The sequence below is a fragment of the Octopus bimaculoides genome, chromosome 3 (genome assembly GCF_046866305.1).
Source record: "Octopus bimaculoides isolate indiv1 chromosome 3, ASM4686630v1, whole genome shotgun sequence".
Classification (NCBI taxonomy): Eukaryota; Metazoa; Mollusca; class Cephalopoda; order Octopoda; family Octopodidae; genus Octopus; species Octopus bimaculoides.
This window is the reverse complement of record NC_142930.1, coordinates 486070-767813: the sequence shown is the minus strand read 5'-3', so window position 1 is coordinate 767813 and position 281744 is coordinate 486070. Positions and strand designations below refer to the sequence as shown.

Sequence of the window (281744 nt, the reverse complement as noted above, 5' to 3'; positions counted from 1 at the left end):
GTTATATGATTGGATGCATGATGGATGAATGGGTGGATGAAGGGATAGATATATGTACATACAGACAGACAGACAGACAGACAGACAGACAGACATATAGTTCATAGATGAGAATCAGATATTCTCCCTATAGAGAATATCTGATTTTCCATCTTTGAACTTCTTTCCTTTAACACCTCCAATATAAGATCCCTTCCCTGAAGATGGAGGCTCATCTCATCCTATGATGGAATCAATCTACAAACATTATTGTGGACCACTGAGTCCCCAGAAACAGCTGTTGGATTTGTAATACTTTTCTTCAATCCCTTTAATATTCTATATCATTTGTGTTCTGTGTAAGTCGGACCGTTTTTGTATGTAAAAATATTTACATTTTTTTTTTGTATATCACGTATTTAATATATTTTGTATATTGATCTGTCTAACTTGCTTATCCCTACATTTACTTCCACACACACACACGTGTGTGTGTGTGTGTGTCGTATATGTCTGTTAGCTAATACAAACAGGAAAAATAGAACTTAGAGCTTGTGTATATATACTTGTAACTTTTACCGATAAAAACAGAAAATATATACAATGTGTGCCTAGATGTGTGTGCATGTATATATCTGTATGTGCATGTGTGTAGAACTACCATTAACATTTCATGTCGTAGATACAACACTGAATTCTTCCGCCTGGTGCCGTGTAACTGGAACAACTGTTCTCAGTGAACCTCATCCATCTCTCTGCTAATTGCAAGAGTTGAACTCAGTCCTATAAGCTAATGAAATGTACCTCAACATTTTATGGTACTACCGCTAATTATGGTCGTAGTTGGCTGTTTCTACACTGCACCTGTCTAGTCAAGTACACTTAAACCATTCTAGAATTTACTTAATAAACAATCATAAACAGATCACAGCCTACTTCATTGTCTATTTTATTTCTACTTCATTTTACTGCTTCTTTTCCCGTTTAGAAATCTTTCTCCAACTTACTACTCGTTTCGTTGTCTGAACGCTGAGAAAAACGTTAAGCTTTTTTCACGGTCCGTAATAAACAGCTTTCTGTAATTTCTCTAGTATTTTGTCTTTAATTGAGTTCAGGACTAATTAATCCATAGGTAATTTTGCCTGTACCAATAGCTTGGATGGTGACAAATTACATCTTGGGACTCTAGAAATTGTTATGATACCGAGTTAAATAGTTAGTCACTTGCTTTTGTTCTTAGTACAAGACTTCAGTTCTGTCATCGTGATTAGTTTATGAGATTTGCACGAAAGCTCAATGTTCAGAATGCTAAATAGTTTTCATCGGCTCTCCATTTCGATACCTCCCTGCTCCGAGTTCAACAATATATCGATATGTATGTACCAATAACATAAAACGGCTTCAAATTTTGGCACAAGGCCAGCAATTTCGAGGGAGGGGTTAAGTCGATTACATCAACCCCAGTGCTCAACTGGTACTTATTTTATTAAAACCCCACCATCCAAATAGATGAAAGGAAAGACGACCACGGCAGAATTTGAACTCAGAACATAAAGCCAGACGAGATGTTGCTAAGCATTTTGTCCGGCGTGCTAACGATCCTGCCAGCTCACCGCCTTTATGTATCGGTTTCAAATTTTGGCACAAGGCCAGCAAGTTCGTGGGGACTACATGAAGACACCACTAACATCTGCCAAACTTTACTAGCGCCACGTCAATGAACGTTCAAAATATGGGAGGGGTTTTTTTTCTGTTGCATTCTGTATATTTCTTGCTAACAAAAATTATCTCGTTTGCATAAGTATGGGAGCGAACTTTGCCTAAAGGGTGCAGACCCAGGTCCAAATGTTTCTACGCTCATTTGTTTTGGCGATGAAATTTTTTAGGGGGATGTTGAAAGTGTTTTCATTGCCCCCATCCATCCACCCCAAAAAATTTTAGTAAGTTCACTTGCAACACCTGTTTCTCCTTTCCCCGAGCTTATACTTGCCAAGGAAATTATTTTTGTTATTACAAGACGTCCGAAGTACTGTTGGTTATATTGTTAATTACCAGATAATCGATATACCAATATGTTTTAGTAACCTGTCGGAATCAATTCAATTGATAATATATCTCTCCTGCTGATAAAGACTATCTTATGTCTCGGCAATAGAAATTATGTTTTGGTGTTGGAGGACGACCAACTCCAATTGTAAAATCTTGAGTTTCTATCCCCGGTGGGAGTCACACCACTTCACTTATGACCTTATTCTTTTTAGGAGATTCTTTAAAAATGGTGTAAATGCCAAAACTCAGCCTATCAATGACTTTTTATAATCAACAAATTCAATTTTATATGCTTCGTCTGTAAAAGCAAATGCGTAAACGTCAACTACGTTATATAATAAGCATAATCATTGTTGTGGTAATTGTTGTCCTGCTCAACAGTGTTTTAAACAAAACATGACACCCCCCCCCCCCGGTTAATTTTCATATTAAATCAACCTTAGTATATTATTGATATTCATGTTATGTATCCTAGAAGGATTTAAAACAAAGATGGACAAACAGGTTTTCAATTCAGAACAGTGAAGAATAACCGTATTTGATGGCCTAAAAGATGCACGAGCGTATTAGACACATCCCAATTTCAGCAGCGCATTTTCAGGGTTTTTTCCCCCAATTTTTAGTGCCTTAAAGTATGCAATGTAGGCCACAACTTCACATTTTTAAAGCTTTTTAAAAAATAAGTGCATCTTATAAGATAAACAGATTACGCCAAACATTCCAAACTGATATGTTAATAATTACTTTTGTCTATTCAAGACAGATATATTTCATATTTATTAGGCATTGATTTAAAAACCAAATGCACACGAGAGAGAGAGAGAGAGAGAGAGAGAGAGGGAGAGGGAGAGAGAGGGCGGAGAGGGAGAAAGAGAGATGTAATGCTGCAGTGCACTCACAAATATAATGGAAGCAATGTGGTTGGTATTTGTAGAGTAACTTCAGAAGGAGAAACTTATCAGATTTTATAAAAGAAATCACAGGAAAGTCAGTCTTTTTCTGTAAAACATTGTGAACAAGATGGACTTATCCTCCAAAACGTATTAATGAGTTCCTCTTTCTTGTCATATTTACATACTAGCAACAAACAATTCCAAAATTGTAATATTTGGTTACAGTGATTGTGAAAGTTCATTGTGATGAGGGGAATAGAATTTCATATTAATTAAAAGAAGTTGGGTCAAGATGAATATCTAGCCGATTCTGTTGCTAGGCAACACATCGACCAATAAATAACATGTTGTCATAGTAACTTTTCAATTAATGAATTCATTGCACAGAACTTTTAGATATTTACACGGCTTTTATATATAATTCTCCCCCACCACGCACACTCCTCCTCCTGCTTCTTCTTTCCATCTTAGTTTTACAACTTTTTACGGTTTAATTTGAAAAGATATTAAAATGATTTGGGTGTTATCAAAGACAACACTGCAGCCGTTGCGGTAAACACCTGGTGAGCTAAATTTGCGACTCGTTTTCGATATTTAGTTGGAACCACATCACTTTCTTTATTCTTCCAGTCAGTGGCTACGGTCCTAGAACTAAATCATGTCTAACTTTTAGCAAATCCCCAAAGTATTTCTCAGCAATGATGTCCCAATTTTCCAACGAGTAATCAACCGTTTCAGTTTGCCACTTTCAACATCACAATCGTCAGATCCAGTAGCTGTATACATGAATACTCCTCTCTTTTGTAAACGGGAAAATGTAAATAATGTTTGACATTAACTAATATTGTTTTGTTTTTCCGTTCTCCGTATGTTTATTTCAATTAACTTCCTTGGATGAAATACTGATGACTAAGTTACCTATTGAGAAACGTTAGTTGTTCTGTTCTAATATTCAAACAACAACGGAACAGGCTTAAGGATTTTCATTAAAATACAAATATTTCATAATTTAAAAGAAACTAGGATTTTGTTGAGAGCTACTGTTAAACGAGTTTATATCATAACAGTGGCATTATTAAAAGGCTTAATTTATATACTTCGGATTATGTCATGCTGATGGTTTCTAAAAAAGATGAAATAGCCCTATACATGATCACCAACGACTAGAAAATTTAAGAGCTTCGTTATAGATAAATAATAAATAAATATGTATATTCTATGCATTTCCCCTCATTCCTTAATTTCAAATTCAAATTTCTAATTGTGCCAAATATTATGAAGAAATGATTACATCTTTAGTATTAACAGTCCGTTAGGGGACACCTTATATTATATTATATTTATGAAGGCGTGTGGCCTAGTGGTTAGGGTGTTGCACTCGCGATCACCAGATCGTGGGTTTGATTCCTGGACTAGGCGGGGTATTCCGTTCTTGAGCAAAGCACTTCATTTCGCGTCACTCTAGTTTTGTGTGAGGATCGGCGTGTCAAAGAATATGCCTAACATTTCCTTTGTGCATCGTAAAAGGCAACTTAAAAAATGGCTGAAGCAGGATTTGCACTCCGACCTCGTAAAACCCTCACCAGCAATGTCTACCGAAGCAGACCCATGGATTGGATTGGAAGGTTGTCGCCTGAATGGTGCAAAGGCGTCATCTGCCAAGAGTAGGGAACCAACAACAGATGGTAGATGCAGCGACGCGCTGTTACAGCGCATGCCCCCATACTACTACTACTACTACTACTACTACTACTACTACTACTACTATATTACTTGACTAAAAGATCAACAGTCCATCCACTATTTCTCACTACATGGCGCCTCACTCAAAGACATTTGAGTTTTAGTGGTAAAACACTATAGATATAAATAAGTAATGGATCTCCGTTAGTTTCGACGATGAGTATTCAGTTGTTCAGTCAACTGAATTACTTGTTCCTTGAATTTGCATTAAGTGAAGTGGTTGAGTGTTCCGCTGTCACATTATACTACTGTTGTGGCACAGTGTGTGACAAGACTTAAATCTGGTGTGGTACAGAGCGTGACAAGACTTAGCAGCATTCCTTCCAGCTCTTTACATTCTAGGTTCAAATTCTGCCGAGGTCAATTTTGCGCTTCATCCTTTCGGAGTCAATAAAATAAAATACCAGTCAAATACTGGGGTCAATGTAATCGACTTGCTCCTCCCCGCAAAGCTGCTGTCTTTCTCCCAAAATTAACAAAACATTATTGACTATCAGACTGTAATAGTGTAGAATAATAAAGAGGCAGAGGTGGGGAACGGCTGTGGCTTGATTTGAACTCAAGTTACCGACCTTAGGTTAACATGAAGTTTAGTCTCTTAAAAACGTGTAATTTGAGCCGGAAGTGACGACAGAGAAACTGGTGAAATTCCATGATTTTAATAATGGAACTCCATAGGCACCTAGTTGTATAGTATCATATAATGATATCTGAAATATTTCTAAAATAGCAACTGAGATTCACCGCTGCAACGTACAACAACCGTCCAAGCAAGAGCATCCGTAATACACAGATTATCGAAGGGAAATGGAGTCTCGCTAAGAAAAATACTCAGACGACTTGACCGAGTGAGTGCTGCTGCTTTCTTTCCATCATATCTTCATGGACAGGGTATGGCACTTGTGATTGCAAGGTCGTAGTTTCGGTTCCCGAGCCGGATGATGCGTTGTGTTTCTGGGCAAAACATTTCATTTCTCGTTGCTTTGCGATCACTTCGACATGTGACGTATGGCACACCGTGCACATATAGCGGCAATGTCGATTAGATGGATGGAGTTAGCTAATAGACAGCACAACAAACAAATCATCTGTGAATGTCGCTCAGCAAAGAATTGCGGAACACCCTCGTCTGTCGTTCATGATAGATCTCCCCATATATATACATACATATAGGGTGATTCCCTTCGGTCATGAAAGGCCATGGGATTGCACCTAGAAAGTTACCCTCCGAGGCACAAGTCCGGCCAAGGTTGTTTATGGAAGACCAGCAGTCTTCCCATGCCACCAACGTTATCTCCATGCTCCACTGGTGGCATCCCCGTGCCACCAATGTTATCCAAAGGAAAGGCAAAAGGGGCCGATATAGCTTGGCACCAGTGACGCCGCAACACATTTCTACAGCTGAGGGAACTGGAGCAACGTGAAATAAAGTGTCTTGCTCAAGAACACAACGTGCAGCCTGGTCCGGGATTCGAACTCACAACCTCACGATCGTAAGCTCGACGCTCTAACCACTGAGCCATGCGCCTTCAAACACACACACACACACACACATATATATATATATGGTACCTTGGACAAGTGTCTTCTACTATTGTCTTGGGCCTTGTGAGTGGATTTGGTAGACGGAAACTGAAAGCCCGTCGTGTGTGTCTATACGATTAGAGGTTGTGTTAACCTCATGAAGAGATGGTTTCATCGAAGGAAATACCTAGTATTTTGAGGGAATTAATTTCCTTAAAATAATAGGTTATATATATATATATATATATATATATATATATATATATATATATATAAACATATAGTTTATATTCATATTAAAGAAGAAAAAGAAAATGGAGATTGGGAAGTTAATAAATGTTTATTATTAACAGCAAATAAATCATCATCCCTTACAGCTGTTTCAATGAATACTCAGTAAATATTAAATCTATATGCCCTGAGCATATCTTTAGAAGGAAAAGGATATACTCTTGGATGTTTTATATGTATTTATGGATTCATTATAGCAGTCTGCTATAATGAATCCATAAATTGTCCCCCACCATCGCTTGACAACCGATATTGCTGAGCATGTGTCCCCGTAAATTAGCGGTTCGGCAAAAGAGACCGATAAAATAAGTACTAAGCTTACAAAGAATAAGTCCTGGGGTCGATTTCATCGATTAAAACTTTTTAATGCGGTGCTCCAGCTTGGCCGCAGTCAAATGACTGAAACATGTAAAAGGATAAAAGAATATATGACTAAAAAACCTCTATTTCTGCTCTGATGCTTTAGAGTGTGCAATATATCGGATGCAGGTTGCATCGTTAATAGCTGGAGGAAATGTCCTCTTGTGCTTAAAAAAATAACAGTAACGTCCGTTCGAACGGAACAACCATGTTGAAGTAGCGACAAATATTATTTGCCAGTAGAGTTACTGCGTTCATCTCTCACAGAGACTTAATAACTAGATTCTTTGCTTGTTGTATACACACACACACACACACCTGCATATATATATATATATATATATATTCTCCCCCTCTCTCTCTCTGTAAGTGATCAATAACTTATTATCAAACTAGCTATTTTAAATCAGTATTTCTCAACCCTTATTTCTATCTGTTTTCTTCCATGACGTCATACCCAACTTATGAAATCTTCTTAGATACAGAAAAGGCAGAGTGGTCACTATTGGATTGTTTCTGATCACAAGGTGAGAGATGACCTGGACCTAATAAACTGGTAGTTAAACAATGAGAGAATGAGAGGAAAAACGAAATTCAGAAATCGAAAGAGAATATACAAAGAGGCGGTGGAGCGGTAGAATCGTTGAAACATCGAAAATGCCTTTTTCTGTTATTATGTTACGGTCCTTTATGGTTTTGACAGTGATTTTCCCTTTCATCTTTCCAGAATCGGAGAAAATAATGTATGTGAGGTTAGTTTCATCCATTTCTGATTTATATCAACATGTAAAAGGTTCGGTGTTGCAATGTCGCCGAAGACTCTTACTCGACCATAGGGAGCAGACGACAGATGGAATTGATGATACGTTGAAGAACGTTATGATTTGTCGCGTCTGGATTGTCAAGCTCTAACCCTCTGGATTTCAACTATCATTTAGTCAACACGCACGCGCACGCACGCACACACACACACACACAAACTTCCTTTCTCTCTCTCTAATGTAGACCTCGCTAAAATAGAAAAGGATAACGCAAAAGAAAAAGAGACTAACTTATGAAATGGTCATCAATACTTAATGATTTAGATCTGTGTCTAATTAATATTTGTGTTAATAATTGGCCTCCTGATTATTACTTCTCATAGTCTCAGAGATAAATAATAAACAACAATAACAGCTCTCTCGAAATAAACTGCACTTTTTTTTTTGTTTTAACTCCTCCGGGTCTTCTCCACCTACCCCTTTTCCCTTTCTCTTCTATTCTCCTTCCTTCTCTCTTAATCCTCCTCCTCCTCCTCCTCCTCCTCCTCCTCCTCCTCCTCTCTTAATCCTCCTCTTCCCTTTACTTCTTTCTAGAAGTGAATTATATGACATACACTTTATCAAAGACTTTTCGTTCTGTTTCCTCTTTTTTCTTGCTGTCGCCGTCGCCGTCGCCGTGGTCGGCGCTGGCGATTGGGTGGGGAAAGAGATGGGGACGTTTCAACACCCTCAGCTGCTTTGATTTCTGATAACATTTCTCACGAACATTCATCTCGATCGAAGGAAGCGAACAAACAAAAAGCAACAACAACAACAGCGACATCTAACACGAATCAATCATTTATCTTTATAAAAACACACAAATGGAAGGATTAGCTTAATCTTTAAGCATATTACAAATAGGTTTCAAACAAAAGAGGTACACACGGCCGAAAAATATGGTCCAAAGGAAAAGGCGCTGCTATTTGCGCTCGATTGACGTAAATATCAACCTTCATTATGGAATATAAATATACCAACTCTCTCTCCCTCGCTCGCTCCCTCCCTCTCTCTCTCGCTTCAGTTATCCATCCATCCATCTATCTATCTGTCTCTCTCTTTATCTATCTATCTATCTATCCATCTATCTATCTATCTATCTATCTATCTATCTCTCTCTGCGTCTCTCTCTCTCTCTCTCTATCTATCTATCCATCCATCCATCTATCTATCTATCTATCTATCTATCTATCTATCTATCTATCTATCTATCTATCTATCTATCTATCTATCTACCTATCTACCTATCTATCTATCTATCACTCTTTCGTATCAATCGATCCGTGTTTAAATAATGTGTGCGTGTAATTGTCTGAAAATAAAAACGTCTGAAGAAAAGGTGTGAAAGACAAGAACATTAACAACATCGACGACGACGACGACGACGACATTAAAAATAAAAGAAACATTTAATAAGAGGAAAGAAAGGAGAGAAAAGGAAAACAAGTCGAGAAACATAGGAACAAATAAAAATAAACAGACTAAAAAATAAAGATGAAGGAAAATTCGTCTCAGGTAACAAGGATTGAGTTTAGTAGAGCATCGCCATTTTGAGTTCGTGATATGTGACGTCATTTTCAATTTTGCTTCCTTGTCTCATCCTCTCCCTCCTCTTTCTGCATTCCTCACGTGTTCTTAGAGTGTTGGTGGCAAATACATTTATACAGTACCAGCTGTATATAATAGTGATTTCTAAGATTGACTCAAGGCAAGGAAACATTCGATTATATCGACCACAGTACACGGCTGATATGCTTTTATCGATCTTAGAAGAATGAGAGATAAATTTGGCCTCGGTGAGATTTGAACTCGAGAAACAAAGAGACGGAAGGCATAATCCAAGGTATTTTTCGCTAACCCCAAATGATCATGCCAATTCTTCACCCTTAAAAGAATCGACACCAGGACGAGACTAATATTATTGATTGACCCCAGAAAAATGAGATGTGAAGTTGACTTGGACATTATTTGAACTAACAATGTGAAGAGCTGTAACTAAGTACCGCAATATATTTTGCCCGACGCTCTAATGATTCTACCAAGCCACCATCCAATAATAATTGAGTGAATGCAGAAAGCTAGCACAAAAAGAGTATAAACGTAGGTATGACTGTGTAAGTAAAAGAGTGCACAGGGATGTTAACCGCGTGTGCAGATTCAAAGTAGCAGAAAGTGGTTTGAGCACGAGAAATTAGGCTGTGATAAAGAATAATAATTATGAAATTTTATGGGATTTTATGGGCCAGATATGATTATAGAAGGGGAAAAAACAAACAAACAAACTGTGTAAAACGGTCTTAGACTTTGCAATACTGTATGATAATAGAGTAGATACTAAGGAAATTGAGAAAATTAAAAAATATCAGGACTTAGCCGGAGAGAGATGAAGAGATTGTGGAAGACTACGATGGCAGAGTCGACCACAGCAGAATTTGAATTCAGAACGTGAAGTCCGATGAAATTCTGCTAAGCATTTTGTCAGGCGTAGTAACTCCCATTGAAACTTCAAGACTTCTTAAGGTAACTGCAAATCCCATGCAAGATTGAGGTCTTGCAAAAAGCAGCCTTATTGGGCACAGCACACATCTTAAGGAAAGCATTATCTGTCCGAGGTCCTTGTTGTGACTTGACAGACGACTAAAGACTCCGGTGCATTTTTACTTTGAAGGAATAATATTAATCTTTTCTATTATAGGCACAAGGCCTGATAGCATCAACACCAGGATGAAAGACAAAGTTTACCTCAACGGAATTTGAACTCAGAATGAAAAGACGAACGGAATGTGCAAGCGATTCTGTCAACTCGTTGCCTTAACAACAACAACAACTTCAAATTTTGGCACAAGGCCAGCGATTTTGTGGGAGGGGTACTCAACTGGTACTTATTTTATCGAGCTCGAAAGGATGAAAGGCAAAGTCGACCTCGGCGGAATTTGAAATCAGAACGCAGAGACGGATGAAATGCCGCTAAGCATTTTCCCCGGCTTGCTAACGATTCTGCCTGCTGGCCGCCTTAACAACAACGACAATGATAATAATAATGATAATAATAATAATAATAATAATGATAATAATAATAATAATAATAATAATAATAATAATAATAATAATCCTTTCTACTACAGGTACAAAGAAGCCTGAAATTTTCGGGGAGGGTGCCAGTCGATTAGACCAACCCCAGTTCGCAACCGGTACTTAATTTGTCGACCTCGGCAGAATTTGAACTCAGAACGTAGCGACGGACGAAATAACGCTAAGCATTTCGTCCAGCGTGCTAAAGGTTCTGTCACAGCGCAAATACCAGGAAGTAAAACTCTTATTTGTGATGTTTTGTGTCACCGCAATCGACCTCCAAGGTGGCACATTACCATTATGGCTTTCTTGTCATCTTTTTATTGCATATAAGTTGACAAGTAAATGAAAATTTAATATTCCTTTAAACTTTTTAGGAGAATTTTTTCCTTCAAATAATTTTTTTAAATGTTTCTTGTAGGTAACAAAGTCATTAAATAATGAAAGACCAATATTAGGTGTGGGTTATGTATGTTGGGAAAGGAGATGTAATGACATAATGGGACTTCCTCACTTAACAGCCAATGTACCAAAAGCAATTAGCTGTGGGTTATGTGTGCTAAAGAAGGAGATACAATATAAATTTCCCATATAACTACTGACGACAGTAATTTTTTGTAAGTTTGCGCTAAGAGACTGTGTTTATTTGGATTGCTTTCAATGTTTTATTATAAGTTACAGGGTTATTTTTATCCGGCTCCCTAGTCTGCAGTGCGAGGTCTCCCATCAGAAATACGATCGTATTAGACGCAGCGCAATTTTTGACATATGAAACAAAAAGCTCCTGCAAAATACAGCAGGTTTCATTCTTTCCGATGCTGTCTACTTTGTTATAAACTAGTATCTTGGGATACCATTTAACAGAGTAAATGTCGTAAACATTTGCTCTATTCTGTTTACGGCGGAAGTACAAGTGACTGTCGTAAACAGCTAAGGTTAATTTCGCATGCTGACACAAATTCCAAAGTTTGAAAAGACAATACCGTCGGTGACGGGATTCCAAATTGGAACATGGACAGAACTACTATAATCCACTTATGTCGATATTTCACTATTTGTAACAATCAATGCTACCAGAATATTTTCTTATAAAAGAGTGAGTGCTACGTGAGCTTGTAATATTAAATTCAGCTTGTGGACGACCGTGACAAGGAGATGGTGACGAGAATGGGCTCGTTTAGTAGATCGCACGGTCGATGCGAATAGAATATGAAAAAGGATAAATGAGCATAAGTGCCAGAAGGGAAAGAGAGACACAACAGGGGTAGAATGTTGAAGAGGAGATTTTATTTAGATGTTAACATGTGTGCGTTATATATACATAATAATAGACAGGCCGTCATGAGAACAAAGTGTGTGTGTGTGTACAAACATGGATGTATGCGTGTGCGATAAGTACAGAGCATTGAAAGAGTCTATAATATGACGTTAGAAAAATGTTCAGACACAAGGATGATAAATACCAGTTTGTAGTCAATGTACACGATAGTTGAAATGCTGTATCAAGAAGTTGTGGCTGCAATGCAGAGCCGGTTGAGGTACTGTCATACAAGAAGTTGTGGCTATGATGCAGAGCTGGTCTCTTGTTACAGAAGGTTGTCGCAGGTCGTATTTGCTGTTAACCATGGTGAAGTAATTCACAAACAGTGTGGAGATAGAACCTGTGCGAGTGTTGCTGGTTGCTGTGTACGTAGAGAGACGATATTGATGTTAAGAAGATGGAGGCGGCGAAGATAGAGATTGCCGCATGCTGTTGGAAGAGTGTTGATGAGTCTCCATGTGGCTGCTATTGTTTCGTCGCTGGAACTGTGGTCGTGCTGTTGTATCGTGGTTGTGTGCTCTGTGGTCAGTGGCTAGATCTCAAAAGGTCTGGAACCGAAAGGCCTCAACTCGCTGTGTCGCTGAAGTTTCATAGTGATCAGTCGGCGCAAACTGAGGTGTAGAAGAGACTGTCTCACGTGACCTTATCAGAAGGCTGCGATTGGTTGGGTTGCATCTTGGCGCGCAATAGAGCAGGAGACAAATTGCGCCAATACCAACCAATCAGAGTAGTGGACATAACAGGGTTCAAAGGTGCGGCCGAAGGCTAGCTGTTATCTACTACGTCCGTATTTATGTATATATAACAGAGAGAGAGAGAGGAATTTCCCTAAAGTCGTACGCTACAAGCTTCTTCGATGGACAAAACGATAACGAAAATCCAAACTCCACTCTATTTCTCTTTGGAAAAGAAAAACTCTGATGGAATGATGCTGTTTTGTTTAACATTCTGTCAGATCTCTGATCAAAAACATCCAAGTTTTCAGTTTTGTTTCCTTCCCTTCTTTGAAGCAATAAAGTGTGTTTTGAAATAGATTAAGCTGCTATTTCTTGCAAATAAAACCAACATGTAAAGCTGCTTCTTAGTTCACATTGTTGAATGGTCAACTATTTGGTCACAAGGAATCGTCTACGGTTCAATATTTTATATTTTAATTTGTATAAAATTATTTTTAAATGTTTGCTTTGTAAAAGTATGGATGAAACATTGATAAGTACGGCAAAGTGATCTGAATTTTTGAGTCAGAGCTTGATCGTTCGTTCACTTGACTGATCCGTACGTTTTGATTGAATCTTACGTGAACGACTCATCACTAATGGCCACCACACCCAAACGGACATTCATATAGGTGTTTGATATCTGACAACTAATCCACATAATCCAGCAATTTTTGTTCTCTTGTTATAAAAGGATTATAAGTACAAACTCACTTCGAAGACACGTGTATTTTATTAGGGAATTATATGATTACTTTCTTCAATTAAAAAATATTCGATTTCGTCTTGAAAAGCTTGTGTGAACATACTTTATTCTTTGTGCACTGCTTATAAAATATATGTGCGCGCGCAGAAATGCACAGTTTAGCGGTAGCATGTTACGGACCCATAAGGCTTCAATCATCCCTGTCAAAATTTTATTCACCCCTCGCCAGGAATCTATATAAAGAAACCCTGAGTTCAGCGGTGTAACATGAAGCATGCGGGTGGGTGGGGATGGCATAAGTATGTTTGGAGTCGGAAGTATGTTGCGGAGCCGGCCATTTTGACTACAGCACAAGACGCTCATTTTGGCTACCGTGCAGGACGGCCAAAAGCCGACGTTTACACCACAGCCTGGCTTACAGGATACTCTTGATAATGATAGCAGTAAAGACGACGACGACGACAACGATATCCGAGTTTGAAGATGGGTTCTATTTGGTTTAGTTGCCAGTATTTCAAGACTTTAAAGTTTATCGAAAGTTTTGGCACATTAATATAATTTTCCGAGCTGAATTGCTAGAGTTATTTCACTTTTTCCAGAAAATGGTTTTCAAAAGTTATAAAGTTTGATCATTTTTACCCAGTCAGGAAACAGGATTCGGAAGCTGTTATTTTGTCAACATCCTGAAAATAGCACGTATTGTCAAGAAAGAGTAAACAACACGTGTTTTGTAGTTTTAACCATTGTGATAGCACGGACTTAAAAGATTTATCTAAAAACAAAACAGCACATTACAAATTAAATATTAAAAAAAAAACAAAAAAATTTGTTGACCAGTTCATAAATTCACATGCTCAATTGTCAACAGATAAGTAAAACAAGTAGTTTCAATATATTTATCAACACGTGCTTTCTCGCAGACAAAGGAGTTCTCATGTTCTGCTTGTTACTATGGAAACAGGCATGAATGTGGCTGTGACGATTGGCTAAAATTACCCAAAATTTTCAAACTTTAATAACTCTTTATTGATTTATAGCGAAAATGATTTTCACGGCATTCATTAGCCTATAAAAGTGTATCATTATACTGAATATGAAACCAATTCGAACAGAATTGATGCCGGCAGCCAAACCGAATAGATCTAAAGTATACACATCAACACGAATAACCATCGCTCAAATACTATATTGACCTCTTAAGCAAATGCTCGCTATTTTGTTTATTTTTTAACGTGCATCATTTAAGGTTTTATTAGCAAATTATATGATTACTTTCTTCAATTAAAAAATATTTGATTTCATCTTGAAAAGCTTGTGTGAACATACTTTATTCTTTGTGCACTGCTTATAAAATATATGTGCGCACGCAGAAACGCACAATTTAGCGGTAGCATGGTACGACCCATGAGGCTTCAATCATCCCTGTCAAAATGTTATTCACCCCTCGCCAGGAATCTATATAAAGAAACCCTGAGTTCAGCGGTGTAACATGAAGCATGCGGGTGGGGCTGAGGTGGCCACTTCTATATAAGTGTTTGGAGCAGGAGGTATGTTGCGGAGCCGGCCATTTTGACTACTGCACAAGACAGGTCATTTTGGCCACCGTGCAGGACAGCTACACACCACAGCCTGGCTCACAGGATACTCTTGATAATGATAACAATAAGGACGATGACGGCGGGCGGCGGCGGCGGCGACGACGCCATCCGAGTTTGAAGATGTTTTTCCATTACAACGATTTCTGAAAATCAATTCTTTAAGCAACCAGTTCTTCTTCCTCACGCTGTCGTCATTGCTTTATTTCCCAACCTAAAAACAAATAATAGCAGCAATAAAAACCCTCACTGCACGCATTTTCCTTTCCTTGACGACTGCTAACTACCCTGTTTGGTCTCTGCTTACGTTTGGTTTTGCTAATATGGTTGCTGGTGTTGTTGTTTGTTTTTGTTTCCAATTTGTTTGTTTTTACCTCCCCCTCCTCTCTCAAGTTATATGTGTGTGTATGCATAAGTGTATGTATATAAAGTGTATATATATATATATATATATATATATATATATACACGCACACTTATATACATACGTATATGTGTGCGTATGTATGCATATATATATATATATATATATATATATATATATATATATATATACATATAAATATATGGATATATATATATATATATATATATATATATATATATATATATATATATATATATATATATATATATATAGATATACATATAAATATATGCATAGAGAGAGAGATAGAGATAGAGAGAGAGATAGAGATAGAGAGAGAGATGTGTGTGTTCATACATTCGCACATGCATGCTTATATACACATATAATACATACATTTGTGCACGTGCATTATCTTTTCTCTTTGTTTTCTTTGTTTTCTTTTTTTTTGTTTTGTTTTATACCTTTCAGGGCAATCAAAATACTTTCGTTTCACAGAAACAAATCGATTAGAAATTCCATCTGATTGATTTTTCTTTGCTTAGTTGCATTTATCTTGGATATTTTTTTTTTTACTGGAAAATAAAAAATAAAAATAACAAAAGAAGACAGCAAAAAAAAAACTAAAGAAAGAAAGCCTTGTACAGCAAGCTTATAGCTGCAGCTAAGCATTATTGGAAAGACAATTGGTGTGGATAGGTGGCGTTGTTAGCAGTTTTACCCTTTTTACTATCACCACGCCTATTTTGTTGTTGTTATTGTAGATATCATTATGTTGCTGTTGTTGTTGGTGTTGTTGTTGCAGTTTGCTAAACATTGCAACAATTGTTATTGGTAATGGTGTTGATGGTGGTGGTGGTGGTGGTGACGGTGCTGATGGTGGTGACTGTGATGATGGTGGTGACGGTGGTGGTGGTGGTGGATCTAACATTGTCAAGCATCTTTCTAATTGTTCTCCAGTTTCCAATAATTATCTCTCACACCGCTGCACCATTCTTCTATAAGTTGGTGCTGTTAGAACTGATGGCGGCGGTGGTGCACATGATGCGGTGGCGGTAGTGTAGGTGTTGGTAGTGATGGTGGTGATGTGACGGTGCTGGTAACGGCGGTTGTTGTTGTTGTGGTGGTGGTGGTGGTGACAGTAGAGGTGATAGTTGTAGTGATGGTGGTAATGTTGGTGGTATTGGTTGTGGTGGTGGTCGTCTTCTAGGTCACAGTGGTGGTGGTGGCGATGTCGGCTTCGATGGTGGTGATTTCTGATATTGAACTGATACCAATAATATGTTGAAATGTGATGTATTGCATTGGGTTGATTTCATCAAACGCCTGTTACTGTCCCTGGGCGAGGGTACAGCCCGGGCAGCACAGTCGTATCGTTCTGACTTCGATCCCATTGCACGGATCGAGCCAAGACTTGTGTGGTTGGAAACTGTGCTGAAGTCAGCCGGATGGTTTGTGGCTGTTTATGGTCGGTTGAGCTCTCGCCCACCTGGTCCTTGGCTACTTTTAGCAAGACTCAGTTCGTGGTCGGTATTTAGGTCTCTGGTGCGAGAGTATCTTTCTCACACCCCCACACGTCACCGCATCAGTCGCAGGAGTCATAGGCGTCGTCCTTCTTCCTCCCCCTCCCCGACTAAAATATAACAAGAAGGCATGGGGTGGGTGGGGTGGGGGAGAATCTAAAATAATTCCCAGGAAAATCAGAAATCAGAAACACGAAACTAAAATACGGCATTTAATCAAGCACTTTACTTGAGTCTGTCACTCCTCAACATCAATACAAGTAGCAGCAGCAGCAGTAATAGTAGTAGTGGTAGTAGTAGTAGTGTTTCCTTTATTAAGTATCAAATATTGACTATAACATCGAGAACGGTACCGAACGATATAGTCTGGGATTACTTGAAATCGTGTAAAAGTTAAAGCAGAAACAAAGGAAGCAAAAAAAAAAAAAAAAAAAAGAAACGAAAAAGTGTTTCATCCTCTCCAAAAAGAGTGGAGGATTGTCCTGCCGTCTCTGACGAAAACCCAATCCACTTGATCCTTCTTTCTAAATACTGCAGGACCGGTTCATAGGCAGTTATCGTTTGTTGCTTTTGTTCCGTCGTCTGTTTTAAAAATGGGACATATGGGGCCATATGCCCTCTCTGTGCCAATGAAGAAAATTTCACTTAAATTATCTGTTATGATTGTCTTCAACTCTTGATTGAACAAGAAGTCTCTGAAGTCATGGCAAAATACTTGTAGGTTACTTTCCTCCTCTCTCGCGCCTAATGGATTGTGAGAGGCTGCCCAGAATCCTGTGTACAAAATGGTACCAAGCTTTCGTTCTTTCAGCAAGATGTTTCGTATATAGAATATTTATTTTTTGAGAAACGTTTGCGAAGAATAGCGTTCCGTTCTTTATATTTCCAATCGCCAAACTGTACATCTATTCTGTTACTGTTGCCATATTTGTTGAAAACATTTTGATGACGATGTTATATCCGTTCTGGGCCAAGCTACACTTTTCTTCCCAAGTGACACCCCTCTCGGCCAAGTGTCCCTGCACCGTCCTTTGCTGTCCTCACCGACCTGCTCTCTTTCTCCATCCTCCAACTGGCCACTCGACAGTTTTCTTTGTCGGCCTCTCCAACGGTAAGTGCAGTACATGGCCAAAGAAATTCTCTTGTCCAGCTGCGATGGTGTCTTGTCATTTTACTTAGGCCAGCTCTTCACATAATTTCATCGTTTGTGATGTGGTCAGGCCAGATGATCTTTAGAACATTTCTAAGGCACTGGCGATGAAAAATATTCACCATATTGCAAATTCTGACCGTCTGCCTCCATTTTTCACTTGCATATAATGCTGTCACGCAATATATTTAAATTCAATGCTAAAAGATTAGTGTTTGCTATTAATGTTTGCGTGGTAATTAAAATTTGTTTGTTTTATTTTGTTTTCTGTGCTGAAATGTGCTATTTTGTACATTTTCAATTTTCATTTTGTAGGCGTGGCTTGAAAAATTCGTATCCATGTCAGTAACATGAAAGAAATTAAAATAAACTTCCTCGAAATATAAAGACACAAACCTTACTTTTTCTTTCGTCAACCCATTTAAAGGGGAAATTCCACCATTTATGAGGTTATCTGTACCCAGAGTCGTTTTTTATTAAAAGTTCCTTTTTCTACGTCCAGCTCAGTTCTTACCTTCAGGTCGAAATATAAATAACGTCTCTAGTTCATACGCAGTCAACAATAATCGTTTGAGGGGAGGAGGAGGTCGATTACATCGACCCCACTACTTCACTGGTATTTATTTTATCGACCTCCAGAAGGATGAAAGGCAAAGTCAGCCACGGCGGTATTTGAACTCAGAACGTAAAGACGGACGAAATACTGCTGAGCATTTTGTACGGCATGCTAACGATTCTGCTTGTTCACCCGCCTTATGTATGTATGAGATATTGCGAAGACATGTACAGAGAAAGACAGTGAGAAAAACTCTTTCAATTTTTTACCCGTTCAACTTCCCATACAAACATGATTCTAAAAGCAAGAACAACTTTCACAAAATCTAAATTATACATACATGTGTGTGTGTGTGTGTGTGTGTGTGTGTGTGTGTGTGTGTGTGTGTGTGTGCACAAAACGTTCTGAAAACAATTGTTTCTTATACTCACAAGAGTATTATCAGTCTTGAGGTCAGCGTTTCTTGAGGTGGAATCTATTTTCTCATAAACGTTGATTAGCATCAACAACTACCTATTGAAGTGCCAAGTAGCGTTGCTGAAAAATTGTTGCAAAATGCTTATCTGTAAAAGAGGTGGAGTTGTATTACTTGCTCACCCAGATTAAACTGTGTAGGTCTTAAGTTTCGTTGATATGGGGTAAACAGCTCCCTCCCCCGCCTCCTCCCAAACTAATGACAACGACCAACCAGGCTTTTTGAGAAGGGGTGGTGCCGTCAAATTTATATTAGTTGGTAAATTATCGTCCATTCCTTTGGCACAAGGTCAACATTTTCTTTAATGTGGGCCTATTTGGAAGTGTTTTTATGTCTTGAGGGTCACGACAAAAAAAAATGAAACTGATTAAACAAGGCTTATAAAGAAAGAAACTGTTTTTTAATGTCATCCATTATAATGAAAGAATCGCTGGATTTCGTTTTTGTATTTGGTTTGCAAAATTCTTGGTGTGAATTCATGTGTTGCAGCAAGTTTTGCTGTGTCTTGGCAGAGTCATTACTCCAAAAATATTATCACACGTATTGGTTCAATTCCACTTCTTTATTATTGGTCAATTGGTTAAATATCTAACCAACTAACGAATTGATCGTTTGTTTAATTTGTTGTTTAAACAATCAATTGTTTGTTTGTCTAAGTTCTTTCGTTGCTGTTCGCGACCTTTTCAGTGGTTCGGTGACTTCCCTTCTCGCTCTTGTGCATCCGTCACAACAAAGTCGTTACCTTTTTAATGATGTAAAAATCGATATATATATATATATATATATATATATATATATATATATATATATATATATATATATATATATATGCTTCCCAACTGCATAGTTCCGGGTTCAGTCTCACACCGTGGCTTCATTCAGTTTCCGTCTACCAAATCTACTCACAAGGCTACAGTAGAAGACACCTGTGTAAAGCATATGTATATATATATATATATATATATATATATATATATATATATATATATATCAAATAATAAGCAACACGGATTTCAAAAGTGATTGCAGTACGCACGTTTCATGCTACTTCAATTTATTTAAGTAATGTGAGCATTACCTTAAATGCAATATGAAGAGCAATCTTCAGCTGCACGAAAAAATGTAGAAAAAAAGACATATTACAAATGTGGCAACATATTAAAACCAGGTGGGAGAGAGCAGAGGAAGAATATATAAGTCCATCTTGACATAGCAGGGTCTATCAGTCTACATTTTTTCTACATTTTTTCGTGCAGCTGAAGATTGCTCTTCATATTGCATTTAAGGTAATGCTCACATTACTTAAATAAATTGAAGTAGCATGAAACGTGCGTACTGCAATCACTTTTGAAATCCGTGTTGCTTATTATTTGATTTTAATCACCCATCCTTTTGGGATGTGATATTCGGGTGCCTTCGCATAAGTACCATATTCAAGCCTTGAATCTATATATATATATATATATATTTGAAGATAAGCAACGAAAATTCAATAGGTTATAGCAGTACGTACGTTTCGTACAAGCTCCATTTATTCATGTAGTGAGAACACCACAGAATGTACAATGAAAATGTACTCCTCAGCTGCATAATGGAATTTCATTTTAGAAAGACATTTTGAAGATGTTTGCAAAAACAAGAGTAAGAGAAGAAAACATACCATCTTGACTATGCTGCTGTTCAACAGATTAGTGAATCAACCAAGAATATAAAATCTAATTGGAGGGATAGTAGTAATTTCAAAAATAGAGGAAGGTAGATTTAGTAGTGATGGACCTAATAACGGGTTTGGAGGTGGATTTCTTCTACTTCTAAATAGTTTCTTAAAATGGTTTTCTTCTTTTTATTCATTGGTTTTCAATTTCATCTTGTTATCATAGTGGTAGGCAATCCATCGAACTCTTCTGATAAAATCCTTGGTTCTGTGAATAAGTAGCCACATATACATTTCTTTACTGTGTAAGGGGATGTACCAAATTCTGGTGCCTCAAACATTTTAAGTACCACATTTAATCTTTTGATTAAATCTATATTATTATATATATATATATATATATATATATATATATATATATATCATCATCATCATCATCATCGTTTAACGTCCGCTTTCCATGCTAGCATGGGTTGGACGATTTGACTGAGGACTGGTGAAACCGGATGGCAACACCAGATATATATATATATATATATATATATATATATGATTAATAAATTCAAAAAGGGATAAAAATCTTGTATGTATGTATGTATGTATGTATGTATATACGTGTGTGTGTGTGTGTGTGTGTGTGTGGGCAGATTTTGCTTGAAGGAAATTTGGCTTCTATTTCTAGTAGGACCATCTAGAGGCTCCCTCCTTTTTTTCAACTCCTGAATTATCAATTTCACTTCCATTTTCCTTGGAATGTGACATTTTTTGCCTTTTCAATTCATCGTTAGTTGAGACTAAAATTTACTCATAATGATTTCTAAACACTGGCACAAGGCCACAAATGGAGTGGCAGGGAGGAAGACAAAATGTAATGAAATCCACAAGGATAAATGGCAAAATCAATTCTGGTGGAATTTAGGAATCTGAACATAAAATGGTGTAACCAAATATTGCAAGAAAGTTTATCAGAGGTTCAACCAATTTTGACGTTCCCCACCATCTGAAATTTGTAATGATGAAAATGGTGATGATGATAATAATGTTTTCTTTATATTCTAAGTTCAAATCCCTCTGAGTTCAATTTGCCTTCCAGCCTTTTGAGGTTCATCATCATCATCATCATCGTTTAATGTCCGTTGTCCATGCTGGCATGGGTTGGACAGTTTGACTGGACTGGCACACTGGAAGGCTGCAATAAACTCCTTTCTGATTTGGCATGGTTTTCTGTGGCTGAATGCCCTTCCTAATGCCAACCACTCTGAGAGTGTAATGGATGTTTTTACATGCCACTGGCATGGGTACCATTTGTATGACATCGGGGTGCATTTATGAACCACCAGCATGGGTGCCAATTTGCATGACATCTGTATCTGCCACGACTGCGATTTTGCTTGGCTTGATGGGCCTTCTTCTTGAGCACAACATGTCATTGCCTCCGTGAGGCCCAACACTCAAAAGGAACTCAGCCACTTTGCCTCTGTGAGGTTGATAAAATAGAGTATACATAAGATAGTGGGTCAATATAATCAACTTGCCCTTCCCCCCTACAATTATTAACCTTGTACCAAAATTAGAAAGAATTATTATCCTTATTACTATTGCTGTTGTTTCAACTAACTGCTATTAGCAACTCGATAACAAGATTCAGAGTTTCCATTGGAAAAACATGCTATGTCACCTCAATGGGTGTTTAAGCTCAAATATTGACCCATCTTGCTGAGGCTGAAGCATTTTAACCCTATACAGTGTACCTCAGGGACACGATCTGATAATAATGGGTGATTTTAATACCTGCTTTAGACAAGAAGCAGAGAGATGGCCTGGTGTTAATGACAAATATTAATGATGCAATTCAAATGAGGAACTTCTGACTTTGAACTCTGGGCACTGTTTCGTCATTACAAATACTATTTTCAAACAGAAGGACAAAGTGACTTTGATGTAATTACAGTTGAATCGCTGGCATCTCTTACACTATATAATAATTCAGTAGAAAGAGAGAAGTGATATACGTTAGGCAGGTAACGAGAAGGACAAATTGTAGCAGAGAACATCTAATGTTTCAATTGAAGATAGCTTTCACAGTTGTCTTCAAACGGAACCAGACCTCTTCCAATCCCTTTAAAATGGTGACAGATCAGTTGACAAATAGGAATATAAGGGTCATTCTGGAAAGAGTCAATATGGTTGAAGCTTTGGAAGAGCAGGAAACACAACAAAGCAAGCAATGTGAATGTAACATAATTCTGGTGTTTGTATTACATTGTTTGACACAGACTAAACCTGTGCTTTGTAAACTGAAAGTGTTGGTTGTAAGAAGGTCACCGTCAGATAAAAGGGCACCAGAATTGAATAGGGGGAGCTAGCAGTGGTATAAAAGAAAAAATGGAAACAGCCATATTTATTAGATATCTCCATCAGTTGATACTGAAATCATGGAAGGTTGATGAAACCAGAAAAAGAACGGATAAGATGCTAGCATCAATCCCAGTATTCAAAAAGAAGAATAATTATGGGACTTATTGAGAGATTTCTCTTCATAGTATAATCAGTGAACCCCTTGCAAGATTATTGCAACCGATTAAATGAGAAAACCATAGTAGCCCTAACTGCAGTAACCCAATGTAGGGTCACAAGGATAAGCATGATGGATATGGTGCTCTACCTCCGACAAATCCAGGAAATGAGTGGAACAAAACAAGGCATTGTATACAGTTTTTTTTTTTTTTGACACCATTGAAGGCATTGAATAAAATAAACCAACTGGTCTTGTGACAAATACTTCAAAAATTTGAGGTCTCAGAATGTGCACACTGTTTAATATATGACTTCATTAGCTTCTTTTTCATTCATTGAGAAAACAAAAGAGTCCCACATTGGAATTGATCTTAATTACAGCCCCAATTGGGTTCTGCCAACTCAAAACAGAAACCAACTTCGTTTTTGTATTTGTTTTGTAAGGTTCTTGATGTGAAATGAGTTGAGATAGAAATTATTGTATCACACTGCTGGTGGTTTTATTGGCAATACGTATAACCATCCCCGAAAAAACATCAGTTTCTTAAGTTTGTTTTGTGGCAGAGAGGGTGAGGTGGAGCGAGAACCAAGTGCATTAGTGACATAAATGAACAGCTGAGGAGGAGAGCTAAAGCTGGGAATCAAAACTGGATTGTGAAATCAGCTTGTTGGGATCTTAAATTTAATTCTCCATCAATCGTGTGTTGATTGAATAAGTGGTAAGTAAATATGAATGAAGTAATTAGCAAATATTTAAAAAATTGCTTGTGTGAAACAAAAAAGGGGACTAAAATCAATGCAACATGTATTTCTGAGCTGAAATAATGCTCTGCATCAAAGTGACTGTCAAAGTTGTTTTGCCAATGTCGTCAAACGTGTATTTACTGATGTATGAGCTTACATGGGAACAAATATGTGCAGAATATAAGAAAGAAAAGAACATCACACGGCTGCGTGTTGACACCTTTTAAAAAAACATAATGAAGTTATCGACATTTCTACAATCAATAACATTGTTTTTTATTATTATGGTTGATTGAATGGAATTTGTTATGACAGCAATATCTGATCTGATTTCACTCATAAACATTCTGTGATCGATGAGTGAATATAGACGTGCATATACACATGTATACATTCATACCTGCGTACATAAATGTGCACATGTATGCATACATATATATTGGCATACAAGCAATGCATATGCACATGCATGGGTACATTCATATATGCAAACGTATATGCATACATATATACATTTATACAAACATATATATATTTATACAAACATACATACATACATCTATATAAACGTATGGAGCTGCATACATATTTATATGCATACATGCATGTTTACATACATGCATGCATACATACATACATACAAACATACATACATGCATGCATGCATACACACACACACACACACACACATCAGGCATTGCAGCTTGTTGAATTTGTAATACCCTGACACAATTGCTATTTTATTTCCATTCAAAAACTACTAAATACTGGCACAGGCCACATAACTACACAAAGGTACCAATAGGTAGGAAGAAGAATAACTTTTTACTATTATACCAGTCTCTCTTTAAAAGTCAAACTTATGGTTTTCCAAAGGCTGTCCATCACCTTAACAAATCTGACCCTCAAAACTGTAAGAAATCACTTGCACTTTAGGTAAATCATCATCTCCAAAGAGATATGGCTGTAGTAGTAACTATTCTTTTCTACTCTAGGCACAAGGCCCGAAATTATGGGGGAGGGGGCCAGTTAATTAAATTGACCCCAGTACACAACTGGTATTTAATTTATCGACCCCAAAAGGATGAAAGGCAAAGTCAACCTTGGCGGAATTTGAACTCAGAACATAAAGACAGATGAAATACCGCTAAGTATTTTGCCTGGTGTGCTAAGGTTTCTACCTGTTTGCTGTGTTCGTAATTGTAAATATTATCAGGAAAGAAACTCACTGCTCCATGTCTTATTTTCCATGTAGAATTGAGGACTGTTCATTTCATTAAAGTTCCACACCAGGCTCCAATCTGATCTGGCTTTCTACAGCTGGATGCTCTTCCTAGTGCCAACCACTCTGAGAGTGCAGTGGGTGCTTTTTATGTGCCACCAGCACGAGTGCCAGTCAGGTGGTACTGGTATCAGCTAAGCTCAGATGGTGCTTTATATGTGCCACTGGCACAGGAGCCACTCAGGTGGCTCTGGTAACCACCATGTCTGAATGGTGATATTTATGTGCCGCCATCATGGGACCAGTTAAGAAGCACTGGCACCGACCACATTCATATGGTGCATTTTACGTGCCACTGGCATGGGAGCCAGTGCGGTGGGACTGGCATTGACCATGCTCAAAGGGTGTTTTTTATGTGCCACTAGCACAGGTGCCAGTCAGGCAGTACTGGCATTGGCCATGACAATGATTTCACTTGACTCAATAGCTCTTCTCAAGAACAGTTTATTGCCCAATGATTGAAGGGTGCTCTTAAATGGGCCGGTTATGCAACACTTGCATAGGCCATGGTTACGGTCTCACTTGTCATTGCCTCCATGAGGCCCAACGTTCGAAAGTTGTGTTTCACCACCTCATCCCAGGTCTTCCTAGATCTACCTCTTCCACAGGTTCTGTCCACTGTTAGGGTGCAACACTTCTTCACACAGCTGTCCTCGTCCACATGCAACACATGACTGCACCAGCACAGTTGTCTTTCTTGCACACCACATCTGAGGCTTCTTATGTCCAAATTTTCTCTCAGAGCGCTTACGCTTTGTTGAGTTTGCACACTGACATTACACATCCAGCGGAGCATACTGGCTTCATTTCTTTCAAGCCTACACATGTCCTCAGCAGTCATGGCCCATGTTTCACTGCCATGTAGTATGGCTGTTTGCACACATGCATCAAACAGTCTACTTTTTACTCTGAGTGAGAGGCCCTTTGTTACCAGCAGAGGTAAGAGTTCTCTGAACTTTGCCCAGGCTATTCTTATTCTAGCAGCTACTCTCTCAGAGTATCCATTCCACCTGACTTGGTTACCGAGGTAACAGAAGCTATCAACTACTTCTAGTTTTTCCCCCTGGCATGTGACAGAGGCTGTTTTCTGCACATTTTCAGTATTTATTGCCCCTATGCATTTGCCACACACAAAAACTATCTTCCCAGTTAGCCTTCCTTTGATACTGCTGCACCTCTTATGTGTCCACAGCTTAAACCGGGTACATTGTACGGAGCTTCTACCACACCTTTTCTATAGATCGATTAGGGCCATCTACCTGAAGAGATCTGTGATTTGTTTGCCTTCCTACTTACTAAGACTTTGGTTTTTGCTAGGTTGAGGCCCTTCTAGTCTAGAAGTGAAAATGTGCAATATTATTGACGTTTATTCTCTGTTGGTCAGTATTGACCATGTACCTACACATGTATGTACCAGCTTAGACAAGATGTTATTGTTTTGTTAGCAAGACTACCAGCTGCCTTGCATGCAAGCATGCATACACCCTCCATGCTACAAGGGAGGGACTGCTGACTTGAGCTGATACAGATTGTTACCAATGTCATCACAAGCAAAAAAACCTCAACAGATACCACCAGACATCATAGTTCCAACAATCCTTAGCTCTGAATCACTACTTTTATTTATGGACTCTAAAAGGATGAATGACCTTGGTGAGATTTGAACTCAGAGCACAGAAGTTTGGAACATATACTGCAAGGCATTTTATCCCATTCTTTAACAATTTTGCCAATTTGATGCCTTCGATAGCATTTATAATATGAACAATTTCATTGTAATCTTTTCATGCTGTGAATATGCTTTAGTGGATATGGTTTCATTTGCCTATAAACTTGGGAGACTGAAAAGAGTGGGGCAGCCCCATGGTTTTGTGTTTATGGTTCACTAATTGGCAGAAAGATTGTTATTTTCAGTCATAAATACAAACTATATGGCTGGCCACTTTTGCATCTTAAAAAGGTTGAGTCAAGTGAAATTATGCCTCCTAAAGTGTACTCGCAGGTTCAAAGGGTTAAGCAATGGCACCCATACTGGTGCCATGCAAAAAGGCACTCGTGTCAGTATCACATAAGAAGCACCCGTACCAGTGCTCTGTAAAAGGCACATGTGCCAGTGTCACATACAAAGTACCCATGTTAGTGTCATGTAAAAAACCCTCATACCAGTGCAATGTAGACAGGAACCTGGTACACTCGGTAAAATAGTGTTAGGAAGGGCATCTAGCCATAAAGACCATGCCATAACAGACAACTGGAACCAAGTACAGCCACTGACCTTGCCAGCACCTGTCCAACCATCCGACCCATGCCAGCACGGAAGACAGATGTTGAATGAGGATGATGATGATGATGACTACATACACTGAGGGCCTAAACAGCAAATCCATTATACCCACTAATGTTGGTTTCTTGGATAAAGAGTCACACATATATTAGTGAAGGGTGAAATAAGTGTGACATTTCTGTCTCTGTGAGGCTGTTAGCAATGTAAATGAGATATGCAACAATTGAGATGTCGCAAGCAGATAATTTCTGGATCTACTGAAATGAAAGATAGTCCATACTTATTACAGAATTGTTATGTAATTACACAACTGTGACAAGTTGGAGAAGGACCCAAAAGTTTGATTTGTGGGAGACATTTTGTTTACATTGGAAATATCACACCCAGTCCTTGAAGTAGTCTGCCACAGTGTGGAAGGAAGAATGTGAAGGGTGCAAGGTGCATGCAAATGAAATTTGTTAGTGCACATGAGTGCATGCATGTGTAAGAGAGAGAGGGGGGAAGAGGGGAGAGAGAGGGAAGAGAGAGAGGGAGAGGGAGAGAGAGAGAAGTAAGTTTCAACAAAATTACTTTGTAGTTGTTGGCAGAAGGAAATTCCTGAAAGTCATAGAAAACATTTTATTTACAGGTTTGGGGAATATATACTTGTGTTAAAGACAAATTAGGTCACTGAAAGTAGAATTGGATGGGCATTTCTGGATTCACCTCTATCTAACCTAAGATGATGGCCAATTTGACAGGTGAAACAATTTGATTCTAAGTGCACAATCTAAAGAGAAAGGAAATTAATGTGAGGACTAAAAACAAGTGAAATAGCAATAGCGAAGAAACTAAAACCAGTTTGCAATTTGATGGTATTTGCTCCAAATTGGTCAATATAGATCATCATCATCATCGTCAACATTTTTTAATGTCCTTCTTCATGCCAGCATAAATTGGACACTTTGACAGGAACTGGCATGTCAGAGGACTGCACCAAGCTCTACTGTCTGCTTTGGCATGGTTTCTATATAATGGTCAGGTGATGGGGTGGACATGTGTTGTGGCAGTGTGTTGCTGCATTTGCCATTTGTTGGTATATTCCCAAGTCCTCCCAGTCAACCCATGGTCATGGCAGATGAGGAGGTGTCTTGCAGAAATGAGGACTACTCAACAGGTTTTTATATAACCACAAGTAAATAATTAAATGTCTGTATTTTGGGGGCTTTTGAATTCTAACATAATAGTGAAGTGGTTTCATATTTGACAAGCAGTCAGAAAAATCTGACTCTAAAATGATAAAAAAAAAACTAATTAATATATATTCAATAGTTCAACGGAAGTTGTAGATTGGTTCAGAGCAGACAGAGAGAGAGGTTTTAAGTGGAAATTATGCATGCTTCAGTGGATAGGTAGTGTCCCACCAGAATGACTTTAAGAAGGAAGGGAATGAAGATCACCCAAACACACACAGAACATAAATTTAATTAAATGCTTTGTAGTTGTAGTATTGCTTGGCTGCTGATACCCAGTTTTGTTCAGTTTAATAGGTGTGTTTGGGGTATTGTTGTTAGCCATTCATTGCTTGGGTACACAGGGTATATTTTCCACAAGTAATCTGATATTTTTAGACGCATTAGCATGAGTATGTGTGTGTGAGTGTATGCACGCACGCATATGTGTTGTTCTTGAGCAAACAGTGAAGAAGACCACACTTCATTAAAGGCCTATATAACATTACAAACTTAGCATGTATATTCCTTTAGATTATAAATACATACTCTCTCTCTCTCTCTCTCTCTCTCTCTCTCTCTCTCTCTCTCTCTCTCTCTCTCTCTCACACACACACACACACACACACACACACAAACATTTAGGTCAGTTCCAAAATGCATTTCTTGCTCTTTGGCAATCATCAGCATTATGTATTGCAATTGAGATAACCCTGAAATAACTTCAGAAACATTTGTTTCTTTAAAGTGAATCATCATCATCAAGACATGAGCTGGTCATGTTTTGATGTTTTGTCCTGGCGAAATAAAAGATTGTAGTTGACTGATTGTCAAGGAGCAAGAAAAACATTCTCATTCTGCCAAGAGAAGATGACTTGAAATGACTTGTGTCTTTCAACACCTTTTGGCTAAAGCCAGAAATGTTCTCCACAGCAAATTTACCAATGAATATGGTCTTTCTACCTATTTCAACACTATTTTCATACATCCTAGGTGCAGGAGTGGCCATGTGGTAAGTAGCTTTCTTACCAACCACATGGTTTTGGGTTCAGTCCCACTGCGTGGCATCTTGGGCAAGTGTCTTCTATTATAGCCTGGGGCTGACCAAAGCCTTGTGGGTGGATTTGGGAGATGGAAACTGAAAGAAGCTTGTCATGTATATATATATATATATATATATATATATATATATATATATATATATGTATGTATGTATGTATGTATGTGTGTATATGTTTGTGTGTCTGTGTTTGTTCCCCCAACATCACTTGACAACTGATGCTGGTGTGTTTACATCCTCATAACTTAGTGGTTTGGCAAAAGAGACTGATTGAATCAGAACTAGGCTTACAAAGAATAAGTCCTGAGGTTGATTTGCTCAACTAAAGGTGGTGCTCCAGCATGGCTGCAGTCAAATGACTGAAACTAGTTAAAAAATAAAATAAAAAGTATATATATGTATAGAGTGTACAGAAAATGAATACTGAGAAAAAAATGTCGTCAGAATTTTGGAAAAAAAATCTTTTCATTTCTACATTATTATTAGTGCTTTCGTTTGTTTCTTGAACTTGTCAAATAAAATTTTGTTCATTTATATAAAAGATATTTTTTGGGAGGGTTTGTTTAGAAGAAGAGAACATTGTTTTTGTTTTTTGGGGTGAGGTTCCATGACAATAGATATAGAGAGAAAAATAGATAGATAGATAGATAGATAGATAGAAATATAGGTAGATAGATAGAGAGAGAGAGAGAGAGAGAGAGAGAGAGAGAGAGAGAGAGAGAGAGAGAGAAAGAGTGAGAGAGAAGCAGGATCCCCTAGCTATTCACCATTCATTTATTTATTTAGTCATTTATTGAAGTGGGTTTAAGGATGGTGACCTCTTCAGAAAAAAAAAAAAAGGGTGTGGTGATCACTGAAAGTTTTTTTGCTTTCTTTCTCTCTTCCCCTCTTTTTTCCTTCTCCTCTTTTTTCCTCTTTCTTTCTTTTTCTCCTCTTTGAGTTATATTTAGAATACAAAATGGACTGTCTCCCTTTTTCTTTCAAACATTCAATTTTGGAGAGAATTTTTTGATGAAATGTAGTTCTGCATGAAAAAACATTAGTATAATATTTAAAAATTAAAAATTAAAAAAAACATAAATAAATAAGTCCACAAGATTTCTATTGGGTTTAAGTCAGGGGAACAAGCAGGCCACTTCAACTTCCAAGGTCCACAGAAGCCTAATCGTTGTAGTTACACTGCAGTTTTCTTCACTGAGCGTGAGGACGCATTATCTTGCATGGCGATCCTTTGCTTTTTTTTATCAATGTTCAATGTGCTCTCTCAGAAAGGCTATGTAAGCATCTACAGTCATTTTAACATCGTCAGTCACTTTCCAAAGACCAACCACAATCCCTCCAATAACACCTGATCAGATCATGATGCCACTTGTCAGCATCTCAAGCATTGATGGCGATCAATCCCTTGCTCCAACCATCAGATCCATGAAAACTTTTGAAAAGTCAACCATCATGTTATCTCCTGCCTCTTTCAGACAATTTTGTATGTTTATTTTGTTTGAAGGAGGCCTTTTACCACAAACCAAATGAGAAGCTGACATACATATCAACACAGCCTCCTGCCATCCACCCATTGTGTTCAAAAACCTGATGAAGGGTGTTAGCAAGAGGATCACAAACCTTTCCTCTAGCCAAGAAATTCTTGATGCAGCAGTCCCCTACTATAATGAAGCACTAGCTGCTAGCGGATTTAGGGACTGCATCTTCTATATGCTGGGCCCTAACACCCACAGAAGGAAGTGCCACAGAAATACCATTTGGTTGGCACCCAGCTTCTCCCTCAATGTAAAAATGTGTGTATGTAGGATATTCTTTAGGCTTGTAGAGAACCACTTCACACATTCGAGATACTGGTAAGATGTACTGCATCATTAGCCAGCAATGTATGGTGGCTGAAGGAGAAAGGAATTCCGTAATATCATGGAGAATCTTAGAAAATCCACACCTCTACATAAATGGGACCAAGTACTGTAAACTATGCACAGCCGAAAGACTCCCTTGAACTAGGGAACATCCTTAACTCCAGAATGGAAGTCTTTGGATCCTGTTCACGCTTCAGGAAATTCCTGCTGGTATCCTGGGACCCACATGATAACAGTTGATTACGAATAACAGCCAAAGGAAGACAATCCCCTGTTGTTGACATAGAGTAATGAAGTCTTTTCCTCCTCCATTTTTTAGTGAAACCACTTGCTACAGAAGCTATGACCCAACAGGTTTTGGGGTCTGATGATACTCTGTAAAGCTAAGCACTTTATGGACGTGAAACCCAGGGTAATCTCATAGACCGGCCTTATCTATCTTTGTGTGTGTGTGTGTGTGTGTGCGGTGTGTGGTTCAGGGTTTGTAAAACTGTGTATACATAAATAATGTCAATCAAATTCCAATGTAGTTCTGTAGTGTAGGCTTTGAAATTCCTCTCTCCCATTTATTATATATATGTGTATTTGAACGTAGCACGTAACAGCTAGCCTTTGGCTGCTATTTGGATCCTGTTGTGTCCACTACTCTGATTGGTTGGTATAGGTGCAATTTGTCTCTTACTTGATTGCACCAACTGCCATATGTATAACTAGTCGGGAGCCCTAAATAGGATCACATGGGACAGTCTGTTTACCACCCTGTTTTGAGCCTACAGTTCCTTATAAAACTCAGCTTTTCCTTGCTCTGGCGTCTTTTGTTCCAGACCTTTTAAGGTCTAGCCACTGACCACAAAGACACAACCAGTTCCAGCAACACTGCCAGACAACACCACCACAGCAGATATGTTGATACCTACCAACTTCGTCCAACAGCATTATGGCAACCTCCTACTTTGTCACTGCCATCGTGTTCTTACTGTCGTCAACATCATCTCTCTACGTACATAGCTGAGCTAGCAATTCACCCAGGTTCCAATACTTCACTGTTCATGAATTATCTCACCACGGATCAACAGCGAATATACAACCTGTATGAACTCCTGTATCAAGTGACCCAGGCAGCAGCATCAGCATCAGCATCACAACCACGACTTCACATCCCTGTAATCAGCTCAGCATCATGGCCACAACTTCTTGATACAGTATTTCAATTACTGTGTACTATTGACTACGAACTGCTATCATCTTTCTTGTGTCTATGAACTTACTTCTCACTTCGATGATTATAGATTCTTTCACTGTCTCCTTCTTCATTGCAATCCTTAAATGTTCTTAACACACGCATACATCTATACTTACACACACACACATTTTGTTTTCATGACGGCCTGGCTGAGATTCTCTATACCTGATGCACATGTTAACATATCAATAAATCTTTTCTTAATCATTTTACGCGCTTGTGTCTCTTTTTACATCTGGCAAGTAAATGGTTCCTTCAATTTTCTCTTTATTCTTAGGGCTGTGTGATGTGGTACTAAAGAGCCATTCTTGCACCTCATATCACACGATCCTTACAGTGTGATTTTTACTTTTAATTTTTGTATTTTTACTGTTTTACAACATTACAATATCTTAGCAACAGAACTTGCTAAAACCAAGGTGCCACGTCAAAAAGCATCCAGTACACTCTGTCAGGTGGTGGATGTTAGGATATGGACCCAGCTATAGAAACCATGCCAAAGCAGACACTGGAGCATGGTACAGGTCCTGGCCTTCTTGGCTCTTGTCAAACTGTCCAACCCATGCCAGTATGTGTGTGTGTAAGTATGTATGAGTGTATGAGACAGGCAGACAAGCCATACAGGCAGAGACGAGGTTAAAACATATAAAAGAATAGAGATAGATAGATAAGGATATCAATAACCCTTTTTTTTTTCCAAACACCAGCCACTGGTACATTGCTCAACCAACGTATCAGCTTTCTTTAGCTTTCTTTATTTTGTTTGCTCTATCTTGTCCACACCATCATGTTAAATACAATCTTTGTCCTTAGGTATACATTCCTTAGGAACTCTAACTTCCACTTACACACATCTTCTTAGTAAACGTTGACATGTGACAATTCAAAACCAAACATTAACTCTGCTAACATCTTCCCCTAATACTCTTACTTCTCAGAAGAGCCCCATGGTGCCATTAGTCCTGCCCTTCAACCTCGAATTAACAAATAAAAGATCATTTATTGACTACGTGATTAGCCAGCGTCGTCGGTATAGACTTACCAACTGACTTCATATAAAATTCTGTTTGAACAAATTAGATACACAGTAATCAATAAGGATATTTTTTGTTGTTGTTTGTTTATTATACAATTAGCAAATTAACGACTAAAACTCATTCAAGAGAAACTTTTAATTGTATCAATATGTTGTAACAAATGCAGTGAGTTGCATGGCAACTGGTGACAACAAATAAGAATAAACTATTAAAAAAAACTGTTTGATAATGGAAACTACTTCTCTGTTTGTGTTAAGTTAAATGAGGAGAAACAAAACGGAAACAGTTTCATATAAGATTACACTGGTAATTCCATGATAGCTTTATTATATATATATATATATATATATATATATATGTATAATATATCGGCCTACCCCACTATAATATATATATATATATATATATATATATATATATATATATATATATATAAAATAAGCATTTATGAGAACCAACAAACAATGCTTTCAATCTTTTCCCTCTTGTACTTTTCAAATGAATTTATACACAATGCACTGTTATAAAAGGTAAATTCTTAGACAAATGTACATGTACCTCCAGCCTCCATTTATTGTTGCAACAGTTTGCCTTAGGTTGTAGTTAGATGTGTGTGTGTGTTTAATGGCCCCGATAAAGACATTTGAGTCACACAATCTCATTTAAGATTCATTTGAATTAATGATCCCATGTATCATCATCATCGTTTAACGTCTGCTTTCCATGCTAGCATGGGTTGGACGATTTGACTGAGGACTGATGAAACCAGATGGCTACACCAGGCTCCAATCTGATCTGGCAGAGTTTCTACAGCTGGATGCCCTTCCTAACGCCAACCACTCCGAGAGCGTAGTGGGTGCTTTTACGTGCCACCGGCACAAAGGCTAGTCAGGTGGTATTGGCAACGGCTATGCTCAAAATGGTGTATTTTACATGCCACCTGCACAGGAGCCAGTCCAGCGGCACTGGCAATGATCTCGCTTGAATGTCTTTACACATGCCACCGGCACAAGTGCCAGGAAGGCGACGCTGGTATGTATGTCAGCCTGTCTGTATGCATGTGTGTGTATATATGTAAATACATTTATATATATACATATGTATACATATACATAAATATATATATGTAGATATATATATACGTTTATATATATATATATATATCTATATATATATATATATATATATATTCATAAATATATATATATATGTATATACATTTATATATATATATACATATATATATGTATGTCAATGTGAATACCCGTCAGAGTGTAAGTATCTTGAGAGAAAAGCTGAACATTAGAAGCATCAGTTGTGGCGTGCAAGAGAGACGATTGCGCTGGTATGGACATGTGGTGAGAATGGAGGAGGATAGCTGCGTGAAAAAGTGCCACACCCTAACAGTTGAGGGAACCCGTGGAAGAGGTAGGCCCAGGAAGACCTGGGCTGAGGTGGTGAGGCAAGACCTTCGTACATTGGGCCTCACCGAGGCGATGACTACGGACCGAGACCTTTGGAAATGGGCTGTGCGTGAGAAGACCCGGCAAGCCAAGTAAGATCGTTGCCAGTGCCCCTGGACTGGTTCTTGTGCGGGTGGCACATGAGATGCACCATTTTGAGCGTGGCCGTTGCCAGTACCGCCTGACTGGCTCCTGTAGGATTTTCGAGCGAGATCGTTGCCAGTGCCCCTGGACTGGCTTGTGCGGGTGGCACATAAAAGACACCATTTCGAGCGTGGCCGTTTTCGTGCGGGTGACACGTAAAAGCACCCACTACACTCTCTGAGTGGTTGGCGTTAGGAAGGGCATCCAGCTGTAGAAACTCTGCCAAATCAGACTGGAGCCTGGTGTTGCCATCCGGTTTCACCAGTCCTCAGTCAAATCGTCCAACCCATGCTAGCATGGAAAGCGGACGTTAAACGATGATGATGATGATGATGATGATATACATACATATATATATATATATACATATATATATGTATATACATTTATATATATATATACATACATATATATATATATATATACATACGTGTATATATATATACATATGTATATGTATGTATATATATCTATGTATATATATATATATATACACATATATATATACGTATGTATATATATGTGTCTATGTATACACATATATATATACGTATGTATATATATGTGTCTATGTATATATATATATATATGTGTGTGTGTGTGTGTATGTATATATATATATATTTATATATATGTATGTATGTATGTATATATATATATACAGGGGTTGAGCAAGATTATGGTTACACCTAGCATCATAGCATCATAATTTTGAAATATCTTTAAAACCGTCAAAATCTTATTTTTATGTTTTTTGATTTATTATTAGTGTTGCTTAACATGTTTTGCTAAAATTGCTGTTTCTTTTCAGATATCATCAAAAAAGGTAATTAAAATTCATAAAAATGACAGATCTATCGGACTTTCAAAGAGGTCAAATTATTGGTGCTTGTATGGCAGGCGCTAGCGTAATGAAAACAGCCAAAATGTTTGGTGTATCGAGAAGTACTGTCTCGAAAGTAATGATAGCCTTTGAAGAAGAGGGAAAAACCTCCTTGTCAAAACAAAACTGGAAGAAAACCAAAACTTTCAGATAGCGACGTCGGACTCTTACGCAAATTGTTAGAAAGGATCACAAAAGTACAGCTCTCAAAATTACTGCAGAGCTTAACGACCACCTCGAGAACCCAGTTTCCACAAAAACTGTTTGCTGGGAGCTGCACAAAGCCGGATTTCACGGAAGGGCTGCAATCAGAAAACCACTTCTCTAAAAAACAAACGTTGCAATGCATTTAAAGTGGAATAAAAACCTACAGAATTGGTCCCTAGAGCAGTGGAAGAATGCTATTTTCTCAGACGAGTCATCCTTTACGTTATTTCTGACCACCGGTTGAGTATACGTGTGGAAACAGCCAAAAGAAGCATTTGACCCAGACTGCCTTCTTCCAACCGTTAAACATGGAGGATGGAGGGCTATATCTTGGAAATCCACCAGCCCAATGGTTTCCCTTCATGGCAGAATTAATAGTCAAGCCTATTTAAGCATTTTATCTGATCAAATTCATTCTGTGGTTGCAGAACTGTTTCTGGAGGGAAACGCAATCTTTCAGAATGATAATGCACCAATTCACACAGCTAAAGTTGTTACTGAATGGCACGAGGAACATTCTAGTAAAGTTGAACATCTTATCTGGCCACCACAGTCCCCAGATCTCAATATTATTGAACATTTATGATGCATTTTAGAAAAACAATTAAAGAGTCAATATCCTCCACCATCATCACTACAAGAACTGGAGAGTGTTTTAGCTGAAGAATGGACAAAAATTCCTCTGGAAACAATTCAAACTTTGTACGAGTCCATACCTCGTAGAATTTAAGCTGTAATTACTGCCAAATGCAGTCCTACCTCATATTAAAATTAATTTGTTTGAAATTTTAAGGTGTTTCCATTATTTTGTCTAAACCCTTGTATATATATATATGTGTGTGTGTGTGTGTGTGTATTATGTATGTATGTATGTATGTATATATATTTATGTATGTGTGTGTGGCCGTACTCTCACCATCGCTTGAAAACCGATGTTTCTGTGTTTACATTCCCGTAACTTGACCGTTTGGCAAAAGACACTGATAGAAAAAGTACTAGGCTTACAAAGAATAAATCCTAGGGTCGATTTTTTCGACTAAAATCGGTGCTCCAGCATCGCCGCAGTCCCATGACCGAAACAATTAAAGCAATAAAAAAAACTATGCCATTTTAACCCCGAGCAGCGTCGGGTATCTCTACTAGTGTGTGTGTGTATATATATATATATATATATATATATTTTATTATATGTATTTATTTTCTCTAAGTTAATAATTAACTCGGACAAAATAAATTAGTTAATAGATACCAGAGTAGCAAAGATCACAAAATGACTGTGGTGTAACTCCTGTTTATGAGGTAGAAACTCTCTGTTATTTTGGGTACTTGAGTATATATATAAATTTAGTAAATGGAGTGAAACGCATATGTTAAATGAATTCTTTTATTTCCATTTAACATATTGTTATTTTCATTTAACATTTGCGTTTTACTCCATTTACTAAATTTATATATATATATATATATATAACGGTTTCCTTAATATATATATATATATATATTAAGGAGGACACCGTTCTCTAGCTCATGTCATGCTACTGGATGTACTGCGTGAGAGGCCAGAACACATAAGTCTAACGTGGTCTACTCCACGTTAGACTTATGGTAGGACGAGGTCACTATTGAATTTTGATGTTTTCTTCCTGGATAGGAATAAGTTCGGGGTTAAAATGCAGTTCGGCGGTTTAAAAATAAATGTGACCGGAAGTGATGACAGTGACATCCCATAATGTCATGTAAACAATCCACAGTTCTTCGACGGGTGCCATTGCCATCACGCACCATTTTCTGCCGGCTCTTTCTGTACACCTCAATAACCATTACCAGTTATCACATTGCCCACATGTAACCGTGGCAGCTAACATACGTCGACGTGAAATGGTCCTTCAGGTCTTCGTTGCCAAATACAGTACATAAGACTACCTCAGCTGTTATTTCTGTAATATTTGAGATATTGCTCGAAGGTACGACTACACACAAAGGCGGCAGAATGGAATGTAAAGAAAATTAAGGGGTTTTATTAGGTCTCTTTTTGAACTTATCGACTCCCACAGTCGTCACATCCAACCATTTCGCTGTCATTTTTAACTTCCCCACTAAACTGTCAACCAATTTCTGTGCAGCAGATGTGTCGCCGATATATGAAGATGAAGTCTTTCTGTGACCGACTCCTTTGACCCTTTTGGAACTCGAACCAAGTTGAGATTGTTACTGTCAGTAAATCCTTCCAGGTAAAAATACTCATTTTCTCAATAGAATTATTTTTTAAAATAAGGTTTCTTGAAGAAGATATGCATTACTGTTCGTTTCTATAATTGCTTAGAAGGAGGCGACAAAAGCTGGCAGAATCTTGAGATCATCGGTTAAAATGCTTTGCGGCAGAGTTGTTAGAGTTGTTTTATTTTCTGAGTTCAAAATCTACTGAGGACATATTTACCTTTTATCACTCCCCTATCAATGAAATAATATCGACTACTCCTCTCCTTAAAATTGCTGGCCTTGTGCCGCAGTCGGAAACCATTATTGTTGCTTAGGTCCAAGTCGCCCCTATTCAAGTCGTTCTACGACCAAAGACGTTCCCGCTGTAACCCTACCATATTTTATTCAAACAGTAAACTTAAGACTACATTAGTCAATATATATATATATATATATATATATATATATATATTGTATTTCTTAAGATGGTAGAGAATGACCTGAGTGAGATTTGGCTGCTACTTTTAGCAAGTAATGAAACCCAGAATCCCGTCCCTAGATTCATCTGGGACTATCGACAGGAAGAGGTCCAGCTTTGATTTAAAAACCTCTACATCTACTTTGTGCAGGTTCCTCAGGCTCTTTGGGAGAGTATTAAAAAGCTGTGGGCCCCTGAAACCCAAACTGTTGCAGTAACTGGTCCTGAAGCGCGATGGCATTGCTGGGATCTTTGGCACTATGCAGTGTCGTCCCGTTCTGGCATTGGTGTAGCTTTCTGTGTTTCTATTGTTTGTGGCCGCCATTTTTATGAATTAACCGATTGTTTGTTGGGTTAGAGAGAGTCCATCCAACACCACCAACGTTACACCTGTCAAATAATCTAAAGTGCCTAAACACATCATACATATGTTCCAACTTCCCTCTAACTACATGGTCCAGTTCTTCCTCCCTTGAACGTCAGCTTTTCTGGAATTCTCCTTGTTCATGTCATTCCTGCAGATGTTGGCTTATAACTGTTGGCACTTTTTGGTTATCTCACCCCCATTAAAAAGTTGGGTTAATGTGACAAGAGATTGGATTAAAAGAGTTAGATCCTTTTTGATTCAATACTTCAACACATTGGGGACGTTTGGCCCCCTCAATAGGAATCGTATGATTTGTTATAAAGATGTTATCAGATTCAATACGATGTTTAATTTTTTCAGTTTTCGTGTTTATTAATTTTAGTTAATGTTTACATCTTGACCCGGAAATGACCCCCCCCCCCCCTACTGGAATGGGTGTAAAAAAATGTGTAGGAAACGAATATGGAAAAAAAAAATGCGCGCAAAGCAACGGGAGGGTGGGGAGAGGACCTTGGAAAATTCATTAGGTCCGAGCTTTTCCCCCATAACTTTTAGGAAAATGGTTTTTTCTCAATGAAATTTTCTAGAAATACTTTTCAAACGGCCATTACGATTATAAAGAAATTTGTGAGGAAAATCTTTTCCAAGAGGATGGGGAGAGGACGTCGGAAAATTTCCCAAATCCGAGTGTTTCCTCGTTATATTCTGAAACCACATTCAACTTTCTACAGATATCCTAACGTAGTAGTAGTTGTACCACTACCCATTTTCAATAATTTTTAATGTTTTGGCTTCAATTTTGTTTCATTTTCAATTATTTTTACGCTTTATTAACCCTTCGTCATAATTGTCATCCACTCGTTATTACCTTCACTTTCCCTCTATATATATCTATCTATATATATATATATATATATATATATATTTAAACAACTTCTATCTCATTCCAGGGAGAAAAACTAGAGGTAGTCGATAGCTTCCGCTATCTGGGTGACCAAGTTAGTAGTGGGGGTGGGTGCGCTGAAAGTGTAACTGCTAGAATAAGAATAGCCTGGGCCAAGTTTAGAGAGCTCTTACCTCTGCTGGCGACAAAGGGACTCTCACTCAGAGTAAAAGGCAGACTGTATGACGCATGTGTACGAACAACCATGCTACATGGCAGTGAAACATGGGCTGTGACTGCTGAGGACATGCGTAAGCTCGCAAGGAATGAAGCCAGTATCCTCCGCTGGATGTGTAATGTAAATGTGCATACCCATCAGAGTGTAAGTATCTTGATAGAAAAGCTGAACATAAGAAGCATCAGTTGTGGTGTGCAAGAGAGATGATTGCGCTGGTTTGGACATGTGGTGAGAATGAATGAGGATAGCTGCGTGAAAAAGTGCCACTCCCTGACAGTTGAGGGAACCCGTGGAAGAGGTAGGCCAAGGAAGAGCTGGGCTGAGGTGGTGAGGCAAGACCTTCGAACATTGGGCCTCACCGAGGCGATGACTACTGACCGAGACCTTTGGAGGTGTGCTGTGCGTGGGAAGACCCGGCAAGCCAAGTGAGATCGTTGCCAGGGCCCCTGGACTGGCTCTTGTGCAGGTGGCATATAAGATGTACCATCCTGAGCGTGACCGTTGCCAGTACCGCCTGACTGGCCTTGTAGGGTTTTCGAGCGAGATCATTGCCAGTGCCCCTGGACTGGCTCTTGTGCGGGTGGCACATAAAAGACACCATTTCGAGCGTGGCCGTTTTCGTGCGGGTGACACGTAAAAGCACCCACTACACTCTCTGAGTGGTTGGCGTTAGGAAGGGCATCCAGCTGTAGAAACTCTGCCAAATTAGATTGGAGCCTGGTGTTGCCATCCGGTTTCACCAGTCCTCAGTCAAATCGTCCAACCCATGCTAGCATGGAAAGCGGACGTTAAACGATGATGATGATGATGATATATATATATATATACATATATACACACATATATACACACACATACACATATACACATATATATACAGTTACGAGGGAAAAAAACTTGGATCTTGTGAATTCTCCGACATACAATGGAGTTGTTGGATTTTCCCCACAAATTACTTTATAACCGTAATGTATGCCGTTTGAAAGGTATTTCTATAAAATTTCATTGAAAAAACCCCATTTTCCTAAAAGTTATGAGGGAAAAACTTGGATTTTGTGAATTTCCCGAAGACCCCCCCCCCCCCCCCCCGCTGCTTAGCGCGCATTTTTTTTTTATATTCATTTCCTACACATTTTTTTTACACCCATTCCAGTATTTTTTTTTGGGGGGGGGTTCATTTCTGGGTTTCAGTTTTCATGTTTATTAATTTTTTTCATTTTTTTTTTTTCTTTTATTGAGGGTTAAACAATTCTTTTAGTTGAGGGTGATGACCAAAAGTACTGATATTTCTTGTAAAACGGAAGAAATAACTCAATTTTTTTAATGGGGGTGAGATAACCAAAAAGTACCTAACTGTTTAAGTGCAACAAAAACAATATTGGTTTTGCCAGACTTGAAGACACTTCAAAGGCATTGACTCTAAGGCCCTTCAATTCTAGTCTTTGCTTCCACACCTGAAACTTCTCTAGTTCTGATAGTGACTCAGCAATTAGGGCAAGGTCATCAGCATAGAGGAGCTCCCAATGGCATCCTGTCTTGAATTCCTCTGTTATTGCCTGGAGGATTATGATAAGAGGGGGCTGAGGACTGATCCTTGGTGGACCCCTACCACTACCCGGAATTCTTCACTGTACTCATTGCCAACCCTCACCTTACTGACAGCATCCCTGAAAATGGCTTGTACAGCTCTCACTAACCATTCATCTATCCCTAGTTTCCACATTGATCACCAGATAAAGGATCAAGACAACCCTGTCAAAAGCTTTCTCCATGTCAACGAAAATCAGGTACAGAGGTTTATCTTTGGCTAGGTATTTCTCCTGCAGCTGTCTTACTAGAAATATAGCATCAGTGGTGCTTTTCCCTGGCACAAACCCAAACTTCATCTCATCTAAACTGACTCTCTCCCTAATTAGTTGAGCTATGACCCTCTCCGTGACCTTCATTACCTGATCCAACAACTTGATACCTCTGTAATTATTAGTGTCTAAAGCATCACCTTTACCTTTGTAGCAGTTGACTATGGTGCTGCTACACCAGTCATTGGGTATGACTCCTTCGTGTATCACCTGGTTCGTAATACGGGTGACTAGGCTACAGCCGACACTGCATATATATATATTATTTTAAAATCTGTTTTCCAAGCTGGCTTGGGTTGGATTGTTTGACAAATGCTTGCCCGTGTTCCATTGGCATAGTTTCCACGGGCGGATGCCCTTCCTAGCACCAACCACTTTACAGAGTGTATTGAGTGGTTCTTACACAGCACCAGCACGTACACACACACGTGTGTATGTGTGTGTGTGTGTGTGTGTGTGTCACCATTATTTAACACCTGTCTTCCATGGTAGCATGGGTTGGAGCTGGCAAGCCAGAGGCCTGCACCAACCACTTCACTGTCTGTTTTGGCATGGTTTCTGTGGCTGGATGCCCTTCCTCATGCCAACCACCTGACAGAGTGGACTAGGTGCTTTTTTATGTGGCACCAGCACAGTTGGAATTACCAAGTAACTCACAAGACAAAGACCCTTTGGGAAGGGTAGGTGGAGGAGAGGTTAGTGTGTAACAGAGGGACAGAAACAGGGGTCTTGCCGAAGAGATACAGGGTTGCCCCAGTCAGAGGGAGAGAGCAAGAGAAAAATGGGTGAGAGAAAGATGGTGCCAGGGCATACCCTCAAGATATGGGGGTGGTAGAGTATTTCCATGGGTGTATGAGTGGGGAGTTCACATGAATGCAAAGGGGAACGCAGTGACTAAGTGAAACCTAGGTTTATAGAGGAGGGAACAACAGGAGAGCAATGATACACTGGGGGGCAGGGCAGTGAAGACAGGAATGGGGACGGGAAGATAAGTATGCTGCATAAAAAATACATCCATGCAGATGTGGCCATGGTAAGAAGCTTGCTTTCCAAGCACACGATTCCAGGTTCAGTCCCTTTGTTTGGCACTTTGAGCCAATCAAAGCCTTGTGAGTGGATTTGGTAGATGAAACCTGACAAAAACTGGATGTATATATATATATATAAATAAATAATCAACACAGATATCCAGAGGTAATGCAGGTGAACAAGGATATCCATTACTTCTGGATATCCTTGTTGCAATAATTAGCTTTTATTTATTCACAAAATTCAGCTAATTTTTTTGTATCTCTATAAATTCTTACTTAGCTGATATAAAACTATACTGGTATATTCACTACTTATTAAAAAAATGCTTAGATTATAATTTTATTAATATATGTTCTTTTACCTCAAATACTCCTTTATTAATACCAGTATATACCAATCAATATTCACAGATACCATCTGATGAGTTAGTATTTAAGTGTACGATATATATAAATATTAAACTATTTCTGGATAATTTCTTTTCCTCCCTCTATTGTGGTAAAAGTTTGATATATACTCAAAAGTATTCATAAATTTCTATCCTTTTGTTATAATATTCTTAATAGCCCTAAACTTTATCTGTATACAATATAGCAACATTGTTTAAAATATTTAACTATAATACTATGTGATAAGACTCCCCCCTGTTTCATTATCAATGGTCTGCTAGTGGGTGACTCCCTTAATTGTCAGCCAACATCTTGTTTAAAGTTGTTTTTTTTTTTACCAAACCTCATGATATTGCTTCTAATAAATCTTGATTTTTATGACTATACCAACTATGATTTCTGTCTGCTCCCTCAGCCCTACCCCTCACAGATACTGGCCTTTATTCTCTCAGCCTTTGATATACAAGGATTTGATAAACTAGTCTATAAATTAAAACTGACCCCCCCAAAAAAACAAATAAAATCAGTGACAGGCAGAGTCTTCTTGATAATTTAGTAACTTCTATGCTGAAGTAGAGGCAACATGTTCTTTGTCTATCTCCTTAACTTCTTGGAGATTTTAGGGATAATTATACTGTGTTCATCTGTTCTAATTTTAATTAAATTCTATGTCTTTGTGCAGCTGAGGATTGCTCTGCATTTTAAATTGATGTAATGATTGCATTGTTCAATTAAATGGAGTTGCATGAAACGATCGTACTGCACTACATCTGGATATCCTTGTTGCTTATTTTGATTCTAATCACCTTATTTTGAAATTGTATGGATAACACCATACTAAATTCTGGTGCCTCAACTTAAGTACCATATTCATCTGAATCTATATATATGTATGTGTATCTCCTTGTCTTGCCATTCTGGAAATGAGTGTTGCCATCTTGTAAGCAGTGTCATTCATTTCCAATATTGTACAAGAACATCCCTGGCCATGGGAAAATATTAACTTCCTTGGAAACTGGTAAGGGTTGACAACAGGAAAGGCATCCTCAAGTAGAAAATCTACATCAACAAATTCTGTCCTTTCCATGCAAGTATGGAAAAGTGGGGATTAAACAATGTTGATATCCATACTCTCTCCATCATTTGTAAGACTGACAAATGATATATGGTGAGAGGGAGATTAGATATATCTCTTCATAATTGAAGATGGTAGGATATAATTTGAGAGAAATTTGGCTGTTATATCTAGCTGCTCTGCACAGGCCTTCTCTTGTTGGCTCACTCCTTATTGTTGTATCTTCTTTGATCAGTTGTTGTCAAACAAAACTTGATGGAAGGCATTCTGGTCAGTGTTTAAAGACTGCTGAAATTGTCATGACTGTTCAGTTTGTTCAATATAGCCTTCGTTTACGGTGGTAAGGTGTGATCTATGAGAGATTTGTTATTTCCAGCAATTTGAACAACTGTGTCTCAGCTCCCCATTGAACAAAATTATCTGTCAATAGATCATATCCTCAGAATCGGTGATTTGAAGTAACAAGGAAGTTAGTTTCTCACTTCATTCAAGTGGTTACTTTTAGAGACAGAGTGTGTTCTTACTTACATAGGGAGGGTGATAGGAGAGGATTTTTGGCTAAATCTTTATTATTAGACTAGCAACACCTGTGGAAATTCCTACATTATTTTCAATTGGAAACCCCTTTCAGTTCTCCTGGATAGGGGCTGCAATTGAAGGAGCACGACTTTCCCATTCTTTCAGAGATTCATTTATGTATCTAAGAGCTTTGTGATGATTATAGAGAATATTCATGTCACCACTGCTGTAACTTTCAACCGTATGTTTACAGCTTTATTGATGCTCTCTCTCTTTCATTTTATATTCTACCTTCGAGCGTGTATATATATATATATATATATATATATATATATATATATTTTCTATAGTTTCAGCTTAGAGCTGCGGCCATGCTGATGCACCGCCGTTTTGGTACACTTTTATTACTGAGATCCTCCTCCAATATGTGGCACTTGGTGAAGAATGGAGTTTGATTTAGCAACCCTCATTTGCACCTCTTGCCGTGAGGTAGATTCATCTGGGACTATCGACAGGAAGAGGTCCAGCTTTGATTTTAAAACCTCTACATCTACTTTGTGCAGGTTCCTCAGGCTCTTTGGGAGAGTATTAAAAAGCTGTGGGCCCCTGAAACCCAAACTGTTGCAGTAACTGGTCTTGAATCGCAATGGCATTGCTGGGATCTTTGGCACTATGCAGTGTCGTCCCGTTCTGGCATTGGTATAGCTTTCAATGCCAAAATTTGGCACAATTCCTTCCAGGATCTTCCAAATGTATATTATTGCATACCTCTCCCGCCTTCTCTCCAGGGAGTAGAGTCTTAGCTGTTTCAGCCTTTCCCAGTAGCTGAGCAGTTGCAAAGAGACAATCTTCTTTGTGAATCTTCTCTGGATTGCTTCAAGGTCCGCTGTTAATTTCACACTGCTGGGTGACCACAGCTGTGAGCAGTAATCCAGGCGGCTGAGGACAAATGTCTTCCAGAGGACCATCATGGCTTCCTTATCTCTGGTTCTGAATGTTCTCAGGATCCATCCAGCCAATCGTCTGCACTTTGTCACCATCCTGGTTATGTGCACTTGGAAAGAGGCATCATCACTCATGTCGATACCCAGGTCTCTCACTGATTTAGGCTCTGGGATTGAAATTCCCTGCGGACCAGTGTACTCTGTAAGTTTCATATTCAGTTTTGGACGTTGGTAGCGCAGGGCTTGGAATTTTTCAGCATTAAACTGCATATTATTATCCTCAGCCCATCTGTAAATTGAGTCCAACTCCTGCTGCAGATGTGCAACATCACTGGAGTTCTATATTTTCTGTGAAACTTTCGTATCGTCTGCGTAGCTTGCAAGGGTGGCTATCCGGGCACTTGAGGTCATATCTGAGAGGGCGGTCACCCAGCAGTGTGAAATTAACAGCAGACCTTGAAGCAATCCAGAGAAGATTCACACACACACACACATATATATATATATATATATATATATATATATATATATATATACACACACACTTTATTTGAAGCAGCAGAAATATAACAAAAGACTGTTACTCGGAGTTTCGCGTTCCCGTTCATTGGACAGTTATGAACGGGAACGTGAAACTCTGAGTAACAGTCTTATGTTATATTTCTGCTGCTTTAAATAAAACATATTACTCTACCTCTGGTATTTGAGTACTCTTTTTTCCACCTTGTTGCACATTTATGTGCTTACTCCAGTATATATATATCTCGCCAGAAATAGGGAAAGAGGGCGGCTTATAAATGCCAAAACCTACCCTGGCGAAGAATGTACCCCACAACATAGATTAGTAGTTAGCGACTTTGGGATCAAGGCAAAATGGGTGCCCAGAATTAGACAGGCTTGGAGAAGAAGGGTGTGGAAGCTTAAAGACCCTGCAAACGGACAGAGACTTAGAGACAAGTTACTTGAAGCATTTAACGAAATAGAAGGGGATATAGCATCATACAACGTGGAAGACAATTGGAGATTTCTGCGGGACAACCTGTTGAAAGCCACCGACTAGATTTGTGGGTGGTGTAAGGTCCCCTCCCGACCCAGAGTAACGTGGTGGTGGAACAAGGAGGTAAACAGGGCTATTAGACAAAAGAAACAGGCTTGGAAGGACTGGAAGAACGGTGGTAGCAGGGAATTGTACCAATGTGCCAGAAGGGAGGCTAGGCGACAGGTTTATTTAGCCAGAGGGGAAGCAGATAAGGAAAGATTTGCCAATGTTCTGCGCCGTTAGGACCAAAGACTCGAGGTATTTCGTGTTGCAAGACAGTGTAGGAGAGAGAATAGTGATGTTGTAGGAGAGAAATGTGTTCGCATGGATGATGGTACGCTTGCATTAAATGAGGATGCAAAGAAAGAGGTCTGGAGATGCCACTACGATCGTTGCCAGTGCCCCTGGACTGGTTCTTGTGCGGGTGGCACATGAGATGCACCATTTTGAGCGTGGCCGTTGCCAGTACCGCCTGACTGGCTCCTGTAGGATTTTCGAGCGAGATCGTTGCCAGTGCCCCTGGACTGGCTTGTGCGGGTGGCACATAAAAGACACCATTTCGAGCGTGGCCGTTTTCGTGCGGGTGACACGTAAAAGCACCCACTACACTCTCTGAGTGGTTGGCGTTAGGAAGGGCATCCAGCTGTAGAAACTCTGCCAAATCAGACTGGAGCCTGGTGTTGCCATCCGGTTTCACCAGTCCTCAGTCAAATCGTCCAACCCATGCTAGCATGGAAAGCGGACGTTAAACGATGATGATGATGATGATGATGATATATATATGCGAGTAAAAATAAATACAAAAAAGGTGTTTTTTTTGTATGATTGTGTATAGAGGAATATATTATTTTGTTTAAAAGAGTTCCAACACTGTCTGTTTTTTTATGTTTTATTTATATTCCTGCAGAACCAATGTGGGGTATAGAATATGGAATATACAATATATAATATAAAATAAAATAAAATAAAAATGGTTGGCACCATGAAAGAAAGTATTGAATGTAGATGAAATATTGAGTGTTCAATATAAAGGATCAAATATATAAATATAAATATAAATATATAAAGGCGACTCGAGTTTCAGGGCTATTTCCCTTCGTTATGGCCAGTATGACAGACTTTAACAGACTGTTATATATATATATATATTTATATTTATATATTTGATCCTTTATATTGAACACTCAATATTTCATCTACATTCAATACTTACTTTTATGGTGCCATCCATTTTTATTTTATTTTATTTTATATTATATTATATATTCCATACCCCACATTGGTTCTGCAGGAATATAAATAAAACATAAAAAAACAAACAGTGTTGGAACTCTTTTAAACAAAATAATATATATATATTCAAGAGTGTCTTCACCTCTCCTCTGAGTCACATGCAGATAAAGAACCCAGCTGATTTCTTTGACAATAGCACTCAGCAGAAGGGGACTGCATCCATTACCTACATCGACATTGAAGAGGAAGATGTGATAGCTGCCATAAATGAAATGAGCTCAAATTCGGCAACTGGCCCCGATGGTTTCCCAGCTGTCCTCTTAAAGTCGTGTAAACAAGAATTAGCAGGACCACTCCGGATACTCTTCCAGAGTTTCCTTCATCATCATCATCATCATCATCGTTTAACGTCTGCTTTCCATGCTAGCATGGGTTGGACGATTTGACTGAGGACTGGTGAAACCGGATGGCAACACCAGGCTCCAAAATGGTAAACTTCCCAAAAAGCTGAAGGAAGGCACCATATGTCCTATCCATAAAGGTGGAAGCAGAGCAGAGGCTGGAAACTACAGGCCCATCTCTCTGACTTCACATATTAGCAAAGTCATGGAACGAATTGTCAGAAGGAGATTGATTGCGTTCCTAGAAGAAAATGACTTGCTGAATGAGACCCAGCATGGTTTCCGTCCAGGTAAAAGCTGCCTCACGCAGCTCTTGCAGCATTATGACTGGGTCCTGAAGCAGCTACTTGACCATTCAAATGTTGATGTGATATATCTCGACTTTGCAAAAGCCTTTGACAAAGTTGATCTTGGCTTGATATGTCACAAGCTGCGAAACCTTGGCATAGCTGGTAAATTAGGAGAGTGGCTGCATGACTTCCTGAATAGTAGAAGTCAGACAGTTGCAGCCAATGGAGAACTATCTAGGGAAACACAAATATTGAGCGGTGTTCCTCAGGGAACTGTTCTGGGGCCACTACTGTTCATAGTGGCCCTTCTGGACATGCCCACGGTCACTCGGAGAGCCACTGTCACTAGCTATGCTGATGACACAAAGATATCTCAGGCAATAAAGAATCCTGATGATATTGTAAGCCTGCAGAATGACCTAAATGCAATATATGAGTGGGCAGAGCAAAATAATATGCAGTTCAATGCAAAAAAATTTCAAGTACTGCGCTACAAGACCACAAGTACCTCCCAACTGGCATACACAGGGCCTGGAGGTACTGCAATCCCAGAACCACAAACAGTTAGAGATCTGGGCATCAACATGTGTAGTGATGCATCATTTCACATGCACATTATCAAGTTGACAGCAAGGTGCAGACAACTGGCGGGGTGGATACTGAGGACTTTCCGTACAAGGGATCAAAAAGTCATGTTGATTCTATGGAAGACATTTGTTCTGAGCCGCCTAGACTATTGCTCTCAGTTGTGGTCACCACACAGTGTTAAGCGGACAGCAGAACTCGAGGCAATTCAGCGGCACTATACAAAAAAGATCGCCACAGTCCAACAGATGAACTACAGGGAGCGACTGAAGGCACTAGGTCTCTACTCCCTGGAGCGCAGGCGGGAGAGATATGTAATAATATACATATGGAAAATACTGGTGCCAAACTTTGGTATCAAGTACTACAGGAATGCCCGCACGGGTCGCCACTGCATGGTGCCAAAGGTACCGTCCACTGCATCTCACATAAGAACGAGATACTGCAGCAGCCTCGGTTTCAGAGGACCTCAGCTCTTCAATGCTCTGCCAAAACATTTGAGAGACATGCAAGACATGGATGCGGAGGTCTTCAAGACAAAACTTGACGCTTTCCTCTCCACGATACCAGACGAACTAATGGCTCGTAATGAGACGCAGTTTAGGGCAGCTGTGTCAAATTCTCTTATACACCAGATGTGCCATCAAAACTCTTGATTGGACCATGTCAGGTGGGGGAGAAGAGCCATGCAAGGAACGTGAAAATCACGGTGGTGCACCAGCATGACCGCAGCCACTTGGCTGAAACACATAAATAAATAAATAAATATATATATATATATATATATATATATACGTATATATATATATATACGTATATATATATATATACGTATATATATATATATACGTATATATATATATATACGTATATATATATATATACGTATATATATATATATACGTATATATATATATATATATACGTATATATATATATATATATATATATACGTATATATATATATATATATACGTATATATATATATATATATACGTATATATATATATATATACATATATATATATATATATATATATATATATACATATATATATATATACGTATATATATATATATATACGTATATATATATATATATACGTATATATATATATATATATACGTATATATATATATATACGTATATATATATATATACGTATATATATATATACGTATGCCAGTACCGCCTGACTGGCTCCTGTAGGATTTTCGAGCGAGATCGTTGCCAGTGCCCCTGGACTGGCTTGTGCGGGTGGCACATAAAAGACACCATTTCGAGCGTGGCCGTTTTCGTGCGGGTGACACGTAAAAGCACCCACTACACTCTCTGAGTGGTTGGCGTTAGGAAGGGCATCCAGCTGTAGAAACTCTGCCAAATCAGACTGGAGCCTGGTGTTGCCATCCGGTTTCACCAGTCCTCAGTCAAATCGTCCAACCCATGCTAGCATGGAAAGCGGACGTTAAACGATGATGATATATATACGTATATATATATATGTATATATATATATATGTATATATATATATGTATATATATATATGTATATATATGTATATATATATATGTATATATATGTATATATATATGTATATATATATATGTATATATATATATATGTATATATCATCATCATCGTTTAACGTCCGCTTTCCATGCTAGCATGGGTTGGACGATTTGACTGAGGACTGGTGAAACCGGATGGCAACACCAGGCTCCAGTCTGATTTGGCAGAGTTTCTACAGCTGGATGCCCTTCCTAACGCCAACCACTCAGAGAGTGTAGTGGGTGCTTTTACGTGTCACCCGCACGAAAACGGCCACGCTCGAAATGGTGTCTTTTATGTGCCACCCGCACAAGCCAGTCCAGGGGCACTGGCAACGATCTCGCTCGAAAATCCTACAGGAGCCAGTCAGGCGGTACTGGCAACGGCCACGCTCAAAATGGTGCATCTCATGTGCCACCCGCACAAGAACCAGTCCAGGGGCACTGGCAACGATCTTACTTGGCTTGCCGGGTCTTCTCACGCACAGCCCATTTCCAAAGGTCTCGGTCCGTAGTCATCGCCTCGGTGAGGCCCAATGTACGAAGGTCTTGCCTCACCACCTCAGCCCAGGTCTTCCTGGGCCTACCTCTTCCACGGGTTCCCTCAACTGTTAGGGTGTGGCACTTTTTCACGCAGCTATCCTCCTCCATTCTCACCACATGTCCATACCAGCGCAATCGTCTCTCTTGCACGCCACAACTGATGCTTCTAATGTTCAGCTTTTCTCTCAAGATACTTACACTCTGACGGGTATTCACATTGACATTACACATCCAACGGAGCATACTGGCTTCATTCCTTGCGAGCTTACGTATGTCCTCAGCAGTTACAGCCCATGTTTCACTGCCATGTAGCATGGTTGTTCGTACGCATGCGTCATACAGTCTGCCTTTTACTCTGAGTGAGAGTCCCTTTGTCGCCAGCAGGGGTAAGAGCTCTCTAAACTTTGCCCAGGCTATTCTTATTCTAGCAGCTACACTTTCAGCGCACCCACCCCCACTACTAACTTGGTCGCCCAGATAGCGGAAGCTATCGACTACCTCTAGTTTTTCACCCTGGAATGAGATAGAAGTTGTTTCCTGTTTGTTTGCAGTCTTTATTGCACCTGAACATCTGCCACAAACAAAAACTAACTTGCTAGTTAACCTGCCTTTGATGTTGCTGCACCTCTTATGTGTCCATAGCTTGCACCGGGTACATCTTATAGAGTTACTACCTACTCCTTTTCTACATACTGAGCAGGGCCATCTACCTGAAGGGGTTTGTGTTTTATCTACCTTCCTACTTATTAGGATTTTGGTTTTAGCTAGGTTGACTCTAAGGCCCTTCAATTCTAGACCTTGCTTCCACACCTGAAACTTCTCCTCTAGTTCTGATAGTGACTCCGCAATTAGGGCAAGGTCATCAGCATAGAGGAGCTCCCAGGGGCAACCTGTCTTGAACTCCTCTGTGATTGCCTGGAGGACTATGGTAAATAATAGGGGGCTGAGGACGGAACCTTGGTGGACCCCTACCTCTACCCGGAATTCATTGCTGTACTCATTTCCAACCCTCACCTTACTGGCAGCATCTCTGTACATGGCTCGCACAGCTCTCACTAACCATTCTTCTATCCCAAGTTTCCTCATTGACCACCAGATAAGGGATCGGGGGACCCTGTCAAAGGCTTTCTCCATGTCAACGAAAGCCAGGTACAGAGGTTTATCCTTAGCTAGGTATTTCTCTTGCAACTGTCTCACTAGAAATAAGGCATCAGTAGTGCTTTTACCTGGCACGAACCCAAACTGCATCTCATCTAAATTGATTCGCTCCCTAATTAGTTGGGCTATGACCCTCTCTGTAACTTTCATAACCTGATCTAACAGCTTGATGCCTCTGTAATTATTTGTATCTAAAGCGTCCCCTTTACCTTTGTAGCAGTTGACTATGATGCTGCTACACCAGTCATTGGGTATGACTCCTTCGTGTATCACCTGGTTCGTAATACGGGTGACTAGGCTATAGCCAACACTGCCAGATATTTTGAGCATCTCTGCAGTGATTCCTGATGGGCCGGGGGCTTTCCCGGTCTTCATACTCTTAATTGCTTTATCTACCCTGGTACTATCAACTCGGATAGCTGGTCCCTCTATTGGGTCGACATACGGCAGGCTCTCTTTCTCCCATTCATTCTCTTTATTATATATATATATATACGTATATGTATATATATATATATATATATATATATATATATATATATATACATCATCATCGTTTAACGTCCGCTTTCCATGCTAGCATGGGTTGGACGATTTGACTGAGGACTGGTGAAACCGGATGGCAACACCAGGCTCCAATCTAATTTGGCAGAGTTTCTACAGCTGGATGCCCTTCCTAACGCCAACCACTCAGAGAGTGTAGTGGGTGCTTTTACGTGTCAGCTGCACGAAAACGGCCACGCTCGAAATGTTGTCTTTTATGTGCCACCTGCACAAGCCAGTCCAGGGGCACTGGCAACGATCTCGCTCGAAAATCCTACGGGAGCCAGTCAGGCGGTACTGGCAACGGCCACGCTCAAAATGGTGCATCTCATGTGCCACCCGCACAAGAACCAGTCCAGGGGCACTGGCAACGATCTTACTTGGCTTGCCGGGTCTTCTCACGCACAGCACATTTCCAAAGGTCTCGGTCAGTAGTCATCGCCTTGGTGAGGCCCAATGTACGAAATATATATATATATATATATATATATATATATATATATATACACATATATATACACACGTATATATATATTTTTTATTTTTTTATTTATGGGTTTCAGCCAAGTGGCTGTGGTCATGCTGGAGCACCACCGTGATTTTCTGTCTTTGTGCTTTGCTCTCTTCACGTTCCTTGCATGGCTCTTCTCCTGCACCTGATATAGTCCAATCAAGAGTTTTGATGCCACATCTGGTGTATAAGAGAATTTGACATAGCTGCCCTAAACTGCGTCTCATTACGAGCCATTGGTTCGTCTGGTATCGTGGAGAGGAAAGCGTCGAGTTTTGTCTTGAAGACTTCCACATCCGTGTCTTGCAGGTCTCTCAAATGTTTTGGCAGGGCATTGAAGAGCTGAGGTCCTCTGGAACCGACGTTGCTGCAATATCTTGTTCTTATGTGAGATGCAGTGGACGGCACTTTTGGCACCATGCAGTGGCGACCCGTGCGGGCATTCCTGTAGTACTTGATGCCAAAGTTCGGCACCAGTCCTTCCAGTATTTTCCATATGTATATTATTACATATCTCTCCCGCCTGCGTTCCAGGGAGTAGAGACCTAGTGCCTGCAATCGCTTCCTGTAGTTTATCTGCTGGACCGTGGCGATCTTTTTTGTGTATATATATATATATATATATATATATATATATATACACGTGTATATATATATATTCGTGTATATATATATACACATATATATAAGCAATGATAAATCTCTGAACGAGGTATAAATAGTAACTGCACGACAACATGAAGTATATTTGCCACTTAAATGTGGCTAAACCCTAAGGGTGAATGTTACTGTTGCTTTTAGCCCCAGGAGAACATCTCCTCCAGCTGGCTATTGACACACATCTGTGTCCTGTCTATTTACAAAGGGAAGTCATCCCTCCCATCTTGATTATGTGATACGCACGGACAAGTTTCTGGGTATTAACCCTTCATCAGCGTACGGCAATCACCGATCTTCGATGCAAATACAGACAGGACTGAGGACTCCAGTTTGGATGCCCTTCTGAGCGCCAGCCACTCCTAGAGTGTAGTGGGTATGAATATATATATATATATATAAAGCGAAACCTTGATGGCACCTGTCCCATTGGAGCACTAAGAGCACTGTCCGAGCATGATCGTTGCCAGAGAAACCGTCTGGCACGTAAATAGCACCATTTGAGTTGATTATATCAATTCCAAAGTCCAAGTTGATTTCAGTGACATTTGAACTCTGAACATAAGTCATTTGTCCAGTGCAGCAACAATTCTGCCAGTTTGCTGCCTTAATAACAACAACAATTATAATAGATTTAAAATGATTTTATTTTTACAATAGAAAAGAAAATATAGTTTTTGTAATTATTTTGTATTTGGTTTCACTTTTTCCATTAATTAATATCTTATTAATTTGTTTTAAAGACAATAAGTTTACTTTCAGCAAAAGATGTCAAGTTTTTGGGTAACTATTTACATAGAAGGGGTGCACATGCAAGTAAGGTATGTGTCGATGCAGATTTAAGGCAGTGCTTTTGATGTCTAATGTAATAACCCAGTGAAATCAAATGAAGGCCAAAGAAAATTATCAAAGCGTGTAGGAATTCTACCAAAACATCATGCAACATTGTAGATTAACTGAAACTATTGTTTTCAGGGACATAAAAGACTGATATATATATGAATATTATTTGAAAGTAAAAGAAAACAGTATGACTGGGGCGGCGGCGTGTATGTGTATATATATTTTCGTTTTACAAGGAAAAAGCCAACTACTTCAAAGTTTTGGTTTGCTCACCTTTGACAATGGTAAAGCAATGGTAAAGCAATGGTAGCAACTTTGAAGTCACTTGTCAAGCCTTTTGTTTCCTTGTAAAACATGTTTTCTAAAAAAAAAGTACTGAGTAAGTCCTTCAGTTTAATAAATTGTTTTTATAACTTGACATCTATATAAAATAAAATGTGTATGTCTAATCTTCAATTGAAAGATAAAGAGATGTTAAATAGGAAATAAATAGTAGAAGGCAACTGTTGGTAGAGAGATAGAGGTTTTGATTTTTTGCTTTGGCAGGTTTGAATTTTCAAGACGAAGTACTCGCTACTGACTTGTACTTGGTGAAGATGTCATATAAGACACGCAATGTTGCTATCAGGTCACAATTGACAATGTCTGAAAGTTTAAAAGAAAGAAAAACATTTTAGAATAGGAATTACACACACACACACAAAGTCAATAATAAAGAATATGCAGGGCATGGTTGTGGGGGGGTTAAGAAGCGTGCTTCCCAAGCACAGGCCAGTGGCATGGTCCCTTTGGACAAGTGTCTTCTTCTGTAGCGCCAGATTGACCAATGTCTTGTGAGTAGATGGAAACAGAAAGAAGCCCCTTGTATATACAAGGGTGATAAATCACAAGAACAACTGATGGAATCAGTTCAATAAAAGGAATGATTGACTGAAACCTGTTGTTATTGATCTTTCTTTGACTAAGTATAAAATCAGTTTCTTTAGAAAAGTACAGATTTAAAATACTAACCCCAGTATATTACTGATATCCAGCTGATTGACCCAATAGGACAACTAATGCAGTAGTGAGCCTAGTTCAATTTACAGGGAAGTATTTTATGTGGTATTCTAAGTGTTTTAGCCATTTCTCCAGATTTAATGGTTATTACTATTCTATGTTATCTGTAAAACAAAATTTCACAAATAAAAATGTTTTAATGGCTTTAAGCTCTTGGCTATGTCATCCAATGATCAATATTATGTTCTGTACTCACTGCTTTATTCTGAAGCATATGGATCTTAGTACTGATATACTATTTCCACTTCGGGTATGTTAACTGCTGGTGTCATGTAGCTGATGTTAGGAAGGGCATCCAACCACAGAAACCATGCTGAAGCCGACAGTGTTGCCCGGCGTGCCCCCCCCCCCCAACCACATGCCAAATGATGATATATATCAAATTTTATCTCCCAATGCCACGTTGAGTACTCATTCTCATTCTTCGACGTATTGCAGGAATCAATAGAAAGTCAATTTAATTTTGTAGCAATAAACAAAACAGGCTTAGAATTGTATTAAGTTGTCTGTTGAAAAGAACTGAAGAAATGCAGTTCTAAATTTGTTTTAATGACCCCCATTTTCTATGCTTAAAGGGTCGGAGAAAATTCACTGAGGCTGATTTTCTACAACCACATTCCCCTTCCTGTTTTGTTCATGGTTAAACAGGTTTTCATGGGAAATAAATGATAGCATTTTTACAACGGTGATGCTTTTCTGAGCTTCCTAGGTTGGTGGTCCCTTCTCGCCCAAACACTCAATCCCTAGGCCCTTAACTAAATCCACTGTTGTAATTTTTCTCTCTGTATCATTAAAGTGTGTATATGAGGGCATAGCGTTGTGCAAATGCATGTCTCATTTGCTGTTGTGTGTTAATGTGTCTTTTGCTCATCTATAGATAGGGAGTTTGTGTTGGTGAAAGGGAGTCCCAGTGCACTTAGGTAATGTGGTCGTACTTCTTACAAACTAAGCGAAAAAAAAAAGCTACAATCGAGATTGTTTTTGAAAATATTAAAAGCTTCTGACAGATGCTAATCAATTATTTGCACAATATATCGTCTGCAGGTTAAGCAAATCATGCAGATACTTCGATGGATGAAAATTGTGAGCAATGCAGAACAATAAAATTGACAACGACTATAGCAGCAACAACAACAACTAGTTGCTACTTAGTTCTACTAATTAAGAAAACTACTTCTAAATGATTATTACAAGTAACTTAAGAATAGTAACATTTTATTAAGTATAGAAATCTGACAATATAAAATGTCCTTAACATAAGCAAGTAACAGCGAGCAAGCAACAAAGAATCTCTAATAAGATGACATTGCAGGTCACAAAACGAAGAAGATAATTATTTATAGTAGACTTTTTTTTTTCTTTTTTTTATTCTGATGCAGGAACGGATATGAAAATGTCAGCAGAAAGAATAAATGATATATTGTATTCTTTTTTAGAACTCATACCATCAAGAAGATAACAAAGAACTGAGGTAGCAATGCAAGTGTATTCCAAACAGGTTTGGGTTTTGTTTTTATTGTCTGCAGTTTATTACTTTACTTTGGTTTTTGTTTATTTTGCTTTTAACAATTCTGGCTTTGGTGGTTAAATAAGATGAAATTTCAGATGCTGCAGACAGACAGGTTTGAACATGAATGATCAGTTTTTGAAGGATGGGGGAGGTGGAGGAGAGGTCAATTAGTAACTAACAGTAATAAACAGGGTGAAAGATAATGGTTCTTTTTAGCAGAGGACTGAGTTGTGTAGTATTAGACATAATAGGAGGTGGGGGGTGGGGGTGACAACAGATGATAGTTAAGAATACAACAAACAAAGCAAAGACTAGATGTGACTGCAATAGAAGACAACTATTTGAAGAAGCTGCTCTGTCTGTTAGAAATAGCAGCCAAGTCTAAAAAAATGGAAGGACATAATGGTAATAAAAGACTGACTGGGTGGTCATGGTAGGAAATGAATAAATGGCTCTACTGCTTGGTCAAATCTGACCATTATTTAATCCTGAGTTGCACTTTAATAATGGGTACAGTTTTGGTTGGAGAATGCAAAACTAGGAAGCGACAAGCTTTTGCATTTACAGTTCCCTTAATTGGCAGAAACTTGTGGGGGGGGGGGGGGATCACTCATGCACCTTGCAGGTAACTTATGCTGACCTTTTAACAGGTAGGATTTCAAATGAAATTCTTCCTGCTAAAGGGTACTCGTGAGTTCAAAGGATTAAGCTGCAATCTAAACTGTCACCTCTGGGATAACCTGCATGTGTCAGATCATTTAATGTCCGTTTTCCATGCTGGTATGGGTTGGATGGGTTGACAGGAGGAAGGCAAGCTGAATTGTATGCTTTTGCATGGCTTCTATGGGGGGGATGCCCTTCCTAATGCCAACCACTTTACATGGTGTACTGGGTGCTTTTCACATGTGTGAGCATGAATCTCTTACTTTGTTTCAGTTAATGGACTTCAGCCATGCTGGAGCACCACCTTGAAGGCTTTCAGTCAAACAAATGGGGATCCAAAGACTTGGATTTTTTTAAAAAGTCTACTTATTCTATAACAGCTACAGGGACATGCACAAACCAACACCAATTGTCAAGTAGTGGAGCAAGGACAAAAACAGACATGCCTATATGACAGGCTTTCACCCAGATGTAAAGCAGTACAACTTGTAGCATGGTCAGGTTGTCGATGGCTAAAACTGACAACCCAACCGAATCTACTTGGTGAGGAGGTTGGTTTTTGTTGGACACCCTGCAGGATGGAAATGAAAACCTGTTGAAGGGCAGGTGAACACAGGTGAGTCAACGGCAACTCATAGAAGGAAAACTGATGTAACAGCTGCAATTTTGATTGTGTCCAATGATGAAGGAGGCACAGGCATCACTCTATTGTGTGTTGCATACTACGGCTGGCTGTAAGTGAGAAAGACAAAACACTTCTCTGAACATCTTCTGCAAGAGGTGCCCATCATTGCCACATCAATGCAAAAGTGTCAAGCCTCTAGCAAGACTGGAAATCCACAGCTGTGCAGCTTGTGTTTAAAAGAACAGTCGACTGAGAGCATAGTTTGCAATCAAGTTGCAATAATCATGTATGCATGTTTTTTTCTTTACTAGTTTCAGTTACTGGTCTATGGCCATGCTAGAGCACAGCCATTATACTGCTCTACAACTTAGTTTATCAAAAGACAATGTTTGAATTTTTTCTCCTTTTCCAACATAAAAAAAAAAGATGCAACTCACTGCACCAAATAATGCTAATCGACACACATGTATATGGGACATCTTTGTTTAGCTTTTATCTGCCAAATCCCCTTCCGAAGGCTTTGGTTGGCTGGGGGCTGCAATAGAAGGCACTTGCCCAAGGTGCCATACTGTGGGAGTGAACTCCAAACCACTTAGTTGGGAAGTGAACTTCTTAACCACGCCTATTATATATATATATATATATATATATATATATATATATATATATATATGTATATAATATTGATAAAGGAAATGGAGGATGGGTTGAGTAGGAATCTTTATTCCTCACAACGGTTGTTTCAACCCATCCTGCATCTGTCTCATGAAACGATTGTCGTGCTGAATAAAGGATTCATACTAAATCCATCTTCTGTTTCCTTTATTAATTACAGACTCAACAAACACTGCAGATTTCCTGATGTAGATCCAATGAAAATTATATCGTAATGGTGGATGGTATCAGGTAGCTCAAATGGTGAATGTGCTTTAATTGACACACTAACACCTGAAGTCCAAGTATGAGTGGTTGGCGTTAGGAAGGGCATCCAGCTGTAGAAACTCTGCCAAATTAGATTGGAGCCTGGTGTTGCCATCCGGTTTCACCAGTCCTCAGTCAAATCGTCCAACCCATGCTAGCATGGAAAGCAGACGTTAAACGATGATGATATATATATATATATATATATATATATATATATACACATACATGATATGTAGAGAGAGAGAGATATTTAAATTAACAACAAAATAGTTTCATTTTTCACATAATTTGCGTTTGTATTTTTGTTAATATCTATTAATAAAATAGATTGCTGCAATTGTGCATTAGAAATAACTTGAGGGACGGATATCAACAAAAATCTACAGAGTAAGAGGGGTGGGGGGCAAGGGAGTGTGTGTGTACGTGCATGCATATAAAAATGGTGCATCTGAAAGTAAGTGGAGAATCTAACCAACTGAAGTAGAAAAGAAAGAATTAGCAAAGATGAAGTTTGTTTCAAAACCAAAACAGCTCTTGGAATAATGTTGTTTCAGAATTCAAGTCAAAAACAGAGCAGAATGAAGTAAAGAAGACATCTGTAAAGTGAATTAGAACTTCATGATTGTCTGATATTCACCATGGGAATTAAGTGCAGGATAACTAAATGAATTTAAGGAATAGATTCTGAGTTATGGAGTCACAATGGGAGCTGGCAGCATGAAAAAAGTATCCAAGAAAGATTTCTGATTGGATTAAACCAGCAGAATGTCTTAAGAAGAATCAGGAAAAACTGTAGAAATATCTAATCTGTTCATAGGGAGTAATTAGCATGGTAATTATGTCTTAACGAAGAGATCTTCTCTCACACTGCATCGGTATATTCAAACAACTACCTGACACTAAGGAATTATGTCACTGCTGCTGCCACCTAGAATTGAGAAGCCTATATAGGTTGTCATTTAATCTGCTAGAAATAGTAGCCAAATCATACATCCCAACCCCATCAAATTCTTTTTTTCTTTCTTAATTACTGAGTCTATGGAAGGGGCAGAGCCCACAAACTTTACAGGTCTCTTGTAATGATTTGTTTAAACTGTTATAGTCAATACCTGTAAGAAGAATGTTCTGGAGATGAAGGATTGGGTACAGAGGGGGGGGGGGCTAGCCAATTTTGAGAAACAGGTGCCGTTATATTATCAATATTAGTGGGAGAGAAAAAGGAAAGATGAGAAGAAGCTGGAGTGTTCTAAAGACAAAATGACTGGAATAAGAGGTCTGCTGCAAGAGAAACATTAACGACTATTTGGTACGCACACAACAAAGGAGCATCAACAGGGTTATATGACTGGCTAGAAATAGCAACCAAATCTCTTTCAAATTAAATCTTACAAAAGGATACATCAGGTAATGTTGTGTTCTTTTTTTTAAAGAGAGAACAGATGGGATGGTCACCGTCAGAATACTTCTTTTACAGTGATTGTAAAGAAGGGAAAGGAAGGATTCTATACAGCCTTCACCATATTAATAATCCCAGAACATAGTTTTCAGCTAGGACCACAGCATGATGGAAGTTTGATTCATAATTACAAGACTCTACGTTCACTCCCACTGCTTGGCATTCTTGGTAAAAAGTGAAAACAGCAAAGTCATGTTTACATTCCCTGTCGAGAATACATCCTGTTTTGGGGTTTGTGAAGTTTAAGGAGATTGAAAAAAAAACATTCCTCACTTGACAAATAGGGATGGAGACAGGAAGGGCATCTAGTTATAAATAAATTACTGTCTCAACTATTCATCTAACCCATACAGGCATGGAAAAACTGACATATGACGAATGAATAAATATATAGACACAGACACATGCATATAATGCGAAGACACTTGATCCTTGCTCACCTTCAACTCTTGCTGATGGTTTCTGTAGACCGGCATCTTGCATTAATTCAAAGGCAAATTGCACATTGTGCACCTGAAATGAAGAAAATTATTGATTAATCAGTATGATCAGAAGAGCCAATAAATGGCAATAGATCACCGAGCAGAAAAAAAAAAAAAAATAAAGGATTGAAGATAACTGGGAGTAACAGAGATTACACACCGAGGAAGGTTTGGATGTTAAATAGGGGTGGTTTGATTAAAGATGCTTTCATAATATATCACACTGACAATATGTTTTCAATTAAACTAATCTGCATTATCTTCTCTTTTAGTATTAACCCCTTCGATTTGAACTTTGTCATCAATTGGTAGCAACTTTTCTAATAACCATTAAACAAAACATTGATATTTCTGTTTTGAAAACAGTTATATAAACTTTGGCAATGCATAACATTACAGTAATGAACCAATCAAAAGAGTTCATTGCAAAGAAATACAGAAATAAATAATTCTCAAAAGGTGCCAGTAAAAAAAAAAGAGAGAAAGAAAAGAAAAGAAAAAGAGGGTGATATTGAATGTGAGAGTTGAGAAGGTAGAAAAAGGAAGAAGTTGCCAAATTTGAGGTATAAAAGAGTGAGTCATGAATCTGTCAGATGAGAAGGAGGGAGAAAGGGAGCCAATCTTCATGGTTGGCTTGTTAGCAAGAAATAGCTCTTTGTTAGCCATTTTAGCTTTGACAGTTTGACCCCTATTGTAACATTTAGGTTCTAATAATTAAGAAAAATTCTAAAATATATTTAACAGGAGGCTGTAAGAGCATCAGGGATAACCTTTCCACCCACTTTCCCAGGCTTGTATCAGGCAGATGGAATTTCAAAAACCAGATTTTCTACAGCCAGGATGCCTGTTGCCAACACTCATTTCTATTCCGTGCAATATTTTCCCAAGCCTGGATACAAAGGACATGCTTTTAAGATGGTGACAATCGTTTGTCACTCTTACACGAAGGCAACGGGACACAAACACCCGCCACACCCATAAGATGGGCTTCCACACAAGTTTCCGTCAACCGAATCCACTCACAAGGTTTTGCTCAACCTAAAACTATAGTAGAAGACACTTGGCCAAGGTGCCATGCAGTAGGACTGAGATTAGACGGAACAAGTTCTTACCTATCGTAATCATACGCCTAATTACTTCTGATTTGAAAGTAATTAAAAAATTCTTTCTCTTCCTTCGTGTCACATTGATTACAGGTATTTAAAAGTTTTTACTCCTTCAGGACATATTTACTTGTAAGAACATTACAGTTCAACTTGGCTGGGGTGAAGGGCAGTCCTGTGTGTATGTGTGGGGGGGGACAATGTAATTGACTGAGCCCTTGAAAATGATTACAATCCAATCACTGGAAAAAAAAAAAGACTCTCCAGGAAAAGCTGCAGAAATTTTACTTTTTGTAAATCTCGTATCTTCTTATTTCTATATCCTGTTGTGCTTCTTACTCGATACATTTAAACAGCCCCCCCCCCCCCACCGACCAGTTTTGTCTCTCTCCTTGGTGCCATCTTTCCGTATCACTCACCTGCCATTCTCAGTATCATCCCATACCATCCACATCTCAGATCAGCCATCACCCCACCCCCAACCACCACCTGTGTTCACTCTCTATTCCTTCCTATATACCTTGGATCTCCACCCACCCCCTTTTATCCTCCTGTTTTTCACTTCCTCCTCCCAGACCCACTCCTATTTCCTTCACTACTGACCATGTCACCCCCTCTCCCCTGTTCAGGGCATCACCTCTAGCCCCACCCACCATTTCTTTCTATCCATCTGTCACTCATACTCTTGTGACTGTATCTGTTCCTCTGTTCCTATCCCCTCTCCCCTTTACCTGTTCCTCAATCCTCATTCCCTTGTACCTTCAGGGTACACCTTGACACCTTCTCTCCTTTTCCAGCTGGGGCAGCCATCTATCTCCTTGTTCCAAACCCCCTCTCCACCATACACACACCTGGCACATAAAGCCATCTCTCCTACAAATCAGGGCTCATCTCGTCTTGCAAGCTGCTTGGCACTCTTGCTTCTGCCAGTCACATATGTACTGCAAAGCAGTTGGTGTTAGGGAGGGAATCAAGATACAGAAACCCTAACCAGATCATTGCAGCTTGACACAGTTCAATCCCTGTCAAACCATCCCACCCCCAACACGGCATGGATTGGAGGTGCTAAAGGAGGAGGAGGAGGAGGATTAGACATCTCAGTGTTACCTGTTGTTGTTGTTGTATATAAAAAGAGAAAAACATAAGGTGGCAGAAACGGTAGCATGCTGGGCAAAATGTTCTGAGTTCAAATTCAGCCAAGACCAACTTTGAGGTCAATAAAATAAGTACCAGTTAAGCACTGGAGTCACTTACTCCTGTCTAAAGTTGCTGGCCTTGTGCCAAAATTTGAAGCCAGTAATTAAAGCGAATGTGTGTGTGTTGTGGATGCACACATAAGAAGATATGAACATGAAAAGAGAATGCCATCAGTTTGTTTGTGAAGTTACAAACCATTTTAGAGATGCAATCAGGTGGGGGTTTTATTCAGTATTTGTCCAGCTCTCTCTCTCTTCCATGTCAAATTCTAAATTGTACACACACAGATACATACCACTGTGTGAGTATTCACAACGATGGAGAAAAAACATCCATGCATATATATATACATACGCACACACGCACAGGTGCGATGCATAAACTGTGATCACTCTAAACATCATGTTGTTGATTGGATATTTGATTTTTATCACTCTTGGTACGTGTCCTTAGATAGACACCGAAACACTCTGAAATGTTTCTATTGGAGCTTCCAGCATGAATGCCAAGCAGTACAGCATGTCGTTTCCAAATTTCTGGCAGAGTGGATTGCGTCATGGTGCTATTTTTCTCACAGACAGTGCCCAACTGACCCTACTATACTGTGTAGTCAACAAAAACAAGCAATTTTCAAAATGGCAACAATTTACCCATTGCACCCTGTAATTATATATGCATATACACATACATACATACATACATACATACACACACACACTGCCATATGTGAACATATGCAGAAACAAAGACACACACAAGCACAAAGGAGAACAGCTAAGCAGCTTCTTAATTCTTTTGCTCTCTCTGTCTCTCTCTCTCTTTCTGCCGATATCAAGAATAGGTAACTAAGAATACTTGAATAAGCATTCAAAGAGCTGTTGTTGTTGTTGTTGTGTCCTGAGATTATATACATGGCTGAAGTATCATCACCATGACAACAAATTACAGTTAATGGAAAACTCTCTTTGCAAATAATAATATTGTGTTGTTGCAGGTATTATTGTCAGCAAAATGAATGATCCAGGTAACAATGGAGCTGACCAAGTAGAAAATAACTGAGTTTATTGCACCGGAGAGAGTGAATGTATGGAGAAAGTATGACAGGGGAAAAGTGGATGGCTGTGGGTGTCATACTTTCTCCAGAGATAACGGAGGAAGAGGAAGGTACAGAAATACACACACACACACACACACACACATACATATATATATATATATATATATATATATATATATATATATATACACACTCGCACAGGGACAAACATACGTATAGAAATAGATATATACACACACACACATATGTATGTGAAAGAAGACAAGAGACAGACGGAGAGAATGGATTTGTGTGAAAGCTATGTTTACAAGAGGGTTTGTGCATGTGTATTTTGGTTTTCAAACAAGCCAGAAATGTGTGTGTGTGTGTGTGTGTGTGTGTTTACAAAGTGACTACATGTAGTTTAAGCCTTGTTTACACAGCGCCAGTGAAGCTAAAGCAACAGAGGACACCACATAAGACATAGGCAGCAGACCTGGTTCAATGTAATGCTTACAGTAAAGAAAACGAAATATCACTTCCGTTCACATCATCATCACCACCATCATTGTTTCCTTTTGAAAAAATTATTACTTTACAACCCAGTGACAGTAAGAGTTGTGGAGCGGAAATGGAAAAACAATAGCAATTTTAAGAAAACTTTTGTTTAGCTCCCTTACCCCTGCCAGCCCACTATCCCCCCCCCTTTCCCCCACCAGCCCACTATTCCCACCCATTCCACCCTGGAATGAAGTAAGCAGAAAGCATCAAAACACCTAAAAAAAAAACCTCTGTAAAACATTCTCTTTTCAAATTATGAAACTGTTTTTTTTCATTTGGTTTTCAATTATTTTTTTCTTCTTTGTTTTGATTATTGTTAAAAATAGACTTTTGTTGATTTTTAATTAACCAAAGAATTGGCTAAATCAGCTCAGAAACTACATTGAAGGAAAAAAGGGGGTTTGAAAACTGAAATTAGGGGTCTGGGTTAAATTTACTTCAGAATTGTTTAGTACAAGGGCAGAACCCTACACTTATACTCTTTCTATGTTAGCTTACTACACTCATCTAACAAAAGCTTAATGTGTTCATCTCTTTTTCCATTATTTCGGACGGCAAGCTGACAAAATGCTTGGTGATATTTCACCCACCTTCATGTTCTGAGTTCAAATTCTACCAAGGTTGATTTTGCTTTTCATTCTTTTGGGGGTTGATGAAATAAGTACCTGTTGTAATTGACTAACTACCTTCTGCAAAGTTTCAGGATTTATACTCAGAGTAGAAAGGATTATTATTATTATGGAGAAAGCTTTTGACAAGGTCCCCCGATCCCTTATCTGGTGGTCAATGTGGAAACTAGGGATAGATGAGTGGTTAGCAAGAGCTGTACAAGGATGCTGTCAGTAAAGTGAGGGTTGGCAACGAGTATTGTGAAGAATTCTGGTAGGAGTAGGGATCAACCAAGGGTCAGTCCTTAGCCCCTTCATTATTCATCATAGTTCTCCAGGCAATAACAGGATTTCAAGACAGGATGCCCTTGGAAGCTCCTCTATGTTGATGACCTTGCTCTAATTGTTGAGTCATTATCAGAACTAGAGAAGTTTCAGGTGTGGAAGCAAGGTCTAGAATCGAAGGGCCTTAGGAAGGCAGACAAATCATGAATTCCTTTAGGCAGATGGCCCTGCTCAATCTGTAGAAAAGGCGTGGGTAGAAACTCCATAAAATGTACCCAGTGTAAGCAATGGACACATAAGAGGTGCAGCAATATCAAAGGAAGGCTAACTAGGAAGATAGTTTTTGTGTGTGGCAGATGTTCAGGAGCAATAAACACTGAAAATGTGCAGAGAACAACTTCTGTCACATTCCAGGGAGAAAAACTACAAGTAGTTGATAGCTTCCAATGCCTAGGAGACCAAATCAGTAGCGGGGGAGGGTGCGCTGAAAGTGTAGCTGCTAGAATAAGAATAGCCTGGGCAAAGTTCAGAGAGCTCCTACCTCTGCTGGTGACAAAGGGCTTCTCGTTCAGAGTAAAAGATAAACTGTATGATGAATGTGTGCGAACAGCCATGCTACATGGCAGTGAAACTTGGGCCGTGACTGCTGAGGACATGCGTAAGCTCGCAAGGAATGAAGCCAGTATGCTCCGCTGGATGTGTAATGTCAGTGTGCATACTCGACAGAGTGTAAGTACCTTGAGGGAAAAGTTGGACCTAAGAAGCATCAGTTGTGGTGTGCAAGAGAGACGATTGCGCTGGTATTGTCATGTATTGTGTATGGTTGAGGACAGCTGTGAGAAAAAGTGTCACACTCTAGCAGTAGAGGGAACCTGTGGAAGAGGAAGACCTGGGATGAGTTGGTGAAGCATGGCCTTTGAACGTTGGGCTTTACCGAGGCAATTATAAGTGACCGAGACCTTTTGAAATATGCTGTGGTTGAGAAGACCTGGCAAGCCAAGTGAGACCGTAACTGTGGCCTATACCAGTGCAGCATAACTGGCCCATCTAAGAGTACCTTTCAATCATTAGACAATAAAATGCGCTTGCGAAGACCTGTTGAGTCAAGTGAAGTCATCTTTGTGGCCGATGACAGTACCACCTGATTGGCACCCGTGCTGGTGGCACATAAAAAGCACCATTCAAGTTTGATCATTGCCAGTATTGCATGGCTGGCTGCCGTGCCTGTGGCACGTAAAAATCACCATTCAAGCCTGGTCAATACCAGTGCCAGTGACATGAGAAGCAAAGTTGAACCGAGAACATGAAGAATCAAAAGAAATGATGTTAAGCATTTTTTGACCAAAAGGTTAACAATTTTGCTAAGCTCACTGCCTTAGTCATCCACTTTGCAATGCTTGCTTAGGTCAAACAGCATTTCTATGGTCAGATGCCGCCCTTCCTACAGCCACACATATTTTCCATGGAAGACTGGAAATGAAGAACATTACTCATATGATGATGATGATGTTCATTTACAACTACCATGTTATTATGCCAAGGCAAAAGTATTATACACACACACACAAATTCCATCTGACCCATGCAAGTAAGGAAAAGTGGATGTTAAATGATATATAAGGGGCTTCCTTTAGTTTCCATCTACCAAATCCAACAACAAGGGATCAGTTTGGAGCTACAGTAGAAGATACCTGCCCAAAGTGGTGTAGAAATAATAGTAAGTCAATGACAGTCACAAGACTTAACAACCAAATTGATTTACAGAGTGAATGTCTGATCAATACTTGAAGCCATAAACTGTGTGTGTGATTTGTTTCCGCCACTAAGCAGCAATTATTTTATCCTTGCTACATCACTCTGATGATTTTGTTTAGTCAAGCGGAAATACCTGTGACATGTTGACATTATATAGTTATTTAATAAATCCATTGATTCTATAGAATAGAGATCTTAAGCCAACTAACAATTCAAGAAACTAAAACATGTTTGGTCCCCACCACCCACCACCCTTTTTAATTCTGATCCATTAGAAATCAACCCCTTGCTGAGGTCATTGACTGACAAAGTAAATGATTCTAAACAACAAAGATGATGCCAGTCTTAAACAGGTCTCCATAAACAACAAGTGTATCTTTTATCAGTTCGGAATACTTAGTCTCACACTTGCTAACTGAATATGTAAAGGGCTTCATTTGAAAAAAAATATTGTGCTGTATAACGAACCCTTTCATCTGAGTTATCTTTGGTTAATTTAAAATAACTGCCAGTGATATATTTTTTTTTTAAATATGCTAATTTTCTATGTCTATTCTGGTACAATATTGTACATCTACTTTCTCATTACTAATACAAGTATGCTGTGGAGGTGGGGAGGGGGTGCTGTTTTACTCAAGAGGGCTAAAGTTGTCTACCCTTACTAGCTGAAATGGTTAAAATATATTAGTGAAACCTAATTTTGTCTATTCTTCAGCAGATACGTATTTCTAATTAGATTTTTAATGCTTACTGCATCAAGTTTGTTGAACTTAACTATTGTTTCTTCATGCTGATCGTGTCTGAGTAAAATACCATCAATGATTGTAGTTCCTTTGCAGAGAGAGTAGAATCATATACCTTGCTCAAGAACACAATGCAATGACTGATGTGAGATTTGAACTTACAGCATCACTATAGTTAAGATTTTAACTAATAGCCATGTGTTCTTTACTGAGAGTCTAAAGTGACCAACACATTGAAAGAATTGGAGAGCTGAGAGAGCACGTCTTGCAGGTTTCTATACAATAAACTTAGGATAGTGGGGAAACGGCTCCCTCCATGTCACAACAGATCAAACATTAAACCTAATAGCTACCCCTTTGTTATCCCCAACTTTATTTTTTTTAAACTTGGTTCTTATTCTATCAGTCTCTTTTGCTGAACTGGTAAGTTATGGGGAACATAAACACACAAACGTATTTCACTTAGGCATTGTGATGCTAGCTTGGTGTATAACTCACTCTGTGTATGCTTTTGAATGAAGTGTTGGTCAAGTACAGAGCAGTAATAAGAGATGACAGACAAATGATTAGCTTACAACCGTTTCCTCCATAAGATGTGGTCGACTCAGTTGAGTGCCTGAGTAACACCTTCCAGTTTCACCAGAGCTTCAAACATCAAGTGCTATTCATTTGGGCAAAAGAGAGTCCACCACATCTTATGGGGGAAACAGCCATAAGCTAATGAAATTCATAAGATAATCAGTTATTCTTTTGTCATCTCTTTTACGAGACGTTTCTTACAGTTTCCATTTACCAAATCCACTCACAAGGCTTTAGTAGACACTTGCTGAAGTTGCCACACAGCTAGGACTGAAGCATGCAGGGGCAGGTCATGTGGTTAGGAAGCAAGCTTCTTACCACACAGCCATTCCAAAATTTTCTCTTCCTTAGGCTTAAACGAATAAAAGAGGTTTAGTCTTTTGGAAGTTACTCAGGCAAGAATAGAAACCATTCCCCGTTAAAAAAAAAAGTCCTAAATTGGTTGTGATTTGAAATAGCTAAAGAAAACATTTTCTTATATGTATTTGTATTAGAGACTCTCTCGTATCCAGCAACAACAGAAATGGTAACAACAACAACATGCACGGAACACTTTGTCCCTGATCTGTTCTTCCACAACAGTACATGTGTTAGTTTACCCCTGCTGCTGCGTAACACCCAGTCTGTCTTTCTGGCTGTTTACAACATGACTAAATGCTTTCTACAGAGAAATTAAACTATCAGCTTTCATCAAATTGACCCCATTTCCTATTTTACTTCCAACCCAAGCAGTCAGGAAATTTTAAAGAAAACCCAAGAGGCTGACCATATATATATATATATATATATATGTATATATATATGTGTGTGTGTGTGTGTGTGTGTGTTTATTTATTAATATTATTTAGCAGAAGCAACAGAATGACTCGAAGGCAGAGAGTTTTGTGTGTTACCACTTATAAAAGTTTGGTGATAAGTTTGATGTGTGTGTGTGTACACATACATGCATATATATATAGTGAAATACTTTGAAATATCAAGAGAGTAATCTTTCAGCAGTGGAAACAACTTGCCAAGCTAACAATTCCAATATGGAATTGTAAGTTCACTAACTATTATTTGTTCATACTAAGGCTATTAATTATACTATCCAATGCCAGAATTAATTAACAATATAAAAACTAAATAGCAAATTGCTTTGGAAATAACCTTCTTTTTGGTCTTAAGAGAGATTGAGTTGCTAAATTTAAACTGACAGAATCTCAAGAGGTACTGAGGTTTGTGTAAACATACTAAGTAGACATTATTGTTGTCACAATCACAGATTTGAACTGATTACATCAATTGTTTGGGATTTTGTATAATTCTGTACAGTAATCAGCTGATTCCCTCAGAGCTCAAGAACTTATTATGTGTTGATGACAAATCCCAAAAACTTAAATAGCTGACTGCGTGGTAGTAGGAAGTTTGCTGACCAAACACATGGATTTAGGTTCAGTGCCACTGTGTAGCACCTTGAGCAAGTATTTTCTGCAATGGCCTCAGGCTGACCAAAGCTTTGGGAGATGGAAACAGAGAAGAAGCCCATCATGTGTGTGTGGTTTGTTACTGTGTTTTTGCTTTGATTTCAGGTAACAGTTCAGGCAAAAAGTGTCCGTTTCCAATTTTCTGAGACACGTCTAGTCATGGGGGGAAATATTATCTCACTTGGAAACAGATGAGGGTTGGTGACAGGAAGGGCATCCAACCATAGAAGATTCAGCTTAATAAACTGTCTGACCATGCAGCAAGTGTGGAAATATGGACATTAAAACAATGATGATGATCAAGGAATTAAATGGATATAGAAAATATTCTTTTTTTTAGGGCAGTTGATGGTGTAATACATAGAGCAGCAGTATTTCATATATTCTGGGTTCAAACCCTGCCAAAATTAAATGTAGCATTCATTAGTGGTGGGATATGACAAAAACAAGACAGACTTGGATTAAATCCTTTTCTGACCAAACCCTGCCAGAATCAACTTCCACTGTCAGAACAAGCACCACACTTGGCAGAATACAGGACACTTTCTCTCTTTTCTCATACCGAAAAAAAAAAAAAAAGTCCTTAAAAAGAAAGAAAAAATCACCCTTGATCTTATAACCAAAGTTATTATAAAACATGTGAACGGTGGAGAGAAATGAAGGATGATCTGTTGGATTTTCAATATCAATTTGTATGAAAAGCATAGAGCAGATGATCCGAGAGATTAACTGGGCATTAAAGGCATCAGCTAAACAGGTTTTAACGGGAGCAATGGTTATTAGCTAAAAATGGTGTGTGTAAGGAGGGACTGAGGCTGTTGTTGGCTTCACAGATGAGATGACAGCAGATTGAGAGGAGGGCTACCATGTTGTTGGACTGAAGACTATCCAAACGAAAGCAGTACAGGAAAACAGAGGTTAGTATAGTCGTTGTTATTAATATTATTATTTAGTTTCCAATCAACTTTATTCTTTTTATGATTGATAATTTTAAAGATAAGAGTTTTCATTTCCCACTCTCATAAACGTGCAGGTTTATACATACATACATACGTACGTACGTACATACATACATACATACATACATACACACACACACATACATGTGCATACATACACACATACATACATATGTGCATACATGAAGGAATACATTTTATGTTCCTTTTATTTGATTTGTTGAGCAAAACTTGTTAATTAACTGAAGATTTTCATTGGCTTCTTTAATACAAAAGAGACGGATAGGGATCATGGCCTCATTTGACTCGTCTGACAACTTAACTGAGTGACATGTTGGGTTGGGTTTATTTGGACAACAAAGATAAAAAGTCAAGTGAATTCTGGGACACAATTACACTTCATCTTGAACGTATGCTTCTTAACAATATAACTCAGGAAAAATACCTCAAGGGAAATTATTCTGTATTATACAACCACATCGGCTTTTTGGGGTTTTTTTTTTATATCTCATATAGTGAGTTGCAAAACTGCAAACAGCTGAAATTATCTAAGCAATGTGAAGACAAAAACTCCCTTTAAAGATGCTTAAAATCTAAAAGTAACAAAGAGGATAAATTCAACAATCATATTTTGGGGCAGTGAATACAGATTAGGACAGATCTCCCCAATCGGAGGTGTCTTCAGCTCTTGGTTTCATTAAAATATTTTGGAATCTAAACTTCTGATTGTTTAGATTGTTAAGTGAACAAATTATTATCTTAATAGGAGACACTGGACCATGCAAGAACCTTCTCATAACAGGATTAATCTTATCTTTCTATTATTGTCATTTCTGTAGAAATAATTATCGATATAAATGTTGATTGATTGATTTTTATGACCATCAGAGAGAGAGAGAGAGTTAACATAAGAAGGGTAGAGTGAGTGTACATACCCCAGCTTGGTGTTGGCAATGAGTACATGAATCCTCAACACACACACACAATAAAAAATAAAAAAACTTCATAGGGACAGAAGAGAAGGGTGTGTGTGTATAAAGATTAGAAGTTGTTAAAAAACTGAAACAATGCAAAATGAAAAACAGAACGGTCAATGTTTTACTTTTGTATTTCTTTGATATTTTGGGGTTAAAACCCCTTCATCAGGACACAGTGGAGTAGAAAGAGGACACAGTATAAAGCTGTTATTTTCACTCAGATGTGTGGGAGGCAGTAGAGAGATGTGTAGATGGGTGTTGCTATAGTAACCAGTCAGTTTCATGCAGTTCTTGTCTGTTGTTTAATGAAGGTTTAAACTAATTAATTAGGATTCAACGATTGACTGTGTTGCCTTCTGTGGCTCTGATATGGTAAAGTGCTGAGCCTGGCACTTCAGCAAGTGTTTACAGACTGAAGTGTTTCGGCAGATGTACAGTTTTCCAATGCTGTTCTCACACTTTATATTATTAATTAGCATAATTGGAATTATGGTAGGGTCTTCTATGTAATCTTGTGGGTTGGAAAATTTGATTAACTGAGATTACCTTTTGTCTTACATATAAGCACGAACACATAAGTGTGTGCACACATACGAGCTTGCACACACTCACATGCTCATACCGAACAGTTTCGAAACAACGCCAGATCATACATTCAAAATAAATGGAAGTGGAGAGACAGGTTACTGAAGAGATTACAAGAGTGCAATGAAATAATTTAACAAAAAACTATATAAATTAATAAAGGACTGAACCAGTGCGTGTGTTTATTACCGGCATAATGCCTCTCCCAAGGTTTAATTGTATTTCTTTCAACACACGTATCCACATCAAGAATCTTGCACACGAAATACACATACGAAATATAATTTGAAATTACTGCCAGAAATAGTTAAGAACAAACAGAGACCCTGGTAGCAACACTACCCAAGGGGTCTGGCCTGGTGTGGTGAGGGCATTGCATCATTCATCATCATAAGACACTGGGTGGTGCTTTTGGTTCTGGGGCAAACCCCTCCATTTTACGTTGGGTCCAGTTCACTCAGCTAAAAACTGAGTGATCCTGCAATGAATTGGCAATCAAAAGGAATGTTGGGCTCTCGGTCCCTTTATATAATATCCTGAAAAATCTTGAACAGTCCTAAGGCTAAAAGGAAAAATAAACTAGCAAAGCCAGTGGAATCTTCAGGGAGAGGTTAGTTGTTGTCATTCAGCTCCTGAGTGAAAGCAGACATTCCAGTCATGACAACCTCCAAGTAATATGTATTTGAATTATTATAGTAGGGTGAATTTGAGGGAGATTTGGCAGTTATTTCTAGTGACAATAGAGAATTCCCTTGGTTACTCAATAACTCAAAGTAGGAGGTCAATAAATAACGATTTACAGATAATCAATGTCCCATGAAGGGAGACTGTCGTTATCCTCTTAGAATACTTAAATTATTTTTTTTTCATTAATAGAAAATTGACAGACCATTTTATGTTGAACAGGTTTACTAATGGAAAACAGAAACGGAATTCAGCTTTGATAATTGTAGAATGACTGGTTAACATCCAGCTTTAGGCTAATTAAAACATAATAATGTAATATTCTATGATAATAATAACAACAGTGAAAGGATAACATTATGTAAGAGTGAGAAATTGAACAACAGCTCCAAAGGAGACAATTTGTTGTGGCTCACAGAAGGATTTCTGATTTCAGTGGAAGCCAGTCGATAACCTTCACTGCAGTACTTGGCTGGTACTTGAATTCTTTTCTTTTTTTTTTTTTTACTCTGGAAGGATGAAAGCTAAAGTTGACCTCAGAGGGATTTTGAACTCAGAAAGTGCAGGAATAAATGCTACTAAGCCTTGCCCTAATGATTCAACCTAATGGCTTCTAATTTAGGCGTAAGGCCAGCAATTTTGAAAGCACTTTTGTTGATACCCTCCCTCCACCTCCAGAACTTGGCCCCTAGAAGCATGTTGTTAATACCCTCCCCCTCCAATACTTGACCCCCCCCCCCCCCAGAAGGAGGAAAAGTAGAGTTAATCTTGACAGAATTTGAATCTCCCCCCCCCCCCCGAATGCAATGTATCCACCCCCCACCCCCGACTGATACCAGCTTGCATCACCCAAATAATGGGAAGTGATTTTGTTGAGAGCAGAAGAAAGAGCGATTCATTATGAATCACTCTGCCACCATCCAGTAGAAAAAGAAAAAAGAAAAGAAAAACTGAACATTGACACAGACAAGTGTTATTGATTATGTAGTAAAGTAATTCTGTCTGAGGGGAGAACAATAAGGAGAAAGGGGTGGAAGAGAACTTTATGATATGAAGCCATGATATGGTTCACTGATTTAGGACTGTGATAAGAGAGACAGAAAAAAAAAGAAAAGAAAAAATAAGGTTTCTGAACATCAAGGCTATTATCTCCAAAGAGAAATGTGAGGACTTTTGTATTTAATGAACCATTAAAAGATATATGGCAGCTGGGATTGTGGGATTGGCAAAGCTGGTCTGCTGCTGCTGTTGGTGACACTGTTTTTACAAGTGACATTTTGTGTCAAGTTTTTATACACACACACACACACACACACTAGTCATTTAGTAAATTCTGTAAATGAGTCAAACTATAAACAATAACAGACCCAAAGCAATGTTAATGGCTGGCTGTGTAAAGAAGACATTGTTTGTTGATGTAATGATGTCAAAATAAACAGCAATCCTTCATCATTAATTATTATAATAAATACATACATATATATATATATATACACACACACACACACGAATAAGCACAAATGATTGCTTTTTTTTAATTTTTTTCTTTTATTTGAAGTATCATCCAAGTGTTTGCAAAATAAATATTTCTGCTTCTTTTTGTCCAATTCTCAAACGTTTAACAATGATTAAGATACAGAACTTTTCTTTAAATCTCACAGCTGGATTTATAAAACCAGCAGCAGCACTACCGTAGCCATCTCCACTATTAATTACCACATTGGACAAAAATGCTTAGTAGTATTTCTTTTGGCTCTTTATACTCTGAGTTCAAACCATGCTGAGGTCAGTTCTGCCTTTCATGCTTTTCAGATTGATACCATTAAGTACCAGTCAAATACCGGGGTCCATGGCATCAACTTGTCCCATTCCTACCAAGAATTACTGGTTCAGGGGAATGTTGTGATCCCTATAATTATGGGAACTGAGCAGCTGGCCTTAAGAGTCCTGGGACCGAAGGAAAATTATAAGGAGAAAAAAAAAAAAGAGTACCCTCTCTTTTCTTAGGCAGACACAACACCAGAGAACATCGATTATAGCCAAGCATTGCACTTGGTAGCAGAAACTTATTATACACACAGTAGACAACAATAGCAGTTATATATACATCATCCACAACACACACTGAGGACATAATAAAGAAAGAAAGAAAAAACAATGCAGAAACAGAGAGCCAGAGAAAGGAACAACAACAACAACAACAGAGTAGAAACATTAGATCTATTATGGAGCATGTCTGTCTCCAAAAGCAACAAATTTCAACTTGCAAAATCATCATCATTTTCAACATGCACTTTTCTCTGCTTGCATGGGTTGGATGGAGTTTATTGAGGCACATCCATATTCCATAGCCTGCTGCCCTTTCTGTCAGTGCCCCCCCCCCCCTCCTTGTTTCCAAACAAAGTAACATGGCCGAGCATGTTTTTCAGAGAATGTATGACACTGCTTAGATGACAGGGACACTCATCTACAACTATCAAGCAATGTCAAACATGTGTCAGTTATTGCTTGCTTGTTTCAGTCAGTAGATTGTGGCCATACTGGAGCACCACATTGAAGAGCTATTTTTAGTCAAAATAAATTGGCCCCACAGACTTGGTTTCTTTAAAGCCTGATACTTATTCTGTTGGTCTCATTTTGCTGAACCACTAACTTATGGGAACATAAACAAACCAACACTGGTTGTCAAGTGGTGGTGGGAGACAAACAAAGACATGTACACGGCAGGCTTCTTCCAGTTTCTGTCAACCAAATCTACTCACAAAGCTTGGCCAGCCCACAGCTATAGTAGCAGACACTTGCCCAAAGTGCCACGCAGTGGGACCGAACCTGATACCATGCAGCTTGGTAGCTGTGCCCATACCTAGCAGCAATAACAAATAAATGTCAAATGAGAATTTAATCTCTTAAGAGTGGGACACAGTTGGAGAAGTTCCTAAAATCAAAATTACCTGAGAACAGTAAATAAATAAAGTTTTAAACAGACTCCATTGTTTAGAGTTGTTGTGTCTATCATGGAAGACGGCTGATGAAGATGCAAAAAACTATCAACTGACAAAATCTACATTGAAGACAGCTCATGTGGCAGAAGATTATCACTTCTAATAATAATAATTTCAAATTTTGACACAAGGCCAGGAAGTCAATGACATCAACCCTAGTGTGCAACTGGTACTTATTTTATCACCCCCACCCCCCAAGAGGATAAATGGCAAAGTTAACCTCAGCAGAATTTGTTGAACTCAAAACATCAAGATGCTCTTAAGCATTTTGCTGTCCAGCCTGCTGGTGATGCTGCTTGAATATGATTATTGCAAGGCAGTGGTCACAGAGATTCTCCATATTTTATCAGACACTGTCCACATCCCCTCCTCCTGACATGAGGCTAGCAAATTTGGAGGAGGAAGCAAGTCAAATCACACAAAACCCAAGTACTTGACTGGTACTTTATCGATGCCTGGTTGGTGGGGGTGAAAGGTAAAGTTGACGCCAATGATATTTGAACTGTCCAACACCAGTCTGCCACCCTTGATAATAATAGTCACTGATTTAGGCACAAAGTGTAGATTTAGTTCATTCAGGGGCAGGTAATTCAGTTAGTGAAACATAAGTGGCTGTGGATTCCACAGGCATGTGTACTCTTAAAGTAATTTTGAGACAGAATCAGCATGACACTGTGTTACAAGTCTGGACCTTTTGAGCCACAAGATTCCTTACAGTTTCCTTCAAACCCAATTTCACTTACAAGAAATGAGTTGGTCCAAGATTATAGAAAATGACATTTGTTCATGATGCTATAGATTGGGATTGAACCCAAGGCCTTATGGTTGTAAAGCAAAACTCTTGACCACTTAGCCATTCTACCTCTATGGGTAAAGTACATTTTATTTGGCCTAATTTTGGAGTCTTCAATACATATTGAATAATTATTGATTTCTTTATTGATCAGTTAATTTTTCTTTCACTCCAGAAATTAAAAGTAAAAAAGAAAAAAGGCACTGCATCATTTTTTTTTTTGTCTCAAACATTGATATCCAAGCAATTGCGTAACTGGAAAATATTTACAGCATCCTCCCCACCTGTCCATTAAAAAAAAAAAAATCAAGTTTCCTAATTTTGCTTTGAATTTCATTTAATCAAGGTGCCAAACAAAAAGCACTTGTGTGGTGTTGGTACCACGTAAAAGCACCTAGCACAATCTTAAGTGGTTGGTATTAGGAAGGGCATCCGGCTGTAGAAACCATGCCAAAACAAACAATTGGAGCATGGTGCAGCTCTTGGCTTTGCCGGTTCTTGTCAAGCTGTCCAACCCATGCCAGCATGGAAAATGGACGTTAAATGTTGAAAGTGAAGTGGGTGGGCATAGTACCAATAAAAATATAGAAAATTAGAGAATTTGAAATCATTGGGCAGATCCCAGTAATGGGGAGGGAAAAAAAACAAAAAAGAACTTCTGACAGATTAATAAAACGAAAATGTCAAGTGAATTAGTGTGTCTGGTTATTGGCAAATAAGACCTTCCCGAAGAATAAAACTCTCAGCTCCCTACTGTTAAGATAAATAAACAAAAGAGGTTTTATGTGGAAATGAAAACTGAAGACAACACAGAGAAGCTGGAATATATTCGGAGAGAATACAAAGAATATTGGTGAATAACTTTAGTGAAATAATCTTTAGAATCTTGACAAGAATAGGAAAATAAAGCTGAAGATAATCTGAGTTTGGTCTTTTGGACAGGTTTCATATCTGAAGGAGAGTTGGAAAGATGCCAAAGATGGGTGAGGGTAGCACTGGACATGTGAGTCTCTTTCATTTTGTACTCATTAGCATGTGGCCATGCTGGGGCGTCACCTTGAAGTTTTACTCGAATTGATTCCAGGACTTTCTTTTTTTTTTTAAGCCTGGTACTTATTCTATCAGTTTCTTTTGCTGAACTACTAGGTTATGGGAACATGAACACATCAACAGTGGCGGTGGGGGACAAACACAAACACAAGAAGGGCAGCAGCTGTAAGAAAATCTGCCTCAATGAATTTGCTCTTGTGCCACAACAGCAAAGTGGATGTCAAACAAAAGATGATGACATATCCAGACTTGGAGGCTTATCTAATCGAAAACAGATAAAAGCAAAATAATAGACAGTTCAGTAAAATGCTGGACCAAGTTGAAGTGAAATTAGCCAAGCTTTCAACCTTCTCATGGGTGGATTTTGTTAAAACATTATAGAAAGTAATGATCAGGTTGGATTAATTTAATATTTCCATCAGGAAATGAATGAATAGAATAAAGTTGTTGAATACTTACTTTACAGTTTGATATAAATGAATGACTAAATCCTATTGCTCTACATTTTATATTTTGATTTAAACTATATATATATATATCAAACCCCTTCAGGTAGATGGCCCTGCTCAGTATGTAGAAAAGGAGTAGGTAGTAACTCTATAAGATGTACCCGGTGCAAGCTATGGACACATAAGAGGTGCAGCAACATCAAAGGCAGGTTAACTAGCAAGTTAGTTTTTGTTTGTGGCAGATGTTCAGGTGCAATAAAGACTGCAAACAAACAGGAAACAACTTCTATCTCATTCCAGGGTGAAAAACTAGAGGTAGTCGATAGCTTCCGCTATCTGGGCGACCAAGTTAGTAGTGGGGGTGGGTGCGCTGAAAGTGTAGCTGCTAGAATAAGAATAGCCTGGGCAAAGTTTAGAGAGCTCTTACCCCTGCTGGCGACAAAGGGACTCTCACTCAGAGTAAAAGGCAGACTGTATGACGCATGCGTACGAACAACCATGCTACATGGCAGTGAAACATGGGCTGTAACTGCTGAGGACATACGTAAGCTCGCAAGGAATGAAGCCAGTATGCTCCGTTGGATGTGTAATGTCAATGTGAATACCCGTCAGAGTGTAAGTATCTTGAGAGAAAAGCTGAACATTAGAAGCATCAGTTGTGGCGTGCAAGAGAGACGATTGCGCTGGTATGGACATGTGGTGAGAATGGAGGAGGATAGCTGCGTGAAAAAGTGCCACACCCTAACAGTTGAGGGAACCCGTGGAAGAGGTAGGCCCAGGAAGACCTGGGCTGAGGTGGTGAGGCAAGACCTTCGTACATTGGGCCTCACCGAGGCGATGACTACGGACCGAGACCTTTGGAAATGGGCTGTGCGTGAGAAGACCCGGCAAGCCAAGTAAGATCGTTGCCAGTGCCCCTGGACTGGTTCTTGTGCGGGTGGCACATGAGATGCACCATTTTGAGCGTGGCCGTTGCCAGTACCGCCTGACTGGCTCCTGTAGGATTTTCGAGCGAGATCGTTGCCAGTGCCCCTGGACTGGCTTGTGCGGGTGGCACATAAAAGACACCATTTCGAGCGTGGCCGTTTTCGTGCGGGTGACACGTAAAAGCACCCACTACACTCTCTGAGTGGTTGGCGTTAGGAAGGGCATCCAGCTGTAGAAACTCTGCCAAATCAGACTGGAGCCTGGTGTTGCCATCCGGTTTCACCAGTCCTCAGTCAAATCGTCCAACCCATGCTAGCATGGAAAGCGGACGTTAAACGATGATGATGATGATATATATATATATATATATATATATATATATACACAAACACAAACAAACAATTCTAGTGTAAGAGTTATTAAAATATCTGAAGACTAAAACATACAGATGAGTAATGGTGATAGTCGAGTGCAATTTCATCCATAACATATAAAAACTATATATATATATATATAAATAAAGCTCTCTCCTTTGAAATATATATATATATATATATATATATTGAAAAGGCAAGCCTAGATATTGATAGCACCTGTTCTCTTTATGTTCAAGGTAGAAATCTAAAATTATAAAATTACAGAAACCTACTACTACTACTACTACTATAGCCTATTCATAAATGCAGTGTGTATGTGTGTGTGTATATTTATGCATGTATATTGTTACCACTCCTACCTGATTTTCTAACTCCGGCAACGGTGGGGAGTAGGGTACCTTCTTATCAAGTGCTCAAGAAGGTGGAAAAAGAAATCTACAGACGTTAGTTAAGAACAAAACTAAAATAGAAAGCCCAGCACACACACACAAAAAACCAGCAATATTTAGATATGAGCTTAAATACAAACACATTGATTGAGTGGGTGGGCACAGAAATGGAGGGACTTTTTTGCTTTTCTGTTTTTCTTTTTCCTTTTTTTGTATACAACTGAGTTGTTTTAATAAACAGATTTTCTTATTTCCTTGTGATTTTATATTTCATTAAAATTATATTGATAGGTAATCTCTCTCTCTCATCACACCCACACATATTCATTCCCTCAACAAGTATCAAATTACAAATATTCAAATACACTATGAACTGCACTCATCTCACCAAGCAGAAGAAAGTCCTGCCTGCAAAGAGCTTGTTCCCACTGGACTAACACGCACAAACATATATATATATATGTAACAGACACATAAAAGTGTTGAATATCCATTAAAAAAATAAATAATCAATAAGTAGTCATCTAAGTAGTCGTAAAATACATGAAGCAGATTTTGTTGTATCTTGGGAGGGTCATTATGCCAATAATAAACTCACACAGATACTATTTCACTTCTTTATTTTTGTTTATTGGTTAACTGCTAACCTTTCATGAAATTGTGAATAGTGATGAAAGAACTTTGAAAACACAACTGATTGATTAATTAATTGGACAATTAATCAATGAATCAATAAGTTAATTAAGGAGTAGAACCAGTTAATGTGTTTATTATTGGTATAATGACCCTCCTAAGATATAAAACCAAAATGTGTTTCAACACGTGATTACACATCAAGAATCTTACAAACTAAAAACTAAAATCTCTTGACTTCAGTCTTTTGTTGGCCATTATTCTCTCGCGAATGTATTCTATGTTGTTTTTTTTTTTATATACTCTTTGCAGCCCCATCCCAGTCACGGACCTTCTCCTCTGTAATGTGAGTAATTTCTCTATGGCAAGCTCTTCTCTTCTGGTCCCTTCTTTCATGCCTGAATCCCTGATCTAGCAAAAGAACTGACTCCCTCTCAGTCAAAGGAAAACCTAGACCCCTAAGCTGCAGAGCAACCTCATGAGTCCTGCTGCCATGAAAAATGCACCCAGCACATTTTACAAAACGGTTGGCATTAGGAAGGGCCCCTCATAGTAGATCTGGGAGAATGCTTCAATCCCTCAAAACCATCAATTCCTATTGAGCCATCCAACTAAGGCCAGCATGGAATGTGAACTGTAAGTGATGATGATAACGTGTGTGTGTGTGTGTATATTTTTATACACACACACACACACAGAGTGTGGAAGTATTGTTTCTGCTAAAAATAATAAAGTTGAAAATCCTGGGGAGAGTTGCCAAAATGTAAAAGATATATAAAAAAAAAAAGAAAAAGAAAGAAAACCCAGAAAGTTTTGCACAATAGAAGTAATCTGTGATAACCTATATTATTTTGTAAGCATCATTTTTACCATTTTCCTTTATCAGTGGATAACAGAATGATATTTACCTGTAAGGTTTATAGTCACTACCCCCACCCCCCAGATCCAAATATACTGAGACACAAATTAGAATTAATAGAACTGGAAAGTACATTCCACCCTCACCTCCCCACCTTCCATTGTGTATCAATACCTTTATTAAGGAAAGAAGAGAGAGAGAGAGAAGAAAGAGGGGGGGGTTGTGCCATTTTATATCCTTGTCTTGCTTAAAGGTTTGTAAATATGGAAGTTGCTGTGTGAATGTCGAATAAGTAAGAGCAGGAGCTGAGGGTGTGATGAGAACGTGAGGGAAGGGAATATTAAATGAGGGGGTTGGGGTGAGGGAATATGGTGGTGGCAGCGGTAGTAGTACTAGTACTACTACTATTGACATGTGACTATCTGGAAAAGAAAGTTACACTCTTTCTCATATATTTACACAAACACACACACACAGTTTTATACCTGACATCTGGAGCGGAACCTCCTGAGGTCAATGGTCTCTGAATAACGGTTATAGGGTGAGGGGATAGAAAGTGAACGCCAGCCAACGCCCGGTGCCCCTAAAATGACTGTAGAAGTCTGTTTCTCCCGTTGATTGAACAGTGACTGGGTTGATTGGTTTTTGGAATCAACAAGAAAATAATTAGAAAGTGGTAGCAAACAAGAGAAAATCCCCCACCCAGGGACAATGGAGAGTAAAACCATAATCCATCCATTACTAAAAAGGATGGATTAAATAAGATAGGAATCAAAAAAGAAAGAAAATGTGTTTATGATGTGTATGTGATTACAAGTTGAGCATAAATTGAGAGTGGACGCAAAAGAATGTCTTCGTCCACGTAACAATGCATCCACACACACATAAACACAGGCAACTGATGATGGGAATCTGTGTTTGTTGTCAATGAACCTTTTTTTATGTTTTGGGGCTTCATTATTCTGTTTTGTCCTTCACTCTCCAAAGGCTGAACATGTTTAAGGGTTCATGGTGATTGCATCTACTGATATTGCAAAAATTCTCTTATTATGGTTCGGATGATAATTAAACGTTTCAATTTTCCAGAGCTTCGTTGACGCGCACGCACACACACACACACACACACACACACAGAGTTTATTCCGATTGCAATGTGTACTCACTCTGCTGTGGTTTACTCTCAAGTGTATTCCATATTGACTTCTAATAACTGATTATTAGTATTACTATACCTAAGTGGAATCACACCTGTACATATTTGTTCATTTAGCTTCTGCTATGCTCAATGGGTTTAGACAGAGGAGTTGAGGCAGGAGTTTTACAGCTGAATACTCTTCCTGTCACCAATCCTTAACTGTTTTTCAAGTTAAAAAATTAAAAAAAATTTTTTTTTTTAATTTAAAAAACTTCAATGAAGAATCTCAACATCAGCCCTTAATTTAAGCTGTGACAACTATGGAATATAAACACACACACACACACACACATACATATGGAGCCAGTTGCATCTTCTGAATTTTGTTGTTATTTCAATAAGGTTGTGTGGTTATAAAGTTTAACTTGCAATGCTGTAGTTTTGGATTCAATCCCACTTGACCTGACATTTTGCTGGGTTGATCAATGCCTTGTGAGTAAAATTCAGTTGGCAGAAACTAGAAAGAAGCCCATTATGTATGTGAGGGGAGGAGTGGAGCTGGTTTCCATGGGACTACAAACTGTTACTATCTTCTGAGCAAAAATGGTGACGCTTGTTCAGGTCTCCTGCAAACAAATTGTCCTGAAGTTTGGCAATTTTTACGTGGGAAGATTAATATCTTATTTGAAAAACAAAGTAAGGATTGGTGACAGAAAGAGCATCCAGGTGTAGAATACTGTCTCAACAAGTTTCTTTCCAACTCATTCCAGCATTGAAAAAGCAAACGTAAAAACAATGAAATGATGACTTATTTTATAGCATCAATGATATTTACTGAAAACTGGTCCTTTGAATTAGCTTTTTTTTTTCAAATCTTGATTTTCAGTTTAGAACTCAGAAAGGAAAATGTTACAACTTTAAGAAGAAACAAAAGAAACAACAAAAACAAAGAAATCAGGGAGTTACAAAATGGCCAGCTGCTATTTCTCCAATCAGAATGTTTCTTTTACATAATTTTTGCTTTGTTGAAACATTTCATTATTAAATCTATGTCTAAGACATTGCCTCACTGTTGGCAGAACAATGAAAGCACTTGCTCTTTAAGGGGTAATATGTTAGTAACAGAAGGGGTTTAGGGTAGTAAAAAATGCATGGAGGGAGTCTACATGTTAAAAGTTGTTTGGAGAACGGAGAGAGACAGTTTGTTTATAAGAATCCAATGCGGTCAACATGTCAATCCACACACACACACAAACAGCCGTCTTTCAGTTCTAACAAGTCTACTTACAAGGTTTTGGTCAGCCCAGGGCTACAATAAGCTATTAAGGAATCACTGTTGAACACAACCAATAAAAAATAATATTTCAAATATATTTTAAATGCTTTCTCATTGTTGGTGGTGGCCATCCCCCTGCAAGTAGTGGACAGCTATTAAGTATGAGGATGTAACTATATATGTGTGTGAGAGAGAGAGAGAGAGAGAGAGAGAGAAAGAGTGATAAGTAGATAAGATCTAAATGGATATTACTGGGTATCAACAACATATTGTGGCTGGGTGGCTGGGTGGTGGTGGTGGCTGGGTGGTGGTGGTGGTGGTGGTGGCTGGGTGGTGGTGGTGGTGTCATGCTTTATCAAATTGGGTTTAAAAAAAAGTACCACAGGACTGTCAAGTTGGCACTAAGAGAGAGAGAGGGGGGGGGGGTTAAGAGTAGTAAAAAGAGTTATTTTACAGGTGTGAAATTATACACTATTCTTTCAGTCAATCTGTGGTGGGGGGGGGGGGGGGAGACAGACACTAATTCAACCATGAAAAACTCCCAATATTTGTGTCTCCTCTCATTGTTTTGGCAAGAAGCTTAAGATAGGTGAGTGGGCACAGAAAGGTGACAGTCCAACAGGAAAGTCAGAGAGAATATAGATTTGGAGTTTACCCTATTAAGTTCATCCACAGGTACAGGCTATCAGATAAAACAGAGTAATCCAGAGACTGCTTGTTTTATCAAACAGATGCCTGAAAATTCACAAACATCGATGGAGTTTTTTAAATTACAAACAAGAAGAATGGAGTAAGCAAGCCCTGTTAATTGCATCAATTTTGCTCCGTTATACAATAATTAGATGTCACTGAAATGAGACGCATCAGAATTATGTAGAAAATCCATTTGCAAAAACAACTTGGAATTATCGAGTGTTTATATGTATATAGAGTTGGGTGTGTTTACATGACTTGAAAGAGTTTGTGTTAAGAGTTAAAGGTAGAAAATCTGCCTCAACAAAGATGCATAAAAAAAAAGGTAAAATTTTTTTTTAAATGCCCCACAAACTTTCTACCCCCTCCCCCCATTTGGAATGTCAAATCACCTGATGATGAGAGCAAACACTACCACCCAGGTTGAAGCTTATTAATTTAAAGACATGAAATTTGAAACTAAACCAACCAACTTGGCCCCTGAAATGGTACAAAGTTTGTGAATTATATAACAAAATATAACAATTTGGTTAGGAGAGACATTTCGTAAATGTTTAGAATAGAAGGAAGAAGTTTAGCTGACTGGAGTTGATATTGATTACAAGGCAAAAGCAGTGAAATGGAGATTCTATTTATTTCAGGAAATATCCTGATACTTTCAGTTACCCCCACTTTTACAAATACCTTGCATCCACTCCCCACCTTTAGAAATGAAGGAATTCACATCACCATCATCATCATCATCATCAAGGAGGCGACCTAGCACAATGGTTAGTGTGCTGGACAAGATGCTGAGTGGCATTTCTTCCGACTTCACATTCGAGTTTGCTTTTCATCTTTTCAGGGTTGATTAAAAACAAAGTACCAGTCAAGTACTGGGGGTCAATATAACCCCTACCCAAGCCCCTTAAACTTGCTGGCCTTAAGCCGAAATTAGAAAGACTTTCTAGTAAAATGTGAGTAAGTGAAAGCACGAAAATATTCGTTTCAGTTCTTTATTTTCTGAGTTCAAATACTACTAAAGTCAACTTTACTTTACATTATTCTGGGTCCAATAAAATATGGAATCAGTCAAACGGATGGGGGAGGAGAAGGGACTAATTGAATCAACTACCTCCCACCCCACCCCACCCCACTAATTGCATTTATGTTAGAAATAATTACCAAGAAAAATGATTCAGAATTGAAAGTTCCACCAGTCAAGTTACTTGCGTTGATTTGACTCAATCTTTCTTTAAATTGGCAGTTTTGAGTGAGTTTATTTAGCACCATTCATAGTCCACCTTGGAGCACAGCAACAAGCAGTCCAACCCATGCAAGAATGGGAAAACTTATGAAGATGATGATGATGATGTTGCTTGTTGGATCAGATTGTACTAGTCTTAGGAAAAAAAAAAAAAAAACCCAGCTCACTTTCCCTCCAAATCCCTACAATTAGGAAGGGTAAGCATTACAAAGTGTATTAAAACAGGGGTTATTTGGTGGTGGTGGTGGGGGGAAGTCATCGTATTGGGTCATCCTATAAACTATGCAGGTTTTTTTATGCTTCTATTTTCCAAAATCAAGATAAACAAAGTTCTTTTTTAGTCTAGAATATACTCTGCTCCATTTTCTACAATGCTCTTCCATCTATCTGGTAGACTTGCAAGGCCTCTCTTCCAAAATTCACTTGTCTGTGACAAAAAATACTCCTCCAGTACCGTTCTGACCTCATCTACAGAATTCATATTTTTGCTGTCCAAATGATTTTGAAGACTGTGGAATAAATGATAATCAGATGGGGCAATGTCTGGCGAATATGGTGGGTGGGGCATCATTTCCCATTCAAACTGCTCCAGCTTTTCGAATGTCATCCTCACTGTATGTGGCTGAGCATCATCGTGATGGAAGAACACCTTTCATCTTGAAACCAAAGAATGGTCGTTTTTCTTCTGGCGCCGACCTAAGCCACTCAAGCTGCTTGCAGTGGATCTCCTTTGTTTTCGTTTGGTTTGGATTTAGAAGTTCAAAATGGACTAAACCTTTCGTATCCCACCAAAAAGATAGCAACACCTTACACGGGTGAAGACCTTTAACCTAGGGTGCTGGTGTTTCCCCTTTCCCTACCCACTGTCTTCAGTGCTTGACATTTTTATAGAGAACCCATTGATGAGACAGCAAAGAAGAGGGCACATTCACTCTGCATGCAATTAGACTCAGAGAGTCTGTGAGGAATCCACTGACCCAATTTGCTGACTTTTCTGATGGCATGCAGGTTGAATGACCAAATCCAAGCTTCTCTGCTAGTTCCTCAACAGTTACGATGGGATTTTGTTCCACCAGGGTTTGTAGGTTGTCCTCATTGAGCTCTACAGATCTTCCAAGGTGAGACTTGTCTTCTAGGCTTGGAATCAAAACTTGCACTAAGAATAAGGACAAGGTAAAATTACTACCTGTTTTATAGCAAGTTGATGCAGGTAGTTTATCCCGTCCCCTCCGACTTTTAGTTCAGGCAATTGAAAAAACTGCATTATTTATGGGATGACCCCGTAGACTAATAAGACATTGTGAGTGAGAAGGGTCAATTGTCTCAACAACCACAACTGGATGATATGGGGAACAAGATACCACTGGGTGGGAGAGGGGGGAATAAACAGATATATTCAGAGGGGGGAGGAGAAAGTATGTAACTTAGTGATTCAGGCCAAGATTGACATGACAGAAGAGGGGTACACACGTGCACGGGTACACACAGAGGGTGCCTGCAGACAGTGAGAGAGAGCCAGCCAAAGCCAAGCCCTGTCGGTGTGAGCAAGGAAAAAGGAGGGGGGGAAGGCAGAGAGAGGGTTTATGTTAGAAGAGAGTGAAAAAGACTGCATCCTTCAGCAAGTTTTTGACAAACATTAACACAAATATGCCAAGACACCCTGGTCAACGTGGTGAGTGAGAAAAGCAGCAGCAGAGTCCATGTACTTTTTCAACAACAACAACAAAAAAGAAAGAAAGAAAAAATCAAACAAAAAGTTTTGGGCTTAACACACATATATATATATATATATAAAACAATTTCTGTCTGACACAAAAAAGGAAAGAAAAAACCCCCCATTTTTCATGATTTTTACTGTTGTCATTAATGTTTTGTCTGCACAGACTTTCTAATTAGTCCTGCTATTGTTTCTAACACCACTGCCAACAGCAGCCACCAATCACCACCACCACCATCCTCATCATCTTTACCACCAATGTCTGTGTTTAATATTTGCTGTAATTACTGTTGTTGTCATTAGAATTTTAAATGTTGTCATTGTTATCATCCTAGATCTCACCATTTAACATTATATAGTTAACCCAATTACCACATTATTATTAGCATTATCATCATCATCTGCAGTCGTAGTAGTAGTAGTAGTACATAAGACCATGTTGGCTGGATTTTAGTGTTCTATTATTATTTCCCAGCAAACATCTGCTAAATTTAGTTTATTTGGAAAAAGAACCTTTCGTGTGTGTGTGTGTGTGTGTGTGTGTTGATTTCACATGTACAACAACCATCTCTGATAAAAAGCACTTCATTACACAAACCCTTATTTTCTTCATTTTATGCCAGTTTCTCCCTTCTTGCATGGGTCAAACAAATATAGGAACGAAGCCCTTCCTGTCTCTTTCATATAAGGGGTCACTTTTTGTAGAAGTCATCACAGAAGTCAAGAAAGACCCACACAATGATCTTGTTTCAATTTTTGCTTTTTATCTAATTCACTGCCAGGGCTTCTGTTGGCCCAAACCCCTAACCCTAACCCCTCACTAGATCAACCTGAAGCCTTGTGGTGAGGAAGCAAACTTCTCAACCACACAGTCATGCCTGTTCCTTTAGTACAAGTGTGGGTGTATGAGGTAGTTTTGGTGAAGCATTGTGTGAAAGCCAGAATAGTGCAAGAAGGGACCAAGTAGAAAAGGAGAAAGAAAGCAGAGCAAAGTTGCAGTTTTACCTGGTGTTTCTCTGTTTCAGAGTGAAGACTTCCTTCTTCAGAACATTTGGCAAAAAGCAGTAGTTGGGAAAGGCTGTTGCCCCACAGACACAACCCTTCCAACTACTGCTTCTGCCAATGTCCTGGGGGGGGGGGGGGGGTTCCATCCCAAACCCTAAAAATATTAAACTGAAACTTTGTTCTGTTTTCTTTTTCTTCTTTGTACTTTCACACACTTCCAGCTGTACACAACTACATTCTTATTTACACACACACACACACAGAGTAATCCCTCGACTATCAGAGGTGTTATGTTCCCAAACCCACCACAATAGGTGAAAATCCGTGAAGTAGAAACAGTACTGTATATTTTTTGTTATTATTTCTATAATTTGTATATATTTATTTTATTATAAATGCAAAAAAAAAAAACAGCACAGAGAAATCAACAGACGCTTGAATAATGAACTGTGACAGGTGAAGCGTGATATGGCAAGGTTATTACTGTATAAATAGTAATCATCATCGTCATTATAGTTTAACGTCCCTTTTCCATGCTAGCATGGGTTGGACGGTTCGACTGGCATCTGGGAAGCCAGGAGGCTGCACCAGACACCAATCTGATCTGGCAGTGTTTCTACGGTTGGATGCCCTTCCTAATGCCAACCACTCCGAGAGTGTAATGGGTGCTTTTAACGTGCTACTGGCACAGAGGCCAGAGGAGCTGACATCGACCACGTTTGGATGGTGCTTTTTATGTGTACCAGCACAGGGATCACAACTACAATTTCCATTTGATTTGATTTTAATATTGCTGATCTTGATGTACTTGACTCAATAGGCCTCCTCAAGCATGGCATGTTGCCCCACAATCCAACGTACTTTTGAGTGGGCTAGTTATGTGACACTATATATATGTGTGTGTGTGTGTGTGTGTATATATATATATATATATATATATATATATATATATATATATATATATAACAATTGCAGCGTAGGTGTTTATAAGCCATTGAAAAAACACACAAAACCCGTTAGATTCAACATTTAAATTCAAGATGTAGCATGCTACATCTTAAATTTTCATGTGTTTCAGCACATGATCCCAGGTCAGGTCACTTGCTATGCAAGTACATCTCTGTAATATATATATATATATATATATACAGGGGTTGGACAAAATAATGGAAACAGCTCGCACCATGATTTTGAAATATCTATAAAACCATCAACAGCTTGTTTATTTTTATGTTTTTTTATTTATTATTAGGGTTGCTAATTACCAAAATATGAGCAAATCAACTAATTTATCAGACAAATCCATAAATATTTATTGTTTAAAATATTGTGGTTAACCAGTATTCCTTTTATCTCTGGATTTGGTACCATGCAGGAATTATGGAGATGGATGCAAAAAACGTGACCCTCTTCATAAATTAACAGATATGTAATTATCACTTGTCTATTCAGGCCAACTAATTATTTTGTCATTTTCCTTTCATGTCTACAACACACACACACACACAATCTATTCCAAAAAAGAACATCACAAAATGATACCAGTCATTTCTAATTATTGCAATAAGTGGTGGTGGTCATTATCAAAGTCATTATTATCATTATTATTATTAGTTATATGGTTTCAGGTTAGATTATATTGGGTGTATTTAATTGATAGTATATGTGCTTAATTTACCTCAAACCCTTAAAAAGAAAAACTAAAAAAAAAAAGAAAACAACCCATAGTAAGATAATTATTTTCAACATTGCCACCCCTGCCTCATCTCCCCTATCACTACAACCTCCTCAACTTTTACAAATACAAAAATACTTAATTGCTTCCCCCCCCCCGTTGTTTCTTAAAGGTTAAATTTACTGCCAATTTGCATCCTTTCTTTTTTCTTCTCTTTTCATGGAAATATTTTTTTATTTGATGACAAAAATTGTTTTGTATGTAATACACTAAGGTCTCACATGTTTTAATAAAGGGAAGTTTTTTTTTATTAATTACATGGATAATTTTACTTGGTTGGATTTTATTGACTCACTATTCTTAAAATATGTGTAACCCTGGTGTATTTCTGTTCTGTAGAGCAATAGGTGCAGGCCTGGTTTTGTGGTTAGGCCTGGTCAACTCAAATTACATTGTGGGCCACTTAAATCACAGAATTCTTTTTGAGGGCTGCTTGTATACTGACTGAATTTAAAGCATTTTGCTTTCTCATGCTATTATTACAATAATGAATGAATGATCATTGATTCAACATGAAATATTATCGTTGCAAAAACAGTGGTATCTTTCTTTTTTACTTTCCGTTACAAATCTTTTTGATAAAAAATTTTAACAATGTTTGTTTGAATAAACCCATTTCAAGAAAGTATAAAGTGGGCCACAAGATAAAAGTCTGTGGGCCGTGAGCCTCAGGTTGGCCAGCTCTGGTTAAGAAATTCCTAATCTTGTTTCAGACTTTGGCCAAATGTCTTCTACTCTAGCCACAGGTCAACCAAAGCCTTGTCACTGCATTTGGTAGATGGAAACTGGAAAAAGCCAACTGTGTGTGTGTGTGTGCATCATATTTATTTAGGTAATCATTTATAGAATAATTAATATAATGACATGAAGCTGAAAACTCAGCAACTTGCAACTGTTACTGCTACACAAAACTGATGTAAATTGTAATTAAAGCCTCTACAAATACACACACACACACACACACACACACACACACACACACACAAACTCTCAATTCCAGTTTCAAAAAAAAAAACTACACATCCATGTGATTTGCTTATCTCATTGTGTTATAGTTGTAAATCTGTCTTGCTTCCATATTTTGAATCTTCTGTGAAAGCATGTCTGGCCACAAGTAAATATTTAGTTTGCTTGGACAGAGGTAAGTGTTGGCAACAGGAAGGACAGCTGCCTCAATAAAGTCCACCTAATCCCTGCAATCATGGTAAAATGGACAGCCAAACGATGAGGATGAGATATTTTGAGTAAAATGGGTTAATTGGATCTATGTTTGACCTAAACTCTTTACTCTCTGCTGAGATCCTAAGAAACAGTTCTGTAAAGACACACATTAAAGAATTTTAGTGAAATGGCTTTGTTACCAATTGTTTACAACTGAAATACGTCAACGTTACCTGATAAACCTATAGCAGTGTCACAGATTATCAGAGAAAAGGATTTGATAGAGATTACTTGATAAAATGGTTTTGGCTTCTTCTAACGTCTGGTTTGCCAGGCCTGCCAGAGTTGTATGGAAGCAATGGAGGTAGATTCCCATCAGATGGACAGATGCCTTCATCAGTTCCCTATCCTCATGGCTGGGCATGTCACAAAACATTGGAAAGGATTAACTGTGTATATGAGAGTGATAACCATTTAATGTCAAAATGAAACACAAACTCACTCCCACCCCACCCCACTACATATGTCTATTCAACCTCCGTTTTAACATCCACTTTTCCATGGTTGCATGGATGAGACAGAATTTGCTGAGGCAGATAATCTACAGCTGGATGCCCTTCCTGTCACTAACCTTCACCTAACATTTCCCCCATGGCCAGACACATTTTCACTGAAGATTGTAAATGACTGACATGACTCTTGGGTGGGCAGAGATATAAGAATGGGCTTCTTACAGTTTCTCTCTTCGAATTCACTCACAGTAACTTGGTCAGCTTGAAGGGCTCAATCTAAAAGGTTCCTCCTTATATTTCATGTCACAGCACAAACCAACATTTTGGTTGGTTGAAGTGTTTAACACGATGAGAGTGTGATCGACACAATCATGTTTCTGTTGAAACCTCCAACTCTTGTTTCAATTAATTTTGAAAATAAGGAAGAATTTAGTAAAATAACTCCTGTCATTCGAGTATTTGGGATATAAACTAAACATGAAATTTTGTTGAAATGTTTGAATTGAAATCCCTTTAAAACAGAAATATTTTTCTTTCATAAAATTAGAAGAATTGTATTAAAAGGGTCAATGAGAGTAGAATGGAATGGTTATCTTTTAAATTCTATTTTTCTTCACTGTTTTCATCCATTTTCATTTATTCCTTATCTCTAGACTAAAATTTGGTAAATAAAATAGAAAAATGATCCCTTTTAGTCTGGAGTCTTTTGGGATGTTTTAAAATAACAAAATGAATCTACTTGAAATAAAAAAATTTTAAATCTTTCCAAAAATATTTAAAAAAAAGCAAATATTTGTAAGTATTTCAAAGAGAGAGAGAGATGGGGAAGGGGTGTATTTCTTTGTCATCAAAACCAGTTTTTATAAGTGGCCAGGAGTATTTTTATGACAACCCAACACTGGAAGATATTGGACCATCAAAAATATAGTCAACAGCAGCAGCAGGGAAAGGTGGGTGGATGGGGGTGGGGAGGAGAAGAGGGAGAAGAAACTAAAAAAACTCTGTATTTCTGTGTGTGAAGGTATATATTGTCTAATGTGTGTGTGTGTGTGTTTGTCTTGCTTTTAACAACAGCTGAAGCTAACATCACCTGTTCCCATTAATCAGTTTTTTTTTTTTTAGCCCACACCCTTTTTTTATGTCTTTTCCTTTTGTATCATTATCATAACCAGACTATTAGAGAAATCATCATCAGCACACACACCCCTCCCTCCCTCTCTCCTCCTCCTCCTCCCTGTTAGGTGACATTTCCTTTTGGCAACAAACACTGAAATAAAGTAATAATAATAATAATAATTCCTTTTACTATAGGCACAGACCTAATTCTTGGGGGGGGGGAATGTGCATGGAATGGGGGAAGGGGTTAGTCAATTAAATCAACCCCAGGGCTGAAACGCTACTTATTTTATCACCCCCTCCCCCACTAAAGGATGAACAGCAAAGTTGACCTCAGCAGAATCTGAATTCAGAACAAAGACTGAAGAAATGCTGCTAAGCATTTTGCCCAACATACTAACGACTCTGCCAGCTAATCATCCTAATAAGAAATAATAGATACTTTCTAATTTGGCACAAAAACCAGTGATTGGCGCGGGGGGGGGGGGGATTAAACCGATCACATCAATGCCAGTCCTTGAAAGGACGAAAGGCAAAGTTGACCTTGCATAGTTGATCTGCAAGAATCCAAAGAAAGGCTTTTAAGATTTGAAGAGATTTGTTGTTACCACGCCTCAAGACAACATCCCTGCTAACTCATGTAGTGTGGAATAGCTTAGATAATAATTTCAAATTTAGGCACAATGCCAGCAGTTTCAAGGGAGGGGATAAGTCAATGACACTGACCCCGTTTACTCATTTTATCAAGTCTGAAACGATGAAAGGTAACGTTGAACTCAGAACATAAAGAGAGACGAAATGCCGCACAGCATCTTACCCACCCTGCCAATCATTTTGCCAGCTTTTTTGCCTTGATGATCATGATGATAATTCTTTCTGCTTATAGGCACGAGGAATGAAATGGGGGGGGGGGGAATAAGGTGATTACATCGACCCCAGTACTCAGCTGGTACTTTATTGACCCCAAAAGGATGAAAGGCAACGTTGACCATGGCAGAGTCTGAACTCAGAATGTAGCGATGGATGAAATACCACTAAGCATTTTGTCCAGCGTGCTAACGGTTCTGTCAGCACACATGGCCTTGATGACAAAATATTGCTTTCAAATTTTACCACAAGGGCAGCAATTTTGGGAGAGGGGATGTGTCAGTTATATCAACTGGGACTTAATTTGCTGACCCTGAAAGGAAGAAAGACAAAATTGACCTCAGCGGAATTTGAACCCAGAATGTAAAGACGGACAAAATGCCACTCAGCATTTTTGTCTGCCATGCTAACAATTCTGCTAGCTCACTGCCTTGATGATGATGATGATAATGATAATAATAATAATAATAATAACAATAAATTCTACTAATAGGCAAAAAGACTGAAATTTGAGGGGAGGGGACTTTAGTCAACAACACAAATTCTCAGGCAATAAAAGGTAATTTTTCTGAAACAGATTTCACTGATAAACTGTGCCCTAATATCCTCAGAATGAATGCCTGCCTCCACAGCTCCCTAAAACTGCTTCACTCACACAAAAACAATACCTGCTGTCATTTTCCAATCAGTGACTGAATAGATTTCGTGACCGCATTTCCAGACAGCCTCCTCCCATCTATCTCTCCAATCTAGTGACTTCATCCTGACAACATCTTTTCTTCTTGCTCCCCATAAGAACTTTGCGACATTTGGCAGATAAGACAAAAAAATACATGTATGTGCGTGCGTGCGTGTGTGTGCATTTCCATATGAATGAGTAGCTGTGGTGGATTTTGTGTTGAGTACAAAGGGCTTTGTAGGTATAAAATATCAATGAAAACAAGCCCAGATACTGTCATTAAAGATTAGGGGGGAAATAGAATCCGTGAATTAGTAGAAGTCTCTTGTTTGACAAAGAAAAAAAGGCTGAGAAACTATAATCAAAAGTTATAAAAACTGACAAATGAAGAGAGCAAAGAAATGTAAGAATGGCAACTGAAATATTCCTGGTTATAGGAACAGAGATTGAGCAAGTCTGTTTATAGAAGTCTAACCATGAAGTGTGAAAGTTATGGCCCTGGTCAATGAGTATTTAGAAAATTGCTGATGATTGGAGAATGGTGAGGGTGTGTTAAATGTAAGAGCAAAGAGTGTGAAAAATATAGCCAAACCATGATGGGGATGCGAAAGAGTTGATAGAATTTGGGTTGGCAACAGTCCTAATATAACATTAGGTTATATTAGAGGAGAAACCTTCATTTCAAAAGACAACAGGAGTGGAACCTCAAGCAACTTCAGTTGAACAATTCTTAAGAGTTTGTCTAATCAATCTGGCACTAGAGAAACTGTACTGGTGAGTATGAGATCCTCACTTTTAACATGTTGAGCGTGAGAGACAGACATCTCTCTATCGGACAGACGAGCCTCCCATTGCGTAGAAGAGTAGCTGTCCATAAGGAACAAATAAACCTCCCTCAATACCGCCAAATTCCACTCAGTGGCTACATAGACTCTTGCGCCAGAAATAAAAACCCTAAATTCATTATATTCCCTTTCTATCAATGTAAAGACAGAATCTCCACACAAGAAAGAATCAACAAGGAGAATCTTTTCATAGAGAAATTCCAACCATTTCTTAACACATACACCCCTCAGTGACCTTATTTCTCTATGAACAGACACAAACTTCCTGTTAAAAAAAAGAGTTCATAACTCCAACTAAAAACACTTGTCTCCCCTTACACACACTTCCTGTTTTGACACCACATTTCCTGCTTAACACAAACTTTTAACCCTTTTTTTTAAACCTAAAACTCTCAACTCTCATGCATCCTTATTTTTCCTACCAGTTTATACATGAACTACTATTGAACTACAAAAGCTCAAAGACAATATAATGTATGGGTATATTTATTTTTTTATATATTATTGTTTTATATATTATTTTCTTCATTTTGTACTTCTTTGTAAAAAAACATTTTCATTCTCCTTGATAATTTGCTTTTCGCAATGAAAACCGGTTAGAAGAAATCTTTATTAAAATATGCTTCCAGTTTAGCATTCTGGCTTTTTTTCATTTTCCTATATATATATATATATATATATATAAATATATATATATATATATATATATATATGAGAGAGAGAGAGAAAGTGTTGAGTTGTTGGCAGATAAGTTGGTCTTTTTTGGGAATGGATAAGTTGGATTGTTTTGGTGTAGATTAGGAGGGTGTCAATTCCCTTTTGATACCAACCCATCTGAAACCCTGGTTCTATGATAAAAGTTCCCGTTTTAAAGTGGTCTAGAATTTGCCATCAAAATTTCATACTAAATTTTGATGGAAACACCATCTTAATAATGACAAAATTATTTTTACAAACACTTCTTAAAAATTAATTGAAAAAAAAAAAAAAAGCACCGTATTTCAACAGAATTTTTCTGAAAGAAACAGTTTTGTTTGTTTATTTTGCAAACACCAAATTTATGATAAAGTTGTTTCATTAAAACTGTCCAAATTCTCAAATCTTCTAGAAGCCCATCGACATAGAGGAAGGGTGTTTCATTAGAAATACTGTCATGAAAGGGCTAAGGTTAAGAGAAAAAAAAAAAGCTGTTTGCGAAATATAAAAGTGTAACAGGAAATGGACATAGTTTTACTGCGGAGCAACAGGAAGTCCATTCAAGTAAAATAAACTACAATTACTGCAACAATGGAATGATATTCTCAATATAATCATTCAAAGCTGATAATCCACTCTGTTGCTAATCCAAGTTTATTGTTTTGTGTATTCATTCATCTTCTTATCTTCTGAACCAAGGCACAAAGTGAGAAATTCAGAGTAGCAAGACAACAATAAACTCTGCCGTTGTATTGAGTACTCTTCTGTTTGTACATCCAGACTTTTATTTATATATATGTGTGTGTGTGTGAAGGCGCATGGTTCAGTGGTCATGGCATTGGACTCACAATCATGGGGTAGTGAGTTTGATTCCTGCACTGGGCTGTGTTCTTGAGCAAGACACTTTATTTCACGTTGCTCCAGTTTACTCAGCTGTAGAAATGAGTTGTGATGTCACTGGTACCAGGCCCTATTGGCCCCTTTGCCTTTCTGTTGGATAACATCAGTGGCATGGACAGGAGAGACTGGTATGCATGGGCGATTGCTGGTCCTTTTGTAAACAACCTTGCCTGGACTTGTGCCTTGGAGGGGAACTTTCTAGGTACAATCCCATGGTCCTTCATGACTGAAGGGGGTCTCAGCATATATATTTATATATATGCTACACTCTCTGAGTGGTTGGCGTTAGGAAGGGCATCCAGCTGTAGAAACTCTGCCAAATCAGACTGGAGCCTGGTGTTGCCATCCGGTTTCACCAGTCCTCAGTCAAATCGTCCAACCCATGCTAGCATGGAAAGCGGACGTTAAACGATGATGATGATGATGATGATATATATATATATATATATATATATATATATGAGTATATGCATATATCTGTACATGTATGTACATACCTTCATCTACATATAGATACATATCTGGGTACATGACGTTGCAAAAAAAACATGGACAAAATGATAAACAAGGTACAAAAAAACACGCAGGCCATATAGAGAAGAACAAATCCTTCATCAGCTGCCACCATTATAACACTGGTGTTTCGAAGAGTTATATATATATACGCACACACACATCTTTTATCTTTTACTGTGGCCTTGCTGGAGTATTGCCTTGATGATTTTAATCCAACAAATCATTCCCAGGACTTATTTTATCAGTTTCTGTTGCTGAATCACTAAGTTATATGGACGCAATCAAACCAACACCAGTTGTCAAGCAGTGGATAGGAATAAAAACAGACACAAAGACACACACACACACACACACACATGTGCATACATGACAGGCTTCCACACAGTTTCCATCTACCAAATTCACTTATAAAGCATTGATCAGCCTGAAGCTATAGTAGAAGCACTTGCTCAAGGTGCCATGCAGAGAGTGAAAACGTGAAACCATGTGACTGCAAAGATTTAACCACTCCACCCACCTCTCTCTCTCTCTCTCTCTCTTATATATGTATATATATATATATAAATGAGAATGTGTGTCTGTCTGTCTGTGTGAATCCCTAAAACTCGAGAACTACGCAACCAATTTCATTCAAATTTTACACATGCCTTACTTAGGGTTCCAGTTGTGTTTTAGTCAAAAAAAATTATTAACTTCTTGCAGAGTTCGAGCACACGGCAACATAATATCTCCTCCACTATTTAAGTATTACGTGTCAAAAGTGAAACAAAAACACTCATGTCAAATACTTTCACTTTAAAAATGAAACTATTCCACTAACTGAAACAATCACATTTCGATACTGTAGTGACAAATACTTTCACAAAGAGAGAAAGAGAGAAAGAGAGAGAGATGTATATGTATACATATACATGTGTATGTACACCATTTCGATACTGTAATGACAGATACTTTCAGAGAGAGAGAGAGAGAAAGAGAGATGTATATGTATACATATAGATGTACACGTATATGTATAGATATATAGATCTATACATACATGTATATGTATACATATGTGTAGATGTATATATATATATATATAGAGAGAGATGTACATGTAATATGTACACATATATACATGCATACAGATATCTATACATATATACACCCATCACACACACATACACATGCACACAAACACACACATTAGTCATTTGTTTTCTTATCCAAAACTACGTCAAAAGTACTGATTGGATCTTTATGAAATTTGGAAATTATATTCTTTGCATAACGGCCATAACTCCCATGAAAATTCATATATTTTTGATGTTGATGAAATTTTAACCCGAACATAACAGATGAGCATTATTTAGAAAATGATGTCACACGTTATCGAGGCTACCATTCTTTCTGGATGTGCAAAAGGGGATGACGTCTTTATTCCAAGAATTCCTCTTACTCCATCAGGAGCAGACATTCCTTTTACATTCAGAAGACTACAATTCCCCCTTCGTGTGACTTTTGCCATGTCCATAAACAAATATCAGGGTCAAACACTGTCTGTAGCTGGTCTTCTCTTGGAAGAGCCCTGCTTCTCACATGGACAACTGTATGTTGGCTGCTCAAGAGTGGGCAGCAACAAAAAACCTATTTGTATATGCTCCACAAGGGAAAACAAGGAACATAGTTTACAATGAGGTGTTATAATCACAACAGCAAGAAAGTATGTACATGATCACCTTCTTTTACGAAACTTCATTGACTTTCATATATTTATATTGATATACATATATATACGTGTGTTTGGGTGTGTGTGTGTATATACATCTCTATATATAAAGATGATGCGTAGTCTAGACAGCGTTTTTAGATTTCATTATTCTCTTTAACCCGGGCAACGCCGGGTATTTCTGCTAGTATATATATATATATATATCATCATCATCGTTTAACGTCCGCTTTCCATGCTAGCATGGGTTGGACGATTTGACTGAGGACTGGTGAAACCGGATGGCAACACCAGGCTCCAGTCTGATTTGGCAGAGTTTCTACAGCTGGATGCCCTTCCTAACGCCATACATATATATATATATATATATATATATTGATGATGATATGTGTTCGCTATTATGAGTTGAAACCTCATTAAGGGAAGCTATGTTTTCATCAACAGGGGAACCAGTTAAACACTGTGATCATCAATAGTTTTAACATCTATTTTATCAGGCTTGTATGGGTCAGAGGAGACTATTTAAATATCTATGCCAGTAGAGAAGAACAAGGATGTCAGATGATGATGATGATGATGATGATGGGTCCTGGTCATTTGTCAATGTTTAGAAATCAGTAGTAGTAGTAGTAGTATATGGTGGTGGCAGGAGAAGGATCATAAAACAAGCCACTCCTGTTACAACAATGGTTAACATTGACACCAGTTTAATAATAAGAATAACAACATAAAGAGAATCTATCAGTTGGTGGTAGAGGTGGGTGAAGTACAACTGAGGTGGGGGAGGCCAGAAATAGAAGAAAGGGAGACCTGTCAGGTTACAAACGCTGTTCAGTATTACAAACAGTCAGTGGGGTTTTATTTGCAATGGGAAACAAAACCTGAAAACGCACTGATTCTGTGTGTCCTTAACAGGTCAACCGACTCTCTTGCAAGTTAAATGGGTTTTGTAAAACTAATATATTAGTATTTTCTTCCTTAATCTCCCATGTGAAGAAAGAGAGAGAGAGAGAGCTAATAGAGTGTGAGTGCCACCATCATCATTGAACGTCTGTTTTTCCTTTGTTTGCATGGATTGGATGGAATTTATTTAGGGAGATTTTCTACAGCTGGGATGGATGGCCATTCTTTTGCCAAACCTTGCTAGATTCTGAGTAAAATAACAACATTTGTCTATGACCAGATATGGTTTTGCAGAAAACATTGGAAACGAATGGCATTGCTCATGTGACATTCATTTACAACTAACACACACACACACACACGTGTAAAGGGTAATGGTGTGTGTGTGTGTGTAAATGTCTCATTCTGCTCATTAAAGAACTGAACAGTCATCATCAAAACAAATGGTAACCCATTCTTCTTACAATCAGAATCCAGGATTCAAAAATCATTGACAACAAATGGCAACCCATTCCAACAACAAACTGACAGGCCCTGACCATGTAGTTAAGAACTCACTTTGCAATCCTGTGATTTCAGGTTCAGTCCCAAGGCACAACACCATGGGCAAATGTTTCCTCCCATGGACCCCTGAACAACCAATGTCTTTATGAGTGGATTAGGAATAGGGAAACTGTGTGGGAGCCAGTATGTGTGTGTGTGTGTGTCCTGCCTTACAACCAGTGTTGGTTTGTTTACTTCCCTGTAACTTAGGAGTTTGGCAAAAGAGCCCCATTGCCAGCTCCAGTCAAACCATCCAACCCATGCCAGCATGGAAAAAAGGATGTATGATGATGATACCTTTGCAAAAGTAATCACTGGGTCAATTTGTCCAAGACTAAATACTTTGAGGTGGTGCCCCAACATGGTCACAGTCCAATTACTGGGACAAATAAAATAAAAAAAAAAACAAGAACAAATTAAATGAGAACACTGACTGGGGAGGGGATATTTTGGAGGGATAAGAGGGGAGGGGCTAATTGGGAGTTTAATTAATCTATAAACATCCCCCCCACCCCCAGGTGGTTGTTATAAACAAGAGCAGTGGTGGGGGGAGAAGAGGTAAGAATGAAAATGACAAACAAAAAGATTACATTACAACACAGGTGGTGTTAATCAAGAAGGTGGTTGTGTGTTGGGTTTGCCAGAAGCAGCACAGGTGGTGGTGGTGGTGGTGGTGGTGGTGGTGGTGGTGGCGAGTTTTGATGTCTGCTTTGTCTTCATGGTGAAAAAGTAAGTGGTTGATAGGGTTTATGTTAATAACAATGAAAACAGCTTGTGCATGTATACAGCATCATCATCGTTATCATTATTGGTAGCATCCACTTTTCTATGCCTGCATGGGTCAGATGAAGTTTATTGAAGTTGGTTTTCTGAAGTTAGACACCCTTTCTCAATATCTTTTGTATGGAAGACTGGTTAAAAGTAAAGCCTTTTGAGTTGTGGCCACTCATATATATATATATATATATATATATATATATATATATATATATATATATATATATATCATTTAATGTCCATTTTCCATGCTGGCATGGGTTACACACACACACACACACACACACACACACACACACACACACACACACACACACACACAGTTCCAAAAACAACACAAAGACAAAGTGAAAAATCAGAGAATTGGGTTTCTGATGAGGAAAAATAGAAGGAAAAATCTTTAAGGTTTTGAGCATGTGCTCTTCTTCAGTAAAGTGAGGAGAGGAAAAAATGAAGAAAGGATAGAACAACTGCATCTTAAATAGTCAGTCAGTGCATAGTGGAGTGTGTGTGTGCATACAAGCACAGAAATTTCCACACACACATGCACACATGTGTGTATACGCACTTCTGTTGTTTGTACATCAGAATATAAACACTGACCTCACATATAAATCATCAGCGTCACTTTCATGAAAACACTGCAATCAATTTCCTCCAATAATACACTGTGGCCTAGATTTCTTTCTTTTTTGAGTTTTGGAAAGCAAATTGAATCAGCTTATTTCTGCTCCAGTAAATACAACTCACTTTCTTTTTTGTTAGGGTTTAAGGTTTAAAGTTGGAAGCAATTTCTCACACAAACCAAATAATGATTATATATTTATATATATATATATATATATATATATATATATATATATATATATATATATATATATATTATACACTCTGCAGTAATTTATCTAATCTAGCATATCAAAATTAACATTTTTTTTTGCTTCTCAAAACTTAATTACTTTCTATTAATTAAGAGGAGCAGTATAATTAACTTGAATGGAAATGAATTATTTGAAAATGAAAATATAAATAATTCAAAAACACTCTCCTTTTTATGTTTCTTTTTTTTTTCTCCTCATCAACTCTGACATTTGAAGTAGGGATGAAAATAACGTCAAGATATTTAATTACCAAAGTGTTGATTCGTTTAGAGGTTGGATGACTTCTAGAAATAGTGTTCATAAACCTTAATATGGATCACTGGAACAAGGAGTTATGGAATCTCTTGTAGTTAAGAAGTCATTAGATTGATGATGGTGCAGATCTCTGTGTGTGACAACATTAACATGGGACAAACTAATTTGTAATCAGAAAGTTACAATCTTTCATATATGAATAGATCTAATGTAAACAATGAGATTGAAAATAGAAGAACAGGTGGTGGGTGTAGATACAGATTTCAGGAGTTCTTGCTCCTTCTTCGGCACCCACCCAACCCATTGCTTAAATAGTCACTAAAAATAGCAGTGTAACACTATGGGATAGACTAATTTACATATTAAACACATTCCAGCAATTTACATATATATACACACACACACACACATACACTCACATGATGAGCTTCTTTCAGTTTCTGTCTACCAAATCCACTCATGAGGCTTTGATTGGCTTGAGGCTAAAGTAGAAGACACTTGCCCAAGATGGCATGCAGTGAGACTGAACCCAGTGCCATGTAATTGAGAAGCAAACTTCTTAACCACACATCTGCACCATAAACCTAATGAAGACAGCAAATAATTAATTAGTCGTAAAGGGCCAAATATTACCCCAATGTCTTATTTGAAGGAAATTTTAAAAACAAAGATTTGCTGATTGATGTGAAGTTTAGGGTGTTCGGAGTGTTGAGGGTCAAACAATTGAAAGTGTTTGAGCTCCATACTGGAGAGACACACAACAGTCTATTTCAGTGAGATTAACTGATAAAGAGGGATTTGGAAGAGAGTGAGGGAGGGGGTTTAGTTAATGGCTCAGTGGTTGGGAACAAGAAAGGCAGTCATGCTTATAGCCAATTACATACAGACTGACAATTAACAAAAAAAAAAAAAGGTCCTAGTGTGTGTGAGAGAGAGAGAGAGAGAGAGAGAGAGAGAGAGGGGCAGAGAGAGAGAGAGAGAGAGAGAGCCGAGTATCATCATGATTTATCTTCCAGTCTCCATGAAGGCACCAAGTTCAAAGGAACATTGTCAGATCATTTAGAAAAAAGAAGAAACCTGAGAATCAAAACAGCTAAGCATCCAGGAGGCTAACAACATATATTTTGTCCGACTAACAGCAAAAAAAAATTATATAAATCTAATAGGTTTGCGGCTGTGTGCCTCCCAAACACATGGTGCCAGGTTCAGTCCTACTGCACAGCACCTTGGGCAAGTGTCTTCTGCTATAACACTTTGTATAAGTGTGTGTGTGTGTGTGTGTGTGTGTGTGTGTCCTCTCCTAACCACCTGATAACCTTTCAACTAAAACTCTTCAATACAACACCCCAGTATGGCTACATTCCATTGAGTGAAACAAATTATCAGATAAAAGGTGTAAGAGAGAGAAAGAGAGAGAGATAGAGAGAGAGAGAGAATTAAAAAACAAAAATATTCCTCTCCTTCAGTAACGATCCCCACGTCTGTCAAAGATCACTGAAATGTGTTGCTGTTAATTGGCAATGCAGTTCATTCTACAAATTAGTTCTTCAAAAACATTGGCTCAGCCAGTTAAATGGGGTTTTGCATAATTATAACAGCTAATGACTTCACATGTTAATTATATATAAACATAATGAGTGAGGAGTGAAAGGAAGAGAGATGAAGGTCAGTGAAGCAAAGCGATTACAAATGGAGCTCTGTTGGTGTAAGCATTTGATGAAGTTACAATAGGAGTGGAATGTTAACAAAACAGCTGCAAGGATGCTTTGAACAGCATCTTGATACTCCTATTATGAGATGGAGTGTGAATGGAAAGAGAAAAAATGAGCGAGAACAGAGACACAGAAATAAAGTGGAAGATTAACCCTTTGGTTACTATAATTTCTGATGAAATCCATTGCATTTGTTTGAAAATAATTTTGAAAATAATGAAAAATCTAGTAAAATAACTGTTATTCATTAAGTTGATATTTGCAACATAATTTAACATGAAATTTCGATGGAAGCTTAAAACTGGAAGTTTGTATCATAGAAGCAGAGAACAATAGTGATGATATCAAAAGGGTTAACAATTTGTCTTGCAATAAGAGGCAGCCTCTCACCACCAAGCATGATTGAGCTAATAAAAAAAAAAAACCAATTAATTATTGGAGTCAAATCTATTTCATTTGTCAAGAGTTCATTTTCTTCTGCAAACACTGTTTTACTTGTTTCTCAACAATATGGTTTTAGATTCAATCCCACTGCATAGAACTCTGAGCAAATGTCATTCTACTGTGGCCTTGTGCTGACCAAAGTCTTGTGAGTGGATCTGGTGGGGGGGGGGGGACTAAAAAAAAACAAAAAAAAACTGCCTCAACAAATTGTCTGTCCCGTTCAAATGAGGGAAAATGACTGTTATACTGATGATGATGGACAGGGTCCCATAAGACAGCAGCTTGACATGTATGTTCAATCCCACTGCTGTACACTGACTCAACTTGAACACCATGGCTGGGAAACAAAACTCCTTACCCACACACCACATGTGTGTGTTTACATGGACACAACTTGGACAATGGTGACATTTTATTTCTGTTCTTTGTAACTCAAATGCCACACTCAGTAATTTGATATGCAAAAAGCAAAGGAACAAAAGACTTCACATCAAAACAAGGCCTCTGGCATTTGGAAGGGCATCTGGCATTTGGAAGGGCCTCTGGCATTTGGAAGGGCCTCTGGCATCTGGAAGGGCCTCTGGCATCTGGAAGGGCCTCTGGCATTTGGGAGGGCATTCTGGCATTTGGAAGGGCATCTGGCCACAAAATAATACTACCTGAAGATGTCTTATCCAAATCATGTCAGTATGGAATATCAGATGGTGGTGGTGGTGGTAATGATGATGATGATGGTGGTGGTAGTAACCAAACACACTATTGGGTCATTCCATAAATCTTGCGTTTTCTTTTATACTTCTTTTATTTTTCAAAATTAAGATAAACTTTTTTAATCTAGAATATACTCTGCTCCATTTTCTACAATGCTCTTCCATCTATCTGGAAGACTTGCAAGGCCTCTCTTCCAAAATTCACTTGTCCGTCACAAAAAATACTCCTCCAGTACCATTCTGACCTCATCTACATAATTCATATTTTTGCTGTCCAAATGATTTTGAAGACTGGAATAAATGATAATCAGATGGGGCAATGTCCAGTGAATATGGTGGATGGGGCATCGTTTCCCATTCAAACTGCTCCAGCTTTTCGAATGTCATCCTCACTGTATGTGGCTGAGCATCATCGTGATGGAAGAACACCTTTCATCTTGAAACCAAAGAATGGTCGTTTTTCTTCTGGCGCCGACCTAAGCCACTCAAGCTGCTTGCAGTGGATCTCCTTTGTTTTCGTTTGGTTTGGATTTAGAAGTTCAAAATGGACTAAACCTTTCGTATCCCACCAAAAAGATAGCAGCACCTTACATGGGTGAAGACCTTCTTTAACCTAGGGTGCTGGTGTTCCCCCTTTCCTTACCCACTGTCTTCAGTGCTTGACATTTTTTATAGAGAACCTATTTCTCGTCACCAGTCACTATTCAGTTGGAAAAAGGTTCATTGATGAGATGAGACAGCAAAGAAGAGGGCACATTCACTCTCTGCATGCAATTAGACTCAGAGAGTCTGTGAGGAACCCACTGACCCAATTTGCTGACTTTTCGGATGGCATGCAGGTTGAATGACTAAATCCAAGCTTCTCTGCTAGTCCCTCAACAGTTACGGTGGGATTTTGTTCCAGTAGGGTTTGCAGGATGTCTTTGTCGAGCTCTACAGATCTTCCAAGTTGAGTCTTGTCTTCTAGGCTGTAGTTTCTGGAACCCCCGTTGACACTGGTTTATGCTTACCGTCCGATCCCCAAAGACTGCGTTAATATTCCTCGCACTTTCCATTGTGCTGTTGCCTTTATTGAACTCATAAACAAAATATGCTCCTTTGTCACTTCCATTATAGTTTTGAGAAAATAACTGTTAAAATCAAACTGCACTCTTCAAAACTTGCACTAAGAATAAGGCAAAGGTAAATTTACTACCTGCTTTTATAGCAAGTTGATGCAGGTAGTTTATCCCATTCCTCTCTGACTTTTAGTTCATTCAATTGAAAACAAATCACATTATTTATGGGATGACCCAATACAACCATTCATAAAATATATGATTAAAGAGTTTGAAATGAATTCAAGCAACAATTTATTTTCTAAAGAATCCACAAGTTTAATGAGGAAAATCTTTTAAGTTATCTTTTCAAATATATTCAACCAGACAGTGGCACGAAAAGAGAACTCTTAGACATTTCAATTTGAAACAAAACGAGCAACCATTAAATTCTAATTAAAGTAATAACATTTTTATTTTAAAGTAGAAAATAAATGTGAAGAGAAGGTAAAGAAAAGGTAAATCAAATTGAGAATTGCAAACAGTGATCAAACAATGAAAGTTTTTGTAGATGGAGGGTCCAACTAGATTAAATGAAGATTTCTCAGTGCAAGGAGAAATAATGAATTGTCTAGGTTGGCATAATAGAATGGTTTGTTCAAAGAAATTGAAGAAGCAGGGAAATCCTGAGATTCATTTTGTGATTAAAAGAAATAGAATAAAGGAAAGAAAGAAAGAATGGATATCTAATAAATAAATATAAAAGAATAAAATAACACAAGACCATATCCTTAAATCCGAATACTGGAACAAATACGATTAGATTGGCCATAGATCTCTTGCAGACGGGGTGATGGTAGTGACATGTACACATGCATGAGTACGCAACATACACAATGCAGAAACAACAAACAAACACACACAATGTATATAAACATAAAACACATCCACTGGTTCGCTTGTTCACATTATGTCCAACACAAGTGACTTGTCAAATATAAAGTTAAATAATACAAAAGTAAAACTGTGGGAGAAAGTAAAACAAAAAAAAAGTTTGAGCAGACAAGATGTCACCAAAGACAATCTAAAGCGAGAGGTGTCCATTGACTGGAATACAACAATGCTACGAGGACAAGGACTTTTTGAACGGGTAAAAGAAGAATTATTGAAATTCAGTCTGATAAGAAGTGCGTGCTGCTGACGACTATCAATTGTCATGGGAAGTGTCATTGTTATCACTCACCTGATTTAATTAGGTTGGAAAAAAACAATAACAAAAAAAAAAAGTTTAAAAGTGAAACTCTTTAAATTTGGAATTATCATCATATTCATCATCATCATCATCTTGTGAAACCACTACCACCATACCCCCACCCCCAAGGTGGCGAGCTGGCAGAATCATTAGAATGCTGGGCAAAATGCTTAGCAGTATTTTGTCTGCCTTGATGTTCTGAGTTCAAATTCTGCCAAAGTTGACTTTGTCTTCCACCCTTGGCGTAATTTGAACTCAGTATGTAAGGACAGACGAAATGTCATTACTCATTTTGCCCAGCATGCTAATGATTTTGCCATCCTACCACCTTAATAACAATAATAATAATCCTTTCTATTATAGGCGCAAGGCCTGAAATTTGGGAGGTAGGGGTTAAGTCAATTGCATTGACCCAAGTGTTTTACTGGTACTTGACCCCGAACACCATTACATCATGTTGACAAATCAAATGATTTACACACACACAAAGTGTGTGTGTGTGTGTGTGTGTGTGTTATTTCTTTAGTACCCACAAGGGGCTACACACAGAAGGGACAAACAAGAACAGACAAACGGATTAAGTTGATAATACCGACCCCAGTGTGTAACTGGTACTTATTTAATCGACCCCGAAAGGATGAAAGGCAAAGTTGACCTCGGTGGAATTTGAACTCAGAACGTAGCGGCAGATGAAATACCGCTAAGCATTTCGCCCGGTGTGCTAACGTTTCTGGCAGCTTGCAGCCTTGGTGGTGTGTGTGTGCATGTGTGTCTTCGTGCCTGTGTTGTCCTCCACCACCACCACCACCACCACCATTTGACAACTGGTGTTGGTGTGTTTACATCCATGTAACTTAGTGGTTTGGTAAAATTGACTGATAGAATAAGTGCCAGGCTTTAAAAAAACATAAGCCCTGGGGTCAATTCATTCATCTAAAAATTCTTCACCATGAAGACACACATATCTGTGTGGTAAGAAGCCTGCTTCCCTACCACATGGTTCTGGGTTCAGTCCCACTGTGTGGTACCTTGGGTAAGTGTCTTTTACTATAGCCTCGAGCCTTGTGAGTGGATTTGACAGACGGAAACTGAAAGAAGCCCATTGTGTGTGTGTGTTTGCCTGCCTAAACTTGACTAAAAACTCTTCAAGGCAATGCTCCAGCATGGCTGCAGTCTAATGACTGAAACGAGTAAAAGATAAAGGATAAAGATATTCAGGTGCAGGGATGGGTGTGTGGTTAAGAAGCTTGCTTTGCAACCACATGGTTTCAGGTTCAGTCCCACTTCATAGCACCTTAGGCAAGTATTTTCTACTAAAGCCCCAGGTCAACCAGTGCCTTCTGAACGAATTTGGTAGATGTAGACTGTATGGAAGCCTGTTGTAAGACATACATGTGTGTGTGTACACCTACTCTCCTCAATGTTTGACAGTATTGGTTTGTTCACATCCCTCTAACTTAGCAGTTCAACAAAACTTACTAATAGAATAAGTATCAGACTTTAAAAAAAAAAAAAAGTGCCCCAGCATAGCCTCAGTCTAAAGACTGAAACAAATAGAAAGAAAAGTCTTTATAAAATTTTTAAAAAAAGAGCAAACAGTAAACAACATCTGTGTAAGATCAGATTTATATTTTTGGCAGTAATGGCTCCTCCGACTACTCCTTCCAAGTTGGTTGTTTTAGTAGGACAGAAGTTGCAGAGATAAGAGATAAAGAGTTTCGTTTTGTAAGTTTGTTGGTTGTTCCCCCCCCCCCCCCCCGCACAGCAAGGGAAAGGCTGCTTGCGATTGGGTAACTGGTTTGCCAGTTACCCAATCACATAAAACAAACAAACAGGCATGAGTCAGAGAAGGATGTTCCTTCAGCAACAAACCATTGGGGAGTGAAAATAAAATAAGGGAGTGAAAGGTGTGGGGTGTGTGGTGGATGTGGGTGTGTGGTAGCCTGCTGACCTATTCCAAAAACACCTCTGCCAATCCCTTTCTTCAAACAGAATCCACTAAAATGAATGAGGTGGTTGCTGAGGGGTGGGTGGGCATGGAGAGATAGTAGGTAGAAGGAGGAGGAAGAGGAGGGACAGACAGCACCAAACAAACCACTTCAGAGACTGTCTTTCTTTTGTTTTTTGTTGTTGTTTTTTTTGTAACATATAAGACAATCTCTTTTTACAGAAGATAAAGATGAAGGGATAATGTTCCTGAAAGTCTTTTTATAGCAGCAACAATCACAAACTGTGAAAACAAAATCAAACTACAAGGAATGCTTATCTGACAATAAACCCCACCACGACCATCACCATCGCAAATATAAGAAGGGGCTATGAAGAAAACTCCCAGTGACATTTGCATAGATAGATCTTGACAAAGATCAGGATAGAATACAAATGGGAATTATTAAAAACTTTCCCCTTCATATCATTGTCATTCTATTCAAAACTTTATCACTCCCCCCCCCCCCCCCGTGTTGAGAAATTCGTCTGAGCAGCCTATTTCAGGTTACCTACTGGTAATAGTAGTGCTACTGCTACCGCTGATCATTTTCTCTGCTGCATGTTGTTAATGTTTCAAATCTAATCTTTTATAACAAATGAGTCATTTACCCCCCAATAACACCCCTCTAGTTCTTCCTTGTCAATAAAAGTTTGATGGAGGTCAAGTTAACCCACATTGCTTGGCAGCTTCTTTACACACAAGGCTGATACCATTAACTATTTTTGGCAAAGATAACATATATACATCCTCCTCCTCATCCTTTAACATCCGTTTTTCCATGTTGGCATGGGTTAGAGTGGTTTGACAGGAACTGGCCGGGCAGAGGGCTGCGCCCGGCTCTAGTGGTCTGTTTTAGCATCATTTCCATGGTAGGATGCCCTTCCTAACACCACCCATTTTACTGAGTGTACGGTGTGCTTTTCATGTGACACCAGGAGAGGGGCATTTTAATGAGACACCAGCACCATATGTATGTATATGTGTGTGTGTATAATTAATTTTTTAAATGGAGGAGAAAACAACAATGCAAGAATGTGGTACAAGCAAAGTATTGATAAGATGCTCAGAAAAGGAAAGAAAGAGTGGTTGTTTTATGTTTTGAGCAAAGCTCTTCTTTGGAAAGAGAAGACATAGGAACGTCTAAAAGAAAAGGAAGGAGGGGAGTAAAAAAAAAAAAAAAAAATGACAAGTTTCTACAGCTGGATGCCCTTCCTAACGCCAACCGCTCCAAGAGTGTAGTGGGTGCTTTTACATGCCACTGGCATGAAGGCCAGTCAGGAGGTACTGGCAACGGCCACGCTCGAAATGGTGCATTTTATGTGCCACCTGCACAAAGCCAGTCCAGCGGTACTGGCAACGAACTCGCTCAAATGTCTTTTCACGTGCCACTGGCACAAGTGCCAGGAAGGCGACATTGGTAATGATCATGCTCAAATGGTGCTATTTACGTGCCACCGGCTTGGAAGCCAGACAGCTGGTACTCTGGCAACGATCACGCTCGGACGGTGCTCTTAGTCCTCCACTGGCACAGGTGTCATCACGATTTCGCTTTCGCTTACCCCAACATGTCTTCGCAAGCCGAGTTTAGTGTTCAATGAAGAGCCGTTGGCATGGGTGCCAGTCTACAAATTTAGTTCGATATTTTAAACACTTCTGATAATATATATATATATATATATATATATATATATATATATATATACATACATGTGTAAAGTACTAGTAATTTCTAGAATAGAGAAAGAAGAGCAGTTTCTTACAGCTGTTTCTGCCAAGAGGTCACAGTACACCATATGTTATTTCCTTCTTTTCAGTGGACTGTAGTGATCAGTAGATAAAATTAGTGTACTTGGGTGTGCCTCTAGGCTTCTTCAGAGAGTTTATAAGATAGTCCAAGAAGTTTAGAGGGCTAATTTATGCGTATATAAATATATATAGTGAGAATTTACTAAACAACAAAAGATGAAGACAGGTGTGTAAACAACAAACAGATGTATTAGTTTAACACTTGGGAAGTGAGAAAGTTTTTTACATTTCGAGCCTACACTCTTCGACAGAAAGGAACACAGAAATAAACAGGGAGAAAAAATATATATATATATATATACACTCACATATATACATACACAGATGCATGTACACACTTATAGCAGAATTGGTTATTTGTAGGTGCAGTATAATATTCTTATTAGAGAATGCATAAAAAAAGAAGTTTAATACAAGAACATTCCAAGCCATCCATGACCAGCACACAAAGCTGAACGACATGCAGACAGGATACACTAGCTTGGGAGGAACTGCAAATCCTGAATCAAAATGCCCAAACTGGACACCATTGTATTATACCGAAGGTACTGCAATAGCCTAGAGTTCAAAGGACCACAGCTTTTTCAATGTCCTGCCACAAAAATTAAGAAATCTACATAATGTGGACATAGATGCCTTCAGAAAGGAACTAGACATTCTCCTCTCCACAGTGCAGGATGAGGTACAAGAAATGAGGGCAGCAGCATCAAACTCCCTCAAACACCAAATAGGCCAACAACCAGGGCAAAAGCACATAGAGGAGGGTGAGGTGAAACCCCACCACCCTGAAGAAATCAGTCAAAGAAGAACTATACGTAAGATCATGGTGGTGCTCCAACATGACCACTGCCACATAGCTGAAACAAATAATATATATATATATATATATATGTATAAACAAGAACATGTTTCGCTTTATTGTTTTAGTAATATTTGGTAGAGTTAATGACCCCCCCCCACCACCACCACCACCACCAAGCACCAATGTTTGTTGGGTGAACTTTCTTTGAAGCAGAATGCCTTTAACAACAATTATGACCTCCACCTCTCATACACACATCCTGCTACTGCTAAAATTCTTTAAAGCCGTATCTATTTTCATAGAAGAGAAAAGAACAAAACCTTGTAAATTTGTGACTAGAGATAACAAAGACATCTCAAGTAAATTTGCACACCATAGCAACAACAAAGCTTTCTTTAAAATCTTTTTTGTTAAGAAATATTTAGAGAGTTCTTCAAAAATGTGCTTTTAGATGGAAAACACCACTTGAATTTTGGTTAATTAAATGCCACATTCAATCATACACCATATATGATATAATCTATTATATTTACCAGCATATAAGATGCCCTCCGTATTTTTGTAGAATTCATCTCCTACTCACTTCCATTGCATTTTTTTAAAGAAATATTTCACTGAATTTTAACCATAAAAGTTAATGAATGAAATAATTAACAAATAATGTTAAAGAATTTTCCTCAATACATTCTTTAGTTGATTTTAGCCATCACTTTTGGGGCCATGCAAGAGCAGAGTCAATATTTAAAACTAGAATTGAACCCCTGTTATAGTTGCCAGCAAAATCGGAAGGAAATTGTGTTGTCCTGAACATGTGTGGGGGACATACAAGGGGAGGATAAGAAATGGGGATGCTTTGTAAAAATGTGTCTCACTGGAAGAACAGACCATTCTTATTCCAGGTTAGTGAACATAAACAGTGAGAAATAGCAGCAAAATGTAAAGCAAATGTGTTATGGAAAATATTTGCAGAAAGTGCCACATCCTTAAATAATGACCGATTTAACGACCATGCAATGTTCTCCTGCAACAACAATACACAATCTTATCTTCAAAGCAAAACACCTTGTGACGAGATAGCAGCAAGTTCTGAAAAAGGTTCTTGTTAAAAATTTCTTCCAACAAAGTTTTGTAATTTTTCACCAGATTTAAAGTGGTTTTCCATGCTGGTTACAAAAATTGCATCCATTTTTAAAAGAAATTAATAATAGAAAAGTTTACAAGTGTTTAAAATTATGTAATTTTAGCCAATCAGTAACCTCTGTTGCCAGGCATCCGAGAAGCTGTGACTGTTTGTCCCCAAGGCAACAACAAACACAAAACTACAAGTCTTGGCCTCAAGCTTACAGCAGAAGACACTAGTCTGAGGTGACGTACAGTGGGACTGAACTGAAAACAATGTGGTTAGAAAAGAAACATCTTCAAAGGATGGCTTCTAAACTAGGTGGAAGACAATGTCTGTAATAGCAGCTATACACATGAGAGAGTAGACAGAGCTAATAAAAAAAATGCTCATCTATATCAAATATAGACGACCTGATAAAATAAATAAAGAAACCTCTTTTCTAGCATCTAATTCCAGTTGTGACCAAACTAAGAGTACAACTGACCTTTCACAGATGGGAAACAATGACCTGAGTGTAGGTCAATGAGTCTGTGTCAGTTGTTACACACATCAGTGGAGCTTTAAGAGTCAATCCCAATGAATTGTGTAGCAAGCTGAGATCAAAGGGGGCAAGGTTGCATATATTAATGGAAGATACTAAAATTACCCACTTCTTTTTCAGGTCAATGCATTAACGTGGAAAAGTACTTGGGTCTACTTGTCTTAGCTGATCTTGTTAACACCTGTGAATGCAAACTGAAGAAAACTGGGGACTTTATGCTGTTTGTTTGGAAGCCTTGAAGTAGCCAGCTAAACCCTTTTGACACCCAACCTGCTTGAGACAAGCCCTTCATTCTATGAAAGTTCATCTGTATAAACGATTTCAACGAAAACTTTCATAACCAATGTTCCCAACACCAGCTAATGAATAACAATTCCAAACTTTAACACAAGATTTTGCTAATATAACAATATGAAAGGTTTTAATTTAATTTAAATAAAAGCATTTGAAAACAGTGATATCTTTCAGGCAAAAAAAGGCTAGGATGGAAAGAGTTAAGAAGCCAGATTGTCAAATATCTGGCAATCAACAACATACACTGCAAAATACAACCTATTGAAACTCTATATAAATACATGTAAAAATCATCATCATCATTAAAGGTTTATGTTCTATGCTGGCATGGGTTGGACAGCTTGAGAGGATCCGGTGAGTCCAAGGACTGCCTCATGATCCACTGTTCATTTAAGCAGGGTTTCTATGACTGGGTTCCCCTCTTAAGGCCGACCACTTTACAGTATGTAATAGATGCTTTTTATATGGCACCAGCACTACCAAAAGCAGCATGCAGCCTGCAAGACTCCAAATCAGACAGAGGTGGCTTTATGCTAAGAAACAAAGGGTTAAATAATGAGAGAAAGAGTGACAGTAGAAAAGATTTCTTGTTGTAGAGGAACAACATGGCTTCTGGCAGTTAGAAGAAAGGATGGGAATGGTCAGGGTGAAACTAGAAAGAAAGATGATGATGATGGTGGTGAAGATAGTGGTGACAAGGTGTTTGGCTGAGCCTCAAGGTATAAGGTTAATAGAAGTGAAGAGAGTGTGTGGGGGGGTGCAACAGTGTATGAGGGGAATGAGTGAATATAATGAACAAAGAACAAAGGATGAGAAGTGGGGGCAATTGATGATGCATGAGGGTGAGAAAAAGAGAATAATAATGATACAGTAGACAGGAGAAGGACGAGAGAGAGAGAGAGAGAGAGAGAGAGAGATGATATGTGATTGGAGAAATAGTGAAAGACACATGGTGGTGGTGGAGGAGGAGGAGAGATGATTAGGTGGCTTGGAGGAGGGTGAAATGTGTAAAATGTGGTTGTAGAGGACAGTACAAGGATGAGCAATGGCTATCAAGTGAAATGCTTCCCAGCAGTAGCATATGTGTTATATGTATATAAAAAAACTATCATTTTAGTGATCGCTTTTCCATGCTCACAGGGGTCAGACAGAATTTGTTGAGGCAGATTTTTTATGATCAGATACCCCTCCTGTTGCCAATTCTCACCTCTTCCCAAGCAAGATAAGGTTTCCCCATGGCCAAACATGTTATTACAGAAGACTGAAAACAAAGGACATCACATGTATGATAGTGATACCAACTCTGTCTCTTTCGCACACACGTGTGTGTGTGTGTGTGCGTGCGTGCGTGTGATTATAGATAAACTGAAAGTGTTTGCATAGAGGCCAGGCCTTGTGTACCTACACAGACTGTCTTGACACCTCAGCACAAGACCCACATACTGGCAGGAGCTTTTTGTACTTTTGCTATCAACTTATGGAGTAAACACCTAGGCACAGCGATAGAAACCATTTCAGATATTGGGATGGAGCTTTCAAAATGGGACTCAGCATGTATCTCACCATTTTCCTCCATCTAAACACAATGAATTGTTCATGGGTAAGGACAAAGTACCCACCACTGAATAATAATAAATAAATAACACCAATTGTAATGTTATGTAATAGCTTCACCCCAACACATCTACAGAGAGTTATCAGCTTTGTTTGGGAAATGAAGGAAGGCAGTTTGAACATTTGCGAACACACAGGAATGAGAGAGAACATTAAACAATTCTAAATGACAATAAATAAGCGTTTCTACAATTTATTTTCCTGAATTTAATTTAACTTTTAGGATTGTATGTGTATCAATAAACATCTACTTGAACACGAAATGCATGAGGACTGGGAAGTCAAAGAGTGAGGGCATCTTTGTGGGACACTCTCTGAGTGTGTGTGTGTGTGTGTGTGTGTGTGTGTGTGTGTGTGTGTGTGTGTGTGTGTGTGTGTGTGTGTGTGTGTGTGTGTGTGTGTGTGTGTGTGTGTGTGTGTGTGTGTGTGTGTGTGTGTGTGTGTGTGTGTGTGTGTGTGTGTGTGTGTGTGTGTGTGTGTGTGTGTGTGTGTGTGTGTGTGTGTGTGTGTGTGTGTGTGTGTGTGTGTGTGTGTGTGTGTGTGTGTGTGTGTGTGTGTGTGTGTGTGTGTGTGTGTGTGTGTGTGTGTGTGTGTGTGTGTGTGTGTGTGTGTGTGTGTGTGTGTGTGTGTGTGTGTGTGTGTGTGTGTGTGTGTGTGTGTGTGTGTGTGTGTGTGTGTGTGTGTGTGTGTGTGTGTGTGTGTGTGTGTGTGTGTGTGTGTGTGTGTGTGTGTGTGTGTGTGTGTGTGTGTGTGTGTGTGTGTGTGTGTGTGTGTGTGTGTGTGTGTGTGTGTGTGTGTGTGTGTGTGTGTGTGTGTGTGTGTGTGTGTGTGTGTGTGTGTGTGTGTGTGTGTGTGTGTGTATTCCCACACATGCACCGAGGCAATGACTAGTGACTGAGACCTTTGGAAATATGCTTGTGCGTGAGAAGACCCGGCAAGCCAAATGAGACCATAACCCGTGGCCTTTGCCAGGGGTGTAGCCAGCCCACTTATGCATACCTTTCCTTCATTGGACACTAAACTCTGCTTGTGAAGACCTGTTGGGGCAAGTGAAATCGAAATCGTAATTGAACCAAATTCGATGACTGGCACTCGTGCCAGTGGAGTGCTAACAGTACCGTCTAAGTGTGATCATTGCCAGAACAGCTGTCTGGCTCCCGTGCCGGTGGCACGTAAAAAGCACCATTTGAGCTTGATCGTTACCAGTGTTGCCTTACTGGTACTGGTGCCGGTGGCACGTTAGAAAATCATTCGAGCGAGGTCGTTGCCAGTGCTGCTGGACTGGTTCCTGTGCAGGTGGCATGTAAAAAACACCATTTTGAGCATGGCCGTTGCCAGTACCACCTGACTGGCCCTTGTGCCGATGGCACGTAAAAGCACCCACTACGTTCTTGGAGTGGTTGGCGTTAGGAAGGGCATCCAGCTGTAGAAACTCTGCCAGATCAGATTGGAGCCTGGTGTAGCCATCTGGTTCACCAGTCCACAGTCAAATCGTCCAACCCATGCTAGCATGGAAAGCGGACGTTAAACGATGATGATGATGATATATGCGTATGTAATTTTCTTTTTATTTGTCCATATTATTGAAAGAAAACCAATTTTCTCCCCATTATTTTCCATCTCATTTCCTCTGCTTGTACTGACCCCATCCCCTGTGAAAATATGACTGAGTTGACTGACTGACTCCAACAAAGTGACATACTCAACCTCATGTCAGGTGTAAGGTGTTCCTGTCATTACTCAACGAAACGAAAGTCAGTCACGTGTGTATGCTTAAACAAACACACCTCTCTACTATCATTATCTAGTATTCTTCACACTAGCTTGTATGTAAGAAAAATGTGAATTGCTACAGCACGTTTGGACTTTGTAGTCATAAACAGGGTAGATGGTATCTCAATTAAGTTGATTAGGACCCCATGCTAATTACAAAGAATTTCAATGGTTGAGTGACTACAGTTATTGGACTGACTACCTACCTGCTCATCAATTATTAGAAGTTCAAATCTGCACTACAAAACATTGCCACAGTTCACCAAACTGCTTTGGAGGTGGATTAAGTGCAAGAAGATCATTTGTAAATAGCTGTTGTTTAGATAACATATCTATGTTATATTTATATATAACAGAGCATGTGTTAAGAGAAGCAAACAAGCAATATTTTTATGGCTATGAAGGTAATCATAATCGCCAGCTCTTAAAATCATTTTCCCATGCTGTGATATATTGGGATAGGTTTGTCATGCAACCAAACTTCAACATGGTTTGATACTTGTGTTAAGTCGAATGTTCTCATGTTTCCTTCTTTGACTGCTTCTTCCTCGACCCACAAAAGGTCTTCTGCTGGTTTTACCACCAAAAGCCCAAAGACCTTTATGTGCTAGTATTTGACTAGGGCTTAACCCTTCTGTTACCATATTCCTGCAGACATACACTGCCTTTGTCTCAAACAGTTTTTAAAATGAAGAACTTAGCAGAATTGCCTGCCAACAAGAATGCTGTTTCTGCAATCTCGTGGATCATTTTTTTAATCTTATATTTGAAAAGGGGAATCTTTCTTGAAACATCCTAGAAGCATTAAACACCCTATATAAGGCAATGCAGTATCTTTATTTTTATTTATTGACACAACTTTTAATATTTTACCTGACTTCTCACCTACACTGCTTAAAGACTCAAAATATATTTACACATAGTAATGCTTCAAGCAAATGACAATACTCTTTTAGTAAAATAACTCATTAATTAGCTGGTTTTTGGAACATAAATTGACATGAAATTTAAGGGGTGGTATGAAGCAGGTTGGCAACAAAAAGATTAATAACATAAAGCAAGGAAAAAATACAATTCTATAGAATAGATTAGCAATTTAGCATTGCCAAAGGATAAGGCATCTATTTCTGATAGAGATTAAAGAACCCCGTAAGCTGTCCGGACACAACTTAGTGACTTATGAGATGGTAAATACAATGTCTTCTAAAAAGATCCAATTCAGGGTTTGTGCTTACAATTTACAGTAACTCAATTTATCACAGATCAAATGTTATTCCCAGCTGATCAGATACCAACAAGATGACATGTGGCATATAAAATATGTAGAATATATTACAACATGTGAACAACCACGGGTTTCAACTAACACCTGATGAACTGATAGCTAAACACTACATCATGCTCATTTAGTTATTTAACTTCTCTGTATGTATGTGAAGGGCCACAGCTGATGCACTGGAACCTAACCAAATACTTAGCAATAATAATAATTTAAGCAGAAGGCCAACAATTCTAAAGGAAAGATTAAGTTGATCTTTTATCAACTCAAAACCTGAACAGATATCAAATGAATCAGGAACATTCGCTAATGCCCATCTCTTCCTTTGATATTAACCCTTTCGATACCTGCTCAATCTGAGACTGTCCCTGGTTTAAGTAATGCAAGCTTCTTGTTTTAAAGCAAACTAATTTGAAACTTTCCATCTTAATTCCATTTTAATTTATGTTGCACACACCAATTTCATGAACTTATTTTGCTAAATTCTTCACAATTTTCAAAACCAAGTGAAACAAAGGCAGAGTATTTCAGCAGAAATATGAATTATTTGGTACTTTATTTTACTGACCCTGGAGTGATGAATGGCAAAGATGACCTTGGTGAGATTTGAAACACTTGACAGCAATAACAACCAGGTATTTCAAGTCTGTGAAGCCTGGCAGTTTTGTAAATTCTCCCATTCAGCTGATCAGTAACTAAATGTCAGAGTAACACAACCCACCTGTCAGTTATCTGTCAGTAATAGATCTTGTCCAGGTGACTCATCTGTCTCTATGTGAAATACATTTTTATAATAGAAGGAAAAAGGTGTATCTAATTAACAAGTCACTAACAAATTCACACGCTGATACACATTTCATCTGCACTCATTTCTCCTTCACCTTATACATATTTATGTACATTTTTATACATACATTTGTCCCACCCCTTTCTCTCTTTTACACACACACACACACACACACACACTTGTATACATGAGCATTGAATGTGCATAAACACTGGTATAAGATGCATATGCTATATACGACAACAATCATCATCACCAGTTAACATGTTTTCCATGCTGGCATGGGTTGGACGGTTTGACTGAAGATTGGCAAGCCAAGAGGCTGCACCAGGCTCCAGTCTGATCTGACAAGGTTTCTACAGCTGGATATCCTTCCTAATGCCAACCACTCTGAGAGTGTAGTGGGTACTTTTCACATGCCACTGGCATGGGGGCCAGTCAGGCAGCACTGGCATCGACAATGCTCGAATGGTGCTTTTTACGTGCCAGCGGCATGGGTACCAATCAGGTGGTACTGGTATCAGCCATGACAATGATTTCACTTGACTCAACAGGTCTTCTCAAGCAGAGAGAGAGAGAGAGAGAGAGAGACAGAGAGATTATATATACTTAGATACATTCACACGAGTGCGTATGCATATCGATATGTGCTTATTTTACATGTATGCATGTCACTTTATTATTTAAGCATTGTGGCCATGTTTTTGCCAGTCAGTTTTAGATCATTGTCTGCCAATATATTCAGACATTGTGATTTTGTTGTTGGAAAACTTATTGCAGTAAAATAAGATTTGATATCAATTTGAGGAACATTACGAAAGAAAAGAAAAAAAAAAATCAATTTGAAAAGACTCTTTCAAATCTGTCTTTCAGACACGCCTGTTTTCAGAATTGCCAAGTGCAAGCATACCATTATCCATCCATACACTTCTCTCCCACAATATCTTGATTCTCTCTGACATACTGTCTAGCAATCTGGAACATTCCAAGTCCATGATCTTCACGCTGTAGGACATTGGCAAACATTTTCCTTTCTGCTTCTGCCCAAGCTAAGTAAACCTGACATCTAGCTTCCCTTTTAGCTATCAGATATGGTTCTTTGCTACCCCCACTTTTTCATTCTTTCAACACTCGTCTCCCCTCTTTTATGGCCCTGTCAACCTCACTGGTCTACTACCACGTCACTCTTGGTCTGGCCAAGGCTTTGCTCCTTGGCATCTATGCAGTTCCTGCTGACAAATTCCACAATCCACACCCACCCAAGATGCCATGTGGTGAGATAGAACTCAAAAGTTAAGAAGCAAATGCTGAACCAACATTGGCCGTGATTGTGGTGGCCTTACAGCCACCACATTTCTGATGAAATGCTGAAAAAGTATATTCTCAGTTAATGGAAAATGTAGAAAATGAAGACCTGGGGCCACTTCCCCACCACTGATTTGCCTTCCAGCTTATGATTACTGATGACAGTTGGGGAGATATGATGTGTCATTTTTTTATAAACACTTGTCAAATTATGTTCAGTTTCTCTGGAAGAGATGGAGATGTGCATTAGAAGAAGTTCCCTTCTAAGCCATGTAGTGATGGGTTCAGTGCTACTACATGGTACCGTGTGCAAACATCATTTAATATAGCTCTCAGGTCGACCAAAGCTTCGAAAGACAGAATCTGAAAGAAGCCTGCTATATATGGATGGATGGATGGATGTGTGTGTGTGTGTGTGTGTGCACGTGTCAGACAACATATAGAAATAAGCATCACCATAATGCAAGGGGTGTCCCATATTCCCAGTTCAATGGGTGAACATGTCTGGTCGTGAGACCCTATCATTTTTATTTGAAATGGGTGAGAGATGGCAATAGGAAAAGTAGCCAGTCATAGACAATGTGCCCCTTGACAAATTCCATCTGGTCCCTATTAAATATGGGAAAGTGGACATTACAATGATAGGGATGTTTCTGCTACTTTATAACCAACAAAACAAGTGCTCATTCTTAAATCTTGAAATGTATCAGGAGTCAGAAACGATGATGCATATGTACAGTAGTTCAGAGAATGAAACACACACATACACACGACTGAGTGGACAAATGAAAGAAAGTGGCACTCAATGCATTTGATAGCAGTTCATATATAATATTTAATAACAATTTGACTCAGCTTCATACAACTTAAAATTTTGCAGGCTCGTCAGATAAAACTGTCTTGTCAGGGTCTAGAGAAGAGATTCTTCTCTGGATACCTGATGAAATAGCTGTCTTACAAACCTACAAAACTAAGTTCCATGGAACTAATTCAAACTGTTATTAAATAACACACACACACACACTATCTATATATATTATTTAATAACATTAGGTGCAGTCCTCTGGCTGCCAGCACCTGTTGAATCATCCAACCCATGCCAGCATGGAAAATGGATGTTAAGTGGTGATAATACGAGCAGTTTCTCTCTCTCTCTCTCTCTCTCTCTCTCTCTCTCTCTCTCTCTCTCATTTTCCTAAGTCTCTATGATTGACAATTAAACTACATCAATTCAATGATTAACAAAAGGGAGCCAAGTTCTCTATTCATAGACTTCAAGTCTATGAATTTATCACTTTTAGACTTTAACCATTCCTAAATCCTTTTGAAAGCCAAATCCATTTGTGACCAACCCTGATTCTCTAGTTTTAAAATGATCTAAATTAAAATAATCTTCCATCAAAATTTCATGCTAATTTATGTCCTAAAACACCAGCTTAATAATGACAAAATTATTTCTCTAAACTCATTATTTTCAAAATAATTGAAAGAAAAGTAATGTATTTCAATGGGAATTTGCTAATAAAAGGGTTAATAACCTATTCTTGTGAGATATACCCCACTCTCCAAAAAAGGAGAAGTAGAACAATACCAGCTGCCTACGTTGACCTATTTACAAAAGTTTATTGCTTAACCTTAGCAGCTCCCATTTCTCAGTGAACCATCATTCAGTCAAATTGCTTTTATTTTTGTGAAAGATCTAGAAACATCTCCCCCTCTGCTCCTCTTCCTTGCACTGTCCTTCCCAACACAACATTGCTCCCTACTTCCTTCACACACACAGGGAGAGGGAAAAAGGATGGAGGTACAGGAGGGCTAACAAACAAGAAGACATGATCTGCATGTTTTCATTAGGAAAAAAAAAACCTTCTGTAGACATTTAACATAAAAGAGGACACTTGTTTTTCAGTCTAACCTTAAGCTAACAAATCACTCCCTCTCTAACTTGTTTTGTTTATTTCTTCTTCTTCCTCCTCCTCCTCCCGTTCCCCTCCTGACCGATTGCCCTCCCTTCCCCCACCTCTTCTAAAAAAACTAATTACTTTCCCTCTTTTCTTTCTAACCCCCCCCCCCCTTATCCAACCAGATCACTTTATTTTATGGCTGCCTTCTCTGTCCCCTTTGCCAATCCCTTCTATTTACACCACAAGATAAAGACTGGCGAAGCACGTGGGTGGGGGGGGGGGCGACAAAGGTAAATATAACCAAATTGTCTACAATTGGTCTTTGTCTTAGCTACCCCCAGCCCCTGCCTACCACTTGTAACTGATAGGATTGTTAGCAATGATAGGGATTCAGAAAGGGACAGAGAGTGGGAGAAAAGTAGAGCTCAGAGAGAGAGGGAGGGAGGGAGAGAGAGGGAGGGAGAGGGAGGGAGAGAGAGGGAGGGAGAGAGAGGGAGGGAGAGGGAGGGGGTGAAGGAAAGAAAAACAGAGATAGAAAAAGAAGGAAACATTAGCGGTAAGACAAGAAAGGGGTTAGAGAGAGAGAGAGAGAGAGTGAGAGAGAGAGAGAGAGAGAGAGTGTGAGAGAGAGAGAGAGAGAGAGAGAGAGAGAGAGAGAGAGAAAGTGAGAAAGGTAAAAAGAGGTGATGATTGAATAAGGAAACTGATTACTCAACCGGCAAGAAACAGTAGCTAAATGTCCTTCAAATCACACCCTACAAATTTCAAAAGACGGACACATCAAATTATACAATCCAAGATAAGCCATGTTTGAAGTAACAAAAACAAAAACAAAAAAATGGTAGGACAGTCACAGAGTGAATTGTCTCTGATCAAAAGATTACTGTTATTGGGGGCAAACAACATACAGCCAGAGGATTCCAACAACAGAGCTGAACAAACTTGTCTAGAAAATTCTTCATTTTATACTGAAGAAATTACACAAAAGAACTGTTTCCAGAAACTGATGGCATCGATATTGAGATGCTCTGGCATTTCATCACCATCATTTCTATATTCTTTCCAGCTACTTCCACCCATCCTTATGCAGGGTGGCCATGTATTTCCACTGAAGCAAGTTCCTCTATCATACTTTAGCATCTCAACACCTGAATAAACATGTATGCACACACACACACACACACACACACACACACATTTAGAAGAGTTTGTTTTTTTTCTCTAATTTTTCCTCTTCTTTCTTGTTTTGTAGGTTATTTGGCAAGCTCACTAGTGCCAGTGGTATGTAAAGAGCATCCAGTCCACACTGTAAAATCTTTGGCATTAGAAAAGGCATGTAGCTGTAGAGACCATGTCAATGAGAGTACAATAGAGTACAATGCAGTCTTTGGACCCAATAAATTCTATCAAACTGTCCAAGTATGGACGTTAAGTAATGATGATCGAAGTTTGCACTTGAAAGAAATTAAAGCTGGAAAAGTTAATAAAGTGATTCATATACCAAATGTTACTGTGCCAACATCTTTACAAGCGGCTGGTCATTGTCCTTGTATCCAAGAAAAAGCCATCATGAGAAAGAGTGCAGTGAATAGATGAGTGTATAATTAATCTGTGAATGCTTCATTAGATTGGCAGATGTGGTTTCTCTCAATATCATCCATGGATTTTGACAATGCAATAAGAAACCACTCAAATATTACTAAATTAAGTCTGAAGTGTTCTTCATTTCTACAGGCAATTCCAGCCCCACCCCCATGCTAACCCATAACCCCATCTATAGTGTGATTGTAGTATTGCATAATATGTTTGATAACAAATGGGAGATGGGGGAAGGGGCTCAATTATACACAGCCATGATTATCAAACAAAACACTCCAGTGTTATTTTTAAAACATGCTATATCCACTTAATGTCAAAGTAAAGAAAGCAATGATTAATTACAGGGAACGGAAGCAAGAAGAAGGTCAGCGGCTGCGCTCCTCCTACTCTTGCACTACTTTCCTACCTGTTGTGGTTTAGTCAACAACACCTGTTGTAAAACTTTGCTCTCAGTACAATTCATTATTGATGCAGAAATGATGAAAGTTTGTTGGAGAACATCAGTGATGGAAAAAGCTAAATAGACTTGGGAAGGTTTTGAAATGGAAACTTATGAAAAGAAACAAGAGTGCATTGCAAACCTAAATGATCTGAGAGAGAGAGAGAGAGAGAGAGAGAGAGAGAGAGAGAGAGAGAGAGAGAGAAAGAGAGAGAGAGAGAGAGAGAAAGAGAGAGAGAGAAAGAGAGAGAGAGAGAGAGAGAGACTTTGAATTGGAGCAGAGTCAAACTGTGACAACCGATGGAAACATTAAAATGATGAGGAACCAATTTCCCATTTAAAATGTTTCATCCTCCTCCTTTTATGTCCATCTTCCATGCTGGCAGGGGTTGGAAAGTTTAATTGGATCTGATGGGCCCAGCGACTGCATTTGTGCTGCAATGTCTACTTTGATATGGTTTCTACAACTGGACGACCCTCCAAAAAACTAATCAATTTACAGCATGGACTGGGTGCAGTTTTGTGTTTTTGTGTTTTGTAGCACCAGTACTAATGAAGCAGCCTTGCAGCTTGAGTGGTTGGGGGGGGGGGGGGGGGGCAGAACAGATTTTGGATCTATTTTAAAACGGGGGCCACAGTATTTTCTTAACGAAACACTTTGAAACTTGGAACACTGGTAGAATGTGTCATATAAAACATCTTTTTCTCTTAGTCTTCTTAAAAAAAAAAAGAAATCCCTAAGTTATTCCATGTTAAAGTTGTCGTATTTCTGTAATTTCAACCAATCACTGACATCCATTCAGCCGATATACATTAAGTGCCGACTACATAAACAAACGATTCTGAAACAATTCTATCGGTGATAAAATTATTATTTCCTTGTCAAAAAATGGCTGAAGCATATTGGCAGTAGCTAATAAACCTTTCTATTATAGGCTAACCCTCTAGGGTTAGGGTAAAACAGCAAATTTAAAAAGAAATAAGCAAATAAAACGAAGAAAAAAAAAAGAAAATGAAAAAAGAAAATTTAAAATGAAAAAAGCAAATAAAACGAAGCTATGGAGATTAAATATGCTTTACACCGCTTAATCAGCCAAAGGAGTAAATGTAAACAACTGAATACTTGTCAGTGATTGGTTGAAATTATCGAAATAAGACAATTTTTTACATGAAATAAATTCGAATACAAAAATATTTTTCTGTTCTATAACACAAAATAGATAAGTATACGAAGTTTGAAAGTCTTTCGGTACCAAAAACACTACGTAAAACATTAATGAAAACTGTGGCCCCCGTTTTAAAATAGATCCCAGATTATTATTTTTTTTGCTGTAGAGAGAAGGGGTGCATGACTATTTTACATTGAAAGTGATTGGCTGGAATTGGGAAGAGATAAAATAATGGTGATGAGGTGTCTGGATGGACCCTCAAGGTATAAAGTGGGCAGAAATGGGTGGAACCAGGAATTAGTGGGAGTAGGGATAGGGGATGTCTGATAAATGCAGAGCAGCAAAATAGTAATGATGGTATGATGATAGACTAGTAGAAGAGGAGGAGGGGATGGAGAGAGACAGACAGGGGGTGAGAAAGATGATGTACTATTGGGTAACAACACACTCATAATATATCAGGTCATTAAGAATGAAATGTCCAATTTTGAACTTCAAGTATATTTTACTTTATCTCAACAAAACTTCTCAAACCATCAACATACAGTGCACTAATTCGCCACATCTTCACGAAGCATCTCACTGATGTTTCGAGCTGTCTGGGATGCAGTGGTTCCATGACAGAACTCATATTCATAAACAACACAAATTTTTTATCTATCCATGGGTTCACAAAAATTGATTTACAAGAGAAAACTCACAATTTAATCAGACACCATGAATGGCATTTCAAAAAGTGATGATGTAACTCTTCAATGTTGTAAAACAAAGAATTGTCAGGACAAAACATTAGAGTTAACGACTGTCAAACTTGATGCAAAAGAAAATCAGACGTTTCCTTCTTAATGACCCTATATATATATATATATATATATATATATATATATCATCATCATTGTTTAACGTCCACTTTCCATGCTGGCAGGAGTTGGATGGTTTGACTGAGGACTGGTGAGCCAGAAGGCTGCACCAGGCTCCAATCTGATCTGACAAAGTTTCTACAGCTGGATGCCCTTCCTAACACAAACTACTGCAAGAGTATAGAGGGTGCTTTTACATGCCACTGGCACGAGGGCCAGTCAGGCAGTACTGGCAACAACCATGCTCAAATAGTGTTTTTTATGTGCCACCTGCACAGGAGCCAGTCCAGTGGCACTGGCAACGACCACACTCAAATGTTGTTTTTCACATGCCACCGGCACATGTGCCAATCCAAAAGGGAGAAGGGTAAGTTTTCTCAGACTTAATTGGCCAATGCCTAACCTTTAGAGGTCAACAGGGACAAAGACTGACCTGCTGCAGACATCTCTATGCCAATCAATGTAAGCAAAAGTAAAATTCAGACTGGGAGGTTAGGGTACCACAAGTCTATATAATAGTAAACGCCTACAACAGAGAGGATTCTGTAAAAGGTTAACTAAGAAACCAAGTATAATAATGTTAAACCAAGCAGCATCACATCTTAGGTTGGCACCAGTTTTGAATGAAGTGATTTCTCTAATGTTGAAGGGCTTTAAGAAGTTGATCAATATTCCTTAAGAAGTTGATCAATGTTCCTTAAGAAGTTGATCAATGTTCCTTAAGAAGTGTTCCTGGCAACGACTGAACACAGGCAATAATCCTGTGTTTATTGCTAGAAGTGAGAAAATTCCACTTAGAAGTCAGACCTTACCATTCTAACTCTTTCATTACCCTATTCCTCTTGAAATACACTGCCGGAGTTTCATTTTTTGAAAATAATGAAAACTTCAGTAAAATAACTTTGTACGCAATTTTGATGGAGGGTTTTAATTGAGATAATTTTAAATCAGGAAATTTGTTCACAAAGCCAAGAACAGTCTCAGGTAGGTTGGTCTTCCATGAATTAAAGTGAGATTAATAATTTCAAAATGAGACTTTGTCACTTCTAAGTGAGAACAGTAAATTCAACATTATTTGTAACATTGACAATAGATTTTGTACTTAACTGTAAAACCGTGTGTGTGTATAATTTTCATTCTTCCTTTTCCATGCTTGCATGGATCAGATAGAATTCATCGAGGCAGATTTTTCAATGCTCTTCCAGTCACAAAACCACACTTGTTTCCAAGAAAAGTAATATTCTTTGACCTTCATTTATAATACTTGCATGATGTCAACACAAAGACACACATATGTACAATGGGTTTCTTTCAGTTTCCGTCTAGCAAATCTACTCACAAGGTTGTGTTCATCCCAAGGCTGTCATAGAAGACACTGGCTAAAGGTGCCACACAGTAGGACTGAACTCAGAACCATGTGGTTGGGAACTGAACTTCTTGTACACACAATCACACTTGTAGCTATATATATATATATATATATATATATATATATATATATATATATATATATATAAAATGAATGATACGTTTCAAGGATGGAAATGATTCATAGCAAGAAGTAGGCAGATCTAAGCCATCGAGAGCTAACACCGAATCTATAATAAGACTTTTAAAAAAATATTGTGCAGATGTGTTCTCTACTCCTAGCAGTATCAATATCCATGTGTGTGTGTGTGTGTGTGCGCGCGTGCGGAGTATATTTGTGTGTATATTTGTTTATGTGTGCATGCGTGTGTGTGTGTGTGTGTGTGTGTGTGTAGTGACAATCTTGAAAACTGACAAGTAAATGTTTTAAGAAACCACACTTGTCTACTTGTGAATCTAGGTAAATATTGAATGTGGTAGAAGTGTAAAAAAGCCAACAACAGTCTGGCGGTGAGCCAAAGATTGAGCAGCAAGCAATCCGACTGCCAAAACGCCATTAGACACACTGCTGCTGCAGTTGGTAGTTTTTTAAAAGCACAACAAGAAAAATATACAAAAGAAGAAGAATAAAGAAATAATAATCTATATAAAACCTGAATATTTTTTTTTGAAGACATGCTCTAAACAGCCTCAATCAAAGATATCTGAGAGAGAACAACATCAAATGGTTTGGTTAATTCATTCTCCAACTTTTATCATTTGATTGAAGTTATTTAGAAGAGAAACGATCAAAACCAGAGAAGACATACACAGACACAGACACAGACACACACACACACACACACACACACACAATTGTATACTTTTTCAAGTTACATATTAAAATGTTCCTCAATATAATATTTCTGTTAATAAAAATAAGGTCGCAAATTTTGGCAAAAGGCCACTAATTTTAAGGGAAGGGGTTAGTTGGTTACATCAAATAATGATGATGATGATAGGAGGAACAGAAGGCAGACAGATAGCTACTACCTGTCTGACCTTGACAAGAGAGGGTGTCTTACATACAGGCTGTGAAAAACTAAAAGACCTCTCAGACAGAATCAGACACAGTCTAGTCTAATGAGTTACTTCAATCTGAGGCAGGAGAGATAATAATGAGAGAAGGAGATTACTTACTATATCTGTTGTTAGCACAGCAATAAAATAACCAGAGACATTGCATTTACTCTTTGTACAGCAATAAAATTACTAATAACATAATTAGATCTTCCAAAGGACACAATATTTCATAAAGCTTGTTTTCTTGGGTTTTTCTTCTCTTGGCCCTAAAAACTCATACCTGGTTTCCATGGTGTCCGAGTGACCGAGATGATAACGTTTCCCCTGAACAGATGCCAATCCAGAGTTCAAGGCCAACAAGTTTTGAGGGAAGGGGGCAACCCTAGTATTTGACTGGTACTTTATCAACCCTGAAGGGATGAAAGGCAAAGTTGACTTCAGCAGGATTTGAACTCAGAACATAAAGCATCAGAAAAATTGCTATTAAGCACTTTGTCTAACATGTTAATGATCCTGCCAACTCACTGCCTTTCATAGAGACAGTGGCCAGTCCTAATGGGTGAAGCAAGAGACAAACGCTCTCTCCCTCTCTCTCTCTGTCTAGATTGGATGTAAATTACAGGCCGGGATATCTGCTGCTTATTTTCTATACACGAGTAGAGCTGGAAGAAGTTAATCATTCATTTAATGTCTGAAACAGTTTGGCAGTTTATTTCCTGATAATGGAATAATAATGGAATACAAATTCAGATTCTGTGTAGAAAACTGAGAAAATGAAGCTTTAGCATACAAGTGACAATAGACAACTGAGAGAAGCCTGTCCTGCATATGTGTGTGCGTGTGTGTGTGTGTACCCTTTTGACATCACGTGATGGTTGTAAATGAGCAACACCATTATTCAAGCAATATTGTTCATTTCCAAGTCTTCATTGGAAGAACATGTCTGGTGATGAGAGAATGTTACCTTGCTCGGTAACAGGTTGGGGACAGGAAAATCTGCCTCAACATATTCCATCTGACCCATGATGTTGAATAATGATTATAGATATTGTATTCTCTCTTAAATGCAGTTTTGGCCTTGAGAGTAATGTCTGACTCCTCATCACATCATCTTCTTTCCAGCTATTTCCACCCACCCATATATAATGTGTGGTAACCATGTATCTCTTCTAGAGGAAGACACCTGTGCCTGTCCCACAATCATACTTCAGCCTCTCAACACCTGGCATAAAGCCACTGCCCTCTTCACAAACAACCCACTCAGGTGAGTCTTTCTCTTTTTCCTTGTATTACAACTTACATGGCAACCTCACTAGAGCCAGTGCCACAACGAAAAGCATCCAATAAATAATGTGGTTGATATTAGGAAGGGCATCGAGTCTTAAAAACACTGCCAAAGTAGACACTGGAGATTGCAATAGTCTTCCAGCTCTTTGGAGCCCATCAAATCATCCAACCTAAGCTAGTATGGGAAATAGACATGAAACACGTGTGTGTGTGTGTGTGTGTGTGTGTATATATATATATACATTACACACACACACATTTACAAGATAAAGAAATAGTATCTGTTATACAGTATTAAGAATAGAGGATAGGAAAATATAGGTTTCCAGCAAAGTATGTTAAATCAGTGATAAGGCTGAACAGAGAAAGCATCTAATTTTATTATCATTTGTGATGTGTGTGTGTGTGTGTGTGTGTGTGTGTGTGTGTGTGTGTGTGTGTGTGTGTGTGTGTGTGTGTGTGTGAGAGGTTCCTGATAATGATGAGCCAGAAGATCCCCACTGTGCTCTGTTTCTCTTGCATTGAGCCAATGAAACAAACTTCTTACACAATCACTTCATCTACTAGAAGCAGCAGCCAAAACTGCCTCAATACATACTCTTCTGTCTTAAAAATAGGAAAGAAGCAATGGACAATGCAGTCCTAGATACACCATATATGAAACAAACAAACAAAAAACACCAATAAAAATAAACAGCACGTTCATTTACAGAACATCATTAAACTTAGGTTTTCTTATGATTAAGGCTGACCTAGGAAGGGATTAAAACACAAAAACATCAATAAAACCCTTGAATCATACATCGAGATACGGGGGTGGGGTGAACAATATGGAGGGAGAGAGAGAATTCACATGGAGGTCAAGAGTTTGAACTCTGAAACAGTCTATTGAGTTTGTGTTGTCCATCAGAAGACAAAATATAATTGTTTTGCTGGTCTTTTTGTCAGCAAAGCACTGAAAAATAACTGCTTTCAACTCATGGTTATTATCATGTTCATTTGAAGGCCAAGTTTCCATGCTTGCATGGATCAGACAGAATTGGCTGAGGCAGGTTTTCTATAACCAGATGCCCTTCCTGTCACCAACCCTCAACTGTTTCCAAGCAAGGTAATTAATATGCCAGGCATGTTTTTCATGGAAGACTGGAAACAAACAGTATTGCTTATTTCATGGTAATGCTTGTTTACAACCATCAAAACAAAGAGGCACACACTCACACACACACACACACACACTCACACATTCTCTCTCTCATATATATCATCATCATATATCGAACCAAATTCGGCGACTGGCACCGATGCCAACCGTTCCTTCATTGGATACTAAACTTTGCTTGCAAAGACATGTAGGGGCAAGTGAAATCAAAATCGTAATTGAAGCAAATTCGATGACTGGCACCCATGCCAACCGTTCCTTCATTGGATACTAAACTTTGCTTGCAAAGACATGTAGGGGCAAGTGAAATCGAAATCGTAATTGAAGCAAATTCGATGACTGGCACCCATGCCAACCGTTCCTTCATTGGATACTAAACTTTGCTTGCAAAGACATGTAGGGGCAAGTGAAATCGAAATCGTAATTGAAGCAAATTCGATGACTGGCACCCATGCCAACCGTTCCTTCATTGGATACTAAACTTTGCTTGCAAAGACATGTAGGGGCAAGTGAAATCAAAATCGTAATTGAAGCAAATTCGATGACTGGCACCCATGCCAACCGTTCCTTCATTGGATACTAAACTTTGCTTGCAAAGACATGTAGGGGCAAGTGAAATCGAAATCGTAATTGAAGCAAATTCGATGACTGGCACCCATGCCAACCGTTCCTTCATTGGATACTAAACTTTGCTTGCAAAGACATGTAGGGGCAAGTGAAATCGAAATCGTAATTGAAGCAAATTCGATGACTGGCACCCATGCCAACCGTTCCTTCATTGGATACTAAACTTTGCTTGCAAAGACATGTAGGGGCAAGTGAAATCGAAATTGAAGCAAATTCGATGACTGGCACCGATGCCAACCGTTCCTTCATTGGATACTAAACTTTGCTTGCAAAGACATGTAGGGGCAAGTGAAATCGAAATCGTAATTGAAGCAAATTCGATGACTGGCACCCATGCCAACCGTTCCTTCATTGGATACTAAACTTTGCTTGCAAAGACATGTAGGGGCAAGTGAAATCGAAATCGTAATTGAAGCAAATTCGATGACTGGCACCCATGCCAACCGTTCCTTCATTGGATACTAAACTTTGCTTGCAAAGACATGTAGGGGCAAGTGAAATCAAAATCGTAATTGAAGCAAATTCGATGACTGGCACCCATGCCAACCGTTCCTTCATTGGATACTAAACTTTGCTTGCAAAGACATGTAGGGGCAAGTGAAATCAAAATCGTAATTGAAGCAAATTCGATGACTGGCACCCATGCCAACCGTTCCTTCATTGGATACTAAACTTTGCTTGCAAAGACATGTAGGGGCAAGTGAAATCGAAATCGTAATTGAAGCAAATTCGATGACTGGCACCCATGCCAACCGTTCCTTCATTGGATACTAAACTTTGCTTGCAAAGACATGTAGGGGCAAGTGAAATCGAAATCGGAATTGAAGCAAATTCGATGACTGGCACCCATGCCAACCGTTCCTTCATTGGATACTAAACTTTGCTTGCAAAGACATGTAGGGGCAAGTGAAATCGAAATCGTAATTGAAGCAAATTCGATGACTGGCACCCATGCCAACCGTTCCTTCATTGGATACTAAACTTTGCTTGCAAAGACATGTAGGGGCAAGTGAAATCGAAATCGTAATTGAAGCAAATTCGATGACTGGCACCCATGCCAACCGTTCCTTCATTGGATACTAAACTTTGCTTGCAAAGACATGTAGGGGCAAGTGAAATCAAAATCGTAATTGAAGCAAATTCGATGACTGGCACCCATGCCAACCGTTCCTTCATTGGATACTAAACTTTGCTTGCAAAGACATGTAGGGGCAAGTGAAATCGAAATCGTAATTGAAGCAAATTCGATGACTGGCACCGATGCCAACCGTTCCTTCATTGGATACTAAACTTTGCTTGCAAAGACATGTAGGGGCAAGTGAAATCGAAATCGTAATTGAAGCAAATTCGATGACTGGCACCCATGCCAACCGTTCCTTCATTGGATACTAAACTTTGCTTGCAAAGACATGTAGGGGCAAGTGAAATCAAAATCGTAATTGAAGCAAATTCGATGACTGGCACCCATGCCAACCGTTCCTTCATTGGATACTAAACTTTGCTTGCAAAGACATGTAGGGGCAAGTGAAATCGAAATCGTAATTGAAGCAAATTCGATGACTGGCACCCATGCCAACCGTTCCTTCATTGGATACTAAACTTTGCTTGCAAAGACATGTAGGGGCAAGTGAAATCGAAATCGTAATTGAAGCAAATTCGATGACTGGCACCCATGCCAACCGTTCCTTCATTGGATACTAAACTTTGCTTGCAAAGACATGTAGGGGCAAGTGAAATCGAAATCGTATTTGAAGCAAATTCGATGACTGGCACCGATGCCAACCGTTCCTTCATTGGATACTAAACTTTGCTTGCAAAGACATGTAGGGGCAAGTGAAATCGAAATCGTAATTGAAGCAAATTCGATGACTGGCACCCATGCCAACCGTTCCTTCATTGGATACTAAACTTTGCTTGCAAAGACATGTAGGGGCAAGTGAAATCGAAATCGTAATTGAAGCAAATTCGATGACTGGCACCCATGCCAACCGTTCCTTCATTGGATACTAAACTTTGCTTGCAAAGACATGTAGGGGCAAGTGAAATCGAAATCGTAATTGAAGCAAATTCGATGACTGGCACCCATGCCAACCGTTCCTTCATTGGATACTAAACTTTGCTTGCAAAGACATGTAGGGGCAAGTGAAATCGAAATCGGAATTGAAGCAAATTCGATGACTGGCACCCATGCCAACCGTTCCTTCATTGGATACTAAACTTTGCTTGCAAAGACATGTAGGGGCAAGTGAAATCGAAATCGTAATTGAAGCAAATTCGATGACTGGCACCCATGCCAACCGTTCCTTCATTGGATACTAAACTTTGCTTGCAAAGACATGTAGGGGCAAGTGAAATCGAAATCGGAATTGAAGCAAATTCGATGACTGGCACCGATGCCAACCGTTCCTTCATTGGATACTAAACTTTGCTTGCAAAGACATGTAGGGGCAAGTGAAATCGAAATCGTAATTGAAGCAAATTCGATGACTGGCACCCATGCCAACCGTTCCTTCATTGGATACTAAACTTTGCTTGCAAAGACATGTAGGGGCAAGTGAAATCGAAATCGTAATTGAAGCAAATTCGATGACTGGCACCCATGCCAACCGTTCCTTCATTGGATACTAAACTTTGCTTGCAAAGACATGTAGGGGCAAGTGAAATCGAAATCGTAATTGAAGCAAATTCGATGACTGGCACCGATGCCAACCGTTCCTTCATTGGATACTAAACTTTGCTTGCAAAGACATGTAGGGGCAAGTGAAATCGAAATCGGAATTGAAGCAAATTCGATGACTGGCACCCATGCCAACCGTTCCTTCATTGGATACTAAACTTTGCTTGCAAAGACATGTAGGGGCAAGTGAAATCGAAATCGTAATTGAAGCAAATTCGATGACTGGCACCCATGCCAACCGTTCCTTCATTGGATACTAAACTTTGCTTGCAAAGACATGTAGGGGCAAGTGAAATCGAAATCGTAATTGAAGCAAATTCAATGACTGGCACCTGTGCCAGTAGAGCACTAACAGCACTGTCCGAGCATGATCATTGCCAGAGCAGCTGTCTGGCTTCCGTGCCAGTGGCACGTAAATAGCACCATTTGAGTGTGATTGTTACCAGCATCGCCTTACTGGCACTTGTGCCAGTGGCACGTAAAAGCACCCACTACACTCTCGAAGTGGTTGACGTTAGGGAGGTCATCCAGCTGCAGGAACTGCCAGATCGGATATAGTGGGCTTCTTGCAGTTTTTGTCCATCAAATCCACTCAGAAGGCTTTGAACAGCCCAAGGTTGTAGTAGAAGACACTTGCCCAAGATACCAACCAGTGGGACTGAACCCTGAACCATGTGGTTGGGAATCAAGTTCCTTCCTCCATCACACAGCCCATGCCTGTACCTACTCTGACAAGAAGAGAAGGATTGTAGTCACAAGCTGCTACACTGAACAACGATGTGTGCGTGTGTGTGTGTGTCATCAAACACACTTGATCATGCTGGCATGGATTGGACAGTTTGACGGGATCCAAGGTGTACATTGTACTCCAATGTCTGGCCAGATGTTCTTAGCATCAGCAAGCAGCTTGCAAGACCCTGATAGAGGTGGGTTTATGCAAAGAGGATTTAAAGGAGGAGAGAAGGGGTCTGAGAAGAACAAGTTTCTTCTTGTTGTAGAGGGGCCACAGGGTTAGCCATATTTTGGAAGAGCGAGCAGGGAAGAGATAAAAATAACAGAGGTTGGGTATCAGGATGTACGTTCAATGCATGGAGTGAGCAGAAGTGAATGGAAACAAGTGTGCAAGGGTGGATGGCAGAGTCAGAGGTGGGAAATGAGTGAGGTGGTGGATACAATGCACTGAATGTGTGTGTGTGTGTGTGTGTCCGTAAATATGCGAGGAAGAGAGAGAGAGAGAGAGATGGATTATAATTATCATTAGATCTATCCATCTGAGGCCAGAGTGGAGGGGAAAAGAGATATAATATCGCAATTAATGATTTTTTTTTTTAACATATATTTACTCCAATTATCATACATCAATCCCTCCATCCAAAACACAGATATAAACGTTTTAAACAGTGGATGATGCAAGGGAAATAAATCTGACGGAACCATTTTATTTTCAACAACTTTTTTTTTTCTTTGCTTATGTTGAACATAATTTTTTTTAAAAGTCATGCACCAAATCTTAATTTTAAAATAACATCCCAGAAACTAAAATGCATTTAATCTTTAGAAATATTAAATCATTTCTGGATTTCAGAGTTTGGACATTTATCACTAATTAATAAATTAGTACCAAAATGCGAGAAAAAGTTTATCAGTATCATCATTTCTCAAGCTTGCTTGAGCGAAACAGAATTCATTGAGGCATATCTTTCTACAGCTGGATGCCTTTCCTGTCACTAATCTTTACCTGTTTTCAAGCCAAGTCTTAGTTTCCCATGGCCAGACAGGTTTTTGCAGAATATTGGAAATGAATGACACTGCTTGTATGACGGTGACACTCATTTACAACTATCATGCAATATGAAGATAAGAAGACACAAACGTTCATACGTTTGTGTCTTATCTTCTGACGGGCTTCTTTCAGTTTCCATCTACTACATCCATTCACAAGCTTTGATTGGCCCAGGGTTGTAGCAGAAGACATTTTCCCAAGGTGTGAAGCAGTGGGACTGAACCCAAAACCTTGCTGTTGGAAAGGGAACTTCTTCCCGACACAGCTAAACCGTTTCTTACATAGATACAAATCTTAGAAATGATATAAATTGGTTTTTTAAGAACTTACAGCCACTTTGTAGTAGTAGTGGTAGGCACTTGAAAACAGATGGTCGTTTAGTTCCCTGACCCACTACCTGACCAAAACCGTTTCTGACATGACATGCAGACATAACTAGTATTAAATAATCAACAGTGTACAGTAAGATCCATGATGGTAGAATCCAAGAAGTATAAATCTCCAATGGTAATCCAGGCAGAGTGGTGATAAAAGGAGATGAGGGTCCAAGAGAAGAGGGAGTTCAGTCATGCAGGTTCAAACGGGAGGTGGGGGGGGTCGATCAGAAATACAGAATATCTTACCTTTTCCTCAAAGGTCGTAGCAGTTTGGTGAATAGAACCAAGAGATACAAAATATCCTTCCAGGAGTCCCATCAGTAGAATAAGGTAGAATCCATCATGAAACTGTTTAAAATAGACAAAAAATTAATGAACTTTATTCCATTAATTTTGAAAATATAGAAGTGATTGAAATAATTGTTGTTGTTGTTGTTGTTATGCTGGTGTTGGGGAACATAAATTAACATAAATTAACAGGGATTTTGATGACAGGTTTTAATTTAGATCATTTTAAAGCAGATTTCATTTTTACCTGTTTTTCCAGATCTGTGACTTCTAGATTGACCTTTATCAGATGTTTGTTGACAAAAGAGATCAGAGTCTGCATAAAAAAACAAAAATTACATCACAGAATTATATTGAGAAGCAATCGGATGAAAATTCTAACACATTGTAAGCTATGTTAAAAAAACATCGAAAATTAACTTCAGCAATATTCATCATCATCATCATCATTTAATGCCCATTTTCCATGCTGGTATGGGTTGGATGATTTGACCGAGAACTGGCAAAGCGGAGGAGCTACACCAGGTTCCAATCTGATTTGGATGCTCTTCCTAACACCAACCACTCTAAGAGTGTAGGGGGTGCTTTTTACGTGCCAGTTAGGTGACACAGGCATCAGCCAGGACTACAATCCCACTTGGCCTGACAGCTTTTCTCAAGCATGGTATATTGCCAAAGGTTTCAATCATCTGTCACTGCCTCCACGAGGCCCAATGTTCGAACGATGCTTCTTATGTGCCACTGGCATGGGTGCCAGTGGCACAATTACAATTTCACTTGGCTTAACAGGTCTTCTCAAGCACAGCATATTTGCCCAATGTCCGAAAAGTGCTTTTTATGTGCCAGTTACACAACACTGGCATCAGCCACGACTACAATCTCACTTGGCTTGATGGGTCTTCTCACGCACAGCATATTACCAAAGGTCTCAGTCACTTGTCATTGCCTCTGTGAGGCCCAACATTCGAAGATCATGCTTCATCACTTTGTCCCATGTCTTCCTAGGTCCACCTTTTCCACAGGTTCTCTCCACCATTAGAACACGGCACTTCTACACACAGCTGTCCTCGTCCAATCCTTACAGATTTTTAAAACTGGATGCCCTTCCTGTCACAAACCCTCACCTGTTTCTAAGTAAGGCAATATTCCCCCCACCCCATGATCAAACATGTTTTTCATGGATTACTGGAAACGAAGGACACCGCTTATATGATAGTGACACTCATTTACAAATGTGTGACATCAAGACAAGGAGAGAGGCACACACACACACACACCTTTTATCTGTTTTGTTTCAATCATTAGACTGTGCCAATGCTGGGGCATAAACCTTGAAGGATTTTAGCCAAATCAATCCCAGGACTTATTCTATTGGTTACTTTTGTCAAACTGCTAAGTTACAGGGACATAAACATACCAACACCAGTTAAGTGGTTGTGGGGCACAAACACAGACGCACAGACATACACTCACATGTATACAATAGGCTTCTTTTGGTTTCTGTCTGCCATATCCACTCACAAGGCTTTGGTCAGTTCATGCTATAGTAGACAACACTTGCCTAGAGTGCCATGCAATAGGACTGAACCTGGGCCATATGGTTAGGAAGCACTCTTCTTACCACATGACCAATCTAAACACAAACACCAAAACTTAGTCCCTCATTTCACCGAATTTTCTGACATTAGAACCATCATCATCATTTAATGTCTACCTGTCTTGCTGGTATGGGCTGGACAGTTTGACCTGTGCTGGTAAGGGCTGGAGCGGCATCAGGCTCCATTGTCTGTCCTGGCATGGTTTCTACAGCTGGACAACCTTCCTAAAGCCAACCACTCCACAGAGTGAACTGAGTACTTTTTACAGGACACCTGCACCAGTATTAATTCTGCTGAGGGAGATGGGTCTTTTTGAGTACCACAAGGTACAAGTATATCTCAACCCTTCATTATCTCCTTTGTAAGGCTCAGCATTTTGAGATCAGCCTTCAATACTTCATCCCATCTCTTTCTCGGTCTCCCTCTTCTCCCTCCACTTTACAGTCTCCTTTCTTGCACAACTTTTCTCTCAATACTCTAACACTCTGTCACACATGTACATTGACATTACACACCCAACAGATCACACCAGCTTCATTCCTCTAGCCTTCGGCATTCAGAGCCCATGTCGCACTACCATGTAGCATTGCTGTTCGTATACATGCCTCATATAATCTTCCTTTCACTCAGAGTGAGAGATCTTTGGTTGCCAACAGAGCTTAATAAACAAAACATAACAAAACATTAACTTTTATTTACCTTTTTGACAAGATTCAACTTCTCAGGGGCGTGATCCAAAAGAGTATCAAAAGCATCACGGACTACAAAATAAAAGAAACAGTCCAAGGACGATTTTGAAGATTGATTCTTTATTAGAAAATAGAAAAAAGAAAATAATAATGCAAACAAATGAGAGAATACTTATCACATGATGAACTCTAGAAATGGATACCCTGGACAATATTTGTTTATTTGGAAAAAAAGGGAAAGAAGCTTTTTTTGTTACTTTATCATCTAGAGCTGACCTTTATGTGTGTGTGTGTGTGTGATGAAGGTTTATGTAAGAAGGTTCTTCTCCCCTCTGACACCAGATCCTTTGAAATCCAAACCAAACAACAACAAAATAGTCAATCTAAATCTGGGATGTACTATGGATTGAATATTATCATGACAGCACATATAATGATGGTGGTGCTGGTGGTGGTAATGAGTGACGGTGATGATGATGCATAATAAATAATACTAAAAAAATATACTTGAATATTATTTTAATGAAATAAACATCATTTAAATAATGGTATAACATTAACATAATAGGAAATATAAAATGTATCAAAATAGTGTTGAGGTGCACATCCAGAGAGAGAGAGAGCTGTACCAGTAATAGGTTGGTGCTCATTATTACAGCTTGAGTAGACAGGAGCGATGCAAAATGATTGAGGACACAAAGGTGTTGCTTGGTCCAGGAATTGAATCAATGACATTAGGCTTTGTGAGTGCAACACCCTAACTACTAGGACACCTTCACTTCAGTAAGATCATCATCATCATCATCATCATCACCACCATTTAACATCCGTTGTTCATGCTGGCATGGGTTGGCTGGCCCATGCCAGCATGACCCATGGAAAAATAAATCTCCTTGTTACATTGATCATAAAATAAGTTACAGTTATAAATTATTTTCTAATTTGTAAAATTGAAAACAATATGGATAGACATTAATAAGTTAATAATTTACATTAAAATATTAATATGTATCTATATAAAAAAAAAAATGTCAAGTCTATCTGAAGCTCACAGAACTCATTTGGCCAGAGATTATCTTCGGTTCTGAAGTGTTTAAGCCTTTTGATCCCAACCTACTTGAGACTACCTTTGGTTCTCGGACACAAATCCTGACTTAAAATTATCTAAAAACTATCCATCAGAAATTTCATGTTAATTAATGTTCCATACACCAATCTAATAACAACAAAGTTATTTGCCCAAATTCATTATTTTTCAAAATTAATTGAAACAAAGGAAGTGAATTTCAAAAGAAATATGGTAACTTAAGGGTTAAATAACTGAGCATACAAGAGCCCTGTTGTAGAACAAGATACCAACTTGTCATAGTCTTAACCCCCAACTGCCACTGGTACTAATTCCAGCTGAGTAGAATGGAGTCACATGAAATGAAGTGCTTTGCTTACGACCACACAGCAGCACTTGATCCAACAATTGATCCTGTGACCTAATGATCAAGAACCCCAAGCCCTGGCCAGTGGGCCAGAGGTCACATCTATACAATGTCAATATTTGAAGAAATACTCACCTAGTGCCACAGTTTATCAGACAACTAAAAGACAATCTTAGGTACTTACCATGGCCAATTCTGGCTCCCATATCCCTGCAGAAAGAAGAAAAAAAAAAGATTAAAAAAAAAAAAAAGATTAAAAAAAAAAAAAAGATTAAAAAAAAAAAAAAGATTAAAAAAAAAAACGATTACAGTATCTAAACATACATACACTACATTACCATAGTGAGGTATATTAAATCTAAAACTCTTTGGTAACTCTAATGCATTTTCGGTCAGAGATTCGACATAACATGAACATAACTTTCATAGTTGGTAAGAGATTAATTTTAAAATCTGGGGAAGGAGAGAGAAGTAGAAGATAGTAGTAGTAGGAGCCAAAATCTAAAATTATACAAGTGCATATTAGCATGCATGTGTGTATATGTTGTGCATCTGCAGATATGTATGTGTGCATGGGCACTTGTATATTTTCATGTGCAAATGGGATGTGGATGGAGATAGGAAAGTTATGAAAATTCATAAAGGATAAAGAGAACAGGTGGGAAATATAAAAACAAAAAGTTCAGAAAATGTAAAGTTGTAGTAGAAATATATGCAGAAGAATATCAATTGGGGGCAGGGGGAGAGAGTTAGGGAATGACATGGGGGGGGGGGGGGGGGGATTGTTGTTATTTGTGCTTTGAGAATGTGCTGTGGCAACAAGTAAAAATTATGCTATTCCATTCATTCAAGCAACCAGTGGATTGCATAATGGAGAAGACTTTGGTGATGCAGAGATCACACTAGTTGTTATACACAGTTCAGCATGGGTGACTATGAACCACTTCAGATTATAAGGAATTGATACATGCTGAAGTTTGTGGATTAACTGAGATAAAGAAGTACTGCATGAGCTGATATATATATATATATATATATATATATATATATAGTTTTAGGGAAAATAACCAATTTTTTACCTGTAATTTTTGATTTTGTCCCTAATAATATTATATATATATATATATATATATATATATATACATACACAAATTTATAGTTAGAATTGGCAGCTGATACCATGCATTTGTAAACAATGTTTTTAGTAAGACAATGATTATCTAAGGGACAGGAAGTTGGGCATGTGCCACTGCATAGGATCATGGGGGGGGGGGGGGGGTGATTGTTATTGCTGTTATGTTCATTATCTGTAGCGGCATTAGAAATGGTATTTATTTAGGGAATTGAGGGAGACATCAGTGGGATGTAGTTTATGGCAACTTTCAGGTCTAAGGATCACTGTTGTTCTTTATTTCTGTATTTAGGTATATTTTGGTTATGAGGTAGGTTTACAGTACAGGTGACAGTAATAGACTTAGAATAGTGGGTATGAGGGTCAGTGTTTGTAAAGAGGTTTATGGGTATGGGGGTTAGGGTGAGATATGTTATTATGCTAAAGGTTAGTTAATTGTAGGTTTCTAAGTCTTTTTGTTAAGACGTTGGGTTATCCCAGCAATATTAGTGGTGGTGGGAGTAGGAAAATCTTATAGATTGGAGGTTAAAGATTTTTCTAATGGGGCTAGACTTAGGGAAATACAGGGAGAGATACACACACACACACACCTCTAAGTGTTGTCTGCTGGAAGAAAGAGAACTGAATATCATAGTAGAGATTAAGATTTTGTCCATGAAACACAGGTGAAACTTTGAAGTAGCAACACATTGACTCAACCGACACACACACACACATTACCCTTACATCAAATACACAAATGATGTACATAAGTACACACACACACACACACATTACACTTACATCAAATACACAAATGATGTACATAAGTACACACACACACACACACACACACACACACACACGCATTCAAACGCAGATACATTTTCATTTCTTCTATTTTTTTTTTTTGTTAACATTCTTAAATTCTTTACTTAAAAAGATTAGGAGAATACATTAGAGATAAACTAAATCAACAATGGCAATGAATATTTAATATTTGATGTTCTGAAAGCAAGAAATATGCATTTTAATAGAAGACTTTTAAGAAGTGACCACACACAGACAGGGGAGGTCTCGACAGACAGTTACACTTTAGTTGTTGCCAATTGTTTGTTTGACTTGGTCATTGGTGCAAACATCAAAAATAATAATAAGTTTTACATAATGAAAGAAATGAATAAAATAGAATTCACCTTCCAATCTGTGCTCGAGGTTCCATGAAAGGAATGATACAATGCTACAATGATACTACTACTACTATTAATAATAATAATAATACTAGTAATATGTTGTCTTCTGAATGGGCTGACATGCATTTCCCTTTCATAAGATGTTTATAGTAGGAGTAAGAGGATGATGGAAATATGAGGAAAGACATATATGAGAGAGGGGAGACTGGGAGAGATTAGTGAGTGAGAGAGAGAGAAGGGGTGAGGGAGATTGGTGAGAGAGATAGAGAGAGAGAGAGAGAGAGAGAGAGAGAGAGAGAGAATAATGATTATATTTTAGAGTGAAATATCTTATTATTAAATATAACTGTTTTAATTAACTTAGAACTGGGTGTCCAACAATCATTCTTATTTATTTATACCATTGTCAAGAGCTGCCCAGGCTCCAGGTCAGTCTTGGTATGGTTTCTACAGCTGGATGCCCTTCCTAACACCAACCACTTTACAGAGGGTACTGGGTGCTTTTACGCAGCACTGGCATGGGTGTGGTTATGTGGCACCGGTAGGGGTGCTTTTTACCTGCAGGCCTGCAAGATTAAGAATGTTCAGTGGGAGAGAGATGCAGGGGGACAAGCTTGTATACAAAGATAGCCATGCTTTTTACTTAGCTTGATGGGTCTTCTCAAGCACAGCAAACCACCAGGAATCTCGGTCCCTTGTCACCCTCTCTGCGAGTCCCAGCATCTGTAGATCCTTTCTCATCACTTTGTCCCACCTCTTCCTGAATCTACTCCTTCCACATGTTCCCTCTACAATTAGAGATCGGCACCTCTTGATGCAACTGTCTTCATGCATGCTACATCTGATGTCTTGTAGACCCAGTTTTTCTCTCAAATCACTTACACTCTGTCGTATACACAAACTGACATTACCCATCCAGTGGAGCATACTAACTTCATTTCTTTCAAGCCTTTGCATATCCTCAGCAATCACAGCCCATGTTTCATTGCCATGTAGCATAGCTGTCTGTGCACAGGCATCGTACAATCTGCCTTTTCACTTTGAGGAATAGACCCTTCATTACTATCAGAGGTAAGTAACTCTCTGAACTTTGTCCAGCCTATTCTTCTTATTCTAGCAGCTACACTTTCAGAACAACCTTCCTCGCTAACTTGGCCACCTAAGTAACAGAAATTGTCTGCTACTTCTAAGAATTCCCCCTGACATTTGAGGGAGTCGGGGTTTTTTCTACATTCCTCGTGTTTAATGTACTTGCACATCTGCCACGTGTGTGTGTGTGTGTGTGTGTGTATGTACGTATGTACATACATACATATTTATTCACATTCACACACACACAGACAGACAGCTCCCTGGTAAACTCTTTTTATTTCAGAAATAGATGTTCTTCCTAATGAATCAATTTCGACTGGTTTTAACCCACACCCAATGAAGCAGCTACTCTGATGGAGAGAGATGTTCACCATGGGCCAATCTATAAGACAGTAGTTCTTTTAACACATTCAACTATAACAAATGACACAGCTTATAAGAGAGTTAGGTTGACATTTTGCAATAAATCCAGTTAAAAATGGAAACAGATGAGAAGTAGTGATTGGTGGGGGGTGGGGGTGATGAGTTATTGGTGAAAATTGTTAAAAAGTCCAGTTGAACTTTGGAGCAAGAGAGTTGATCAAAAGATGAGGAAAGTCCACCAGTTACTTCAATAGGTAAGAGATGGTGCAATCAAAGAAATGTTCTTACCCATCATCTAGTTGTTCTCTGAAATTGTATTTAATACAGGGGTATTTTGTATTTAATATAGCATCAAAATGGAAGAAAATAAATTATTATGTAATTAATTAAATCAATTGTTTTTAATTATCATGTTGCCTTCACATAATATGTGGCTCCAGAAACAAGAATTTCAAGTCAAGATTTTATGAATTCTTTCTAATGTTTCAGTTTTAGGTGAGAAAAAACCCCCAAAAAACAAACAATTAAATGTTTTAATAAATTTGTAATTAATAAAACTGAGATGTTTACATAAATGAATATCTGAATGAATGGAATATTTTCAAATTAAAATTCAAACAAATATGGAAATATGATAAAAAACAAAAAGTCATTCTTTTTTTTATTTATAGTCCACTCAGAAGAGGAGGGGGGAGCAATGTTCATGAACTTTTTCAGTGCCTCAAAGACTAATGGGAGAAAATTATTTCCAGACCAAAAACCTGGTATGATTTCTTGTAACAGAGTAACATCATTAAAGGCATCCAGGGACCAGGAGTCATGGCTAAACCAAGCAATGCATTAAATTTACCACTCAATTATAAAAATGGTTAATCTGAGAAAATACCAACATTTAATGTCTATTTCTTCATGCTTGTATGGGTCAGATTGAGCTTACTGAGGCAGATTTTCTATGGCTGGATGCGCTTCTCGTTTCAAAGATGATTAGAAACAAAGTACACTGCTTGTATAATGGAGGATGCTCACTCCCTTCCTCACTTTTGCACAATGTCAAATTTTGCCACAAGGGCAGAGATTTGGGGGGAGGGGATAGAAGATGGATGTTATTTCTATGATGAAAAAAACCCCCCAAAAAAAACTAGAAGCGACCGTCAGATCGATCCCATTTCTTGGCGCATAAAGTGATAAATACACAATCTGGGTGTGAGCACCTTTTCTAGTCTTCCACGTGGCGAAAATTGTAAGTTTGTAAAAAAAAAAAAAAAAAAGAGGGGAATGGAAAAGGAAAAACAGTATACCTCCCATTACACTTCAGAATATCTGAAAAACGATGTGTAATGACTTCGTAATTAATTAATAGTTGTATCTGTCAGGATATAGCGAGGACATGATTTGAATTTCTCGAAATAATATTTCTGTCGGCAAATAATGACCATCTCATTGAAGGAGAGAAAGAAATGTACAAGGGGCATAACCCAGCACAGTAATTATTTTATAAGTTGCTTCCCTTGAACATTTTTTTTCTTTCCTTTTTACTTAAAACAAAAATTAATATCTAAACTTAAAATTTGATGACTGACCGCTTTACAGTTGAACTGTCGTCGAATTTATCATTCGTGGGGGAAAAAAAAATCATTCATTGATTTATTTTAATCTTTTTAGATATTCTACAGCTCAAATAAGAAATAGGTATATGCAACTGAAAGAACATAAAATTAAAAATGCCACCACTGAAAGACAACATGGTTTTCTGTCTGAAGAGAAAATCTCTTCATAAACAAATTGTGTTAACACAAATATATATCAGAGCAGGGCAAACACTGTCCCAGCAGAGATTCGTGAAAACGTCAGACGTAGGATTCTTCTTTTTTTTTTTTTCCATACTTTTTGAGATGAAATGATCTCATACACAGATAGTTTAAAAAACAAAATTATGAAATTCCACCTGAAGTATATTTATTCCAGAACACATTCAATATGTGATTATATTTTTTCATGTCCCAATGACTAGAAGTAAAACACAAAGTTATGCTGGATTAGAACTCAAAACCCATATTTTTGAAGGACAGTTCAATAGACAGTTCTGAAGGACTCTCACAGTCACAAAGGAGGATTATTTGTCTAATTTTGAGATGTTTAAACTACTTCAATAATGAGAGCCACATAGCAGTGAAATCCAAGATGAATTTGACTGATTGCATTCTCCTGAAGCCATGTAAAATATTTTAGGCATTTAATCATTTCTTGCTAAATACTGTGAAGATGGTAGGATTCATAGTTTCTCTCAGACCCACTGTGGCTGTTTTATTTCTCAATAATGTAGCAAACTACTGTTCAGTGTGACTTCCCTTTTCCATTTGGAACTCTAAGAAATTGTGCATGGTATATATGTAATCTTGTTGAATTCAGATCTCTTCCAGGCATTAAAGGAGAGTATTTCAACCTGACTGCTACATTCTCCACAGCTATGTCTTTCAACGGTTCCATATAAATGTTGGCCATTTCATTTTCTTCTTAGTATATACTGTATATCCTTCGTTTATTACCATTACTTTAACATCCATTTTTCCATGTTTGCATGGTTCCCAGAGAGAGAGAGCGAGTGGACCCATTTACAATCCCCTGCAACCCCATGATCTTTAAGGATCACAGGTCCTTGTAAACATGAAAGTACACTTGCATAGTGTTGGGGAGATCTGTTCTAGACAAAGACTGATTCTGAAGAAGAAGAAGAATCTCATTACAGATTCTAGAAAACTGTTGACCAAGAATAGAAAGGTTACTGCGGATACAAGCACGGATAATTCTACCGATTAGAAAACCCATAATCTTTAAATACAAACCACCAACAATAACTGAACATGTTTTATACAGACATTTGAGGAACAAACAAGCTCATAAACATAGGAACCAACAAATAAGGCATGGCTGTGTGGTAAGAAGCTTGCTTCCCAACCACATGGTTCTGGGTTCAGTCGCACAGCATGGCATCTTGGGCAAGTGTCTTTTACTATAGCCTCGGACTGATCAAAGCTTAGTGAATGAATCTGGTAGATGGAAACTGAAAGACGCCCATTGTGTATATATGTCCCACCACCATTGCTTGACAACTGGTGATGGTGTGTTTACTTCCACATAACTTAGCAATTCAGCAAAAAGAATCCGATAGAATAAGTAGCAGACTTAAAAGTGGTGCCCCAGCATGGCCACAGTCTAAAGATTGAAACAAGTAAATCATAAAAGATACATATTGTCAGAAGAATGAATCTAAGATTTTAATTCATTTTTCTGTAAATGCTGTTTTCTTCCTATTTGGCTTAGATAAGCTGAGAGTGGCAAAGACTAGGAGATAAGGTCCTAGATATTCAAGTTACAGTCAGGTTTCAATCCCAGTTGAAGCCATTTCATGTCACTTCTGTCAGCACTCTTAATACATGAGCCTCACAGTTAGCATCCCAAACGTAGGACCTTCATGTGGAAAATAAAGTAATAAGATATTATCATGGTAAACAACAGAACAACTATTCTCCAAAAAATTTGAGTCTGCAATTAAGTGTTCAATATTGGGAAAAAAACCTCATTGTAGTTATTAATGTCAGGATTCTAAGAAAAAGCAAAGAATGTCTAACACTGCTTCTTGTTGCTTCAACCCAACCCAATTCAAACTTTTTATCAGAAAATAATACAAAACCAAACAAATACTGATTGATTAACTAGAAAAGTATTCCTCACGATCTACAGAATTTATATTGAAAAAACATGAATTGCTGAAAAAGAAAATCTTTAATAAATCTTCCTGAAAAATGTTTGGTGAAGTCAAAGTATGGCAGAAGCATTCAAATAAACTAACAATCGTTCAAAATGAAATTAAACAGAGGACAATAATTAGTTTGACAATTCATATTTGATTTGCTTGTTTTTTCTCAATGAATTCATGACTTTACAGTCTAGCATAGAGACAGCATGTGGCTAATACTAACTAGGAGTATATAAACTCTATGTTATCAAATATTGCTCAAAAGAGACAGACTTATAACACAAACTTACTCATGGGAACTCGTAATTTCAACTTTCACTTTCCTGGTATTCAGCGCCTTTCCACATTTCTAGAAATGGAAAAGAATAGAAAAGAATCAAACACTGAATGACTGATAAGCAATGAAACAGGACACAGCAGAGAAAAACTCCCGTATTCTACACAGCCACTGGTGTGGTGCTAGTAAAGTTAGGCAGCGGCTAACGAGGTCTTCATGTAGTAGGTGTCTTACTGTTTTCTTTCTTTTAACTTACCATAATGGTTTGGACCAGTGAACAGCATTGGTTTGTTGTTGAAACATTTGTCAAAATGTAATGTGTTTTTTGGGGGGCTGGTGAGAGTGGGGCACTCCCTATATAGATAGAAACTATTCGCTCATAAGACTTTGGTCAGCTTGGGGTTATAGTAAAAGTCACTTATCCAAGGTGCCACACAATGGAACTGAACCTGAACCTACATGGTTAGGAAGCCAACCCCCATGACCAACATGTGCTGCAGAAAAAATTAATAATGACAAGAAAGAAAATGTTCTGAACTCACTTGAACCACTAAAACTGTGACAGCAACATTATCAGGAAGACGGATGGGAGCATGAAAGAATCGAGCCAATGCAACAAGCAGATGAAGAATAGCAGCCAGATTCTTAGAGTGGATACCTACAATGAAGTGACACAACACATTTTAATAGAGTCAACTCACAAAAGTCAATTTCAGTAATGACCAATCATTTTATGTTGTTACTTGTCGGCATTGGGTTCCAATATCTGTTTTGGCAATGTTTCTACCACTGGATACCCTTTCTAATGTCAACCACTTAATGTACAGGGCATCTTTTCTATGGTAACAAGGATTAAAGGAGTTTGAAAGTTCAAGAACTTTTCTAAAGTGTTTGAAATGTTTCCACTGTTGGATTCTTGTCTCAATGTGAATCCCTCAACAGTGAAGTAAGACTGAGAGGAGTCTGTCGATTATGGACAGCTAAAAGAAGGTAGGGAAAAATGTCTAACCTACTCCAATAGAGTAAACGAAACAGGAATTCCTCTCACAAACTAGAGTTCAATAGAACAATCTAGAAAGTAGTATTATTAAAACATGGCAGAGTTGTTAAAGTGTCAGAAAGTCTTGTGACATTTGTTCAAATTCTCTGAGGTCAGCATCACTTTTCATCCTTTCAGGTGTGATTAAAAAAGTATCAAAGGCAGAAACATTAGCATGTGGAACAAAATGCTAAGTGACATTTCATCCATCTTTACAGTCTGAGTTCAAATCCCACCAAAGTCTTCTTTACCTTTTTTTTGGATCAATAAAATAAGCACCAATTGATCGCTGATGTTGATGTAATCAATTAGCCCCTCCCTCAAAATTGCTGGCCTTGTGCTAAATGTAGAAAGGATTAGAATGGTAGGAATCTTGTGTGGTGGATTGTCAGACTTGTTACCTCGTTTTACAGGGTGTTTTGTGGTATCCCCATTCTATCTTGGTACATTCACTGCTGAAATCCCACAGCATCACCAAAAGATGGTGACACACGTATCAGACAGAATCAGGAGTTTGGAAAACAAATAGAAAGATATTTTCTTGGGTTTGATCAGCAGACTTACAGCCAGCATTATTAAACCGGGAAAAATAATCTTGACATCATGACAAAATTAATCTGTGAAAAACATTGACAAAATTAAAAATATATCTCAGTGATAAGATTCCAACTTACTATCAACACTCCAATGAAGTTCATCATGATTGGCAGGATCAATCTGAAAGATTTCATTATTAAGAACATCAAGAACAATGCGTAATTTATGTTTCTGACCGATTTCTGACTGAGTCACTTCAGGAACCTGAATTTTGATGTTGGCTAGTTTTTCTGTCAAAGAGAGAATATATAAAAAAAAGTGTTTAATTTTTTGCACATTGACAAAACTAATGAAATATAAAATTGTTGAATAGTTTCAAATGAAATGTTAACAATATATTTAAAATGGTGTTTTTGAATTAGTCTTAAAAATATCAAAATAAAATTAATTTCCTAATAGAATGATTTGATTTTGATATAAATTATCAAAGTATAATCACTGGAATTACAGAAGACCTAGCAGACATTCCTCATTAACAAGAGTCTAAATACCTTAAATTTACCAAAGTGAATGTATATACATATGTGTACATGTGGTTAATTGATCAAAAGACTCACACACACGTGAGTGTGTACATGCACACATGCTGCAAAAGCAGGCATAACTTTTTTTATTTAGTAATAAAACCTGTTCAAATTGAACACAAAAGTAGAGTAATTTTTCTTCTATAGTAACTCTTCCTCTTCTTCCTGTTCTTCGTTGCCGGCAGCAAATAATGAGTTCCAAGCAGAAATAACATTTCATCCCTCACTGAGTTTTTGATGAAGGAAGGATGCCAAGCAGTCAGACGTACACAGGAGGTGACAGGTTGTTGATGGAGATGACAGCATTGGCAAGATCAATGTGCATAAAAAAGATGAAGAGGTTTAAAGAGGAGATGAGGTGAAAGTGACAGTGAGTACAACAGTGGGTACAACACTGCATGATTGTATTTTCTCCAAAGAAGATGTGAGAGTTGGGTCCAACACAGGTAAAGATGCATCACTTGTTAAGAGGAAGAATTCCAAAGACCTACATCAGTTAATAAAAAGAAAGCTGTTATGCACACTTTTATGCATGGCTGTTGTATATTTTCAGGGGACTGATTGACATATTTTCCTGTTGAGTCTATGTCGTGAAATAAACCCCCATTAGAAATCAAAAAAATATATTCACTGAATAGAAAAACAAAAAAAGGAGAGAATCTAACATTGATGCATGAAAAAAGAATTTACCCCAGAGTTTTTAATGAAAATGTATCAAACAAAAAAACTGTGTCAAAAGTGATCCATGAAATATTGTAGAAAGGAAAACCTTCCACACAAACACAAATAAAAAAATTTCTATTTAAAAAAAAGACTCCAACAAATTATAAATAAAAACCCTAAAAACTGTGTGTGTATTTATTAAGATAAAAGAAACAAACCTATCAGTTTCTGAAGAATTTGGCCATCAAACAAATCTTCTTCAACATCTTTGACAATAATTCTTTGATTAGCAAGTTCATCATTAATCCAACCAAGTAAAATCTTTAAAAAAGACAAAAAAAAATAACTCAAAAAAGTTAAAACATTTCTCTGACCACATTCAGCCACCCAGCACTCCCAAGTCAAAAGCATCATCATTCAACATCTGTTTTCCATATGGGCATGGGTTGGACGGCTTGACAGGAGCTGGTAAGGCCAGGAGTCATACCATGCTCTCCAGTCATCTGTTTTAGTAACGTTTCTACAGCTGGATGCCCTTCCTAACACCAACCACTTTACAGAATGCCCCACTGGGTGCTTTTTACTCTTGGCACCACTACCAGTGCCTTTTATGCAACACCAACACAGAAGCTTTTTAGATGGCACTGCCACTTTTCATGTGGTACCATCACCAGTGCTTTTTACGTGGTACATTGCATATTATTTCAGAAGCTTTAATATTTTCGAAATCTATAATTCTCAGATCACTTTTTCATCACTAAATCATTGTTAGTTCTGAAATAAATTACTTTATAATTAAGATGTATAAATATGTTGGCCTTATAAATTGTTACTATATGAATGAGAGAGAAAATTCAATTATCTATTAATAGGAGAGATTTAAAAAAATAAAAATATTGATATACAGGAAAAGTTGGTAGGCGTGGCACAGGTAGCGGCTGTGTGGTTGAGAGGCTTGTTTCTGGACCATGTAGTCTCAGGTTCAGTTCCACTGCATGGCACTTTGGGTAAGCGTCTTCTCCTACAATCTCCAGCCACTTCTAAGCGGATTTGATAGACAAACTGTAAGAAGCTCATTGTGTGTGTGTGTGTGTGTGTGTGTGTGTTTGTCTTGACAGGTGATGGTTGTAAATGAGCATCACCTACATACAGGCAAACTTTATTCATTTCCAGTGTTCCATGAAAATATGTCTTACCAAAGGTAAATATTACCTTGTTTGGAAACAAGTGTTAGTGGCAGGAAAGACATCTGGTCACAGAAAATCTGCCTCTACAAATTCTGTGTGACCCATACAAGCATGGAAAAGAGGACATTAAAAAATGTAATAGTTGCTATGAGGAATAAAAATTATACAGATTCTACTGGTTAAGCATACATGCTGTTAGATTAGAGAGAAAAACATTCAATGTCAACTTTCAAAGAAGTTCTTCCTATACAAGCTACCATTACATATTAAAACTTTACATCATTTCAATCCATCTTGTAAGACATCATTTTAATTTACCCAGTCTCTAAGTAATGCAATCTTATCTTCCCCAGTGTTTTAACAAATACCCAACTTACCTTGAGGGTCCACCCAGACATCTCAACACCATTTTTTTTTTGGTCTCTTTCCTGCTCCACTCCAATCACTTTCACCCTTTCTCCTAAAATGTGAATAGTCATGTTGCTCTTCTACTCTGGCTGGTGACACATAAAAAGTTATCTTGTACATGGTGCAAAGTGATTGGCATTAGGAAAGGCACCCAACCATAGAATCTATGCCAAAGGAGGCATTGAAACCCAATGCAGTCCTTGGACCCAGTGGATCCTGTCAAAGTATCCAACTGATGCCAGCATGGAATATGGATGTCAAATGATAAGGATGGAGAGAAATCCTCTCTCTGATGTACTCTGTGCATGATAATAAGCAGTTCTAAACAAACATTATCTGTATAATATTATATGAGCACTTTTAAAATATTTTACCAATAATGAAGGCAGTACTTAAGGGATGAAGCTCCACTATTAAAATTTAAACAGAATTATGTAGAATCCTGTGCAGCACAATTAGAAAAATGGATTTTAGGAATTTCTATCAACTGATGAGATTCTCGGTCATCATCATCATTTAATATCCGTTTTCCATGCTAGCATGGGTTGATATTTGACATTAAGAACCAATTTGAAATAGACAAAAAAAAGTAAAAGCAAACCTCATGGGTGTGTTGCTCTTTTTGTCTCAAAATAATGATTATAATGTCAAATAGCATTAAATTTTCTATTTACTACCAAAACCAAGTTTTTATGTCTGCAAATATTTATGTCCATTCATGGATTAGTTACGTCTTACTGAGTCAGAAGATTACCAAAGAAGTTTCATTAATTCATTCATCATTGTCTGTTAATGTCCATCTTGTATGTTGGCATGGATGGGATGGTTTGAGAGGATCTGAAGAGTCCAAGAACTGCACATGCTGTTCCAGTGTCTGCTTTGGCATGGTTTCTTATAGTTGGATGCTCTTCCTAACACCAACACATTTTACAACATGAACAAGGAGTTTCTTCATACCATCAGCACCAGTTAGGTCACCATGCAGCTTGCAAGACTACAAAACCAGGAGCGAGGGACTTTAAGCTAGGAGATGAGGGGTAGGACAGGTTCCCACTGTAGAGAAGCTACATGGCTACTCACATTTAGAAGAGAGGGTGAGAATGATCAATAAGAGCTACAAGGAGATTAACTGTGGTGATGAAGGATCCAGGTGATCCCTTATCAATAAATGGATTCTTGTAAATGGATGAAGCTACAGATTTCAAGTAAATGAAGAAGATATTCACAAAAATCCCACATTACCCTGATATTGTGGGTTAAGACAAAAAGTAGGTAGCAATGAATTTATTAAATAATGACAAGTTCTCTCGGAACATTGGAGCTAAAATGTTCTACTTACGTTCATCAGTTCCTTTACTTTGTAATCTTCTCGAGAACTTGGATCCACCATAGAACGTTCCTCATTTTCCTCTAAAACAAAAATAATTTACTTTGACAAATAGAAATGAAATGCAAAAGAAGAAATCAATTCTGAAACTACTTGGAAACAGGTGGGATTCAAAGTGGAGACGGAATTGTCTCACACACAAGCAGAGATGAATGAAAGGTCATCTGAGAAAAAAAGATTGGTCTTTTCTTTCACTTATTTCTGTAGAAATTGTGGATAAATAACAACCAGTCTTGTATTTCATAAAAAGAATTAACTAGAGAGAGAAAAATATAGAGAAAGGATAAAAATGTAAAAATTTAAAAATGGAAGAAGTAAAACTTTACTTGCAACCATACCAGCTCGTTGGATCCTGTTGATCTGTTCAACGCAAGCCAATATGGAAGACATTAAGTGAGATGAGGATGAAGATGATAGACATATAATTAGCAAATATTGATAAACTGTGATGCAGCAACAAACATAGAATTGGTGGGTGGGGTAACTTACCTAGTTTATAACCTTCTGGATCGATAGTGAGGTTGGACAAATTAGACCGGCATTCAATAGCATCTTTACCTTCCTGCACAAGTTCATTTACTATAGAAGAGAAAGAGAAAAAAACTTTATGCATATAAAAAGGTGTGAATAAATAGAAAATTTTAATTTGCTAACCCTTTACACAGTACAAGAAATACCATAAACTAATACATTACAATGCATAATCTGCAAAAGTCATTTTAATAAAAATTCATTAGATTACCGAAGGAAGACAATTTTTAAAAACTAGTTAGTGTGGTGGAGAATTGCTTTTCACTTCTAAATCACCAGTAAAATTTATGGCTGTGTGGTTAAGAAGCTTGCCTCCCAGCCATGTGGTTTCAGGTTCAATACTACTGCACAGCACCAGAGCAAGTATTTTCTACAATAGCCTGGGCCGAACAAAGCCTTGGTTGACAGAAACTGAAAGAAGCTCATCATGTATATGTGTGTGTGTGTGTGTGTGGCAGTTCTCCCTTTAACTTTGCATAATGGTTGTAAACTAGCCTCAATCATATCCAATCTTCTTTGAGAAACATGAACTGTCATGGGGAAATATCAACTTGTTTGGAAACAGGTGCAAGTTGGCAACAGGACGACATTCAGTTGTAGAAAATGTACCTCAACAAATTCTGATTCATGCAAGAAAATGTACCTCAACAAATTTCGACTCATGCAAGCAGGATAAAAAAAATGAATGTTAAAACAAGGATGGCTACCCACACACACGACTGTAAAATTGAAACTATAAATTACACTGCATTTTGGATTTATCATGAAAATTAGTTTGGGGACATAAGACATCACATTACTATAACCAGGATTACAATGAACAAACACCTTCTCATAGACTCAATAAACATCAAACAAATGGTATACCTTTCACAAATAGTTTTTAAATTTTATTTTATAAACTTAGTAGATTATTAACTATTTTAAATGTAAATAATATTTGGTAAGTCTCCCACCATAGAGGTTATTATCATGCCTCAGTATGACCAGAGTCCATCGATTGAAAATAGCAAACAAATATGAAACCAAATAAGATGTAGTAAAAGTTTATTAGCAGCACATGAACCACTGAATCAGGATTTGGCATGGTACCTTAGGGAGAAAAAAAAAGTCAAATTGGCATGCTACTTCATTAGTTGTTCATTGCTAATTACTGGCCTAGATAGTGAAAGTAATTAAATATTTTTACCTGATTTCTGTTGCATTTTATTGATAAATGATGACTAAACTTTCAATTAAATCCGAACCCATTTCAAACATTCAGAAATGTAAAATTCTAGCAAAGCTTCCCAGGATACAACAGCTTTGTATCTATCGAGTGTTTAGTATTTGTCTCATCAAAATTAATAACAAAACTGCAATTAACAATAGCAAATTCCAATTTTGATAAGGAAATATTTCCCCTTTTTTACTTTATATGGAAGGTAAATATAATAGAAAAGATGAGATTCAAAATGTGATTTCTGGTTTCTTCAATTTAATCACCTCAATTGTCTCCAACAAATGAACTGAAAGCCAAAGGAGCAAAAGCAAGGCCTGTCATTTGTTTCATTTTCGATAAGTAACAGTAAACTCTGTTCTCTCTTATAAATAAGATTAATAGAGCACTTCTAACAAGTGAACGAAGACAAACAAAACATGTACACTCAGCTTCAATGTGGAAAGAAAAACTCTGGGAAATGTGAAAGATCAGCAAGATCAAGAGAAGAGAGGCCAACTAGGGGACAATAAAAAAAAATACTGGAAAACTTGTAAAACAGAGAAGGTGAAGGTTCCTAGAGGGAAGAAAAGATATAAGGGAGGCTGCAAATATATATATAAGTGGGTGAGGTCAGTTAAGAAGAATGAGAAACATTTTTGAATGTTTATCTGTGAGAGGAGAAGCTCAGTGTTTTGTTTGTTTTGCAGGTGTTAGACAAATGATGGAGTAAGAAGACTTCATCAAGTGAGAGATGGTTGCTGAATTAAAATAACTAGGTTTGGATTTGGAGAGTAATTAGAGTGTTGTTGAAAAACAAAACCTAAGACACTCTTGTTGGAACAATCACCGAGAGAAGATGGACAATTTCAGTCGCAGAAGAGAGTTGTGTATTTACAGATGTTGTAAAAAATAAGACAGGTAGAGTATAAAATGGTCAATGATTTGGAAGTAGGGTTAGGGTCTGAAGGGTGATGAAAGGTGATGGGGCTGGAATAGGAGTTGCCAAAAGGAAAGAACTTCTGACCAAAAGATCACAAGTTTTGGTCAGTTTTGAGAAAGAGGAAGACAGACTTTGGACTGTCATGAATTCTAGGAACCTTAGAACCAGAGCCATAACCCAGTTTCCATGGCAACTAGGTGACTGAGATTAAAATACTCTCCACCCAAAATAGAATGCAGACCATTGAAGGGTTAACTTCCCAGCTGATTCTGAGACTCAAGAACACCATGTACTGCCCGGTTCAAGAATTGAAAACCAAAAGCTTATGATGGTGAGTGCAATACCCTAACCACAAGAGTAACAAGTGGAATAAATTTTTTTTTCTTTTAAGGATGTGGTATGAATTGTAGAACAGCCAAAGTTTGTCCTGATACTCTCTCCTATCAACAGAAATATCGCTGCTCTTTGCAGAAGCTAATGTTGAATGAAATTTAATATTTTTAATCAACATAGGGGGGGGGGGGGGAGTCACACTATCAGTCTATGGGTTTCAAGTATTTATCTGCAGCAAATGTTATGCTGATTTGGGAATAAGACCCTTAAACTCTTAGTTGATAGAAAACAGGTGTCAGTTTTTCTTTTCTTTTTGGGAAGGTCACCTACAATAAACATTCTGTCAAGGGGAATCTCTCCTCCTCCTCCTCTCAGCTATGTACTTCTTAATTGGTAAATAGTTTTGGACAGATATTAATACAACTAGAATATTGTCATCTGACAGGTAACTTTGGAAGTATACTTTCACCACCGTGGGTAATATCAGGAAATATGGCAGACATACAATCATTATAATGTCACTTTTCTCAAAATTCTTGGTGCTTATATAAAATAAGATAAATACTAATTTTCAAAAGAGAAATACTTAGTACCTTTAAACAAATTTCTCATTTGTAAATTTGCAATAAATGATATTTTTCTAAATTTTAATAGACATAATCAAAATCTACACCATCAAAAGCCTATCTCCGCAAAATGTCATTAAAAAATGTGAATTTTCAAAAAGACACTCATTCTGCACTTTTTTCTCTCCTCTCTCTATTATGATGTAAAATGGGACGAGTAAAATATCCAACAAACCAACATATTGGCTGCTGTTATTATTATCTATATATATATAAATGAGAATGTGTGTCTGTCTGTCTGTCTGTGTGAATCCCTAAAACTCGAGAACTACGCAACCAATTTCATTCAAATTTTACACATGCCTTACTTAGAGTTCCAGTTGTGTTTTAGTCAAAAAATATTTTAACTTCTTGCAGAGTTCGAGCCCACAGCAACATAATATCTCCTCCACTATTTAAGTATTACGTGTCAAAAGTGAAACATAAACACTCATGTCAAATACTTTCACTTTAAAAATGAAACTATTCTAACTGAAACAATCACATTTCGATACTGTAATGACAGATACTTTCAGAGAAAGAGAGAAAGAGAGAGAGAAAGAGAGAAAGAGAGAGAGAGAAAGAAAGAGAGAAAGAGAGAGAGAAAGAGAGAAATGTATATGTATATATATAGATGTATATGTACACGTTATTCCACTAACTGAAACAATCACATTTCGATACCGTAATGACAGATACTTTCAGAGAGAGAGAAAGAGATGTATATGTATACATATACATGTATATGTACACGTATATGCATATATATATATATATAGATATAGATATAGATCTATATGCATACATGTATATGTATACACATGTGTAGATGTATATATATATTTATATATATAGATAGATAGATGTACATGTAATATGTACACATATATACATGCATACAGATATCTATACATATATACACCCATCACACACAAACACATGCACACAAACACACACATTAGTCATTTGTTTTCTTATCTAAAACTACGTCAAAAGTACTGAACCGATCTTTATGAAATTTGGAAATTATATTCTATGGATAACGGCCATAACTCCCACGAAAATTCATATATTTTTGATGTTGATGAAATTTTAACCCGAACATAACAGATGAGCATTATTTGTAATTCAACGGTACAACAGTGTAAGACTACCCTTTCAGATATACTTTCATTGTGATTTCTGCAATGTGGTGCATAAATTGTCAAGTAAATGAGACGCATCTTTGCCTCCACTGATTCACTTGCAAAGTGTTGAGTAAAATTATTTCGTTGCAGACCTCCTTTGGGTCTTTTTATTATCACTACGACACACATAGTCCCCAGTTGGTAACATTGATTTCAAGGCCCTCCTAGATGAGAGACTGGCATTCCACTTAATGTCTATGTTCCATGCTGGCATGGATTGGAGAGTTATTAATGTAGAAATATGGTATCGTAGCTACTAACAGTTGAGGGTTGCGTAGTCTAGACGGCGTTTTTAGATTTCATTATTCTCTTTAACCCGGGCAAAGCCGGGTATTTCTGCTAGTTATTATATAAAGATGAATATAGTCCATTCTTTTCATAAATTTCTCAAATTCCATCAAACAAGTGGTATTAAAAAGGTAAAGAGAAATTACACAGCCAGAGAACTCTGTTAATCTTTTTGTTTCCAGCAGATAGTTATGTCAGCTGAAGTTGATGAAGAATCATTTGAGAGTTGTTTTTCACCGGACATCGCAAGAATTAGTAGTATGATCTACAAGTTAAAGGCAGCAAACGAATATAAGTTCGATCCCAACTGGCACCAAAGTTTTTAAGGCATAAGTTCAGAGGTGTCTCTCCCCCCACCCCACCTCCGACTTTATTTTGCTATAACTTTTATATAAAATGCATATTTTCCAATGAAATTTTCCAGAAATAAATATCAAATGATGTAGCAAAAAAATATTTTGGAGGAGAGGAGTTTTGGTTAATTCACACAAGTCGATTTGTTCCTCATAACTTTCAGGAAAATGAACATTCTTTAATAAAATGTTCACATGTCCGTTTAAGATGGTACAGATTACAATTATGTCGGGATTTGATGTGTAAAAAAATAGGAAAGTGGACAGATAATTCACACACCTCAACTTCATTTTTAAAAATATCCATTTTTCAGGAAGTTATGAAGAAACAGAGCCGTAGGGGTTGGAGTGTCAAACATCTGTTGTGATATCCGGTTTTTAATTAGGGTCATACAACTGGACGGTTGTATAAAGATAAATGCTTGAAGCGATATCACTTGGAGATTGTCAAACCACAAATTCTTCTTTGGAGTATCTCGAAGTATGCGAAAATACTGGGTTTAAAAACCCTTTTGGACGTCAACAAAATAAATACTATTAAGGAATTGCAAATAGTGAAATCTGGCGAAAAATGAAAAATTGTTTTTATTAAATTTACTCTTTTTCATCCAATTTTTATATATTTTGAAAAGAAAACATTTTCTGTATAAACTTGTAAATGTGGTGTCACTTAAAACTTGGGAAAGTTTTTTTTTTTTTTAGTATTTGTCAAACATAGCATTAATTATCGTCTTAATTAGTAAAACTCAACTGTTTACAGTTGTATCTTACGGCCAGAGTTTCAGAAATTTTTTAAAATTCGCATAAATTTCTGGAAACTAAAACATGATGCCATTACCGCTGCCAGTTTATGTTTGGTTTAATGTAAAGTTATAAATAAAAACGATTCAACAGTAAACTGAAAGACTACTCAATACTTTTAGTCATCATTTACAAAAAGTTGATAGTGTCTTCGAAGTTTCGAGTTGCGTGCCTTCGTGCCGTGTACGATGTGTATGCATGTATATATATATATATATATATATATCGAGAGAGAAAAATAAAAATTAATAGATATGAAGTATTATTTGATCGAATCGACTCCAATTTATTACTTTTGCGGCATTATTAAAATATATTTTATCGATATCAATAGTTAACAACGGACAGTGAGGAACAAACTTGTCAATACTAATTGTTGGACACTTTAGTGTTTCTGTTAACTTTATACAGCAACGTCAATTAAATTATTAGATTATTTCCGCTAAACACGAGACCGCATAACTCGAACGAAGGGATGGAGGAAGTTTTTAAATTCCTACACTTTTCAAATGTATCATGAAAGGTGACGGCAACTTTTTCAATTATCAAAATCGAATCCGCCAACTCCGATCAACCGAATTTCTAACCTCTACCCTTACATATCGATAAAAATTTCAGACAAATAAAATATCCTCTTTCTTATTTAAAATTGATGCGAGAACATATTTCCATGTAAAATGTTGACATAATATAAACAGGATGGGAAATAAGAAATAGTGAATGTTGGATGAAATTACAATGTTCAAGATGGTAACCAAAATAAAAATTACATACATAAACGTATTATATATATATATTTTTAATAAGTATACGTACATGGCATGCGTATGTGTGTGTATGTGTGTGTGAGAGTAGCAAAAGGCCCGGCGGAGAGGTCATCCTTTCACGGATGCGTAAAAGGGACTCTACATAATACGTGCAGTGAGTTCCCATTCGAATTAAAGTCTTCCCAGGTCCATGCAGTGTATATTATCCCTCCCCATATATATATATATATATATATATATATATATATATAACCCCGAGTCCTCTGAGAAATAAACAAGGATAGTTAGTTTGTTTGTTTTTTAATTAAGTAAGACGAAGAGAGGAAACTATTGGTGATATAGCCGCCCGCCCATAATTGGAATGCAAACTAAGATGGTAACATTCCAGAGCCCGTGCGCTGCCGATGTTGTAAAGGTCTGTTGGTACCTTTCGAGAGAAGAACGGGCTTGGGGGAAGAGGCATCAACAAGTTATGGGAGTCATTAAGACACATATAAAAATATATAAGGTGTATTTAAAGTAATTTATAATAATTATTATTACTGTTAAATAAGTCGTACCTTCTTTAGTCTTCTTTTTTGATGTTAAAGTTCCTATTTTATCGAAGAAAGATTCCTCTTTCTTTTTGGTTGGAGTTGGGTTGGTGTGAGCCATCTTGTCGGTCAGGTTCGCTCTCGCCAAAGTGAGGCGCTTTTTGGTGCGCGTGGGAGGCGCAGTCAGTGGGTGGGACAGAGGAATGCCAGTTGTGAAACCAACTTAGACTGTTTATCGCTGCTCTCTTCCTTCTCCAAATGATGTCAGCCTGCTGCTGTAAGAGCACGAAGCCTGTTATATACTGTGCCAAATGGAATTAGGCTATTTATGTGGTGGAATATAAAAATAAAGAAAGTATGAATAACACAGGGAACGAGTGGCCAAAATTGTAAATACGTCAGGGATTTTGAAATTTGTTGGTGTTTTCTTCCTTCTCAAAACAATGTCAGTGAATGCAAAGCTTTTAAGCTGCGCCAAATAGAATTAAGCTATTTATGTGGTAGAATATACAAATATAATAGTGGAACGATTGGTCAAAAATGGAATTATAAGGAACTTGGTGTTTTCCTTCTCAAAATGATGTCGGTGTGCTGCGAGTGCAAAACGTTTTGTACCGAATAATATTTGGCTATTTATATTGGTGGAATATAAAGGGTGCGACAAAAATACTGCAATTCACTAGTCTTGACAAAACTTTTAGCAGCAAATGTATAACACACACCAAACCAAAATGTGATGGGGGTAAAGAAAGGGTAAAACGTTAGTTATACGAAGACGTCATTGTTATCCGTCTAACTTCACTGGCACCACACCAATGTCCATGTAAAATATGGGAGATTTTTCGGCCGCACACTGTATAAAGCAATGAACGAGCGGTCAAAATTGCAATAGGCCAGAAACTTAGAACTTGGTCAGTGTTTACCTCTTTCTCAAAACGATGTCAGTGTGCTTGTTATGGGTTCAAACATTTCATGTTTCTACTAAATGGAATTTGTGTTTGTGAAATGTATTTATATATATAAATAAAACAGTGATACGATATAGCGGTCAAAAAGGGAATGTGAGAAGCGCGTCCGGTTGTGTATAATCTATTTCTTCTTTTCGGCTCCCACGTTTGTTGTAAATTGTAAATAAACGTTGTAACTAGGACAAAATCTAAAGAACAATTTCAACAGGGTCTCAGATATTTATCAGGCAAAAATTAAATGAGAATTATCTGTTATTACTTAACACAGTAATTAATGCTGCTGTTATTAATTTAGATACATGAGGTAGTTATTAGAGTTGTAAGCTGAGGTGGGTTGAAGTTTTCTGTGCATCCATGTGGTTTGGGGGTCAGCTCTACTGTGCATCCATGTGGTTTGGGGGTCAGCTCTACTGTGCAGCACCTTTGACAAGTATCTTGTACTACAGCCCCTGACTGATCAATGCCTTGTGAGTGAATTTAGTGGGCTGAAACTGTTCAGAAGCTTGCCTCAATAAACCCCATGCATAAAAATATTTAGTCCTCGAGTCACTTTGTAATTTTTGCTGATTACATGTATGTATGACTGTGTGAATGCATGGACATCTTTGTGCTTTTACTGTTTCAAAACCAGTTTTGGTTTGTTTACACCCCCATAATTTAACGGTTCAGCAATCTACAACATAAAATCTGGATTTATTAAAATTATCGCTGTTTCTTCACGACTTATAATTACCAAATAGAAATTAAGATCAGCTCTATCAGAGAAGGTGATATAGAATCGTGAATTCTCCAAGGTTAACATACCATTAAGGAAAAAAAAGAGGACTGTCATGGATACATGTTTCTAGTTCAATAGCCAGCATCAACACAACAATCATCCAACCTTATCACCAGTGGCTGAAGGACTTAGAGTTATATAAAATAGAGTAAAAACCATTTATGGCCAAAGTAATTTGCATAATTTAGACAAAGGTGAGCAAAGAGAAACAACTGAGAATGTGCCCAGTGCCATGTGTGTTCAAATAAGACAGATAAATACTGTTGTGTCAAATACCATAGAACATAAATTCTGGATTTTAAAATTTACTTTGGCCTCTAATAGGATGTATCGTGATTATCAAATAGTAATTAAAACCAGCTCCATGAGAAGGGAAGATGATCCTTAGAGTCAAGGATTCTCCAAAACTGACATGCAATAAAGGAAAAGAACAGGCTTATCATCTGGAGATGTGTGTGTCAAAAACAAAATGGAATACTTTGAGAACTTTATCATGGATAAAAGAAAATATTTATGTTTTAATCAAAATATGCTACCAGTTTCAATTGTTTTAAAAAAACAGTTTAGTCATGCTGAAATAGAAGTAAATTGAAATAAATGAATCTTTAATGATATCAGTTCTAGGAGTGAACATATTTCTCTTACAAAATTCACGTTGCTGGTTGTTCCTTTCCTCCTGACGAGCCGCTTAGTAGTAGAAGTAGTAGTAGTTGTCCCTTGTCATGAAAGAGTGATTGTAAGTTGTAGGAGCAGCAGCAATGCTAGTGGCTGTAGTAGTCACAGTCTTTTCTACTAAAGGCACAAGGCCTGAAGTTTTGGGGGAAGGGGCAAGTCAATTTAGATCGATCCCAGTATTTCACTGGTACTTAATTTATCGACCCTGAAAGGGTGAAAAGTAAAGTTGACCTCGGCAGAATTTGAACTCAGAACGTAGTGACAGACGAAATACCTCTAAACATTTCGCCCGGCGTGCTAACGGTTCTGCCAGCTCGACGCCTTTGTAGTAGTCATAGTAACAAGTCGAAGCAACAGTGGCAGCGTCAGCAATAGTTGCAGCAGCAGTGATGGTAGCGGCCCTTGCACTACCGACACCACCACCACCACCAGCAGCAGCAGCAGCAGCGGCAGCAGAAATGCTAAACATGTATGGCCTTTGACATTCCTGACATTTGTGAGCTGAGCAAATGTAGGTCACTCTTGGCAGCGTTGTTAGCACATCAGACAAATTGCTGGGCAACATTTCTTACTGCTCTTTATGGTCTGAGTTCAAATCAGGCCAAGGTCAACTTTGCCTTTCATCCTTTCGAGGTCAAGTACTAAACAAGTACTGCAGTTGATGTAACCAACGTATCTCCTCAAATTTGCTGGTCTCATGCCAGCAATGTTGGCATTGATCCTGTTGAGGTCAATTTTGCCTTCCATCCTTTTGAGATCTATAAAATAAAAGATCTGGAGTCTTTTAAAATCAACCTTCATATCTCAGAATTCAGAGAAGGTACCACCTAAATTAGAGACCATTCTTTTGGTATTTGAATCTTTGTTCCTTTGATAATCTTTGTATTTTAATCCTGCTGAGATCAACTTTGCCTTTCACTATTACGCAGTTAATAACATAGAAGTTCTGTTGATGTACTGGAATGGATACAACCAACTAAGCCTTATTCCTCAAAATTTAGGTTTTGCATCTAAATTAAAAGCCATTCTTTTGGCATCTGAATTCTCACTTATATCAAAATTCTTAATGAATTTAGTCATTGAGAATGTACCAGAAGGAAGGGTTAACATGTTTTTAAGGCTGGATGCCTCTCTTAAAGCCAACAATTTTACAGAGTGTACTCGGTGCTTTCTATGTGGTGCTGGCACAGATGCTTTTACATGGCGCCAACGCAGGGCATTGTGACGTGGCACCAGCATGGGTACTATTTATGAGCCAACAACACTTTATATCAAATTTTGGAGGATCACTTTCATCCCTTTGGAGTTTTTAAGACAATTTACCTTCACTTTTTTTCTTGGTAAACTGCATGTTAACCAAGGGAAGTACTATATTTGATGGTGTAAAAGATGTGCAACCATATTAGATGCAGCCCAACTTTAAGAAAATGTTTTTAGTGCAATTTCACATAGAGGACCAGGGGTAAGTTTTTGAGACGTCTTTTGGGAAAATAGTGTGTCTTATATGCCATCAAATAGGATATCTTACTATGAGTTGTGTTTCTTTTTATCTATAGAATAGTCACAAAGCTTCCATTTAGTTTCAATTTATTTTCAGTTAACATGTAGTTTTAGTGTCACAAAAAATTAAATTGCACCAGAATGACAGTAGTGAAATTCCATAATTTAATAAACTCAAGCGTTGGAACTTCCACCAGAGAAAATGGTATAATTGGGTGTTTGATGTTTGGTGCAGCAGAGAGAGATACAGGAAAACGCTGCCAATCCTTGATTGTACACATAAAAACATTTTGGTCCTTTATAATGCAATAGATATTACCAGGGATGTGTTTGATATTCGTGTGAGAGGCTTCTAATCTTAGTTTATGCCCCATATATTGTAGTGAACATTCTTTGAATTTTGTTGATCCTAAGAGGAGAGCATCCATGGACAGAGTATCTATCACAGGACGATGGACACTTGCCATGAAGAAATTCAAGTGACAATTCAGAATGAATCCTGATTTACTTATATCATATCTCTATCAACATACAGATTGTGAAATAGCTTTAAAAACCACGAAACTACTCTACATATGTTCTATGCATTGTCTTCCTCTTATCCAAATGCAATGGAATTATTAGATTTCACTTCAGGTTTGTTTTGCTATTTACTCTCATCTTTTTGTTATTACACTAAACTGCATGTAATAAGGTGGTGGTGGTGGTGGTGGTGGCAGCGGCGGCGGCAGTGGTGGTGGTGGTGGTGGATTTCTGTCATTCAACAATGAAGAGTTGCTGGTTCAAGTGTCTCAATTAATGATTAAGCATTCTACACAGACGCTTAACCTTAGCATATTTCTCAGGCAGAATCCGCATGACATTGGCAGTGATGAGGCTGTATCCAAGACCACCTCAGCAGTAATATAGGCCCCTGGGGGCAAATCAATGCACTGGGTCCTATTGTATTTATTTATTGAAAGGGGCAAATGTCATAGTTGGGCCCCTAAGACTGTGCAGCCCCTCGGCAACTGCCCAGTATGCCCATGCTTTAAGATGGTCCTGGCTGTACCTTTTGAATTACAGATACATCCACCTGACAGGTTGATGGTTTCTATACAGACTGGACACTGAAACGGTCATTCTGAGGTTAGAAAATATATTTGCCCAAGATACTACACAGGAAATTGAACCCAAAGCCTTGCTGTTACAGAGCCAACTTCTTAAACCAATCAACCACACTGTGCCTTTATATGTTATATACAGGAAAAAAGAATTTTTTAAATATCTTTGTTGCCAAAGGAACAAAATTATGCAAATAAGAATCACACTTTATGACAAAAAAAAGTGTTTTGTTACAACATTTGATACAAAGCTTGCAGCAGCAGAGGAGCTAATATTAAAAAACACGGATATTTAAATTTCATCAAGTTGATATTATATCTGCCATTCAAAGATGTTTAACCTCTTTCTTTTTTCAATTCTTTTACCAGATTTTGTAACAACAGAAGAGAAACTTTGTTGAAGATTACCATGTGTCTTCCATGATGTTAGATGAGAAGTAATTGGAGATTTCTCAACTCAATGGGTTCGTTGGCAGTTGTTGCAGTGGAGCACTGGTAAGTGGCAGTGGGGGGTCACAGAGGCAAGGAGTGTTGTACTATTACTATGATGTGTGTTGCATGAATAAAAGCAAAGAGCTTAGTGTTGTGTATTAGAACAATACCCAGCAGATAGGTGGTCATCATTTGGCGATTTTACTGAATAATGGACAAATGTACTCCATTGGTTTGTTCCCTAATTTTGTCTGATAACAGGCATTTAGTGTGTCCACTAGATACTACCCTATCATGTGGATGGGGCTTAATAAAGAATGATTTTCCAAGAATTACATTTCCCAAATCAGGCTGCATCTTCCATGATACAGCCTCTACTATACTACAAACTACAGTATATAAAAACAGTCTTTTACCCCCTAAATGCCAAACTATTTTTGAAGAGATATAAACAGATGTTGTTTCTCACAGCAGTGAATCAAAATATTCAGTTTTTAATAATAAACATATGTCTCTCAGTGATTTTGGTAGAAGCCCTGAAATGTATGTCATTAATAGCTCAAAACAGATGATAGTGTGGCTTGGTTGCATGTATCCCTCTAAAGATATCCTTAAGAAAAATATAAGCACCTAATCTGATCTCACGTAAGTTTGTGTATAAGAACTTCTTTCCTTTTCTGACTTCCGTGAGCAATTTGGTGGGAGGGGGGGGGGAAGCCACCACAGCTCATTGCTCAGTTCCTTCGTTTTCATCAGAGTCCTCCTGGCCACCACAAACGAGTTTCTGACTGGCTGTCCATGGGAACTCCTATAAACTGATCTCCTGGTTTTCATAGCTAAATCCATAGGGGAATCAGAGAGGAAACTTCCGGCATGGAAGCTAAACCTGAAGTCGAGAGAGTTTAAGGTGAACTTTGCAAAGACAAAAGATTGAGTTTGTAGGAAAGAAGACAGGATCCTGGGTCAGGGAAATGGCTTTGCTTGAAATGCAAAGGAATAGGCATAAATTCCATATATTGTACTCAATAGCAGCTATGGACGCTCAAAAGATATAGCAGAATCACAGGCATATATGTCAGAGAAGCACTGGGGCAAGATGTTCTCTGAATACACTGAATGGTTTGGCAGAGAAAATTGATTCACTGGAAATCGTTGCATCCTTATCCACTAATTTTAGCCACATTTTGTGATTGGTACTTCTTTATGCAACTGTTCTCATCAGTATCATGTTTATTTTAAGCAAACACTGAGAGACAAGTAACCTAACAGTGAGTTGTTAATATGTTAATGTGTCAGTAGCTTTTAATTTATGATATAAAGTGCTGTATCATTAGATATCATCGAAAAAATATAGGTTCTTTTGAGATCGATATGTTAATTTTAAAAAAATTATGTCATAATTAGCAATCCTATCACTTTTAACATGGCATTCATCTTTATCACCATTTTAATGTCTACTTTGCATGGAGAAGATGAGACTCTATTGAAGCAGGGTTTTCTAAAGCTAAATAGTCTTTTTGATACCAAACCAGTTCCTAAGAAAGGCAAATAATTCCACAGTCTATCAACAACGAACAGCCTGGATATTGTAACAAATTTCTAGATAGATGTAGCTTTTAATGCTAATTATGAAAATCATAATTATTTTTTACAGAAATTAAAAGTAAAGAAGTAATGAAATTTCAAAAATTGAAATTTTTTTCAATTTCAGCCAATCAGATGTAGCCATTTTCCATATGTCCAAAGTTGGAATTGCCATATATTCCCATCACAGCAGATTGAACAAGTGACTGAGTGGGACATTGAAATGAAATGAATTTAAAGCAGAAAATAGAAAACCAGCATGAGTGACTGAATGGAAAATTTAGGAAGAAATCTGGGGAGATACCTTGAAAATGAAGGACAATAAAGTGAGATATTTCCAACAGAAGAATATAAATACTTTGGAAAAGAGGAATTACCTGCGAAAATACCAAATAAAGAGTTCTGGACTTTAAAAAAAAAATCTCTCCTGTGTTATTTAAAAACATGAGACATGTGAATGCTGCCAGCTTTGTGTCTTAGATTTGCAATAATAAAAAATGTTAATATGTCATGATGGAGCTCTAACTTCTGGCATCATGAACAAAAATCCTCATCATTCAATGTCCACTTTCTATGCTTGTGTAGGTTGGACAGAGTTGATCAAAGCAGATTTTCTATGACCAAACAGATGCCCTTGCTGATGCCAACCCTTACGTTTCCAAACCAAATAATATTTCTTCATGGCCAGATGTGTTTTCAGAAGAATACTGGAAGTGAATGACAGTGATTCTATGGCAGTGACACTCATTTACAACCATCACATGATGTCAAGACAAGGGGACACAGATATGTACACATCTGACACATGCAAGCATGGAAATGTTGACACTAAAACAATAATGATTATAATAGAAATGAAATTTAATTTCAGCAAAAAAGATCAATATTGAATTTTAAAATTATTCAATTCACTTGATATGATAAATTAAAAGCAAAATATTTCAAAATCCCTCTTGCATTTTCAAAAGTAATAAAATGATCTTCAATTTGTACATTTAAGTAGGAACAAGCATGGCTGTGTGGTTAAAGTATTTGCTTTCTAAACCATGTTGTTTTGGGTTCAGTTACACTGCAGGGCACCTTGGGGAAAGTGTCCTCACCTATAACCTCAAGCCAACGAAAGACTTTGTGAGCAGCTGTGATAGACAGAAACTGGTGAGTAGGGTGGTTTTGGGACAATACAGAATGAAAAAGACCCATCAGAGGGTGATGAACTCAGCAGAGTCAAAGGCCATCCAATTATGTGACACACACACTATATATATATATATATATATATATATATATATATATATATATATCACCATATTCACCGGATCTCTCTCTCTCTCCTCCCACCACCATTACCTGATGTCTCTTCTCTCCACTGCTCCTCCTCACTCGGCTGTTCTCTATATATTACCTGCACTCTCTCTCTCTCTCTCCTGGGACATATGCAACTAACTCAGTTGCCCTTCGTTTTGTTCTGTCTAGCAATTTCTCATCACCATTACCAGATTCCTCCCCTTCCTCTCTGGTGCTGTTCTCTATACTACCTGCACCCCCACTCTCTCCCCCCAAAATGCAACTAGGTTAGCTGCCCACCAACTTAACCGACTCCTTCGTTTCGTCCTGTCTAGAAATATTCCAACAACTACTCCAGTAATTTTCCACATATCAAGTGAAGGAGACAGCTAATGGGCTGTACATGTGTGCTTGATCGCCTGTGTCTGTGTCTGTTCGTGCTTATGTGTATGTAATGTATGGATGAACTTGCTTCCTCTCTCTCTGTCTGAATCACCCCCCTTACGATGATCATGGTGCTTATACTCCCAATGCCGCTAACACTTAAAACACCTAATCCTGCCTCTAGTAGGGGCCACAATCTTAATCCTAACGCACTTGAATGTTTGAATGATGTCAGGTCGGAAGTGAGAACAGATGAAGCATGCCTAAAAAATGAACACGGCAACCTCCCTCTTCTTTTCAGGCACTGAATAACATCTCTCCTCCCCAACCCTCACCCCACATTCCTTTCCCAGTTTTCAGAGTTGGCACAGTCAATGTAGGCACGCTGAAAGGTAGGTCTGGTGAGATTGTAGAGATGCTTGAAAGGAGACGTGTCGATGTGTGCTGCATACAAGAGGTAAGATGGAGAGGAGCTTCAGCTAGGGTCCACACAGGCAAGGCAGATAGGTACAAAATCTTCTGGCAAGGTAACACGGATGGAGTGGGGGTGGGGTGAAGGCATACTCCTTGCGGAGAAATGGGTAGATAAAATCATAGAGTTATTTAGTCGAGTTTTGCTAATTTCATATCATTTTTGTTGCATTTCTGAGCTTTCTGATGTCTATGGATAGATATTGATGTGTTTGAGTCTTTTACCAAATGTAATTCTGGAGAACTGAAGAGACAAATTTAGCTGATCTTGTCTTATTCATTTTTGCCTCAGCTAAATTTTTCTTTTAAGTGCTCAAAGAGAATGGAGATAATTTCTTGAAATAGAGTTCAGATTATTTTAGTGCATTTAATGAAGGTCATTTGCTGAGCTGATATACATTTTGTAAGGTAGTGAACAATCATCATCATCATCATTGTTTAATGTTTGCCTTCCATGCTAGCATGGGTGGGAATGATGTTTGTAAAAAATGTATTGTTTCTCAAAAATGCAGTAAATCTTACTCATTGCGCTCCTCCCACCCCCTATATATATATTATTCTTTTACTTGTTTCAGTCATTTGACTGTGGCCATGCTGGAGCACTACATTTAGTCAAACGAATCAACCCCAGAGCTTATTCTTTGTAAGCCTAGTACTTATTCTATCAGTCTGTTTTGCCAAACTTCTAAGTTACAGGAGAAATAAACACACCAACATCGGTTGTCAAGCAATGGTGGGGGTGGGGACAAACAGACACACAAACATATACATATATTTATATATTCGACAGGCTTCTTTCAGTTTCCATCGACCAAACTCACTCACAAGGCTTTGGTTGGCCTAAGCTATAATAGAAGACACTTGCCTAGGGTGCCACGCAGTGGGATCGAACCTGGAACCATATGGTTGGGAAGCAAGCTTCTTATCACACAACTACGCCTGTGCCTATGAAATATAATATATATTTACACTATTTCTGCTTTGGTAGCCAAAAGTGCACCTAACCTGACAAGGTGGGTCAGCCTCTAAGCCATGGTGAAGGCAACTAACCCAGGAGAACTCTGATAGAAAAAGCTGAGGGATGTTGTTCATTTGAGTTTGTGGCAAACATTTGTACCAACTTTTGGCTATCAGCATTTCGAAAAAGTGAGGCTGGTCTTACACAAGACTTCAACAAAGAAATCTAGTCTAAACTAGAATATTAGCTCTTAGACATTGAAGCTGATGGGAGGAGAATGCACAGACCTGTTTGCAGCTATGTTTTTTGTATGTATGCATTCTATGACAGTCGAGGCAGGTGTTGTTGTTGTTATTTTATCTGTTAAGAATTTATCTGCTCCCTTTACACCTTCATGAAAACATGGACTAAAAGATTATTTACTAGAATTAAACAAAACAAAACAAAAACGGATAAACTTTAGCAACATGAAGGTATTTAATTGCAAAACCAATGCTTCAATATATGCCTAACAGAGACAGCCATGGGAAAATGGACATAAAATGAGTGATGACTGACTGCACAAATAAAAAGGCATCAAGAAAAAAATTTGGGTATGTTTTAGAAATATATAAATGCTGGTAATTATCTCTACTAGTTTAATGTCAGCACAAACACAACTAAATTAATGAATACATAAAGGGAGAGAACTGAGATCTAACTTTTTTGAGCCCATTTTTATGTGTTGGCCAGTTGACTGATTTCTCCAGTCAGGCTTTGCATTGTGTGTGTGTGTGTGTGTATGTATATATATATATAAGAGAGAGAGAGGGAGTAAAAGAGAAATACAGAGAGTTAACATAAGAGGTGTAGAACGAGTGTCATGTAACTTTTCGAAAAAAAACAAAACATTCTTTTGTGCTTGTCCCTGTAACTTAGTGGTTTGACAAAAGAGAAGGATAGAATAAGTATTTGACTTTAAAAAAAAAATTAAGTAATGGGGTTGATTTATTTGACAAGAAACTCTTTGAGGTAGTGCCCCAGCATGGCTGCAGTCTAATGACTGAAACAAGTAAAAGATAAGATTTTTCAAGGAGCAGATTGTGATTAGACAAATGAGAAATTTGCTTTATTTAAATTTATTTTAAGGTAATAAATACTTATCTTTTGAAAATTATTATTCATTTCATCTCATTTTGCATAAGCCCCAAGAATTTGATAAAAGTTAAATTATAATTATTGTATGTCTGCCATATTTCTTGACGTTACCTATAATTGCAAAAGTGCATTTCCAAAGTTATTGGTCATTTGATAGGTAGCAGCACTCTAGTTAAGTTTATATTTTGTCTTCAAGAGCAGGGAGTTGACAGAGAAAGTAATACAAGAGACTAAATTGTATTCTGTCCCTTCATATTTAGAACTTAAATACTATCAGGCATAATGGGGCTTTTCAGTCTGACTTCAAGAGGACAAATATCAGAAATAAACCATCACAGACCCAATAACCCATGTTTTACCCAAGTCACAATACTCACCATCATTATTTTAACACTGACTTTTTTACATGCTGGCATGGGTTGAACAAAACTTCTTGAAGCAGAATTCTTTGGTGGGATGTCCTCCAATCATTGTTGTAACATCCAGAGGTTTTCTGTGGTCAGATGCCCTTCCTGCCAACAACCCTCACCTGTTTCCAAGCATGACCACACATGTTTTTGCAGAATATTTGAAATGATACTGCTTGTATGACAGGGACACTTGTTTACAACTGTCAAAACAAGGAGACAAACACACGACAGGCTTCTTGTGCATAGCTATCTCTGTGCACCAAGTGTATACATAATCAGTTTTCCCTTGCCTTATTGTAGCTTTGGAATGACGTCATCTGACTGGCTTGGCAAGCAAGCCAACATTGACACTGAATGAAAAGCTAACACATCACAGTGGGCAGGAGCAATGTGAAGGGCTTTGCTCAACAACACAATGCAATACTGGTTTAGGAATCAACACCAGTCTTGCAATTGTAAGCACAACACCATGTGCCTCCATGTGTGTGCGTGTGTAAAGCCACAGCCCCTCAATCCTACTCACCCACCCAATTGAGGTGGTGAGGTTTAGTGACTCTGTCAGTGCTGGTGCCAAGAGTAAAAAGTACCCAGTACACTCTGTAAAGTGGTTGGTGTTAGGAAGGGCATGAAGCTGTACAAACCATGGAACCTGGTGCTGCTCCTGTCAAACTGTCCAACCTATGCCAGCATGGAAAATGTATGTTAAACAATGATGTGTGTTTCAATGAAACAATCTCACCAATTAGACTTGTGTTGAGTCAATCATAAAATAAGCGAACAGTTTGAAAGGGGTACAGGGACTGCTATGATTAACTAAAAAGTCTCCAAGTTTCTAACAGCCACAATCCAAGACCTAAAACTAATATTATGAAGCATACTGCCTCATCAAAGGAATATATTTTATCATCATCATCATTTAAAATCAGTTTCCCATCCAAGCATGGATCGGAGCCTTTGACAGGATTCAAACAAAAGACTGTGTGAAGTTCATTTCTCCACCAAGTGGTTTTGAGTTTATTTCCACTATATGACACCTAGGTCAAGGGTCGTCTGCTATATTCCTTGGCCATCGAAAGCCTTGTGAGTGGATTTGATGGACAGAAACTGAAAGTAACCAAGCTCTCTTAGATTTTTACATTGTTACCATTGAGTGAGAGTACAAAATGAATAATCAGATCTTTAATATGTAGAGTAATCAAAATAACACAAGAAGTATTGCAGATATTCAATGATATATTTCACATTTTATGTACAGGATATGATAAAAATAATGCAAATATACACACAGCATGTATGTGTGTATCTTCAAATGCCATTTAGCAATTCAATTCCAAAGTCTTTATCTGAAACTATAAAAGAAAATCTTTTTGGAATGTCTTTAAAAAATGAAGGCTAACATCCTGTTGCCATGACTTAGCTGTCTTATGAACTTCAATTTTTTACAGAAATAAAATTTTAAAAAAATCATTCCTTATTGTTTTGTTAAACAACATTGGGTCAAAAGAAATATAAATGTGCAACGAGAGGTTTTACTTCTTCCGACCACCTCTTTCTTTGAGTTGCAAGTTGATACTTGCTCCATGGGGAAGATTGTAAAAGGCCAAAGTGTTGGAATCTTTGACAAAGATACCTTCATACTGTAATTTCTGCTTACCAGCAGGAATACTGAGTGCTTCGTTAAGTTTCGCTTTAATTACAGACACTGAATCAGTAAGTGGTAAAGTAAAGTTCAGCACTTGACCATTGAGATTCCATTCAGGTTTATCTGGAACGTTTGGCACCAAAACCTTGACCAAAATTGGGTTCTTGTGTGTTCGCAAATATTCTTCTTCTGAAACGAGAGATTCTTCAGTTTTCTGTCGCTTTGATTGGGTTGGTTGATCATCTTCCTTTGGTGGTGGGGGAGGAACACTGAAATCTGATGTTGAAACTGGTAGTTGTGGCACCGGTGGTTGTGGGGGACGTTGTGAAATGCCCAAGACATTTCCAAGTGCAGTTGGTGGTGGTCGAGGTGGAAGAATCACCATACTCTGAGGCACGGGGGGACGGGGCATTGGTGGCATCGGAGGTGCTGGTTGTACAGGAGGTGGTGGTGGGGGCTGTATCTTCATAATATTTGGAGAAATAGTAGTGGTAGATATAGGTGCTGGTGGCATTGGTTTGGGTATTGGGTGTTGCATAGGTGGATGTATTGGTTTTGATGGTTTGGGCATGGCTGGACCAATTTTCTCCTTCTCTTCATCAGGTACTAAACCCTTCACTTTATGAATAACAGCAATCTGTTCTTCAATGGTGATATTCTCTCGAGCTTTCTGTGTTACTTTCTCCATCGAAGCTGTGTGTCCATCCCAAACGACTTTCTTCTCTTTTTTCTCTTCTTCCCCTATCTTTTTACCAATCTGAGTTTCTTCAGCACCAATACCGAAAATATCAGTACGGCGTTCAGCCAGTTGCCTCAAACTGCTACCAATGGCCAAACCAGGAGCATAAACTTCTTCTTGCTCTCGCTTTTCAGCAATTGAACGATTGCGTTCTTCAATCCACTTGCGGTCAAGCAAACCAATTCGCATGTGTTCAGGGACTTTATGAGTAGGAATTTTTTCACCGGTGATCGGAGACACCATGAAAGAGTCAGGATTGGGTTCTGTGCTGATTGTTCGGGCCTTAGGGTTGTAATCCTTACGTACGATAACTTGATCAGGGGTTGGTGGTAAAGGAGGTGGGGGTTGAGGAATGTCACTCGGCGGCGGCGGCGGCGGCGGAGGTTGAGGAGTGGTCACCTTTTCTATTTTTCTTTCTTCGTCCATCTCATCGTCATCTGAACCTTCGTCCATGTCCAGCACCTGGTTATTGTCAGAAGGTGGAGGAGGACGTAACTGCGGAGGTATGGGTAGTGAAGGAGGAATAATAGAAGAATGCTTGTTTTTATCATGAACATCTTTTTGTGATTTACCCCCTTTATCTAGAATTATGTCATCGCTATCCTCTTCATCTGATTCCACTTCCATCGCAACGTCGTTGGTGTTCTCTCCTTTTTCGTAACGTTCCTGTTGGATGACACGAGCCCCAACTTCTTCCGGGGTTGTCGGAGAAGGGAGATTGCCCACCTCACTTGCTTGGAAATCAACGGTTTCCACCACCACAAAATCATGCCAATCAATCTGGGCATAAGCTATACGTTCTTTTTCCAAAGCATCTTCCTCTTTCCGTCGCTCCCGTTCTTGGTACTTGGCCCACTCAACACGATATTTGACTTGTTCTAAAATGTGTTTGCTGACTTGAGACTCTTTCTTCAGCTTGTTGCCAAGGTCTTTGGGTGGAATTAAAATTTTGGTATATTGTTCAACTAGTTTAGTAAAATAATTGAAAAGACTATGTTGCGGTCTGAGGAAATCAAATTGGTAATTCCTCTGTTCACGATTCATTAGGTTTGTTAAAAACTGACGACCGTTACGGGCCACAAATTGAGCGGTTAACTTCACGACATCCAGATCAAAAGCCGAGATCGATGGAGGATCAGCAGTAAATTCAAACTCCGCAGGAGGTTCATTAGGGATAATTGGTTCTATATTTTTTATAGGTTCGCTCATAGGCTTCAGGGCCATCGCCGCAGTAATAATCTTACTAACAGTCGGCTCTTGGCCTTTGCCATCTTTGAATTCTTTAACTTTATGCTGATAGTATGCATGGTAGGGATCGGCAGGATTCAAAAAGTTAAACTTTGGGTTATTTACCTCGTTTTGTCTGATCCGACTTTCGAATTCAGGTCCATTTCGTGCCACAAAACTTGCAGTCTTGTCAACAATGTTTCTCACTTCTGGTGGAGGATAGATAATACCGATTACAGGACGTGTATAAGTTTTTTCTTCTTCAGATTTCTCCTCCGGTCCAGGTACTGAGTCTGGAAGCGGTAAGCCTTCTGCTTCCACGGCTGGAGCCATTTTGGTCACAAAATACTAAACAAGAAAACAATTTCCTATTTTATTTAAAGACGTCGATAAACACCAAACAAAATGGCGAGACTGGTTTAATACAATTACCTCCCTTGTATACTTCAGAATTTCCTGTAGACGGCAGTATATAACTTCCGCCGAGCCCGTGTTTTCTCAACTGTAAGCCCCGAATCACTCTCTTTCCCTGCCATCATGGTGTTCCAACGTCAGGTTTGTTTTTAAGCTGCTCAATACTTACTTGTATAAGACAAATTTTACAGACAATTTTCTTCTTAAAATTTCGATGGTTAGCTCTGATTCATTATACAGAACCATTTAAGAAGGTCATATTATGAAATCCTCTTTGCTAATTACAGTAAATCTTGCTTTAAACGGCTTCAGTCGTTAGCTGTTTGCCAAATCTTTGTAAAGATGGCTGAAATCCACGTGAACACATGTCTACGATTTTTTCCTCTTTTTCATGCAACTATTAAATTGTTTCTGAATTACTAAAGTGCTTTCGTCTCTCTATAACGAGATCATTCTCATTTTTGTAACTTTTCCCTTCCCTTGTAGCTATTTTATAAAACACTTTAATATGATTTTAAGAATTACTACATGTGCTTCACTTCACCATCGTTCATTCAGAAGTAGAATAACGTCTGATTTCGGTTTTATTGCAAACCATTTCAGTATTAAATTATTATAAGCTTTATTTAAGCCGAGTTTTCAAAATTTTAAGACATATTTCAAGGATGCTTATTTTAAAAAGAAGCAGAAAGGATTATATATTTTTTCTAAAATTAATAGAAATCCTATCCCGCCGTCATTTAATAAACCTCGTAGAGGCGTGTGACTATTAAATACTTTTAAAACATTGTTGCTTTATATTTTACTAATTATATTGTTAATTGTCTTTTCTACTGATATGGATTATCACAATTTTCTCGAAATTGGATAATTTTTTTTTTTTGTCCTGGTCTGTCAATCTCTTAACGTGAGAAGTCCATCATCGTAGAAAGTCTTTAAAAATACTTGTGGTTGTATCGTAAGATTTATTTTTCTTTTCTTCAGCCCATCGTAATCGATGCCAGTGGGCATCTTTTGGGGCGTTTGTCAGCAGTCGTAGCGAAAAGTCTTTTGCAAGGTGAGTAGAAGGCACTGTTCCTAATCATTTTACTTTAAAATGTGATATTTTCCTTTCTAAGGATAATATCTCCTAAAGCCGTTTGTTACAATGACTTGATTCAAGACAAATTACTGAAAATTAAAAGGCCTAGTCCATTAAATCACGGGTTTGCGTTTTTGAAAACTCTTGCCGTAACGTGAATTTTCGTAATGCGAAACGCACTTTCATATTTCGAGGGAGATGGGTTTCACATTAGCGGCATTTTCAGGAGAGCGTTGTTTGTATTCGTAATGCGAGGGATGAATGGTAAAAAAAAAAAAGTAGCATTTCGTTTTAGTAATGTTTTTTTTTTTTTTTTTGGAAACCTCCAGTTGTAGAAATTTTTGATATCCCGCAGAGTTTTTCTTACGGAAAGTTTTCTACTTGGATATTTTAGGACAAAGAATGGTAATTGTCCGGTGCGAAGGTATCAATATTTCAGGCCATTTCCACAGAAATAAAAGTAAGTATTTTATTAATTTCGTACAATTTATTATGCATTTTATTTACTAACGTTGTTGCAGGATACATCTCACGAATGCTTTGGATGCGTCCTCACTGATATTACTTGCGGGATTTCGAGACATTCAATATCGGATCCCCATTGACCTAGCCGGGGTTGAGTCCCGGCTTTCATTCCAGCAGCAGCAAACCATCAAACTGTTCCTTTTTTTTTATTCAAAGTTACCCAGTACCTTTTCGGCATCTTTGGTCATGGAATGTACAGCCCTTTTCTTTTGTTGCACCATGGGTCTCCCAAATCCCTCAGCTTTATCTTTTATTTGTTTCAGTTATTGGACTGTGGCCATGCTGGTGCACTGCCTTGTGTGTTAGTAAAATTAATTACAGATTAAAATTTTTTTTTTTGTAACAAGAATTGCCACAACTCTGGCACTATGGAGACTTCACAAATATCATTTTGTTTCTGTTCTTTGTCCTTGTTCAGTCGATCATTAATGGAGAGGGTTGTATTTGCCACACAAGTCTAAGGCCTCGTGGTTCAGTGGTTCATTATTTACTTGATGCTAGGATGTGAAATATCTTATCTCTATAAATTTCAAGATAGTTTTAAGGTTCTACTGTTGATTTCATCTTAACATAATAAATTCCAGCAAAACGAGCCCCCTAAAATGACACGAGCGTCTCCTCTCTTTACCACATATGAATGATCGGTCACCTAATTATTTTTTATCCAGACAGATAAGGTATTTGTTGAAATAGATTTTTGCCCATTATGATCTCCTTAATAGGAGCTGATATAAATTCGGAATGATTGATAGCTCTTGTCGCACTTTACTGAGTGAGTAAAAGAGATATACAGAGAGCGCACATACTAAGCTTGATGGCAGGCAATGAGTAAAAAAACAGTGTATGCAGAAAGAATCTAGACAGGAGGATGAGAGGGAGTAAATGAGTAGTTATGAGAAATTTATTTTATTTGAAGGTGATGGTTTTCTTTTGAAAACGGGTATTTCATTTTGTAAAAATTAAATTATAATTGTATGTTATGATTATGTAAGATTACCTATGGTGGCAAGAGTATAATTCCAAATTTACCCTTATGACAGGCAACACTAATGGTGTACTCCCCCCCCCCCCGTTAGTAATACAAGTTTGTTAAAGGCTTGCCCTCAATTTCATTCTCTGTCAATTTCTTTTTCAGTGAAGTATTTAGATTATCTTCGAAAAAGATGTAATGTCAATCCCAGAAGAGGACCCTTCCATTTCAGGGCTCCCAGCAAAATTTTCTTTAGGACAGTCAGAGGTAAGATTGTTTTGGAACATTCTCAATAAGTTTGGCAAAGTTCTTCTGGCCTATTGTCTGTGATGACCGTACACCGAATTGAATACAATAAATGAAAGTTCCAATTCATGCACTTCCAACTGAGACTATAAGGCCATTGTTCTGTTCTTGTTTTCTTCTTAACCGCTATTTGGTGTGAGTGCTACAAATTAAAGTATCCAAAATTAATCAAATGTTCTATGATTGTGGAAATGCCATCAAGCAATTCAGATAGTTTTGGTGTGTTTCAAACAAAACTTTTTCATGTTGGACAGTTACAAGACATTTCCTTCAGTCTGTTAGAAATAGACACTACTTCTCTCTGCTATTTAAATAAAGGAAGGATACTAGACACTAAGGATGATGTGATATCTTCGATAACCTCTAGAACCAAGTGTGGTCTCAGACAGGTGATATTTAAAGGGGTTAGCAGTGATTAGCATGTCTGAGCTTTTACAAATAGGAATAAGCTTTGCAATTGTACACCAGTCCTTTTCCAGCATAGCATAAGGTTTTTTTTTTTTCATATTTATATTGCATTCCATTACAGAACAAAATAATTATTCTGTTCCCAATTTTGCCTGTGGATTGTACACAAAGGGTTGCATAATTAACTAATGGATTCTCGCCAGTTGTCTTTGAGGATTCTATACCGACATGGATGTAGTTTTATAAGCATCTGTTAAATAAAAACAAAATTCTAAACGTCTGAAAATTTCAGTTTATCGCTTACTATTCTCAGAAACTTATTTGATATTCAGTTGAGACATTAACTATTGTTAGAAGCTTCAATATTTGATGATGATTTAGCATCCACTTTTCCATGCTCATCACATGTATTCAAGGCAAGTTTTCTACAACTGGGTATCCTTACCGTTGCCATTGTATGCTGGTGACATGATGATGATTGAAAAAAAAAGGAAACAGTAGAATGCACACACACACATGCGCCGTGTGGTTGGCTTCTTTGTTTCCATCTACCAAATCCACTCAGAGAGCTTCGATTATTCAGATGCTTTGGTAGAGGACATCTGTCCAAGGTGCCATGCATTGGGACTGAACCTGGAGTCATGCTATTTGGAAGCAAACTTCTTACCATGAAGCCATGCTAATTTTCACCAGTCAGTACTGACACTATTTTTCGTCAGGTTGACCATGGCAGGATTTGAGCTCCAGACCTAGTTGAAATAGTATTTTCTATCCAACATTCCAATGCAGTGTTTCTCAACTGAGCTTCACTGGAACCCTAGGGTTCCGCAGGACACTGCTCTAAGGACTTTCTGAATTAAACACCTTAAACTCTGGCGATCAAGCATCAATTAATGTTCGTTTCCTAAGCTGACATGGATTGGCTTGACAGGATTTGGTTCCACTGTCAGTTTTGGCATAGTTTTCATGGCTGGATGCCCTTCCTAAATGCCAACACATTGTTACAGTCTGTGCCACCAGAACTGGTGAGTTTGCCAAGTAAACTACAGTGTTTAGAATGGGGTGGGTGGGAAAGCCTCCATCGATTATGTAAAGGGTAGTATTTGTGGAGTGAGGGGCTTCTGAATGCTAAAGTTCATTTGACTTCCTTTTGTCATGTTCTGAATGTGTTCAACTTGTTCTTTTTCTTTTGGCAATGCCCTGCTGATTGCTCTTAACACTGGCTACTTTTGTGAAAAATGCTGTTTCGGCCTCTTCTGTCTATGATGATCGTACAGTCATGAAAGCAATGATTATTACACACATGCACTACCAACTGAGACTGGCCGAAATGCATTTTGCAAATGCCAAAGATTTTGTGTTGCTGGTACATTTATTTCTTTTGACCTTCTTTGTTAGTCATTGGTTTATCATTATATCATTGTTTAACGGCCATTTTCCATGCTGGCATGGGTTGGACGGTTTCACTGAGGTCTGGAGAGCCAGATGGCTGCACCAGGCTCCAAACTGATCTGGCAACATTTCTACAGCTGGATGCCCTTCCTAATTAATGCCAACCACTCTGGGTGCTTTTTATGTACCACCGGCACAGGGGCCAGTCAGGTGGGCCTGGCATTGATTACATTTGGATAGTGAGTCCGGGTACTGGCGTCAACCACTTTCGGATGGTGCCTTTTATATGCCATTGGCACGGATTTGGTTTTAGCTAGAAAGTAATAGAACAGGCACTGAGAGAATGAGCTGCTCTTAGCTTTTACATTTCTTCCATTATACAACCCTATGTTGAAAGATGCTGCTTTCATTTCAATTAATTTTGAAAATAATGAAGAAATTAGTGAAATAGCTTTGTCGTTAAACTGGTGCTTGGACAGTAAATTAACCTGAAATTTGGATGGCATATTACATTAAACAGTTTATATAAGAACTAAGAGGCTGTCTCAGGCAGATTAGCAAACTACAAATAGAAGTGATGTGGCTTTATGACTGAGTGATGTGTCTGTGTGTGCTGCAAATTGGTGCTCTGTTATATAGCGGGATAGAGTATAAGTTCCGTGTAATTATCAAGGTGTTTTGGCCTGTTGTCTATGATGATCATTCACCAAAAAAAAGTATTTAATGATTGTACATCTTCATGCACTTCCACCTGAGACTCAGGCCTAAAACCCTTGTTATTTTTTTGTCTTTGTTACAATTTATGTAAATTTTGTGATTTATCTAGTAAAAAAAAAAAAAAAAAGGACGTAGTTGTAACAGTGTGGGAGCAGTATTGTTTCTCCTTAAAAGTGGGTTTATTTGTTCAGCAGGTTGTGTGTTGAGGAAAGGAGTGTATTACCCAGGTTTTAAAATCTGTTTCTGTGAGGTAATACAATAAACCCTTTTGAGACCCTTCTGGATTTAAGGTGATGTAAAAGTTAACATCGGGATTTCATGTTTATCTTATGAAAACTAAAAGACAAAAGTTATTTTACTACATCTACCAAATCAGATTGGAGCCTGGTGTAGCCATCTGGTTCGCCAGTCCTCAGTCAAACTGTCCAACCCATGCTAGCATGGAAGGTGGACGTTAAACGATGATGATGAGTCTTCATTTTCAAAATTAAATAAACAAAACTGTATTTTGATGGAAATATGGTAAGAAAAGAGTGAATATTGTGGAGTATTTCAGCTACCATCTTTTTATCCATTTGGTTTGAGATTTTTATTTGTTCTCTCTCTGCCAAGACCATCAAGTGTTGTGGTTCTCATTTCTTGGAGAAAATGAACAAATTTGATGCCTGGGTGAGATTGGATTATAATGTTCCTCCACTTGACTGCTGCAAGTTAAAACCTGATGAGAGGGAATTGGCGAGGAGCTGCACAGCAACTCTGAGGTACAAGGGCCATTTATAGTTGCAGTGGAGACAGTCCAGAGGGACTTTCTCTTGCTGCATGCAGCAGCACCATCTTAGATGAGAACAATTCATAATTGTGGACTTCACCTGAGCTTTATAGTGTCACTAATTGTTGAGGGTTGGAATATTTTATGGCCCTTATCTTCAGAACCAATCTTAGATATTTGAAGGATGTGTTTTTTCCAATTAGAGATACTTTTTGTGTGATCTGCAGTTCACCACTCTGTAAATTTATGGTCAAAAACGTGAACAATGCTACTGCACAGTTCAATTACGGAATGTATGATCAGAATTTTAAAAAAAAACAGCTTGGCATTGCCCGGCCCTTGTGCTGGTGGCACGTAAAAAGCACTCACTACACTCTTGGAGTGGTTGGCGTTAGGAAGGGCATCCAGCTGTAGAAACTTTGCCAGATCAGATTGGAGCCTGGTGCAGCCATTTGGTTTGCCAGTCCTCAGTCAAACCATCCAACCCATGGAATATGGATGTTAAACGATGATGGTGATTATGAGATCTGCCTGAACAAAGATGAAAATTAACAAAAGACTGTCTACTGCCATCTGGAGTGTTGATGAATGAGGGTGACGAGATGTGAAATTTGTTTTATATCTATTTTAGTAGTTGCTGTATCGTTGTACTTTTTGTTGTTGTTTTTTTTCTTTAGGTATGCTTCCTCATAAAATTAAGCGTGGAAAAGATGCTCTTGGCCGACTGAAGGCATTCGAGGGTATCCCTCCTCAATACAACAAAAAGAAGCGAATGATTGTTCCAGCAGCTCTCCGAATCATTCGTTTAAAACCTGGCCGAAAGGTAAATATAGAATGTTTTGTTGTTGGTCAGATCAGCCTCTTGCAGTTTCTCCTCTGCATTCAACATTGTCATCACTCAAGTTAGGACTGACGACCCTTTGGACACAAGCAAATCTTTAGAATAACAGCAAGAGACTGACTTGGCTAAAATTAATCTGTTCTATGGTATTCAGTACTCTATCTTTTGGCAGTCAACACTACACATTTACTCTTTTCTGTCATTTGACTGTGGCCATGCTGGAACACTGCCTTTAGCTTAACAAATCAACCCCAGGACTTATTCTTTGTAAGCCTAGTACTTATTCTGTTAGTTTCTTTTGTCAAACTTCTAAGTTACAGAGGCGTAAGCACACCAACATCGGTTGTCAGGTGATGGTGGGACAACAAACACAGACGCACAAATACATATATACATATATATATATATATATATATACACACACATACATACGATGGGCTTCTTTCAGTTTCTGTCTATCAAATCCACTCGCAAGGCTTTGGTTGGCCTGTGGCTTTAGTAGACGACACTTGACCAAGGTGCCACACTGGGACCATGTAGTTGGGAAGCAAGCTTTGTGTATGGTTTAAAATACAGAAATTGTTCAGTGAATTGTTGATTTGCATTCATTAAGTTTTGTTTAATTCTGTTTGTAATGAAATCTTGATATGAGACTTAACAGATGTATTTTAATGATTTCCTTTTTCAAAATTAATATTTTCTAAAAAAAAAAAAAAAAAACCTGCTTTTAATGTAGCATTACTTTTAAACCTTTTGTTACAAACGTTCTACGGAGGTCCAAGGATTTTGTTTCAATCAATTTTGTAGACCATAAGATAGTGTAAAATTTTGATGGAGGGTTCACGATCATTTTTAAAATGGAAATTTCTATATTATAGAACCTGAGGCAATTTCAAGTGGATTTAGTATCAGAAGGGTCAATTGCTTTTTCACAATTGATCCACTGTTATGATCTCAGTATATCAGCTGTGTTAATGATGACTTTAATTACCTACATTGCTTGAGTTTTTGTCTGAGAATTAACTAAATCTGACAACTCAGCTGATTTACAGGTGTTCTTATGGACTTCATCCCTTTTTCTGTGTTCGTATTTCCATTTACTCTTGGTCTCGTTTTGATCATTGTCAGGACTCTTGACATGGGCAATGTCTTGGTTTCTAAGAGTATTTGTCCACTGATTACATGTTTGGGGTTTACGGTCTCAGTAGTCACATTACAGTTTGTACAAAATTTACTTTGCTTTTTCAAATTAATTTATTTTGAACCCTTTTAATACCAGCCTGTCTGAATCGTATGAATTCCCGTGTGTAGAACACAAATTTGCAAACATTTTCTGCCAGTTCCAAAATAAAAAGTTGAAGGATTATATGGGGTGCTTGAACCAGAATTCTGTTATGTTTAGTTGTGTCACTTGTCTTGATGTCCCGTGATGCTTGTGGGCAACTGTTGCTCTCAGATTTCCTGTCTTCCCTGGAAAACGGTTGGCCCTGGTGAAATTTTCCCTTGCTTGGAAACCAGTAAGAGCTTATGAAAAGAAGGGCGTTTGGTTGTAGATCTACCTTAACAAGTTTCGTCTAACTCATGCAATCATGGGAACGTGGATATTTCTTAGTAACAGCATTACCATCATCTTCATTTCATGTACATGTTGCTGGACTGAAATAATTTGATCCTTCTTTCTAATTACATTTTGTAATGACAATCAATAATTTCGTCTTATTAATAAGACCAATGAGAGCAAGTTAACGACGAAGTACTGAGTTAGCTCCCCTACCATTTCATTCGCTGCTGCTTTTCTCCCTTTAGATGCAGCACATTGCATATTTCATAAGTTGGTCTCGATTGTATCAGCTGTGTTAATGATGACTTTAACTTACCTACATTGCTTGATTTTTCTATGAGAATTAATCAGAATCTGATAACTCAGCTAATTTACAAGAGCTGCTCTGTATTGGCAGGTTTTTACTCTGAAACAGTTTAATCTCAACTTTTTGACTGATTTTTCCTGTTTGAAGTGTTTGGCATAATCCCTTCTGAATTTAGCTTGTGACAATGCAATAATTAGGATGTCTTATGAGAATTTAAAATGTTGTGTGAGTGAGTAACTACAAAACATGGTTAATATCAGCCTGGGGTTATAAATTGTGATGATTATTCATGTTCTTGGTTTTCTTTGTTAAAATTATTGTCAGTCACTAAACATCTCCGTTTAATGATAACTTTTGATGCTTTTACCAAATATAAAGAGAATCTTGAATTGGTTTCTTAACCCTTTTGTTACCATATTTCTGTTGGATGCGTTTGTTTCAATTACATTTGAAAAAGAATGTAGTAAACTTGCAACGTAAATTAACATTTTTTGAGTTTTTTTTTAGCACAAAGTTTGTATCTTGGATTTGATTTGTAAATGTGTTCTTTGGGGATAACTTTGCAAGAAGTTCTTGAATAAATTACGTAATATTTATTGCTCTATAAAAATATTAGTTGCTTGGGAGCAGGAAAGGCATTTGGCTGTTGAGAATCTACTTTCAGTGAATTTTGTCTGACTTGCATATATGGATGAATAATTGGTAAAAACCCCATTCCTAATGTACACCAACGATCATGATGTCCTATCACCAAGTTTCATCCAAATTCTTATCTGCAGACTATTTTAGAATGTTCATCTGTTTTTTTTTTTTTTTTTTTCCTTCATATTTAAGCAGTAATGGTTCTGCTCAACTTTATTATTTATACTTGATTTGTTTTATTAAAAGTCTCACTAATCTTTTGTTTCCTGTACATTGTTGTATAGATGGATTCCCCTTTCTGGTGGAGTTAGCTGTGTCGATGATGATTATAACATTTACCTACATTGTTTGATGATTGATGTAAAGAAACCAAACACTGATGACTCAGCTGATTCTGTTCTTGTCGCAGTTTCCTCTCTTGCCATCCTATTGTTACTGTTTACTGCAAATATCCAAATGTTAACCAATGTCACATCTTGGTTACTTTTGTTTGTTTATTTTTACATGTAATTATTAAATCTGAACATTTTGAAAATTCTTCTGTTTCAGTACTGCGATTTGAATCGATTGGCACATGAAGTTGGCTGGAAATACCAACCTGTCATTGCCAGTTTAGAAGCTAAAAGAAAGGCTAAATCTAGCATCTTTGTTGGAAAAGCAAGATCTGATGCAGTAAGTTTTTCATTTCTTAATATTATTTTTGTTCCAAACTTTTTTGTGTTATTGGTCTAATCTTTTTCTTTTTGTTTTCTTCATTTACAGGCCTTGAAGAGAAAAGCTAAAGAGACTGTGAGCAAAAAGATTCGAAATTATGAGAAAGTAATCAAACGTTATGGTTACAGATAGATTCATTGCATGGAGAGTGTAATAAAGTGATATTGGCTAAGATAAATTTTGTTTGATGTTTTTCATTATACAACCGAGTGGTCACTTTTGCAAGGTATTCTGCATACTTTAGCTCAGCATATATCAAATAAAATGAATACAAGCTATTTAATTACAGCATACAAAGAGTGACTGTTATCTTGTGTTCTCAGTTGGTGGATATCTTTGAACGTCCATTTTTCCATTCTTGCATGGATCAGACAGTTTATGGGAGACATGCATAAATAACCTTTTGATCTGCAACACGAACTACACGCAGCCAGTCAGGTGTCTGTGCTAGCTAGATTGATTACATTCTCACCAAACAGTGTGGTGCATAGTTGCTCCTAAATACAAGGACCCTCCCTGGTGAGCGATGTACCCCTCAGCATAGATTAGTCATTAGTGACGTTAGACTCAAGGCCAGAAGGATGCCAAGACATAAACGAATCTGGAAAAGGATTTGGGAGCTTAAAGACTCTTCATATGGTCAGAGATTTAGGGACATCCTGAAAGGGGCGGGGAGCTATAAACTTGTGGCATGAAGGGCAACTGGGGATTCCTGAGGGACAGCTTGCTGAGTGCTACAGACTAAATCTGGCTGGAAGTCCCATCCAAACCTAGGGTAATGTGAAAGAATGATGTAGACAGGGCCATTAGAGCTAAGAAACAGTCCTGGAAGAATGGGGGTAGCAGGGGACGGGTATAGCTAGCCGAGCGAGAAGCAGAAAAGAAGTATAATTCTGTTTGGCATTTGGATTGCAAGAGACAGTGTGAGAGAGAAAACTGTGATGCCTTAGGAGAGAATTGTGTCTGCATGGATGATGGTGCACTTGCATTTAATGATTCTGCAAAGAAAGAGGCTTGGAGATGCCATTGTGAAAGACTGCTGAATGTAGAGAATGAATGGGAGGAGGAGAGTCTGCCAAAGGTTGACCCAATTGAGAGACCAGCTACATAAATTGACAGTAACTTGGTAGATAAAGCAATTAAGGACATGAAGATAGGGAAAGCCCATGGCCCATCAGGAATCACCACTGAAATGCTTAAAATATCTGCTAGTGTGGGTTATGGTTTAGTCACTTGTATTGTAAATCAGGTGGTTCATGGAGTCATACCCTATGACTGATGTATGTAGCAGCACCATAGTCAACTGCTACAAAGGTAAAGGTGATGCCTTAGAAATAGAGGTATCAGATTGCTGGGACAGGTGATGAAAGTCACGGAGAGGGTCATAGCTCAACTAATTAGGGAGAGCTTAGATGAAATACTGTTTGGTTTTGTACCTGGGAGAAGCACCACTGATGCTATATTTCTGCCAAGACAGCTACAGGAGAATTACATAGCCAAAGATAAACCTCTGTACTTGGCCTTTCTTGACTTGGAGAAGGCCTTTGACAGGGTCTCCTGATCCCTTATCTGGTGGTCAGTGTGGTAGCAAGGGCTAGACAAGTGGTTGGGAAGAACTTTACAAGCTATGTACAGGGGTGCTACCAGTAAGATGAGGGTTTGTAATTAGTACAGCAAAGAATTCAGGGTACAAGTTGTGGTTCACCAAGGATCAGTGCTCAGCCCGCCTCTTGTTCATGGTCCTCCAGGCAACAACACTAGAAGTTCCAGGTATGGAAGCAAGGTCTAGAATTAAAGAGCCTTAGAGTTAACCTACCAGTCATAGTAAGTAGAAAGGCAGACAGATCACAAACCCCTTCAGGTAGATGGCCCTATGCACCATGTAGAAAAGGTGTAGGCAGAAACTCCATAAGATGCACCCATTGTAATCTTTGGACACAAGGTGCAGCAATGTCAGAAACTAGCTTTAGTATGCAGAAGATGCACAGGTGGAAATGGGCAGAAAATAGATTCAGTTGACTGCCGGGGTAGGGGGAGGGGCAAGCTAGAGGTAGTAGATAGCTTCTGTTGTCTAGGTGACCAGGTTAGTAGTGGAGGCGAATTCTGTGAGTAAAGATTAGGATGGACAAAGTTCAGAGAGCTCTTACCCCTGCTGGCAACAAAGGCCTCTCTCACAGTGAAAGGCAGATGATATGATGCCTGTGTGCCAACAGCTATGCTGCATGGCAGTGAACCTTGGGTTGTGACAGCCGAACATGTGTAGGCTTGAATGAAATGAAGCCAATGTGCTTCACTGGATGTGCAACAGTGTAAGCATCTTGAGAGAAAAGTTAGGCCTAAAAGGAATCAGATGTGTGCAAGAGGTAACTGCACTGGTATGGTCATGTGATGGACGAGGACAGGTGTGCAAAGAAGTGCCAATCTCTACTGTGGTAGAGGTAGACCCAGGAAGACGTGGAACAAGGTGGTGAAGCATGATCTTCAAAATTTGAGCCTCACAAATGCAATGACTTGCTGATGTGCTGTTCTTGAGAAGACCTGTCAAGCCAAGTTCACCCATGCTGGTGATGTGTAAAGAACACTTTGAATGTTGGCCTCATGGAGGCAAAGTGGCTGAGTTCCTTTCGAGTGTTGAGCCTCATGAAGGCAATGACCGAGACCTTTGGCATTATGTCATGCTTGAGAAGAAGGCACATCAAGCCGAGCAAAATCACAGTCGTGGCAGATACTGGTGTTGCGTAAAAGCACCCCAGTGTTACACAAATGGCACCCTTGCTGGTGGCATATAAATGCACCCATTGCACTCGAAGTGGTTGACATTAAGAAGGGCATCCAGCCATAGAAACCATGCCGGAGCGGACACCAGTCTAGTGCAGCCCAAGTCGAACCCCTTCTTGCATGGACAACTGATGTTAAATGCTGATGAATGACACTGCTTTTATGATGGATCACAATGCTATGCCAAGTAGACTTGTGCTCTTGGCTTCTTCTAATTTCCATTCACCCACAAGGCTTAATTGAGCCAGTTTAGGGCTGTAGGTGAAGCCCAACATGCTATGCATTAATCTCAAAACCACATGGTTTGGGGTCTCTTTAATACCTCTTTCCAGAATTGTAGTAATATCCTAAAGTCCCATTTGTTCACTCTTGCTCTTATTGCCATGTTTTACTCCTCAAAGTATAACTGGTACATTCACTGGGTCTATGGGGTTAATGTGTCTTCTGAAATGAGTTGCGATGGGCAGAGGAGACAAACTTACTGACCTTTTACATATCCAGTAGAATTTTTCATGGAAGTATATTTGTTTCATGTTCTTTGTGGTCTGCTGCTGAAATTCCAGCCTTGACAAGATTCTGTCATTACAATATGGAAGGTATCAGGCTGAATAAAAAGTAAGCAACGTTTTGAAACGGGAAATTCATCACAATATATTTTAACAAAGTGGAAATTTTATTTATCAAAGTAAGTACCATTAGAATCAATACATTACAAGTTACAAGTTTGTTTATTCCGGTAACATTAAAATCTGGGGTTCTGGAGTTGATGAACTCTTTGACTACACTTTCAGCATCGGTTTGATTTTTGAACTTCTTATCTCGAAGGAAACCATCAAGGTGCTTGAAAAAGTGGTAGTCGGTAAGAGAAAGGTCTGGGAAATAAGCAGGATGGGGAAGAACTTTGTATCCAAGTTCCCTCAATTTCTGGAAGGTCATTAGTGAAATGTGTAATCGAACATTGTCATGAAAAATGATTGACCCTCTTCTGTTGACCAGTCTGGGATGGAGGAGTAGCAGTTTTTCATTGATTTTGGCAATTTCATAATATGCTTCTGTAGTAATGGTTTTTCCGGGTTTTAAGAAATTATAGGGGATGAGTCCAACTGTGCACCACCGGTCACCATAACCTTCCTTTTGATGAGTTCGGGTTTAGGGAAGGTTTTCGGTGCTTCATTTTGGTCCAACCACTGCGAAGTTACAATATGGTCGAGAAATAGATGGGTCTGGTTACGAAGAAGAAGCGACGAGCAACTTTCATATCTGCGCATTTTCTGATTTTCATTCAAATCGTGTGGTACCCATTTGTCGAACTTTTTTGATTTCCCAATCTCATGCAAATGGTTGCAGACAATTTTCTGGCTAATTTGAAGTTCTTTTGCCAGTTCTCGAGTGGTTTTTACGTGGATCTTTCTCAATGACAGTCTTTAATCGACCGTCATTGATGACAGATGGGGGTCCTCTATGCTCACGATCTTCAAGCCTCAGGTCTCCCCACTTCAAAATTATTTAAACCATTTTCGAGCTGACCACTCACTGGTCATTTCCTAACCAAATGTTTCGTTGATATCGCGAGCAGTTTCAGCTGCTTTACGTCCTTTTTTGAAGTTGAATAGCGAAATTGCTCAAATATTGCGCTTTGACTATTTCATTTCAGATGACTGTAACAACGGTGAAAAAAAATATCAATATTTATTGATGCATTTGGGCAAATCTATGTCTGTATTATCAGATAATTGCAAAAAATTGTTTATAAAAATTCAAAACTCTGCAAAAATCCGTTTCAAATTTTTCATGATTCAAAACGTTACTTAATTTTTATTCAACCTCATAGTTGAACAATGGTCAAGCAAGTCTGATGGGAAACTTTTCTAAGTTCTCTTCGAAAAGTTATGCTTGCTATTCAATAGCTTTGGTAATTGACTTGTTCAATTCAAAAAGTCTGCACGTTACATTTGATGCAGATTTTTTTTTCTTTCTTGTTCACCGTGCAGCAGTTTCTTTTAAATAGTGTTGCTATACAAAGTTTAAGATTTGAAAAAGAGGCAGAATGTTACAGAAGAATCTCTGTGAGAAGATCCGGCAAGTTAAGTGAGACCATAATCCGAGGCCTCTGCCAGGGGTGTAGCCAGCCCAGTTATGCGTAACATTCCTTCATTGGACACTAAACTTGGCTTGTGAAGACCTGTTGAGGCAAGTGAAATCGAAATCGTGATGGCACCCATACCAGTGGAGCGCTAAGAGCATCATCTGAGTGTGATCGTTGTCAGAGCAGCTGTCTGGCTTCTGTGCCAGTGGCACGTAAATAGCATCATTTTAGTGTGATCGTTACCAGTGTCACCTTACTGGCACGTGAAGAAACATTTGAGAATGGTCGTTGTCAGTGCCGCTGGACTGGCATGTAAAAAACACCATTTTGAGCATGGCTGTTGCCAGTACCGCCTGACTAGCCTTTGTGCCAGTGGCACGTAAAAGCACCCACTACACTCTCAGAGTGGTTGGCGTTAGGAAGGGCATCCAGCTGTAGAAACTCTGCCAAATTTAGATTGGAGCCTGGTGTTGCCATCTGGTTTCACCAGTCCTCAGTCAAATCGTCCAACCCATGCTAGCATGGAAAGCGGACGTTAAACGATGATGATGATGATGATGATGATGATGATGATGATGATGATGATATATGCAGATATATGTAAATATAAGTGTGCAAGTTTGTATTTGTGTGTATGTATTATACATGAATGCACATAGCATGTATGTATGTACAATGAAGAAAAATAAGATTAAATAAATCTTGCCAAGTACTCCATGTTACAAATCTGACTAACAGAGTATCCGATAAGACTATTGTAATCTTTATAGGTTATTTATACAATGTGACAGATGCAACCTAAATTTGAAACTAATAATCGATTGATTGGTATATTGATTGCAGAATATAAAAGTAATTGAATGAAGAATTATATTCATATGATATTTTACACATCTACATATGTTTCAAATGATTTAATGATCTGCATTCACTACTCAGTCAATCAATTTATGGAACAGTCGTCTCCTGGCCCGTTCATGTTTGACTTTAAAAGTAACTGTTGAATTTTCTTCAGACAGACTTAGTGGAAGGGTGTAGCTGATAGTAGACATATTGGATTTCCTTTTATTATCTATCCACTATGGTGAGTTCATATTCCTGGGAGGCATCGGTGTAATCAAATGTTGGTGAATTTAATTCTGTGAGAAAAACTTTTAGAAATAAGAAATAATAAAGACTGTTTAATGATGATATTAATTTATCCATTTAAGGAGAAGAACAAAGTTAAAGCATCTAGGTTAGTTGAAGGCTTTACAGCCGGATACCCTTCCTGGTGCTAACCTTTACATGTTTGTAAGTAGTGGTCTTTTTACTTCATACACCGTTAAAAGTGAAGAACTTGTACACGAAAAATATATTGAGGGGTACGCTTTGATGTGATACACTTTACCAGAACTCTTTGATTCAGATCTCATAAAATATTCCATTCTAAAATCACAGCACTTATGGACCAAGACTTAGATTGTTATGGAGGAGAGTCATTTAATGCTGCTGTTGCTTTCACTTTCACTTCTCTCCTCCGCCATGGCTTTTCTCTCTTCTCTCATCCACCAACCACCAGTTTATTGAGTCTTCAATGTTAGTCCAATGCTGTCAATCATTTGTACCATTAAATCTTGCCTCTGCAGAACATCACTAATTTTCTTACATTTTTCTGTTTTATAATTTTATCATCATTATTATTATTGTTGTTTTTATTATGTTTTCTTTATTAACCACAAAGGGTCCACAAAAAAAACAAACATTGTGGAGGGTACAATACAATACAGCGTGGGGGTTACATAAAATGAAGTGTGAAATTGATGAAATGAATTTTAACAATGAAAAATTTCCCAAAAGAGAAAGACTTCTAGGGCTGCTTGTGGAAATCCCCTACAACCATAGAGGCCTTGACCACGGGGAAAGTGCCCACTCCTCATCGTCTATAGGTGCATGCTTAGAGTAGGCCCATCCTTGCAACATTCACCTACCTTTCAACAAAATTGCAGCACTTCCGTCTCTCTCACTTTCCTTTTCAAGATAACTTCAAAAAGTTGATGAGGGTTGAAGAGGAAATTGTCTGTCTTCAGCTCTTTTAATCTGGTCCACCACCCAACCTTTTTTGCTAAGGTTACCAAACAAACAAAAAAAAAAACATTACCTGCCCTTCCCAGCCAAAAGAAGGCAGTGGGATAGTCTTTACAATAGACTCAGCCAATAGCTGGATCTGTCCTACATGTGACAGCAGGTGTTCAACACAAACCCACAGATCAGCAATATTTGGACCCTGGACAAGAGTGTGTAGAACAGTTTTGTTGCTTTGCATGCCCTTCAGGCAATTACTCATAGGCCTTGGTCCATAAGTTCTCTGGAACTGACCAGTTGATTCTCATTGATGCCCAGAGTCTTCCCGAGAATGTCATCACACCACTAACCCTCTAGAGAACATCAGAGTGGAACCTCTGCATACTGCATTGTCCAACTGATAGGATTGTGAGTGCCTGATGACAATCTAGGTGCCAGGCACACTGCCTCTGCCTACACTGGATCCAGGACTGCAGCTCAATCGAAAAGATGAGCTGTGAAAAATCCGGTCTGACAAATGGTGACCACACCTGCTCCCTGTCAAAGGAAGCGCTGAAAGTGTCATTGCATGTCTGTACATCAGCAGCCATGGCATGCCCAGTCCTCCATTCAGCAGGTGTTGATAGCAAATGGAGCAGTTGGCCAGTGGGAAGCAACCCTTCTACAGAAAGCAGAAGAGTATGCACACCACTTTGGTCAGACATAATAAACTGGAGAAAGGCACAATGGCCAGGGGGTCATGTATAGCAGAGGCAATGTAAGCATTCACCACATTCTGCCCAACCTTTCAGGGATAGCTTTCTTTTGGCCCATTTCTGGGTGAGAATGGCCACCCTGTTTATCACCCCATCCCAGTTCCTCTCCACCTGGAAATCTAGACCAAACCAGACTCTGAGCAATTTAACTGGTCCTTCTGTCCAGCATCGCATGACATTATTAGATGGCATAGACCTGCCTCTCCAGGTGTCAAGCTGCAAGTCCACTGGTTCTTCTTGGTTAATTTTTTTGCTCCTGTTATTGCCCCCATATTCTTTTGGAACAGTGCTGACGAGGTAGGTCGAAGTGCTTAGTGTTCAACATGATGAAGATGACATCATCTGCATATGCTAACACAGTTCTCACGCATCCTAGTTTGCATGGGATGCCTTTCAATATCTCCAGTTTTTGCAGTAGTGGAAAAACAACAACAATAATAAAATTTTCAAATTTTGGCACAAGGCCAGCAGTTTTGGGGAGAGGGATGAGTCAATTACATCGACCCCCCAGCGTTCAACTGATAGTTATTTCATTGACCCCTAAAGGACAAAAGGCAAAGCAACCCCAGTGGAATTTGAACTCAAAATGTAAAGATGGACGAAATGCAATGATAACAATTGATGTCCCATAAGAAGTAACAGTTTGCTTGATAGCTGTACTTTTCATTGGGAAAGAGCTTAGTTTCTAAACCTGTTTAATAATCACATCTTATTCTCCTGACATTTACTATATTATTCTCTGGCAAACTCTTAATACAAATTGTAAAATCAATCAATATTTGCTGGTGATATATCAAGAGTTCAGTTCATTGAATGAATTGTTTTAAAGAGGTGAACTATTTCTACTTCTCATTTCATGGATGGAAAGGATTTTGTTCTGTATTTTTAACTATATTTTCATTAGGAAAGTATTTAATCCTTTTTGTTACCATAATTCTGTTGAAATAGACTGACTTTGTTCTGATTATTTTTTAATATAATGGAGAAATTAGTTAAATAACTGTTATTGTTAAGATGGTGTTTGGAAAATATATTAATATGAAATTTTAATTGAAGGTTTTAATTCACTTTCAAATAGAAAGTTTGTGTCATGAAATCAACTTTGGTTTCAGGTGCATTGGTAGCAAAGGGGTTCAGTTATTATTTCAAAAGTTAAACTTAGGCTCTTTACTTTCAATGTGTTGGGTTTATCTTTTCACTGGTTACATTTGAAGTTGAACCATTTCACTTCATGTATCCATGTAAATAAACTTCTTGTTTTTTTTGTTTTTTTTTGAAGTATTAGTATATTCTACTCCTGGTATGCTCACACTTGCATAAAAATGTTCCTAAACCATCAAAAATTCCAATCTTCCTGAAATCTACCAATATCACTCCTGTCGTGTCCATCCACCCTTTCCATTTTATGGCTCTTTTATTGTTCACTTTTCTATCTTTTTGTGTCATATTTCTGTGTACAGGACAGGTATTTCTAGCTTTCATTGCATCCTTTCTTTACTTAACCAATGTCTTCTTTCTGTCCCCATTTTTAGCTTTTTCTGACAAGTTATAATGTACCCGAGCACTATATACAGTAAGTTCATCATCATTATCATCATCATTTGTTTTTCTTCTTCCTTCAATTTTGTTTCCATTTCTTGCCAAGTGTCTTCCCATCACCTAAGACAGGGACACACTATACATTGAGAAGCCACTAAAATAAACCCACCAGATTGTTCATTTACAAAGTTATGTGAAAACAACAACAACAGACAAAAAAGGCATGCTGATGTTTCTTGACATTTGACAGTCAGTAGCTCCGACCATCCAAAAACAATGGATTGTAATCCTTCACACAGTGACAAAGCTCTTCTCAATATGTTTGATGTTCCAACAATGTTTTGCACTTCTTGCAGGGATGGTAAGCCAGGGGTCGTTCTCAAATAATTTTCAGTTCCTTTTTAAATATTCTTTGTGTTCGTACAATCACTGGTATTATAACTGCCTTCAGATATCACATTTTTTTCAATTTCAATCTGCAAATCTTTATACTTTCTGAGTTTTTGTTAAATTATTTTGCTGAGATATTATGATCGCAAAGAATATTCATGTCAATCAATAAACAGACTTTATGTTTTGGTCTTTCACAACAATATCCATTTTATCAGCTTTGATGGTTCTGTCTATATGTACTGGAAAGTCCCAAAGAACCGTTTCATTTTCTCCCTCAGTTACAAAATCAAAGTGGTGTTTATGTTAATTGCCAGCAGATTTGATTTCATGATGCCAGCATATCAACCAGTGTAGATGTTGGTCAACTCCATCATGTCTTGATTTGTACTCTAATGGTGCTAAAACTTTACATTCACAGATTAAGTGGTACACTGTTTCAATCTTATCTCTTATTGTGTATATGAAATGAAGAAAAGCTTCCTGGGAATGTGGGTGGTTGATATCAACACAATTTTTTGAGTCTCATAGATTGTTGATTTCCAAGGGATCTGATCAAAATACCTTTCCCGATCATTCTCAGGGCACCTACAACAACAGGGATGGTTTTGGTTTTTAATTGCCATGTCTTAGATATTTCAAACTCAAGATCCTTATATTTTGACAGTTTTTCAAATTCTTTTGCTGAGATGTTTCTATCAGTAGGTACTGTCATTTCAATTAACAGACATGTTTCTTGTCTTAGGTCTTTGATGATAATGTCTGGCATGTTAGTATTTATTTGCCTGTCTGTATGTCTCCCATAGGATAGTAACATTAGCTCTCTCAGTGATTGGCTCTGGATGGTGTTCATACAAGTTCTTAAGATATCGGTGACAGCATACACTCCAGTGCAAGTGTTGGCCAGCTTGACCATACTTGGTTTTATATTCTGTAGGGACAAGGACTGAGCAGCCAGCAACAATGTAGTCACTACCCTCAAGTTTGTCATTGTAGAGCCTACACTTTGTGTCTACCTCATTGTGTGTGACATTAGCTTGATAGTCCCAAGTGAGGAGACTCTGATCTTGTGCTGCTAGGATAAATCCTTCTGTTTTGTCTTTCAAACCAACACCCTGCAGCCACTGGCAAGTTCTTTTCCTATCTACATCAGCTTCCCCAGCTCGTTTGGGGTATTGTCCATGCAATGGTTTTCCTTCCAGTCTTGATATTTCCTTTTGTCTTAAAATTTTTTTGCAGCCTTACTGGCTGGTATGTCTTCCTTATACCCTGTTCTGTTAAGTTCATTTGTAAGGGTTATTGGGTATAATTGGAGATTTGTATTCCACACTGACATGTTGGGCCTCAGGAAATTTGAGATCACAAGAGAAATTTTGAAGATATCCAACAATTTCAAGATCCATGAATGCAATATACTGTCAAAGGTCTTTTTAAAATCAATCTATGCAGAATAGAGATTATTATTATTATTATTGTTATTATTATTGTTGTTATTATTATTATTATTATTATTATTATTATTATTATTATTTGCAGAAAAGGGAGATTGTGAAGGCTGAAATGGCAGGAAATTGTTGATTTGTTATCTCCCTTTTTTTCTTTGTTTTTTTTCCATTGATTTGACCTTTTCAACTAGTTTAGCAAAATATTAATGACACTTCAACGGCTTCAATAAGCTACTTTAATCATTTAATCAGCTATTAATACTCGAGGTACAAGGACTTTAATCTAACACACATTCAGTTGAGTTTGTACTTCTCAGAGAAAGTGAGAGAGTGTGTATCCTACATTCATATATATTATGTGTGTGTGCGTGCGCATGTGTTGGTAGACACTAAATATCCAAAAAGCTATGACAAAGACATTGAAATGTTGCCTTAGAAATATTTAATGAGTTCTGATAGTAATTAAATAATTATGAGATAACATTTCAATATTTTCTTTGCTATTATTTTTGATATTTGATGTTCTGCTGACTTTACTCTCATCTTCTACAATTGACTGGCTTCCTACATTGTCTGTGAAATGTTTCAAGCAAACTATGTTACACCATATACATACATACATGCACACATACAAACAAACACACATACATACACACACACATACATATACACACACATACATACACACTCACATACATACATATATATACACACATACATACATACATAGGAACAGGAAATATCAACCAAGTACCTGATGCATAAAAGGGATTGAGATGCGGGAAAAGCCATAAAATGTGACAACCAAAGCAGACTTTGTGGAGTTCACACTGAAGATATCACCCATACCATCATAAGCAGTTGTCTGAAAATGTCATCACCGTATTATCTACCAATGAGACATGATGTTGTAGCTAGGACACTCTATAAGGAAATCCATTGGAAGGATAATCCCAAGGACAAAGAAATAAGAAACCACAGTATGGTAGAAGCTATAGCCAGTCATAATGAAAAGGAATACTAGTGGAATGTCCCAATGAAAACCTCAATAAAATGTAAGCACAACAGACCTGATATAATGATTTGGGATAGAGAAGAGAAACTGTGCACAGTTGTGGAAATTATCTGGCCAGCGGATGTTAACATAAAGCTGAAGATCAGTGAAAAAGAGAGCACCTATGCTGAACTATTGAGAAATCTGCAGTTACTCTATCCAGATTACAAGTTCAGGTTTATACCTGTAATTACTGGGGCCCTGGAATATGTTACACACTGCCTAAATACCAATCTTGAGAAATTAGGCTTCTGCATCATCTTGCTATAAAAGCAGGTAGTAATTGCACTTTGTCCTTATTCTTAGTACAAGTTTTGAAGAGTGCAGTTCGAGTTTAACAGTTGTTTTTTCAAAGCTATAATGGAAATGACAAAGGACCATATTCGGTATATTTTGCTTTATGAGTTCAATAAAGGCAACAACACAACGGAAAGTGTGAGGAATATTAACGCAGTATATGGGGATTGGACAATAAGCATAAGCCAGTGTCAATGGTAGTTCCAGAAATTAGAACTTAGAAGATGAGCCTCATCCTGAAAGATCGACGAGGATGTCCTGCAAACCCTACTGGAACAAAATTCCATCGTAACTGTTGAACTAGCAGAGAAGCTTGGATTTCAACCATTCATCGATACCTGTGTGCCATTAGAAAAGTCTGCAAATTGGGTCAATGGGTTCCTCTGAATGTGTGCTCTTCTTTGCTGTCATGTCTCATGAACGAACTTTTTTTGGACCGAATGGTGACTGGTGACAAGAAACAGGTTCTCTATAAAAATGTCAAGTGCCGAAGACAGTGGGTAGAGAAAAGAGAAACACTGGCACCTCAGGTTAAAGAAGGTCTTCCCCAATGTAAGGCGTTGTTATCTGTTGGGTGGGATATGAAAAGTTTAGTCCACTTTGAACTTACTCCTCTCCATCATTACGATTAAAATAAATTGTTTTGTGTGCAAGGGAGATGACTGTGCTGGTAACAGTGGAAGGAGCCCATGGCAGAGGGAGACCCAGGAAGACATGGGATGAGGTGGTGAAGCATGACCTTCAAACATTGGGCTTCACAGAGGCAATGGCAAAAGACCAAGACCACTGGAGACATGCTGTGATTGGGAAGACCTGGCAAATAAAGTGAGTTTACAGCTGTAACTTACACCAGTGTCACATAACCAGTCCATTTAAAAAAGTACTTTTGAATTGTCAGGCGACATGCCGAGCTTGAGGAAACCTATTGAGTCAAGTAAAATAAAAAATCAAATCAAATCACAATCAAATGGAAACTGTTGTTGTGGCTGATACCAGTGCCACCTGACTGGCTCCCATGCTGGTGGCATGTAATAAGCACCATGCATGCATGGGTCGTTGCCAGTTCCACGTGACTGGATCCCTGTGCCAGTGGCACATAAAAAGCGCCATCTGAATATGGTTGATGCTCCGACAACTAACAACTGATGCCGGCAGTTTGTTCCATTCTTCAGCAACTCTTAGCGTGAAAAAGGGTTTCCGAAAGTCATATATATATATATATATATATATATATATTTGCCAGTACCGCCTGACTGGCCTTCGTGCGGGTGACACGTAAAAGCACCCACTACACTCTCTGAGTGGTTGGCGTTAGGAAGGGCATCCAGTTGTAGAAACTCTGCCAAATCAGATTGTAGCCATCTGGTTTCACCAGTCCTCAGTCAAATCATCTAACCCATGCTAGCATGGAAAGCGGACGGTAAACGATGATGATGATGATGATGATATATATATATATATATATATACACACACACACACATGCACATATATGTATATATACAAGTATACACTGACACACACAATCTGAAAATTAAAGGATGAAGATCAATTTATATTTCAATCCTAAAAGTTGAGTTATTCTTTTGCATGAAGTATGGATGTATGTGTGCATATCTGTGTAAATATGCATCAATCTCGTAATGTGTTTTTAAGGTTGCAGAAGCGACCTACTTACAATTTGACACGGGTAATTAACCACATTGGATTTACGTATAAAGTTAATTCATCTGCTCTGAATATCCCTCAGTGAGCTGGTGAGAGAGTGGGTAGTGGTGGGGCTATGCTTTTAACACTAAAACTTCCTGTGACCCTCAATTATATAATGATGCTAACCACATTTCCTAAGATGAGTAAAAATGTTAATCTCAAAATATATTTAATTACTAACTGAAATATTTCTTGATCACTAAGAAACCCATCCTGTTATTTTGTATCATCTTTTTTTTTTTTATTATTATTATCTTTCATGATGTTATATATTAGTTTTATCAGGAAAGGTCACGAGAATCGTTTATTTCCTATTTAAAGACACTTCCTTTGCAGACTATCCGTAATTATGGTGAGACTCCATTTTCACTTCGGATGACCAATAAAGGTGAAAAAAAGACCTGGAATGATCTCTTGTTCTTGCTAGAAGAACCAGCAAATAATAACTTGCAATGTTAGTTTTTTAATGTTTCAAATATTTTACATGATTTCACCCTCTTAACTTTCAATGAATGTCTGATGGAGTTTCATGGCAAAGTTGTCTATAGCAAATATAATTGTAAAACACATTGTTACAAAGATGCTAGACCAAATGACATCTAATCACACATTATCAATAATTATATATAATCAATAATCAAAATTAATGTGTGATTAGTCTTTATTGGATTCAGCTGAAAAATAAGGCATCGTTAAACAACTCGATCCACAAATAAAAACCTATTTGCAGAGATGTTAGTATGCCACCATGTGCCATTGTATTTGGGAAAGAGCAGAGTTTCACAGCCTATGACCTTTGCAATAGATCATCACTATCATCATCATCATCACCACCATTATCCTTCTCACTGTCATCATTGTCCTCATCCTCCTCTTCCTTCTCCTCTCCTCTTTGTCCTCCCTCTCCTTCTCCTCTTCATCCTCCATTCCCTCTCCCCTCCTCTTTTTCTTCTCCTCCTCTTCTCCCTCCCCCTCCTCCTCTTCTAGAAATAATAGAGAGCTTGACCGGATATTATTTTTACTGAATCTAACTTATATCTTACACTTCTGAATCCATATGCTGGCATTTGCCTTTTCAGAGCTGATTAAAATCACAAACACACAGAGAACTTGGTTTTACATATCAATATGTTTAGAGAGTCTGAACTTGTCTAGTTTGCGTATTATTAGATAAATATCCTCAAGAGAATAAAGGCAACATATTCAAGTGTTAAAAGAAAATGAAAAAATGAAAAAAGGAACTGGAGATGATCAAGTTGATAGAGTGTTGTTTTATCGACCAAGAGTTAGTGATTTATTTACTGCTGCTGCTGGCACATAGCTGTCTTTCTGGCCAATGTATTGGAAAGCACAATTCATCAGTGCAAGCAGCCAACTCACCGTATGGTTGGTTGGTTGTTGAATTTAATGTGTGAATTTGGTGAGGATAGATTTGACTAGGAGACATTTTTATCATTATTACTTCATGAAACATCTCCGATGACTGAGCATTGTCTAATAACCTGATATAACTGAAAATGCTTGTTTAAATTGTTTTACTTTCCAACAGTTTCTTTTAAACTCTGATTAATATTGCCTTCAGATATAATATTCATATTTTGTATGTTGCTATGTGAAATTATAGTTATCTTCAATTGCATTTATCTTAACAATGCTACAATCTATGCTTAACACCGGGCCTGAAACTATTGTTCATAGAATCCAAATCATGAGCTCAGTTGTTGGTCAAAAATTCAAAACTAATCTCCGTGGCAAGTCTGCTTTGCAATAAACAGAAGACATGTTTATTGCTATGGATGTTTACAATTTACATCTTAATGTCAACGGAATGTATGAAAGAAGGAAGACTTAGGAAGTTACAGGAAAAAAAGTGTTCGAGATCAACTTCAAGGAGCTGAACCCCATGAAGAAAATGACAAGGAACCATACTGATGGTATACCCAGTGTATGCTATGGACACACAAGAGGTACGGTGGAATAATAGGAAAGTTATCATTGAAGGTAGTGTTCCTATGCACAAGTGCCTTGAAAATTACAGATACTCAGGAAATTGATTTTCTCAAATGCTCTGGAGGCTCTTTAGAGGTAGTGGATAATTTCTGCTTTTTAGGGACCAAATTAGTAGTGAAGGAGGATGTATGGAGAATGTAATACCTAGAATAAGAATAGGATGGAGAAAATTCAGAGAGCTTTCACCTCTGTTGGTAACCAAAGGTCCCTCTTTCTCTCTCTGAGTGAAAGGAAAATTGTATCATGTTTGTGTATGATTAGCAATGCTACATGGTAGTGAGATGTGGGCCTTGAATACAGAAGACATGCGAAGGCTAGAGAGGAACGAAACTGGTATGCTCTGCTCTGATGTGTAAATGTCATTGTACATGTTCAACAGAGTGCTTGTGTAGTGAGAGAGAAGTTGGGCATATGAAGAATTAGGTGCAGTGTGCAAGAGAAAAGATTGTGCTGGTTTGGTCATGTGATGCAGATCGATGTGGTCAGTTGCATACAGAAGTGCTGGTCACTTAAAGTGGATGGAACTCATGGATGAGAGAGACCCAGGAAGACATGGGATGAAGCACTGAAGGAGAACCTCAGGATGCTGAACCTTTTTGATAAGATGACAAAGGACCAAAATATTTGGCATTTTACTCAAGAAGACCCATCCTCCACTGCAGAAGTGTTAAGGCCACATTCCCTGGTGAAGGGGGTTGGCCTGCTAGAGTTCTATATTCTTATTATTATGGCCGGGTTCCAACCCAGGCTGCAGCACCAAAGTCCACCCACTACACTTCTTGTTTCGTCATCACTGCCTCGAGGTCCTGGATATATTTCAGGCCAGTATCTACAATCAAGTTGTTGATGTGTGATGATGTTTTCTTCTTCTTATATCACCATGAAGTGGGTTCCACAAGATTAATTTGGATGCTTCCTGTTTAGGATGGTGCACATAGTGAGTAGGTAGTTGCAGTCATCTTTGTCTGATCTTCTCACTACCTCTCGTCAGGTCTCCATAAAGGCATTCATTTGTCATATGTTGCTGCCACTTCACATTTAGGGCCCTTTATGGCATCCTCGTGCAGCATCCAGATGAGATAGCAAAGGACCAAAATTCCTGGCACCTTGCTGTACTCAAGAAGCCCCATACTTCACAGCAGAAGTGTCAAGACTACTCTGTCTGGTGAAGAGGAGTGACTTGTAACAATCCCGTGCCGATGCCAGGTAAAAAGCATTCAGGGTGGTGCCACGTAAAAGCACCCAGTCCACACTCTGTAAAGTGGTTGGCATTAGGAAGGGCATCCAGCCATAGAAACCATGCTGAATCAGACTGGGTCCTGGTGCAGCTCCCTAGCTTGCCAGCTCTGGTCAAACCGTCCAACCCATGCCAGCACGGTCAACAAATACATTGATTTCTTCCCCTTCTTTCTTCTTGTTCACACAAATTACTGCTGCGTTCCATTCTTCTTCTTTTCATTGCCCTGTTCCCCTCCACACACACACACAGCTAACACCTAGTTACCAATCACTCTCTGTCTCGCTTCCATTGCTCCATCTCACACTGCTCTATTTGCTTTGTCTCCTCCATCAAACTAATACTCTTTTATTCTCCCCTTCTGTTCCATCTGCTTTGAACGTGCAGAGACAACTTTGAGTAGAAATGACTTGTTTCACCTTCCATGAGACAATGCAATCTCTCTCTGGTTTTGGTGTGATGATGAAAGGTATCCAGCACCCAGGCAAAGGGATTTGCAAATGGACAGAGACAATGTAGCTGTAGAGAGGAGTGTTTAACCTTACCCAGGAGATGATACCCTCTGTCACTCTGGTGCCGGTGCCATGATAAAATGCATCCAGTAAACTTTGTAAAGTGGTTAGTGTTAGGAAGAGAATCCAAAGCACAGAGATCATTCCATCTGAATTAATGAATAAAATGTGTCTCCTTCACACTTCTAAGAAGGCAGTAAATCTAAAGTTAACTTGGACTGCGAGAACCTGCCCAGCCTGTGCCATCCAGAAAATGGACACAAAATGATGATGATAATGATGGTGGTGGCGATGTTGACAATGATGGTGGTGGTGGTGGTGGTGGTGGTGGTGGTGGTGGTGGTGCTGCTGCTGCTGTTGATGATGGTGATGAATGATTTCTGATTGCTTTGGAAGTGTTTATTTTGATATTTGGTTCTATTTAAGTTGGCAGTGAACTAAACAGTAGCATTTTGCCAGTGTAAAGTGACACACACACACACACACACAAATAAATATATTCCACATCCCCCAGAAAAAGAAGCATTTGGAAAGGAACAAAACTCCAGCAAGATATTGGTGATATTTCCTTTGATAAAAACAATTTATTTGTTGTATCTTTATCATAAACTCTTTTCCAACACTTGGTCACTATCTCTCTCTCTCTCACACATACACAGCACTAAAAAAACTGATATCTGCACAAATTAGATCGAGAGATCAATAGTATAAAATTGGATTAATATGCATACATATAGATTTGACTTCTTTAGTTTTAGTTTCCACAACCAGATGATGGCAAAGGGCCAGGAAGTATTACTCTTTCTATTATCTGATTCACTGACCATTTTACATTCCAGTCAATAAGTGATGCCAAGGTTTTTAAGGTTGTTTCCAGCAGTAAATTTCCATTATGTTTGCGGTCATCCATTGAACAGCCAATTGACAGAGACCAAGATGTGTGTCTCTTGTTATGAATTAACCCCAGTTCAGTCCTGGTTGCGTAGACCGAGGATCAAAGTTGTTATAGCTCTAATCATTCTTGTTTCTTCCTGCATTTTTCTTTTTTTTTTTTTTCAAAATGTTAGGGTCATGAGTACTGTTGAACCAGTCTGGTTATCATCATTGATAACAACATGTCTTTGAGTTCAAGCTCATGGTAGGTGTGTCACTGTTCTTTGGCAGCACACTTAATTTATCAAGCTTAATGAGAATAGCTACAACTACAGACAAACCTTGGCTGGAATAGAGTGGCTTCCTATACACAGAAATAACTAATTGTCACTCACTGAACACCCTGCAAAATATCAGGACGAAGCACTAACCTTTAAAAGACTTTTGGGGTTTATGAATCCCTTTTAGACAGAATCTCAGCAATTTTCTGAAATTTGGGGGTGTAGAGCCACCATATAGAAGTTGGAATGGCAGAATGCAAAAAACATTTGAAAAATATCTGGTGATGTTTACTTACATATCTTTACATTCTGAGTTCAAACTCTACCCAGGCTGATCTTGCTTTCTTCCTTCTGAGGTCAACAAGGTCAAGTACTGCAGCTGATTAAATCAACTGTAATTTTGAAGATGGTATACCAATGGCATCTACAAATCACCAAAGGAAAGAAATAAAATAATAAATTAATTTACAGTCTCCGACAGCTTGTTGATATCAGACAAAACTTATGGATGTTGATGTAATTGTTCTTCTCATATTCTAAATGTTGGTTATTTTGTAAATGCATCATTTCTCTTTGGTTAGAACTTGGATTTTGCTAATTTAATTGTTCTTCCAATATCCATTAAGTCTATTTTTTAATTGGTGAACAGCCTCACCCAAGAAGTTAAAAAAAAGCAAGACAAATCAGATAACATCAAGAAACATAAAAGAAGCCCAAAATTTAGTATTTTTTTTAAAGAGGTTTTCGAGGAAGTTGTGCTGTTCTTATGTTTCGGAGTCGTAACGATGTAAGTGATGCCATTCCGACAGGCAATCAGTGTCTTTTCATTCTGAGAGGGCTCACAGTTTACAAAGAAGATGGTTATAGGTTTGTTAATCATTGTTTTACTACAAAATGGTTAGATCGACAAGATGTTGGTGAAAATTGAGTGAAATAAGAACCACAAGGAGGATTTTTGATCAATGCATCAAATTAGAGACAATTTTCTTGTTGACATGTATATTTCTGCCAACACATGCACAACATATTCATATATTTATGTTCATACAAACACACATATATGCTTACATACATACAGAATGCATACATACATTTTTACATACATAGGGTGTGAACTGAAAGAGATTTGGTTATTATTTCTAGCAGGTAAGTGACTATATAGATACAGTCACTGTTTTAAAAAGTGATTTGTAATTTAAAGAAGACATTTTCTCAACAACCAAGGTATCCTCACCTACACATTCACAGCATCGTCCCAGTTATTAATTTACAAATTAATATAAGGCTATGTATATTTTGTGTTTCATATCATTCTGATCCCTCTGTTTTGGTAAAGCTGGGGGATTGAACCAGGAACCAAGTAGTTGCAAATTGACTTTCTTCTTCACCACCACAGTAATGCTTGCATCCTTACACAAATGTAAGAACTTGCCAAGAACTAAATTCTATTTTACAACCTTTATAAATAATTCTTTCTAATTTAGACACAAGCCTAGCAATGTGAAGAGGAGTTGATACAATCGACCCTAAAAAAGATATATATTTGTTATGTTAATTCTTAGTTGTGTACATGTGTAAGAATTCCATCAAATTTAAAGTGTTGGTGTTAGAAATATATATTTCATAAATGAAATCAGAAGCTCTTTCAGTTTTGCGGTTGGAATTACTTTTCCTTTACTTTTGTCTTTAATGATCCGGAGAGTGAAAAAGATGTCATAGCTTTAAGAGTTAATTCTACTGAAAAGTAATCTTGTAATCTTCTAAGAAACAGTGGCGCTCGTATAGTGTGGTAAGTCTACCACACTATCTGTATAGTCTTACTGATGCCAATCAATGAATCAATCATCTCTTTGATTTGATCTTATAAAAAGGATAATCAAAGGATATTAATATCCACCAAAAGATCAAGCTGAGAATATCTCAAAACACCTTTTACCTGTGATCAAAGGTATCCAGTTGTGACTGTGAAAATGCCATTTTTGTTTAAGGTATAATGCACCCAGGACTATATTATCCTGGGAACCCATAACTCCTCCCTGCTTTTGTTTTGAGTCAGTAGGGTGTGACTTGAAAGAGATTGACTGTTATCTCTGGCAGATTGAGTGACAATGTAGATAATACAGTTACTGTTTTATTATAAAGTGATTTGTGATTTAAAGTAGGAGATACATTCTCAACAACCTAAATGTACAATCTGGTATTGGTTCTTTATTAGAACCATTTTACTTCACTGAATATCAACATTGGAAAGAGATAGCCACAACTCCTTCCTGTATTGCTTCTCAATGACATCGTAGTTTTATGCAATTACAGTTTAGACAAGCAGATAAACTGCTCTGTCCGTCGACAGTAGCCTAAACCTGTAAATCTATTGATTTTTCAAACAATACAAATGAGAACAACTAAGATTAAATCAATAACAACTAAGAAGCATGAGATTTATTTCACGGAAAGAAGATGGGAGATTGCTTTTGTCTGCACCATTCAAAGACATAAAATTACATTGAAAAAAAAGAAATGAAATTAATTTAACCAGGGATTGAAACTAATTCATAACCTTTTGCTTAAAAGGAAAAAAATTGGTCGAGAAGTGAACATATTTGAAAGTTATCCTGTGCCATCTTAAGGCAAAGGAGTACACTAGGCAGTTGCTTGTGGGCCACACAGGTCAAAGGGCCTAATGCTAATCTATTTATGTTGTTGCTGTTGTGTATGTAAGGGGCCTCCATATGTTGCTATTGCTTTGCCTGGGAACCAATAATTCTGTTAAAACAATCCTGAAATTATCATCCCGTATTGGTAAGAAAAAAATCAGTTTTGTATTCCATCAACAATTTTCAGAGGCAGGCTTACTATGAGGAAGCAACATAAATGAAATATAACAATCTTGGTGTATAACACACTGTTTTCAATTATGCATACTTAAGCTTCCCTTGGATAATAATAATAATAATAATAATAATAATAATAATAATAATAATAATAATAATAATAATAATGATAATAATCTGTAATTTAAATATGATGAAATAATTGTTTCTAATAACTGAAATAATTATTTTCAATAATAGTAATAATAAAATAACAATATGGAGTCTAATCAATAAGTATCCGGACTGCTGCTATAGTAACAAAGCTAAAGCACGCAGAGTGAAGCTGCTTGACACAGATTGACTTTGGACTCTGCTGTGCATGCACACTAAGTTTTAACGTTCTAGTTCACTTCCGCTATTTACAGCACTGCTTGGAAGGAAGGTGTGTAGCATGTGATCATTGCATTGACCATGACAGAGAAAGTTGTCATGGCGATACCTGCTCAGAGGCCTACGTAAAGTTGCAGAGAGTGTATGGAGAGGAGTGTATGAGCTGCACACAAGTGTACGAGTGGTTCAGACGTTTCCAAGATGGCCGAAAAAATGTTGATAGTGACGAACGTTCTGGGAGACCCACAACAAGCAGAACTGAGTAAAACATTGATGTGTGTGCAGCTGTGAGGGGAAATCGTCGAATCACCAGCTGTGAGTTTTTAGGGGATGTGCCAATTAGTTGCAGTTCAGTTCAGTCCATTATCACTGAAGATTTGGGTATGAGACGTGTGCCTGCCAAGTTTATGACAAAACTGCTTTCAGCTGACCAAGAAGACACTCAGGTTTCAGTTGTGCAAGATCTCCTTGATTGTGTTGAGAACGATGAAAACTTTGTGTGGGCCTCTGAGCAAGTATCGGCAAATTTTTGGCAAAATATAATGTAGATTTTCTGCTCAACTTTCTCTGTCATGGTCAATGCAACAATCCCCTGCTACACACATTCCTTCCGAGCATTGCTGTAAAGAGCAGAAGTAAGCTAGAATGTTAAAACTCAGTGCACATGCCCAGCAGAGTTCAAGGTCGATCTGTACCTAGTAGCTTCACTCTGTGTGCTTTAGCTTCATTACTATGGCAACAGTCCAGATACTTATTGATCAGACCATGTGGTTTCTGACTGAGGTACAAGACCAGCAATTTGGAGTGGAGGGAGGGGGGGGGGGTTAGTCGATGCCGTCAATCCTAGTGACTGGTCTGTTATTTGATTGACTCTGGAAGAATGAAAGTTAAAGTTGACCTCAGCAGGAATCTAACTCAGAATGTAAAGAACATTTTGCTGAGAAAACACAAAAAAAAACGTTTTCCTGAAGAAATATTAGATTGAAGAGAGGACATTTTGAGATATAGAAAATTAAAAAATGCTTGACATACTTAGATAATTGATGTTTGTGTGAGAGAATGGAATTATCATCACATACATTTAACTAACATATTGTGAATCAGAGAAGGAATTTTGTTAATTCAGCAAATCTCAGGCCAAGAAAAAGAATTGAAGCAGATAAATGGTAAATCTGAAGAAGTTCTAAAGTAGTTGCTTGAAGAATTTGAGGTGGAGTGTGATGGCACAATATGAGCAAGGCAGTCAAAAATCTCAAGTCTCCATCAAATGGGATGGAAAAGGAAGTTAAATCAAAACGGCTTTTGAAGGAGATTCTTATTTGATGAGAATCTAGAATGTATCAAAAATATTTTTCATCAATTCTTCTGCAAACTTCATGTTAAGAGGAGAAAATTGAAGCTGATGAATGGTGCATCTAAAGAATTTTAAAATAGTTACTTGAAGAATTTGAGGTGAGATGGCACCAAATGAGCAGAAGTGGTCAAGATTTTCGAACAACTACGGTTGCTGTTTGCTGAAGAATGTGGTTCTGTAATTATTTATTTATTTGTTTGTTTTATAGATTTGCTGTTCCAAAATACAGGAAAATTTAGCTTGGTTTGTTGTAAATTACAGGTAAACAAGTATTAGTCGAACAATTAAGTTCATTTTTTAAAAACTTATTTTTATTGGATTATTATTATTATTATTAATATTATTAAGATGGCAAGCTTGCAGAATTGGTCAAAATTCTTAGCCGCCTTTCTTCCCGTTTTTTAACATTTTGAGCTCAAATCCTACCATGGATATATATATATATATATATATATATATATATATATATATATATATATATATTTGCCTCAGGGCTGATAAAATAAATTTGCATACTGGGGTTGATGATATCAGTTGATCCCCACCCTGTCCCCCACCAGTGCTGGTCTTCTGCTATAATTTAAAACAATTATTATTATCATTCAGTTTGCTTGAAATTCGTATTTCAAATTAAAAAAAAGCAAAACAAACAAAAAACAGAAATAAATCACTTCTTGTATGTGAGCCCAAGATGAAACGACATTCAATAAATAAATTCATGCTCAGAAGTTAGCAAAATTTTCAACAACTCAAAACAATATTATACCATTCAATAAGAATTTTAAACAATGACAAGAATATTGTTCATATATACCAAGAAGAATTTTTGGGCCATGTGCTTCATGGCCAAGATGTTTGTATGGGTGTAATTTACAGCAAATCAAACCACTTTATATATTATGGAATGTCAAACTGATAAATAAAGAATTAATGTAACATATTTCTCCCTGAATGCAACAAAAGTGAAAAACTGATAAATTACAGATGGAAAATCTCCAAGGAAAATGAAAAATTTTGTTATGCAGCAGGCAGGATAGTCAGCAATACAAACACGCATGCACGCACGCACACACGCACGCACACACACACACACACACACACACAGAGCTGGTCTAATCAGCTAAATTATGGATATATTCTGCAACTTATATATGTATATACATATATCATCATCATCATCATCATCGTTTAACGTCCGCTTTCCATGCTAGCATGGGTTGGACGATTTGACTGAGGACTGGTGAAACAGGATGGCAACACCAGGCTCCAATCTAAATTTGGCAGAGTTTCTACAGCTGGATGCCCTTCCTAACGCCAACCACTCAGAGAGTGTAGTAGGTGCTTTTACGTGTCACCTGCACAAAGGCCAGTCAGGCGATACTGGCAACGGCCACGCTCGAAATGGTGTCTTTTATGTGCCACCTGCATGGGAGCCAGTCCAGGGGCACTGGCAACAATCTCGCTCGAAAATCCTACGGAAGCCAGTCAGGCGGTACTGGCAACGGCCATGCTCAAAATGGTGCATCTTATGTGCCACCCGCACAAGAGCCAGTCCAGATACATACATATATATATATGTATATACATACATATATATACATGTATATATACATACATACATACATATATATATATATATATATATATATATATATATATATATATATATATATATATATATATATATATATATATATATATATATATATATATACATATATATACATGTATATACATACACACACACACACACACATATATATATATATATACAAAGGAAAAACACAAGAAAAACAACAATGCAAGGATGTAGTACATACAGAATATTAAAAGATGCTCAGGGAAGGAAAGAAAGAGTGTTTTACAGACAGAATGAGATAAAAAATCCAAGGCTGTAAATAGTTTTCAGAACATTTATAAAGAAAAGGTCTTACAGCTGTTTCCATGATTTAACATCTGTTGTCCATGCTGGCATGGTTTGGACGGTTTGAATGGACTGGCATGCTGGAAGGCTGCATCAGTCTCTGGTTTGAACCCTAACCCTAACCACTCCGAGAGTGGTTGGCGTTAGGGTGCTTTTACGTGCTACCAGCACAGGCGCCAATACACTGGTATCTGCCATAACTGCAATTTTGCTCGGCTTGATGGGTCTTCTTCTCAAGCATGACATAATGCCAAAGGTCTTGGTCATTGCTTCTGTGGGGCCCAACACTAAAAAGGAACTCAGCCACTTTACATCCGTGAAGCCCAACGCTCGAAAGGAACTTAGCCACCTTGCCTCCATGAGGTATATATATATATAGATTACTATAAACAGCTTGGCACAATACAATACAAGAAGGAAAAATTTTAACATCACTAATTGTGACTGAGGGTACTGAAGCACCTCTATTGCAAAAAGGGAGATAACCACCCTATGAGTGACTCTAGGATCACTTGACTAGACTAGTTTTGCCTATCAGTCATAGGCTTGTTAGCAGTGACTACTCAATCACTTACTGGTTTGGCTCAAAACTGTTGACAGGCCAATTTAGCCTAACCAGCGAGTGATTGAGTAGATAAATAATAGAATGAATAAGGCACATGGTTCAGTGGTTAGAGCGTCGGGCTCACAATCATGAGGTAGTGAGTTCAATTCCTGGACCAGGCTGTGTTGTGTTCTTGAGCAAGACACCTCACTTCACATTGCTCCAATTCACTCATCTGTAGAAATGAGTTGCGACGTCACTGGTGCCAAACTGTATTGGCCCCTTTTGCCTTTCCCTTGGATAACATCTGTGGTGTGGAGAGGGGAGGCTGGTATGCATGGGTGACTGCTGGTCTTCCATAAACAACCTTGCCTGGACTTGTGCCATGGAGGGGGAATTTTCTAGGTGCAATCCCATGGTCATTCATGTCCAAAGGGGATTTTTATCCTTACAATCTAATAAATATAAATAAATAAAATTACAGCAAAAATGAATAAATAAATAAATAAAATAAAAATTAAAATTTTGAAAAAATTCCAAATTTCCACTCGTTCGCTTAAATCTCTGTATACATGGATATACATATTTTGCACATTTAAACCCAAAGTTTCTCTCTGTTTATTTGAATCCTTGTCTCCCTATTTGCTCACTTGGATTATTCCCCTATGGCCACTCTTTACCCTGCAGACTTGGTTCTCAATAAATATATCAGAGTGTAAGTTTAAATCATTTGTTACCAGGAAATGTAGAAACTCTCTGAACTTTGCCTGGCCTGTTCTTATTCTAGCAACTACACTTTCAGAGCTTCCTCCTCCACTGCTAATTTGGTTGCCAAAGTAACAGAAGCTGTCTACTTCATCTAAGGATCCCACTGGACATTTAAGGGAATCTATTTTCTGTTCATTCCTACTGTTTATTGTACATGCACATCTGCTACACACAAAGACTACTTTCTCTGTTAAACTTCCTGTGATATTGTTGCACCTCTTATCTGTCCACAGCTTGCACTGGGTGCACCATATGGAATTTCTATCAACACCTTTTCTACATATTGAGCAGGGTCGTCTTCCTGAAGGGACTTGTAATTTGTCTGTTTTCCTAAATTTGGTCTTTGCTAAATTAAAACTAAGGCCCTTTGATTCATACCTGAAGTTTCTTCTCAAGTTCAGGTAGTGATTTAGCTGTAAGAACAAGGTCATCAGCATAGAAGAGCTCCCAAGGGCAGCCAGTTTTAAATTCCTGTTATAGTCTGGAAGACTATGATAAACAAGAGGGGGCTGAGAACCTATCCTTGGTGAACTCCTACCCGGATACTAAATTCATCACTATACTCATTGCCAATTTACATCCTACCGACAGCATCCTTGTACATCTCTCATCAACCACTCATCTATCCCTAGCTGCAGTATTGCTCATTAGATAAGGAAGCAAGGGACTCTGTCGAAGGCTTTCTTCATGTCAACAAAAGCCAAGTACAGTTGAGAAAAGCCAGGTACAAAGATTTATTCTTGGTTAACTACTTCTCCTGAAGTTGCCTTACCAGGAATATAGCATCAGTATTGCCCCTTTTTGGCACAAAACCAAACTAACTCTCTTCTGAACTAGTTGAATTATAACTCTGTAGCTTTCATCACTTGGCCCAGCAATTTGATATTTCTAATTATTTCTGTCTAAGGTGTCACCTTTACCTTTGTAGGAATTGACTATAATGTTGGTACACCGGTTGTTGAGTATGACTTCCTTGTGGTGAAGCACAACCTTCGAACATTAGGCCTCACCAAGGCAAAGACTAGTGACCGAGACCTTTGGAAATATGCTGTGCTTGAGAAAACCCAGCAAGCCAAGTGAGATCACAACCCATGGCCTATGCCAGTGGTGTAACCAGCCCACTTATGTGTACCTTTCCTTCACTGGACACTAAACTCTGCTTGCAAAGACCTGTTGAGGCAAGTGAAATTGAAATCAAATTCGATGACAGCACTGCATGACTGGCATCTGTGCTAGTGGAGCGCTAAGAGCACCATCCGAGCGTGATCGTTGCCAGGGCTGCTGACTGGCTCCTGTGCCGGTGGCACGTAAAAAGCACCATGCGAGCATGATTGTTACTAGCGTCACTGGCACTTGTGCTGGTGGCACGGGAAAGACAACATTTGAGCAAGGTCGTTGTCAGTGCTGCTGGACTGGCTCCTGTGCAGGTGGCACGTAAAAAACACCATTTGAGCGTGGCCATTGCCAGTACCACCTGACTGGCCTTCGTGCCGGTGGCACATAAAAGCACCCACTACACTCTCAGAGTGGTTGGCGTTAGGAAGTGGATCCAGCTGTAGAAACTTTGCCAGATCAGATTGGAGCCTGATGCAGCCATCTCGCTTGCCAGTCCTCAGTCAAACTATCCAACCCATGCCAGCATGGAATGCGGACATTAAACGATGATGATGATGAAGATGATGATATATGAAATAAAAATAAGTTGCAGTCAATATTTGATTACTTTTTTTTTTTTTATAATTGTCGCTGTTCAAAGTAACCCCTGATTTGGGGTTACTTTGAACAGTAATGTTTTTTCACTTATGTTCAAAATTACTCTTATGTGGTACAACATTGAACAAAGATAAGAGTTATAAAAAAAGTTTTTTTCATTAATAAATACAAAAGAAAAGTCAATGAACAGCTTTAAATGTTATAACACTAATGAAAATGTCACACAGTTATCAGGAAGTCACATTTTATATTCCCCATTCTTGTTCAAGGTCAGGGAATCAATAGAAACCCCTGTTGTTTAGTAGAATCTCTTTTGTTTTCATTTCTACCACACCTTCCCAGTTGTAGACGAGTTTACAGTGGCCACCTCCAATGAAGACACAAGCGTTCCATCACTTCCAGTTGTGATCACCTGACCGGGAAATGTTTGCCCTTCCAACCTCACAATGACAAAGTTTCCAACAAAACTACTTTGTCTTTCTGCGTTTTCTGCTCTTGCCATGTCTGAAGTACTGGAGTACCTGTCACATTCATTTATAGAAACATCACTATCCACAGAGTTTAGCTCTTCCTCATGCAAATTCTCTTGCTGCTCTCTTTCTCCATGCTTCTCTATAATTGTTGATGATCTGGTGGCCATCATTTCACTACCAGAAGCACTGATGTCCTCAGCACTTCTACTTTTGCCAGGGGTACCATTCAACTTCTTTCGTCTCTTCTTTGGTCTGCTCTTATGTTATGTTTTTACAAAGATTACCAAAGTTATAAATACACTCCAATAGAAAATTATTAACAAGTTATATTAACATCATATTTTAACAAAAGCTTCTATCTTTTATGCAAGAAGTGCTTTAACTACTGACAAAAGTATTCATATCTTGCAAAAATGTTTGTTTTGCTGGAATTTGAAGAAGTTGACAAATTCTTTCTTTGAGTGGATAATCAAAGTTATATTTACAAATTTTATTTTATGTATTGAAATTATATTATCATAGAAATATAATTCTAAAGTTTAACAATACATTTAAACAATTCTGTAAGAAATTTTAGGAACAAGCAATAAAAGGAAACAAAATGTAATATTTTGTTCATGGTACCATCTGCTTTTATTATATATCTATGCTGTACTTAAGTTACCATTAGATAAATTTGGATACTTTTGGAATTCTGAATTAGCTATTTCTTTCACTGATGTAGTTCATGGTAAGATTGCATTACTGAACTGTTTGTTTTGTGTCATTCTGTGGAGTCAATTTGTGGCATAATTCACTTTGATATGCTTTGATCTTTTAATGGATCCTACGTAATCAAAACAGGTGAAATCTTTCAGACTATCATCACCTCATGGAGAAAAAGAAGGACAAAGAATTGGGTGGTTGTTTCCTTCTGTTTGTGACTGAATGTTTTGTCAAAAAAAAAAAAAAACCCCCAAAAAACTCATAAGTTTTTACATTTTTACCCCCTAATTCTATACCCTTTTCTCAGCAAAATTACTCCTGTCTTATGAGGGTGTCACAGTAAAATAACACCTTTGTCTTTAACCCTGCTTCACATATCTTCCATAGTGTTTATATTTTGCATGGTTGGGATCAACAAACTGCAGATTATGGTTTGGCAATTGCTGATAGGCACAACAGAGATTTACAGAGATTGTAGAATAACTTCAGATTTGCTTCTTTCACTTTGTGATCTTAAACTGAAATATTACCAAAGAATCTTGATAATGCCTGTATATGAAACACCTGCAAGCTTTTTGTGTATTTGAACATGTCTGGCGATTCCCCAAACACATTAGTTTGTTTACAGTAGACTGGTGAATTATTAACGATGCAAGAAACTTAATAGTATTTTGTATATCGATTGTTATGGTGCAAATATACTGTAGGATGTAATTCCTTTCAATAAGATTACTGAGCATTAATTATGTCCTCTTTTACAATTCTCACAGTCACTTGTCATCTGACAGATTCAGACTTTTCTCCAATCTATGCACCAGCATGACCGCAGCCACTTGGCTAAAACACATAAATAAATAAATTAAGAAATAAACTTTGAGTTTGAAAGGAAAAAAAAAACCTTTCTTTCAGTTTGATTTTGTTGCTGAGTTTTAGTCAGTGGCCAATATCTGGTGGATATTGCAAATTTACAAAAAAGAGAAATACATGGGAGTTGTGTGTCCTTCTACTGAAGACTTGGCTGCTTGATGCTGCTGATCGTTAGTTCATTAGTTAATTATGAGGATTTTCAGCAGAGTTGTTGTTTTAATTCAGAAGGAGTTGATCAGTACTCGGCAGTAAAGTTGGAGGGAAGGTGAAAGATGGGTAGGGCCAATAAAGACTTGAAGCATACTAGTAAAAATAACCAGCCGATCAACTTTGTACAATATTGAACACGTCTGTCTCTAAGATACAGAATCACTTCTGTCAGGTAGAGAATTTAGATACTAGGTGAATATTAAATTACTGATGAGTTAATTGTTTCGTTGCTATATGATGAACTCTAGAATATATCTATAGATTTATCAGCCAATACTGTGTGTTATGACAATTATAAATAATTCAACTGAACTTTTATGTGTGTGGACAACAAAAAAAAAAGAAAAGAAAAATAGAGGATCAGTCGTATGAATACATTTCAACTCATTTTAAAGCCTTTTTTTTTTTTGAGTTTTTTTAAAGTCCCCATCATCCACAGAGAAAGAAAGACTCCCCAAAAGAGTCAAAACACATTGACAGCTATTCCCAGCTATAACTCAGTGTATGGCCTTTGTTTATTATATCCAAAATATAGAATTTGAAACAATTGGTAGAGATCCAAGTTCTGAGTTCAATCTCCAATAATCTGCTGGCATAGCTTCAATTGAGCATATCTCTCCATTTTAAATATAAGGGAGGTGAGATTTGTCCTTATTGGATTATGAGTTAGGTTAACATGCAGTTTAGGAGTTAAAAAAAAAAAAAATGAATGTAAATTGACAAAAGTGACAACAATGAAATCCCATAATTTCATAAAGTGAGCTGGTGAAATCCCTTAATTTTATAAACAGAACTCACTCATTATTATCTTAGCCACTGGTACCTACTTGTATAGTGATTTCAGAAATAGAAGCTGGGATATACTGTTCCAACGTACTATAAATGTGATTGTGTTTATTTTATATAAGTATGGCTTCCATGTTATATGTAATAAATGTACATTCTATACATTGGTCATGTTATGTAGATTCATTTACATGAAATACTGGCATATTGATCCTATAATTAAATCTAAAAAAAATCAAGTTTATTTTCACATCAGGTTTATTGTCTTAAGTCTTGATAAAAGAAGGAATTTTCCATGCACTCTGTAATTAGCTGCTGACAATAAAATAATCTCATTAAATGTAAGGTTTCTGTGAGAAGTAACCCCCCTCTTAGATTTATGGATATTTGGTAGTCTTCAAAGCTAATTGTGTTCTTTAACAATGCACTAGTATGTTGCTTGCATTGGCCATACGCTTATCAACCGAATGAAATACTGTGGCCATGATTTATTCTCAAGTTTCACAAATAAATAAACTAGGTGCAGGCATGTGTAGTTAAGTAGCTTACTTTGCAACCATGTGATTTCAGGTTCAGTCCCCCTGTGTAAAACCTTGAGCAAGTGTCTAATAATTTAGCCCTGAGCTGACAAATGCCTTGTGAGTGGATTTGGTTAATGAAAACTGTGGAATCCCTAGACCAAGTCATAAAAGTTAGTGAGAGGGTTATAGCTCAATTGATTAGGAATAGAATTAAACTAGATGAGATGCAGTTTGGTTTTGTAGCTGGGAAGAGTACCACAGATGCCATCTTCCTAGTGAGACAGCTACAGGAAAAGTTCTTGGCCAAAAGTAAGCCATTGTACTTAGCCTTCGTTGACCTGGAGAAAGCTTTCGACAGAGTTCCCCACTCTGTTATATGGTGGTCTCTAAGGAAGTTAAGAGTAGTGGAGTGGCTTGTTAGAGCTGTCCAAGCCATGTACAGTGGTGCTGTCAGTAAGGTGAAAGTTGGCCATGAATACAGTGATGAATTTAGCATACAGGCAGGGGTTCATCTGGGCTCAGTTCTCAGCCCACTCTTATTCATTATAGCCCTTCTGGCCATAACAGAGGAATTCAAAACTGGAGTCTGGTGCAGCCTTCCAGCTTGCCAGCCCTGGTCAAACCATCCCACCCATGCCCTCATGGACAACAGATGTTAAATGATGATGATGATAATATATAGATATCTGCAGACGAGACTGATGGAATAAGTACCATTTGGGCTGATTTGTTTGACCAGAAATTCTTCGAGGCTGTTCTCTAGCAGGCGCTGCAGTCCAATGATTGACACAAGTAAATGATAAAAGATGAACGACAAGGCTGCCGAAGGTTCAGGCTGCTGTCTTCAGTCATAATGTGGATCTGCTGAGTTTCTCATTAAAACAAATCCTTGAGTCAATAATTCAGTTACTGCAGCATCTTTGCCTCTCTTCCCAGGTTTATTCTGTGAATGATTCTTTAGTGTTAGTTTGCCATAATGTTGTTTAGGGATCCTTGTGTCATCCATTCTAATTAAATGACCCATCCAATGCATTTGATTCAAAATAATGATTTCTCAATGCTGGGCATATTAGCATTTGCAAGAACAATGGTGTTTGGGGTTTTGTCTGCCATTTTATCCTGAGAATGTGCTTTAAATAATTTTGATGGAGTCTTTCAAGGGATGCAATGTGATGGTAAGAGGTGACCCATGTTTCTGAAACACACAGGAGACAACTTAAAACACAACAACTGTAGACAGATAGCTTTGTGCTGAGAGTGCTTCCTCTCTCCTTTCACACTTGTTTTTCAAGATTGTTGAAAGCAACAGTTGCTTTTGCCATCCTTTTGATGAATTTCAGCCCCAAACATTCATCAGATGATAGAACAGATGCAAGATATATAAAACTCTTGACAACTTCCACCAGTGTTCCATTTACCCTGATGCAAGGCTCAACACAATCTTCTCTGGGTGCTGGTGAGAACATTCCTCACAGATGTCATATCTGAGAGCCAATCTGGTTTTAGAGAAAGTCAAGTCACAACAAATGAGATCTTTTCAAAAATGACAAAATACAAGAAAAGTTCACTGAATCTTCACTGCTTCCTTTTCAACTTTTCGTTGACTTCACAAAAGCCTTTCAAACAATGAACAGGCAAGTTCTGTGGATTCTTTTTTTTTTTTTTGGCTCTTCAGAAAACTCTACTTGATTCACCTTTTCGTAAGGGCCTACTTTTATTCTTAATAATTTTTACAATGTCGTTCTAACCTATTTTCACTCATCTATTTATATATGTATATCAGACTTTTATATAATTGTGTATTCATGAATTTTTGATATGTTTTAATATCTTAACGACTGGTACATTGGTATATCTAAAGACTGATATACATTGATCTATGGCAGAATATATGTATAATTAAATTGCTGAACCTATCTGAAACTCTCCTTAACATTTATATATATATATATATAGTGGATCTTGCAGGCATGGCATGGATTCGATCCTAGATAGCCAAATTTAAATTAACAGTTCAACAGCACTTTTCTCACGGTAAGACAATAGTTTTTCTGTGACAGTAGTTACATTTGCCAGATGCCTTAACTAAGCAAAACAATGTCTTCGCCACTTGACCCTTCTAACTTCTTCTATTTCACCAATAGCTAGAACAGAGCTATCACAGACTTCCTATGAAATCTATTGTTCTCAACGATATGTCTATCATTCTGGATAGCTATAAAAACAAGAACCCTCCAAGCAAAAGCAGCTAGTGAGAACCAGAGTTAGTGAGAGCGACCATCAGTTAGTGAATGGACAACCAACTATAATCATGGTCACAAGCAGGCAGTTACTAAAGACAAATGGTCAGAGGGAGAAAGAAAGTTATAATCAGCCAATTCTGAGACACACCTTCTCTTGACTCTATAACTTTCACTAACTTAATTTCTTTTCTCTTACAACATCATTTTATCTCTATCTGTGGATTACTACTACGAGAACGTGTACACATACTGGCCAAAATTAACTTTTTACCTTACCTGTTTTTCCATTTACTACTTATTCATACCAACCCGTCGTGGTCTTGGATATATACAATGTAATGGTGAATCAATATTTTCTTTACAACTTCAATCACTGTTCTTTCATTCTTTACACAAATGACAATCAGCGAAGAACCAATCCTTACAAACTGGTGATGACTTTGATGTTCCATATTATCGTTTACAAATTATTCTCAACCGTTACAAAATAAACTTCTACCATTACATATATATATATATATATATATATATATATATATATATATATATATATATACATATATATATACATATATATATATATATATATATATATATATATATATATATATATATATATATATATATATATATATATATGTATATATATTTATTTATATAAGGGCATTACTATACATGAATGCCTCACGCTGAGAGGGACTCTAAGGTCAAACTACCATAATAAACACATTTTTACTGAACGCGAGGAAATGTAATTCTCAAAGCTAGACCCTTAGATTTTTCCCTTATGAGGTTTTTTCACGCTAGCTACTTGATAAATTCTTATAAAAGACTATATCCTATTATTGAATTATTATATATGTATATATGTTTTTTCTTCTCCGCATCACTCTCATTTCTAACTGAAAATTCCCTCAGATAGATGTAATAATCCATTCTTCTACTATTACCGTCTCTGATGAAGGGATACATTGAATTTTTCCCTGAAACAGCTGTAAGACATTCTACATAAAATATAAATTTACTTATGCCATTGGTCTCTTAATCTCATTCTTTTTTATATATACACACGCTAATACACAACCCATGTTATATTCCCCATTCATGTTACAACCACATCTGGGGCATAACTAGTCAGTATACAGCACTTACTCGGTAGTACCTGTATCTTTAGGGTCTGGTTCACTCCATTAACCTTCATAACCTTTATATATATGTATATATATATATGTGACAGTGGATTTTCATCGATGAGTTCATAAACCTTGGTTCTTTTCCCCAATACTATATATTTATATATATTTTATACTGTGAAACTTAATTTAATTTTAATTTTTAATAAATTGATTTTTATTGAGTTTTTACCTGTAATTTTGGATTTTATCCCTAATATTATTATTATTATTATTATTATTATTATTATATATATATATATATATATATATACCTCCTCCAATGCCCCCTCCCCTCTCAAAAGATTTTTGTCTTGCAAGTTACTTGGTGACCCTGTCAGTGCAGGTGCCATTTAAAAAGCATTGAGTCCACACTGTAAAGTGGTTAGGGTTAGGAAGGGCATCCAGCTGTAAAACTCCTGCCAAAGCAGACACAGAAGTCTGGTGCAGGCTTCTGTCTGGCTGGCTCTTGTCAAATTGTCCCACCCATGCCAGCATGGAAGGCAGACGTTTAATGATGATGATGATATATATTTAGGAAGGGCATCCAGCTGTAAAACTCCTGCCAAAACAGACACAGAAGTCTGGTGCAGGCTTCTGTCTGGCTGGCTCTTGTCAAATTGTCCCACCCATGCCAGCATGGAAGGCAGACGTTTAATGATGATGATAATGATGATGATATATGTGTATGATGAATACCTGAATAAATTAAAGTGTGAATGTATGTGTGTGTGTGGGGGGGGGGGGGGGGGTAGCATAATATGTTATTTCTAAGGATGTAACTATAGTTATATATACAGTTCTTGAATTGATTCAGCATTCTCTCTTATTTACTTAACAATAACCACACTTCTACAATGGAATAATTTTTAATGATTGTTGTTCTTTTGTGATTGTTACAAATTGATCGCTCTACACATGTCGATTAATGCAATCAATTACATTAGATCTATCACCAGCATCATCATGGAGAAAGTAATAGAGATCATTATTCAGGCTTGGATAACAGTTGTCAAATATAATCCAGGGATCAATAAGAAATCTATCGACCTCTTCAATGTTACCATGGGTGCCCAGGTCTCTATTGGAAACAGGCTATCTCATTGGCCTCTACTTAATGGAAATGCACTTGCTTGGAATCATGGGAAGTCTTTATTGGCATGACAAGCTTTTAATTCTAAATATTGTCAATCCATTTACAACCAATAGATACTTCTTTAAAGATTTAGAATTCCAAATAACTGACAAAGTCCATCTCACAAATGCCAATTATCTGGTCATCACAAATTCCTTTCATTACCAATTCCACAAACCTAATGAAACACTAAATAATATCTTTGAATATTCTGTTAGCAGTAGTCCCTTGGGGAAAGCCTCACTATTTTTGCTGCCTGTGTTGCACGTCTCCAAATCTATGACTTTTTTTCCTTTCCAGATCCTCAACTTAGCCTACATACTCATCAAGTGTGTAAATACCTTCATTCATTCAAAATGATGGAGCCACTACCCTTAACAATATCTCTTGCATTGCACTCAAACACTGTATCCCATATCTAGCCCTTATTCTCATCAAATTCTTCAATCTTTTCCTCTCTGCAGGGATCTACCCTGGTTTCTAGAAACATGCTACAGTGTGTCTCATTCTCAAGAACTGAAATCTCTCCGACCCTGCCAACCCTTGGCCTATTGTATTTACTTTTAATATCTATAAGATGATAGAGGCAACTATTAGAAACGACATCCTCCAACACTTTGAACTTCTCTTTCTCTCTCTGTCTCTCACTTTCTCCTTAACGAGCACTGGTATGATCCACCAGTGACCTACACATCTATATCACCCACTAGTGGACTCTCACATTGAAACATTTGATGAAAATAACGTTGTCATCCTCAATATCAGGAAAACTTTTAACTGTGTTAGGTATATGAATACTCTGTGACAACACCCCATTAACAGGTTCAATCCATCTTTCATTTCTTGGATTAGAAACTTCCTAACAGGTCTCTATTACAATATCTATCGACAAAGTTCTTTCTGTCTCTCATTCTATCAATTCCAGCATGCCCCAGGCTTCAGTCTTATTTCCCTTCAAAAGATCCCTTCTAAAGATCAATGATTTAACTTGCCTTCATGTCTAGCAACACTCTGCTTATGTAGATGATACTACCCTTCATCCATGAACAGAGACCTTCAAAGCATCTTCCAATAGCAAGAAAAAACAAATGCTTCTCATATCAAAGAAACATCATTGCACCATTATCACCCTTAACTGTGAGCTGCACACAACCAGAGCCCTCACAATCAGTTCAAGTGTTAGGCTTCACTATCACTATCATCAGTGTAGGAGAGAGAATCGTGATGTCATGGGAGAGAAATATGTTCGCATGGATGATGGTACACTTGCACTAAACGAGGCTGCAAAGAGAGAGGTTTGGAGACGCCACTATGAAAGATTGCTCAACAAAGAGAATGAATGGGAGAAAGAGAGTCTGCCAAATGTCGACCCAACTGAGGGACCAGCTATCCGAGTTGACAGTTCCATGGTAGATAAAGCAATTAAGAGTATGAAGACAGGGAAAGCCCCCGGCCCATCAGGAATCACTGCAGAGATGCTTAAAATATCTGGCAGTGTTGGCTACAGCCTAGTCACCCGTATTACGAACCAGGTGATACACGAAGGAGTCATACCCAATGACTGGTGTAGCAGCACCATAGTCAACTGCTACAAAAGTAAAGGTGATGCATTCGATAGGAATAATTACAGAGGTATTAAGTTGTTAGATCAGGTAATGAAAGTCACGGAGAGGGTCATAGCCCAACTAATTAGGGAGCAAGTCAGTTTAGATGAGATGCAGTTTGGGTTCGTGCCAAGGAAAAGCACCACTGATGCTATATTCCTGGTAAGACAGCTGCAGGAAAAATACCTAACCGAGGATAAACCTCTGTACCTGGCTTTCGTTGACATGGAGAAAGCCTTTGACAGGGTCCCCCGATCCCTTATCTGGTGGTCAATGAGGAAACTAGGGATAGAAGAATGGTTAGTGAGAGCTGTGCGAGCCATGTACAGAGACGCTGTCAGTAAGGTGAGGGTTGGCAATGAGTACAGCAATGAATTCCGGGTAGAGGTAGGGGTCCACCAAGGTTCTGTCCTCAGCCCCCTCCTATTTATCATAGTCCTCCAGGCGATAAGAGGAATTCAAGACAGGATGCCCCTGGGAGCTCCTCTATGCTGACGACCTATCAGAACTAGAGGAGAAGTTTCAGGTGTGGAAGCAAGGACTAGAATCGAAGGGCCTTAGAGTCAACCTAGCTAAATCCAAAATCCTAATAAGTAGGAAGGTAGATAAAATACAAACCCCTTCAGGTAGATGGCCCTGCTTGATCTGTAGAAAAGGTGTAGGTAGTAACTCTATAAGATGTACCCGGTGCAAGCTATGGACACATAAGAGGTGCAGCAATATCAAAGGCAGGTTAACTAGGAAGTTAGTTTTTGTATGTGGTAGATGTTCAGGTGCAATAAACACTGAAAATGTGCAGAAAACAACTTCTGTCACATTCCAGGGAGAAAAACTGGATGTAGTTGATAGCTTCCGCTATCTGGGTGACCAAGTTAGAAGTGGGGGAGGGTGCGCTGAAAGTGTAGCTGCTAGAATAAGAATAGCCTGGGCAAAGTTCAGAGAGCTCTTACCTCTGCTGGTGACAAGGGGCCTCTCACTCAGAGTAAAAGGCAGACTGTATGACGCATGTGTATGAACAGCCATGCTACATCGCAGTGAAACATGGGCCGTGACTGCTGAGGACATGCATAAGCTCGCAAGGAATGAAGCCAGTATATTCTGATGGATATGTAATGTCAGTGTGCATACACGACAGAGTGTAAGTATCTTGAGAGAAAAGTTGAACCTAAGAAGCATCAGCTGTGGTATGCAAGAGAGACGATTGCGCTGGTATGGACATGTGGCAAGAATGGATGAGGATAGCTGTGTGAAAAAGTGCCACACCCTAGCGGTTGAGGGAGCCCATGGAAGAGGCAGGCCTAGGAAGACCTGGGATGAGGTGGTGAAGCGCGACCTCTGAACATTAGACTTCACCGAGGCAATAACTTCTGACCGAGACCTTTGGAAATATGCTGTGTGTGAGAAGACCTGGCAAGCCAAGTGAGACTAAAATCCAAGGCCTCTGCCTGGGATGTAGCCAGCCCCCTTATGCGTAACATTCCTTTATTGGACACTAAACTCCACTTGTGAAGACCTGTTGAGGCAAGTGAAATCGAAATCGAAATCAAAATTGAACTAAATCTGTAGACTGGCATCCATGCCAACGACTCTTCATTGAACACTAAACTCGGCTTGCGAAGACCTGTTGGGGCAAGTGAAAGCAAAATCGTGATGGTACCTCGAGCGTGACGAACACCAGCTGTCTGGCTTCCGTGCCGATGGCACGTAAATAGCACCATTTGAGCATGATCGTTACCAACGTCGCCTTCCTGGCACTTGTGCCAGTGGCACGCAAAAAGACATTCGAGCGAGTTCGCTGCCAGTACCGCTGGACTGGCTTCTGTGCATGTGGTACGTAAAATACACCATTTCGAGTGTGGCTGTTGCCAGTACCTCCTGACTGGCCTTTGTGCCGGTGGCACATAAAAGCACCCACTACACTTTCGGAGTGGTTGGCGTTAGGAAGGGCATCCAGCTGTAGAAACTCTGCCAAATCAGATTGGAGCCTGGTGTAGCCATCTGGTTCACCAGTCCTCAGTCAAATCGTCCAACCCATGCTAGCATGGAAAGCAGACGTTAAACGATGATGATGATGATGATGATATATCATCATCATCATCATCATCGTTTAACGTCCGCTTTCCATGCTAGCATGGGTTGGACGATTTGACTGAGGACTGGTGAAACCGGATGGCAACACCAGGCTCCAGTCTGATTTGGCAGAGTTTCTACAGCTGGATGCCCTTCCTAACGCCAACCACTCAGAGAGTGTAGTGGGTGCTTTTACGTGTCACCCGCACGAAAACGGCCACGCTCGAAATGGTGTCTTTTATGTGCCACCCGCACAAGCCAATCCAGGGGCACTGGCAACGATCTCGCTCGAAAATCCTACAGGAGCCAGTCAGGCGGTACTGGCAACGGCCATATATATATATACATATATATATATATATATATATATATACACACACACATACCTACATACACACAACTATTTCCAGCACATAATTAATAATCTCATTTCAAACATCTTGCTTAGGCCTGCCCAACTTTCAGCTAATGAGTAGAGTTTTCACTGGGCATTTAATGAAGCCTTACTCAAAAGTGGTTTTAAAGAAAATTTTCATTAAGAAAAACAAAAAAAAAAAGCAAGAAAAGAAACTTAGAATCCATTGAATATTGCAACTGCTTTACCATCTACTCAGATCTTCTTTAGACATTTTCAGAAGTGTTTCTCCTTAAACCACGAACATTACAAGTTCTTTAATAAAAATGCTATCAAAGTTCTTATTCAACTGCTGTAATCCCAACAACTGCCTTCTAGAATCTGACTGCATGGTTTAGGATATTGTGTACCAATGTTCAGTAACTACTAATGTCTGTTCAAAAGCTTACATTGGTATGACCTCAAACCCACATAAACCAAGGTTTTATTTACATACATATACCTTTAACAACCATAACAGATGTATACAAACTTCTTTAGTGACATACATTTAATCATTAAAGAATATTTCAATACTGTATCATCTTAGTCAGGATATACTTTCAAGAGCTAAAGCATGCAAAGGGAATGCACTATGGAGGGCTGCCATATCTTTTTTAGTAAGATATCATTTCTCAACTGTCCTCTCCAAAAAACTCTGAACTGTATTCCCAGAAGATTTAAGTCATTTAACTTCTACAAGTTGCCTTCCCACCTTGTTAACAATGGCCTCTATCTCTATAAGCATATGTGTATCAACTACTCTGTTTACATATTTATTCTTTCTGGTGTTCCATTCATAAAATATTTCATGCTCTTAATTCACTCAACTAAATAATTGTTTCTTGGTGTTATTCATAATTTTAAATGCATCTGTATTGATGTGTGTGACTGTTAGCATTGTTTTGAATTGAATTGGGTTACCCTTTTAACCAGCTTTATTCCTATAATGTCCTGGCTTCATTTTAACTCGACCTTCTGATGAGTTATTTACAAAACAGCTTAATCACCCTGCGTAGATTGATTGCTATCAAAGAAATAACACTTTTCACTCTACATGTGTCATGTTCAGAGTACTTTCTATTCAAAAGTGGCTGCTTCTATTATGTCCAGCAGATTTTTATCACTGTATAATATATGTGTGATGTGTGTGTGTGTGCATGAATGTATATACACATCCTTCTGTATCTCTCCCTGTACCTACCTACCTACCTACCTACCTACATACATACATATATATATATATATATATATATATATATATATATATTATATAGATCTAAATATATATGTAAGTACATGTATATATATATATTTATACATACATAACGTGTGTGTGTGTGTGTGTGTGTGTGTGCTTGCTTCTCTTGGCTATCTATTTATTGGTTAAAATATACAAACTTTTTCCAAAAAATATCATCCCCAATGGACACCTAATCAACCTTCCAGGTTATCCTCTCCACACAAAAAGCAATCATGTAATCCCTTTGATTTCTGGCATTGTATAGACTTATTTCTTGTCTGGAACTACATCTACAATATGGCATTAAAAATGCATATGTATTTTGTATGTGTGTGTATATGTGTTTCTGAGTGTATATATCATACATTTTGTATATATAGAGATAGAGTCTTTGAATATATACACATACATATAGTACATATAGATTTAGTTTTTATATATACATGTACATATTCTTTATATATATATATATATATATATATATATATATATATATATATATATATATATATATATATATATATATCTGTCCACTTACCAACTTACCTATCTACCAACCTACCTGTCTATCAACTCACCAGTAATCCTTCCATAGTCACCAAACAAAAAGGTTAGCCTAAGGAAATTATGTTCATATATACTTAAATGGTATATATATATATATATATATATACATGTGTGTGTGTGTATGTATGTCTGTAGGTATTGTATATATATATACTACATAGTTTGTATAATGCTTATTTTTTCTACATAACATCCTTGTAACCAATAATAAACAAATGTATATGAAAAAATAAAAAGCTAAGACTAAATTTGATGCAACATTTTCCATATTTTCCCCTGGCTTCATGCAATTGGTGCCCTGCAAATCCCTCAATTTCTGTTGTGTTTTTTTTTACATAATGAAGCCAAATGATAAGTTTGATGAGATGTGAAACGAATGATTTCATCTCAAGGTAAATACTCTAACGAGGGAAATTCATCCAAGGTATTAATGATTTACAAAACTTTCAATAATCCTATTTGAAGCCTACAGATAGAAGCGTGTAATGAAATTAGTGTGAATGGTGTTCATGGATTATAGTTTGAATGGAATTATGATCAGGAAATAGCAGGAAGAGATTATGCAAGTATCGACTTCCCTTCATCTTAGTCTCATGTAGCTACAACTTACTTTAGAGTCAACAAGAAACACACAACAGCAATCGTTTCAAACTGAGATGTTGTCATCATCATCATCATCATTATAATTGCTTAACGACCACTTTCCATGCTGGCATGGGTTGGACAATTTAACTGGGGGACTGGCAAGCAAGGAGGCTGCTCCAAGCTTCAGCCTTCCATGCTAGCATGGGTTGGACGATTTGACTGACGACTGGCGAACCAGATGGCTGCACCAGGCTCCAATCTGATCTGGCAGAGTTTCTAAAGATGGATGCCCTTCCTAACGTCAACCACTCCGAGAGTGTAGTGGGTACTTTTACATGCCACCGGCACGAGGGCCAGTCAGACGGTACTGGCAACGGCCATGCTCAAAATGGTGTTTTTTACATGCCACCTGCACAGGAGCCAGTCTAGTGGCACTAGCAATAACCTCGCTCAAATGTTTTTTCACGTGCCACCGGCACAAGTGCCAGTAAGGTGACGCTGGTAACGATCATGCTCAAATGGTGCTATTTACATGCCACTGGCACAGAAGCCAGACAGCTGCTCTGGCAATGAACATGCTCGAATGGTGCTCTTAGCAGTCCACTGGCACAGGTGCCAGTCATCAAATTTGGTTCAATCACAATTTCGATTTCACTTGCCCCAACAAGTCTTCGCAAGCCGAGTTTAGTGTCCAGTGAAGGAGAATTTGGTTCGATTTCGATTTCATTTGCCTCAACAGATCTTCATCTGCATAAAATGATGTTGTGCGTACGGTGGGACTGGGAAGGGATTATCTATTATGAATTGCTTGAACGGAACCAAACGGTCAATGCAGAACTCTATGTTCAACAGATGGAACAACTCAACATGGCTATTCAAGAGAAAAGACCTAATCGGCAGCATGGAGTTCTTCTGCTGCACGACAATGCCTGCCCTCATATTGCCAATATGACCAAGGAAGCCATTCAAACGCATGGCTGGGAAGTGCTGCCACACCTGCCGTACTCTCTTGATTTGGCACCCATGGATTTCCACCTCTTTCGATCTCTTTCAAATGTTATGCGGGGAGTTTCGTTCAATACTGATGCAGAATTGAGAGCTTAGTGGGATCAATATTTCGAGTCAAAATCAGGTGATTTCTACCAACGAGGTATTGAAAATCTTGTTGAACGTTGGGAAGAAGTTGTAAACCCCAAGGGTGAATACATTATTGATTAATTAGTTGTTATTTTTTATTAAACCTTTTAAAAAGTTTAAATTTAAAAAAACGGCAGGAACTTAGTTGCCAATCCAATATATATATATATATAAATCAGTATTCAGGGCAAGTGAGTAAGTACATTGGCTTTGCCACATACTTAAAGAAGACGCGAAATGTCTCTAAGCTACCTTACAATTATCACAATAAATACATGTCAAATTCAGGAAAATAAACAAAAAAGATTCATATATACATATATACATATATATATATGTACATATGTATACATATGTGTGTGTATATAGATTTATATATATATATGTATATATATATAAACATATATATATATATGTATGTATGTATATATATATGAGAGATTTTGGTATCCAGAAGATCCGAAAGGCAGTTAAGGCTATGTAATTGCTATGGAAGGACCACTGTTAGACTCCCGGTTCAGTAATAGTGAGGAGTCTAACGTGGGTTGTGTGTATAGGTTAAATAAAATGAGACAACAAAGCCAAGGCGGTGTGAAATTTCTAAGACATTTTATAAAGAGAAGAGTAGTCTTACAGCTGTTTCAGGGATGTAAAAGATATAAAAGATTTCCTTTTATACTTCTTATATCTCTCCCTTTCCAAAATAACTTTTTATATTGAACTCTAGTATTCCCTTCTATTTAACTCTTTCATATTGTCACTGATGATAGGATATCCTTTATATCCCTGAAACAGCTGTAACACTACTCTTCTCTTTATAAAATGTCCTAGAAATTTCACACTGCCTTGGCTTTGTTGACTCATTTTATTTAACCTATACATATATATATATCATCATCATCATCATCGTTTAACGTCCGCTTTCCATGCTAGCATGGGTTGGACGATTTGACTGAGGACTGGTGAACCAGGTGGCTACACCAGGATCCAATCTGATTTGGCAGAGTTTCTATAGCTGGCTGCCCTTCCTAATGCTAACCACTCCGAGAGTGTAGTGGGTGCCAGCACGAAGGCCAGTCAGGCGGTACTCTCTCTCTCTCTTTCTCTCTCTCTCTCTCTCTCTCTCTCTCTCTCTATATATATATATATATATATATAGAGAGAGAGAGAGAGAGAGAGATAAATGTACACATGCAAAATGAGAGAAAGCAGAAGGTGGAAACTTTGAGATGATGAATTTTTAAGTCTCAATCTATAGATATCTATATTAATGTCCAACTTACACAGTGTACAAACGACAGAGAAAATTAAAGGGGTGGAAAAAAGGTGTTATAATTCCCATGGTCGTTTCTGGGGGCTCAGCGTTCCATAATAATGCTGGTAGATTTAGTTCATCACAATATGCTGCTGTATGGATGCAATTAACATAGGATGAGTTGAGCCTCTTTCATCAGGATAGAGATCTTACATTTTAGATCTAAATGCAGAGAAGTTCAAAGATGGAATTTCATCTTTGAATTTGGAACTATTAATATTAGTATCTATATATTTATACTTAAAAATTCATCGTCTGAAAGTCTCCACCTTTTGCTTTCTTTCATTTTGCATGTATACATCATCATCACTGTTTAACGTCCGCTTTCCATGCTAGCATGGGTTGGACGATTTGACTGAGGACTGGTGAACCGGATGGCTACACCAGGCTCCAATCTGATTTGGCAGAGTTTCTACAGCTGGATGCCCTTCTTAATGCCAACCACTCCAAGAGTGTAGTGGGTGCTTTTACATGCCACCGGCACGAAGGCCAGTCAGGAGGTACTGGCAACATCCAAACTGCTATATATTTGTTGTATCTAATTTATTTGCATAATTCTCCTCTCTATCTACTCAACCTGATCCCTCTTATAGCCTTTCTTTACCCTGTGGAATGATCCCCTGTAAAGACATTGGAGTCAAAGTTTGAGTCTTTTGAGTACTACTAAATGTATTCTATATGGAGAATCTGTGGGCCTCATCTCTGGACTATGTGTGTGTGTGTGTAAACCATAGAAGTCTGGAGGTATGAGAGATGAATAAATATTTATTTAATCACATGATATCCTTAGGATTACAGCTGTTTTGTAGCATTCTTCATGCTGTATTAGTTTCAGTGTTATTATGCCTACATGTTTGCATTAATATGTAAGCTCCACATTATCCATTACGAATCAATGGCAGTAAAGAAAGCTAGTTTATGAGATTGCCAGAATAACATGGTTACACCAACGATCAGCTCAATGCGTGTGTGTGTTGTGTGTGTGTGTGTGTGTGTGTGTGTGTGTGTTGTGTGTGTTTTCCTGTCTCCTTGATTTAACAACAGGGAGTAGTTTTAAACGAGTGTTACTGTCATGCAAGATGTGTTTTTTTTGTTTCCAGTTTTCCATGTAATTTCACCTGGGCATAATGGAATATTAACTTACTTGGAAGCAGGTGAGGTTTGGAGATGGGCTAATATACAATCTCTCTGATCCAAATTGTTTTCAAGGTCACATATACAGTATGGATGGAAAATGCTGTTGAAATGAAAAGGACAAAGTGGAGTAGTGTGGGTTTTGATTGCCCAATGCAGCGGCCAAATTGGCTGCCTTTCCCTCCTTAAACATAAACGTACCTTCAACTACAGCATACACATATATGCACATGTACACACACACGCGCGCACACACACACACACAACATAGTGGCAGCCCTGTCCGCACACTCATGGTCTGGTGCACTCTACACACCACTGAATCAACAGAGGTGATCAGTTAGAGGAATCAAGAGAGCAAATTAATGTCTTATTCAACTAAAATGGTGGATTAGTAAAGTGGTGGAATTGAGACAAGACAAATTGATAACTCATTCAAGTAAAGCATGTTTTATTCTAAGATTAGTTGATGCAAAAGTATAAAAAAAATCCATTTTTGCTTATAGTTTGTTCTGGTTGAATTCAAGAGAGAAAGAGAGTGGGAGGTTGTGGGCATTTTCGAGTTTTGAGTGAAAAGTACTTACTGACCAACTCTTCACCTGGTTGCATAAGGTCTATCCTCAAAATTAGTCCTTTTCAATTAAAAGAATCGATGCATGCTTAACCCTTTTCTTACTATATTTCTCATGGAATACACTGCTTTTCTTTTAATTACTTTTGAAATAATGAAGAGTTTAATAAAACAATTCATCAGTTTGATATTTAGAATATCAATGAAGACGATATTTTGACAGAAAGTTTAATTTAGATCTCTTTAAAACAGGAAGTTTGCATCATAGAATCAGGGACAGTGTCAGTGGAGCCGTTTTGATAGCAACCCTTTGGAGCTCCTTCACAGAATGATAACGCACTACCACCACCACCACCACCACCACCACCACAATCACATTCAACTTAAACAAAACAAGCTTGATTTGAAATCCATTCATTGTCCCATATTTATATCCTACACTTGACTACATAACTATCTTTGAAGAAGAGCCCCACAAAAGCTAGTCTGTGCTTCTCACAATATACCAACTTGCTTTCTTTTATCCACATTTCCTCACCGATTCAACACGGACCATCGCTATGCCAATAATTCTAATGACTGTCTTTGACATCCTTTCTCTCTCTCCTTTCCCTTCTCCGTGTTTCGTTATTCGATTTTAAGACTTTCTTCCTGCTTCTCTCCACCGCGTCCACAGTGCTCATCACCTTGCTCCCCTCCTTATCTCTGCCAATCGATTGAATTCTCTCATATCTATGCACTTCACTTCTAAATCAATACTAATATGAAACGAAGGGCGAAACGAGTGTCAGAAGAAAAGGTAAGCCCGCAGCCAGTCGTACCTGGGTACCGGTTTCGATATCAAAAGATGACAATTACACGATGAATCGTTAAAGCTCCCGAGAAGGGCTCAATATCGCAATCTGTCTTTCTTTGTGTCTTATCAACACCAGTAGATATGTGCCAATAGATTGGTGAACGGGGAATTCTCGGTGAACCGGTTTCGATTTCTTGTTGGGATCGGTTCGACCTTAATTCTTCCAAAAAGACTTCTCATATTTCTTTATATTGTAATCGAGACGAAATATCAGAAAAATAATCATCAATACGACCAAGCAAGTGCAAATCAGCAGAAGCTGTAAAGTCGCTTTTAATTCTTGCGTTAAACTGGGTAATCTGCTCTGTTTATTTTCTTATAATTACATCTAAAAGTGAGAACAAGACAAAAAAAAAAAAAAAGAAAAGAAAGAAAAGGAAGATTTTAAAGATGGATTCGAATAAAAGAATTCATTAAAAGAAATAAATGACGGTGTGGTGTTAACACCACAGACGGTAAATACGATGCGAAGGTGAGGAGAGAGAGAGAGAGAGAGAGAGAGAGAGAGAGAGAGAGAACGTCAGAGCGGCGCGCGCGCACGGGGAGTGTGTGTGTGTTTGCGTGCGTGCGCGCTACTACACATATATGTTAGCGTGTGTATTTGTATTATTGCATAAGTGTGTATGCTTGTGTGTGTGCGTGTGTGTGTGTGTATATATATGTTTGTGTGTGTGTGTGCATGTAATTGTGTGTGCGTGTGATAAAGGCAGAGAGAAAGAGAGACAGAAGGGAAGAGAAAGAGATTTGAAAGGATGAAAATAAGCAAGTACACAAGAAATTTGTGTTAAATCGGGGAAAAATATGACAGAATTGAAAATAATTGTGCGTGTAGAGAGAGAGAGAGAGAGAGAGAGAGAGAGGGGGGGGGCGGAGAACGGGAAGTATTGTATGGAAAGAATGAGCGGGAACATGAGAAACCGATAAATAATGGAACGATAGATGCTGAAGGTTGAAGTAGAACAATATAATATATATATAATATATATATATATATATATATATATATATATATATATATATATATATAAGTGTGTGTGTGTGTTTACATATATATCAACGCGCACGCGCGCACACACACACACTCACACACACACAAATATATATATATATACATATGTATGTGTTGTGACAAACAGGTTTATAGGATACAAGAGAGATATGATTAAATGATTAAGTAATTGTAAAAAAAAAATGAAACGAAGGAAATGAGGGAAAGTGAAAGTGGGTGTTATAGTAAAGATAAATGATGATATTGTGTAAAGAAGAAAGTCAAGAGAGAGAGGGGAGAGAGGGAGATAGCGAGGGGGAGGGGAGAGAGAGAGGGAGAGCGGTGGTGGTGGTGGAGGAATGAAAAGGAGGGAGACTAGTTTAACCAGCGGCCTAACTATTAGGATGAGTCTTAATCGCTTCGTCTGCATCCATATTGTCGGTAAAAAAACTTAACCCATCTAAGTCGACAGCTGTGGAGGTTATATTGTTGCCAGCAGTAGTAGTAGTATCAGGGTTGCAACACACACCTTCACTCATACTGCTATCCATTCCCTTAACACACACACACACATGCTCGTATTAACCACAGTTTCAACGCTTGTCTCCTGTGTGGCACACGTTTGTTTTTTTATTCCTCCGGTTCGCTTGACTTGAGATTATTTTCCCATTGAAACAGTTCTGCAACTTCTTTTATAATATCTTAAATTACACCAAACAACACCACCGTCCAAATGGTGACAGCTATTCCAGAAGTTGGCAGCGATGCTAGCGGTGAGCCTTCCATGGACGATGACAAACAGAAGAGAAAACCTGAAGACGACAACGATGTCGATAACCAGAAGTACAACGAAACGAGGAAACGAGGAGTCGAAAGTTCGATTACCGGTGATTCCACCACCCCGACGATCAACTCAAACGATAAGGATGTGATTCCCTACCACGAACAATCTCCTGAGATGAGAATGGAAGCTTTCGAAAAAGATAAACTGCCATCAATTATTGAAATTAAGCGGAAATTACCAAAGCATTGCTTCGAACCGATTCTATCTCTTTCGCTTTACTATGTTTTCAGAGACTTGGCCATTCTCTTTGTTCTTTATCATACCACAGATTTGTCCTATTATTACCTTCCGTCTTGGCTATTTTGGTTAGGGGTCACACCTTCTTACTGGTTGGTTCAAGGAACCGTACTGTTTGGAATATTCGTTCTTGGACATGATTGCGGTCACGGTTCGTTTTCTAGATATCAGCTGTTTAATGATATCATAGGAACACTATTACATACCATTCTTTTAGTACCTTATTATGCATGGAAACTATCGCACCGAAACCATCACAAAAACACGGGTAATTTCGAAAAAGATGAGGTTTTCTATCCGATCGAAGAATCAATAAAGAAAGACAGGGTTTTAATACCTGGCTTTGGACTCGGCATCGGTTGGTTTATTTATTTGTTTGAAGGATACAGCCCAAGACGGGTCTTCCATTTCAACCCTTTTGAAACTTTATTCAAAAAACACATCATGGCTATTTATATATCCATTATAACAATTCTCGGATGGCTGATGTGTTTGTACTATTATTATTTGCAACGAGGATTCTGTGATATGATTTACTTCTATTTCGTCCCTATTTTCGTGTATGCTTCCTGGCTAGTTATCTGTACATTCCTGCACCACAACGACTCAGGTATTCCCTGGTATAAGAGCGAAGAGTGGACCTACGTTCGTGGTCAGCTTTCCAGCGTCGACCGTAATTACGGTTGGGCGCATGACCTCACCCATTCCATCGACACCCACCAAGTACATCACCTGTTTCCTTCGATGCCTCATTATTACCTGGATGAAGCGACCAAATGCTTTCGCAAGGCTTTCCCTCAGCTTGTCAGAATCAACAACGAACGCATCGTTCCGACCTTCATCAGTACTTACTTCAAGTTTGCACGCGATTCTTATGTGAAAAAGGATTCCTTAATACATTGGTATAAATAGAAACTGAGAAGCATTGAAATTATTATTATTATTATTATTATTATTATTATGATTATTATTATGATTATATTACAATTCTATAGACGATCCCCTTTCTAAGTAAACACTTTTGTTATATACATTCACACACACACACATACATTCACACACACATGCACATACACTTACACAGGTATATGTACACGTACATATGTGTGCATAATATATATATATATATATATATATATATATATACATATACATATGTATGTATATGTATGTATGTAAAAATGTGTATGTATATATATATATATGCCATGTATATAAACATATATTTCTATATAAAATTAATGTATACAAGTATACGCACACACACACACGCACACACATATATGTATATAAATGAATATATACATGTACATACAGATAAATGTGTGAACATCTATACATGTAATACACATAACTCTGTGTCAAAGACTAACATGTATCGAAATAGAAAATTTCTGAAATTAATTAATTAAGATAAAAAAAAAAAAGATTACATGCAAAAAAATTCTAATTTCAAATCAGGGAAATGTGATCGACAATGAATATATCGTGAATGACATGTAAGTCTGGGAAAGAAAAACAAAAAAAAAAAAAGGAAAAAACACCCAGATGGGGGGGGGGAGTGAAAGTTAAAAAAACAAAAAAAACGAGAGATTCTACCATCAAGATGCAGCTAACCAACAGATGCGTACCTGGTCAAGAAGGAAGACGGGAGGATCGAGAGGTAAACTGACCACAGGAAAAAAAAAATGAATTAAAATTTAAGATAAATATATAGATGTGTATGCATATATATGTATGTGTGTTTGTGTGTGTATATGCATATGCATTCATGCATACATACATATATAGTGTATATACATGCGTACATTTATATATATATAAAGTGTATACACACACATATATATGTATATATAAAATATATATAAATACACTCGCACACATATATATTTCTCTCTCAGTGTATTTATGTATATACATATACATACAAATATATATATTATATAAGGTGTGTGTTTTTATGCATGTATGTATGTATATGCGTGTATATATATATGTGTGTGTGTGTGTGTGTGTGTGTATTCGGGAACAAAATTTATCTTTAAACCCTTTTTTAATGAAATTCGACTTATTCATTCTTTTTGACTGTTAATTTTTAATATATATATACATATATATATCTACACACACACACACACACATATATATATATATATATATATATATATATATATATATATATATATATATAAATCGTTTGTAGAAATGCATAAATCCGGAGAAGCACATGCATTCATGCATGTATGTGTGCGCGCGCGCATAACATTTTCGGAAACAATATGTAATTATTCGAAGCTAAAGAAAATTTCCATTTTCAAATGCTTTTTACCAATTTCGAATTTTTATTTCTTTTTAATTCTTAATTGAAACATTTTTGCTATACATATTTCGTATGTGTACATGTGCGTGTATTTGAACACTTTGAGAATGTGTGCGTGTGTGTATGTGTGTGTGTGTGTGTGTGTGTGTTCCTTTATTTTTAGGTTATTTTAACCATCACGTCATCAGCGTAGAAGCCCTGGATTACCAATTTCCTTTTACTCAGTTATCAATTTTCAAAGAATTTCATTTGTTGTTGATGGCAGAATTAAGTAATTAAGAAAGAAAAAGAGAAAAGAAAAAAAGCATGCTGCCGCCCGAGGTCAGTTTTGCATTTCATTCTTCTAGGGTCGTGAAATAAGAACCAGATCATCACCAGGGGTCAATGGAATTGACAAGCCCCCTCCCGCCAAATTTCTGTCTTTCTGCCTAAAGTAGTAAGGATTATGCTAATAAGAGGGATCATCATCATCATCATCATCAACGATACAATAATAGGATTAAAATGCTTTCGTGTTTAATTTCGACTCTATATTCTTAGTTCAAATCCTATGAGACTGACACTGGCATTCATCCTTTCGGGGTCGATAAATAAAGTACCATTCGAATAGTGGAGTCGACGTAATCGACTATCTCCTTCCCCTGAAATTGCTGGCCTTGTGCCAAAAATTTGAAATCTTTTTTATTGGCGAGCTGGCAGAATCATTATAGCGTCTTCTCGACGTTCTGAGTTTAAATCCCCACGAGGTCAACTTTTACCCATTTGAGAGCGAGAAAATGAAGTACCAGTTAACTACTGGAGTCGATGCTGGCTTTGTGCTGAAGCTGGAAACAATTATGCTATTACCCTTCGTTCTTTCTCTATTATATACACAACCATTCTTAAAGAAATCTAAACCCATGGCGTGAAGAAGAGTGTGAAACGGAGTCAGTGGTAAATTTGAAGGTTTTTCACTAAGAATAGTTTGGAATAATTTCGTTTTAAATGTACGTCAGTGTTCTGAGTACATAGCAACTGACACAGAGTAACGAAATTATAAGTCATTGATCAAGATTACTCCATCGATTGCAGTCGAAACATAGTCGATGTAAGGGAATTAGACGTTTAATGAAAAATAAAAAAATAAAAAATGCTACGATATTTGTATGATAGATCGCAGTGATCTATAATTATACATACATACGTGTATATGTATGTATGTATGCAATACATGTACATGTATATATTTTACATATATATAAGTATAATTATATAATTAAATACTTGCACATAGATGTATAATATATGTACCCAGCCATAACAATCAACTTCCTAGCATATATATATATATATATATATATATATATATAGAGAGAGAGAGAGAGAGAGAGAGAGAGCACACATTACATGCAAATACATACATACATATATGCATGCATACATATATACATACATGCATACATACATGCATACATGCATACATACATATATGCATGCATACACACATACATTACATTACATGCTTTACTTAGCACAATGGCACTCTATACCAATAAGATCAAGCTAGTACAGTACAAAGTTACAATAATCTATAAAAACGTTTTCAGTGTGCAGTCTACGATGGTTGTAAGCGATGCTATGTAAGGCGGTGGTAGCCAGGAATAGTGTTAGAGTCTTATAATAGCAATACCTATCGAGGTAGCTACTCAGCACTATGCATTCGTTAATGAATCCTGTTTTGTCCATATGGTGTTTGGTAAATATATCAGTAATGTCACAAACAATGAAATACCTCTCAATATGATATGGTCCCTTTGATAATGGTTATTTTTGTTTAAAAATGAATAAACGATCATGAACATGGTTTAAGAAAACGGAATGAAGAAATGGAATAGGGGAGGGAAAGACAAAAGCGAGAGGAATAAAAGAAAAAGGGAAACGAAACAGAAGTTCGAGAAGGAGATGTGATGTAGGTTAAGAGAAAGATGTAAAAAAGAAATATGGTAAACCAGAAGAAAACGGAGAATAGAAAGAAGGATAAATATATGAGTTTTATTAATGAAAAGGTAAAAATAGCAATGATTTGTCTCGTTAGATTCCTTCATTCATTTGTACTGATGAGAGAATGCGACAATGCGAAAAGACATTTGGCACAATCTCTGTCAGACACACATTTAATTAGATAAAAACACGTGGATGGCGCCACATGTAAGCGTCCGCATTTGTGGACGTGGGCACCTTTGTGTGTGAGTGTGTGTGTGTGTGCGTGATAACGTAACCTTTTCTTCCACATCAATTCTTCTATCGAGAGATAGATTTATTTATTTATCGATTTATTTATTTATTTATATCATTTATAAGCGCTCTCGTGCGTTCTAACCCAAGCTCCGTCTTCACTCATAAAGAGATACATTTTACAGCATCCGTCCTGTTCAGACGTATATCGATGATCTTATTGAAATGAATGGATAAATCGGGTTCCACTCACCAAGATGAAAACAAAATAAATAACCACCACCACCACCACTACGGTACTACTAAAGCAGCACGGTCCCGAACGCGCAGTCGCGCGTCCGCGCTAGCTAGTCGTGAGTGGTCGATCCTAACCCTAACCCTAAACACGTATTCATTTGCACACGCGGGTTAGGGTTTGGGTTAGGATCGACCACTCGCGACTAGCTAGCGCGACTGCGCGTTCGGGACCGTGCTGCTTTATTAGTACCCACCACCACCACCACCACTACTACTACTACTACTACTACTACTACTACGTTGGGGATAGAGAGATAGGAAAAGCAAAGAGAGATGTAGTGCAGGTATGAAAGGAAACGAGTAGTGTGTGTGTGTCTCTTTCGCTTCCCATTGAAGGTACGTGCCATTCAACAGCTGCAGGCTTATCAAAGAATAACAATGTTCAATCGAATTGTTTACCTAATTTTCTTGTCTAGTTCACTCGTCCTTTCTCTCACTCTCCTTGCTCTTCCTTGTAGTAGACATGTACACCATACGAATCCGTTCGACCGGAGAGCCAAGAAAGCGAAAGTGAAAGGGAACATTTTAAAAATTAACTGAAGACAAAAAGTTGATAAATGGGTTCTAAAAAGAAATGCATGTTATTTATGTCTCAAGTTACGTTAGATTATAAAATAGAATATTTGAAATCAAAGCGTCCATCATGTGCGTGTTTGCATGGTCGTGGACCTGCAATAGGAATGGAGGTATGTAATGGACATCTGGGTGCAAAAGTGCGCCAATTTATAAACTCGTGTTTTCCGTGTGTGTGAGCTCATATCTTTTCGTCTTAAGAATTGACATTCTAACGCTGTAAAACATTGGTTTATTTAAACTGTTTTAATATTTACAAGGAAACTACGACGGCCGTATATTGGGTCGTTTACGATTCCATTCGTTATAATATTAGCTATTACATACAGAGTTGTCTTAATTAAGGAACGGATGGAGCGAGATTCGTGTTCTAAAAATAAAAATGGTGGGGGCAGGGATTGCATTCCTTAATTGGAATGATAATGGAACGCCATTCCTACCTGAGTATAGGCCCCTTTTGTGTATATAGATATGGCTGGGACGTTTAGATGTACGTGATAGGTTGAAAGTACAGAAAAAACGAAAACTTCAGAATAGGTTTAGGGTCTCCCAATGGCAGAGAGAAACGTTTTTTGGAAGGAATAAAAGACCTACTAAAAGGAGTATGAAACTTATAGAACATAATATTTCTTTGATAAAATCAACGTTATTCACGGTTGGGTAAGTGGGTTGTAACCATAACTTAGCAAACAGGGGATTATAATTATGACTGCTTGACTTTGAGAACATTCCAGGTGTCCAAAGAGTCACAAGACCACTCTGTGAGACCAACAGTTTTGGGATTAAGTTTATCAAAATGGTCAGCCTTGTATCTGATTTGTATGTATGTCATTGTTCAGTTTTATTTCAAGATTTCTTGCCAATAGAGAAAGAGCTGATTTCTAACCTAGATCCAAGGCTCCTTCAGCATCAACAACAGCATATTTTTGTTTGTATGTATATGTATATATATATATATGTACAAATTTGTATATTTTGCTTTATGTCTGTATTCTCTTCTTCCTGATGGTAAAATAATTTATTTCACTTTGTGGTGCATAAAAGCAGGATATAATGGTGAGTGCTTTTATGCACCATGAGCCCTCGTGAGATCCTCTCGGGTAAATAATACAGTATTCTGTGTTCTAACACAACCTCAATGTTAAGTTGGAGATCAAAATTGCCTTTTAATATCGATACTGTTTCTGTTTTTATTAATTAGACATACATACATAGATATGTGGGTCAATGGGTGTGTGTGTATGTGTGTTACTGTCTTGTCTTCACATCACATGACAGTTGTAAATGAGCATCACTGTCATAAAAATGGTGTCATTTGTTTTCAATCTTTCATGAAAACATGTCAAACCACAAGAAAATATTACTTTATATAGAAATTGGTGAGGGTTGCTGTAGAAAAATCTGCCTCAGCAAATTCCATCAAACCCATGCAAACATGGAAAGATGGACATAAAGCAATGATGATGATGGATGTAATTCCAATTTTTAACAACAGATTTTGCAAATGTTGATTTGGATGTTTGTAAGTCAGACATTCATAGTTCCAGAAATGCCTGTAGCAGTCAAACGCTAGAGTTGGTTCAATCACAGATATTTCTCTCTCAGAATATGTGCCAAAGTTAGAAATCATGATATTGATATTACTAAATGAAATTTTAGGCTGGTAAGTTGGAGAGAAAAGTCAGTAGAATACCAGAAAAGAGATGTCTTACTATATTTAGCTAAATTCTTTTACATTCTGATCTTAAGTCCCACCAAAGGATGTTGACTTTGTGATAAAAATGGTCGTGCCATTTTGGTAATGTTTCAGTCAATCAGTCAGTTACTCTGCATTTTATGCCAAATGTGGCCTTGTGTCTTGTCAATTAAAAATAAGAGGGACTTTCTTTGAGAACAAAATCAATTTCTTAAGATTTCACTTAGTAATCCCTGTAATAAGCAACATCACATTCTGCTTGACTTTCTTCTACACAACTAAAGCTTTATAATTGAATGATGACAACAATGATGATGATGATGACCATCATCATCATCATCATCATTGTTGTCGTCCTCGTTGACATAATTATTCATTGCATTAAATATTTTACTAAACATGGAAAAATTCAAAGCAAAGATATTGACCATGGTGGAATTTGAACCCAAAACATAAAAAGATACAACCAAACATTGTAAGGCATTCTTTTTTTTTTGTTTTCTTTTGCAGTAGTGGCAAGCAAAATACATTGTGGTATTTATATTTGGAATTTTAGTTTGTATGTTCAAATCCAGCCTCGGTCAATCTAGGCTTCAATCTTTTTACCTATTATTTTGATCCTTTCTACTAAAGGCAGAAGGCCTGAAATTGTGGGGGAGGGGACCAGTCGATTACATCGACCCAGTGTTTCACTGGTACTTAATCTATCAATCCCGAAAGGATGAAAGGCAAAGTGAACCTCGGCAGATGTTGAACTCAGAACATAAAGACAGACAAACTGCTGCTAAGTATTACACCTGGCAAGCTAACGATTCTGCCAGCTGACCACCTTAGACTTAATGGAGTTCTGTTTACACCCTTAAAAGGTGATTGCCACGGAACACCTTTTATCAAATATTTGCTTGGTCAATGTTTAATGCTTTAACCACCCAGCTCTCTCTGAAATATTTAATTTCATTAACATTATCATGAAAGCAGAGAGTTGAGAGAATTGTTAACGTGCCAGGCAAAATGCTTAGCAACACTTTGTCTTTATGCTCTGCATTCAAATTCTGTTGTGGTCAACTTTGTCTTCAATCCTTTCAGGGTTGATAAAATAAGGACCAGTTGAGCACTGAGATCGATATAATCGACATACACCCCAAAATTGCTGGCCTTGTGCCAAAATTGAAAACCAGTGTTAATATTATTATGTGCCCGGAATTGGAAGAAACGATAGAATACAGTGCTGAATTTTTGTTACACTTTTTACATACACCAAGTTCAAATCCCAGCAGAGTTAATTTCCTTTCCTTTCTTCCAAGGTGATTAAAATATGTTAGAGTTTTACACTGATATTTATTCAGTTAACTTCATCCTCCCTTTGTTGTTAAAATTTGTGGCTGTGTACTAACATAAGAGAACGATAATAAATGTATTGTCGTCCATAATTGTTACAGTGATGAATATGACAGCAAGCTGCTCTCATATTGTAAAGAATGACATCAGTTGATGAGGAACCCCACCCCCCCTTGTGCTGTAACGACCTCTCTTGTCAGTGGAATCTTTATGGAAATGATTTATCAGTGTTGTTGGCTGATTGTATTAACATTACCTGACATTTGTTGTTATAACAATTCTGCAATTCTACACTGCTCAGCTGGTGGCCTATATTTTAAGGCTTACGGTTTGTTTACATATCATGCAATGTATATCCGTGTGCATAATCTACACACTTGTGTACATACATATGTATATATATATATGCATGCATGTGTGTATGTATATATATGTATTTATTTTTTTATTTTACATTACTCCGGTTCACTCATCTGTAGAAATGAGTTGCAATGTCACTGGTGCCAAGCTATATCTGCCTTTGCCTTTCCTTTGAATAATATCAGATGCACGTAGAGGGGAGGCTGGGAGGCATGGGCGATTGCTAGTCTTCCATAAACAACCTTGCCTGGACTTGTGCCTTGGAGGGGAACTTTCTAGGTGCAATCACATGGTCATTCATGACCAAAGAGGTCTTTACCCTTTATAGATGGATAGATAGATAGATAGAGAGAGAGAGAGAGAGAGAGAGAGAGATAGATAGATGTGTGTGTATGTATAATCAGCAACAGAGGACCAAGGACTGAATCATATTCCATTTGGATAAGTCAATGTATATATTTTCACCTCTCACTCTGTCTGTTTCACCCTGTGTGTGTGTATGTGTGTAATTATTGCAATTATTATTTTGATTATAGAATATAAATTCATATAATTATTAACTATCACTAGTATTGTTGTGGTCATTATTATTATTATTATTATTCAGTAGTTTTATTTTTATAGCGTGCTTTCACTTCACTACCGAGCGCAGCTCTGTGTGCCTTGGGTTATGTGCTGTGGTTTGCTGTAATACTCTCATGGTTACTATATTATTATTATTATTATTATTATTATTATTATTATTATTATTATTCATTATATAGTACTGGGGGAAGAAATTACAAATGCATGCACACATAAACACATGAATGCTTATAAAAATGTATAAATGGAAACTTCAGTCATATATATATATAAATTAAGCAGAAAATAGAGAAAATTTTCTCCATTTTCTGCTTAATTTAAATTTCATTCCTGATAAACTCTTCTTTATTTTGCTATTGCCTGTATCCCATGAGCATAATATACTTGCATATGTATGCCCAGGGTCATTTATACTGGTAGTAAAAACGTATATTCTTATCCCTTAGACAGTCATTCAAACCACTAACTCTACTAACGTATATATATATATATATATATATATATATATATATTAATATCATCTTGGTTGAAAAACTTCGATAATGCAAATATGTTAATAGTTATCAGGGTAGCAAAAATCACACAAAAACTGGGATATCATACCCGGTTAATGGGTAGAAATTCCATGTTAAAGTGATGTATTTTGAGTAGATATAAAGAATAGTAATAATAAATGGAGCAAAACGCATCTAATCAATAAGTTCCTGAAGGAACTTATTGATTAGATGCGTTTTGCTCCATTTATTATTATTCTATATACATATGTGTGTGTGTGTGTGTGTATGCATATCATCATCATCAATTAATGTCTGTTTTCCATGCTGGCATGGGTTGGACGGTTTGACTGAGGTCTGGAAATCCAGCGGCTGCACAAGACTCCGGTCTGGTCTAGCAGAGTTTCTACAGCTGGATGCCCTTCCTAACGCCATATATATATATATATATATATATATATATTGAGAGAGGGAGAGAGATTGGTGATATTACGAAGTATGTTGTTGTGTGTCTAGGAATAATTCTATCCATCTTTCGTGCCATACCTCAGCTGCTCTCTTCCTACTCTGTTTCCATCACTAGCATCATCATCATCGACATCATCACTAGCATCATCACTAGCACCATCATCACTAGCATCATCACTAGCACCATCACTAGCATCATCATCGACATCTCAGCTTCCCTTCAATTCCTTATGCAAGCACAAGAATTCATAAGAGATATGAAAGAAAGGAAACGTGATGATGTTTTTGTCTTATAAATTGATTTAAATCTGTTCAAATGATGATGGCAGTATTTTCTATGAAGAACAGGTGTAGAAGAATGCTAGAATGTCGTTCAGTCATTTGTGTTTATTATTATGAACTGACCAAAAAGTGATGAATTGACAGAATTGGAGAAAAAAAAGACTCCTTCTTCGCATTGGCAGCATTTCTTTCATCTCTTTAAGTTCTGAGTTCAAATCTCACCTTACAGGCTCAATAAAATTAAATACCAGTCAACGTGATGAACTAACCCAGTCTCCTCTTAAAATTACTCAGATGTTCTAAATATCTGGTTTCATTTTCCATGCTGTTTGTTAAAAGAAGAGGATGAAAACTGTTTAATCAGGAATGCTTAGTGCACATGCATAGAAACATATACTCTCTTTCTCTCTCTCTCTCTCGCACACACACACACACACACACACGCCATACATATACACTCACATACACATACACAATTGTTGAAGTGAAGAGGAGCCCCTCTTCAGCCGATGGATCACCTGCCCCCCAATGTAGATGGTTGTTACCCAGCCCCACCACCATCTCCATACCTATTATTTTTTTTTATCTTCCACCAAATTCTCTCTGCTCTGAGTTCGAATCTCACCAGGAACTACTTTATTTTTCTTTCCTTCAGTTCATTACTATATTAGCAGTTAAATACTGAGGCTCTTTTCTCCTCCTTATCCTCTCTCTCTTCCACTCTCTCTCTCTCTCTCTCTCTATCATCATCGTTTAACGTCCGCTTTCCATGCTAGCATGGGTTGGACGATTTGACTGAGGACTGGTGAACCAGGTGGCTACACCAGGCTCCAATCTGATTTGGTAGAGTTTCTACAGCTGGATGCCCTTCCTAACGCCAACCACTCCAAGAGTGTAGTGGGTGCTTTTACAGGCCACCGGCACGAAGGCCAGGCAGGCGGTACTGGCAACGGCCACGCTCAAAATGGTGTGTTTTACGTGCCACCTGCACAGGAGCCAGTCGAGCGGCACTGGCAACGATCTCGCTCAAATGTCCTTACATGTGCCCAATATATATATATATATATATATATATATTGAATGAGCTATGCTAAAGGGGCCAGGAGAGGAGCATTCACATCATAGCCCTACTTATCCTGTTACCACCACCCACCACTACCATTTGCTTCAGTGGACTAAAAAAGAAAAAAAGACCAAATTCGTGAATGTCTTTAAAGTAAGAGATGCCATAAGAGCCATGGAATAGTTATGTCTCTCAGTCTACCAATTTCATTTTGATTTATAAGAAGCACAGAATGCTAAGGTGTTGAAGCAGTAGACAGTATGTGGATGGGTCACTGGTTCATATCCTGTCATTGCTAGTGCATTGTGTCTCTGTTGAAGACATTTAGCCGTCAATGGTCATCACTACTCAGCTCTCACCCGTGGCAGCCCTGGAATATTGACAAGTGTTTTTGGGACTTGAGATGCTGAGTTCAATTTCTTCTATGACAAACAAAAGCTAAGTTGGCTTTGTGTTTATTACTAACTAAACTCTTAGTTACAGTGAAAGAGTTTCTCAAATGAAGCAGGAATGAATTGTATATATTAATGTGTGTTAGATTTACATACTTCTACCCTGTATATTTGTCATCTTTTCTATTCTCTACGTATAAACATAATAGACTGGCATTTAATCATGCAACATGTCAAAGTTCACCTTATCGTGTACAATGTTTCCTGCTTATCCTGTTTCATCACCTACAAAAAAACTTGCATATACTGTGAGTACATACATACGATGTAAGTATGTACATATATACTATTGTTTAAAAGTTTAAATTATTTAGAGACATTACCTGCATTAAAAAAAAAAACAGTTAAGTTAGTATTAACATCTTTGATACAAGGAACATGCTATTAACAACATTCTCTCTCGATTAATTAGTTTCTTTTATATTTTTCTACAGAATGTTTATTTTTTTCCTGATTCTTCTACATTTTGTTGAATATATTTATTTCTGCCTTCCAGCATATTTAAGTCTTTCAATACATATGTACAGTATAAAAAAAAACATCCTTCACTATTTTTAACCTACACGACCTATGTGCAGTTTAGGAAGAGGTTTTGAGAGGGTTAATCAACCGTATTGTCACAAAAGTGAATCCTTAAGCTTGTCTTCAATGATATGTCACCAATAATAATAATAATGATAATAACAACAATAATAATAATAATAAAAAATAAGCAGTTGTGGTCAATGAAAAAGGTGATAGTTGTGGCAATAATTGTCGGAGCTCTGGGAACAGTGAGTAAAAATCTTGAAAAGTACATGAAACAAATAGGGGTTGCAATAAGGGTGGAGCAAACAGCACTGCTTAGAACTGCTCAAATACTCCAGGTGGAGCTCGAAAAATAAGGGGGTGTTACCTTAGTTCACTGGTAGTGAACAGCTGGCACCATAGTACATCTCCACCATTAGAAGCTGTGCAGAGACAATAAATAAATAATAAGGATGTTATTAATTATATCATTAATAATAATAATAATAATTCTTTCTACTATAGGGACAAGGTTTAAGCTGATACAGCATGGAATTACAAAGGTGTGCAGAAAAAGAGAAATAACAAAAGAAAAAAAAAATCAAAAGTGAAGAAGACTTCCAAGAACTACTCCTGGAAATACGACAGATACCTAAGTCACCCTGACTGCCATGAAAAGTGCCCTCTCCTAGTTGTTCTTCACCTATCCAAAGGGGCAGACCCATTCATTCAGATCCTGCTCCTTACTCTCATTCTCCTTTCAAAGTCAGCTCTTCTCTCTCCAATCTCATTTTCCTTTTCAACTGGAATAATAATAATTATAATAATAGTTTCTGATTTAGGCACAAGGCCAGCAATTTTTAAGGGAAAAGAGATCAATCAATACCACGAACCTCTGTAGTTGAGTGGTACTTTATCTTATTGACCCTGGAGAGACAAAAGGCAAGGTTGACTTTGGCCGGATGTGAACTCAGGAAACAAAAAATTAAAAGAAATACCATGAAGCATGTTGCCCACTGCTCTAAGGATTCTGTTAATCCACCATTTTGTCACATCAAGAAGGACAGAATAGACTGTTGTATTGGGGAGGAAGAAGATTTCATTGGTTGAATGCTATACACAAACAACCATCTAGAATCATAAATACACTAATAATAATTTTAATAATAGTAATAATACTAATAATAATAATAACAATAATTTATTAAGATTGATGTAACTCTTCACAAAGGTAAATACAAGAGCATGTTATGTAATTAAAATTAAAAAAAGAAACACAGATTGACTTTGCTTCTTGAACAATAAGATGCATCCTTAAAATATTGTTCAATGAGCGAAATCCAATCTATGGTTTTTTTTTTTTTAAATTATATACCACATTGCTAATTGTGTAATAATAATAAAGAAAGGAACACTGAAAAAAGAGACCGAGAGCACTATACTGGCAGTGCAAGACCAAGCTTTGGCCACAAATTGGAAGGTCAACGTGAGGAATGAGCAAAGTGGACGAAACCATTGCCCATATCATGAACGAATGCCTTAGACTTGCCCCAAACCACTACAAGTTGTGGTGACATGATAAGGTAGTGAAAGTTCTACATTGAAAACTGTGCAAAAAGTGGGGGCTAGAGAGGAGCAAGACACAGTATGAGCACAAAGTGCAGAGAGTGGTGGAGTTGGAAACTTGCAAAATCCTCTGGGATTCCCCAATCCCAAAAGATCAGGTGCTGGAGCATAACAGACTGGACCTAATGGTGGTCAACAAGATGCACCACATGTGCCACATAGTTGATGTTGCATGCCCCTTTGACCTACAAATAGTCGAGAAGGAAGACAACAAAACAGATAAATACATCCCTCTTAAGTACAAAATAGCCTGGTTATGGAAAATGACAAAGGTAAAGATAGTGCCAATTATTGTTGGGTCCTTGGGGACAGTATCAGAAGGCATCAAGAAGAAATAAAGGCAATTGGAATAGAGTGCCAAGTTGGGCTGTTACAAAAGGATTGCCTCCTTGGCCTGGCCAGAAAAATCAGGGAAGTATTAGTTGAAAAGAACAGACAGAATGATACTGTAGACTGCAGGCAGTAAGCCTGCCATGCATGCAACACTCTAGGAGTTCCAGCAAAACCTGAGTTCAAAAAGAAATAATAAAAATGATAGTAATAACAGTAAGCAAAGATATAGACAAATGGCTGAAGGAATAGATTGGAATAGAATGTAGGGCTCCTACAGAGAGTTTGTCTCTTAGGGACAGCAAGGATTATCAGGAGGGTTCTGAGCACTTGAATGACAGCTGAAAACTTGTGGATGCTTAAGGTTACAGGCAGTAACCTGCTACCCACATAAATCTTACCAGGAACAAGACTGAACCTGACTCAAACCAAAATAATAATTTAATCAGAAAAGATATTGTTGTTGGTAAAAGGCACATATACATAAGACAAGCAGACGAAATAAGCCACAACAGAACAAGACTCTATACCGTATCACTTGCTGTGTGAGAAGTAACAATGAAATTCCTCTCAGATTATTTCAAAGAACATCTGAGTTTGATATGAACACTCTAATGAAGCCAAACTGATAGGAGGGTTCTTGGCATTGAAGGCAAAGTGTTGTAATCTAATCTGTTGAGTGTATATGAATAATAGTAATAATAATATTAATAATAATGATAATAATATCTTATCCAGTTACTTTTAAGACAAACTTTTAATTTTCTTATGTTTTGACAGACACTCTCTAGAACAATACTCTATGCAAAACCAAAAATATGGTACCCGAGTCATAATAGGGAGTTGAGCTTCTCACTTGACTCTTGAGGTTTTTGCGTGAAACTTGGGAGTCAACTTGTACAAATACAAAGCAAAAGCCAAACATATAATAATGATAATAATAATAATAATGATGATGATGATGATGATGACGTTGATGATGAGGCCTGAACTGAGGGATAATACCAGATTGGATGACGAGAGGGAGAATAGTGCTCCTTATGAATGACAAAGGCAACGGTAATACAGCTAGCAATTACTTGCTTACCATTAATGTAAAAGTTGTTAAGAAGAGTGCTATCAGAAAGCATTTACAAGCTCCTTGACTACCAGAAGAAGAGAAAGGTTGCAGGAAGAAGGCTAGAGGAACATTGAATCTATTATACATAGACAAAGCAGTTCTAAATGAAGTAAAAACTAGAAGGAAAAATCTAACAATGGCATGGATAGATTATAAGAAATCTGATGCCACGATTCCATGCTTATGGATATATGAATGTTTGAGAAAATTTAGTATAGCAGAAGAGAATTAATTAGAAAAAATGGGAAGTAAATCTCTACTCAGGTGACATAGCCTTAGGAAAAGTTAATATCAAGAGAGGAATTTTGCAAGGGGACTTGTTATCCCCTTTAATATTTGTCTTATGTTTAATCCTCCTCAGTTTAATATTAAGGAGTACCAGTTCAGAAATAGTAAAAGAAAAATTAACCTTTCACTCTACATGGATGATCTGAAGTTTTTTAGTAAGAATAAAAAAGGAATAAATTCTTTAATACAAACTGTAAGACTCATCAACGAAGATATAGGCATGGAATTTGGCACAGATAAGTATGCAATATTAGTCATTTTAAAGGGACAGGTAGTCAGCACTGAAGGCATCCAATTACCAGGTGGCCAGACATTGAAATCATTGAAAGGAGGAGAGAGTTATAAGTATCTAAGAGTATTAGAATCGAACAGAGTACTAACTATAGAAATGAAAATGAAAATTGAGGAGTACATCAGAATGGTGGGGAAGCTAATGAAATCAAAGGTAAATGGTTTGAATTTAGTGAAGGCTGTAAATACTTGGATAATGTCATTATTTAGATATTCAGCAGCTTTTGTAGACTGGACAAAATCTGAATTAACGAAGCTAGACAGAAGAACTGGAATGGAATTCAATATGAATGGAGGGCTCCACCCAAAGGCTGGAGTAGTAAGATTATAATTACCTAAAAGGAAGGTGGTAGAGGGTTAATATCAGTGGAAGACTGCGTGGAGTTAGCTAGAATAGATGTAGCCTCCTATGTGGGTAATATTGAAGAAAGTTTATAAGGAGCTACTTCAGTCGCAGTAGGACATAGGGAAACCAAAAAGCCAAATGAAGTTAAAAAGAAGAAAGGTTATCGGACTGACAAGGGAAGGCTTTGCATGGTAGATTTCCAAAGATAATTGCAGCAAATAGTAGTAGTGAGAGTTAAGGTTGCAGAAAGGATGGTTTAAAAGGGAGAAGTTTGTTAGTAGCAGTACAAGATCAAGCATTCAGGACTAATTGGATAAAAGCCAAGGTAGACAAAAATGAGGTAGGTTATGTAAATCAAAAGAGGAAAGCATTACTCATATAGTAAGTGAATGTAACATGCTGGCACAGAAAGAGTACAAGAAAAGACATGACAATCTAGGGAGAGCTATCCACTGGGAGTTATGTAGAAAGCTAAGGTTTGACCACACTGGTAAATGATATGAACATGAAGCTAGTAAAGTGCTAGAAATTAAGAAATAAAACATGTGGGACTTCAACATTCAGACTGACAGAGTAATAAAAGTTAGAAGGCCTGATTTAGTAGAAGCAGATAAAGAGAATCGAAAATGCCAGGTAATTGACTTTACAGCTCCAAATGATGAGAAAGTCAGTATGGGAGGTATAGAGAAAATAGCAAAGTACCAGGACCAAGCCATTGAATTACAGAGACTATGGAAAGTGTGGGTGAAATGTATCGCTGTAGTTATAGGTGCATTAGGACCCATCCCTAAGGAATTGAACAGATGGATAGAGGAAATAGGCATAAAACCCAGTTTAATACAGTTCCAGAAAACAGTGTTATTAGGGACAGCTAGGATACTTGGGAAGGTTCTTGGTGTCTAAGTTCACTTGTTGTAGCCCAACGTTAGGAATTTTTCTTTTCCAACAGTCTAAGCTGTTGAGCGTATATATGAAATAATAATAATAATAATAATAATAACAATATGTCTAATCTGTTGTCTGTATATGAAAATAATAGTAACAATAATAATTATAATTATAATAATAATCGTCATCATTAACATCGGCTTTTCATGCTGGAATGGGTTGGATGGTTTGACTGAAAACTGCTAAGTCAGGGAATTGCACCAGGTTCCGATCAGATTTGGTATGGTTTCTATGGCTGGATGCCCTTCCTAATACTAACCACTCCAAGAGTGTAGTGGGTGGTTTTGCATGCCACTGGCACAGGCGCCATTGACTTGACACCAGCATCAGCCATGACTACAATCTCATTTGGCTTGACAAGTCTACACAAGCACAGTGTATCACCAAATGTCTTGGTCACCTGTCACTGCCTCCCTGAGGCCCAACCGTTGAACAGTGCTTTTTACATGCTCCCAGCGTGGGTACCAGTCAGACGGCACTAGCATCAACCATGACTATGATTTCACTTGGCTCAAACGGTCTTTACAAGCAAAGCATAACACCCAACGATTGAAGGGTGTTTTAAACAGGCCAGTTACATAACACTGGCATTGGCCTCAACTACGATCTCACTTGGTTTGACAGGTCTTCTTCTCAAGCACAGCATATTGCCAAATGTCTCGGTTGCTTGTCATTTCCTCTGTGAGGCCTAACAGTCAAAGATCGTGCTTCACCACCTCATCTCATGTCTTCCTGGGTCAACCTCTCCCACAGGTTCCCTCCACCATTAGAGTGTAACACTTCTTCACACAGCTGTCCTAATCAATATATAACACATGACCGACCATACCAGCGCAGTCGTCTCTCTTGCACACCACATTTGATATCTCTTATGCCCAACATTTCTCTCAAGACACTTACACACTATCATGAATGCACACTGACATTACATATCCAGCAAAGCACACTAGCTTCATTTCTTACAAGCCTACACATGTTCTCAGCAGTCACAGCCCATGTTTCACTGCCGTATAGCATAGCTGTTCACACACAGTCATCATACAATCTGCCTTTCACTCTGAGCGAGAAACTCTTTGTTACCAACAGAGGTAGGAGCTCTCTGAACTTCGCCCAGCCTATTCTTATTCTAGCAGCTTATTCTCATTCTAGCGTCTCAACACATGGCTATGATGCTCCCCCAATACTTCTGCTCATGATCAGAGATGCATATATTGCCAGCCACTAAGGGACATGCTCAACTGGTTAAGGTCAAACAACTGACAAGCAAATCTGTGGTATAGAGCAGAATATTTGTTGTAGCCCATCTTTTATACCAAGACAAAACAATGTACATAACACTTCCAATCAATTAAGATCAAATTATTATTATCATTATTATTTATTTTTTTCCCTTTGATATTGCTTCATTTAACACCTGCCAGGTGTTGACCAGATACCTGGAACAAGGTACTACAATATAATGTAGCAATAGAAAGGCATGAAATTTATTTAGATACAATATATAGAAGCAAATTTAAATAACACAATATAAAAATGGACGCATAAATGAAGGGAATCATTCTGTATAACAACGATAAAAATTTATGCAAATGTGAACCATGCTGTTATAGAAAATCTTTTGAATTTATAAATGTTGAGGTTACCAAGAATGTTTTCCAGGAACTCATTTATGCCTTTCTCTATCACTCCAAAGTACCTTATTACAACAGGGGTTTTCTGACTTCAGTTGTCACATTCTGCTAATCTCAATATCCAGGACTTTGTATTTCATAAATTTGTCATACTCTTTAGCAGATACAATTTTGTCAGGTGTATAGTTATATACAACAGAGCAGGCCTGTTCTGTTCTTCGATATCTTTCACAATAATATCAGACCAATCAGTGTTTATGGTGTGGTCTGTATAGACTGTAGAATCCCGTAACCTTGTTACTTTTGCATCAATAACTATAAAGGGATGGTGTTCATATCAGTTTCTAGCATGTTCTGCATCGTAATGTTTGTATAGAATCCAGTGAATATATAGGCCAACCTGATCATGCCTAGTTTTATATTCTGTTGGACCCAAGGTGGAGCATCCTGAAACTTTATCATTTGTTGTCTTGATATAAAAGATGGGCTACAGCAAATAATCTGCTTAATACCACAGATTTGCTTGTCAGTTGTTTGACCGTAACCCGTTGAGCATGTCCCTTGGTGGCTGACGATATGTGCATCTCTGATCATGAGCAGAAGTAGTGGGAGAGCATCATAGACATGTGTTGAAAGGAATTCTTTGGGGTTTGAATAATTGACCTCTGGAAACATAGGTGTTTCATTCAACATCCTTAAATAACCCTTATTCAGGGACCTTTTGAGCAGGATGAACAGCAATAGAATTTGTAATGATAATAACAATCAGCCTTTCATCTTATATAAATATACTGAGAAAAAGATAATTTCCTTGTAAGATTAATTAGTAACTTAAATTGAGTCTGTATTGGACTCATTACTCATCTGTTATGACTCATACCTGTAAGTTAATTTATAATCAAAGGAATACAACACATATATATATACAATAAACATATAAAACAAAACCACATTGAAAATAGAAATCTAAAGTGAAAGAAAATGCAAACATAATTGAAGAAATAAAGAAGAATGAAAAATCTTCAATTCAACATGAAGTAGTGTCTGGTTGCACAGCACAAGGACCTCTTTCTAGGATATTGGATGTCCACCTAGTGGTCATCCCTTATACACGTGTATATATATATATAAAGAGAGAGAGAGAGAAAGAAAAAGATAGATATACTGCTCTATAACTTAGAGTGTGCTCTTTGTTAGATTTATGATTTACTGATCACACACACACACACACACACACATATCCAAAAGGCCAAGACAGACATACACATAAGCACACACTTATTTCTTTCTGTATAAACTGATACACAACTATGTTACAGCTCTGGACATGTATTTACTTTTCCATGTTTGAATATTTGCATGATATTTCTGCATTTAAAATGAAATGTTTTTATGTCATGCAATGAAGTGATACATTATTGTGTGGATGGGGAAATTTGTTTCTTGAGCTTATAAAGTGTGTGCGTGTGTGTGTGTGTGTTTGAGTGTGTATGCGTGTGTAATTTGCTTTTTAGCACACGACATGTATGTGTGTCTATGTATATGTATGTATTTTTATGTACATACATGTACATACATGCAAACATACATGTATACATACATACATGCATACATACATACATATATATATGTACATTTGTATGAATGTATATATGTATGTGTGTATGTACATATGTATGTATGTGTGTATGTACATATGTATGTATGTGTATATATGTATATATATATCTTTCTCTCTCTCTCTCTCCATATACATATACATACATACATATATATATACATATATATATATATATATATATATATATATATATATATATATATATATATATATATATATATATATATATATATATATATATAAAACATATATATGTATGTAATTAATGGCTTCAGTAAGAAAGTTTTTAAGTTATTGATATTAACAAATAAAAAGAAAGAATCACAGATTGTTTTTTCTTGATTTGCTTCTGGAGAAACAAATAATAAATATTGTAAATAATGTTACAACTTGATTTATGAAAGAAGTCAGTGTTGCATAGCAGTAGCTCAGCTCTGATCCAGCAGACCTATACAAAATTATATGTCTATCAACGACATTTCATGCTACACACACACACGCACGCACATACACACACACATGTTTGAATGAATATCCATGATTTTTAAGCAATGCTTAAGCTTACTTCAAACAATTTAGAGTAAAAATTTTATCTTTCTATTTTTATTTTTCCCTAAATTCTAGATACATAGAAATGGTGCTTTGTGCTATAGTGTTCAGAATAGAGAACTTTCTGTTGAATTGCTTGTCTTAAGCCATTCAACCACATAATTCAAAGTAGGATGTACAGAACCAGATGGCTACACCAGGCTCGTCTTAAAAATTTATTATGATTACTACTGTTGTTGCTATTATTTATTGTTCCTCAGCAGTTATCATCTCCAAAAATGTATTCTTCACTGGTTTTAAATGAAATTGAAGTCAGGCTTGATGGAAGCATAAAACATGCATCTAATTTAGTTTATGATTTGAAATTTCTGATTTGTTATTTATTCTAAACACATCCTGTCCGACCATAGCCACATCAATCCATCCTTGAATATTTATTTGAGTTTTTTTCTTTCTTCCTTTTCTTTTTCTAGAGAAAAAAACGAAAAGTCCATTTTCTTCTTCTACCAGAGTGATGTATGTACTCAAGTCGATCTAATCAGTGATAACCTTCAACTCCACAACCCACCAAACAACTTTGTGGCCTTGTTCCTTTCTTAGAAAACCATTATTATCATTATTGTTATTATCATTATTATCATTATTATTATTATTATTATCATTATTATTATTATTATTATTATTATTATTATTATTATCATTATTATTATTAGTATTATTGTTATTATTATTATTATTATTATTATCATTATTATTATTATTATTATTATTATTATTAATATTATTATTATTATTATTATTTCTGTTATTCTAAAGTGCTATGAAATGTGGAGAAGTTATGACTTTTCACTCTTCTTGAGTGATCAGTTTCTTCTCCAAACTCATGGCACTTCATGGATTCTTTGATCTGTTTGTCATTGTAGCTAGTTGATAATCTATTTTACAATTAAATAATACTTTGAAATCCTTTTTATAGAAACACTTTTAATCCCCACTTCCATTTCAAGGGGTTATTATTTTGTGAACATTACACTACTTGTTATCACCTTTTTCGAGGTGAATTTCATCAAAATTACAAATTTCTTTCATTGAAATTTTCTTCCTTCTTGCATTAGCCCCATCTAATTTCTTCATCCAACACAAATACACACACACACAGATGCACGCACGCACACACACACACACACGCACACACACACATGCTTATGCATATGCATAAAGGTTTATATATATGTATATGTGAGTATGTCTCAAAATCTATAGCTGTGTATATTAACATACAAACATACATACATACATACATACATACATGCATGCATGCATGCATGCATAAGATGTTGCCCCCATTTTCTCTGCAAACCCTTCAAGTTCGATGAAATTTATCTGCTACATGTTCAGTTTGAACTTGTGCCTTAAGAGGACACATGAACATGGAGGAAGGAAATACTTCTGTTTACCCATCTTTTTGGAGAAGAAAAAATTGAAAAAACTTGTTTGGCTTGGATTGCTTGCATAATGAGACAAAATAAGGATAAGGAAAGGAATAGAATAAGAGACATATCGGGTGGGGTGGGGTGACAGTGCAGATGGACCCAGAAATACAAAAGCCATGATAAAAGCAGAAGAAGGGAGTGAAAGAAGCAAGAAGGCAAGTGTGGGTCAGTGGTTATTGTGAACAATTTCGGTACAGAGACTAGATTGCACATGTTTGTGTGTGTGTGTGTCTTTAAACAGTTGTGCCGTCTGAATTTGTAACTAAAAAGGACTTGTTTGAATGAGAACCAAAACTGGACTGGAGACCAGACTCTCGTTTTGTTCTCTTTCATATGAACCATTTGTGTTTGCATCTGCAAAAAGATGAATGCAGGTGTGTATTCTTGATTTGATCCTAGATGAGCCCTACAAAATATGTGTGTGCGTGTGTGTGTGTGTGTGTGTATGTTTATGTATATATATGTATGTTTATATAATATACATATATATATACATATAATTGAAATCGAAATCATAATTGAACCATATTCGATGACTGGCACCTGTGCCAGTAGAGCACTAACAAGTACCATCCGAGCATGATCATTGCCAGAGCAGCTGTCTGGCTTCTGTGCCGGTGGCATGTAAATAGCACCATTTGAGCATGATCGCTACCAGCGTCATCTTACTGGCACTTGTGCTGGTGGCATGTTAGAAAACATTCGAGCGAGGTCATTGCCAGTGCCGCTGGACTGGCACCTATGCAGGTGGCACGTAAAAAACACCATTTTGAGCATGGCCATTGCCAGTATCGCCTGACTGGCCCTCGTGCCAGTGGCATGTAAAAGCACCCACTACACTCTCGAAGCGGTTGGTTTTTAGGAAGGGCATCCAGCTGTAGAAACTCTGCCAGATCAGACTGGAGTCTGGTGGAGCCATCCGGTTCACCAGTCCTCAGTCAAATCGTCCAACCCATGCTAGCATGGAAAGCGGACGTTAAACGATGATGATGATGATGATGATATATATATTATACAAACATACATATACATATACACATATATATATATATATATATATATATATATATATATAAGAAAAGAAGATGGTGAAATCGGTAGATAGACATGAATTTATTAAGAGTGGAATTGGTACATCCTTTAATGAAATATCAGTTTCAATTCTCTCCATTTTGCTGGTGGAAACTTATATGAATCTACATGTGTAGTTATTTATTCTTATTATTGAGAGGATATATGTACCTCTATTCATCTATAAATGATAATATACCCATTTGCATCGATGAGAAGCTAACATCCTTTTAGTATTTCACTAATACACTGGACAATACTGAGGAGCATGGATGGTAACATCCCTTTAAGAGGTATATATGTATATATATATATATATATATATATATATATATATATATATATATATATATATTAGACAAATAAGAAAATGGAGAGGATATAAAGTCGACAAACATCAGCCAGTAAACATTCCATTATATCTATTTATTAAATGATAACAAACATGTGTTTAGGTGGTACAAGTAAATGAATGAGATCAGCCAATAAATACATAAACAGATATATACGTAGAGATGAATGAATAATAATAGATGAGTGTACAGATGCAAATCACTTACGGCCGTTTCTACCATGAGGCCTCAGAATCTTCCAAGTCATCCTCATCACATCATTGATATACAGGGATGAACAAACATTGGACAGAGATTGGATAATGGTTGAGCCTCGAGGCTTCTTCAGAGAGTACAAATGTTAGGAAACTAACATGTGGGAAAATCAGTTAGAATAATAGAGAAGGGTAATTAGGATAAGATAGAGTAAAATAGCTCAACATAAAAAAATTATGTTATGTAATAGACATGGTAAGGAAAAGTAAGAACTTCATTTTAAGGTGTTATTATAATCCATGTTATTCCGTCCTGTGGTAAGTAAATAAAGTCATTCTCAGGAGATATATCCATAGACTGTGGTTTACATCGTGTTTCCATTATACTGAGGGGAATAGTGAAGGTAGTATGCTATGTGGTGTGTTTAATGGTATGGTCCATGCTACAGGGGTCAGAGGTTAGAGGCTTTATAGCAATATTAAAGGAGTTGGCGAAAATAACTTAAAAAGAGCCTGTTAGGGGAAAATTAATACATAAGTACATTAATGGAAAAACACTGGGTAAAACCTTAGTGTGATGTTAATATTTGTTACTTATTGGCTGAAAACTAATCCCCAAACCCCTCTGCGTAGTGGGGTGAGGTCAAAGTCAATCCTACAACCTAATTGGTCAGCTAACATTTAAAAACAATGGTACACATCCAGTAGTACAATGGATATTTAATATCCCTTAGATGGTTTGTTAACCTCTAACTTATATAGGCATATATATATATATATATATATATATATATATATATATATATGTATGTATGTATGTATGTAAGTATATATACATGTAAACTTACATGGTGTGTGTGTGAAAGAGAGTAACCAAAGCTAATACCAGATTTATTTTTGCAAAGCCAAGAAGGAAGTTCTGGTGTTGCCTGGACAACACAGAATTTCTGTAATAACCTCTTCAAACTATTAGTAATATAGTGGAAGCATGTTACATTTATGTAAGCAAGCAAATATGCAAGTACATGCACACACACACAAACAAGCACAATGAAAAACATATTCACAAACTCTAAACACACGAACTCAAGAGAGTTATTATATACACTGACTCCAGTGACAAATATTTAGGTGTTTTTTAATATTTAATAATTTCATAAATTTTGAATTTCTAATAAAAATTGTCTCCACTTTACAGATAATTGAAATGAATAGATGATGTATATACATACGGATATATATTTATATGTATGTCCATACATATGTACATGTATATCTACACACACACACACGCTTATATATATATATATATAGATATATATATATGCACATATATGTAGATATATATATATGTACATATATGAACATGTGTATAATTGTGCATGTATATATGTTTATATATAAGTGTGTGTATATGTATATATATATATACATACATACATACATACATGCAAGCATGCACGCACACACACACACACACACACACATGTATATGATTTGTTTTTGTTAAATATTTTTGTCCACGGTATTCTTGATTGTAACTAAATTCAAGAGTAAAAGAAGCGGATCTTTTGAAATGTGAAGTGGAAGAAAACTTTTATCATTTTACCTTTATTTCACTAATTTCTCTCTAAACAATAAACTCTGTTTTTACTTGAAAATAAAATAAAAACCAATTGCACTTATTGTCTTAGTTATTATTATTATTATTATTATTATTATTGCTTTTGCACAGCTTCTAACACTGGAGATGTACTACGGTGTCAGCTGTTCACTACCAGTGAACTAAGGTAACACTGCTTATTTTTCGAGCACCTTCTGGAGTATTCGAGCGGTTCCAAGCAGTGCTGTTTTCTGCAAGTGCTCCACCCTTATTACAGCCCCTATTTGTTTCACGTACCTCTCAGGGCTCCGACAATTATTGGTACTACTGCTACCTTTTTCATTGACCACAACTGCTTAACTTCCCAAGCTAACCTGTCTATTATTATTATTGTTCAGTAGTTTTATTTTTATAATGTGCTTTTATTTCACTACCGAGCGCAGCTCTGTGCACCTTGGGTATGTGCTGTGGTTTGCTGTGATGCTCTTATGGTTACTGTATTGAAAATGTTTTGCGTAGGATGTGTGCAGTGCCCAGTAGTGCAATTTTCTGCATGTTATATATATTTGTAAGTCCTGGTGTTTTTGTTATGTATTTGTCTGAATATTTTTTTATTATACCTAAGGCACCTACTATGATAGGAATTGTTTCTGTTTTTAGATTCCACATTCAAGTTACCTCTATTTCCAGGTCTTTGTATTTTGAAAGTTTTTGCATTTCTTTTAGGGAAACGTTGTCATCTGCTGGTATTGATACATCAATTAGAAAGCATTTTTCTTCATGATCTTTGACAACTATATCTGGTCTATTTGCCTTAATTTCTCTATCTGTGTGTATTGGCATATCCCAGAGTATTGGAACTGATTGGTGATGCGCAGACATGCACAATCCTGGGCAGATACATCTGTGTCAACCTCCATCTCATTCAATACATCATAGACAGGGTGGGGGTAAAGATGCTCACATGGGTGGGAGCCTTATATACACAGCATCCCCTTTATACCCAGCTTGTCATGTACCCCCTTACGTACACGGCATGTCATGTACCTGTCATATACCCTGCATGTCATATACAGTAAGTGATTTATACTTGGGTACACAAAGAGGTAGACATGATTTCCCCCTTTCACACTAAATAGGTCCAGTTGTTTATGATTCTTCTTTTATCAAAACTTTAATCCTCAATTCTAACTTTTAGGAACTTCCTAATTTCTGATAATACAGAAAATCTTGTAGAAGTGGTTTTTGGGTTCAAACTATTCCTGGTTAGATTTTAAATTTGATAAAGAATCTGTAAAATGTGGTGTTACAGAAAAGTGTTACAGGTGAACACAGTTCTGGTGTTGCTGTGGTGCAGATTTTCTAAAATTTCTCAAACAATCTTTTGTAGTATCACAGACACAGTAAGTGAACGTGTAAATTTTTGAACAATTATTTACTCTTACCACATGGATAAGCCATTTCAGTCATCTAAAAACCTGTTCAGTTCACTTCTCACTTTTTTCCATTGCACAACTGTGACCTGATCACTTAAACTTTGGCAGTTTTCGTGTTTTTTACCTGGCTAAAATAGCTCTTATCTGATGCAATATTTAAACACAATTAAGGGAAAAATTATTAACAGAGCAAAATCTTTGATAGGCATAAGTGTGGCTGCATGATCAAAAAGGTTGGTTCCCGACCACATGGCTTGAGGTTCAGTCTCATGCATTGCACCTTTAGCAAGTATTTTCTTCTGTAGCACTGGGGGTCAAACAAAACCTTGAAAGTGGATTTGGGAGATGGAAACTGAAAGAAGGTCATCATATATATTTATGCTTTGGTATGTTTTTATGTGTGTATGAGTGTGTGTATGTTTGTAATTCCTTGTCTTGACATCACATGATTGTTGTAAATGAGTGTCAGTCACTCAAACAGTGTAGTTCATTTCAAATCTTCCTTGGGAACACGTCTGGCTAAGGGGAAATATTACTTTCCTTAAAAACAGGTGAAGTGACGGAAAGAGAATCTAGCTGTAAGAAACCTGGGTCAATGAATTCTGACTGACCCATGCGAGCACAGAAAAATGGAAGTTAAAAGGATGAAGATCATCATACTCAGATATATTTTATCTTTAGCATTAAAAAAAATACTCAAAACTTTTGAAGAATCACTAAAACTTGACTTACATAATATTATAAATTCTACTTCTTCTTCTCAAATGCATGGTCCACTCTGGCACTAAGAAAAGATAGAATTAAATATGTTTTATTAATTACCAGTGATTTTGTCTAAATGGAAAAAAAAAAATTCATTGTAATATTATATTCATTAAAAGCAACCAGTGAATTTAACTTTGCCTTCAGAATTAGCAGCATACATCAATCTATTTTGTATTAATTGCTTTCAACAGAGATGCAGTAATTAAGATAAAATTGATTATCATCTAATATAATCATTTTGGATTAGTATAATTCTCAAAGGATATACTTCTAAAATTAGACTCAATCTTTTTCCTGAAATCAAAACACATAAAATTGTTTCTACTTCAGATTGAAAATCTGTAAAACATTGTTCTCTTGAGAGAATAGAAATACGGCGACAGTGGCGGCAGCAGTGGTAGTGGAGGTGATGACGATGACAATGACAACGATGATGACAAATATGATGACAATGACAATAATGATGATGATGATGAGGATTATGTTAATGACAATGACAATGATGATGATGATGATGATTCTGCTGCTGATAATGATATTGATGACAAGGAGGATGAGGACGATGATGATTATTTCAATGATGATGATGACAATGATGCTGACAGTGGCAATAATCGTAGTGGTGGTGGTGGCAGTTGGGATGGTGATAATAATAATTATGATAATGATCAAAACAACAGCAAACTGCAATCAGTGAGGATCACTGATATAGTCTATTGCTCTTCTTTTTTTTAAAAAACTCTTGTTAACATTCTGAGCATCTTCAGGTGTTGACTCTCTACATTATCGCAATGAACCCTGCCATGTGCAACAATGTAGTTAATCTCATGAATTCATGCACCCCAACTTCATGACTTCTATCTATCAGTCTCTCGTAACAGTTTGTCACAGTCTCTTTCCACAAACTCAGACACAGCTATTTTGGTCAATGCCAAAAGCATAAATGTCCCAGGGTCAGATCCAGATTCCAGCAGGGGGCTCCCTTCACCCTCCCATTATCTACAAGACATTAAAACACAATAAATTCTGAATATAAAATAATAGATTAACAACTCAGATATCTTTCAGGTTATCTCCCCCAGCCACCCACCACCACCATCCCAGGCCTGACCTACAATTTATTTAACTCTAACAAGCTGGACACAATACAAGTAAATTATTAGCAAATAATTAGAGAAACAGTAAAAATGCTAATGTTTACTCTTAAATAATTATTTTTCCTCTCTCTCTCCTTCTGGGTAACCATGTCTCTCCTCTACAGCAGCACACCTATTTCTGCCCTCTTTCTTGCTAACTCTCCCCTCTTTCTCTTTCTCTCTTTCTCTCTCTCTCTCTCTCTCTCTCTCTCTCTCTCTCTCTTTCTCTCTCTCTCTCTCTCTCTCTCTCTTCCTTCCCCCCTCTCTCTCTGGCTGGGTAACCATGTAGCTCCTCTACAGCAAGACATCTGTTTCTGCCTCTCTGTTTCTCTGTCACAATCTAACCTTTTGTCATCTGACACAAGATCACCTCCCCCAATGCCCCCTCCCATCTCAAAGGTTCTTTGTCTTGCAAGTTGGCATTTCGAAGTGTATCCAATTGTAAAAACCATGCCAAAACTGACCTTGCCTACTGATGCCATGTAAAAAGCACTCAGCTATCCCACAGAGTGGGATGGTTGGGTTAGAAAGGGCATCCAGCCATAAAAAACAATGCTAAAACAGACACAGAAGCCTGGTGTGGTCTTCTGCCTGGCCAGCTCCTGTCAAACCATCCAACCCTTGCCAGTACGGAAGGAGAATGTTAAACGTTGAGGATGATGATGAAGAGGTATAGAGTCTAAGAATTAAGGTGTTTGGCTCCTGATAATAATAATGTCATGGGTTCGATTCCTGAAGCAGGTGAGACATTGTGTCCTTCAGCAAGGATCTCATTTTATGTTGCTTTAGTTTACTCAGCTGAAAATGAGTAGAAGGTGGATGCTAGTGCATCCCTATCTCCATCCAGCTGTCACATCCTGGCTGTGCCACTGGACCAAGAATGGCAGATTCAAGAGAAAGTCTCTGCTCGCTCATGATTTCATAAGCACTTAATATGTTACCAAGCAATTCTCGTTAGCAAATAATTGTTGACTCTTTTATGTGCTGTTTCCCATCCTTTCTGTTGAATTTTGGGTAAGAATATGTCTACATATACATGCTTATCTCTGGGCCAGTACTGAACTCATAAATCTTTTATTCCAGGCTCTTATCTAATCCACCACGGTTCATATTATAACCAAATTGATGGTTGTGTTTTGTAAACAAACAACATTGCTCTCAATGTTTTAACATTGAAACCAATACTTAGATTTAATCTAAAAGTATTTTTAGATGCATACCCAAATGAAGTACAGTTAATGGCAAAAACATCTCCAGATTCACCACTAAAACTTTCAACAACAACAAACACACGATGTGCACTGTTCCAAACCATAATGATAATTGAAAAAAAAAATGATAGAACATCAGCTACAGAAAAAAACATCATTACCAAATGTCTAACCTCACCAGCAACACATCAATGGTTGCATGAAATGTGGGAGGCTTTTCTGCTGCGCCCTGTATTAATCTACGTTGAACTATTGCCAAACTAGTCACGTAGACTGAATAAGATTGTATGGAATTAGTAATTCATTGCTTTTAACATACTTTTCTTGCTGTGGAAATTTTGTTAAGATTGCTAAATATGTTCATAATTATCATGCTTGGATTATTGATGACAAAAATAACATTTTTTTATAGATGGACATACAACAATACTGCTGTTACTGCTATGTTATAAGTATTTATCAGATGGTCTCTGTATTGATTTGGGAGTAATTGTTTTGTTTGTTTGTGAATAAACATGGCTTAAATGTAGAGCCTTTTATTTACGATTATTATTAGTGAATCCATTAGGCATTTTTTCTTTGAAATGTAAAATAAATAAATTAGATCTAAGTCAAGGCAAACAGACAAACCATTTAGAACATCTCATGAGTAAGCTTTTAACACCTTTTTTTTTTTTCATTAAAGCATGAGCTGGTCGTTGGGTTGGTTTTACAAAAATCATAATATTTGCATGAATTAATGGTGCTTATTTTTTTTTTCAAGTAGACTGACAAAGTACAGGGTGTTGCCAACAACACCCCACATTTTACACAACTATTCATGTGGCATTCATGAAGCTAGACAAGTGGTAATGGTAGTTTCATGTATATAATGTTCCACTGTTTTTCTAGTTGCCATCATGGCTTGGACTGGGGCACACCATGTGTTATTTGTTGAAATGCTTTTCTCCCACTGTGTGGCACCTTAGGTGAGTGTCTTCACCTATAGCCCTGGGCCAACCAAAACCTTGTGAATGGATTTAGTAAACAGAAGCACACACACACATGTGTATATGTGTTACTGTCTCCTTGTTTTGACTTCTTCCAATTGTTGTAAATGAATGTCAACACCATGCGAGTGGTATCCTTCCTTTCCAATCTTCCATAGAAAAACATGCCTTGCCATGGAAAATATAATTTTGCTTGGAAATAGATGAGAGTTGGTGACAGGAAGGGCATCTGGCTGTAGAAAATCTGCCTCAACAAACTCTGTTAGCAGAGGAAAGTGGATGTTCAATGATAATGATGATGATGATGATATATATATATGTATATTTGATAAATAAATAGAAATGACTTTTCTGATAATTTTTTCACTTTAATAATTAGTTGTTGATAAGTTTCCAAAAGGTGACTGATTGGAGTTTCTCATTAAAAGTGGTTTTCAAATTGATAATGTAGAAGACAGTGAAGACAGCATTGTAATAGAGAGACATCTGGTGTTGGAAGTGACTCATAGAGCAGAGCTGTGGGAATGAGTATAAAAGATTGTGTCTTGTTGAGGAGAGAAGACTGACAACTACTTTGTTAGCATCAAGGTTTTTTTCCTTTTCTATATCATACATTTTGTTAACAATAGCTTCATTGGTTGTAGGTTTTCAACAAGTCATACTCTTGTTCACTGCATTCCTAATAGTGAAAGGGACAAAGGAGTGTCTGAGTAACTCTGGGACAAACTCATTCATGCATGAATAAAGAAAACAGAATGAAGTGGAAATCTTACACAAATGAAACATTAATGTAAAAAAAAAGACTTGTTTTTAGTTTTCTTCCCTCATCATCATCATCGTCATCATCGTTATCGTCGTTGTTGTCATTGTCGTCATCATCATCATTATTGTCATCATTGTTGTTATCATCATCATCATCATCATCATCGTTGTCTTTATCATCATCATCATCATTGTCGTTTTCGTCATCATCAGTGTCGTTTTCGTCGTCATCATTTTAACATCCACTTTTCCATGCTTGCATGAGTCAAACAGGATTCACTGAGGTAGATTTTTTTTATGGCTGGATACTTTTCCTGTCACCAATCCTCACCTGCTTCCAAGTAAGGTGATATTTCCCCATGGCCAGGGATGTTTTTGATTGAATATTGGAAACGAACATCATTTGGCACTGATGTTCATGTGATATCAAGAATAAACACCTACACAAACCTACACATTCATACATGGATGTATATCCATCCATGTATATGTGTGTATATGTTTACACATACACTTATACAGAATGGGCTTCTTCCAGTTTCCATCTACCCACCAACCAAATAAATCTAAGGCTTTGATTGGCCTGGGATTAAAGTAGAAGCTACTTGCCCAATGCCCCATACAGAGGGGTTAGACCCCAAATCCACAAAGTTGAGAAGTAAAAGGCAAAAACATGACTGTTTTTGCCTTTTTCTTTTAATTGATTTCCATGAAATGATATTTCAGTTGTAATTTATCTGCCTTCAACATCCATGTTTTATGTTTACACAAATAAAAGAAACATTATTTAAGAATGATTAATTCCACAGAACAAATATTCTTCGACAAAAATGGATTCCTGACACAATCTGAAAATAAAAAAACAAATTAGTTATAAATGCCATTTAAAACAGTGACATCTTAAGAACCAAAAGAATACAAATAACTCAATCAATGGAATCTAGCTTTATGTCATCAGCAAGAACTGTTGGACATTCTGAATTTAACTTTTCATTGGTTTGAAAGGGAATGGTTATTGGTGTAGCAGGAAGGATAGATCAGGAGTGGTAAGTACAAACACACACACATCAACACCTGTCGTAATGCCACCTCCCACCCTATTCTGTACTACCCTGTCACTCAGTTGAGAGGTCTTGTCTTGTGAGTTACTTGCTGACCTCACATATGCCTGTGCCATGAAGAAGGCACCCAGTCCACACTCTGTAAAGTGGTTGGCATTAGGAAGGGAATCCAGCTGTAGAGACTATGTTGAAGCAGGCACTGGAGTTCATTGCCTGGATATATATGCCGAATACTCCTGGGATGTGGTGGAACAATTAAGGTGAAAGAATATGTCTCCTTAGGATGGACAGTAAATATACGTCAAGATCTGAGTAATTTGCCTGAAGTAAACATATGCTCAATCCACAGCAAAAGGCTGCATTCCAATCTCTTCAACACTTGCAGAAAAGACATGAACAAGGAGAAAGATTGGGTTTAGTGGTTAGTGTAGTGAGAGTAGATTTGGACACAATAAGGGTGATAAGAGGTAGAGACATGAGAGGGTTAGTATGCCTGAATAGCAAATGCTTACATTTGCAAGGAACAGTCTTCTGATTCTTTTGTACAAAACTGCCAACCTTAGAGCATTTACATTCAAATTAAAACCTTACAAGAACCTTTTATTACGTTATGGTGAAATGAGAGATTAACCATTTTTATACCAATCCACTTGAGACCACCCATGGTCATATGATACAAGCTTCATGCTTAAAATTAATAAAAGTCAAAACCTGATATCAAAATTTCATATCAATTTATTTTCCAAACACTAGCTTAAAAATTCTTCATCATTTCCAAAATTAATTCTACTAACAGCAATGTGTTTCAATAGAAATTTGGCAACAAAAGGGTTAAAATTGTGCGTATCGCAATGTAAAGAAACTATACACAGCCAGGTTTCATATTTGTTCAATTTAATCTTGTTTAACTCTTTTGACACCAACCCATCTGCGACTGCCCTTAATCCTATGATACAAACTAATTGTGTTATGGTGAGCTAAATTAAAACTTTCCATCAAGATTTCAATGGTCTCATATTGGATTTCCAGAGATTAAAAATGGTGGACACGAGCTTCAGATCACTCTTCAAGGATTCAGATTTAAATATTTTTAATGTCTGAATTTTGATAGTAAAATAGACATTTGTGTCTACTTTCAAGATGAAATTGGCTTAGTTACCTGAAACCGTTTTACAGGGTCCCAAAATCTCAAAAGATTTTGAATTTCAAAACTTCTATTCTTATTTTTAGGCTTCTTTGGAAAACAATTGGGACATCTATAGTCTTTTATTTTTATTTATTTCCAATTTATTCCTTGAATAAGTTGCATATACAATGCTTTGAAGGTTGAAAATGTCTTGAGCTTGAGATATCAGAGGTTAAATGTGACTCAAGATTTAACAAAATCCTGAAATGTGGCTCAGCCTCATGATTTGAATACCCATAAAATAAGAACCATACATAATGAGAACCTGAATATTTCAAAATGGACTAAAAAGAAGGACTGTAGTTTTATATCCTTGCATTTAGATACAGGATTTAAACGGAGCAGCAATCAAGCAATGCATTCACATGATGTGCTCTGACTACTGTTATGTGAGACTCCAAATACCCTCTGTCATCTCAATGGTAATGTTGCTCTAGAAGAGTTCATAAGAAGCATTGGATGTGACGTACAAGAGAGATGTCTGTGCTGGTATGGTCATGTGCTGCGTATGGATGAGGAGAGCTGTGTGAAGAAGTGCCACTTCCAAACAGTGGAAAGAACCGATGGTAGAGGAAGACCCAGGAAGACATGGGATGAAGTGGTGAAGCATGATGTTTGAACGTTGGGCCTCACAGAGGCAATGACAAAAGGCCTAGACCTCTGGCGGTATGCTGTGACTGAGAAGGCCTGGCAAATAAAGTGAGATCACAGCTGTAGCCTATGCCAGTGTCACATAACCAGCCCACTCAAAAGTACCTTAGATCGTAGGGTAACATGTCGTGCTTGAGGAGAACTATCGAGTCAAGTACATCAACATCAAAATCAAACCAAGCCACAATCAAATGGAAATTGTAGTTGTGGCTGATGCCAGCATTGCCTGTCTGGTTCCCTGTACTGGTGGCATGTAAAAAGCATCATTCAAATGTGGTTGATGCCAGCCCCCTCACCCTGAGTGGCTCCTGTGCCAGTGGCACATAAAAAGCACCATCCGAATGTGACTGATGCTAGTGCCGCCTTCACTGGCTTCTATGCCGGTGGCACGTAAAAGCACCATTCAAACGTGGTCAATGCCAGCCCCCTCTGGCCCCTGTGCCGGTTGCACATGAAGATGCACCCACTACACTCACGGAGTGGTTGGTGTTAGGAAGGGCATCCAGCTGTAGGAACCTTGTCAGATCAGATTGGAGCCTGGTGCAGCCTTCTGGCTTGCCAGACCCCAGTCGAACCATCCAACCCATGCTCGCATGAAAAACGGACATTAAATAATGATGATTATGATGATAACGATGATGAGTAACATATACAATCAACCTTGTTGTTTTGGTTTATAACTGACACTTTTTTACCTCAGCTTATTGAAAACAATGTGCCTGAGAATTAACTTCATATTATTCCTCAGAAAAATAAAATAGTTTCATTAATTCACCAACAATTTATCAGGAAAAAAATTTCCTAAATGAAAGTATTTGCCTGTGTTTATGCATGTACATGGCTATGATTGTGTATGTGTATGAAAGTTTATGTGCGATGTGAAAGTGTGCATGTGTATGTGTGCCTTCAAAGTGTAATTTCTATCTGCTAGGAGTAAGTGTGCAGCAACACTGCACTTTGTTCTGCATATATTCCTGTTGGCTAAACTGCTACAAATAGATCAATGAAAACTGGCTTTATTGACGTCAAAGCTATTGATCTGTATTGCAATATATCAGAAGGCTAGTTATGCCTCACATTTGGTCTGTATGCCTGGTACCTTATCTTCTTGCTTGCTTCCTTAACCATTAAAGATTCAAATAAATGACTGACATGCAAAGATATGTCATTCACACCATGCTCTTGAAGCTATTAATTTATGCTAATATTTTAAATTATAAGCAATATTTCTACAGATCAACGTCAAGCTATGCTTGTTGTTACTTAATCATTTATGAACATGATCACAGTAAACAGATTGACTAAAGAAAAAAAAACAAAAACATTTCTAGGAATTTATGTTATACAACTCATAGTGTAAATATCATTACTCATGATAGCTTATCTGGACATCTCTGCTTTCGTCTATATTTTTACAAGTGTGCCCGCATATGTTGTTGAGTGACCATGCAAATACATACTTTGTGTTCATGCATAAATATTATCACATCACCTTTCTATGTCTGTGCACAAATGCAAACACTCACACACACACACACACACACACACACACACATACACACACACATGCACTACATCACACAAACACATACATAGCTACAAACACACACAGAGTTAATAAGTTAGAAGAATGATCATTAATATGCATAAACATTTGAATATAAATATGCTTGTGTATATGTGTGTGTGTGTGTGTGTGTGTGTGTGTGTGCATGTGTGGAGAGAGAGAGAGAGAGAGAGAGAGAGAGAGAGAGAGACAGACAGAGAGAGAGAGCTAGAAAGATAGATAGATTCAGAAATACAAATATGCACATGTATGTATGTTATGTGTGTGAGTCTATGTATGTATGTGTCACATTCTGAAAATGAATGGAACCTCTGGAAGATGGAGACTAAGAATGACTTGGGAGGAGGTGGTAAAGACTCATCTCAAAATGTGTGTGTGTGTGTGTGTGTGTAAAAATCTTTGTAAAAAGTACTTGATAGCAGTCATATTACAATTAGATTAGAAAACAACCACTGCTTCTTTGTTAATTGATATTACCTTCAAATACAATGCGTGGCAATGGGGACCAAAGTTGAATGTCTGTAACACTTGTAACAGAATTCCTGGAAGAAACTAATCTATATCCTGTCTGGAATTACTTCTAATCAGCATTTCCAATTCTGTTTAATAGGAAACTGAAAAAGATCCTTGGATGACTGCTTCATAGTTTGGAACAAAAATAAGGAAGATCTTACCAGATAGATAAATAAATAGCATTTATGAAATGATCTAATTCACTAAAGAAATGTATGAAAAGGAAGTTCGTTTTTTGGCCATTCTGATAAATAAAAGTGAGGCACTTATAACCAACTCCTCCAACAAAGACAGAGACACACATCAATATTTAGATTTTAGATTTTGCCACCCATCCCACACAGTATGGCAAAACATATCTGCTCAATACAAATAGATGAGAGAAACAAAAATGGCTTTCGTATAGTTCATACATTTTAGTTTAAGAAAATCTACTGTTAGAAATTGTAACTGCATCAAAACAGTTTTCAAAACACTTCTTTAAAAGTATCTATATGTATAACACACACACACACACACACACACACACACACACACACACACACACACACATCAGATTTTCGATAAGTCCAAAAAAGAGCCCACTCAAAATGTAAAGCAGAATGGTTATAATTTAACTTCCTGATTATAGAATATAACTGAGTGGAATTTTACCAATAGTTGCATGATGACTATTACACTTGGTAATATTGATGACTCATGAGACTTGCTTGTCACAACATTGCCAGAATGTGTGTGTGTGAGTGTGTATCTATCTCTCTATCTCTCTATCTCTCTCTCTCTCTCTCTCTCCCTCTCTCTCTCTCTCTCTCTCTCTCTCTCTCTCTATATATATATATATATATATATATATATATATATATATATATATATATATTACCAGTACCGCCTGACTGGCCTTCGTGCGGGTGACACGTAAAAGCACCCACTACACTCTCTGAGTGGTTGGCGTTAGGAAGGGCATCCAGCTGTAGAAACTCTGCCAAATCAGACTGGAGCCCGGTGTAGCCATCTGGTTTCACCAGTCCTCAGTCAAATCGTCCAACCCAAGCTAGCATGGAAAGCGGACGTTAAACGATGATGTGCACAAATATATGTCCATAGTTTTATGCACATGCTCATGGGTGGGGAACACATAAACAAGCAGTAGTATGTGCGCATGTACTCAAGGCTCTTCTGCAGAAGTGGTGATGAGGGGTGGAAGGGAGGTAAAAGGTGTTCCATTCACATTGTACCCACCTTCACTTTACTGCACTTTTATGCACAGACAAAATTACATTGTGCATTGACAACAAGGCTATCAGATATCTCAAACATTCATGGCTGTTTGTTTATTGATGGAGATATATCCATTATCCATAATCCGTAGTATCAGAGAGGGAAAGAGAGAATTAAAAATTTGACTGGAGTTATTCGCCTATCAACAGACAGACAGACAGAGAAATTATGCCCATTGGACCACAGAGGGAAAAAGAGGAAGAAAAGAGTTACACATTGTTGTTTATATCAATGCTGCAGTTGCGAGAGATGAATCAAAAATTTATTCTCAGGTGTCACCAACTGTGCAATAGATTTGTCAAGAAGGTCATGGAATAAATGAGAGAAGAAAATTAATAGTTGAAATGGTCTTTCTTTGACCATTACAATATAAAAAAAAAAAAATTTGAGTTGTCAATGTATAAAGATTAGTTGACATTCTGTTATTCATTTCATAGGTAGTTGTATTCATCTCTGTGACTGCTGGGAGACAGATGGGGGCAGAAGAGAGAAAGAGTAATAGAATTTACTTTCCTGGGTTGACAAGTAGAGAGGGCAAAAGTGGTATAGTCTCTCAGTTACACATAAGAAGTGCTCACTCTGCCAGGTGCCTGGTAGAAGATCCGAAGTGCTCTTCAGGCAAAGTGCTGAATGAAAGAGGAAAGGATGTTTTGTAGGTAATCTGATCTGAAGCCTAAAGGTCTTCAGGAAATAATAGAGCTTATTGAAACATGACAGTTGACTCTCATAAATTTTTTAGTACAAATGCTGAGAACAATAGGAAGGAACTCAATAATTTAGACTGGGTTTCGAATCCTGGCTAAGAATCTAGGAAGTGATTTCCGTCACAAATCATTATCATTGTCATCATCACCATCATCGTCGTCACCACCACCATCATTTAATGTTTGGTTTCCATGCTGGCATGGATTGGACTGTCTGATAGGAGCTGGTAAGCTGTAGAACTGCACCAAGCTCCATTGTCAGCTTTGGTATGATTTTTGCAGCTGAGTGCCTTTCTTAATGCCAACCACTTGATAGAGTAGACTATATATACATGTGTGTGTGTGTGTGTGTATCTATGTACATATATGTGTGTGTGTACATATATATGTCTGTGTGTGGGGACACATACACTCACACACCAAAACTACATCGATATCTTTCTCAATTGTGGGTGTTTTTTGTTTTTTTTGTTTATTCATTTCAGTTCCCCTTCATCTATGCAGCCCCATCATTATATGGTGACTGAACATTTCAGCTTCCATTCACATCGTACCCCACTTCACTTTACTGCACTTTTATGCACAGACAAAATTACATTGTGCATTGACAACAAGGCTATCAGATATCTCAAACATTCATGGCTGTTGTTTTATCTCTTAGCACAGTTAGGAGCCAAAACAGAAGAGATCAAAAAAGAACATAAGTTTCAAAGGAGAGAAATCTAAGAGACTCCTGCAAATCTGGAACATTAAAAGATCTCTTTCCAATTATTATCCTCACTCATGCAATACAAACATATGGCCTCGAATATTTCTCATAGAAAACTGTGCTGGACACTAATAATAATAAGCTAAAGCTTTATCGTCGTTTTATAAAAAAAAGTGCCATATGTTCTAATGACAAAACACGCTTCTGATGGAAATTGTGAAAACAAAATAGTGTAAATGTGTCTTAATTACATAATCTAATTATAGAAAGAAATACAGAAGGGACTTTGTAAGAAGCCTTTTAATTTTTTTACTTGTTTCAGTCATTGGACTGTGGCCATACTGGAGCACCGTTTTGAAGACTTTAGTCAAACAAGTTGACCCAAATATGTATTTTTTAAGTTGGTAGTTAATCAATCAGTCACTTTTGCAGGACCTACTAAGTTATAAGGACATAAACAAACCAACACCAGTTGTCAAGTGGCAGGGAATAGGGTGTGAACAAATGCACAGACACACTCGCAGCCATGAATATTTGAGAAATCTGATATCCTTGTTGTCAATGCACAATGTAATTTTCTCTGTGCATAAAAGTGCAGTAAATTGGACAGAGGTACGTTGTGAATGGAAGTACCAGGCATTCACAAAGGAATAG

General features: G+C 37.7%; 4 protein-coding genes, 2 long non-coding RNA genes and 2 other non-coding genes across 12 annotated transcripts in view; 5 read left to right on the top strand and 3 right to left on the bottom strand.

Moving 5' to 3' along the window:
* The first annotated feature begins 38807 nt into the window (after nucleotides 1-38807).
* LOC106874690 (uncharacterized) lies at nucleotides 38808-63645 on the top strand. Its single transcript, XR_001410034.3, has 3 exons — nucleotides 38808-38942; nucleotides 58543-58604; nucleotides 63511-63645. It is a non-coding gene; the product is annotated as an uncharacterized LOC106874690 (long non-coding RNA).
* Nucleotides 55834-165028, bottom strand: LOC106874672 (alpha-parvin-like). Of its 2 annotated transcripts, XM_014922472.3 has the most exons (14): nucleotides 164905-165028; nucleotides 157828-157917; nucleotides 157291-157361; nucleotides 154575-154677; nucleotides 153247-153399; nucleotides 152076-152191; nucleotides 151547-151605; nucleotides 147788-147805; nucleotides 143925-143950; nucleotides 142318-142379; nucleotides 140268-140336; nucleotides 139979-140080; nucleotides 62725-62797; nucleotides 55834-56692 (listed from the first exon to the last, which is right to left on the bottom strand). In XM_014922472.3, exons 1-14 carry the CDS (start codon nucleotides 164996-164998, stop codon nucleotides 56604-56606), a joined length of 1125 nt encoding a protein of 374 aa, XP_014777958.1. In that variant the 5' UTR covers nucleotides 164999-165028; the 3' UTR covers nucleotides 55834-56603. The 2 variants fall into 2 exon arrangements, with proteins under 2 accessions (XP_014777958.1, XP_014777967.1); XM_014922481.3 differs by lacking the exon at nucleotides 147788-147805.
* Nucleotides 165029-177774: 12746 nt separating this feature from the next.
* On the bottom strand, nucleotides 177775-180585 carry LOC106874661 (splicing factor 3A subunit 1). Its single transcript, XM_014922462.3, has one exon. It carries the CDS (start codon nucleotides 180500-180502, stop codon nucleotides 178091-178093), a length of 2412 nt encoding a protein of 803 aa, XP_014777948.2. The 5' UTR covers nucleotides 180503-180585; the 3' UTR covers nucleotides 177775-178090.
* Nucleotides 179777-190994, top strand: LOC106874685 (large ribosomal subunit protein uL13). Of its 3 annotated transcripts, none has more exons than XM_014922494.3 (7): nucleotides 179777-180724; nucleotides 181568-181640; nucleotides 182059-182124; nucleotides 183325-183426; nucleotides 187429-187574; nucleotides 190652-190774; nucleotides 190865-190994. In XM_014922494.3, the coding sequence occupies exons 1-7, from the start codon at nucleotides 180707-180709 to the stop codon at nucleotides 190946-190948; spliced, it is 612 nt and encodes a 203-aa protein (XP_014777980.1). In that variant the 5' UTR covers nucleotides 179777-180706; the 3' UTR covers nucleotides 190949-190994. The 3 variants fall into 3 exon arrangements, with proteins under 3 accessions (XP_014777980.1, XP_089204556.1, XP_052822641.1); XM_052966681.2 differs by having other exon boundaries at nucleotides 180695-180724; nucleotides 181994-182124; XM_089348430.1 differs by lacking the exon at nucleotides 183325-183426 and having other exon boundaries at nucleotides 180574-180724.
* On the top strand, nucleotides 189445-189518 carry LOC128247478 (small nucleolar RNA SNORD34). Its single transcript, XR_008263850.1, has one exon. It is a non-coding gene; the product is annotated as a small nucleolar RNA SNORD34 (small nucleolar RNA).
* On the top strand, nucleotides 190414-190490 carry LOC128247477 (small nucleolar RNA SNORD34). The gene has a single exon (XR_008263849.1). It is a non-coding gene; the product is annotated as a small nucleolar RNA SNORD34 (small nucleolar RNA).
* A 2917-nt stretch (nucleotides 190995-193911) lies between the features above and the next one.
* The window catches only part of LOC149136424 (uncharacterized), a 114578-nt gene continuing 26745 nt past the window's right edge, over nucleotides 193912-281744 (bottom strand). Inside the window, exons 2-4 of the long non-coding RNA XR_016240949.1 lie at nucleotides 269291-269342; nucleotides 210143-210270; nucleotides 193912-194198 (exon numbers count right to left, since the gene is read on the bottom strand). This is a non-coding gene — a long non-coding RNA (uncharacterized LOC149136424). The remainder of the gene's footprint in view (nucleotides 194199-210142; nucleotides 210271-269290; nucleotides 269343-281744) is intronic.
* LOC128247363 (uncharacterized) lies at nucleotides 240254-267205 on the top strand. Of its 2 annotated transcripts, none has more exons than XM_089348427.1 (2): nucleotides 240254-242672; nucleotides 262882-267205. In XM_089348427.1, the coding sequence occupies exon 1, from the start codon at nucleotides 240662-240664 to the stop codon at nucleotides 241919-241921; it is 1260 nt and encodes a 419-aa protein (XP_089204553.1). In that variant the 5' UTR covers nucleotides 240254-240661; the 3' UTR covers nucleotides 241922-242672; nucleotides 262882-267205. The 2 variants fall into 2 exon arrangements, with proteins under 2 accessions (XP_089204553.1, XP_089204554.1); XM_089348428.1 differs by having other exon boundaries at nucleotides 240254-246176.

What these genes read in the sequence shown, in the direction of transcription:
- LOC106874672 (XM_014922472.3), bottom strand. Translation starts at nt 164,998, where the DNA reads ATGGCTCACACCAACCCAACTCCAACCAAAAAGAAAGAGGAATCTTTC. An exon ending in TCCAGAAGGTTATAAACTAG is followed by an intron (nt 157,362 to 157,827) that starts GTAAGTTACCCC and finishes TTTTTGTTTTAG; the next exon opens with AGGAAAATGAGGAACGTTCT. An exon ending in AAGTAAAGGAACTGATGAAC is followed by an intron (nt 154,678 to 157,290) that starts GTAAGTAGAACA and finishes TCTTTTTTAAAG; the next exon opens with ATTTTACTTGGTTGGATTAA.
- LOC106874661 (XM_014922462.3), bottom strand. Translation starts at nt 180,502, where the DNA reads ATGGCTCCAGCCGTGGAAGCAGAAGGCTTACCGCTTCCAGACTCAGTA.
- LOC106874685 (XM_014922494.3), top strand. An exon ending in CCATTTCCACAGAAATAAAA is followed by an intron (nt 182,125 to 183,324) that starts GTAAGTATTTTA and finishes TTTCTTTTTCAG; the next exon opens with TGAAGTATTTAGATTATCTT. An exon ending in TTTCTTTAGGACAGTCAGAG is followed by an intron (nt 183,427 to 187,428) that starts GTAAGATTGTTT and finishes TTTTTTCTTTAG; the next exon opens with GTATGCTTCCTCATAAAATT.
- LOC128247363 (XM_089348427.1), top strand. Translation starts at nt 240,662, where the DNA reads ATGGTGACAGCTATTCCAGAAGTTGGCAGCGATGCTAGCGGTGAGCCT.